Raw genomic sequence first — 288,358 nt, 5'->3', positions numbered from 1 at the left:
AAACACATACTTTTAAGCCCCAGCCTCACCTGTCCCGCCCTTCCATGAATTCATCTATCTCAATCCCACTACAGTGCTCTTTCCTTCAGAACTCACGGCACCCCTCATCTGAACTCTTTATTTTGCAAGCATGTTTATACTTTCTTGATTAAGCCCTTCAACTGCTACTTCACAAGTATCTGTATCTTTTCTTCTTACCTAGAAGATAATCTTCCTGAGCGCAGGAACCACATTTGTTTCTGTATTTACCCATCAACCAGGATCGTGCTGTGCACAGGATGCAAATGTAAGAAATATCTGCACAATGAATAGACCCTGGATGCTTTAATAAAAGGAAGGTTGTAATGGAAGACAAACGTTTCTTGGCATGAGGCCCTTGAATACCCTGCAAATCTTGCTGTATAGTGAGCTTCCATATACCAACAAGAAAAGTGGGCCAGGCAAAGGCATGAAGATTCTTTGGTCCTAACTTGTGTTTAAGAATTAGATGAAGAGGGAGGAGAAAGACTTGTCATTCAGTTTATTGAAATTAGAAGAATATGCCTAATTTGCTGATCTAGAAAGTTCTATCCAGGTCTTACATTCTAAGTGCTACAATCCATGCTGACAGTTGGAATTTGGAACACAGATTTACAGCGTTCTTCCACGTGTTTCCCTGGAATCACACTGCAAATCTAGCAATTAACTTCACCCTTCAGTCCCTTCCTTGACGAACTTCTGCCTTATTCCTGAGAAAATATGGGAGGATATGATCTCATCTATGGGTTTTTGGTTTGTTTGTTTGCTTTATGTCAAGACTGAAGGTCCAAATGCAAATTTATTCCCAGAAATTAATTTGGAACTCCGAATGTTATTCCCTTATTAACAATATAATACATGAAAAGTAGAGCCTAAAACACAATTAGTTCTATGGTTGAGATACAAAATAGGTAAAATAAATTTCACAAGTCGGACTGAGGACATATCTACTGACTTTTCAGTTTTATATACAGAAATTTGCATATAAAGTTCTAGAATACTGAATTACAGATAAACACTTGGAACAAAATCAGTTCATTAGGGACTGTTTCGGCTACATTTTATCTAGCACACTCAGTGTCTTGAACTTATTCAATTTTCTAAATTGAAAATGGTATACATCAGAGTATATCTACAGTCTTTCCTTGGCTGTTCCCATAAGGAGGGACAGAGCTGAGCACCTAATCAATTTTCATTTCTTTGCAAAATCTGCTTATTTCCTTAGGAAGAAATCAACAACCAGATGGCACTTAATACATGTTACTGCTCAGGACAAACTTCACTTCTATATGTGAAAATTTTAAACCTTAAAGTGCCCCCTATAATTTAAGCTTTAGTTATTTATATTCATTTTGAATTCAAGCAAAACTCTCTCACTTAGTTCAGTTCTATTTAAACTAAATTATTTCAACTGAGAAAAAAATAACAGCATTTTTAATAGTTTAATATCTTGCTCTTACCTAGAATTGTAGCTTATCTAAAAGAAAAAAAAAGGCTGGTATATATCTTACATACCTCTCTATATAAAAGTACAAAAAAGAAACATTTTATTTTAATTCAACAAACTACTATGCGTCAGTTATATGTAGGAACATGTACCACTCTAAAGGCAATCAGTTGAGTTTGAAATAAACCTTCCCTGCTCTCAGTTAACTTTCATCACTTGCTAGGGTATCTCTGATGTCTTTATCCACATTACTCAGATGGAATCTTAGCAAAACTTGGACTCAACTCTTTAGTGCAAAATTTCTAAGAAGCATTATAGTAGCGGCATGGCATAGAAAAAAAGAGCTCAGTGTTTGGAGTGAGACAGCTCTGGATTTGAACGCTGGCTCTGCCTCCTAGTAGCTGTGTGATTTGAAGCAAGTTAATTAACCTCTCTAAGCCACAATGTCTTCATCTGTAAAATAATGCCTACATCAGGGACCCACGTTCAGCCAGCTCACAGAGGTACTGCCACACTGGTTAATAAAGAGTTGAAGCACCTCCACACATTGATAAATAGTTGCTGCCTCAATCGCACCAATTCCCACATCCCACTCTACTCCAGGACGCTCTGGACCTCCCCAAATTTAGGAACCAAAGGGTCAATACCTCGCCAGGCAGGGAGGCTTCTGGGATTCTACTCTACTCCCAGGGCTATCATTCTGATTGGTCAGTGCCCTTGTTCTGTTAAACATAAAATAATAAACTTAAAACGTCTCACACAGATATTCTTAGGATTTAGTGAGATAGCATTTAGCCTAGCATTTAGCAGGAATGTGTGTTCTATATTGTAAACTGTCCTCTCTATGTTCAATCTCACAGGGCTGAATGTGTCTGCTGTGGCTTATCAAGAAAATCTCTCGCTTCAGAAGATCATAGAAGATTCTACCCCCAGATTATTTCCTCCTTTCTTTGATGGCTGGCAATTCTGACGACATGTCTTTAGTATAAACGTATTTAGCAATCTTAAAATGCAGGGAAAATGAAAGATTTCTAAACTACATCAAAATGAGTTAGCAGACTGATTTTGAATTACAAAATGACTTGATTTTTTACTTTCATACCAATTCATTAAATTAATGAAAGTCGGTACGTTGTTTCTATGTTTTGTATAGTTTGTTTGACATTGTATAATCATAAACGCACACAAAATTAAGGAGAGAAAAAAGGTCTGTGATTTCATTTAACTATGTAGTATGAATCCGAATTGTAATTTGTTTCAGGCAAAGAATGATTCAATTCTCAAAAGAAATCGGACAATACATTTCTTTTCTCCAACTTTATGATTAAAGAAAATGGCTAATTCAGAAAAACCAAAATCCAAGAACCATATAAATCTTTGACTTTGAAAGACCAAGAGTGTAAGAAAGTAAATAGATGCATTGCAAAGAGGTTTGTTTCTTTCCCTGATTTGCTGCTCATCCCTTTTAGTGGGGAACGATAATATGAGTATACATCCCTATGTATTTCTACCCAAAGCTGAGCTGCATGGATCTGAAGCATTTCTGCTCCCCTCTATTCCTGTTGGCCGGCTATGGCATAATTAGCGTAGGATACTAGGGCAGAGAGCGGGTAGCTCGCCAATCAGATTTAGTATTGAAACAGTGGGTGTTGCCACTTATAGCCATTTCTGACAGTACTGTTAGGAATTAAATCATGGCATTAGCTGAGCACTATTTGGCTGTGGAAACCTAGTAGGTCATCAGTTTATGCCGCCCTCTCCAGACAAGTGGCAGGTGGAGTCATGCTAGTCCCTGCTAATGCCACGAGCTGGAGGCTGTGGCCGGTAGATGAGAGTTTACAGGGTTTTGTTTTTTTTTTTAATTCATCAGGCCATATGCTGCCAGGCTCTCATGCAAATAGACAAAATTACAAATAATAAAAAAGAACCAACTGTTTTAGTGGTTGGCTGTTTTGTGTCACCATTGCTATCGATGTGAGGCTGGTTAATGAAAGAGGAGTCTTGGACTCCCAGTGACATCAACCTAAAGGGACGGATACTTCAAAATCCAAGCTTCATTCAAACCAGGTTAAACCTCTGCCCTAGGGTGACTCAGCGCCAGTGTCTGTCTGGCTGAAAGCGGGGGAGCCTGGCCTTCCAGCTGGCCTAGAGATTGGGCAAGCTTCTCTAATGCTCCCTGCATCTGAGGCCCATTGTCCACTGATGTGAGAACAGAGAAAAGGTTAAGTTTCATTTAGGTTGGGTTAAGTTGGGGCTCATGGGTTTATCAGATTCAGGCACACTCAGAATAAGCAGCTTCAGAAAGAAAGAGATTAGTCAAGGTAATTTTCTGTTTTAAAATTACAAGAAAAGTAGCGTTTGTAGGCTATATGGAAATCCCTAACTTTTTAATATCAAAGACTGCAATAAAAATCTCTCCAAGAAGATCTTAAACTCTTCCTCTGAAATACTTGCATCTAAAATTAAAATGTTGCTAAACTTCTGTATAATTTCTGCTATTTCTATATTCATAATTATTACCAAGTTTCCAGTCTGTACAAATGGAGAATTTCACACCCTGGAGAGCATTCACACATTTATTTCCCATTTTAAGGCAGTAAACTCCTAACTAAAAAGTGAAGTAGACTGACTCTGAATTCATATCTCTAAGTATATATTTTAAATGATTCCATTTTAGAAATGTTGTGCTTAACGTTCATTTTCGCCTCTATCGGGTCACTTTGAAGCCATAATTTGCACCTTCTTAAAGACTATTCAAAACCAGTTGTACTCAGTTAATATGCAATGTGTTGCAGTTCAGGAATTGTCAAAATAAAAGTATCGTGGGAATATATACACATGCATGTGTGATACTGAAAGAAGTTTATTATGAGAGCCTCTTGCTCAACTCTTGCTACACAGCAAGGATATTCTGAAGAGTGTTTTGCCCACTGGGGCCAAGGCACAACAAATGTCTTGCAGGAAAGCAAAGGCGAATAATTTTCTTTCCTGTTTTCCTTATCATGTTACCATAACCTGTGTTCCTCAGCGTGTCACTGGGTTTACTTTTACCTCCTGGATAATTTGTAATCTAAAGTATTCTTATGAAACACACATGAGCTTAATTTTACTGTCAGGAATAGTTCCTAGATCCATGGGCAGGGGCAAGGGAATCATAATAGAAGGTTTGTCTCCAACAAACTGTCATTAATACACTCTACCAAAATGTGACAGCTTTTCAATGAAGAAAAATTGTTAGTTTATAGATAAAAGTAACATCGTTAAAAAAAACTATTCCATATTGTCTATAAACAATAAGGACAATGAAAGATAATGCCTCCTTTAACTGTTCAAAAGAGAATCATTACAGAGTCCTATAACAGGGAGTAACAGACACTACCGTCACTGATATTCACAATCCTGCGTTACAAATCAACTTGAATTCTTTTTTTCTAATTTGAAAGGGTTTACTTCATGGGGAGTCAAGGTCCAAGGTGTAATATCTTACAAAGAAAGGTTTACCTTTCCAATGAATTTAAAGCTGAGAAAATAGCTCCCCGATTGACCTTAACTTGAACGTATGTTGAAGCAAAGAGTAATTCAGCCAGTTCATAAGGGATAAATGACAAGATTTTCAAACATTTTCATGTTAAGGGAAACTACATAAGTGAGGAAGAACTGGTAATGTTCTAATAACTTGGTAGGAAATTTCAAGATGTATTACTTTTCACAGTGAATTCTGAAATTTACAATTCACATTTAATGGTGATAAAAATTCTTCTCTCACATGGAAATGCATGCCCCTCATGGACAAATTTATTTTGCAAAGTAAAATAATTGCAAAAATGTACCTAGAGTTACTATACACTCAAGTATGACAACTAATCATAAATTTTAGGAACAAAGTGGCTAATCAAATTGAGTTTTAAAAAACCAAGCACATAAACAGCTTACTGATGAAAATCCCACTCTTGATTAGCGAAAGTAATAAGGCCATAAATAAATAAAATACAGATGGTTCTCATGTATAGAAAGCAAAACATTTAACCATATCCTCTAGTGATTCTTTACATAAATAGCAGATTCAACCACAACTTTATCCCACTGAACTCCGAGTGAAATTATTTTAAAGAATAAGGAGGCTGCACTCTGGAAACAGCTGAATTCATGAACTCATTTATTCATCCATTCAACAAGTATTTTTGCCAGGCACTCACTTTTCTAGGCACTGGGTATCTATCTGTGATCAAGATAATCTCTAACCTCATGGAGAGGCAAATCCTAAACAAGAAAGTAAACAAATAAACAAGATAAATAGAGACTGTGGTAAGAGCTACAAAGAAAATGAACAGGTAATATAATCAAGAAAAACTGAGAAGAGCTGCTTCAAATAGCTGAAGACAATTCTCTTCCTGGTGTGAAAAGTATAATATCATTTACTTATGTCATACTCAAAGACACACAAATCAAAGAGTCAAATCTTTGCGGAGCTAAAAAGGGCCTTAGAGATCATTCAACATTATTCCCTCATTTTATACAATAAAACTAAAGTTCAGGTGGGTTAAGTGGCTTACTCAATGTCCTATAGCTTTAGCTGAACAATTAGCTTTCACTGTTAAAGAGTGAAGGGAAAAGCCCTGTTGGTATTTATTTATTTACTAATTATTCTATGTTGGTGAGACGTACATCTAAATGGCATCACTAAATCTGGTTATCAATCTAGTTACAATGGGAAGAAACTATATAAATAATGATCTTCATCTAATTAGATTGTTTTATAACTGTTATGCAGTACACAGACCTGAATATTTGATATCAAGTTTTCACTTTTATTCCTTCATAACAATTTTTCTTTCCAGAATGATCTAAGGAGGCTGTATTCCTTGGATACTAGATACATAGGCAGATGCATAGAAAACAATAGCAACAAAACGCTTTCCCAAACTTTGTAAGAAAGAGCATCACAATATTAAAAATCTATGAGTAGCAGATCTTAAATCTTATTTAATAATAATAGTAGTAGTAGTAGTAATAATAGAGGGATAATGCCATCAAACACCAATAAAGCATTTTATCATTAGTTCCATAATCTAATTTGACCCTCAAACAAAAGAGAATGTCATAAGTTGAATGGATATTATTATAATTCTTCTAGAGGTGATAAAGTGAGATTCAGAGAGGATAAATGACTTGCCCAAGGTCAAATAGCCAGCAAGTATCAAAAAGAACTGAAACCTAAGCTTCTCGACCCAAGCTTTGTGCACTTGCACTAGAATACCTATCCCCTCACAAACATGCATTACAAAATCATTGGGTACTTAACACAATGCTAAGATCCAAGGCAGAAAAAAAGACATGGTCTTTGCCATTCAGCAGCTCACAGTGTAAATGTACACACACACACACACACACACACACTGAAATGGATCAACTTGCTTGAAGAATGAAAGAAGCAATGGCCCTCAGCAGCCAGTGACTCACTCACAAATATTTTTTTTCCTATAAAATGTCCCATTAGTACATTCTCAGGCGTGAAGGTATTAATAGTTCCCAAGCTAGCTATCTGCTAGCTTTTCTTCTTGCTTTCAAAGGGCCATATGAAAGAATATACCCAAGAAGCACATGTGAGCAATTATAACAGACTAATTTGCTTCCATCATTAACCTAAATGCAGTATATTTAAACTATAATGGACAAACAGAGGCAGCATGAGCTAGAGAAGCGCCCCAGGCATCAAAATGTTTTCATTAACCAGGAAATTTGTCCCACCAGGCTAAAGAAATCCACTATAGAAAGATCGATTATTCCATCATCTTGTGGCCAATATGGCTATTATGCGAGTCCAGCTCAGTACAACATCTCTAACTGCAAGATGAACTAGCCGTTGGGATTGCCAATTGCTCGCTCAGAGACTTGCATGTAAAGCTCTAAAATGGCCCATTACATTAGGTGGTTCGGAGGCATTTCACGATCCTGACTTCTAGAACAAGCATAGATAATTAATAAGGCTGACAGAGCCCATTATTTTTACACTCAAGTGCATCACATTAAATTAACAGACAGAGGCCACATGATGTGTGACATTTTTTCCACTGATAATCATGTATGTGGTACGACTTGCGCTACCACATTTTTCTCTTTCATGGGCTGAACTCCAATAGCCGGTCACCATGCAGCAATTCTGTCAGCACCCAGTTTTCTTTTTTGTTTTGTTTTGATTTTTCTTAACTGGGAAAGTTATTTTGAGTCATTCTCACTGGTGGGACTCTGACGTAGTGGGAAAAAATTTGAGATAAAATAAAATATTAGCATGAAGAGAGACAAAATATAAAACTAACACTGGGCCAAATGATGCCCAATATAGATGGGAAAAAAATATGGCCTTACTGTGTCTGTTAGGAAATAATTTTTGACTATACCCTCATATTTTCAGAAATGGTATTTGCTGATCCTACTGAATTTTCTCATAAAATGCGGCTATCCTTTGAGGAACTGAAGAAAATATTCTCACCCGCTCTGTACTTTCCAATGATATAATGTGATACTTTATAGATTCTAATTCTCATACATAAAAAAATCAAACTGAGAATTTCTATTTTCAGTAATGATGGAAATAGCGCACTTGTATATATAATGTGGCTCTCATTACAGAAATAAATATTGAAAATGATTGCTAAAATCAAGTAATTCATAAGCATTAAATCTGACTGCAGAACAGTGAAACTATTTGGGACAAACACACTGAAACACAGATATTCAAAAGTTTGCTTCCATCACAGTCTCTTTGAAAGGAACTGTAAAGCTTTACTGCTGCCATGTGGAACTAAAGCGAGAATGTAATACAAATGTGTAAAAGTGTTCTTATTTCATAGTTACATGGTCTTTCTTTTTTCCCTTTATTCTTTCCTTCCTTTCATCCATTCTTCCATCTTTCTTTTGACCTAAGGTAGTTTACTAGAAATTGACCACCTGACTCATTTATAACATATAGCTCCAGACGACTTTCATAAGTAAAATATCAAATCTACCCTTAAATGCTGAAGATTTGCCACCAGCAAAATATTCATCTGTGTGTACATAACTCATCTTTGTAATGCAACGTCTTCACCCATGAAACGAAAGTTATGAGAAGTATTATCCTTGAAACACTCTACATTTACAAATGCTCAGTACACCTACTATTTCATTTGATGAGGGGATATTTCTGTGGCTCTGTAGAAAAGGTTCATCCCAAAACAGGTTTGTCTAAATTATTTTAAAAAAATTATCACTTTGAAAATATCATTTCAAATGATTAGATCAATTAATCTCAGTCTGCAACAAAAATTTCACCAATGGACCCCATCTCCAGCTAGAAAACTCTTCTTCCATACCCCTGCATCATCACTCTCACAGCTCCAGCTTCCCATACTTACTGATAAAGAAAAAAAATCCTGGACTTATCCAACAAGTTGTCTTGAGACACTCTCTGCAGAGAAAAGAATAACTTCTAACAATTGTGCTGATACATTGGAAACATCAGCCTTGAAAATGTTCACATGGTGTTCTCTGAGCTTTGTAAGGTAAACTTTGTCCGGGACACTGCTCTGGGCTGTGTGTCTCACTGATTAAGTCTGTCAGTTACTGGAAAGCTGCAGGCTTCTCCCTGTCAGCTCAGGTTTATGTGCAGATAAGTCATGTGTGTAAAGCACACTGGATGCCACACTAACAGATGCCCATAAAACATGAGATATGGATGTTGGTTTTTTTTTGGTTATTTTTTAATCTTTCTTTTGGATGGATGTCATTTTTAAAGCCTCTCAGAAATGAAGTCATTTGCAGAAGCAGTCTTAAGGGCCTAATAAGCCAATGTAAATTTTTTACGATTGTCACAGGATTAATTGGGTTACACAGAATTGCCCCCACTCCAAATGCTTTCAAACTTGAGAATGGAAGCATCCCTGCGTAGAGGATGGACCTCACAAGAGGACAGAAACCACTTGACAGAGTGTGATTCAAAAAGATGCACTTGAGAAGGTCACCAGTCCCTCAATAATATCCTCATTGACTTTTGCCACAATGGTATCTTTCTTTCTTTGTGTGTTCGAGACTGCAACAGTTGAGCGGAGGGAAACAGAAAGCATGATTAAGGCACCACAGATAAAATTCATTTTCTCACAATCTTGGTAGGACCTCGCTTGATTATAAAGACACAACTCTATGTAGATAAAGATGTAAAGAGGCTTTTTCTCCGAAATAACTTTCTCCTTTAATTCTGAAGCAAGATTACTGATCCAGTTTACCGGATAACTCCTTTTTTCCCATATCTAAGGTCTAATAGATTATAGGCGTTTTAGAAAAATTGGTGTATATAAGATGCTATAGCTTGATTTACATCTATTATTGACTTTCACTACAATTTTAGGATTCAAAAAATATCAGCCCTAAAAATTAATTTAAAAATCACCTTTGAGGGCTTCCCTGGTGGCACAGTGGTTGAGAGTCCGCCTGCCGATGCAGGGGACACGGGTTCGTGCCCTGGTCCAGGAAGATCCCACATGCCACGGAGCGGCTGGGCCCGTGAGCCATGGCCGCTGAGCCTGCGCGTCCGGAGCCTGCGCTCCGCAAGGGGAGAGGCCACAACAGTGAGAGGCCCGTGTACCGCAAAAAAAAAAAAAAAAAAAAATCACCTTTGAAAACATTAATTGTTGCCTCGACATGCTCTGGATAAGCCCCACCCCCAGGCACTGCATTACCACTGGCAACGTCTCCCTACTTCTAGAGTCTAGAATCTAAATCGTTCTGCCTCCTCTGAGCCTTGACTCTCATATTATCATACTTTATCAATCACTACTCCTCCCTGTGAGTCATTAACCAATTACTGGATCATTTCCCATCATTTCTTAAAGTATTATTTCCAACTAGCTTCCAAAACTTTACATCTTGAGTCATGTTTTAGATTTATAGCTAATCCTCTCTGCTGTAGACTGAATGTGATCCCCACCCTACCCCCACAAAACTTCATATGCTGAAACCTAATCACCGACGTGACGATATTAGAACGTGGGGCCTTTGGGAGGTGATTAGGTCATAGGAGCAGACCTAATCATGTATGGGATTAGTGCCCTTATCAAAAAGACCCCAAAGAGTCCCATTGTCCCTTCTGCTATGTGAAGGCACAGTCTATGAACCAGGAAGCAGGCCCACAATAGACACCAAATCGGACGGGCACCTTGATCTGGGACTTCTCAGTCTTCAGAACTGTGTGAAAGAAATTTCTGTTGTTGGTAAGCCACCTAGTCCATGCTATTCTGTTACAGCAGCCCAAACCGATCAAGAAAGCACTATAACCTGCCTAAATGTGTCTTCCTTCCTCTTTTAATAAAACTTGGTGACTTCTACTTTTTTCAGCTTCTCTATAAAGCATTCCATAGTCTTTCTGGCTTTTCAAACTTCAAGTCACTTGGGCATCTTGTTAAAAATGCAGATTCTGACTCAATAGTTCTGGATGGAGAGATTATGCATTTCTAACAAGCTCCTAGGTGATGCTGCTGCTGCCAGCCCTCAGGTACACTTTAAGTAACAAGGTTCTAGCTGACAGCTGTATCTACTTCCTCTAAATTCATATAGGGCAGGGCAGGCACCATGCATGATTTATTCATCTTTATATCTCCAGTGAATCACAGAGTACTTGGCACAACATTCAATAAATATTCGTTGAGTAAATGACTGACTGAATGAATATATTCAATGTAACATACATTCAGTGTAACATTCAGTCTGGCGATTAGAAATTCTGCTTAAAATAGAGTATTTTTTACGTACTTTTTCTGACTGAAATTTAGTTTTGTGCGGGTATCATATTGTAGTCCTTTGCACCTTTAAAGAGCTATATATGCCCTTTGGGTCCAAAGAAAATAGATACTCAATATAAACATTGATTAAGCTGTCAATTGCTAAAAGGATTGATTGAATAAATAACTGTCAAAGGCCAACAATCTGCACATGAGCTACCTAGAGTGCAAGGGTCATTTGCCAAGCTGACCACACTAATAAATGGAAAGCTTCATGTTCATCAAAAGGCTGAGTCAGGGGGCAGAAATGTTAAAATGAGCAACCAGTCAAAAAAGGTCCTTTGTAGACACAGACACACTCTAATGAGAAAAGTGCTTCAGTTAGTTAAAATGCCAAGCCAGTGGTTGATATGCTTGGGAATAAAACCAAGCATTATTACTCGGGTAGGCAGATGGTGCTCTTTTTTTTTTTCTTAATTCAAAGCTTCACTTTTGTAAATAACAATGGAGATTGAACAAGTGGCACATACCAAGCTTTGCAGGCTGTGTTAAGGGTGTTCAGCAATGAATTTCCTCAACAATTTCTGCCTTTGGAGTATTTAAATGTACACTGACCTGCAGTATGATTTATTCAGTATTTCCCGTCTGTGTGTTATCTTCTCAATCTGGACGTAGCTGCCCAGGAGTAGGGACCTTATCTGTGCATATGGGGGGCACACAGTAATACTTGTTGAATAAATAAAATATTTAGACGAACTTGGATAGCACACAATTCTGGTTCCAGATATGGATCTGGTATTAAGCAGAGAAGAATAAGAAAGGTTCAGGAAGTGGAATTTGAGGCATGTAACTTGAGTTGATTCCCAGACTGGAGAGAGACTTCACGTACATTGGATATGAATTTCTTTTTCTTTTTCTCAGTTATATCCCCAGAAGATGAACTAGCTCAGAATTCTGCCAGTGACTAGTTCTTTAAAAATATCATGTCATGTAAATAGATGAAAACTGCAGTGCCCTGAAACTTTCAGAACCACTTCACCATAGTCACACTGACTATGCCATGAGATTACAAATAAACAGGTAAAAATAATTTATCAGTAGGAGCAATGTGCTGTTATCTTCTCATTATATTTGTATAATATATGTATTTGTATAATAATATGTATATGTATGGCTCAGATTACTATATGGTTCAAAATATAATGCTTAGAACTCATGTTTTGATCTATTAACTACCTATTCTGTAATTACTTAGACAATTATGCTTTGATTCTGCTTAAAAAGCATTCTGCAAAAACATAGGGGCTTCTCATACATATAGGATTTAAAATAGAATGGAAATAGCAATCTGTAACTTAAAATTATACATAACGTTTAGCATCATTTAAAATTAGAGCACCAGAAGAAGCAGATTTCCATGGCATTTTCATTATGCAGAGAGGTAAACAACAAATAAGTCATACATGAATATGAAATTAACAGCACGATAATTGCCTTATTCCTAGAGTGTGTATGATATTAAATCCTCAAATAAACACTTACTTAACCTCATTCTCACATACGGCTATTGCTTTTATCAAAAGCAGCATACCTGGAACACTCAAACTAAGACAGCTTCCGCAAGTCCACAGAAATCACTGCCGCCCCCCGGAAATTTCATAGCGGTTTCTTTGCAAGCTCTAGTATTGGAGGGATATTAGAGAATCCATGGAAGCGAGAGGAAATGTAAAAGTCAGTAAAAAATGCATTTAACATATTATTATTTTGCATGCGACATCATACTTCACTCCTCTGCTAGTTCTTTAAAAAGCCTCATCCGGGTCATCAGCCCAGCCATTGCAGGGAAGTACTACCACCCCACTGAGACCAAGTCCAAGCTCTCCCTCTCTTGCACAGACCCCTGCTGACTTGTTTTACAACATTTATGCAGGAAACTGTTAAACCTTATATCTGCTGAATTTTTCCTTCTCTGCAGAAATTCTTTTTTTGTATTTTTCTTTTGACTCTTAATAGCAGCTGAAGTCTATCTTGTGCTCTGGGCCCAGCTTTGCCCTAAGTTTAACCCAAAGTAATGGTTTCTCCATCTTACTCAGAGCCTGAAACTTACTCATTTATAAAGAGGCTTCTGACACTACTGGAGTTTTCCAGTAAGCAAGGGTTAAAGGGTCAGTAATAATGTTACCTCTATGCTTCGAGTATGAAACTGTTAATGTTCAAAGTTGTTTGATGTAACCTGATAAAAACATCTAATCATTTTCCACAAGGCACTCAAATGTAAGGTTCGGAAGGGATGTATAGCCCATGTACTATGACACTATCTTTCCTAGCAAGAAATACCAACCACTTCATTGGAAACCAAAGACTGAAAAATAAAATGAAAGGAAAAACATGAGACAATTATGAGATCCAAAGAAAAGAAAATCCTGTTATCCCGAATAAGCATGTTTAAAAATTATTAAGTTCTATTGTTCTAGTGATGAAATTAGTATGTCTTTGTTGATCTAAACTTAAATTTGACACAATGGGTAAATTTAAGCCCGAGGCTTTTATGCCATTATCAGAGCCTCTGTCAGTGAGTGCTTTAACCTAATTATATTTGATGCAGCAAATCAACAAAACCACTGCTGGTTATGACCTCTGCCAAGAGCACTAGCGAGCTAGACAAATGGAGCTTAAGATGCTATTAGTTGTTCTGTTGCAAAGTTCCAGATACGAGCCGACAGGAGGCTGTTGCTCGACTGGGGCATGCATCCACCAGATGGCATTCTGCACTGGCTTGTGGCAAAGCTCACAGGGATACTGGCACATTTTCTCTGTCAAAATGAAGGTTTTCCAATTACAAGGAGATAATGCGAGGAGATGCAAACTTAATCTCTTGAACAAAAGGTTGCAAGCTGTGTAATAGCCATTTCAGGGGAGTGATTTCACTATTGTTCAATTGATTTAAACACAGCAGATCACAAAATAGGCCATCTTTCCTAATAAAACCAAGGAATCGGCTGCAGTTGATTTTATTTCCTGGAACAATGTTGTAATGGTTTCATCATCTGAGCGAGGCTACTTTTGAATTAATGCTCTACCACTGAATTGAACCCTGCAATTATTTTTGTTTTTCCCTAATGTGTGGACAGGTACAAAGAAGCCATTTTTCCTTTTCGTGAGACACAAAATGCCTTAAATGAAGGCTTCGGGTGTGATGTTATAACAGACCCCTGTTGTATACCAGACCACAGAATTTCATTAGGAAGACTAGACATGTTAAATGGTAGGAAGGCACCATTATCATCAAAACCTGTGAGACACTTTAGCAAAAATGTTTCTTCATTTTCTAACCCAGTGAGCACTGGCAAAAATTGTATGTAGAACTATCAATAGCTATGGAAATAAGGTGACATGCCTCAACACTTGTCCAAAAATAACTGACCCATCAAAGCAAGTCAGCAGGTACTTTGTTGTAAGGTTACTTCTCAGGAAGGGGTGAATTTGCCACTTGACATGAACACGCTGTGACAAAACAGGAGAGTCATTGTATATCCACTTCTGCAAATCCAACGGGGATGAGAGCTTGTGTGTGCGTCTTCCAGCAGAATGTTTCACAGGATAACCATACCGAATACTTTATACAGAATTTCAGCTATCCTTCAATATTTATGCTGGATTCGTTCGTGTGTGTGTGTGTGTGTGTGTGTGTGTGTGTGTGTGTGTGTGTGTGTGTGTGTGTGTGTGTGATCCCAAAAATTTTAAGCACAGATTCAGGATATTAAAAAGGACAGGGTAGACTTCCAAACATTAATTAACCAAACACATACACAAAGTACTTTCACATCAAATTCCAAAATCATTTAAAACACCTGTTTTACTCATTTAGCTGAAGATCAATGTTGCAAGGTTGTATAAAACACCGAATTGCAGTCAATAGGGTAAAACCACAGTAAGCAGATGCCTTTTTTCGTTTCCATAGGAAGGAGCTGGGAAGTGTCGTGTTTTTTTTAACTGAAAATTCAGTCAGCTAAATAAAGCACGATTATAAAGTCTTAGTCTCCACCGTAACATTGTAAGATCTGTAAATCAGTCAGAAATAAATGCAAGTACTTCAAATCAGAAAACTTAGATTCCTACTGAACAGCTAAAATTTTCAAGCCATGAGCATTTTTAAAAAGTCTCAACATCAACATAAAGTGGTCTATAACAGCTGTTGTAAAGCTCGACATCAATTTTATGTTGGCTCAACTGCTAAACAGCGATCACAACGACATCCCTTAGGAGGCATTTAAGGGCCCAAGTGGATAGCAATTTAAAAACTGAGCAGGAAAAAAAAACAAAAAAAAACAACAGCAGGAAATCAAAACTAATTCTTAGTCTGTTTACGAAAATACTTCTCCCTATGTTCTTGTACCACCACCTAGTGGTTACGTAGCTCTCAATCTGCCCATTAATATAAACCAAAAAGAAGCTGTTGTGATCTTAACAAATGGAGAGGAGAAGAAAGGAAGGAGACAGGAGGAGGGAGGAAAAAAGGAAGGAAAACAGGAGGAAAAGAAAAACAGAAAAGAGAATATAAAAAGAAAAAAGGAAAGAGGAGAAGAGGGTAAAACCAAGCAAAAGCAAGTACACACACCATTTCCAGGTCTTAAGATCTAATTCCTCATAAAAGCTATAGAACGTTACCAATTGAAATTAAAATATTTAAAACCATTTTGTTTTGTTCATTTATCAAGTACATGAGAATTCTGTAGTTGAGATGACAACAGCCTGTTTAAAAAAAAAATGATTGGTGAATTTCTAGAGATTTATCCTACACTACAGAACCTACGGATATATTCCCCTGTGTTTCTGAAGTGCTATAAGTACAAAATTACACAGGTATTTGTAAACCTCACTGTTGATCAGTTTACGTAAATTATGGCACATCCATAAAGTAAAGCATGAAATAGAGCTTTATGTTGCTGTGGAACAATCTCTAAGATATTTGGTTAAGTTGGGGAAAGCAAGATGTAGAACAATGTGTTTTACAAACTACCACTCGTACGAAAATATGTTTTCTTTTATATGTATACAGTCTCTCTGGAAGAGTAGACGAGAAGCTGGAAAAATGACATTCACAGAGGGGCCCGGGTGAGTTGGAAGCCAAGGTGGGATGGACACTGTTGTTTTGTAGTTATTGCCTATTTAAAACCAAATACATTTTAAACCTAAGGAATAGTACATGATTAAAAGAAACTAAGTATTAATGTGGCTTTTTTAAAATCAATGAAACCACCTCTGAAACTTTCTGTTTGAAGAAAAATTTGTCACATTGAATGTGAATATAAATTTAATCTAAATTTAGTGTAACTGTGACAAAACTGAAGTTTCCATTTTTCTCTATAAAAAGAAATACAGTGGTCCAAAGGAGAGAAATTATTTGTAAAAGGCATAAAATTAAAGTAATGAAATACTAAAACCATTTTATGCTCACAGTTTGACACTCTCTAGAGACCTGGGTTGGGGAATATTCTTTCCAAAGAGTTAGGATGTTTTGGGCCCTCTACTCTGGGCTGAACTGCTTGGACAGTGAGAAAAGGACGTTGGAAGCAGCAGGAGTTGCTCACCAGATATCTAAAAGTAGAAAAGTCAAGAACTATTAGGAGTAAAAAGAAGTAGGGAAGGTATATATAGTCTTTAGTAGAGAAGGAATGGGATCTGGACCATTTGGACTCAAATCAACCTTGACAAAGAACTGTGCTTTTAGACCTTAGCCGTTGTCTTCCAAATGCGGCCACACCCACAGGCACAGAAAAGAGGTTGATAAAACTGGCAGAAGAACAAGGTCTATTACAAATTTTTGTGTTAAAATGTTCATTTGTTAAATACAAACATTTAACATATGCCATTGTTTCTGTAACCCTGATTTAGTAGTGCTTTATTTAGTATTATTCTAGGGGCCTCACAAAATGAAAATATCTGACAAACCCTAGAGAAGACCCTGAGTCCTCAGGAAAGCTAGAAGATAGGTTTAGAAAGGAAAAAGAAAACTCAACAGGTTTTGGATCATGAGACCTGGGGAAACTGGGACTGGAGAGGGCTGTAAGAGCGCTAAAGGAATAAGGCCGGCGTGGGTGAGGCACAGACAAGGCAGCGCTTCTACCTTCTACCTAAGAAAACCACCCTAACAAAAAAGAAATGCATTGGAATCTTTGACTTTTGTTTCATGACCTGATAAAAACATTCTACCCTTGATACACCTCTTTTCTTTTTTGTTGATATTCATATTATTCACTATATTTTAAAGGTCAATATAAGCTATGCCACTGAGATGGTTAATTGTATGTGTCAACTTGACCAGGCCATGGGGTGCCCAGATATTTGGTTCAACATTATTCTGGGTGTGTCTGGGAGGGTGTTTCTGGATGAGATGAACCTTTGAATCTGTCGACTTGAGACAGGCTGGGACCTGGGACCCTTTGCTGCAGGGCTGCAGTGCTGCACCTGGACACACCTCTCCTCCAGCAACAAAATACAAAGAAACGATAAGGGACTAAAAATAACTGTAGGCATGTGCAGTTGGGGCAAATTCTGGACAACAGGTACAAAAAGACCAAAAAACCCAACTGCCACTTCTGAAGAGCTGGGAGCAAAAGCAGGTGTTGGGAGAAAAGCAGGGTACTGCACATGCCTCCCGCATAAAATACCACCAAAGGGGTGGGAGAAACACCTAAGCCTCCCCTCCGGCCCAACTCCTGGACACACCCCTACCCTCACCCTTGGGGAGCAAGCAAGGGAAACTGTTACTTGTTTTCACTCCCCCCTGCTGCAGCAGGGGCCCCAATAAAACCTTGCCTGAATTCCCTGTCTGGCCTCATCAATTTCTATTGATTAAGGAAGGCCAAGAACCCTGGTCAGTATCAGACTGAGTAGAAGATTGCCCTCTCCAATGTCAGTGATGCTTATCCAATCATTTAAAGGTCTAATAGAATAAAAGTCTGAATAAGAAAGAATTCTCTCTCGCTGACTGTCTTCAGCTGGGATATCAGTCTTCTCTTGCCTTCTGGCTCGAACTCAGACTAGAAGTTACACCCTCAGCTTTTCTGGTTCTCAGACCTTCAGATCAGACTGGAATTTCACCTGGCTCTGGGCTTCTCAGTCTCTGTAGTCACGTGAGCTAATTCCTTATAACAAAGAAATACCTACCTACAAACATATATACATACATACATACACACATATGCCCTATTAATTCTCTTTCTAAGCAATCAGAACCCTAATAGGTGCTTAGCACCCTGACTTACAGGTGCTAAGTTCTGTAAAAAGTTCTTAAATAAGTAAACATGTAAAATACTTAGTCTTTAAACTACGAATAGATCATTGTTGGGAACTTGGTGTGAAATCAATACTACTACATCCTGTTGAGGGTAAAAATATTCCTTAATTAACATATTATGTGACCCTAACATTAGACATATTAAAATATATTGTTTAATATTTTAGAATATTCAATAATCGGAATAATAGGTTCTCTTTGGGCAAAGGTATGGGGAAGAAGATATGTCCAAGAAGGAAAGCAGCAAAGAGATACTCCCATGACGAGGCTGGTCCAACCTCATAGCTTTTGTATAAAATTAGATCAGTGCTCACTAGCAGAAGCACTGACCCTTGAAAACAATATAACAAATTTATTTCTGCATTAAATTTATATCATTCCTTCTTATTGCAAAGTAATATTCCATCATATGCATATATCACAGCTTGTTTAAGTGTTCACTTGTTTCAGGACATCTAGGTTGCTTCTAATTTGGGGCTATTACCAATAAAGGTACTATGATTATCTTTGTATAGGTTTTTATAATTCTTTATTTCTCTGAGATAATGTCTAGGAGTTCAATTACTGGGTCATATAGAAGTTGCATGTTTAGTTTTCTTTTTTTTTTTTAAACAAAATACCAAACTGCTTTCCAGAGTGGTTGTACCATTTTACATTCTCACCAGCAAAGTATGAATAATTCAGTTCCTCTGAATCCTTGCCATCATTTGATATTATTACTGATTTTATTTTAGCTATTCTATTAGGCGTGTAGTGATATCTGCATTGTGGTCTTAATTTGCATTTCCCAAATAGCTAGACTGTTGAATATCTTTTCACGTGCTTATTTGCCATCACTATATCCTCTTCAGTGAAATGCTTCTTCACATCTTATGTCTATTTATATATTGGATTTTTAAAAATGTTTTCAAAGTTTTTTACATATTCTATGTATCAGTCCTTTGTCAGATATGTTTGCAAAAACTTGCTCCCAGCTTTTTTCTCTGTTGCTTTTTTTATTCTCTTAACAGGGTCTTTCCTAGAGCTAAAGTTTTATTTTTGAATTTTGATAAACTCTGTCTTTAGGGATTGTGATTTTGCTGTTGAGTTTAAGAACACTTTGCCTAGCCCTAGACCCTGAAGATTTTCTCATGTTTTTTTCCGAAAAGTTTTAGTGCTTTATGGTTTAATTTAAGTCCATGTGTTCAAGTAATTTTTGTATAAGGTGTATAAAGTGTTTTGCATAAAAACTTAATCCAAAGTTCATTTTCTTTTTTTTCTTTTTTCCCCATTGATGTTCAATTCTCCAGAACCATGTTTTTTAACATTATCTTTCCTCCATTAAATCGCTTTTGCACCTCTGTCCACAATTAGTCGGCATATTTATGTGAATCTATTTCTAGGTTCTCTATCCCTCTGCCACTACCAGTCTTGATTGCTGTGGCTATTAAATAAGTCTTGAAATTAGGTAATTCCTCTCACCTAGTTTTTTTTTCAAAATGGTTTTAGCTACTTTAGTTCTTTTGCTTCCCATATATGTTTTAGAATAATCTTTTCTATATCTACAAATAATCTTGCTGGTATTTTGACAGGAATTGAGTAAAATATGTATAACAATTTGAAGAGAATGGTCCTTTACTACTATGTTGAATTTGTCAATCCATTAACATTGTATGCCTCTACATTTATATAGATGTTTGATTTCTTTCATCAGTGTTGTATAGATTTCAGCAACAAGTCCTGCACATGATATGTTAGATTTACATCTAAGTGTCTCTCTTCTTTTGAATGATTTTAAATGGTATTTTATTTTAAATTTCAGTGCTCATTGTTAGTGTACAGAAATGCTATTAATTTTATCTTATATCTTATGTTTATCTTATATGTTTATCTTATATCTTTTGACCTTATGTTTATCTTATATCTTTTGACCTTACTGAACTCACTTATTAGTTCTAGAGGTTTTTTGTAGATTCCTTGGGATTTTCTACAAAAACAGCCATGTCATCTGCAAATATGTACTGTTTCATTACTTCTTTTCTAATCTGTATTACTTTTATTTCCTTTTCTTGACTTAATGCATGAGCTAGAACTTCCAGCATTATGTTGAATAAGGGAGGTGGGTGTGAATATCCTTGTTTTTTTCTGTCTTAGAGGGAAAGCATTCAATCTTTCACCATTAAGTATAATATTAAGTATAGTCATTTTATAGATTATCCTTATCAAGCCAAGGAAGTTCCCCCTCTATTTCTATTTTTCTGAGAGTTTTTATCATGACTGTTTACTAAATTTTGACCAGTGTTTTTTCTGTATCAATTGATATGATCATGTGACTTTTTTCTTCTTTTGTCTATCAATACAGTGGACTACATGGATTAATTTTTAGATGTTGAAACAGCCTTGTATACCTAGAATGAAACCCACTTGGTAATGATGAATTCCTTTTAGATATTGATGAATTCATGGACCACTGATTGAAAATTAAGTGTATCTAATTGTCATTTGGACACCTGAACTCCCACCCCCACCCTGTATGACCTTCCACCACTCTCATGTAATAGGTACTTCCAGGACAACAGACAGCTAAAGAAAGGGTGAGGCATCTATGGAAAAAGGGGGTATTAAAAGAAAGCCTGAATGCCAACAGTAATATTCCAGTCTCCCCACCTCCCAAACCAGACCATGCTCCAGTCCACACGCAGATTCCAGTCCACATGCAGGCAAACAAGATATACTCCCAGGCTGAAAACTGGAAGATTCCTTTCATTACTAAACTAAACCAAAGAGGAAAATCCTACCTAAACCACCATTTATGTGTTTTTACCATGGAAAATCCTTTTTATCCTATAGTGAAACCCACACACTCAGCGAACACAGCCATGCACACAGAACTTCCAATCAGCTTTTTAGTGACTGACTCTTAAATATAAACAATCAAGAATCACCTGGCATTTAAGGAAATCTGCTGATGTGAAAGAGAGCAACCAAATGAAATAAGCGGAAAAATAAAAATTTGGAAGAATCAAGAACAATGCAGTAAGCTGAAGAAAAGTTAAAAGAGAGACAGGAGATATTGCATTCATGAAGAAAGAGAGCAGGAGACCAGAAAAAGGAATATTCAGAGAACAAGAACGAGCTCTTAAAAACCAAAAACATAATAGAATAAAGATTCAAAAACAGGTTGGAAGGTAATGTTGAGGATAGAGCTTAGAAAATTAAACAAAACAAAATCAGAGAAAATATGAAAGCAGGAGAGGAAAAATAAGAAAATAATAGAATCAGATGAGGAATTCTAATATCCATTAATAAGAGTTCCAGAAAACTATTTCAGAGAAAATAAACAGGGAAGATATTATTAAATAATAACTAGTCTGTGATTAGGACTGGAATAGAAGACAGAAGTTTCAAAGTGCTGACTTTGAGGAAAACATTTAAACTGATACGTTAGCTATGTGTGAAACTATATTAAGACAAGTTTTAGAGATGTAGTAGTATGGAAATGAGTTAACCATAAGAACATAGAAAACTAAGTAAACAAAATAAAATTAGGCAATGAGGGGGGACAGTAAGTTGTATAAGAAAGGAAATTTAATTATAAAATAATATATTGCTTTGCTGTGGAAGATATTTATGCTATCATAATAATGCAACACTAAACATATATTTAACACAAATGTGATATGGTTTGGGGGGAATGGAATGAGGGAAATTGGGAGAAAGTATGGGAGGGGGTAGTGTAAAACTCCATCTTCCATGGTAGAGCGTTGTATCAATAGATAATGTCTCAAATTTGAAAGCCAAGACTGTATAAATGTGTTTTTGGAAACAGAGCTGTATAAATGTGTATAAACTCTCTGTTTTTGGAAACAGAGAGTTTAAAACCAGAAGAAAAAAAAAGTTACAAGAGTTAAAATTGAAAGCCTGCGGGAAATGGGAATCAGAAGTTGGGGAGGGATGGAAGAGACGCCTGGGAATCTCCTCATAAGCTTTGTACTATTGTTTTACTTTAACTATAGGTATATTTTATTTTGATTAAAAATGAATTTGAAAATACAGTTGACCCTTGAACAACACAGGTTGGAACTGCTTGGGTCCACTTATATGCCGATTTTTTTCAAAAAATGCTCCAATACCTCATGATTCATTGTTGGTTGAATCCATGAATGCGGAACCATGGATATGGAGGGCTAACTACTGGACTTGAGCATCTGTGGATTTTGGTATCCATGACAGTCTTGGAACCAATCCCTCAGGGATACCAAGGGACGACTGTATACGTAACAGTGATCACAATGCACTCTGAAAAAAATTTAAGCAATATAGAGTGGTCCGACCAAAAAAGTAAATTTCTCCCCCTTTCCCACTGCCCAAGGTGATGTATCCTCTCTAGTTGTAAAGTGTGTATACTTCAGGGCATTTTTTTCTGCACATGCAAATGTGCACCTAGGTAAAAGAAATGGCTTGGGGGTAAGTAGTTTTTATGCTTAATTTTCTGTCAACTTGGTTAGGTCATGGTACCCAGATATTTGGTTAAACAGTATTATAGATGTTTCAGTGGAGACATTTTTTCGATGGGATTAATATTAAATCATTAGACTTTGAGTTAAGCAGATAATGCTCCATAAGGTGGGTGGGCCACATCTAATCAGTTGAAGACATTAAGAGAAAACAGACTGAAAGCCCCAAGGGAAGAAGAAATTTTGCCTCTGAGCCCATCTTTGAACACAAATTGCAATTCTTTCCAGGGTATCCAGCCTGCCAGCCTACTTTGCAAATTTTGCCTTTGCTTCCATAGTCATTTGGACCTGTTCCTTAAAATAAGTCTCTCGTTTGATCCATCTTTCTAATTGTGTGTGTATGCACACGTCCTATTGGTTCTGTTTCTCTGGAGAACCTGACTAGTATAGGAGTGTTTTTAACGATATATTGAGAATAGACTTGAAAGCTGAGAGGAATGAGCCTGAACTAAGTAATACAGGATATGAGCCAAAGAAATCCTCAGACAGAAAACAGAAAAGCAGAGATAAACTGATTAGGTGTTTTGTGTGATTGCAGTACCGAGAAATGCAGAAAGAGGATCGTTAATATGAAGCACATTTGTAATTTTGATAGTAATTTAAGAGATGACATGCTGGTGGTTATGTTCACATTAATACAGCTGCAATTCTTCTTTCAGTCAAGACAAAAACGGAAGAAAACTTTGGAAGAGAAGCTGAAATAGTAGAAAGTAGTAAGGAGTCAAACTAACTTACTCCCAAATCCCAAGACAGAGCTGGTTTCAAATCCTATTCTGTCTTGAATTTTCTGTATTGTCTTGGACAGGTTATTTCATTTCTCAAATATTGTGCTCCCACACGTATAAAAATGGGCATAATTATACTTCTCTCACAAAGTTATGGAGATAATTAAATAGGAGAAGGTATGTGAATGTAAAACCCACATTATGTTGGGCAAGACGTCATTAACGAGTAATGAATATTAGTTGCTTCCAGGGAGCATTGTAAAGCACACCAGGTCTGAAGTGACTTCTCCTGGCAGGAGGAGTTTTATACCTCTCTCATCACCACAGGGGAGAGAGGGGAGAAAAGCAGGGAGGGGAGGAGAGGGGAGGTGAGAGGGAGGATCCTGATCACCAGGAAATAAACCAGCTGCCATTTACAAAGCGAATGTAGGTGGAGTGTCCAAGTTAGTGAGACAGAGAGTTTGAGCTATAGGGGCAAGCTAAGAGGACCTGGAGAGAATCCTTTTTGTTCTAGTCCTTGTTCGTCATTGTACGTTCAGTGAAGTTAATTTTTTCTTAGGACTTTCACAGCTGGCACCAGAATTTCTCTTAGGGAAGGAACTGCCTTTGTTCAGGAAGATGTCATGTTTGTGTGCTCTTTCTTTCCCCCTTAGTGCAGAGTATCGTGGAAAGCAAGATGTCAGAGGACCGGGAAGCCGCTCAGCATGGGATGAAGAAAGGGAGTTCTCATTTGTCTTTTCCCCTGTAAATAAAAGGAGCAAAGATGGGTAAAGGTCAGAGAGAAGAAGGGAGGAGAGCCAGCAAGATGGAAAGAAACTGGGAAGAGGTGAGAGGAATCAATGAAACCTTCCGTGGTAGAGGGGCCGAGGAAGGACTATCTGATGTGACTGGGCTTTTTAAGGTATTTGCTTTGCAGTGATGCAAATCTGTATCTCCACTGTCTCCCCATTGGACTTTTGTGTGAGGTGATTGCTAAGAGGGGCTTTCATCTGTATGTTGGTACTTTTGCTCTCAGGAGCATATATTTTGAAGACCCCAGGGCAGAGATTTTGCATGTGCCCCATCATCCTCAAGGAAACTGTTTTCAGTGAATTCACTTTTTCAACCTTATTTTTCACTCCTTTTCAAAGCAAGTATTCTCCTACACCTATTTCTCAGTAAACCATCTACCAAACGTACTTTTTTCATTATCATCAGAGGTATTTCCACACTCTTCTGCCACCTTCTGCTCCCTATTTAATTCCTATCAAAGTTCAGCCCAATAGCCCTTCTTCCAGGAAGTCTTCCTGATTAGTCCATCCCAGATTCAGTCTCCTCTCCACCACTGCCCCCAACATTAATGGCCCCCAACATTAGGATATATGTATGTGTCATTAATTTGATGATTAATCCCTATCTTTTCATATTTATATATCTTAGTCTCTAGACCAGTTCAGGGAAGGGGCCAGTAAACTCAGTAAAAGTAACCAGGAACATGAGAGTGTGTCATTGTTTAATGTTGTAGAGACAGATGACAAGGAAGTTGTCTGAGTCTCTCAAAGTTTCAGCTCTATGTTTTAAACAGAATCATTCATGATAACAAAATCTGGTTAATTATCATTTCTTTGAGATTTTATACTAACTCTGTGTCACAATGCTTTGGCTGAAACTCCCAAATTAATCTTCATCATCATCACAAGCTACAAAACATGTCATTTGGGGAGGGTAGGACACGGGCTCCAGCAGTGAGCAGAACGGATCTAGTGTGCTTATTTATCAAATGCTTGTCGAGGTACCTCTCAAAAAGCCCCTCCCTTTTAGCCCTAAATGTAGTTTTCTGGGCACAACATATTTTTTGGCTGAGGGTCTTCAATCAATACCTCTCACACTTAACAACACGGACGCGTGCATTCATCAAATTACTTGATCGATCGCTCTATCAATATAAAAATAATGGCATTTTGGAGCCAAAAAGCTGTGCACAGAAACACTCTGCTTTTTCTTGGTCACTTTTGGTTTCATATGATACTGTTAAAAAAAAATCAGTGATGATGATATGCTGTGCTCCCTATGGGACACAGTTTTGCTTCCAGTTTCACTGAGCATTGTTTTGGGGTACCCCTGCACAGCAGTTTACTAGTGCGTTACTTCGGAGAAAAATATTCTTGGCCAACTCCCACAAAAATTGCAGACAACTACAGAAATTCAAAAAGGACGCCATGAAAATCAAACACTAGTGTTTTGTAGCATGTGAAATACCTCTCTTAACAAAGCACATATACTTTTAACCAGCAAGAGGAGAGGCAACTTTTTAGAAAGCCATTGCTATCATCTGTGTATCTTGACTGCAGCAATATCACAGGTAAGTAAAAATGACTTCCTTTGTGCTCTTATGAAACCGAGCAGGACCCTGTGGGGCTCCTAGGCATGGAAGCCTTTCAAACATTTGGTAATCAGGGAAGGGAGAGGATGCAGAGACAAGGGAGAAGCAGTCAAGAAACAATTGTGCAGCCTTGGGGGAGGGTCCTGGTTCTGCCTCGAGGGATACACATAACAATCTTCTACAGAACTAAACCCCCCAACAAATGGAAGATGTTAGCATTCTTCATTCCAGAGAAGATCACAGTTTGATAACATCCAGAAGCTCATCAGGAGACCACCTGAGATCAGATTAAAGGACTGCAGGCTCTGCACACACCTTGATCCTTATTGACAACCCCGCCCTTGAACCAAGGCTGTAAAACTCCTCACCAAATCCTCCTGGGTTGGGACACACAGCTTTTCAGGGCACAAGCCTGCTGTGTACCCCTATGCCTGGCAAACCAATAAGCAATTCTTTTCTACTTCACCCAAAACTCTGTCTCTCACAGATGTAGAGAACAAACATATGGACACCAAGGGGGAAAAGCGGTGGCGGGTGGTGGTGGTGGTGTGATGAACTGGGAGATTGGGATTGACATATATACACTAATATGTAATATGTATAAAATAGATAACTAATAAGAACCTGCTGTATAAAATAATTAAATTAAAAAAAAAACCCAAATCTGTCTGATATTCGATTCAGCACTGGTACACAGAGGCTGAGTTTTCAGCATCACTTATAGAAGGCAAAGGACCAATAGACGGTTGTAGAAAAAACATTTCTAAGGATTCTGTTCTTGCCTGTTCCCCTGGGAGGAATCCCTCTGCCGTCACCAACACAATTGTAACAGTGGCCTGTCTACACACATCTTGACCAGCTGTTTCAAACAGCATACGTGAAAATCATATGGGACGTTTATTAAAATGCAGATTCTTGGATCACTCTGCAATAATTTCTGTGAATACATCTGGAGTGGGGCCCAAGCACTTGTATATTAGCTTCAGCCCAAACACAGAGCTGTGGAACCACACTTTAAGAAACACTGCTTTGGATCTTGGACAACATGGGGCCTATGTTCTCAATAGTGAGAAACAGAAATAATGTTGATGGGTCTCCCGCCAATATTGCTCAGGACCTGAGCCAATCTGGGCTCCGAGGTCGTGAATCGTGTCTGCAACAGCATGCTGCACTAGGGAAGGATGGGCTCTAATTGTGAAGATTTCCAGTAAGGGAGGTTCGCTATAACAAGGTCATAGAACTGGCAGTCGATTTGGTACAGAACGTTTGATGCTCAGTGTCAAGGCTCCCGTGCAAACTTGTAATTATCAAAACAGCAAAACACTTCAGTGCTGCACTTTTGGTGGTTCAACTGTGTGGATAACTTTCTCTTTAATTAAATAAATAGCATTTGATGTAAATTGAGAAAGTCTGACTGGGCAGGTCGTTGCCGACATTCAGTCCTCACAATAATGATTAATTTGGGGAGCATTTCAATACATAGGATCATCTTTAGAATTGGGGCACAGTGCTAGCAGCGTAAGAAGCATCCTAAGATAGTGTGCCTTATGGTCTATTCTCCTTGGTGTAACGAAAGGTCATTGGCTTTGTAGTTGCAGGGTCCTGAGTTTGAATCTTGGTTCTGTCACTTTAGCTTTGCAACCTTGGGCAAGTACTTATGTCTCAATAAAATCTCCTATATTGAGGTTTTTTAAAAAGGAATCAAAGAAATCCCATATGGAGATGACAAGGCATAGCTGTAGTGAGTTCTCACCCTCTCTTACTCTTACTCTCTTCTTTAGTAATACATTTCCTTTCCTGACTGACTGCATGACTATGTAGCAAGTCATCCAAACTAGAAGGTTCAGGGTCATTTTAGAACATTCACCCACTTCTTCCAGTTTTTTTAGCCAATTAGTCAGCAAGTTGATCAACTCTGCCCCTAGAAACCTCACCCACACCATCCGCTCCATCAGGCCTTTATACTCGACGCCTCCTTCATCTAGATTGTTCTTCCCCTTCTATTCCTCTATAGGAGAGAGGGTGATGTCTCTTGCTTTTAGAATGTCACAAAGCCTTTGATCATTCAGTGCTGCACAGGCTTCCTGCGGGTGACAAGGCAGCTGGATGCCACACAGTGCTGTCAAAACCACAACACTGCACACCTGCATTGCGCCCTATGGCTCAGCTCCTTCTTCAGCTGGACCCAGGCTCTAGGAGTTAGAGTGACCTTCTAACACAAGCTCTAGCTGGAGTCCTGAAGATGGATACTATCCTTAAAGCATATAGTCCATACCTATCCCTGCCCTCTCTCGAGGCTCCTAAGGCCAGTGCAAAACAATGCCCACTGCCAGCTTACCCCCGGGGCTTACCCCTGAGGAAAGGGAATCACCCATTTCACAGGTATCTGAGGTCAGATAAAGTGAAGGCACTGTAAAATAAGTGATTCTCAGAAATCGATATATCTGTGATAAATGATGGGCCTAGATATTAAAGAGTACAATTATACAAAATAGAAAGTGATGACTGAAAGGAAAAAGAACTTCATTGCCTTATTCTTGTTGCTGCCAATTCCTAGAGCCAAGTTCTAAAGGTCTGAATGCCAATTATTTAGAGCACAATTATATACCTGGTGGTGGCACACTGAGAACTGGCAGGAAAAGAAAAGCAGCAGGCACGGACCCCAGGGACTGGTCCATTGTACCTAGTCAGGAAATCTGTCCTCAACTGGGTTAAACACATTTAGGACCTGACAATGGTTAAGAGATGTATTCAGACATTTGCCAAACACAAGACAGCCTCATGAAGTTACTACAAGAAAGTGTTCTGGGATTTGGGTGGAGGCGTGGATCCTTTTGCAACATCATGACAAGGAAGACTTCCACAACACAAGTTGCCTACGGATTTATCGTTCCATCTTCTTTAAGTTCATCTATGGTCAGAAATGCTGACGCTAAGTAAAGAAATAAGCTCCCTATGAGAGGCTGGAGTAGGTGCAGTTAATCATGCAATTAGAGCTAGAAAAAGAACTAGTCAGATTGTCTAGGAAATAGGGTTCCTTTTCTGAAAATAAAGGTTATGAGGAGCTGTTTGCTATTGTACATTCGAAAAACACAGTAACTGACACTGATGGAGCACCTAACTGTGCCAGGCTCGTGTAGAGTTACACTACACTCCTGATGAAACCAAGCGGGACCCTGTGGGATTCCTGGGCATGAAAGCCTTTTTGTACCCTGTTCCTTGTTTGTAGGGAACAGACTCTAGCCTTCATGACCTTCCCTGAGTCCCAAAGGGCAGATTCAAACAGTTGCTGATCAGGGAAGGGAGGGGATGCAGAGACAAGGGAGGGGCAGTCAAGAAACAGTAGTGCAGCCTTGGGGCAGGGTCCTGGTTCCACCTCAAGGGAGACACATAACAATATCTTTGAGCTCTTTACGATCCCGAAACCCCCAACAAATGGAGTTAGCATTCTTCATTCCAGAGAAGACCACCTGAGGCCAGATTAAAGAAACCAGAGAAGCTCATCGAGAGATTGCCTGAGACCAGATGAAAGGAGTGCAGGCCCTGCACATACCCTAATCCTATCAGCAACCCCACCATTGAACCATTGCTATAAAACTCCTTACCAAATTCCCCTGGGTTGGGACACACAGTTTTCAAGGGAAGGAGCTCGCTGTGTCCCCCTTTGCCTGGCAAAGCAATAAAGCGATTCTTTTCTACTTCACCGAAAAATCTGTCTCTGAGATTCGATTCGGCACTGGTGCACAGAGGCTGAGTTTTCAGCAGCACTGACAACCTGTATCTCATTATAGCAACCCTAAAAAATACATACTATTGTGATGTACATCTTACAGATGAAAAATTTAAACCACAGAGAGGTTAAGTAATTTACCCAAGGTTAAACAGCTAACATGGGGTAAAGAGACCATGTGGTTAACTGCCACACTATATGCACCATCTTACTGTGTGATACTGACAAATTTAACTAATCAAATTTTGTCTGCTTCTCATAAACTGGAAAAACAAACCCTTGTTAAAAGCTTTAAGGTAATGATCAAATCATACTTCCTCTCTACTGAGCATAAAACTGTAACTGAGTAGGACACTATGGGGCCTTCCAGGAACAGACCTCTCCCCAATATCCTCTGCTTTAGCTTCTCTCTGAAGTACCTAGATAATAGTATCTGATACACATTTCCTGAGTTGTTTTACAGATGCTAAAACCCACACCATGTAGCACTCCAGACTACTGGAGCCTAAGGATTGATAATGTTAATCCGTTACCTCACTATCAACTGATCAGAGAATTGCCCAGAAGCTGATCACGAACCCTGGGATGTCCCTCTGTCACCCTGTCTTTAAAAATGCTTTGCTGAAACCCTTCAGGGAGTTCAGGGGTTTTGAGCACTAGCTGTCCTGGACTCCTTGCTTGGCGCCCTGCAGTAAATGCTACACTTTGCTTCACCACAACCCGGTTTCAGTATATTGGTTTTACTGCACGCAGGCGAGTGGACCAAAGTTTGGTTCCGTAACAAAACTAAAGATTTAATTAATCCAGATAACAAGATTATACTGTAAAAACATATACCATAAGAATAGAGGAAAGGGAGGTACTATCTTGATGAAAACCAGGGTGGGGAAAAGCCAAAGTTTTCCTATTAAAAACAGAAATTGAAATGGTACAGATGGCCCAAGGTTTTTTTATTTTAAACTCATAAAACTTGTAAAACGTTTTATATCTACAACCCCCTCCCCCAAGTAGCAATAATGCTAAACGTAGAAATAAACTTGATGCAAAACATTTGTTTCTGTATATTTCCTTCATGTCACATTTTAAGATAGGAATGTACATTTTCCTAGTCAAAATCCCCCTTGCCCTCTCTCACAGGAAATTGTGCCAGGGAGTGGGAGAAGTGCTTGGCGGGGCAAAGAGGATCTGGAACATAGGTAGGTAGGACCCAGCCTGGTTGATGAGCACACATCTCCCTGCCAGAGCTAGGAGAGAATGCTCAGGCTGGGTTGGGTTGAGAATGTAAGAGACAACTCAAAACAATTTCAGAAGCATTAGAAAGAGTGTGCCTGGCTAGCTAACTCCTTTGATGATGGGCTCCAGTGGAGGGGTTGTGGGCAGGGGGTGGGATAGTGGTTCACCTTTACCAGGAGAAGGAACACAATGGAAGCTTCAAGTCCCTAACACAGTAGTAGAAAACTAACCTCTCAACTATGAAAAATCTTTCGTAGCAGATAACTGCTAATCAAAAGTAGTTTGAGCTGCTACCACTATGCTGGGCCCGGGGCTTGCAATGAAGCGTAAGGCATGGTCCTTGTGCACGTGCGCTCAGAAGTCCAGGTGAGGACGATGTATAGTCAAATAGACACACAAAGAAAATACCTTAGTTACAGACTAAAGTGATTTCTGCTAAGAAAAAAGCCTGCTTATGGAGAGCATATAACAAAGGAAAGTGGCCTGTGTTGGTGGGATATTGAAGTTTTCCCATTTGAAAATCTTTTATAGTGATAGAACAGTTGGTAATGTAACTGAACTACTAACACTGAAAGCTACCTAAGAAATCCATCCATTATAGTAGATGACATAGAGGTTTCTGTAAATATGAAAGGAAAAGAAATGAGCTCTTGATAGATTTATTGAGATTAGCACTGCTAAGTAGACCAGACTCTAACAAGCAACATTTGACAAATCTTATTCTTGCCGTTTCATTGAGTCCATGTTCTCATGTTGTTATGAAACCAAAGTTTCTTAGCTGTTTCCAATTGTAATAGCCAGCTGTGGCATGGGGTACTTTATTATTTATCAGTTCTCACAAATCTCCAACGAGGTAAGCTAATGTTCTTAAATGCATGCCCGCTGAGAGAAATTTTACAAATCACAACACTCTATAGCTCACAGAGAGCTGCATATTAATAAAAGTAAAACTGATTTAAAAATGAAAGAAAACTCTATATTTAATGTATTTTAAAAATATATTTTAAAATAATATTTAGCATAGTTAATCTTTGAGACAAATTTTGATAACCCTTAATTATTAAATACTGCTATATGAAGGTCGAGGAACTGTAACCATATTTTCTCATAATAAAGATAACACTCAAAGATACCGAAGAAAGGAACTGATTAAAATGGAAAGGGAACTGCTAGTTGCAAACAATAATCTGTTCTGTATTTTAAGCTGTTTCAGTAATAGTTAAGACTGAAATTTCTTTCAAGTTAACTTAAAATACTTTTGTACTTAGCCCCATCTTTATCTTTCAGCTTAACCAGAATATAATAAGCATCATTCTAAGGAGACAAGAACGTGAAGAAATTTTTTCCAGTACTCTGCGGATGTTTTTTCATTTTCAATGTGTTGAATTCTTAAATTCCAAAAACAAAAAACAAACCAAGAAAAACCCCTAAGAATTTCCAAGTTCTTAAAATATTTCTATTTTTTTAAGAGATTTTGCCAGGAAATGTCTGCCATATTTAAAACAGTATCAGGGCTTCCCTGGTGACGCAGTGGTTAAGAGTCCGCCTGACGATGCAGGGGACGTGGGTTCGTGCTCCGGTCCGAGAAGATCCCACATGCCGTGGAGCGTCTGGTCCCGTGAGCCATGGCCGCTGAGCCTGCGCGTCCGGAGCCTGTGCTCCGCAACGGGAGAGGCCACAACGGTGAGAGGCCCGCGTACCGCAAAACAAACAAACAAAAAAAACAGTATCATTTCTAACTCCTGCTGTGCATCCATAAGCAGGTTGTGGGTTTCAACCAATTCAACCCACCAAGGCCAGGAAACTGATCAAAATGACTTTGAAGTCCCATGCCTACTGAATTTTATTCTTTATCCTCCTGATATATTAGTATGCAAGACATAATACAAAATCTTGATCCACCTGCGTGTGACTAAGTTTGCAAAGACAAGAAACACATCACGAGAGCCTGAATGGGAGAGCTCCTAGATGATACGTTTTGGCAAATATGAGGATGCTGGGCTCACCTTTGCAGCACGTCAGGAAGCGCCCACGACTTAGAACTTCGGCATATGTTGGGGTATCGGGTGCTCTGCCAGGGTTGCAGACGCGGCTCGGAGATGTGCTGTCGAAAGCACTGCTACTCAGCCCCAGGCATCAGCAACTGGAAAGGCAAACTCGCGGCCCTCACCAACTGAATCAGACTCTCTGACGAAGGGCCCAGGACTTTGCTTTAACAAGCCCTCCAGGTGATTCTCAGTCTCACAGAAGAGCAGTAACAAGAACTTCTGGGCCCCTGCGTGCTGGGTGTAGGACTTGCTAGAGACAATAGGTGAAGGAGATGAAGCTCCTCCACACGAGCAGCAGGGGCCTCACTTAGGAGCTTGCAATGCAGACTCTCCTGCCCACAACTCCAATCAGAGCCTGCATTTTAGTTAATTGATTTCCTCTGTGCGCCCGGAGGGTACTCCCTTGGGCAATCAGCCCCTGCCCCCTTCTGCCTGTCTTCTCAAGTAGTAGCTAGAATGCTCTAGGCTTCTTTTCCCTCTTTCCCTTATCAAAATCCCCATTTACCCAACAATTTGCTTCAGCCAGGTGTCAGGGGTGAGAAGTGATTTTTCTGAGCTAATGAGCTTTAGTGTAGAGTTCCTGATAAAACTAATAAAACTCAATGTGTTACTGATTCCTGTAATGTTAGCGTTAAAAAGTTAAGATTTCTGGAGATGCCTATATTTTAAGCCCAAGAATGAATCTAATGGTGGGATTCTAAGCACAGTGAGAAACTGGTAGAGAAAATAAAGGTTCTGTGGGAGCTGGAGTATTTGATATGCTACAAATCAGGCATGAGGGAGGCTGAGCTGGTCCTGGTCTTCCCCCTGGATTCCTTACCTTCCTATTTAACAGGAACTGATTGAACAAAGAATTCACCTCCAAATGGGAGCCTATCAACTCCATTCAGCTATCCCCTAGGTTTGTTACAACTACTGAATCACTCTAGCCAACTGTGAGTCCAGTATTCAAGGCGTTTTAGCGGCTCCAGGAGCCCAGGAATTAACTCAAACTGAGGGCACACCTGGGGTGGGAGTGACTTTGAAGGCCCCATCGGCACCAGTACTTTGCAGCACCTTGTAAAGTCCTGGAACCGCACACTCTTGCGTTCTCCACCCACCCACCCCAGCGCCAAATCTGGAAATCTGTGATCACAGGATGGGATGGTGGCAGGGAAACATGGGTTTAAAAAAGTTTTCTAGGCAATTCCGATACACATGCCTGACTTCTCCAACGGATAATCACTGATCAGTTGTTTAAGTTTTATTATTGCCCATGAAGCTTTTATACACAATTCAAGGGTGGCTACACTGTTATTACTGAAATGAGACATATCATAAAAGTACAAGTTTTCTTTCACATATGTGAAATGTTATTTTATACCTCAATTTGATCCATGCATGGTTTGAGAAATACAAGTTCTCAACCAAAACATAGGTCCAAGCATGCAAAATCAACAGCTATTCTAATTTTTAATTTTGAAAATCTCTTGAACTTTACTGGCGACTCTTTTAACCCTGCACCGTTTCAAAGGAAAACACAAATTGAAGACAGCTACATTTATTAAACATTTCTTCATCAGTATGAACATCGACAATGCACTGAACATTGCCAGCAAACAGCCTGCTGGGATTGGGGCAATCATTTATTTTAGCTCAAAATTCCCAGTAGGGTTTGAAAGTATGTACTTCTGCCAGTTTAACCTTGGTTTCTGTGAGTAAACTAGAACAACTGAAGTAAGTAAACCAAACCAAAGCTTTTGAATTTCAGTTGTTTACAAGGTACCTCATTGACAGGAAACAAGCCTTTCTGAAGTGGAGATTGTGGCAAATTTTTACAAGACAATAAAAACCATTTTCCCCTTTATATTATAAAAACAATGTTACCACATAGAGAGGGGAAGATTAAATTCACCCAGAATCTCATCACCCTAATGTGTCATCTTTTAATCTCTATCCACAAACATGATTTCTACATAGTTGTAACTTGTGTATTTACACAATTTTGATAAAATCACTATTTAAATTCTCATATACAGGACTGTATGTATACTCCTCTTTAAGAAAATTATACAGTGTAAAACCTACAAAATGCAATATGTCCATCAATCCCAAAATACCCAAGAGCTTCAACCTTCCAGACCAAACTACAACTGCATTTCTTTCCTTCTGCACTGGAGCATATGAACTATGACAAGGCTAACATTGGTCTGAGTTCACCATCTGTAAAATAGCATAGGTAAAACACTGCTACAAATTTTTAAAGTTATCTACATCGTTTAGCACATTTTCTTTGTGCAATCTTTATAAAACCTTAAAATTACATCTTAATTATCTCCATACTAATTGAATCAATCATCTTCAATCATTCTTAATTATCATTCCACTTTTCTTGACCTTGTTTTTTAGGCAAAGTGGTTAATACACATGAGAAATAAAGGGCATCTGCACCCAAGTACACTTTCCATGCCAAAGGAGCAAGCAGCACTATTTAGGTAGAGTAGGTTCTGTGATGGCAGAAATACCAGCCTGGGTTTAGCAGATGTCGTCTGTGTGATCTTGAGCCAATCATTTTGTCCCCTTGCACTTCAGGTACTTTACTGTAAAATGTAAAATGAATACTTGCATTCTATCTCTTTGGGGATATCATTGCAAAAACTAGAATATAAGTAAAGCATTTTAAAATCCTCAGATGAAAGGTACAACATGTTTTAAAGATTTCATTTTTATTAGGATTGATTGACAAATATAACTTATTATTAACCTGTATACTAAAAGTTCTCTGTATCATTCTGGTTAAAAAGTAGCAGATGAGTTCCCATTTTCAATGTTTCAAGAACAGGTCTGGAGAGCGCGCTGAACTGGTTTCATTTGGTGACACACTGACATCTAGTGGAGATCTACGGTGTGCTATGGAATACCATACACCCCACAATAACTCCACAGTTCTGGTGGGGGCAAAGAGAAGCAAAAGCACCTTTTGGTCTTTATGCGAAGCATCAAGAAAATATACAAATGAATTAAAAAACAAAGGTACACTTCCTGTATATTTACGTTTTCCCGTGTTCAATTAAAAATACCGGCCAATTCTCAAGACATTTAATCAGAAGTTGTGGGATGATGTGCGGTGGGTAGCAACAAGCTCCTCAGCACTGTAACTTTGGGAGATGCCAGAAAACCTCCCTCTGATTCAGAGTTTAAAGGAACAACGTAACTATGTGCTCAGCTGCTCTGCTTTTCCTACAACCATGGCGAGCAAAGCTGGAGGGGGGGGGCGATGGGGGAGAAGACAAGGCAGGGGAAGGGAGGGAAGGGAAGGAGAATGTGTGGGAAATAAGTTTTCTAAGTTTTTCATTACATCCCGTGAGTTAAATTTTGTACCTCTTTGTGGCTAGAATTTTATTAAATCCAGAGGGAGAGTTTCTTTAAGCAAATATATGTGTAACCTTTCTGGCATATCACGAAACATTTATCTAAACCTGCTCCCGTAGTACACTGCATTTACTCTGGAATAAAAATATAAAATAAAATGTTTCTACGATTACACTTAGCTTTCACAAACGTCTAGCACCATCGTTAAAGTGTGGCTCTGTGTTTCCTCTTCATCCCTTCCAAAGACTACGAGAAGCATAGCTGAGTGGCCTTGGGAGGAAGTAAATCTGACACTCATATTTTTAACACGTGACTATTTAAATTAAGATAAACAAATATTCACTGGAAGATTGTCACAGTCACATCAGATCTGCTTCAGTACCGATTTAATTTAAATTCTGCCTCCCCACTTCCCCACCCCCTTTAGTGAAAGTGGGCAGGTCTGAGTGCAGCTGGTCTACTGGATCCACACCTGCCTGCTTCCTTGTTTTCTACCGAGCTTCAACCACTGGATGAGGCTTCTTGACACCACTGTTTAATGGCTTCGTTATTCCAGTGAACAGGAAAGTTTGAAGAGGATGAATTCTGGAAGCTGGAATAAAGAATTTGTTTTATACTGCTGTGTGCTTTTAGCCTCTGGTTCTGGCAGACCCTTCCACCACACCTCTTCTGGAGGAAAAAAAAAAAGAAAAAGAAAGAAGAAAAAAAAGAAAGAAAGTGAAAACATCTTACTGTTGGTCTGGAGGAAACATGGGATTAAAAGAAACCTCAAGGATTAGGAAAGTGTGATTTTTCTCTAGAGAAGAACGTGCATGAGTTTGTTCCCACCACACCCAGAATGAGTCTAAATTCTTTAATTCCTTCAGTCTTTCATTTTTGTCTGGGAATCAGAAGAATCATCTAGAAATGATTAGACCAGACCAGCTCTCAAGTGTAAAATCTAGAAGAATCTTACAGCATCTACATTGCTTAATTATAATCAAACACTCTGAAATAGATATGTATCCATTATTGGTCTGTTAAATTTAAAAAAACGAAATATACTCACTTATGTCCTTCTTGGCAATTAAGAGTAAACTCCAATCTTCAGAGCCCAGAGACAAAAACAAACAAACAAAAAACAACAAAAAAAGATGCGACACAACCTATTAGCACAAGCAAAAACAATGTTCTAACAGTGAAGCTTCATGCTGTACTCAAAAATATAATTATCCATACAATTTGCAATTGTATTGTTTTACTGCTTAAAAAAAGTCTCTCCAGACACTTTACACTGCTCAGTGTTTTACTACTAAACAAAATTCTCCCATCATTTTCCCAACATTTCTGCAGTGTTCTTCATTGTTTTTTGTTCAGTTATATAATTGAGGAAAGTCAGGCCCAAGAGAAGTTAAAAAAAAAAAATCCACTGACAGAATAAGACAGTACATAAGAAATTTGAAAGCTTAGTTACTCTACCACAGGCTGGTGTTTAATTAAACTATTTTGACCCTAGAGTTCAGAATCTGAAGACCCAGGAGTTAGAATTGAAATAACTACTATTGCAGTGTTTTACTCATGAAGTAACTATTGTGGATACATCAATGACCTTTAATTACTCTAAGCGCTAATACAACTAAAATTTAAAACTTGTGATCTCTCTATTCATTTCTTTCAAGACAAAGTGTCAAAATATGTCAGGTGGCAACTCTTGGTAATTAGTTTTCATATATGTGTAATAAATACTTTATTTGAAGGTAACGTTTTATTTTGGAAATGATGATTTTAAAGATTCCTGGGCAGGACCCGGACTTAAGAGCTAAGGTTACTATCCCTACTGTGTTAAATAAGCAGATTGCAGTGATTTTCAGAGAAGCCGTGAGTCCTTTGGGTGTAAATGTGTCCTCCTAAGTCACTCTTCTAGTTCCGTTGTCCCAGGTATGCCACTACACAGTAGACAGGAACTGAGTCTTCCAGACATGTTCCAGACAAGTTGTAGATGCTAAAGAAGCGGTGACTCTGAAGTTCAGTCTTTGGGTGTGTTATATGAAATGAATCTAGAGAAGTGGCCAGAGTACCTGTGCACAATATATCACTGTCAGAAAAAGAATTTACAGTAACATTATAGAATCAATAGTAATACAGAATGCCCCAGTCTTTGTGATCTTGGCTTCTCTGGAAATGTAGAGAAAATAGAAACAGGTCTGACTTACAGAATCCGAGGAAACTTTTTATTGATCTCTTTGTCCTTCCAGAATTAGGAGAGCAGGCAATACAGTATCTTTAACCCCAGCTCAAAGGAGTAAACCTTTTCCCAAAGCTTAAATGGGATGGACGTTTTCTCCACATCACAGTGCCCTGTCCTAAATCAACCATCAACATCCTCCGTCAACAAACAGAACCCACAACCAAGTGCAGAAGGACGGCGCTTTTGCTGTTTCTCTTCAGATGTCCCCACTGGAGTGTTCTCATGTTGTGGGCTTTTGGCATCCTAACACCCAGTCTTCCCCTAATGATAACCACAGAATTACATAAATCCTACTTTGAAAATACACGGAGAGAAAATACATTTCCAGCAAATCACTAGGAAAGCTCTAACAAGCTGCAAATAAGGAAGAATACAAAACGATTTCTAATTTAAGTAACAAAATACAGGGCTTTAGAGATGCTATTTATTGCAATCTTCCAGCCAGGCCTTAAATAAGGAAATGGTTGTCTTAGCAAGGTGCCTGAGGAGAGGTATTAACCAGGGGAATCAAATGAAACTGAGGAGAGACAATCAACGTGAGACCTAAAAACCTCTGCTCCTTTAGGCTCACTTCAACAACATTTGCAAACCCTCCCCCCCTTTGATGTCAACTCTCGTTAGCCTAACAGTTAACTTTAAACCTGGAAAGTTTTGTGCCCATGTTTAAATATGGCCGAATACTCGTTAATCTTTCTAGAAACATATCACTATCATGAAAATAAAAACAAGTGGTACCATACGCCAAACTGATACACAGTGCTCACCCACTGATTATGTACTTGCCTACACTTGGAATGTCATTTTATGAAGGCGCTTACGTATAGTTAGTAAGTAAGCTAAAACACTTCCAAATATTCAAATCCAGCAAAAAAAAAAAAAAAAAAAAAAAAGCACAAAGTTGCCCACTCATCACTGAATTATTCTGGATTGAACAGAAGGCTAAATTTCAGCACTGCCAAATGCTATTAGGCACAGAAGCAATGCACCATCTGTCTTGAAGTAACAAGTATATCAATTCAGATATAAAATACTGGTGTGCCAAGCAAAGTATCTTAAGCAATCTATTTTCTGATGCTTGAAACTTAACACAGCCAGCAACAAGGTTATATGCATCAATACTTGAACCGCTAGTAGTAAAGGAAATTATAAAAGTGTCAGAACATCAAAGCGTTGTAGTCAGTCCTATGAGCAGGAAGGCCTTGAAGAAGAGTCAGAAGATTAAGGAAGTTTTCTCAATGAGTCACTATTGCTATTTCTCTGAGAAAATATTTTTAAGTGATAGATAGAACGGCTGCCATTGGCCAGAATGACTCTGGTATTTTACTGAAAACCAGTGCATCTGAACCTACTACTGAAATAGATGCTGCTTCATCATATGGGGGCGTACTGATGTCATGACAGAAAGCTGGGCTTCTAAGGAGTTTGGACTGGACTCTGAAAACAGTGGGCAGCCACTGAAGTCTGTGAGCGAGGAGTGTGCTTACTCTGGGAAGATTAATGTGACCTCAGCATGAAGAAAAGATTGGAGTCCTTTGTATAGACAAGAGGGTGACTTAAAAGACTCCTGCAGATAAGGGCCTGAATTAGACCTAGGACTGAAAAATCTGAGAACAGAATCCAAACATGCTATCCTTCAGAAATAAGGTGAAAAGCCAGCAACTATTAGCCTGTATATGCGTGAGAGACAGTCTAAAGAATATTATGATGATTAATTTAGGTTAAGAAAGAAGAGTCATACCCTATTTAAGTTCAGATAATTAGTTGGGTATAAATGCAATAATCACACAGCAAAAGTACTGTTCAGCAAGACTCAATCAGGAAAAAAGCTGACTAAGTATTTCTTAATTCCTGACTCTCTAGGCAAAATTAAGTGGTTGAGCCAACTGTGATGTTTCGGGTCTGTCACTGACCAGGTTTTCACAGAAAATAAGCTAAGAAGTGCCCCATTTCTTACGTATGAACCTTGGAAGCAGGAAGTCAGGACAGGAGCAGGGAAAGAGAAACACAATAGAAGGTATGAGTCCTGGTCCTTAGCTCACTGCCCCATGGGTTCTCTGGAAATGAAACTTGCCCTTCAAATTCCCTACTTCCTGAGTAAGATAAAGGGACAGAAGGCCTGGAACTGGAAGTGTCTTCCCATGGAACCAGGGGTAGAAGTCAGGGTAATAGGAGTTGGCATCTCTGCATCCTTCTCTCACTACTACGTTACAAAGTAGACCTGGGGTAAACACTGCTCTATTTTCTAGAATCATCTGAATGGGCAAGAAAGGATTTTTGATAAGCCATTTTCCTGAGAGCTCTCTGTGCTTACCTAGGCCATCTCTTTTCCTGACTAGACTTTGATGAGCTCTTTGGGAAATGTAAGTTTCTCCCACTTGCAGCATGTAAAGCAGCATTAGTTATAAATACTTAAATCTGTTGATTTAAAAATTTAAATCTAGTTAAGTTTGGTGTCAAGGTAGATTCCTCAATGACAAGGAAAATCACTTCAAGGAAAGAAAATATTAAGGTACTCAAGATTCAAGTCAGCTAATATTTGCTAACCATACTTGATGAAGAACAGTCATTCCAGACACTAGGGGAATTTTAATTACTTGTTCATGACTAACATGTAACTATAAAATCAAAGGCCCATCTAGCTAAACAATTCACTTAACCATTCATTTATTCTCTCGACAATAAATGACCACTCTCCTGGGCACAGAGGAGTCACACAGACACATGAGGTCTGGTCCCCCCATCCTCCCTTTCGGCCAATAACCACTTCCTACTTCGTGGAGGAGTAGAAGCCACAAGAAAGCTTCCCACTACCACATCTACCCTCCAGCCTGGACCTATCCCCTTGCCCGCTGCTTGTTCTATTAACTAGGGATGGGATGAGATGTTGCATTCCCAGAAAAGGACAATCACTTCACTTGTGTGCTACATCCCATCTTCTCCTGCCTAACTAGTAGAGCTCAAGTTTCGTGAAGGTCAGTACTGCTTTAAGTGGGGATACTGTGCTTCCCAAGAGCTCCTAGTCTATTCAGGAAGAGAAAGAAATGTCCAAGGGAAGTGCAGGGAGTTTTGGAAACACCCCCAGTAAAGCACAAATGATCTTCTCGAGGACATTGCTTCTCTGCCCTACTCATCCGTTTCTCCCTCTCTGTTTATCTTTCCCATCAACATACGGTATAATTCTCCCCCATCTTAAAAAAAGAAAACTACTCTCTATTGCAAAACTGTCAGAAGTCTACAGTTTCTATTACCTTTGGCACCTACTCCAACAGAGCTTTTGATCTCGCCACTCCAACAAAACGATGCTTGCCATCAGTCAGTTGCTAAATAAAATGGCCATTCCGGTCCACATCTGCACCTTACGTGGCTCATCAGTCGCATCTGAAGCTGTAGATCATTCCCACCTCCGTGAAACTTTTCACCTCCTTTTCAGGTCCCCACGCTCTCCAAGGCTTCTCCTTTTTACTTCCTGATTGCTCCTTCCTGGGTTCCTTTGCTGATTCCTCGTGTCTGTCCTCAGCTTCTTAATGTTGGAGTGCCCAGACTTCTTTCTTCTCTAGCAGCACTCATTTCCTTGATGATCTCATCCAGTCCCACAGCTGTAAATATCACCTACCCACTCATGAATCCCAAATGTTGTGCCTGGCCCAGAACTCACTCCTGAATTCCAGGTCCGGATGTCCACTGCTCTGACGCCTCCATCTGGATGCTTAACAGGCACTTCCAACTTAACCTGTCAAAAGCGAGGCTCTTCATCTGTCTCCAGTCCTGCCGAACGCCACCACCCCCCACCCGCCGCCCCCAGGTTCCTCACCTTAATTAACTACAACTCCAGGCTTCTAGTTTGCTCAGGCGCCAAACTTTGACTCCTTTTTACACCACATAGTTAGATCTATGAGCAAATCTTATTGGCTACCTTGAACCAGAATCTGATCGTTTCTTACCATCTACACTAATGCCATCCAGGTTGGAGTCATCAGTATCTCTAGCCTGGCTCCCTCTCCCCTCCCCCCCAGTCTTTTTCCTAATGGTAATCAGAAATTCTCAAACAGGTCATAAACCTATCATTCTTTGGCTAAAAAACCCTCCGGTGGCTTCCATCTTACTTAGAGTACTACCCAAACTCCTCACAAGGCACTCCACACACTACGCGGCCCTACGTGACCTGTTCAGCTGTCATCTTCTTGACTTTGCCTCTTGCTGTTCTAGTTGCTGCTTTCTCTGCCCCACCTTCTCCGGGCCCTTGCTGGTTTCGGCAAACACTGAGCATGCCCCTGCCCCAGGTCTTTTCATTTGCTATTTCCTTTGCCTGCAATTCTCTTATCCCTCACCATCTTCAGCTCTTGACTCATCTTTTTGGTGAGGTCTTCTCTGATTACCCTTTCACAACTGCACTGCAACCTCCCCCTTCTCCCTCTCAGCACACTCCCTATTTCTCTTCCCCGTTTTGTTTCTGACATAGCACTTACCGTCATACATATACACTTTTCCCCCCTTTTTAAACTTTGTCTGTCGCCTTGAACTGGAAAGTAAACGCCCTAAGGATAGGGATTTTTGTGTGGTTTGTTCACTGCTAATCCTAAGTATCTAAACCAATGTTAGTGAAATGAATTGGATCCCTGATTTCTAGGGGCTCGTGATCAAGGGAGGTGACAATACAAATAAAATGTGTCATTAAAAAAATTACAAGGGGTAAGACAGGAATAAAGACACAGACCTACTGGAGAACGGACTTGAGGATATGGGGAGGGGGAAGGGTGAGCTGTGACAGGGCGAGAGAGAGTCATGGACATATACACACTACCAAACGTAAGGTAGATAGCTAGTGGGAAGCAGCCGCATGGAACAGGGATATGGGCTGGGTGCTTTGTGACTGCCTGGAGGGGTGGGATAGGGAGGGTGGGATAGGGAGGGTGGGAGGGAGGGAGACGCAAGAGGGAAGAGATATGGGAACATATGTATAACTGATTCACTTTGTTATAAAGCAGAAACTAACACACCCTTGTAAAGCAATTATACCCCAATAAAGATGTTAAAAAAAATTACAGAAGAAAAAACTGTCCCACATGAATACTTAAAATGACCTTTACTATTTGGGAATTGTGTGGCCAGGGAAAGAGTTCAGCAGAGGGCTAATGTGCTCCTAAAAAACGATAAAGGAATCAGGCAAGGGGTGCCAGCAATATCCCTGCAATACAGCTTTACTCCCTCACCTTGTGTTTCTTATAATTACTCTTCTTCATCACTAGGGAGATGAAGGAATGACATGCTCATATAAAGACTTGTCATAAAGCACTCCGGTCTCAGTCCTAGAGAATCTTTAACGTTCCTTACACACTTGCCCCGGAGTATCAGGACCTCTCTTGGTGACCAACAACGCTCAGTAACCTGCTCTCCATGGGTTTATCTCTCTCCCCTCTCAGTGTGAGATGGGCCTGGAGCAGCAAGCAGCCAACATACCTGAATTTGCTTAGCCAACTTACAAAATACTCATGTTACAATGAGAAGGCGGAATTACACTTCTGGAATTAGGGAGCTTCTACCCTGTCACCTTTCAATTACACCTATTGGCTCAGGAATAACGGGGCAATAAAGAAAAAAAGTGACCTGTTTGGTTCTTTGTCCTATTCTATCTCCCTTTCTCACAGAAGATAGAAGTGGGAAAGAAAAACCAAATGAAGAGATTTGGATAATATTTCAATGACTAACTTTCAACACTCCAGGACTGCCCCCCCCCTTTGTACTACTATACAGTACAGTATACTTGTTCCTCTTCCCTAAAATATTTCTCTTAAAAGAAATTTTTTCAAAAGCTACCACTTTTCATTTTTCCTATCAGATACCCCTAAAAGAATACTGTAAGCAGACACATATATTCCATTGTCTTCTTCCTTTTTACCAGTAAAAAGGAATAGGAGAAATATATCAATTAAGACAGTAATGATAATGGGAAATGATGTACATTTTGTAGGACAGAAAGCATTTTGGTATATTTAAGGACTTTTAAAATTACAAGATTCATTCTCCATTTAAAACAAGTAGGCATTAAGTAGGTTATGAAAATAACCCATTGCTACTTCTCACATTTCAAGTTTACAGGAATATCACCTACCAAGTATAAAGCACTGAATCAGTATGATGGGGGATTAAAGAAGACATGACTTATATGCTTTACATGGTCCCTGGATAACCTTATGGAGAAGATTACACCCATGATATAATATTCATTCTTTCAGCAAACGTATATCATGTTATATACTGGGCTAAGATACAGAGACAAGGACTATAGATATTATCCTCCAAAAGCTCACTATCCAGAAGTATGCATAAAGTGTTAAACTGAATATAATAAAGTATCAAAATGCATGCTAGAGATATTGGATATTCAGAGTAGTTTGAAAGACAATAATTATTTTCAAAGCATCAAATAGTATTAAGAATGTTTAACATCATATAGATTAGATAAAACTTACCTAATTATTATACTAATATTTTCATAGCTAAATCAGCAGGGACATCTGTTTGATTTCTCATTCAGTAGAAAATGGATACACATTAGCAAAGATGTGTTCTCCTCTGCTAACAAGAGGGAAAAATCTATTTGGACAGGAAAAAAACTATTTAAGAATGTATTCATCTCTGCATGCATCACAGTGCCTGAAATGACCTTCAATTAGCAAACTCTTAAAATTTGTAGAATAAACTCACCATGGAGGTCAGTTAAGGTGGTATATAGTATAACCACCCTCCCCCCCCCCACCCCTTCCATCCAAAAGAAAAAAGGAAAGAAAAAAGAATTCTTGCCCAGAAGGGCACCTGGCTTGTTTGATCACACTTGGAAATATGTACATGCTTGAATTGCTTCTATTATTTCCGATGTTTGTACAGATGGTGTCTCAAGAGAAACAGAGAGACTGACAGACTGAAGGTACATGATAGTAAAATGGAAAGGTTTCATTAAAAGAGCTGGACTTGAGATAAACTTTAGGAATTGGAAGATTTTGGGGAAAAACTGCTTTTAATGTTCTATGTTAAAAAGACCTGCATAATTGGCTTTAGCCTCACTGGATTTCAGCAAGGTAACCTACAGATACAAAAGATTTAAAGTCAATTTATAGTTCTCTAAATGCACTCATTGGTAATATCTAGGTTGATTCTGTCTGACAAGGTTTTAACACCACTTATCCACACCAGTCCTAGAAATTCAATTCATAACCACTTTGAAAGGACTATCATTCCACTGTGTAGAAACATCCCATTACGCACTGGAGCAGTTCACTTAAATCACTGAAGAACTTTACCAAAAAAAAGGTTAACAAACTAGTTACAAATAATTGTTATTTCAAATAATGCCTATCTACTAAAATGTAATTATGAATTATTTTTTATTATTTCGGTATTACTCGAAAAAACTTATTAATTGAAACATGAAACAAGGGATTTATTTACATATTCTATTCATCTAATGTAAGAAACACTAACTGAAATATAAGTGGATAATTATTGTAGAATCATTAGCTCAACCCCTTCAAATCATTTGCAATGGTTTTATGAAAATTATTAATGCTTCAAATCATGCCATGATTCTGTCCAAAGACCACAGTATGTCAGCTGAAGACGTGCAAATGTACTGCATTAACATGACTAGGACACAGGTTACTATGTGATGCCACAGGACTGAAACTGACTTGAGTTTTACAATGCAGTCATTCTTGTATTGCTGTAAGAACACACATGGGCAAGTAGAGGACTGACTCCAAGTACACAGCACCTCCACGTCCTTATTAGAAAGACTTAACATACACACGGGCCAAATCAAACCTACGAATTTTATCCCTGTGACACGTTAGGATATCCTAGTTTAGGAAAGAAAAAAAAAAGGCAATGTCTAGATAACTAATGTATCTTATTTTGAAAAAGGTCATCATTAAATGATTGATAAATTTATCAATATATATCTTCTGATGTGGTCATGTGATGCACGGTTAAATAAATTTAAAATAACATCGTTTATCTCATTTTCCAAATTAAAAAAGGGAAGCCAGTGATATTAAAAGTATTATGATCAATGTCTGAGACAGAATATAAATAAACATACCTCGTATTCATTGGAATCAATTAGTAAAGGCTTATTTTGTAAGGTTCCATTTGAGACTAAAATAAAAGATTAAAATAAGGATTGACTAAAATGCAAAATTGTACTTTATCTTATAGATTACCTTTCAGAAGGTTTCTAATTTATGTATACCCGCTTTTACATATAAACATATATATATTAAATACTAACCGTAATGCTATAAACAAAAACTCTTAGCCTAGTGGTAAAGAATGGGGGCTGTACTTCCGCATCATACTGGTTGTGTAATCTGCATCCAGCTCTTTAACCTGTCCGTGAATCAGTTCTATTCTGTCAACTGAGGATCATCAGAGTGTCTCTCTCCTGAAGCTTTCTGAGGGATATTAAACAAGATGAGGCACCTCAGTAACTAAGTGGGGCCTGGCATGCAGTGGTTTGTGCACTGCATGGCCCCTCTGAGGGCACACGATCATAATTAGAACACTCCAGGCTCAACAGGGTACATGGTGCTATGGCCATTCTTGAGTACTTACAACATTACATTTGGACTTGTAAAATTTGCTCTTAATGAATAAGAAAAGGTCTAGGTTTTAAAATATCACAATTTACATCTAGAACAAAGTTCCATGGGGAAAAAAAAACCTATTTGTAGTACACATGGATGGACATCTACGTAACCGGGAAGTGGATCAAAAAGAGAAAAGATTTTTTAAAATTCAGAATTTTAAAAGAACCTAATAGTAGGAACCGAAATGATGACTTATTACTCAGTCCATTTGAAACTGTGGCCTGATCCCGGCAAGAGAAAGTGGAACAAGCATAACGAATTTTGTAAGATTTAGGATGACTGAGTTTGAGGACTAAGGACTAGTAGAGAACAGGGAAATAATGAAATTAACTTCTTTGAGTTTTACATAAGAGATGAAAGTGTCTTATTTAAGGCCACAAAGGTAGTTTGTGGAAGAGCCACAAATATTTTTATGTCACCAGTTCTCTCCACTCTGTCCCAGGTGAGTATGGGACACAGCCTACAAGTAAACAGTTTGGTGGTAGTAATTAGGCTGATAGCACGTGAAGGAAGTCAAAGGATAGCATCTCCAAATATCCTGATATTCAGTATGATGAATGCTTTTCTAGGACTAAGAGAGAAGTTTATTAACCTAGGATGCAGAATGTACAATATTGGAAGTGGATAAAAACTACTTTCTACAGCTCATCTACATAGAAATCCTTATAGCTTACATAAAAGATGCCCATTCTCATCACATTAACTTGAACTCAAAATAGTAAAGGCTCAGAGGTTTTCATAAGCCTAAGCCTGTTTGGTGTACCTCTGTAACGTGGAGAGATTCTTTTTGGGTTTTTTTTTTGGCGGGGGGGCGGAGAGGCGGGTGTGCGTTAAGTGAAAGACAGATATAGAAGTGTTTATTTTTACCCTGATTTAAGACTTCTACTAACAAATACTCAAGTAGGAATCCATTATTCTTTGTGAGGGTATATACAACTAGAAATGTTTTACTTTATTATCCTGGAGCAATGTATTTTTATGCTAATAATTCCAGCCTATAAATTTTAGGGTGGTATTTTATTTCCATATTTAGGACTGGAGAAGACATTTGCCCATATTCCACAACCTTGGTTACATGACCAGAGAATTACCTCAATAACTATCCCAGTCATAAAAAAACCATTTATACTCTGTTGACCAATCTGAATATTGAAAAATAAACTCCTATAAGAAATCTAATATTTAATAATTATAACTAGAAAGAACGAATTCATATATCCTATTAAACCCTTAAAATTCCCTATTCTTTCAACTGAGAAATAATGCCACAACTGCACAGTAATCCAGAGTTCTAGTCTACCTTCAGGGCAGACAAGGGTTTCTATGTTCATCTCTGTCTCTGCCTATATCTGTTGGACAAGTGCATAATAAGAATGGTAATGCACACCAAAAACACCATGAAAATTCAAGAACAGGATTAGAAGTCAAAAATGCATGAAAGACACAGAAGGGCTACCAGATTAAAGTTATTTGACAATGCTGCCCAATGGTGGACAGAAGTCATCATTCTGGAAACAAAATCTTGTAAGCCAGGATTTCATGTTATTTTTGGCTCAAATATCATATTATCAAAGTAGAGCTTTATGTTTTTTTGAGACCAATGGTTAAAAAACGCAGTTTTGTATATTTAAACTCATGTATTCTCTCATTAGGACTTAAAGGAAAAAAACTCTACACATTTATACGATTTCAAATGTTTTCAATTTAATAAATGATTTATTTATACTAGTCCTCTGTAGTTAATCTTCATATTCACATTTTTATCTCATCAACAATCATCTCAGACACACCTTCTAACAAGACTGACTTAAAATATTACGACAGGAAACTATGCCTTCAGGAGCATGTTTATTGTGTTTGAGATGATACATCAGGTGCTCTCTGAGCTACAAAGGGTAAAAGGAAATCCTCTCGATACAAACTGACAAAGGTAAAAGGTAAAACATTTTTCACAACAGCATGAACCACATACTCAGAGATAGATCTGGGTTTAATACAAATGACGTAATTCCTAGTCATCTACGGCTACTATTATAACTTCATACAGATAATGAATTAGGCTAAAATGCACTATAATATTTGGTAGACTTCAGGACCAGTATCCTTAGTACATCACAAAATACACTTTGATATCCCAAAGAAGCAAGACTTGCAAGTAGGCGTTTTAAACGTAACTAATCTACAGCTACAAAGTTCTACTCTTGATAGCATTTACCTTTTTGGGGAGTCTCCCAGTCTCCAAAGGATAAAAGCAGAGAGTAGAATCAGTATAACATATACACAGAAGTCCGTATTGTAAAGGCTATAAAGATTTGCAGCACAGTGAGAAGATGCCTTCTGCTCCTTCACACTGCATACAAATTATGTGAATTATGTTGCATATCGCTTGGTCCACTGTCTGGCTATCCTGTCATGTTCTGCTCTGTTGGTCAAATACTGAGTGGCTATGCTTCCAACCAGAGGATCCGCTGGAAAAGTGGAAAGAACATTAAAAGATATTATATGGTGTCTTAAAGGTTCAGTTCTAATAGTCTACTGAACTGAAATGCTGATATTTCAGCAGCAACTTGATATATAATGGCTAATTTCTCAGAAGAAAAATGTTTAAAGTAACATAATCATCTTTATATTTTAATATTAAATTAGAAAAGCCTCTTTAAAAAATAAATGTTGAGTTAATAAATCTGATTTTTAAAAATGTGTATGCCTTTAATATACAAAAACTATTTTTCACTCAGCATTTTATTGAACAATAAAAGTGTGCTAGATGATTGTATTTGTTTTTCTACGGATATTTAAAAATTAATTTTTCCAAACTCAGATTCAGAATGAAATATTTCCTTCATTCTGTACAATAACACGACTTAAATCATTACCCTTACCTCCATTTGAAAGCTTACTTGCCATTTTGCTTTAAATAGTACTGAGTGAGAAATTGAATCTGAGATGTAAATTTTATTTTGAATTTATTTTTCAAAAAAGGTGTACTATGTACTATGTACAACATTTGAAGTACACCAAACAACAGCCAGTAAAACGTAAAGCTTTCTTCCCTCCTGACTCCAACTACTCAGAAGTTTCTCTTCCTGGCAAATAATTTATACCTGTTCACAGCATTTCTACCCAGAGACATTATACACATTTATAAGCATTTAGAATATTGTTACGCATGTGTGTTTTTTTTTCAGTGCCTTGCTTTTTTACTTAATATATCTTAGAGAGTTTTCTCTATCCATTCACATAGAGCTACCTCGTTAAGCTACATCCTCTATTAATGGATATGTAGGTTATTTACAATCTTTTGCTTTAATAAAAGATGCCACAATGAATATCCTTCTATATATCATTCTATCTATCTATCTACCTATCTACCTACCTATCTATCAATCTGTATTTTGGGTATATGTATAACTGCTAGGCCTAATATAACAGTAATAACCTTTGGTGATTGATTAAATATTTAGGAAAAATAAGCCAACTTCTTTAAAAAAATGACCACTTAGTAAGAGAGCATATGTGAAATCCCAGGTCTAAACATTATTTTTAAGTCAGCTACCCACATTAAAGATCATGTGTGGCTGTTAGGCATTTCTTACAGATTATGCACTAATGACTTTACCTCTGAGTTCTTATAATCATAATCTAGTCTAACTCTCTCATCGGCTGTCATTTTAATATCGACTATTACCACATTTAATACAACCAACCATAATCCGAAAAGGAAGGGAGAACAAGAAGCCCTTCATTACTGAGAGGCTGCGTTAAAGCACATGGCAGCATGGAGGAGCAAGAGAAGGTGGCAGTGGTGTAAGAAACATTACTTTACTCGCGTCAAAAGTGGTTTGTACAACTCCATTAATTTAGAAAACAGAGAGTCACCAATGACAGGCAGAAAATAATTATAGGGTAGTATGCCATTAACAAATTAAAGGAAGTTATTGTGAAACTTCTGGTCTATTCTAATTGAAATGGCATTGATAATTTCCTCAAAAAGTGTTTTATGCTGATCTTTCTACCAACAGCATTTACTTCTCAAATTCACTTCAAACTGAAAAAAAATGCAGTTTTTGTAGCCTCACTGTATGTGTTAATAAAAATCTGCTTACCAGGGTTGCAGTCTGTCAAAAGAGAACAAATTGACAGCAAAACCTTTGAAATAGTCAAAGCAGGACTCCAGTTGTCTTTAAGGATGTCCAGGCAGATGACTCCCTGACTATTGATGTTGCAGTGATAGATTCTGGTGCGGAAAGTAACCTAAGGGCAGTGACATTAAAGACAGAAAGAAAATAAAAAGCTTTATTACCAACTAAAACTCTCACTAGCAAAAATGAAGTGGAACATATCACAGATCATAGCAAACAGCATATAATTTCATCGAAGAGCTAACAAACACTAGGTTTAAGTAATAGCAAAATTAAATGGTTTTATTTAATTCAGTTCAAAGAAATTGTTTTTACCCAGTATAGCTGGAACTATATTGCTTTTAAACCAAATGAGTCGCTGAATTGTTTAAACAAATGAAACGGTAATTCTATGAATGTATGTGTGGGCATGCACTCATACACCACTATTTAAAGACAGGAAGTGAGGGAGAACAGAAACGTTTTGGTGCCAAAGGTAAGAGAAACTAGTGAAGAATTTTTTTAAACATAAAACTAAAGTTACGTTAGTTTCTTAGTAGAAAAAGGTCACCAACTTAGCTAATCTCTTGCCATGTGTCAGAAAATACTGGAGAAGGTTGGTGAAATCACCAGCCTTTCTATTTCTCAGACTTTCATTTCCACAAATGGCTCACTGTCTTGTTAGACTGAGACAGTAAAATGAAACAAGTAAGGTCTTAAGCTACTGAATAAAGGAAACTATTATATCCTTGAGATATGTGAAAAAAGAGAATAAACCATAGAAACAAACACCAGTTTCAAACAAACACAAACACAAATTGGGTGGTTAATTCTTAATTTGGAGTTGCAAAGAAAAAAGACAGTTCCTGATCCCTTGGAACTAGCAATGTACTGTGACCTCCCAAGTGGAGTCTGGGAAGAAAATGTTTAAAGCACTCAAAAGTGTATTTCTGATAAGGACGCATAATTAAAAACAAGAAAGAAACCACTGGTGTAGTGGGGAAGGAGGAGAAAGAGACCACAGTAGTACTCATTTTATCCACACTTTTGCTTTCCATGGTTTCAGTTTTGGACCCCTGAGGTCAACTGGGGTCCAAAAATATTAAATGGAAAATTCCAGAAATAAACAATTCATAAGTTTAAAATTTTGTGCTATTTTGAGTAGCATGATGAAATCTTGCACTGTCCTGATCTACCCTGCCTGGGTGTCCAGCATAATCCTGCCCAGTCAGTCTACTAAGTAGCATCTTGGCTATCAGTTCAACTGCTGCAGTATCGCAGGGCTTGTGTTCAAGTCACCCTACTTTATTTGATAATGGCCCCAAAGCTCAAGAGTAGTGATGCTGGCAACTGAGATCTGCCAAAGAGAAGCTCTAAAATTCTTGCTTTAAGTGAAAAGGTGAAAGTTTTTGACTTAATAAGGGAAGGAAAAAAAATTCTACACTGAGGTTGCTAAGATCTATGGTAAGAATGAGTCTTCTATCCATGAAATTGTAAAAGGATAAAAACACTTGTGCTAGTTTTGCTGTTGTACCTCAAGCTGAAAACGCTACAGGCATAAGTGCTTAGTTACGATGAAGAGGCATTAAGTTTGTACAAGATATTTTGAGACAGAGAGAGACCACAATCACATAACTTTTATTACAGTATATTGTTATAACCGCTCTAACTTTATTATTAGTTATTGTTAATTTCTTACTGTGCCTAATTTATAAATTAAACTTTATCATAGGCATTTATGCATCGGAAAAATAGCATCATATAGGGTTCAGTACTATCTGTGGTTTCAAGAATCCACTGAGGGTCCTGGAACATACCTCCTGAGGATAAGGAGGGACTACTGTATATAACTCTAGAACTGTTCTAACACAGTACATACTAGTTACACAGAGCTCTTAAAGTGTGGTTATAAGAATTAAGATGGGCTAAAAGTGTAAAATACATACCAGATTTCAAAGACAATATCAAACAGAATGTAAAATATGGCGTTAATGATGCTTCTATTGATTACATGTTGAAACGACGATATTTTTGGATACACTGGATTAAGTAAAATATTATTAAAATTAATTTCACTGTTTCTATAAAAAATTACACATGTAGCTTGCATTATATTTCTATTAGGCAGCCCTGCTCCAGAATATGGGAATAACGTATGTTCATATCATTGACAGCTGACTACTCAATAGATACGCATGGCTTACAAACACAATTAATACTCTGATTCCTTTCAGCTTCTAACAATCAATGAACAGAAGAGAATTAAATTTCTATTATTCTTCAAGAAGTTCAACACCTTATCTGAACTTCAAAAATAAGCAGAACTGTAGAGAAATAATTATACCTAAACCAAGATAACAGCAGAAGTCTTATTTCTTTTTCACTTGTCCAACTATAGATCTGAAGAATGCTTCATAATACTGCATAAGATATCTTAGGGAAGAGGAAGGAATCAACATTAAAGGGTTAGAAAATAAAAATATTGAGACTTTAGCAAAAAAATTAACATGCTAAATTAATAGCCATATTAACCAAAATAATTATGACAAATCATATACAGAAGTATGCTAGTCAATCTCTATTTTCCATTAAAAGATTCTAAGAAAAATGTCTCTTCCTTTAACAAAGTTTCCCTCATGTATAAAAATTTCATAAAAACTAAAATCTTGCAAACTTTTTTCTAATTTTGCTACCACGTTAAAACCAATTTCCAATATGAAAAATGATGGAAGTAGAAATAAGCCTCACTATAAATACAGTCATGTGCTATTTTGCTAAGGTTTTGTTTGCTGTAATACAGAAAACTTAAGCACTGAAGGCAAACTGAATAGTTAATGATATATTGGCTTTTAACATGTGTCATTTTGAATGTGAATACAATCTGCAGTATTGTTAACATGAGGGTTTTGTCCCTTTCTTTGATTGATCTAGCAAGAGATACTCGACATACCCGAGAACATTAAATAAGACAATCATTTAAAGATCTTAGGTTCTGATGGGACCACAAAGTAAAGCACTCAAAAACTGACAGCTGTAGTTGAGAGCCAATACCTCTAGGTGATAGGGAAACTTGGTATCTGCAATTTGAGGTAAATACCACTAGGTGGAACTGTTGTTACCTCGTTAGATAAGGGATAACTGATCTGCCTTCTTTAAAAAAAAAAAATCCTTTATTTTTACACACACACACATAACAACACACGTGCACGTGAGGCAGGCATTAAATCGCTACATATATTTTAAATAGTGAAGGGAACATAAGGAACTAGGTTGACAGTTAAGGGCTTGATAACACTTCTCCCTGACATGTCAGAAGTCTTTCTAACTACAGCATAATTATGCTCAGGCTTAATACTGATGGTAAAAACTGCTGGCTTGACTATTTTATTGGGAGAAGTCAGAGGTGGAAGCTAATCAAATAACTGTTATGTTTAAGACTTGAAAAATAACTGCCAGTGATCACAAGACACAACTCAACCCTTCTCGCTGTTATCCACCTAATTCACAGAGACAACAGGAGGCCTACGTCACCCAGCCGCCCTCACTCCCATTAATGCATCATACTTACAGAGGGCACAAAATAAGTCTATTAAATAGTACTAGTTCTCTCTTCTTTGCTATAGGTTTCTAGTCTTTGCTCATCTATAAAGATAGGGTATTTAACACAAGATTCAAGTTACTTAACTCTTCTTTCTGGAAGCTGTCAGACAAATTTACTTTTTATCCCAACAGGTTTCTTATGCAAGGTTCATAAGATACTTTTTCTCATATCATAAATCTAAAATTTATGTGCTTACTGATGGGCAAAGTGGCATACTTTTATTTACAATTAACAAACTCTCTGCTGATTACAAAGTTATTTGTAAAAGACACAAATCAATTACTTCTAGTTTTAAAATCCTTGGTTACATGAGAGTTTCTGTATAATCCATGAAAAACAAATAAAAATAACTACATCCATCCCCTAGAATAAACTGACTGTGGAAAAGGATAAGTATTAAAGAATGCAATTCTAGGTTCTTACCTTTGGTGGCTTAAATGGATAATCAGATGAAAATGTGATATCCAGAAAAAACACACCACCTTCATATACAGAACCTGGTGGACCAAGTATAGTCGATCTCCATTCATAAATGTTATCTCCTTTAGGCCCAGCACTATTTAAAAGAAATTAAAAATCAATGTGTATATCTGTGATCAATGAACTTAACATCTTAAACCAATTAAGTATCAAAGGTAAATTAGCAACCTAGAACAATAAGAGATAAGTATAAAAGAAATAAGTCTCAACCAACTTGTGCATGCATGTGTGTATAAACATATTTGGAAATATTTCTAACTTACAGAAAAATCACAAAAACAAAGAACACCTGTATAACTTTATCCAGAATCTCATTTTGCTCATTTGCTTTATCAACTCCCTCTCTCTCCCTCTGCATCTCCTCCTCCTAAAAAAAAAAACCACACACACATACACAACACACACACACTAAGTGCTTTTTTTCTGAACCATTTGAGAGTAAGTTGAATGTATCATGGCCCTTTCCCCATAAATATTTCAGTGTGCATTTTCTAATACAACTGCAATATAGCTACAATTTCAGTAAAAGTAAAATCTATACAATACCTACACTCTGCAAAATAATGTTGTCAACTGAACCAATTACGCCTTAGAAAAGAATCTTAATTTTCCTCCAGATACAAGATCCCAGTCTTGGGATCAACCATCTATATATCCTGTGCCTTTAGTCTCCTTTAATATAGAGCCTTTTAGCCTTCCTTTGCCTTCTATAATATTAATATTTTTGAAGAACACAGTTTTTCTTTTAATAGAATGCTCATCATTTGGAACTCGTCTGATGTTTCCTTGTGATTAGATGCAGGTATTTCAGTCCTGGCTAGAAGAGAATGTAAGTGATGCCGTGTTCTCCTCAGGGTGTCACATCCAGAGGCACACTGGTGATGTTAATTTTCACTATCCAGATCAAGTGCTGTCCAATTTTCCTACTGCAACCAATAAGCAACCTTTGCAAATACCCACACTCTTCATCAGAATTTCTCCCCTAGATTTAACATCGACTTGTGATTCTTGGCTAAACTACACCTTACTATGATAGTGATAAAATCATAATTTTCCAACGTCAGCATTTCCTCCACATTTACCAGCTGGCCCCTGAGCCCTCTCTTCTCCTGATTCTATGAATATGTATGTGTATTATTGGTGAGGTCTCATGGATTCCTATCTTTTTTCCTAATGATTTAGAATTCTTACTGAATTTAATTATTTTGACACTCAAATCACCCCAGATTTGGCCACTGGGAACACCTTCAAAATGACCCTGTATCCTTGTGATAGGCCACCATCATTTTTTTGAACACTTCCTTACTTTCTGGCCTAACGATATGTTCCAGGCTCCCATCCTTGGAATCTGCCATTTCTTCAAGGAGTCCTGGTTCCTTTTAGTGGGAATGTTGTTCAAGGTCTGTCTGAGTGCTTGGTGCTACTAAACCCCAAGTACATTACATTGTGTTCAACACCATCATTTCATTTATAAACTACAATGAGAGATAATTCAAATAAAGTCTAAACTCACAGTTATTTGTTAGGAAGACACATCCAATACCCCTTAAACCCTTTTCAAATTTACCTTACAGACTTCCATTTTTCTCTAACCTTTACACTATAGACTAACTTGACTTTCTGCACTGTTATGTATAAAGCTTTTCTTCTTTTAAAATGACCATCAGTTTATAAATGATCTGCATGTTTGATTTAAAATAAGTGCAAACCAGCACTGATAAAGCAACCACACTAACTACAATAGGACATTCAGGTATACATTAAATGATTTAACTATAGCTTATTAATTCTGTAAAACATACACTGCAGACTGTAAACATCAAGTAGGCGATGCTATCAATAATCACTCTGACAACAGTTCATACAGAAAGGGTGGAGAAAACTTGACGATATAATCAAAATGTTTACAGGATGTTTCAAAAACCTGTTTTTAAGGCAGATATATATGAACTATAAAATCTTACTTTTATGGCCTATTTAGGGAAAATACACTTTTGAAAAATACTATTTTCTAAGTTTTAAGTATACACAGCAACTGGAACTAATTACAGTAATGGCTCATTGTTCTGTCATCATCTGAGAATCAGGTATATTCCTCAAGGGAATTTTCACTGTAACTAAAAGCATACAAAATGAAGTATGAATTTTGTTCAAAAAAAGAAGTTTAAACTGATTCAATGGCATTTCCTTTTCTAAGTTAATTTTTCCCTTGATGACTCAACGTAATCGTTATAAAACTAAATTATAGTATGAGACTTTTATAGTACAGCTGCTATACTAAAATGTTTTAAACTACACGTCACACACTGATGATAATAAAGATGATGACGATGGTAACAGCAGCAGCTAAGGTTTACTCCATAATAAGCCAAGCATTTGTCAAAGCACCACAGTGTATATCTCATTTAATTCTCCTTACAAATCTATGGAGTAGGTACTATTATTACATTCCTATTTTTAGATGAGGAAACTAAAGTTGAGAGTTAAATAACTTTCTGTATGTCCCACAGCTACAAAATACTCAGAGAATTTGGACAAAGTCTGAATAAATCTCTATTGACTTCAATAGTTTTGCTATATTTGTATTTCCTCTTATAATTTCAGTGCTACTATGTGTAATTTAATCTCCAGTCAAGTTTTGCAAACACTTACTTGGGTAGGAACCCAAGGAGAGCAATTCTCCAAAGAAACCAAATTTCCTCGGTGATATTCTTTGGTTCTTGGCAGAAGAACTATGTTATGCTTCAGATGGCTGGGGATTACTATATTTTAATGAATCACGGAATTTCAGCATGAAAAGGATCTGGTTGAAGCCAAACCCCTCCTTTTACACTTGAAGAAACCAATTCACAGAAAGTAAGCGATCCATTTTAACTCTGCTCTGCCAGTTGGTAGAAGAGCTGGAATTCCCACACCAAGTTCTTGGTTCTTAAATTTGCTGTCTTCTCAGTTATGCTATTCTGCTACAAGACACTAAGGATATGGTTATTGCAGCAGGATACGAAATGTGACTTTCCCTACTGTTTTGGAGTAGACCTAGTAGGGTTGCAGCTTCTGGCTGTGTTCTAAGGAACCCAGCCTAAGGTGAGTTAGGGCTAAAAATCCAGCTCTTGCTGGCTGCCTTGTCTGGAATAAGAGCCCCCATTTTCCTTCTCACAAATCAAGATGGGGGCTGGGGGCAGTAAGGAGGGGGTGTGTGGGTGTGCTGGAGGCACGACTGACTCCACCCTAATTCAAACGTAACATTTTATAGGCTAGTAATTGACCTGCCACTGAGGCTTCACAGCTGAGTAGAAAATGGGTGCTAAATGCTGACAATCTCAAGATAGGTGCTAGCCACACCTTTTCACTAGTTCTCAATCTTCTCTCTTTTTCTTTTCCAAAAGGACAACACTCCAGCAATTCTACACTCCATCCTGGATCATCTATTTTTCCCTCTCTGGTGAATCATGCCCACAAGAATGCTACAAGCGCCACTTCCCCAATCTTTATTTAAAAACTAACCACGATTCCTTTACCCCTTCCAGCTCTCATTTCAATTACCTCTAACAGGCTCTTAACTCCCGCCGCCACTCCACTGAAACAGCTCTCATCCAAGGTCACCAGTGACCTCATCACTAGACTCGACGCTCATTTCTCAATCTTCATCTTATTTGACTGGCCCAGCAACATTTGACACAGTTGGTCACTTCTTCCTCCTTGATACACTTTCTCTGCTTTGTTGCTAGAATAACATACTTACTGGTTTTCCTCCTAACTTTCTTGGCTTCTCCTTCTCAATCACTATTGCCGTTCCTTATCTCCCTAACCTCTAAATATTGCCAATCCTCCAGAGCTCAGTCCTCAAACCTCTTCTCCTTTCTAACTACATCTACTCTTTCGTTGATCTCCTGCAGTTTTACGGCTTCCAATAGCATCAGTAAGCTCTGAACCTACAAACCTGTATCTCTAGCCTACATTTCTATACTAAATTCCAGAGCTATACATCTAAATGCCTACTAAACACTCTTTATTTTGAAATCTAATATTTTGTATCCAGTAATTTTGAAAAGTTTAACATGCCCCAAACTGAATCCCAGATATTACAATTCCTCTTACAAGCTTCCCTAATTCAGCTAATGGCAACTCTTTATTATTTTAGTTCCTCCGGGCAAACACCTAGACCTCACCCTTGACAACACTCTTTCTATCCCACCTCCTGTAAATTCCACTGGTTTTATCTTCAAAACATACCTCAAATTCTACTACTTCTCCCTACTCCTACCACCTCAACCATAATTGAAAACACCAGCATTCTCTGTCTGGTTAATTACAACAGCCTCCTTGCTTCCACTTGAGACCCTAAGCCCCACCACAGTATTCTATTCTCAATGACAACCAGGCAGAGCGATAAGTAAATCAGATCACGGGACTCTGGTCAAAACCCTCCAACGGCTTACCTCCTTATTCTGTGTTAAAGTCAAAGTCTTCTGACCTATAAGGCCCATCACCACCACCATCCTTCTTATCTGCTCCTCCTTTCCTCGCTCAACTGGCTACAGCAACCTGTTTCTCCAACTAAAATGTACATTTCCACCTCAGGGTCTCCGCACCAGTGTCTCTGCCTGGAATGCTCTTCCTCAAGATACCCACATGGTTTGCGCCACCACCTTCTACAGGTCTTTCTTGGCTCAAAAGCCACTTTCTCAGTGAGGCCTTTCTTGGCCACTCTGTCTAAAATGTCACAGTCTCCACACATTTCACCCGCCTTTCTATTTTTTCTCCATAGCATCTATCACTCTCTAACATATATTTTATCTATTTATCTTGCTTATTACTGTCCGTCTCCCACTAGAAATGGAAGCTCCATGAGGCTGCAAGTTGTGGACCAGGCTCTTCAACTTACGGTGAAATGGGCTTTTTATGCCCTGAAAATCAGACGTATTTTAATAAGTCAAAGTGACTAAAGAGTTGTGGGATCTGCCCAAGGGGAGAGGAAAGAGAGATCTCATGGAGCAGTGGGCCCCAACCTTTTTGGCACCAGGGACCGTTTGCGTGGAAGACGATTTTTCCAAGGACCAGGGGTAGGGGGGATGGTTTCAGGATGATTCAAGCACATTACATTTATTGTGCACTTTACGTCTACTATTATTACATTAGTTCCACCTCAGTTCATCAGGCATTAGATCCCGGGGGTTGGGGACCCCTGTCATAGAGCATGTTTAATGGCAGAGGAAAGGGGGAAGCAGAAAGGGAACTTTTCCTTAAATGGGTATCCCCTGCTTTTAAAAAATTCCCTTTATGCTCTTTGCTCTTACGAAAGACTTACATTAGTACCTGTTTTCACCAACCAAAAGAGATCCAAAGAAGATTTTCGCTTTTACAAAAACAGGTGAAAAGCAAAAACAGCGTTCAGTCTGTTCTGCAGTGAACATTTTAGAGACAGGGAGAGCGGCACCACCAAGCTCCTTCCCCTGGAACTACACTCAGCATCTCAGCATCAAGCCTCCATAGCTTTGAACTGTGTCTGTAAGCATCTGTGCTTTATCTCGATTTATTTTGTGCAGCCATTAGCAAGATGTGTCCTAAGGTAACTGCTTCTTCCTTTACATCATTTAGGCTTACAAAAGGTTTTATAGGGACACTCTACTTTCAGATAGTGGGGTAAACATGTACTAATTTCATAAGAAAGGGTTCATTTACTTAGTAATTTACTTCACTGATACAGCAGAAGTAACATTCATTCCAGTTCTGAGTCAAATTAGAAAAAAGCAGAGACAAAGTTAACAGGGACTTTGTTTACTGCAACCTCAATATTTTGCTAATGCCAAATAGAAAGATCAATTGTTAAATTTCAGAATTGAGGACATAAATTTTTGTTTAAATACCACTAAGAAAAAGAGTAGTATTTTATTTTACTGTTTTTCCCCTGCAAACATTACTTTCCTCCCTTTAAATACCATGTTTCCCATAAGCTATTATATCTTCTGCACAAAACAAACAAAAGTAAAAGGCAGGCAGAAAGTTTAGATAGAGTGACAAACTTGCACCTGGGAATTTTCTGTTACTAGCTGCTCTTATTGTTAATGAGTAACAATATTTTAAACATTAGCAGCAAGAGGACTGATCTTAGCAAAATCCATTTTCTCATCACTTGAATATTCGTTCAGCAATTACTGTTACTGCAAGGGTCATAAACACTAGCCTTTTACAGCACTGGAGTGATTCCCCACAAGAACTCTCAAATGCTTATTTAATTTAATAACAGATTCCCTTTTACAAATATCCTTTTCTTAACACAATGCTTTTTTATACAATTTTTAAATCTTATACTAAGCCAAATGCAAAGATTTACACTAAAATCTGTATGGTTTTTATCCCTATGGCGATCTTAAGAAGAGCTGAATTAAATTCAAGGAGAAAAGAATATAACAGATGTCTGACTTAAGACGGACATAACTATGAAAAGTGGTGTACTGGTGAGTGTTCCGTCCTAAACCATTAAATTGTTAAAATAAATATACCCGTGTCTGTAGTGTGCATTTAAAAAAAAAGTACTAATACAAAGTTCTTATTTAAGCGTGGGTTTAATTTTACAGCTACAGAAATGAAAGAGCTTGAACTAAGATGCCATATTGGTATAACTTCAACAGACCTTATCCACCATGACTAAATTTTAAAATACTATATATTAGTATAGAATCTGTTAAAATACAAATAAAATCAAAGAAGAACTAAATAAATGGAGAATACTGTATGTTCATGGGTAAGAAAACTCAATACTGTCAAGATGTCAGTTCTTCCCATCTACAGATTCAATGCAAACGCATCAAAATCCCAGCCAATTATTTTGTGGATATCAACAAACTGATTAGAAAGTTTATATGGAGAGAAAAAGATCCAGAATAGCCAACTCAATATTGAAGGAGAACAAAGTCAGAGGACTGCCAGTATCCAACTTCAAGACTTACTATACAGCAACAGTAATCAAGACAGTGTGGTACTGGCAAAAGAATAGACGAATAGATCAATGGGACAAAACAGAGAGGCCAGAAATAGACCCACATAAATAAAGTCAAGTGATCTTTGACAAAGGAGCAAAGGCAATACAATGGAGCAAAGACAGTCTTTTCAAAAAATGGTGCTACAACAACTGGACACCCATATGTTAAAAAAATGAAATTTAGACACAGACTTTACACCCTTCACGAACATAAACTGAAGCTGGATCACAGGCCTAATATAAAATGTAAAACTACAAAACTCCTAGAAGATAATATAGGAGAAAACTTAGTTGCCCTTGGGTATGGTGACGTCTTTCAGATACAGTACCAAAGACACAATACAGAAAAGAAATAATCGATAAGCTGGACTTCACTAAAACTAAAATATTCTGCTCTGCAAAAGACAACGTCAACAGAATGAGAAGACAAGTCACAGACTAGGAGAAAATATCTGCAAACAACACATCTGATTAGGACTGTTATCCAAGATACACAAAGAACCCTTAGAACGCAAAGAAAAAATGAATGACCTAATTAAAAAATGGACAAAAGACATGAACAAAGATACTGCACCAAAGAAGATACACAGATGGCAAAAGAACATATTAATAGATGTCCAACATCACATTTTGGTGCGGACTGAGTGTTTGTGAGTTGTCTCCCATCCACCCCCAAAGTTCATGTTGAAATTCCAACGTCCGACGTGGTGGTATGTGTGTGTGGGGGGGGCGGTGGCTATGCGAGGGAATTAGGTCCTGAGAATGCAGCCCCCAGGAACGGCGTTAGTGAGTGCCCTTATAAAAGAGACCCCCAGAGTTCCCTTGCTCCTCCTGCTATGGAAGGACACAGTGAGAAGACAGCCATCCACGAGCCATGAAGCAGATCCTCATCAGGCACCAAATCTGGAACTTCCCAGCTTCCAGAACTGTGAGAAATACATTTCTGTTGTTTACCAGTCACTCAGTCCATAGTATTCTTGTGACTGCAGTCCAAAGGGACTAAAACATCATTAGGGAACTCCAAATTAAAACAGCAAGATGTCACTACACACCTATATGAATGGCCAAAATCCAAAACACTGACAACACCAAATACTGGTGAGAATGTGGAGCGACAAAACTCTCATTCATTGTTGGTGGGAATGCAAAATGGCAGAGCTGCTCTGGAAGATAGTTTGACGGCTTCTTACAAAACTAAACATACTCCTACCATACAATCCAGCAACTGTGCACCTAGGTACTTAATGAATTGAAAACTTATGTCTATACAAAAACCTACTCACAAATGCTTATAGTAGCTTTATACATAATGGTCCAAACTTTGAAGCAAACAAGATCTCCTTCAGTAAGCGAATGGATAAAATGGTACATTCAGATGGTGGAACATTATTCAGCCCTCCAAATAAATAAGCTACCAAGGCATTAAAAGACATGGAGGAAACGTAAATGCATATTACTAGAAGCCAATCTGAATCATACATACTGTATGATTCCAACTATATGACATTCTTGGAAGTCAAAACTACAGAGATTGTAGAAAGATGAATGGTGGCTAGGGTTTAATGGGGAGGATGGGATGAACAGGCAGAACATACAGGATCTCTAGGACAGTGTAACTATTCTGTATGATACTACCATGGTGGATACATGTCATTATACATTCATCCAAACCCACAGGACGTAGAATACCAAGAGTGAACCCTAATGTAAACTAAAGACACTGAGTGATAACAGCGTGTCAAATGCAGGTTCATCAATGGTAGCAGATGTACTGGTGTGGTGTGAGATGTTGGTAGAGAGGAGGCTGTGCATGTGGGATAGCAGGTACATGGGTACTCTGTACTTTCTGCTCAATTTTGCTGTGAAGCTAAAACTGCTCTAAAATTAACGTTTATTAATTTAAAAAAATACAAATGAAGTTTAGAACAAGTAAATGTTTCCATATTAAAGCAAAAAGTACTGTTTCTTTAAGTGCTGGTTTATAGAAAGAGTTTGAAACACAATAATGTGTTTTTAAATGAGGTAATTTGGAACTCCGGATCACATTTTAACCACAGTAATATAAATGGTGGTTTCAATGCTGGCTCACAAGTCAATTTAAACCATTTCCCCCATAACTTTAAGTGAGGTACCATGTATGTGAAGATCCAGACTTTTCTTTTACTAATGGAGACATCAGGAGTACCTATCCTCCCCTCCAAATCGCTAATGCAGACACCCACCACCCTTTCTCCTCCTAGTGCCTTCTACTGTCTCTTGGCTGAAGCCTATAGAGTCCTACCTTCCCTGTGACACAGGAAGGTGGAGTGGGGGGAGAAGGTATGTGTGAACTAGACTAAACCACCTTTGTACTGGGAAAATGTGTCCCAACAAGAACAGCAGCTGCAGCAACAGCAGCAACCATGTGCACTGACTGAGCATTTGTATGTTGCCAGGAGTCACTACATTAAATGCTGTATATCTCATTTAATCCTCACAGTAATACTATGAGATAGATACTGTAACTATCCCAGCTTCCCAGATGAGAAAACCAAGGCTCACAGCAGTTAAATAGCTTCCCCTAAATTCTCATGGCTAATAGGTAGGCAGACACAGTCAGCCTATCTAGAGAGAATACAATCTTAACCATATCTTTATTCTTTCTTTCCAAACTTCAATTGTTTTATAAGTGAACAGGTCTATTCCTGACTGCTTTGGGAAAAGTTTTATTTCTCTAGGTTGAAAGTAATTAGGAGATCACCATTTATTAGGGAAATATAAGACAATGGGAGAGGGGAAATGGCTTAGGAAACAATACAGGCAAATAATTCCACTAACTACAAAATAGACCTAGAAATCTGCTAGCAGTTCACAATTATCTTCCCATTCCCCGCCCTCAGAGTGACCTCTTTCTGGTACACTTAAGGCCTTAGGAAGTCTGTGGTACATGTTGCTTATTAAGCCATACTGTGCCTTGTTGAGCATATGGATTCACTTTGAACCTGAAATATGTATTTGAGCCTTTGCAAAATTTTGCATACTTTCCACAAGACGAGTCAATGGAGAAAACAGAAACAAATTCACTCATTTATTCATTAAAGATATGAGTGTCTACTATTTTGTGCTGAGCACCTGTGCAGGAAACTAAAGATATAAAGGCCACTGCCTTCAGGGAGCTTACTGCCTACCTGGGTAGACAGTGATTAGTCAAATGCTAGCACACACACAAATGCAGCAGAAAATGTGCTACAGAGGAGAGGTATACGTACTTTGCTGAGTGACAGGAAGATGTGACCTAGTCAGGAAGTTCAGGGAGGATTCACAGAGTTCACCAATGTTTGAGATGATATTTGAAACTCTAAGTGGGAGTTAACTAGGAGAAGGTAAAAGGGAAGAGCTGGGGAAGACTGAACAGCATATGAAAATGCCCTGAGGCAGTAAGGAGCAAGGTGAATGGCAGCGCCTGGAAGCTAAGTCTAGTGTGGTAGAGACTCAAAGAGAACTGGGGGGTGGGGTGCGGTAAGAGATGAACTGAAGATGGAATTAGTAACAAATATCCGTGCAGGACCCTGTTAGGCTATATTAAATAAACATCTTGTCTTTATCCTAAAAGCAACAGGGAGACATCAAAATATCTTAAGCAGGGAAGGGGGTCACACTAATATTTACATTTTGAAAACATTCCTTATATTGCTGTGTGGAAAATGGTCTGGAAGAGGACCAGAGAGGCTATGTCAGTGGACTACTGTGATAATTCAGGTAAAGATTATGGCAGACTGGACTAAGGTAATATCAGAGATAAAGGGAAGAGGATGGATTTGAGAGGGATTTAGGAAGTAAAAAATCAACGAAACTTACGTTTTTGGAATATGGGAGGTGAGGGAGAAGGAAATATCAAGAATAGTTCATAGTTTTCCAGACTGTACAACTGAGATGGATACAGATACCTTTTACTAAGATACAGACAATGAAAAGGGAGCTGGTTTTGGACACACTAGGATTAAGCTGCCTTTGAGATACACAAGAAATAAATATGTCAATGACGTGTGTGTGTGGTGGGGGAGGTGGGCTGTAAATATAAATTTGGGAGATCTTGGTACACAGGTGGTAACTAAAGTCCTGCAGATGGGATGAGCCAGACTGTGGAAAGAATACAGAGTGAGATGAGGAGATGACACCTGGGATGAGAGAACCACACGTAAGTCATGATAATATATGGCAGACCTGTGACAGGTGTGTAATAGAGGGACAAAAAAAAATAAATGGGAGCAAAGCAGAGGAGAGATTAATTACATGAAGAGATATGGGGGAAAGCTGGGTTTGAAAAGGATGTTATAGACTAAGGAAGACTTCATCTGGTAAGGACATGGGGATCATACCAGTTCACTGTGAGGAAAATAAAAAAGTAATTTGGAAAGATCTCTAAGACATATGTTAAATGGGGTTGGTGGGGGAACAAAAAAGAAGAAACAGAAAGAAAAAGGAAGGTACAGAACAGTGGATATGAAAAGCTATCTGCATGTGTATGCTGGCAATATAAACAGACTCTTTCTGGAAAGATACACAAGAAAATGGTAATAGTGGTTTCCTCTAAGAATAGTTCTCTACAGTAGAAAGAAAACCTACTTTTCACTGTATACTCTCTTCTATTCTATTCTGAATTGTTCACTATGTATAAAAAAAAGTATTTTTTTTACTTGTTTCTTAATTTAAAAAGTAAGGGGGGGTGGGAAAAAAACAACAGAAAACCCAGTGAGTAAAGCAGTAAGGCCACAGGAGAAAATCTAAACCATAAAGGTTTTTAAATAGGCAGAGTGAATTTGTATGATATGCTATGTTATCCTCAATGCTAGCACTCTGGCACTAGAGATTTCCTAATTCTGGAATAACAAAGATTTAATAACAGCTTTTAGATATCTTAGGTAGCACCCTTTCCCCCATTCTTTGCACATTATAAAGTCTAGCGCTCATCCAAAATTTAAGCCATTTTGCCAATGCATTGTAAATCTGTCTCACAAGTCAACCATATTTGACAGGATCATGTCATTTTAATTTACCACCTTCTACTTTAAGACAGAGTATGACTGGGTAAAATACAACTAACAAGCTGATAAATGTACCAAGCTCTAGTCTAGTTTATCATGAAGCTTAAACTAAGCACAAACTCTAGAAGTACCTGTTGTTTTTTTTAGTTTTTCTATATGTTTTGTTTTGAAGTTTGATTTGAGAGCCAAGTATGAATTGTGTTGTGTGCCGCATCTTTGTTCAAAACTTAATAATCCACACTGAATCCCTGACCCGCAAAAACCTTTCAAAATTAAATAAATCTATTTCCTGTTTATGTTCTGTTTTATGGAAGATCTTTTTCCTTAGCAGATAATGTAATTATAAAGTTTTATAATATAGATAGTACATATAGATATAAAACTGTAAGTGACATACTCCCAAAAGTCAGGGCTAATGATTCATTTTTGTAACATTTACTGAGTAACCACTATATGCTGGGCACTGTTAGGTACTGAAAATAGTGATGAACAGAATAGACATGACCTCTGCCCTCACAGAGATTATACAAATACTAAACAAACACCACAAAATTATTAACATGAAATAATACTGGATAAATGCAAAGTTACTTACATAAGCGGAACATCTCCCCAAAAGGGTATAGGAAAAAGAGTACTTAACAAACTGATCCTTTGTTTTTTTTGTCCTAACACATCTAAGGAGTGGGTTATACTCCTGTCAGTTGACACTGGTTCACTCCAGTAATAGGGGGAGAGGGAGGGAAGGAACAGTGTGGAGAAAAACTCCCAGGTGATTTTAATAAGCAACCCTCTTAAGAACTACTAAGTTGCCGCAACTAAAGATCCCGTATGCCGCAACTAAGACCCGGCACAGTCAAATAAATAAATATTAAAAAAAAAAAGATAACTACTAAGTTCACTGATGGTATTACTACAGCTGAAACCAGGGGTTGCAACTCTGGCTTCCAAGTGGAATCACCCACGGAGCTCTAAAAATTACTGATTCCTAGGCTGTAGCCCTGAGAGATTCTGATTTTATCAGTGTGGGAGTGTGCTGTGTGATCTGAGCTTAGAGAGATTTAAAAACTCATCAGGTGATATAAAGTGCAGCCAAGATTCAAAACAACTTGGGGGAGTAGGAGATCTGACATGCAGAAGAATGGGAAATGACAGAATAGAAACACAAGAAAATATTCTAATTCTCAGATATGACATAATTATCTAGGCTGTGTAACTGTTACTCTTATTGTACAGACAGATGTTAACAGGCTACGATAACTTCTTGCCAAAATTCATTATCATCTTTGGATTATAGTGAATTTATGAAGGTAATGCTACTCTGGTTGGGCTCAGCCAGGGGGATGCCAGCCTCCCTGGACAACTTCCCTATCACCACCTCAAAAAGCTACAATGATAAGTAGCAGAATACAACAACTTGAAAAAAAAAAATTTGTCAAATGAGAAAATGTCTCAAAAATATTCTTACTCATATAAGGCACAAATAATTTTGCCTATACATTTGTCTCTAAAAAGTAAAATGTTTTATGATAGTTTAAGATCCTTGCTCTTGCTGTTCTCTGCTTTCTTGCCTTTTCCCTCCCTCTCTGATTATAAACAGAAGCAGACTTAAAATCATAAATACCGAGTAGAGCAATTAGAGATGGGCAAAATACTATTTAAAATAGTATATTTTGCATTTAACATGTATCATTAAGTCTAGAACATTAATCAGTAACATCACTAGATATTATTATGACCACCGTGCTATAAAATACTTTTAAAACAGACCTGAACAGTTTCAGACCTGCAACTACCATTTGAGGTCTTTAGTAATACCATCTAAAAGAATATAAAACAGCAATAAGGTTCACTAAGAAGATCAAAAATATATTAATCTATGTGACATAAAACAGTTCTATTGGCATAACACTGGAATATTGAAACCAGGTTAGAAATGTGAAATTAGAAAAGCAGTTGCTGCACTGTAAGCTAAAATACTCCTTAGGGTAAGACCTTACAGAAAACACAACCTCCTACTGATGTTAACCCTGCCTTCTCTATCACCTTGAAAGATCCTTTTTTCCCCCACTTCCATCTCTTACTATCTGGGTTTGCCCTAAAGTTCATCAGTCTTTAACTACCCTACTTTTTGTTATATATACCACAGATATCATTACACACACTATATATATTTATTGCTTAGAGATAACTTATTTCACATGAACTACATATAGATGGTTTCTAAATCTTTAATTGTAGTATGCATATTTTGCATTTATCACTCTGCTTCTTCAAGCACTACTTATTGAATGTTATACTTATCTGTCCAACTGTCACCTCAAACTCAACAAGGTCAAAATAATCTTCAAAATAAAACCTGGCCCTTCTAAAGACCAAAATTATAGTACTTGATAGCAGAAGTGTGGGAGGAAGAGTCATGCTCACACATTACTGATGGGAGGAGAGAGGAGTATAACTTTTTAAAGGTTAGCTACATGTCTCAAGAGCCATTTGATCAAGTAATCCCACTTCCAAGAAGCTGTCCTAAGAGAATAAACAGAGATGTGGATAAAGATTTTTGTACAAGGAGGTTCAAAGTAAATTAACAATGAGACTCAAATGTCCAACAAAATGGTAATAGTTAAATAACGTGGTTTTCAATGAACTAGAATGTAGTCACTAAAAATCAAGATTCTGAAGATTTACTGACACTGGAAAATGCTGATACCAGATTAATGTGCAAAAAGGTCACAACACTGTATTAGTAGTAATCAAAGTGTAAAAAATATGTATATATATCATACTTTAAAGAGGATAGATGGAAACATTAACAGTGGTTATGTCTATACTGAAATCATAGTTGATTTTTATTATGTATATTTTTTGCTTTTGATTCCTATCAAATATTCTATAATAATTATACTTTTATAATCAGAAAATAAATGTTATTAAAAAAATAGCACTTTCACTTATTGTTCAAGTTATACAGACTTGAGTTTTAAGCTTCCTTCTTCTCCCGGCCCCATATCCAATCATTCAACAAGCCCTTTTAAGCAATCGTTCTTATGACACAAGAATGGAAGTAGCAAACTAACTGTATTGGGAAGGCTTAGAAATCCTCTGGAATCCTTGGAAAAATTCCTCATGTTTTTGATCATGCCATTTCTCCCACCTCCATGATCATCCTTGTCTCTTTCAATATACTTTATTGGAATTAATTAATAAATAGAAAGCCCTCCCTAATACTAAAGTGACTTCTCCCTCCTTCTGAACTAATTTAATACACACTGCTGTTTGGTTTTTTAGTTAGGTTACACAGATGGAGGGGCAACCAGAAGAAGAGCACAGCAGCTTGAGGTCAAGGCAGAAAACATGAAACATGTAAACAACCCCTGAAGGCACCGAATAGTAACATGTTACACAATAACAGCCTTGAGTTAACAGGACAAAACTGAGTGATGCTCAGTACATATTCTGTTTCCCAAGACAAGTCAAACATTAATTTTCAAACATCTGGAAAACTTAAAATGTTCTTGAAAACTGATGTGTTAGACCAAAGATACATGACAACTAAATGCAATGTGGTATCCTGGAATGGATCCTGGAACCAAAAAGAGAATATTAGTGAAAAAAACAATAAAATCTGAATAAAGCCTGCAGTTCAGTTAGTAGTAATTTACCAGTATTAATTTCTTAGTTTTGACAGATATTAACAAAAGGTTTCACAAATATTTTCTCATTTCCAATTGCTTTCTATTGCCTAAGGCATAGGCACCATTACAGTACTAAGTCAATAGTGCTAAGGTCTGCCCAGATGAGAGAGGAAGTCTTCTGCTTCACACTCCAATGCTCTTCTAGACTACGTTGCCTCGTGTCCAAGTCTTGGTTGTCATTCAATCCACCGAGTGAAAGCACCAGCCATGGAATGAATATAGTTCTATTTGACAAAACCTTATCACAATTTGCAGTATTAAGAATCCTTTTGTTTCACGGCACTCACAGAAAACCCTGACATCCATTTTAGCCATTAGTACATAAAATATATTTCATACTAAGCTTGCATTACTGTTCAGTGCCCCTGTGAGGAGAGGTAAAGGGCTTTGTCTCAAGTGCTATTAAACACTCTAAAATCTGCTTTAAAAAGGAAAAAAAAAATGTCAGTGAATCTTTGAAGCACTACTCTTCACTGTACTTCTTTAGAGAAAAGGAAATGTGCTGAAGCATCAGAGGAAACACTAAGAGGCTACTCGTGAAAATTCAAGTCTCCCGTTCTTCCAAGGTAAAGACTATTTCATTTACTGCACAGTCCAACTCTTTTGATCAACCTAACAATACGATAGTAAGGAGAATACTTTTATAAAAATCCCAGAAACTGTTTTGTTAAATGACATTTAAACTATGATTACTTTGAATATTATAGTTGCTGAAAAGTGATTTCCTTTGTCATCAGGCTAAACAGTTTTTCCAGTATTTTAACTTATGATACACCTGAAAGCTCTAGTGATTACTCACCCTCATCCTTTATATTATACTTTACACTAAATAGAGATTACAATTTCTTCTAACCTTAGAAGTTTAGATGTTATAGCATTTTTATATGTCCCAAAGCAGCTAGTATAATGCTTTCCACATAACATTTAATAAAATGCTTGTTGAGTAAATGTCAAGCATGATAAAAGGCATAATGGCACAAGATTGATTCTTTATAAAAATATTTTTTGTCCTATCCACCAATTTTTTATTTTATGTACATCAGAAATCAGGCACTGTAGACCGTGGTATGGATAAAAAAGATAAATAAAATGCCACATAACTAAATTTACAGAATGGTTGCAACACAGTGTAGCATGTGCAGAACTACAGACAGTTCAATGTCCCATGGAAGGATGAAGGAGGATGTATGAACTCTGCTTAACTGTGTAGAACAGAAGGCTCTATGCATGCCTGAATATAAGGCAATCCACCATTTTCCCAGTACAAAGAGAAAAAAAAGTTTTTTCCCTCCAATCTAATTACATCAATTTTTAGGAATCTCAAGCAAACAGTCAGCCATTTAAAATATTCACTAGTTTTGAGATATTTAAAATCACCCAATAAAATAAGAAATTAACTTGCAAATAATGCTTTTCTCTACTCATGTTTCATTAAAATTTTATTCAGCTCCTTGACATCAGTGTCCTCACCATCACCAGAATCCTTTTCTAGAGTACACGATCCTTCACTCCTAAGTTATCGAAATACAGCATTTTTTGATTCTACAATTGACACCATTATCACAAATTTTATGGTGGCCAAAAGTACGACTCGTACAATCTTTAAATGTTTTTTCGTTCAACCTAAAAGCATATTCATTATAAACTCAATGGGACCACTTATTATATTCCTTTTTACATGTTTTAATCAGCTTTGTTGAGTTATAATTTATAATAAAATTCACCATTTTGAAGCGGACAACTGGTTAAGTTGCAACAAGTATATATAGTTCTGTAACATCACCACAATCATCATACAGAACATTTCCACTACCCCAAGAGTTTCCTCATGTCCCTTGCAGTTAATCTCCTCTCCCCACCCCTATCCCCTAAGAACTACTGATCTGCTTTCTGCCATCACAGTTTTTCCTCTTCTAGAATGTCATATCAGTAGAGTAAGCAGAGTAAGCATATAGAGTAAGCAGAACTTTGAGACTGGGTTCATTCATTTAGCCTAATCCCTTTAGACTCATTCATGTGATGGCATGTATCAGTAGTTCATTCTACTACACAGATATGTCACAATTTTTATTCACTCATCCAGTCTGTAGACATTGGATTATTTTCAGCTTTTGGCTATTAGGACTACAACTGCTGTAAATATTCAAAGTACATCTCTGTAAAAACATGTTTTCATTTCCCTTAAGTAAATGCCTGTAAGTGGTATTGGCGGGTGTATTCGTTTCCTAGAGCTGCCATAACAAAGAATCACAAACTGAGTGGCTTAAACAACAGAAATTTATTCTCTTCCAGTTCTGGAGGCTAGAAGTATGAAATCAAGGTATTGGTAGGGCCATGCTCTCTTGAAGCTTCTAGGAAAGAACCTGCTCCATGTCTTTTTCTTAGTTGATGTTAGTGCCTGTAATCCTCAGCAGTCCATCTCTCCCCTCTGTATCCTCCTTGTCTCTCTCCTCTTCTTGGGAGAACACAGGTCATACTGGATTAAGAAATCCCTACTCAAGTAAGACCTTATATTAAGCTACAATGACTCTATTTCTAAATGAGGTCACATTCTGAGGTACTGAGGGTTAGGACTTAAACATACCTTTGGCGGGGGGGGGGGGGGGCGCGGGCACAATTGAAACTGAACAATGAGTCATACGGTAAGTGTACGTTTATAACAACAAATTGCCAAACTATTAGTCAAAGTGGATACACCATTTTGCCTTTTCAACCGCAAATGTATGACAGCTCCAACCACTCCACATCCTCCCCAACACTTAGTATGATTTTTTTTTTAATTTTAACCATTCTAGTCTGTGTGTAGTTGTACCTCACTGTGATTTTAAATACATTTCCTTCATGACTAATAATGTTACGCATCACTGGAATTTATACAGTTTTGTAGGTGGCATGTACATTCAATCTTTTGCCCATTCTGAACTGGTTTGTTTTTCTTATACTTAAGATATAAGAGTTCTTTATAGGTTCTGGATACAAGTCTTTTATCAGACACAGGTTTTGCAAATACTTTCTCCCTGTTTGTGGTTTGACTTTTCATTTTCTCGATAGTTTTCTATTTTGATGAAGTCCAATTTACCCGTTTTTGTTTTTTTTTTTTTTTTTTTTTTTGGGATACGCGGGCCTCTCACTGCTGTGGCCCCTCCCGTTGCGGAGCACAGGCTCCAGACGCGCAGGCTCAGCGGCCGTGGCTCACGGGCCCAGCCGCTCCGCGGCATGTGGGATCTTCCCGGACCGGGGCACGAACCTGCGTCCCCTGCATCGGCAGGCGGACTCTCAACCACTGCGCCACCAGGGAAGCCCCCGGTTTTTGTTCTTTTATTTCATGCTGTTTGAGGCCTAAGAAATCTTTGCTTAATCCAAGGTCATAAAAACTGTCTCATATGTTATGTTCTTGACGTTTTATTACATTAGCCTCTACATTAAGACATGACCCATTTTGAGTTAATTTTTATACATGACGCAAGGCAAAGGTCAAGGCTCACTGTTTTGCACGTGGATATGCAGTTATTCTAGCACCATCTGTTGAAATCCTTTCCCTAATGAATTGCCTTGGCACATCTGTCAAAAATCAACTGACCATTTTTGTGTTGATCTATTTTGGGGCTCTCAAGTCTGTTCCACTGATCTATATGTCTATCCTTATGCCAATACCACACTATCTTGATTACTATAGCTTTATACAGTATGTCTTGGAATCAAGTAGTCCGAGTCCTCCAACTTTGTTCTTCATTTCCAAAAATTATAATGTCCAAGGTGGTACCAGTTGTATCCAGCCAGTACTTCCATCCTGTTCATTTCAATCAAAAATTTGGTATTTCAATGATACTACTCAAGAAAATGAGGATTATGTCTCTGCTGTTTAAAAAATGTACTGTATTGATATTACCTACCACACTGGAGACTTAAATATATAGATAAGTATAAATACGTACTTCGAGTGTGTGTTATGTGGATATATATACACACTTACTTAAGTATGTGTGTATATACTTACTTTAATATATACCTCTAGAGTTCAATATCACATAAAATAAATCTTGAATCCAAAGACAGCTGACTACTGAAGGATTAAAAAAATTCGTTATAAGCATATATTGCCCATTATGTGACCCTCCTCTTGTCCCCATACTGCCATTGCCAAGAACCCTGGGAACATATAAAGTAAAACTTGTATTAACAATAATAATTATTTTAAAGTGAACTCATACTCTTTAGGAACATATTTAAAAATCAATAGAATGATGAAAATTCTTGCGCATAAAAAAAAGAAAAATTACTAGTTATAAGGACCAGTTGTTCTTACAACTAGTAATTGTGGCGGCAAAAAGAATACCCCAGGAAAAGGAATATTTTATGAGTGTGTGTATAACAAATACAAATATTCTTATAAGGATATTTTATATATATCATTATATATCCATCCTTATATACCTTATATATCTATGTCCGTCTATCTCCATATATATACTTTCATATATATCTTTGCATCATACAAATCATCAAACAGCAGGTACCTTAGAAATTTTTCACTTGGAGTATTAAATTTTCATTGCTGAAAATGGTTTTGTCCCTTAAAGAGGATGCACACAAATACTGCAACAAAATAGTTCTTTTGCTATATATACACAAAAATTAAAGGTTATGAATACTAAGCCAGAATTTTGTCATTTACCTACAAAAAATTTATTTACCTGGAATTATATAAAATACTAGTATCTTACCTTACCCCTTTCTCTACCTTTCATAAATTACAAGTCTCAAACCAATTCCTCCCTGAAGATATTATTATATATCCTTTAACTTTAGAAAAATTTCCATGACAATGATAAAGTTGTGTTTTCTATTACTAAAACCATTTCACCTGTCCTTCATATTTTGTCCTCCTCAGTACCTGCTTTGAAACTTCAATATAAATAGAAATGAAATACAATTCAAAAACATACTAAAATTTGAGTAGGGCATAAACTAATATTACATCATGCTAGCTCCAAGAAATTTCAGATAGTGTTAGATAATCCTAAAATTACAAGAAACATTTGCCCATAAATTTCAGTGATTCTGAATCATAGTTGGGAATAAGGAAGCACACTTGAAAATTATATTTTTTCAATCTCATTTCCTTTGCATGTCCAAATTATGGTGATACACTTAAAATTTTCTCTTTTACATTCAGAGACTGTCAATTTTTCTTATTCAGAAAAAAAAAAGAAATACCTGGTAAAAAGATTGAGAGAGTTAACTATAAAGAAATGCACACAAATGAGAAAGTTCTAAGATGCAAAGAACATACGCAAAAACAGTGAATGAGTCACTGTAATATTTTTTGAAACTTCATTATCCTATCCATACTATCTATGTTACAGAGGTTCCCTTTGATAGGGGTTATTTGAATAAGTTAGTTAAATGATTTTTCTGTAGTCTATATATATGAAAGAATAATATACATTTTTATCAGTAGAAGCTGACTCTACAGAGAAATAAATGTCACCAATTAAAAATTAATGTTGAATATGTTATTTCATACAATTACTACCAGATGAATAAGTAGGGCTGTGTTCTATTTTTCCTTCCCTTTGAAATAATGAGGTTCACTTTAGCTTTCATAAGATATTACTTCAATATGAAAGTTCAGAGATGTCTCCCAAGGAAAACTGAACACAGAATCTGCTTAAAGTAGCCCTAGAAGATTCTGCTTCTTCAGAGAAGAAAAACCTCAGAAGAGTGATTATCAGTAGGTTTTGGTTTCCAGGTTTTGCTATTGGAGTCCTTCCCTGATGTAGGTTTCCCATTGCAGAAAATAACTCTTGGATGATAAACACAGGTTACATGGAATTTCCAAAGTGGCATTTGTGAGCCTGGCAAACTCTGAGTTAGACAGAAACAATGGCATTTAAAAAATTGTTAGTCTGGAACCATTTCAAATCAGGAAAGGAGCTAATTGGAGTTAAAATGTTCCAAAGTCTTTGTGTTACTTGAGAGGCTGTTAAGATATTAACTTAGAACTTCTTTAAGTACTTAGGACTTCTTTAAGTAGGCATGGTAAAATTTCAAGGGAACGGTAAGAAAACAAAAAGTGTGTATCTTCTAAAAATAAAGAGGAAAAAAAATGAAAAAAATAAAAAGAAACTAATAAACATGTAAAAAACCTACAATAAATTTAAAAAGGGAGAAAGAAGAAGTGCAAGAAGGTAATAGTGAGACAGGGACAGGAAAAGACAGAAAAATAGGAAGTACTAAGTAGATAGTAGAAACAAGCCCCAGTCCAATAAATATAAATGGATCACTTTTCAAAGATTGTCAAAGTGAATTCTCTCTGTCCCACACACACATACACACAAAGAGTAATAAGGTATTTTTAAAAGACAAAACCCAAAAGCTATAAAGATAAATGTTTCAGGGAATTCCCTGGCTGTCCAGAGGTTGGTACTCGGTGCTTTCACTGCCATGGCCTGGGTTCAATCCCTGGTTGGGGAACTAAGATCCGCAAGCCAAAAAAAAAAAAAAGATAAACATTTCAATTTACTGAGGCATATGATTTCAAACTTGCTTTAGCTAATAAAACAGCCTCAAGATACACTGCTATGGGAGAGATTAAACAAATGCACACATTTTCATGCTTGTTTTTGATAAGTAGGAAAAAAAAAGAAGATATAAAATATCTGAACACACAATTACTGAGCTTTATATAATGGAGACAAACAGAACCCTAAACGTAACAATCAGAGAAGACACATTTTTTGAAACATACTGAAAATACTTACAAAACCTAACAATGTATTAGGCCCAAAAGCATATCTGAACAAATTTTTAGAAGCACAGTATCAGAGGAACCACAAAAACAGTACTTAGAGGTAAATTTACAGTTCACAGGCTTACATTACAGAAGAAAAGTTGATGATTAGTGAGCTAAATACTCAAACTAAAAAAAACTACAAAGAGAACAACAGAATAAGCTACAATAAATAAGAAAGGATTACAAAGTTAAAAGTATAAATTAGTGAAATAGAATACAAACACAAAATAGAGAATCAACAAAGATTAAAAGTTTTTTATTTATTTTGGCCAAGACTAATGAAATATACAAACCTGTGACAAGACTGACTGAAAAAAGGCACAAACAACAGACAAGAAAAAAATCTTAGACAAATGGTCCTACTCCTAGAAAAATATTAATATAACTTACCAAGAGAAACAGACTATGAGAATACTGCTATAATCAATTAAGAAGTGGACTAGTAGATAATCTCTACCTTTTCTTTATGCCAAGCCACTCCAAATATAAAATTACCAGGTCCAAATATTGTTTTACAGAAGAGTTCTATTAAATTTTAAGTAGATTTTAAGTAGAAGATCATTCCAATCTTAAAACTCTTTGAAGAACCAAAAAATTTCTTCTGAGACCAATATAACCTTGATATTAAAAACAGGCTAATAAAGCAGAATTTTTAAAAAAGAGTTAAAAGCTAATCACACTAACGAACATAGACAGAAAACTTTTAATAATAAACCACATCCAAAAGTGTTTATATTAAAAAGGATGATACATCATGACCAAATTGGGAATGCAAAGTTAGTTTGACATTAGAAAAATTATACAAATGCAATTTCTCATATTAATAGACTAGAGAAAAAAACACTATTTCTTTCAATAGCAGATAAGCATTTGATGAAAATTTTAATACCCAATGAAGAGTTTCCATAAGAACAACACAAACAACAAAAATACCGTCTTAGAAAAATAGAAAAAAGGACTTCATTAACTGATAAATAGTAATCTTTCAAACATACACATCAAACATCACTTTTAAAGACAAAAATTTGTACCACTCTGTTTAAAATCTCAAGACAGGAAACCCACTTATGACCTAGTGGATATTACAGTAAGATAAAGAACTAAATGGAAAAGGGATTACAAAGGAAGAAAGAAAACTGTCATTTGGAGATAATAAAATTGTCTACATAGAAAGCACAAAAAATGTTTAAGTAAATTATTAGATTTGATAAAAGTGTTGAGGCAAGGTTGCTAAATACAAGGACAGAAAAAAAAGTCAACCTAATTTATAAATAGAAGAACAGGAACAAACTGAAATTTTTAGATGATGTAATTTACAATACATATCATCAAAATTCTGAATACTTAGGAAAAAATCTAGTAAAAGATGTACAATACTTACATAGAACAAGTTATAAAACATAACTGTAATCAAAGAAGTCCTAAATTAATGCAGTAATGTATATATTCATGGACAAAGAGATTCAACATTTTTAAGAATTTCACTTCTCTAATTTGATAAACAAGTTCAATAAAATTCCAATCAAGACCACAAAAAGAATTTTTCAAGAATTTGATAAGCTGATTCTCAAATTATATGGATCAGTCAAGCAGCTCCTGATGAAGGAGGCATGGATTCTTGCCCTAACAGATATCAAGACCCAATAGAATTTTAGTAATTAAAACAGTACCATGTAGTATCTGTGAAGAGATAGAAAATCTGATCAATAAAACAGAAGAGCCCAGCATGGAACCATGCACAGAATCATGAAATGACAGAAATGGTACTTTAGTCAACAGAGAGACTATTTAATAAATCATACTAGAACAGTTATCCATACGGGGAAAAATGCAACTGGACCATGAACTTACACTATCCAAAGAACCAATTCCAAATAGATTTAAAATAAATATGAAGGACAAGACTTTAAAAATAAAATATTGATAGTATCTTCAAGACCTTAGAGCAGGTGAAGAGTTCTTAACCATGACCTAAAAAAGTTCTAACCATGTAAGAGAATGACACACATGGACTAGGGAAAAAAAATCAAGAAGTCTGCAGAGTGTCAGTATTGATAAGCATATATAGCAAAGAGAATTACTGCACTCTGCTGATGAGACTATATAATGGTGCATGACCAATTTAGTGTTATCTTGCACGGATGAACACGCACATACCCTGTGACCCTAATTCCACTCCTAGATATACACGTAAAGAATTTACTCACATATACCAGAACACATGTTAAATAATCATCACATTAAATGTGTTCATGACAAAATAAACATTGAACACTTGATATTCCCTACTATAGAATATATCAAGGTATTTTCACATAATGAAATATTTAGTATGCAACAGTGAAATTTAATGAACTACAGCTACATGCCATGGCTCAAATAAATCTTGAAACACAATTTAAGAGAAAAAGGAGTTTCACTTCCCAAAGATGGCAACACTTAAGACCTGTACCTAAGAGAAAGGCCCCCAAAATATCAGCTCTGAAAGGCAATGGGACATATGTCCTTGAGACCCACAAGGCTATAATGAAATGAAAAACAGGTCTTAAAGGGCACAAAGAGACTCACCAAGGCTATCCCACAGAGCCCAGCACAGAGCAGCTGACTGAAATACCCTATCTTTGCATAAAAGAGGTCATCTGCTTATCTTGAAAGCTTCTACCTGAGGGCAGGCCTCTAATTTAATACACATCTAGGGGCCTACAGAAATTCTCCCCAAAGAACAGGAAGCCAACGGGTATCATCTTCACTCTCTCCTACTTGACTCCAGGTTGTTGGTATCTCCAATCTCCAAGGAACTTGTGCAGAAGTCTGGCGCCGCCCTCATACCCTGGATCTGATGGCCGGCAGGGCTTGTGATCAACAGATGGTAGCAAACAAACAATTCTTAATTGGCTATCACCCCAGGGCTCAGGGCAGAGAAAGCACACAGAAACACTCATCTCCCAGTCCTCCCCAGAAAGAGGTATATCTGAATACTTTAAAAGATACTACCTGAGAATTTAGCTTCCAATTTGCCTGAATCTAGGTGCTGATTAAGAGCCTTCCCCTTGGGACACTGACACACCCTGAATTACTGGGAGCAACTAAGAACAAAGTAGGCTGGCTTGTACTATTTCAAGGTTTCAAAGACAACTAAGAGCTAGGGCAAAGTTAAACAATAAAGTTCATCTACTACACTAGGGCACTACTCCTTTAAGAGATGGCTGAATTATGCATAGAAACCAACAGAGTCAAGGAAAATGAAGAATCAGAGGAATATATTCCAAACAAAAGAATAAGATAAAATGTCAGAAAAAGACCTTAATGAAACAGAGATAAGTCATTTACCTGATAAAGAGTTCAAAATAGCTGGCATAAAGATTCTCACTAAAAAAAAAAAAAAAAAAAAAAAGATTCTCACTGAGGTCAGAACAATGTATAAAGTGAGAATTTCAACACAGATAGAAAATATTAGAAAATATCGTGCAGAAATCACAGAGCTGAAGAATACAACAACTGAACTGAAAAATAGAATAGAGGGGTTTCAACAACAGACTAAATGAGGAAGAAAAAAGGATGAGTAAACTCAAACAGAAGGCAGTGAAACTTGGGACTTCCCTGGCGGTGCCGTGGTTAAGGCTCTGCATTCCCAATGCAGGGGGCGCAGGTTTGATCCCTGGTCACGGAACTAAGATCCCGCATGCTGCACAGCATGGCCACAAAAAAAAAAAAAAAAAAAAGGGGGGGGGGGAAAGGCAGCAAAACTCATCCAATCAGAGCAGCAAAAAGAATGTAAAAGAGTGAGGATAGCATAAGGGACTTATGGAAGATGGTCAAGAGGACCAATATTAGCATCACAGGGCTCCTAGAAGGAGAAGTGAGAATCAACTGGACAAAAATTTAAAAATATACAGAAATCTGTTTCATTTCTATACACTAATAATGAACTATCAGCAGGAGAAAATTTTTAAAAATTCAATTTAAAATTGCATCAAAAAGAATAAAATACCTAGAAACAAGATAGAAAACCCATATATAAAGCCACGCACATATGGTCACCTTATCTTTGATAAAGGAGGCAAGAATATACAATGGAGAAAAGACAGCCTCTTCAATAAGTGGTGCTGGGAAAACTGGACAGCTACATGTAAAAGAATGAAATTAGAACACAAAAATAAACTCAAAATGGACTAAAGACCTAAATGTAAGGCCAGACACTATAAAACTCTTAGAGAAAAACATAGGCAGAACACTCTATGATATAAATCACAGCAAGATCCTTTTTGACCCGCCTCCTAGAGAAATGGAAGTAAAAACAAAAATAAACAAACGGGACCTAATGAAACTTTAAAGCTTTTGCACAGCAAAGAAAACCATAAACAAGACGAAAAGACAACCCTCAGAATGGGAGAAAAGATTTGCAAACGAAGCAACTGACAAAGGATTAATCTCCAAACATACAAGCAACTCATGCAGCTCAACACCAGAAAAACAAACAACCCAATCCAAAAATGGGCAGAAGACCTAAATAGACATTTCTCCAAAGAAGATATACAGATTGTCAACAAACACATGAAAAGATGCTCAACATCACTAATCATTAGAGAAATGCAAATCAAAACCACAATGAGATATCACACCACACAAGTCAGAATGGCCATTATCAAAAAATCTGCAAACAATAAATGCTAGAGAGGGTGTGGAGAAAAGAGAACCCTCTTGCACTGTTGGTGAGAGAACAGTATGGAGGTTCCTTAAAAATCTAAAAATAGAACCACTATATGACCCAGCAATACTACTACTGGGCGTGTAACTTGAGAAAACCATAATTCAAAAAGAGTCACGTTACCACAATGTTTATTGCAGCACTACTTACAACAGCCAGGACATGGAAGCAACCTAAGTGTCCATTGACAGATGAATGGATAAAAAAGATGTGACACAAAAAAAAAAAAAAAAAAAAAAAAAAAAGATGTGACACATATATACATGGAATATTACTCAGCCATAAAAAGAAATGAAATTGAGTTATTTGTAGTGAGGCGGATGGACCTAGAGTCTGTCATACAGAGTGAAGTAAGTCAGAAAGAGAAAAACAAATACCATATGCTAACACATATATATGGAATCTAAAAAAAAAACAAAGAGGTTCTGAAGAACCTAGGGGGCAGGACAGGAATGAAGACACAGACGTAGAGAATGGACTTGAGGACATGGGAAGGGGGAAGGTTAAGCTGGGACAAAGTGAGAGTGGCATGGACATATATACACTACCAAATGTAAAATAGATAGCTAGTGGGAAGCAGCTGCACAGCACAGGGAGACCAGCTCAGTGCTTTGTGACCACCTAGAGGGGTGGGATAGGGAGGGTGGGAGGGAGACGCAAGAGGAAGGGAATATGGCGATATATGTATACATATAGCTGATTCACTCTGTTATACAGCAGCAACTAACATACCATTGTAAAGCAATTATACTCCAATAAAGGTGTTAAAAAAATAAAAATAATTTATTAAAAAAAAGAATAAAATACCTAGGAATAAATTTAACTAAGGAGGTGAAAGCCCTGTACAATGACACTGATGAAACCAACTGAAGAAACAAATAAATAGAAAGGTATTCTGTGCTCATGGATTGGAAAATTTAATATTATTTAAAAGTCCATACTGTAAAAAAGCAATCTAAAGATTCCACGAAATCCCTTTCAAAATGCCAGTGACATTTTTTCACAGAAATAGAACAATCCTAAAATTTGTATGTAACCAAAAAAGACCCTGAATAGCCAAAACACTCTTGAGAAAGAAGAAGAAAGCTGGAGACATGACACTTCCTGATTTCAAACTTTATTACTAAACTATAGTCATCAAACCAGTACAGTACTGGCATAAAAACAGACATACAAAATAAATGGAACAGAATAGGGAGCCAGAAATAAACCTATACATATACGGTCAATTAATATGCAACACGGGAGCCATGGGGAAAGGACAGTCTCTACAAAATGGTGATGGGAAAACTGGCAGTCACACGCAAAAGAATCAAATTGGACCACTATCTTACACCAAATACAAAACTCAACTCAAAATGGATTAAAGACTTAAACATAAGACCTCAAACCATAAAAAGCCTAGAAGAAAACACAGGCAGTAAGCGGCCTGACATGGATCACCAAAAGCAAAAATAAACATGTGGACCTACATCAAAAGTAAAAGTAAACAAGTGGGACGACATTAAATTGAAAAGCAGTTCTGCACAGCAAAAGAAACCATCAACAAAATGAAAAGGCAGGAACTTCCCTGGTGGCGGCAGTGGTTGGGAGTCCGCCTGCCAATGCAGGGGACACGGTCAAGCCCTGGTCTGGGAAGATCCCACGTGCCGCGGAGCAGCTAGGCCTGTGCACCACAACTGCTGGGCCTGCGTTCTGGAGCCTGCGGGCTGTGACTACTGCTGAGACCCACGCGCCTGGAGCCTGTACTCCACAACAAAGACAAGCCAGCACAATGAGCTAGAGAAAGCCCGCGGGAGGCAACAAAAAAACCCAACATAGCCAAAAATAAATAAATTAATTTTTTAAAAAAAGGCAACCTACAGAATGGGAGAAAATATTTGCATATCATATATCTGACAAGAGGTTAATATCCAAAATATATTTTAAAACAAATACGACTCAATAGCAACAAAACAAAACAAAAACGAAAGCAAACAAAACAAAACAAAACGTAACAAAACAAAAAAAAAATACCAGAATCTGACTTTAAAATGGGCAGAGGATCTAAATAAACATCTTTCCAGAGAAGACATACATGGCCAATAGGGTACACAAAAAGGTGCTCCACATCACCAATCATCAGAGAAATGCAATTCAAAACCACAATGAGCTATTACCTCTTACCTGTTAGAATGGCTACTGTCAAAAAGACAAGAGATAACAATTGTTGGCACGGATGTGAAGAAAAGGGAAGACCTGACACCACTGATGGCAAAGTAAATTGGTGCAGCCACTATGGAAAACAGTATGGAAGTTCCTCAAAAATTTAAAAATAGAACTACCATATGATCCAGCATTTCTACTTTTGGGTACATATCTGAAGGAAGTGAAAACACCAACTCAAAAAGATATATGCACCCACACGTTCACTGCAGCATTGTTTACAAGAGCCAAGATATGCAAGCAGCCTAAATGTCCACTGATGGATAAATGCATTAAAAAAAACATGGCGTATATATAATGGAATATTACTCAGCCACAAAAAAGAATGAAATCTTGTCATCTGTGACTACATGGAGGGAACTTGAAAGTATTAAGCTAAGTGAAATCAGTGAGACAGAAAGACACATACCATATGATCTCACTTACCGGTGGAATTTTTAAAAAAATGATACGGAGACCAGATGGCTGTTGCTGGAGGCAGAGGGATGGAGAGCAGGCTAAATGGGTGAAGGTGGTTAACAGGCTCAAACGTTCAGTTATAAAATAAGCAAGTCCTGGGGATGTAATGTACAGCCTGTTGACTATAGAGAATAATACTGTGTTTTCTATTTCAAAGTTGCTGAGACAGTAAATCTTAAAAGTTCTCATCAGAAGAAAAAACATTTTAAGTATGTGTGGTTACAGATGTTAACTAGACTTACTGTAGTGGTCATTTCCCAATAAATACATAAATCGAATCACTGTTATACACCTAAAACTAATATAATGTTAAACCTCAATTATACCTCATTAAAATTTTTTTTCAGTTTTAACAAAAGAGAAAAAGAAGATTGTAGGAGTCTAATTACATTATGATACCAAGTATATAGTGCTCAAAAATAAGCAAAAGATACACTGTTTAGGAATATACAGAGAACCTATATTTTTAAAGTAGTAAGGGAATAATTTTTAAAATCTCATCTGGGTGAGGGGAAACAGAGGAGTGGATATGGATGGACAATATAGGTTCAATGATGTATTCTAGTCCCTTAGGTAGGTGAGAGGTCATCAGTGTTTATTTTATTACTATGCTTTATAGCATGTTACATCTATTTTTTTCTATGCATTATGTAGTGCACAGATAATAATAGTATACTTACAAACAAAATAATAGAGTATAACTTTTCTGCAGAATCAAATGACTAGGAAAGTAGTTACAGCAATGTTAAGAGTGCGAGATAGCAAACAAAACCTAGCTGAACTACATTCAGCTTCAATACTTTATTTAAAAAGTGACACTAGGAGAGAATTTGGGCTTTTCTATCATTCTAAAAGCCTTTAAAAGACACAATATGCTACAATTCTCTTGCATCTCATAATTATATAACACTTTCCCCCCAGACCTTCAAATAATTTTAAAAAAACCCAAAATGTCTAGCCTCCATAATGCTCCAATGACAAAACTTTTAAGAAGTCTACCCATAAATGAATTGTTTAAGTTAAATCTCAGAATTAAATGGCTTTACACCTAGGAATTCCTGCTAAGATTTTTTCATTTAATGGGTCAAATAGTTCTACTTTCAAATTTATTGAGTATTTTAAATCATGGTTAACCACGCCTATCATTTCAAACAAGAGGTTTGGCTGGCCATGATGCAGTTACTAACTTCTTGGCCAGAAAAGCAAAAAGCAGGATACTGTTACTATAAAACTTGCCTACACTTTTTGTTACAGTCCATCTTATATTCTAAGATTTAATTTGTACACGCATGCACATACATATACATACACGTATATTTGTTATAAATTTGAAATTAACATGAGTTATAAAATATATGACCTTTAATTTTAAAAGTTGCAGGTAACATTTTAAAGGAGTACAGATTACCTAATAAATTTTGAATAAAGTTTCACTAAACATGCTGATAACATTCATAAATGTAGTTTAAATTAGGAAAGAATAGATAAAATTAAGTTTGGATATGCTGCACAATGCTGGTTCACAAATCTTTTTACTAACAAATAATTAGCTTCATAGAGAGATATTTCTGACTGATTAGATAAATCCAAATCAAAACATCTAAAATACAATTCCCTAGGTAACTGGTTATCAGTTTTATGTTTCCAATAACCACAGAAATTATACAAAATGTCACATGGTCAACAGACTCAAACTGGACATGAATTTCAATCAATATCAAATAAATACAAGATTACTGACAATTTATGTATAACGGATCCAATACTGGCATTGCCACAGATTTAATTTAACATAACCATATTGACTGACACAACAGAAGTATAGGCAGCCCAGTCAAGGAAATGTAATCTACTTGAAGTGATGGTCGAACAAATCTCATACCCCAAATTAAAATTAATGGCATTGCTGCAACTTGAAGAACACTAATTTATCCTGCTTAATTCCTTTGAAACGCAGCTTTCCCCCCATCTCTTTCTCTTTTTCTCAGCCTCTGGAGGGCATTTTTCCAGGATTATCAAAAAATGGTTTAAAGATCTAATAACTCCCTAACAGAAAATATACCCACAAAGAGAGGCCTCTTTCTTACCTGCAGACAAACAAGACATAGAAGGCACGAGAAATAAAAATTCTCTATGAGCCCACAGGTGTCTTTTCAGGGAATTTAACTGAGGGAGTTACCTAGGTTTATTCAATGTCTTCTTAAATTAAAAAAATCAGATTACAAGAAAATGCCAAAACAATCTATAGCATATGTAAGCTATTGATACATTTACCTGTTTTTCTGTTTCTATGAAAACGTCTAAAGTATTAGGCTCAAATCATTACTTTCAAAATTTATGACTAAATCTCCCAAAGGATTTGAGTTTGCTGTTTCAGTTTTTTCTGCTGTTTTAATTCAAACTATTTATTCATTATCCCAACACACTTGATCCTAGAGCAAAAGTCTCTTCAGTTCTATCATCACTTTATTAACTACTCTGTTGACCCTCTAAATGAAGTAAAATTGCTTCCTGGTATTATTCAAATGTTAACATTATTGAACATTAAAAATAATTTTTATACATTTTAGATAAAATGTGACTACAAGTTTACTGCACAACTTTCCTTAAGTCCATTTCCTGCTCTCTTGAAAATTGTTTTCATATAAAGTTTAATTATCTTAGAGAGTTTTAAAAATAAAAAAGGACTGTACACTTACGTTAGAATTATTCTTATAGAAGACAAAATGTGAACTTAACACTTTTTCTTTTTTTTTCTCTTTTATTAAGTCTTTACCGCTAACATATGTAGATGTAGATGTGACTCTGGAAGATCATTAATAGCCGATAATATGATCCAAATCCAGAATTAATTTAATGACCCAGTATTTCTATCATTTCTGAGACAAGTTCAATAACACAGCCACTTAAAACCAAAAAAAAAGTGACAAGTGGTATTTAACAACTATGATTAAAGGTACCTCTTAGATAACTGTTCTAAAAGAATATCTTTAAATGCATATATTATAGCAGTTATACCTGTTTTCACAATAAATACTGAAGGAAACTACTGAAGTTATCTTGGCCAACAATGCTATTCACATTTTAACATTAACTACCAGGAAAAAATAGGTAACATCCTCAGTGACAAAAATCAACACAATGACCCTGTGCAAATTATATTTATTTGTAAATAAAATACTAATAAAAATGAAAACATTTTCAAAAAGTAAACTTACTTCACTATCTTATATGCTATTAAGAGCAGGGTTTCTGATTTATGTAGGAGAGTGTTTAGGCTAGTGAATACATTTAGTAATTCAAGCATATTGAGCAAAGTGGTCTGATCTCTGGACAAATGCGTAGACCCACGCTAAATCCGAAACTGTACCTCAAATCAGTGCTGACCCTAAAAATTACTTGATATTATGAACAATGTTTTACAATTGGCTGTACTGTCAATGGAATCATGAGAATTATTTTGCTATTTTTCTACTTTTATTAGTGGAGCTGATATGAAACAGTATGATAACACACATCAGAAAGACCTACTTTAGAAGCTACTCCATCTGAATTACTACAATTTAAGCAAATTACTCCAAGTAAAAAACAAAAGACACCTTTATTTAATTTCTATTAAAGACTTTGGGGGAAAGACATATTTGTTTCTTAAAGTGTACAGCTTTGTTTATGAAACTGTGACATAAAATTACCTTTATAGAAATAAATTTCTCAGTGACAGATGCCAGGTGGTGGGCACACAAGTAGTCACTAAAATTTTTAGCTTTGAGTAATAGAGGAGACCCTTCCTCCCCCAAAATACATCAGAAATATATCTACATGTAGAACAGCTCCTACAGAACACCTACTGAAGGCTGGCAGAAGACCTCCAACCTCCCAAAAGGCAAGAAACTCTCCATGTACCTGGGTAGGCCAAAAGAAGAAAAGAAAAAACAGAGACAAAAGAATAGGGACGGGACCTGCACCAGTGGGAGGGAGCTGTGCAGGAGGAAAGGTTTCCACACACTAGAAGCCCCTTTGTGGGGCGGAGACTGTGGGTGGCAGAGGGGGGGAAGCTTCGGAGCCACCGAGGAGAGCGCAGCAACAGGGGTGCGGAGGGCAAAGCAGAGAGATTCCCGCACAGAGGATCGGTGCTGACCAGCACTCAGCAGCCTGAGAGGCTTGTCTGCTCACCCGCCAGGGCAGGTGGGGGCTGAGAGCTGAGGCTCGGGCTTCAGAGGTCAGATCCCAGGGAGAGGACCAGGGTTGGCTGCAGGAACACAGCCTGAAGGGGGCTAGTGTGCCACAGCTAGTCGGGAAGGAGTCTGGGAAAAACTCTAGAACTGCCTAAGAGGCAAGAGACCATCGTTTGGGGTGCGCAAGGAGAGGGGATTCAGAGCACCGCCTAAATGAGCTCCAGACAAGGGCGTGAGCCGCGGCTATAAGCTAGGACACCAGAGATGGGCATGAAATGCTAAGGCTGCTGCTGCAGCCACCAAAAAGCCTGTGTACAAGCACAGGTCACTATCCACACCTCCCCTCCCGGAAGCCTGTGCAGCCCGCCACTGCCAGCATCCCGTGACCCAGGGACAACTTCCCTGGGAGAATACACAGTGCGCCTCAGGCTGTTGCAACTTCACTCTGGCCTCTGCCTCTGCAGGCTCACCCCACATTCCATACCCTGCCCAAGTGAGCCAGAGCCCCCTAATGAGCTGCTGCTTTAACCCTGTCCTGTCTGGGCAAAGAACAGAAGCCCTCAGGCAACCTACATGCAGACGTGGGGCCAAATCCAAAGCTGAATCCCAGGAGCTGTGCAAACAAAGAGAAAGGGAAATTTCTCCCAGCAGTTTCAGGAGCAGCAGATTAAATCTCCACAATCAACTTCATGTATCCTGCATTTGTGGAATACCTGAATAGACAAAGAATCATCCCAAAATTGAGGCAGTGGACTTTGGGAGCAACTGTAGACTTGGGGTTTGCTTTCTACATCTAATTTGTTTCTGGTTTTATGTTTATCTTAGTTTAGTATTTAGAGTTTATTATCAATGGTAGATGTGTTTACTGATTTGATTGCTCTCTTCCTTTTTTTTAATATATAGATACATATTTTTTCCTTTTTCTCTTTCTGTGAGTGTGTATGTGTATGCTTCTTTGTGTGATATTGTCTGTATAGCTTTACTTTTACTATTTATCTTAGGGTTCTGTCTGTCTGTTTTATTGTTTTTTCTTTTTTTTTTAGTATAGTCTTTAGCCCTTGTTATCATTGGTGGATTTGTTTTTTGGTTTGGTTGCTCTGTTCTTTCTCCTTTCTAATTTTTTACCTCTTAATAATTATTTTTTATTTTAATAACTTTATTTTATTTTACCCCTCCCTCCCTCCCTTCCTTTTTTCTACCTTTTCCCCTGAGCTGTGTGGCTGAAAGGCTCTTGGTGCTCCGGCTGGGTGTCAAGCCTGTGCCTCTGAGGTGGGAGACCCGAGTTTAGGACACTGGTCCACCAGAGACCTCCCGGCTCCATGAAATATCAAACGGCAAAAGCTCTCCCAAAGATCTCCATCTCAACACTAAGACCCAGCTCCACTCAACGACCAGCAAGCCACAGTGCTGTACACTCTATGCCAAACAACTAGCAAGACAGGAACATAACCCAACCCATTAGCAGACAGGCTGCCTAAAATCATAATAAGGTCACAGACACCCCAAAAAAACCCCACCAGACAGACAAGATCCAGCCTCATCCACCAGAAAACAGGCACTAGACTCCTCCACCAGGAAGTCTACACAATCCACTGAACCAACTTTACTCACTGGGGGCAGACACCAAATACAACAGGAACTACGAACCTGCAGCCTGCAAAAAGGAGACCCCAAACACAGTAAGTTAAGAAAAATGAGAAGGCAGACAAACACACAGCACATGAAGGAGCAAGGTAAAAACCCACCAGACCAAACAAATGAGGAAACAGGCAGTCTACCTGAAAAAGAATTCAGAGTAATGACCGTAAAGATGATCCAAACTCTTGGAAACAGAATGGAGAAAATATAAGAATTGTTTCACAAGGACCTAGAAGAACTAAAGAGCAAACAAACAATGATGAACAACACAATAAATGAAATTAAAAATTCTCTAGAAGGAATCAATAGCAGATTAACTGAGACAAAAGAAAGGGTAAGTGACCTGGAAGATAAAATAGTGGAAATAACTACCACAGAGCAGAATAAAGAAAAAAGAATGAAAAGAATTGAGGAGAGTCTTAGAGACCTCTGGGACAACAGTAAACGCACCAACATTCGAAATAAAGGGGTCGCAGAACAAGAAGAGAAAAAGAAAGGGACTGAGAAAATTATAGTTGAAAATATCCCTAATATGGAAAAGGAAATAGTTAATCAAGTCCAGGAAGTACAGAGAGTCCCATACAGGATAAATCCAAGGAGAAACACACCAAGACACATATTAATCAAACTATCAAAAATTAAATACAAAGAAAAAATATTAAAAGCAGCAAGGGAAGAGCAATAAATAACATACAAGGAAATCCCCATAAGGTTAAAAGCTGATCTTTCAGCAGAAACTCTGCAAGCCAGAAAGGAGTGGCAGGACATATTTAAAGTGATGAAAGGGAAAAACCTGCAACCAAGATTACTCCACCCAGCAAGGATCTCATTCAGATTTGATGGAGAAATCAAAAGCTTTACAGACAAGCAAAAGCTAAGAGAATTCAGCACCACCAAACCAGCTTTACAACAAATGCTAAAGGAACTTCTCTAGGCAGGAAACACAACAGAAGGAAAAGACCTATAATAACAAACCCAAAACAATTAAGAAAATGGTAATAGGAACATACATATCGATAATTACCTTAATAGTAAGTGGATAAATGCTGCCACCAAAAGACAGAGACTGGCTAATAGATATTAAAAACAAAACCCATATATATGCTGTCTACTAGAGACCCACTTCAGATCTAGGGACACATACAGACTGAAAGTGAGGGGATGGAAAAAGATATTCCATGCAAATGGAAATCAAAAGAAAGCTGGAGTAGCAATTCTCATATCAGAACAAACAGACTTTAAAATAAAGACTATTACAAGAGACAAAGAAGGACACTACATAATGATCAAGGGATCAATCCAAGAAGAAGATATAACAATTGTAAATATTTATGCTCCCAACATAGGAGCATCTCAATACATGAGGCAAATGCTAACAGCCATAAAAGGGGAAATCAACAGTAACACATTCATAGTAGGGGACTTTAACACCCCACTTTCACCAATGGACAGATCATCCAAAAGGAAATACATAAGGAAACACAAGCTTTAAACGATACATTAAACAAGATGGACTTAACGGATATTTATAGGACATTCCATCCACAAACAACAGAATACACTTTCTTCTCAAGTGCTCATGGAACATTCTCCAGGATAGATCATATCTCGGGTCACAAACCAAGCCTTGGTAAATTTAAGAAAATTGAAATCGTTATCAAGTATCTTTTCCGACCACAACGCTATGAGACTAGATACAAATGACAGGAAAGGATGTGTAAATAATACAAACACATAGAGGCTAAACAATACACTACTTAATAACCAAGAGATCACTAAAGAAATCAAACAGGAAATCAGAAAATACCTAGAAACAAATGACAATGAAAAGACGATGACCCAAAACCTATGGGATGCAGCAAAAGCAGCAGTTCTAAGAGGGAACTTTATAGCCATACAATCCTACCTCAAGAAACAAGAAACATCTCAAACAAACAACCTAACCTTATACTTAAAGCAATTAGAGAAAGTAGAACAAAAAACCCCCTAAGTTAGCAGAAGGCAAGAAATCATAAAGATCAGAGCAGAAATAAATGAAATAGAAACAAAGAAAACAATAGCAAACATCAATAAAACTAAAAGCTGGTTCTTTGAGAAAATAAACAAAATTGATAAACCATTAGCCAGACTCATCAAGAAAAAAGGGGAGAAGACTCAAATCAATAGAATTAGAAATAAAAAAGAAGTAACAACTGACACTGCAAACATACAAAGCATCTTAAGAGACTACTACAAGCAACTATATGCCTTAAAATGGACAACCTGGAAGACATGGACAAATTCTTAGAAAAGCACAACCTTCTGAGACTGAACCAGGAAGAAATAGAAAATATAAACAGCCAATCACAAGCACTGAAATTGAGACTGTGATTAAAAATCTCCCAACAAACAAAAGCCCAGGACCAGATGGCTTCACAGGTGAATTCTATCAAACATTTAGAGAAGGGGTAACACCTATCCTTCTCAAACTCTTCCAAATTAAAGCAGAGGGAGGAACACTCCCAAACTCATGCTGGAGGCCACCATCACCCTGATACCAAAACCAGACAACAATGTCACAAAGAAAGAAAACTACAGGCCAATATCGCTGATGAACATAGATGTAAACATCCTCAACAAAGTACTAGCAAACAGAATCTAACAGCACATTAAAAGGATCATACACCATGATCAAGTGGGGTTTATCCAAGGAATGCAAGAATTCTTCAATATACGCAAATCAATCAATGTGATACACCATATTAGCAAATTGAAGGAGAAAAACCATATGATTCCAATAGATGCAGAAAAAGCTTTTGACAAAATTCAGCACCCATTTATGATAAAAACCCTCCAGAAAGTAGGCATAGAAGGAACTTACCTGAACATAATAAAGGCCATATATGACAAACCCACAGCCAACATCATTCTCAATGGTGAAAAACTGAAACCATTTATTTCCACTAAGATCAGGAACAAGACAAGGTTGCCCACTGTCACCACTATTATTCAACATAGTTTTGGAAGTTTTAGCCACAGCAATCAGAGAATAAAAAGAAATAAAAGGAATCCAAACTCGAAAAGAAGTAAAGCTGTCACTGTTTGCAGATGACATGATACTATACATTGAGAATCCTAAAGACGCTACCAGAAAACTACTTGAGCTAATCAATGAATTTGGTAAAGTAGCAGCATACAAAATTAATGCACAGAAATCTCTTGCATTCCTATACATTAATAATGAAAAATCTGAAAGTGAAATTAAGAAAACACTCCCATTTACCACTGCAACAAAAAGAATAAAATACCTAGGAATAAACCTAACTAAGGAGACAAAAGATCTGTATGCAGAAAACTATAAGACGCTGATGAAAGAAATTAAAGATGACACAAACAGATGGAGAGATATACCATGTTCTTGGATAGGACAAATCTACATTGTGAAAATGACTCTACTACCCAAAGCAATCTACAGATTCAATGCAATCCCTATCAAACTATCAATGGCATTTTTCACAGAACTAGAACAAAAAATTTCACGATTAGTATAGAGACACAACAGACCCTGAATAGCCAAAGCAGTCTTGAGGGAAAAAAATGGGGCTGGAGGAATCAGACTCCCTGACTTCAGACTATACTACAGAGCTACAGTAATCAATACAGTATGGTACTGGCACAAAAACAGAAATATAGATCAATGGAACACGGTAGAAAGCCCAGAGAAAACCCACTCACATATGGTCACCTTATTTTTGATAAAGGAGGCAAGAATATACAATGGAGAAAAGACAGCCTCTTCAATAAGTGGTGCTGGGAAAACTGGACAGCTACATGTAAAAGAATGAAATTAGAACACTTCCTAACACCACACACAAAAACTAACTCAAAATGGACTAAAGATCTAAATGTAAGGCCAGACACTATAAAACTCTTAGAGAAAAACACAGGCAGAACACTCCATGACATAAATCACAGCAAGATCCTTTCTGACACACCTCCTAGAGAAATGGAAATAAAAACAAAAATAAACAAATGGGACCTAATGAAACTTAAAAGCTTTTGCACAGCAAAGGAAACCATAAACAAGATGAAAAGACAACCCTCAGAATGGAAGAAAATATTTGCAAACGAAGCAATGGACAAGGGATTAATCTCCAAAATATACAAGCAGCTCATGCAGCTCAGTATCAAAAAAACAAACAACCCAATCCAAAAATGGGCAGAAGACCTAAACAGACATTTCTCCAAAGAAGATATACAGATGGCCAACAAACACATGAAAGGATGCTCAACATCACTAATCATTAGAGAAATGCAAATCAAAACTACAATGAGGTATCACCTCACACCTGTCAGAATGGCCATCATCAAAAAATCTACAAACAATAAATGCTGGAGAAGCTGTGGTGAAAAAGGAACCCTGTTGCACTGTTGGTGGGAATGTCAATTGATACAGCCACTATGGAGAACAGTATGGAGGTTCCTTAAAAAACTAAAAATAGAACTACCATATGACCCAGCAATCCCACCACTGGGTATATACCCTGAGAAAACCATAATTCAGAAAGAGTCATCTACCACAATGTTCACTGCAGCTCTATTTAAAACAGCTAGAACGTGGAAGCAACCTAAGTGTCCATCGACAGGTGAATGGATAAAGATGTGGTACATATATACAATGGAATATTAGCCATAAGAAGAAACGAAATTGAGTTATTTGTAGTGAGGTGGATGGACCTAGAGTCTGTCATAGAGAGTGAAGTTAGTCAGAAAGAGAAAAACAAATACTGTATGCTAACACATATATATGGAATCTAAAAACACACACAAAAAGGTTCTGAAAAACCTAGGGGCAGGACAGGAATAAAGATGCAGATGTAGAGAATGGACTTGAGGACACGGGGCAGGGGAAGGGTAAACTGGGAGGAAGTGAGAGAGTGGCATGGACATATATATACTACCAAATGTAAAATGGATAGCCAGTAGGAAGCAGCCACATATTCAGGGAGATCAGCTCGATGCTTTGTGACCACCTAGAGGGGTGGGATAGGACGGGTGGGAGGGAGACCCAAGAAGAAGGGGATATGGGGATATATGTATACATATAGCTGATTCACTTTGTTTTAAAGCAGAAACTAACACAGCATTGTAAAGCAATTATACTCCAATAAAGATGTTTAAAAAAATTTTTTTTAGCTTTGCTGCATGTTTAAACATTTTCATTAACAAAATGTTGAGAAAAAAATTGGAAAAAACACTGACTCATATCTACACAGCAGCACATCACAATTACATCTTTACTATATTTTATATACAAGGATATTGTGTGCATAAATGTGTGTGCATATATATAGGTATAATGTGAAGTTTGAAAATAAATTGAGGAAAAGTATTAAAGTATAATTTATAGTTCCACAATTCTATTTTATTGGAGCTTTACCTAATCTTGTTATTGCTTGTTCATTTCATGATGACTGAAACTCAGTTCTCCAAATACTTCATTAAATGTTCCCTCCTTTTTGAAAACTTTTCTGGATTATTTTTCATGCAGTCATTCATGCTCAATGACTGCAAAATGGTAGGATAGTAGGATGGAGTCTCACTTTTCCCTGATCAAGTCTTAACATAATCCATAATGCACTTTTAAGAGTCAATCTTATATACACTGTCAACCATTTTCTAAGAAAAAGTCAGTCAAAAGACTATTCTTGGGGGAAGAAAGATGAAGATATTAATAAATATTAAAAAAAATAATCCTTTGGTGACTCACTGCTCAAGTCCCCATATCAACTTTTGGCTCATAATGGAGGACTGAACGTACATGCTTCTCTCTTCCCCTTCCTGACTTCTTACAACGATAGTAAAAGGGTGGGGAGTGACTAATTACATCGATGATAAACAGGAATGCTGGGAGACGTTACAAACATGAAAACTATAAAGCACGGGGTTTTCAATTGCTCTATCACTCATGACAGTAAGGGGCAGGGAAGAATAAAATGGGTCTGCTTAAACAAAGGATGGTAACAATAGTAATAATGATGACAGTTAACATTTTCTGAGCAGTAAGTTAAGTGGTGGGCACTATTTTATGTATGTTATATGTATTAGTTAATTTAATTCTCTCACCAAAATCATGATTGTATTATTATTTTCCTCATTGTAAAAAAGAAACTGAGGCACAAAAAACTTAACAGAACTAAAGTCACACATCTAGTAATTGATCTTACCAAGATAGACAAGAGTCCATACTCAACCCCTTTGCTATACTGGATGCCCCTGATTTACACCCAGAATTACCCAGAGGTTGTCAGAGTGCAGTTGCTTAGCTACTGCTGAGTCAGGTAGTATAAGGGATGCCGCACATTGGCCACACTGGCCAAAGTCCTCTGTCATCTTTCTGACGCCACACAGCATTTCGTGATTCCTTGAATAGCAGATTTCTTATCATCAAATGAAAGGGCAAGGTATTACATTATATTTACTTATTTGTTACAAATATCATGGATAATGGAGATTTTTGTGGTTATATTGTTTGATAAATCTAAAGATAGAGTTTATTTACTGTAAACATAAATTTAAGAAATTAAGATGAAAAGTCTCTGAATCCAACTTTAGCAATTTAATAACAACCCAACTCATTCTTTCACTGTTCAGTAGGCAGTTGATCCTCATTTATTCATGGATTTTATATTTGAATTCACCTACTCCTCAAAATACATTTATAAACCCCAAATCAATACTAGCAGTGCTTCTGCAGTCATACGAGGCATGTGTACAGTGGCAAAAATTTTTAGTTTCAGCTAAGGTAGAACAAGACAAAACTTGCTTCAGGACTTCCCTGGTGGCACAGTGGTTAAGAATCCGCCATGCCCATGCAAACCCTAGTCCAGGAAGATCCGACGCGCTGCGGAGCAACTAAGCTTGTGCGCCACAACTACTGAAGCCCGCAGGCCTAGAGCCCGCGCTCTGCAACAAGAGAAGCCACCACAAAGAGAAACATGCGCACCGTGACAAACAGTAGCCCCCGCTCGCCTCAACTAGAGAAAGTCCGTGCGCAGCAACGAAGACCCAACACAGCCGTAAATAAATAAATAAATAAAAACTCTGCCTTCTTGTTTCAGCTCTCATACTGTAAACAAGTCCTCTTTTCGTGGTCTATTTAGTACCACGTTTTTCCCATTTTTTGTGCTTTTTGTGGGTGACTTGCTGTTTGGAATGGCCCCTGAAGCACAGTGCTGAAGTGCTGTCTAGTGTCTGTCCCAAAATGCAAGAAGGCTCTGATGTGCCCTAAGAAAACATATGTGTTACATAAGCTCTCTCCAGTCCTGAGTTATAGTGCTGTTGGCCACCGGTTCAATGTTAATAAATTAACAGTATATATTAGATAAGGTATCTTTAAACAAAAACATAAAGTTATGCCTTCATCTGTTGACGAAAAGGTAACCAGAGGCTCGCAGGCAACTAATCCTGTATTTCCTTTAGACACAATGGTCCAATATTCACTAATTCAGTCTTTGTGGCAACACTAAAGAACATAACCACTGCAAATAGTGAGAACTGACTGAATTTTTTTCCTACCACCTGATAAGTCTTCTTGAAATGGATCGAGCTAGCAAAATTAATCTTATTTTCAAGACAATCTTAATGAAAAGGTTAAATTTCATAACCATCAGATAACTATTAAATATTCATTTAAAAAGTACTCCATAATTCCTAGATTTATAGTATATTTACCATAACAAACATTAATCAGAGGATATCACACATTCCCACTTAAGTTCTAATATTATTAAGACATCTTACTGTGTTTTACAACTGTACATGTTTTACAGTTTCCAAAATGATACACACATTATTTTATTTTTACAGAAGTTGTGAGTGAGACAGGGCAGCTTTTTCCCTTAACAAAACAACTGATCAAAAGAGAAAAACTAGTGGTTTCATTTATAAGGAAGACCTAGGTCATGGATTCTCAGGACCGTTACTCTGAACCTGCAGGTATACTTAGAAATCATTTAAGTTAAAAAAACAAAATCCAAAAACATTTTCCAACCTACATATGATCCTTGAAAAAGATGAAGTACAAACTAACAGAAACAGAGAGTCTACAAGAATATTAAGAAATCCATCGCTTCAAAACACTCCTAAATTTAAAACAAAACAAACAAAAAACCACTAATAAATTACTTTACTTGGTTCCATGACCACAGCTGTTAATGGATATAGCACATCTAAAAAGAAAAACTGTTAACTAGGGGGTGGTAGGGGTTTGCAATTATGTGAATAATTAATTTTTAAAACCTGAATAAGGACAGAAAAATGTAATTTAAATGAATACATAATTTCAAGAGGGAGAACAATACTCCACTGGGATTAATATTTTGTTTGCCAGTAAATACCACAATCTCAACTAATCTCATGTTTTTTAATTCCAACTATATTATTATATATGCAAGTCCACAGAGTGGTATATTGCTGTAGCAATGATCTACTCCATTATTTTTGCACCTGTTAAACCATCTTTCCTGAAATTACTGCTTTTTATGCACAGTAGTCTATAAAATTATTGACAAAGTATACAATAACCCTTTTATTAGTTTCAAATGCTTATACATTAAAATACTGAGACATTTCCAAATAAAACATTATGAAACAGGAAGGATAAAATTCCCCCTTTCTTTTCCATCTTTTATCAATCTCTGAATCTAAAAATTTAATTAGAATTGTAATCTACCCAGTCAGCTACAACCACATCATTGGATTTTATACTCACATCAAGGAGTTCCTGGGTATGTTAAGGTGAATTTAAAGTTTTCTACTTCCTATGACTACCTAATATTTTTTTCTTGTGCATTACATATGTAACCTACTTCTAACTGTTCACCTTCTTTCTCTTAGCATTATATGAAAACTGGTTTCAACATTTCTCTGAATCTACTGTAAGGCTTTTATTTGATCTTAGATAACAGAAACAAACAGAATTCAGTAACGTTTGCTCAGCAGATGGAAAGGTGGTAGTGGCAGTGTTGAAAGATTTATGAAATAAGGAGTAAGAGGACAATAATCTGGTTTTAGTACATGAGGACTTACGATCATAATCTTATCAACAATTAAGGGTTGAACTGTGTTTCCCCCCAACCCCTGGCAAAAGATATGTTGAAGTCCTAACCTACAGTACTTCAAAATGTGACCATATTTAGAAACAGAGTCATTGCAGAAGTAATTAGTTAAGGTGAAGTCATATTGGAGAAAGGTGGACCCTTAATCCAAATGGCTTCTATCATTTTAAGAAAAGAGATACAGAAACACTCAAGGAGAAGCTGGCCATGTGATAGTGGAAGCAGAAACTGGAATGATGCATCTACAAAGCCAACGAATGCCAAGGACTGCCTGAAAACACTAGAGACTAGATGAAACAAGGAAAGAGTCTCTCCTACAGGTTTCAGAGGGGACCATGGTCCTGCCTACATCTTGTTTTCAAGAATTTCTAGTCTCTACAACTGTTAGATAATAAATTTGTGTTTAAAGCCACCACAGTTTGTGGTACTTTGTTACAGCAGCCCAAAGAAACTAATATATCAACCTTTTGAAAAAAACTACCAGTAAATAGACTTAAAAAAAAAAGTCACTGTACATTGTGCCCTCCAATGAAAATAAATGTTGATATAATTACAAATGAAGCCCCCCACTCCTGAAAGTTCTGTAGTTACTATTATTCCTTCAAAATGTGAAATGAAAATAAAATCCATGTTGTGCTTTCCAAAGTAACAAACTGAAACAAGAAGCTAAAAAGGCCACTGTGGGACTTCCCTCGTGGTACAGTAGATAAGAATCTGCCTGCCAATGCAGGAGACATGGGTTCAATCCCTGGTCTGGAAAGATCCCACATGCTGCGGAGCAACTAAGCCCATGTGCCACAACTACTGAAGCCCGAGTGCCTAGAGCTCGTGCTCTGCAACAAGAGAGGCCACCAAAATGAGAAGCCCACACACCTCAACGAAAAGCAGCCCCCGCTCGCCACAACTAGAGAAAGCCTGCATGCAGCAACGAAGACCCAACACAGCCAAAATTAAATAAAATTAAACCTTTAAAAAAATAAAAAACAAAATATAAAAAACAAAATAAAATGCACGGTGCATTTTGAAAGTTTGAAAGTATATATATAATGTAGGGAGGAAAAAGAGATTAATGAAAACTTAATATGTTTCTGAGTGACATTTATGGGCAGCAAATTTTGAGCACTATCTGAACATGCTCCAATGATTTAATGTCTGTCAACTAAGAATTTCACGAACCCACATTCTCATAAATTTTAGAGCTGGAAAGAAACTTCAGAGTTTTAGTATTTTCAACTTCCTCATTTTACAATGAAAAATCTGAGTCCTGAGAACGTAGATCTCTCCTGCTCTTAGCCCAGATAATCAATTATCAGGAAAATGATTCTCCCCTACACAAAAAGCATGAGCTTTTCTAGATCCTCCAGATACTGGGGAAAAAAAAATTATATATGTCATACTACTACCCTACGTCCATTTATTGATATTACTATTGTATCAAATCAAAGATGAAGAATCCTAGCAGAAGGGAAAACCAGAATGAAAAAGCCCTAACTCCTGCAATTAAAATCATTTCCTTCTTCAAGCTCTTCAGAACCTGCTTATTAAAAGGTCTAATAAAAGAACAAACATAAGAAATTGAAACAAAATACAGAGCTGTCAGCAAGTAAGAAGGACACACAGTTTTTAACTACCTACACTCCCCTGGGTCCTCCGGCACAAAAGCTAATAATGAATAGATCATCTACACTGAAATATGTATATGTGTATATAGGTATACACACATGCACACACACACACACCACCCCAATAGATATATAGTACAAAAACTGTGTCTTCCTATAGGTCAAACATATATATGTATACGTAAAAATATTAACCACATGTGTAAACATGGGTGCTTGTGTGTTTATGTATGCATGTACATTACCAGTATATAGTCCTCCAAGAGGGACAGAATCTTTAAATATAAACACTGTTCTTTAGGTTTTACTGGCATAAAGTACTACTGTAATATAACCTTTTTTATTAGTTATTTAAGAATATTCATTTTAGAAGAGATAGTCAACCAAGTACCAAAAGCAAAGCAAATTAAAGTCCAACAGGCATGAATGAAACCAAAGCAAAGCCACTTTGGCAGTCTCATTATAAACAAAATTAACTAGGGTGATCTTTGAGGTAGAAAGAGAAAACAGAAAGTAAAGATACTGTTGAAAGGAAATGGAGAAAAAAAGTAAACCAAGCTCGCAAGCTGGAAGATGATGACTGACAACACGAGGGATGGGATTTCTGTAACCAAGAAAATCTGCCGTCAGTAGGACTCAGTCCCTCAGGTCAATAGCTCTCTTTAGAAAGGCAGCCTAAATCCCCTATTCTCTGGCTATCAAAGCCCTCTTTTTAGTTGGGAGTTGAAAGATAAGGCAGGCTGAAGGAGCATTCTGGATCTAAGTATTATTTAAACAAGAGATTTTTTTAAAACCTTTTATTTACCACTTTTCAAATAAGCAACATATGAAAGGAGTACTTCTACACAAATTAGATCAGGGAAGAACCCAGAACTATGACAGATTAATCAAATTTAGAATCAGTCACATTTATCAAAATGGTAGTATACATACAAACTATCTCCCCTTGGAGAAAACTGCCCAAGCTGCAGAATTTATGGTCTTGTCTTAGAAGAAAAACTGTTGTCTTAGTACAAGAGAGACTCATACTTGGTCCCCAACCCTATGCCCCCAACTCATCCTCCAGGGTCCCAACCTCAGATGTACCCAACTCTAAACTTTCATTTCTGAGCTCGCCTCACTGGCCCTGCCCTTGTCCTAGTGGCCCCTCTTAGGCCTCAGACTTTACCTGCACACTTTTGTAATCTCTGGAGAGTCCTGGCCACTGTCCTGCTTTAATCTGGGCTCCCAGTCCTATGCTTCGTCCAGATTTCCCAAACCCTTTGGCCCTCCTTCAGGCTTTACACTCTTTTTCCCTGTCCCATCCTCAGCTCCAGGCTTTCCTATAATCCAGGTTCCATCTCTGGTCCAATTCTGTCCTCTACCCTTGAGCTCTCTTTTAAATCAGACCCAGGTGCTGCTTACCCTCTCCCCTCATCTTCTTGTTAACTAGGGTGATACAGTCCTCAGATGGGATCCAAACTGCTAGTCCCAAACACACCTATTCTCTGAACTGTTCTGGCATTTCCAGGCCTCTAACACAAAGAAATTTCTTTCTCTCTGGGTCCCTGATTCTTCCAACCTTTTATAAATCTCTCTAAATTATTAAATAAACATTTCAAGTGTCAAGCCCTTTCCATTTAAAAAAGAAAACAATTTTTAAAAAATCTCTTTACTTCATTTTCCTCTGCAGCTACTGGCCTCAGTCCCCCTCCTCTCCTCCTTAACCACACTTCTTAAAAGAGTTGACTCATCAGGCAACTCCATTCCTCCCTTCCCAGTCACTTTTCACACCACTCCAATTTGTCTTCACTTCCACTCGTCTACAAAAACAATTTTGTTAACGTCACCTCCAAGAGGCCAAATCCACAAAATATTATTAAACCTTCAACTTACTTGACTTTTATGCACTCTTGAAATACTATCTTCCTTAGGTTCCCTTGACATACTTATATTCTTCTTGTTTTCTTCCTACCTCTCAGGCCAGTCCTTTTCAGTCCTATGTGCTAATGTAGTCTCCTCTAATCAATCATTTAAAGATGACATTCCTCAGAACCTTCCCCCCCTTTTAATCTTCTCAGTTTACATTCACCTAAGTGAACCTACCCATACCAATTGCAATCTATATACCTAAAATTCTCAAATAATTATTTCCAGCCCAGACTGCTTCTCTGAACTAGACTAGCAGCATTCCATTCCCATTGAATGTCCCTCATATAACTCAAACTCAGTATGTTCAGAAATAAACTTAGAATATTCCCAACTCAGCCCACCATAGCCACTGAAAACAAAAACCATTGAAAACAAAAACAAAATCTTCCCCACTTTGGTCTTTATACAAAATTTCCCATCCCAGGATATGACACCACATCCACTTGACTGCTTACGTCTGGAAGATGGGAGTCTTCTCTAACATCCCATCTTCTTTACCATCCACATCTTTTCAATCACTAGATTCTGTCCATCCTTCTGGCCTATCTCTTACATGTATCCTCTTCTTTCCACTCCCACCACCACCACCACCATCATCTCTCTCCTGGACTACGGGAAGTTCACTGATCTCTCAGCATCCTCTCTTCCTCTCCCTTCTGCAACAGACTGTATTTTCCAAAAATGACCACATCAATTCTGTGGTCCAAATGCTTTTTCCAGAACCTTGCCATTCCCCATTAAGAGGTATGGTTTCTTCCTCTTTTCTTGAATTTGGGTGGGATTTTGAGACCACCTTGATGAGCAGAATGCAGAAGTAATGCTGTATGACTTCCAAGACTAGGTCAGAAAAGGCAATGTAGCTTCTATCTAGTTCTCTCTCTCTCCCTGTCTTTCTCTCTCTGAGAATGCTTGCCCTTGAAACTCAGCCATTATGTTTTAAGGAAACCCAGGCCACATGGAGAAGCCACACTCCAACACCCTCCGCCCATCGCTTACTCTGCAGGCAGTTAGCTGCTACGTTATACGGAAATTTAAGCAGCCTATGGAGAGGCCTATGTGGTGAAGAACTAAGGCCTCCTGCCAACAGCTATATGAGTGAGCCATCTTGAAAATGGATCCTCCAATCTAATCAAGCCTGCAGATAACTTCAGCCTGCTGATACCCTGACTGCAACTTCATGGAAGATCTTTAACCAGAATCACTCAGCTAATCCTCTCCAAATTCCTGACTCACAGAAAGTATAATAATGTTTGCTATTTTAACCACTGAGTTGTGGGGTAATTTATTAAGCAGCAATAGATAGCTAACAAAACCCCTATGGCATCTATCATAACAGTTAGTATTTTTCCTTTGTTGCACTTAATATATTTGCAATTAAAAAAATTAATATATATGTCTTCCTGACTAAAAAAGGAAGAAGCATATGGACAAAGGCTGACTTGTTCACTATTATATTCTCAACACCAAGTAATGTCTGATACATAGTAGGGACGCCAGAAACATTCAATGTGAGAAATGTCAATGTTTACCAATATCTCTAAATTCATGACTACAAATGTGTTATTAGATAATAATAAAACTTTAAAGTATGACATCATCAAATGGCTTAACACCTTAATTCAAAACATAGATGTTCATTACATATATATGTATATAAAATGACAGATATAGGGGTATGTATGTGTGTTCAACAAATTGTTAGCGTTCATGGAATATACTGCATTTTTTTACTAATCAGATCTTCCAAACTGGCTTCAGGCATAACAAAGAGAGTACTTCGTTGTTAAATGTTAAACCTCTGTACGCTTACCTGACGATGTGCAGTTGTGTAGATAAACGACTTAAAATCAGTTACACACACATAAACATGAATCCATGAGAGTGCACGCACTTGTGCGTGTGTATGTATACAGACACACACACCTCCCCCCACCCCAACCATGTTTGTTTGTTTTTAAAAAGCTAGTAAAGTACCTAATTATACAGCAAACTACCTAGGAAATAATGTTAATCATCAGAGAACACTGATTCAAATGATAACTATAACTGACAAACATCTTGGCTCTCTATCAACTCAATAAGACAAAATAAAATATTTGCCTGGCATGTTTGAAAATTCCTAGCATACCCTATATATGTAATAGATTTGTTAAAAACCAATCTAACTGGTGTTGTTAATCTAATAAGGATTGCCACACAACAAAGGAATACACATACTATTAAAAATTATCATTCTTGGCAAGGGACAAAACAAATCTGTAGCTAGTGACCAATCACACTGCTTTCTCTCAAAAGAAGACAATAATTAATTTTCCCCCTCCCACCTAATAACTGAGTCCGCTACCTCACAGTGGAACAAAACAGATCTGCCCTTACACATAAAATGAAAGTCTAATTCTGAAAACACTAAAGTGACAGGAAAACATGATGTATTCTATGGAGTCCACTTTGCCTAATAAGCCTCACTCAGGGAATTTAAGAACAAATAAATACAAACCATTGTTCATAATGTGCAATTAAATAATTGGAAAAAATGTTACAGTCAATCTTTACCATTTGTTCTTCCTAAAAGCAGCTAAAAGGAAGATACACGGCTCATTCGCTTCAAAAGCTAAAATAAAACAATAAATAATGTTATGATCCAATTTTTATAACACTACTTGCCAAAGGATCTCAGTGATTAAACTGTTACAGATCACACAAAGCTGGCATTAAGATGAAGAATGGAAGAACATTACCTGGCAACTAATATAATTAGAAATGATGATTCTATATCATGGTTCCTTTGCAGCTACTGGGTTATCTTTCTAAAAGAAAATTTTGCTTGAGGAGCACTAGAAAGAACAATGGACTGGAGCCTGGCGATCTGGACTTCTGTTCTGGCTCTGATCAAAAATGAGTCAATACCTCATGGCCAAGTCACCAAATCACTCTTTGATTTTACTAACAACATTAGGGGCTAACAGTAAGTAAGTCCACAAAGGCCCTGTGTTTTATGATGTGCAGTTGAAGTAATAAGTCTTCAGTAGTAAGTCTTAACACAGGGCACTCACTAATAAAGAAATCAGTAGGTTCATTTTTGCAGAGGCACCCAAGGCACACATAAAAGTCTGAGACAGATTTGAATACTGCCAATAAGCACATCCATGTAAGAGTAAAATGCAAAAATAAGAGAATATAACAAAAACTACAAGCAGGAGGTACATGTTCTTCTATAACATCGTACTTCTTTTTATCAGAAAGAGTTTCTTTTCCCCTAAACAGGTTTTAAGAGTCACAGGCTGTTTCAGCTGTTCTTAACTCCCACTAGAAAACACTATTTATCCAAACGGAGAAAAAGGAAAAGTATAACATGATATTGAGAAAAATTCTACTAGCTACTGTTTTCCTTTTATATCTAACTGTGAAAATCAAGTTCACATGTAACTTCTGAATCCATTCTTGGGAACCACGAAACAATTATCAAAATCTAACTAAACACCAATCCTAACAGAATTTTTACACCATAGTGAGGAAAATTTTCAATCTGACAGGAATAGTAAAAACCTGCATAGTTCCTGCACATGATCTCCCTTTTAGTAGTAATAGCAGGAACCTACTATAACTGAGGAGCACACAAAAAGATTTAGGGCAGGCAGGCACACCTGGAAATACATGAACATTCCTTTGAATTCTTCTACAACCAATAATATCAACCACTACTCTTATTTTAAAAAGAAATCAGCTAAAAGCAACCACCTCAAAAACTAACCCTTCAATGTTATAAAGGATAGGACAAACAAGAAACAGTACAATAACATGTTAGTAACCAGCTCTAAGACACCGGAAATTGACCCTACTACTGATTTCTTTGAAAATAAGAACTACATAGGACTTCCCTGGTGGCGTAGTGGTTAAGAATCTGCCTGCCAATGCAGGGGACACGGGTTCGATCCCTGGTCCGGGAAGATCCCACATGCCGTGGAGCAACTAAGCCCGTGCACCACAACTACTGAGCCTGTGCTCTAGAGCCCGCAAGCCACAACTACTGAGCCCACATGCCACAACTACTGAAGCCCGCACACCTAGAGCCTGAGCTCTGCAACAAGAGAAGCCACCGCAATGAGAAGCCTGCACACCACAATGAAGAGTAGCCCCCTGCTCACCACAACTAGAGAAAGCCCACACGCAGCAACGAAGACCCAATGCAGCCAAAACTAAATAAACAAATTTATTTAAAAAAAGGAAAGAAGAACTACATAGAGAAACACAATAATACAAAAGAATACAGTCTACCACAAATATATATCCTCTAATTGTTGTACCAGTACCATACCAGAAGTAATACTTCGGTAGACTTTCATCTTACTCTGTTTCTGGTAAAACATTACCATGATCCAGAAAGGGTAAAAAAATGCATGTAACTAGAATCCCATTACAACCACATATCTGGCTAGATTAGGACAGAACAGAAATAGTATTTACGATATCAAAATACAAATACATTAAGAGGACAATTGATGAAGAATAAAAAATGTATTAAAGAAACTGGAAAAGTTAGTTTATTAAAAAATCATAAATTGTAATTTTATGATAAAAAAGCATTTATAAAGTAGCTAAGTGCCAATGTCCTTATTAATACCACCCTGCAAATCTAGATATCAACATATCCTTAAAACAGTGTTTCTTACATTTCCTAAATAAATGAGGGCTAGCACATACTTTAGAGTACAAGAATCCAAAGACATGTTCACAATCAACACTTCAGTAGAACAGAAATACTGAAAGGAAGAAATTTACATTTGTTCATGACTTCAGGCAGGTGTATATACTACAACAGACTAAAGCCATATGGTAACTTAATAACTCATAGTATCTCTGAAGATAAATGGTAGAAAAGATAATTTATTTTTTAGTCACTTATTTTGTAATGTGCCCAATCTGTCAACATTAAAAATAGCACATGCCTAGGAAAAATAACACATTAGCATTAATTACTGAGGAAAATCAGGATTAGATAGGACATTCTTTCAAAAGGAGCAGGCAGGTGACAAAATGTCAAGAGTTGGCTAAAAGGGAATTCCCTGGTGGTCCAGTGCTTAGGACTCTGTGCTTTCATTGTTGATGGTGCGGGTTCAATCCCTGGTCGGGAAACTAAGATCCCACAAGGCACTTGGAAGCCGCGTGGTGCGGCAAAAAAAAAAAAAAAAAAAAAAAAAGAGTTGGCTAAAAGAAGTAACTACTTCCTTCACCTTATACAAACAGTATAAAATACGCTGTTTTAGAACAACTGTCTTTAGCACTGCCATAGTATTTTTAGCATTGCCATAGCATTTAATGCATCAAGACCCGGTGTTATTCTATTCAACTAATTTTATATTTCCATTGGAAAATGAAACAAATTATAGCCTGGTCTGATGAGGAACAAGTATTGTTAGACTGAATGACTCTGTCAAACTATATGGTCATAATGTATCAAATTATTATTTCGAATTTAGCTTTCAAGAGATTAATCTATCACCTCTCAGTAACTGTTTAATGTTTGCTTGTAAGAAGCTGACCTGCCTTAGCCATGCCCAGTGCTCTTGATCTGTTTTAAGTATGCCCTTTTTCCAACCCAAAGCCACTGAGGATTTCCCTTCCCACTCCACTATCCTCAGCACATGAGCCAGGCCCAAGCTATCGCTCAGCTAGAACCCAGAGCTGACCCCAGCACTCCCCTTAATGGCTTAGAACCGGGATACTTTTCCTTATACAATCAGGGCTGCAGTATACATCCCTGGACCTCAACTGGAACTAAGAACACATTTTCCACCAGTACTCAGCTTGTAGGCATACAAACAAAATGTCTATGGCCACTTTAACAACAACTTAACAAGATCAGTGCAGTACAGAAGTTAAGAGCATGAACTCTGGAGCCAGTATGCCTGAGTTCAAATCTTGGTTCCACCTTTTACGAACTGTGTGATCCTAGGCAATTATTTTCTGTCTCTGTGCCTCAGTTTTCTCTTCTTAAGTGAGAATAACATCCATAAAGCTGCTGTGAGACTTGGAATAATGCCCGGAAATAGTGATTGTTCAAGAAATATCAGAATTATTTACTTGCAAAGCATTCAGCCAAGTCTCATGTAGAAAAACAAAACCCTCATACAAAATAACTGCCTGACTGGTACAGCAATCATATTTGTCTATACTGTAGAGACTCATGGTGTCACAACTGGTGATTTTATCATTAAGGCCAAAGCTTAAATGATTAGATCTTGACACCTGTCAAGCCCTACTTTAAAAAGCCAGGCTATAGACTATTCAAAATACTATATTTGTTTGGTTTTATTTTCAGTGTATGCTTGGGGAACAAACGCAAATTGACCTGTCTATTCCTGAAGAAGCTTGGATAAAGATTTAAGACTCCATTCACTATGGCAGCCACTAGCCACATATGGTTATTAAAATTTAAAATAAGTAAAATTAGGGAGGGACAAATTGGGAATCTGGATTTAACAGATACACACTACCTTATATAAAAAAAGATAAACAAGGCCCTACTGTATAGCACAGGGAACTATATTCAATATCTTGTAATAACCTATAATGGAAAAGAATCTGAAAAAAATGGGTATAATAACTGAATCACTTTGCTGTACACCTGAAACATTGTAAATCAACTATACTTCAATAAAAAATAAGATTAAATTACAAATTCAGTTCCTCATTTGCACCTTTTAAGTGCTCAGTTCCCACATGTGGCAGATCAAACATTATAACCACTGCAGAAAGTTCTTTGGACAAGGCTGTTATAATCGGAGCCCTGCAGCAGCACCACTGCCGAAAAGGCCTCCACGCACTGTCTTGCCTCCCAGGGAGTGGTGACACGAAGAGCATATCGAGGCACTGCCCCTCCAGAGGAGGTAAAGCTGGAGACCAGAGCTGACCCAAGGGAAGGTCCAGTGGACTAATTAATTCCAGCTCCAATTTTCATCTCCTCATTAGAGAACAATGTTCTAGAGCTATTTACCCAACTATTTCCAAGCATAAAGGAAAAAGAGAGATGATCAATTTTTACTGTTTTACTTAGTACACAGTTTTACTTCACAGTTCTACTTCCTCTCCTTTCCCCCAGTTCAGTCTATTCTAAAATAAAAGTACTAATGAGGTTTGTTTACCAATGAAGAGTAACAGCTGGGATTGACTAAGTAGCTGTGTGGGAAACAAGCTGGTCATGTTTCTCCCCATGCTATCCTGTCAAGATGAGGAAAAAAGACAAATTGAAACAAGCTAGCTGATTCAATTTGACACAAGAACTCTGAAAACTGGAAGCATCCGGTCTTTTCTGTTTCCCATCTTATTCAAAGGTGTGGTAGGCAAATTATAATTCCACAGTTCTGAAATCACCACAAACTGCTAGAAAAGACAGAACTATAAACCCTCTTGCCAAATCTGGGTCAAAGGAGTTGTAACAACTTTAAAGGACTGGGCGATGAAAGAGATCTGAGACTACCTGCCTCAAAATATATCCTGTTCAGAGATGTCTCAAGCTAAATTAGTTCATTGTTTCCTAACATTTCCAATGCAGTATCCTGCACAGCTTTTCAAGTAATTTTATTCTGCAATTTTGAAAATGTTGAAGTACTTTTAGTAGTATCTTACCTCAAACATTACTCTTTCAAAAATCAGTCTTCTCTGAAGTATTAGAGGGTCTCCAAAAGGTTTCCAACTAATATTTATTATTGGCAAAACACAACTGCTTTGAGGTTGGGTTGCCTTATGATGAAAAGACCCAGAGAGCATTGCCAAATATAGCAAATAAAAATATAGGGTGGTCTCTCAGAATTATTTTTCACAACTGCGTATGAATCTACAATTATCTCAAAATAAGAAGTTTATTTGAAGAAAACCCAGGACACCCAGTTAAAACTGAATTTCATATGAACAAGAAATATTGTATAAGCATATCCCATGTGTATTTGGGACATACTTATACTAACAAGTTATTTGCTGTGTAACTGAAATTCAGATTTAATTAGGTGTTCTGTATTTTATCCCGCCACCCTAGACTCAAAAGGATTAAAGGCAAAGAGTGGAAGTCGACAAAATCGGAAATCACCATCAATATAGAGAGTAAATATAGACAATGGGTGGAGAGGTGTGTCTTTAAAACATGCAAAGACATGCCTGAGAGCAAACCCTAAGGCTCTGAATCTAATGCCAGTGCAAGAGAATCCTGTCGGAAGAGGTTTTTTCCTACATTAGTTGTTCTCAATTCTAGATCCCACTCAATTTTAACCTGTTGACACAAATCCCAAATAGTGCCACAGACTTGTGCCTCTCTACCCCATCCAGTTCTGGCTTGCTCTGAGTCAGGGACTCTAGAAATGCCTCTGATTCTGTTCCTACAGAAGGGCTAGGCTTGGAACCTCTTCCTTCCAACTACAGCAGCCCATCCACTGGTGTTTAGATGAGTAGCTCCTGGTCTAGTTGTAACTATACATACATGCCAAAACCTTGGCTACAGGGTCTTCTAAAAAACTGCCAGATGCAGTTCAAGACATCTGGCTGAGGTTTAACGAAGAAATAAACTTGTTTTGGTAAAGTCATTTAAAAAATAACCCAACCCGGGCTTCCCTGGTGGCGCAGTGGTTGAGAGTCCGCCTGCCGATGCAGGGGACACGGGTTCGTGCCTCGGTCCGGGAAGATCCCACATGCTGCGGAGCGGCTGGGCCCGTGAGCCATGGCCGCTGAGCCTGCGCGTCCGGAGCCTGTGCTCCGCAACGGGAGAGGCCACAACAGTGAGAGGCCCGCGTACCGCAAAAAAACAAGTACTCTAAAGTACCAAGCAGGTAATGTAAATTACTTAAATAAGCCAGCACGCTTGAAAGAGTGAGGACTATGGTGAAATAAAGAATACCTGCCACCCCAAAAGAAATGCACATTGGATTTGCTACTCTGCCCCACTCACCTGACTTGCCACTTCACAGTTGCAGCCCTTCTCATAACCTATACGCCTACCCCAATATCAGGGATAGGCATGAACCATAAGTGCCTAACATTTCACCCTTACTCCACTCATCCCATTGTGATTGATTCAATGATGAACCCAATTAGAGTTATGGAGATGCAACTGGACTTCTGACAGAAATACTGGGGCCAGTAATCTCACACTATTTCATACTGCATGTGAACCTAAAGGATGTAACTGGGAGGTACTAGCAGTTATTCTATAACCACAATGACAAAGCCTGTACAATATTGGAGTCAACTAAAAGGAAACAGACCTGGCAGATGGAGAGGTAAGTCAAGACACTGAGGACATGCCTAAGGCCAACTCTACCCTGAATTTTCCAGTTACGTGAGACAACTTATTCAGTTGTGCCATTATTCAGTTAATGCCAACAAATTAATGCTTTTCTCAAACCAGTTTGGTTTGAATTTTCTACTACTGCAACCAAGTGACTCTTGATACAAGCATTCAAAATCAGTTTTTTAAAACACTTCACACAAACGCACAATGCTACGTTTCGCTCACAGGCTGCCGGTACGCAAGTATATGCAAATATAAACTCTTGGGTTTTATTTAAATTTTTTTCAAAATATTTTCTTTGTAAGATATAGTATACCTTAAGATTTAATATACCAGTACTAGCCTTCAAAACCACATCTGGCAAAAGGCCAAGAAGCAACAGCAGCCTTGATCATCACTACATAATATATATTACTTTCTTACAAGTATAGTAGACTATAATGCCTAGGTCTCTTTAAAAAGAAACAAGCCCTAAGCATGTGCACACAACACAAGCATAAACTGACAAGTATTCACGGAGTACTGTGCTAAAATGATTATGATCATCTCTTCACGGCCACCCCACATACACATTCTCACACACACAAATACACACAGCCGTGCACTAAGGCACGTGCCCACACACACACACACACACACACTCACACCTGATGCCGTCAGAATATCTAAGGCATTGTGATGAACAGCATGGCTTTTGGGATCAGACTTGAGCTTGAAGCTTGCTTCCACAATTAATTAGCATGTTTCTAGACTAGTTACATAATCTCTCAAAGATTTATTTACTCTTCTCACTTTTAAAAAGATGATTATAATATCTCCCTGAGAGAACTGAGAAAAAAGATAAATACATGTACATTACCTAGCAAAGTACCTAACACAGTCAATAAGTAATAGCTATTGCATCAAATGGGCATGCATACCTGCAATTAAGTGACACCTGTCATAATTCAACACATAAGAAAAAATGGTATAAAAATATAAAAGATTAGAAGCCTTGGAAAACATAGTCTGGTTCTACCGTGTACTATAAGCAAATTTTGTTTCATGAAGTTTTTAATATTCAAATTAAGTGTTCAAAAACAGCAAAATGACTATGGCATTAGGGTAGTAAATAAAAATCACAATCCAGAAAAACAGAGAACTATCTATCTTATTTAAAGTTTACATCAAATAAGGTCCAACTGTAATTAGATTAAGTCAACTTTACATCTTGAGATAATATTATCCCTCCAGGAATTAAGTTCTTAGAAAATAAGACACAAATAATTTGAATTAAGGTAGTACTTCTAAAAATTCCCAGAGTGAGAACACCATATTTGCTCATTAGAGACTGTCTAAAACATGAGTGCTAATGGCAAGATTATCCGTAACAAGGTAAAAGAGTTACAAATACATAAGCTTACATTTGCTTAAAGGTGTTAATATAAAAAATTAAACTCACAACAAATGACATTTCAGCTTAGAAAACCAATAATAGTACATTTAAGTCCAATGTAACCTCCTTACTAAATAAACTCCTCCATCTAGGAATCCTAATTAAGCCAAATATACTTCCTGTCACAAAAGTGATGTTCAAGACATACTCTCCATTCACAAAAAGGAAAGATTCTTTCTCAAGTAAAAAGGATGCACATACTACCCTAAGGCAGCAATAATGAAGAATCATGGGCAGAGAAATATATTTCAAAACAGAATCCCTTGGAAAACAGCTTGCATTTCTACACTGGGTGCTGAGCTTTCTTTCAGACCTTTCACATCTAATTACCTCCAGCCATGAAGGGTTATTAATCTTACTTTTACAAACTGGGGTGTGCCCCAGTTCTTAAAATCTATGCACAATAAAAAGTGGTAAGAGGGAGTAAAAGACAAGTTAACCCATGACAGACAGAAAGACACGGCAAACATTCCAAATCCATGCTGTCCAATACAGTAGCCACTAGCTACCTATGGCTATTAAGCACTTACAAAGTGGCTAGTCTGAAATGAAATACGTTGTAAGCGTAAAATACAGACCAAATTTCAAAGATTCTGTATATATTGTTTACATGTCGAAATAATAATTTTGGATATCTGCATTAATAAAAACTTTAAAATTAATTTCACTTTTTTTATATTTTTAATGTTACTAGAAAACTGAAAATTACGTATGTGACTTGCATTATATTTTTATTGGACAGCACTGTTCTAAGTCATAGCGTCTAAATCTATTAGTTTAGAGGACTTTCTTCATTTGTAATCATTCCTAAGTTTGTCTTTAACAACAAAAAAGAGATAAGCATCTGTCAATTTACACAATCTACATTTCCTGTCCCACTTCCGCACTTTTCATACAACCTCTTAGGACATGTTAACACCAGTGAACACTACAAATACAGAATAAATGTAATATATAATATAGATTATATACTTGAATATTATGCTGTTACTAATGTACTAGTGCTTTTGTCATGCAGCCAACAACTGATACACATTTTCATCAAAACAGAAATCCATTAAAACAAATCCATTTCAAGAGGTGATTAGTAGGCCAATCATAAAGTCAACCTAATTCCCAGAATTTTATTTGCCAGCTAGGCGTGGAAGGCCACATGTAGTTCCTACTAATGACAACTGGGCTTCTGTGATAATGTAATTAATGCCTGTTGCTTGTGATACTCAAGTCCTTGAATCCCCAATGTGCAACAGCTAGAAAAGTACAACTTCCTTGTAAACTTCCATTATTAAAACACAAAGACATATATAAACGTCACCTTTTTTAGTCACCAAGTATTTAAAAGTGAGAATAGCACTGTCTTATAAGAGGTTTAAAAAGGTAAAATTATAACATTTCCTCATTCTTATTTGAAAATAATATATTAATTGATTTGAACAATGAACTGCATCCAGATCCATTTCCCCCTAGGAGCATCCAGTGTCAATTAGTTACCTAAGTCTCTAACCACTACAACTCACTTTACAGGCTCATCTGTTACACCTTTAAATCCCAACTCCTCTTTTCAATCCTCTGCAGAGATTTCCTACTGCCCTTCCATGTCAGGATCCTTATCTTCAATTTTGAGTTTCACTAGGCTAATCTCTATTTTTTCTCTACTTTTCCGCCTATTCCTTCCATTGTGCTTGAACAAACCTACTGGTCTGGTGCTCCATTAACCCACCCCTTCTCCAAATCTTCTCTTTTGTTATATTTCCACTTCTTGTTCCCCCACACATTCTTAAGGGGGAAAGTCAAGGCAAAACATAATTTTATTTTTCTTTTCACCAGATATTTAAGAAGCTCTTTTAATTCTACTTTCAACATGCAAGCTCTCAACTTTCTAAAGGGTATAAAGTTATTTCTCTCCCAAGTATCTTTCCTGAATAAGTGACAAATTTTAATTTGTTTCTTCATACTAATTTACAGTAAATGTAATAATCCATTTATAAAACTAGAGCTTGGAAGGAAATTTGTGGTCCCCAAGCCTCCTGAAATGTTACACGTAAGTATCTGACATTTTACAGTATATTTAAGATTTTCATCCATATGGAGATTATATTGTAAAAGTTGTGATTAACAATTTTTATTTATTTATTTTTAATTAATTAATTTATTTATTTTTGGCTGTATTGGGTCTTTGTTGCTACGCACGGGCTTTCTCTAGTTGCGGTGAGCGGGAGCTACTCTTCCTTGTGGTGCACGGGCTTCTCATTGTGATGGCTTCTCTTGTTGCGGAGCACGGGCTCTAGGCGCGCAGGCTTCAGCAGTTGCAGCATGCAGGCTCAGCAGTTGTAGCACGTGGGCTCTAGAGCACAGGCTCAGTAGTTGTGGTGCACGGGCTTAGTTGCTCTGCGGCATGTGGGATCTTCCCGGACCAGGGCTCGAACCCATGTCCCCTGCACTGGCAGGTGGATTCTTAACCTCTGCGCCACCAGGGAAGGCCGATTAACAATTTTTAAAATCACTATTCATTTACCTCAACTTGATTTAATAAGTACTCTTAATTCCATGTTTTGGAAAGTTACTTTAACAGATTTTTTTAAGGTGTTTGTTTAATATACTCTCTGTCAATCTGATCCTGTATTCAACAAAACTTAAAAAAATACATATGTATCTTCCACGTGCTAGAAACTGGGCTAAATGCTGATAATGAAAAATGCAAAAGATGGCTGCTGAACACAAAAATTTAACTCTTACCAGAGAAATAAATCAATTACCATGCTGTATAATATTTTCTTATTCTGTCCCACTCATCACTGCTATTTGTGGATTAGAATTATTTTCTTGTACAATTATCGGTTCTAACACATTTTTTCAAAATGTTCTTCCATAAACATGCCTGTTTATTTTTCCATATAACTGCTATTTACCATTACATGTAACATATACAAGGTATGTAATATCTAACTCACTAAAAAAAACAGATGAAATAGGATTATTATCCGCATTTCTGAGAGAAGAGTTAAATAACTTGCTCAAAAGCTCACAGTTAATTTGTTGGAGCTGGGACTTGAACCTGTATTTGTCTAACTCCAGAGCCCTTTATCTGGGTCAGCTGGACTTCCTGGATGTACAAAAGGACAGTTTTTGCTCGTCTGTTTGTTTTGCAGGTGGGGCGGGGCGGTGGGGGGTGGGGGAATCTTGTCTCTGCTTTCCCTAGTTGGGAATTTTACAGTCACAGTTATTACCTAACTATAATGGTGGCACCTTTGGTTTCCCCCCCACCCCTAAATTTAAAAGAACTGTTCGCAAGTATTTTCAACAAATAGAATATTGGCTTTTTGTTAAAGAGAAGCATATTTTATTATTTTAAGGAAAAATTCTCTTCTACTTCACTGTTTAAGACTTGAGAGTCAGTTAAAATACACCAAATGGTGCTCAACATCAGGAGCGTTTAGGAAAATGCAAATCCAAACCACAATGAGATGCCACTTCACACCCACCAGAATGGCTATAATGAACAAACAAACAAATAAACAACAGAAAATAAGTATGGCAAGCACGTGGAGAAATTCAAACCCTCATACATTATTGGTGAGACAGTAAAGTAGCACAGACTTTGTGAAAAACAGTTTGGCAAGTATATGACCACGATTCCACTCCTAGGAATGTACCCCAAAGAACTCAAAACAGGTATTCAAACAAATGCCTGTACACACAAGTTCACAGCAGCACTATTCACAACAGCCCAAAGGTGGAAACAATCAAAATGTCCATAACTTATGAGTGGATAAAATGTACCAAATGCTTTTATTTCATATTGTGTTTCTTTTTTAAAAAAAAAATTGAAGTACAGTTGATATACAATATTATATAAATTACAGGTGTACAATATAGTGACTGGCAATTTTTAAAGGTTATACTCCATGTATAGTTATTATAAAATATTGGCTATATTCCCTGTGTTGCACAATATATCCTTGTAGTTTATTTTATACATAATAGTTTGTACCTCTTAATCCCTCACCCCTATGCTGCCCCTCCCCCCAATAACCACTAATTTGTTCTCTGTATCTGTAAGTCTGTTTCTTTTCTTTTTTTTAGTTATATCATATTATGTATTTCTTGAAACGCTCAATAACTTTTCTTCTTTAGCCTACTGTTGTGATATATCAGAGGACTGGGAACTGCCATTCTTCAGTCTTGCAACAAACTCCCTTTGTTTGAAGAGTATTCTATTTTTACAATTTTTTTTTTTAAAGAAGATGTTGGGGGTAGGAGTTTATTAATTAATTTATTTTTGCTGTGTTGGGTCTTCGTTTCTGTGCGAGGGCTATCTCTAGTTTTGGCAAGCGGGGGCCACTCTTCATCGCAGTGCATGGGCCTCTCACTGTCGCGGCCTCTCTTGTTGCGGAGCACAGGCTCCAGACGTGCAGGCTCAGTAGTTGTGGCTCACGGGCCCAGTTGCTCCGCAGCATGTGGGATCCTCCCAGGCCAGGGCTCGAACCCGTGTCCCCTGCATTGGCAGGCAGATTCTCAACCACTGCGCCACCAGGGAAGCCCCTGTTTTTACAATTTTAATGCTCTTTGTTCATCAATGAAATTAGACCATTGTCATTTTGGCAGTACTAGTATCATGCTTGGGGACTTAGGTCATATTTGCCTCAAAACATGTTTAAGGTAGTTTGTCATCTTTTCCTATGGTCTAGAATAAAAGATAACATGGGAAAGAGCTACCACTTGGAAGTTTAAAACATCTTAATTGTAAACCTATAGAGAAAAGTATTTAATAAAAGTATTAAGCATAAATTTTTAAAAGTTATTTTACAAATGATCTAATCCACGTTTTCAAATGAATCATCCTGTCGATTATCGTTAAGAGACTGCTGCTGAAGTTTGTTTGTTTTAAATTTTCTTTTTTTTAAAAATAAAAACATCTAGTAAGATTTAGGGATGTCTCTGGTGCTTTTAGCTAATGCCATCTTCCTCCAAAGTTGCACCTTATTAAGTTCTGATTTACTTTTATTTTCAGCTGTTCGCACTAAAATTTCATGCCCTCATTAAGTCATTAGCTACACACACATACATATACATATACACATGGCGCTAATGTTTCTCACACTCCTCCCACTTTTACCAATCTTTTGCATTATGACACAGGCAATCAAAGTATAGAGAGTGCTTACGTTAAGAAACAGCTAGCCATTAAAAACCAAGTAAGAAACACAACCTTAACTGTTCTCTAGCTTCACAGAGAATAAATGGTATTTCATTATCTCCCCTGTCCCTTCCCAACTCTCCTCATCCCAACAATGACCCTAAACCTCAGAGCACTATTTCTCAAAAAACTGATTACAGTGTAGCTAGTACGTGAATCCTAAGACATGCTTCTCAAAATGCACATTCTCAGGCCACCCTTGGACTATGAAATTAGAATCTCTGCTTTGGACAATGCTTGATTACAAGAATGTTTTGCTTCACCAAGCCTAACCAGAACACTGCCCACATATAGCATTAGGGTAAGGTAACCCTACAACTTATCATACTAACTGGGATATTTCTGAAAGTGAAAGGAAATGCTATTAACAATTACACCAAGACAAAAGATATAAACCAGGATGTATGGTCAAAGTAGGGTTCCTGTGGTATGCCGCACCTTTGAGAATTTGGCTAGTTTCAGAACTACTTTCAACTTAGGAGTTCATTAACATTATCCTAAAATGTAGTGCAAGAGTATTATACTAAGAGGTGAAAATATAAAGAAACATAATATCCACACCCAGTTCTGGTGCCCAGTTCAGTTAGAAAGAAAGGGCATGTGACAAGAGGCGATAAGTAGCAGAGAATAAATATGTAAGTCTCTCAAAAGAGAGATATGCAGGAAAGGCTTCACAAGATGTAGGATTTGAAATGGGCCTTAAAGGAGCACTACTGTTTGGTGGATGAAAGCCATTCTATGCAGTGAGAGAAGGTAAACAGAGATGCAGAACCTAGAAACCCATGTTATGCCCAGGGGGTGGGAAACAGACCACTTTTGCCACAGCATAGCTTTTATACATAACAGAAATTAAAAATAAAGATAAGTTAAGAACCAAATGCAGAACATTTTGACGGACACCCACTAAAATTCCTGAGGGAATTCCATAATCAAAAAGCAGCTGTGACACAATGTGGCATGAGTGCCCAGGGGAAATGAGAAGGGATAAAAGATACAAGAGTGAAAAAAAAGAAAAATACCCCACATAAGAGGAAGTACTAAATACTTAAAGAAGAGTAATTAGCAGAAAGAAGAGACATTTCAGGCTCATCAAAAAGAAGTTGAAAGTAAAAACATGTAAGAAGGCAGGCAGTTAAAACAAAAAAGAAATTAAAAATAAGTCATATGAAGAAAACACTGACAGCTAGATTACCAAATAGCTTTTTCAAATAAAACAGAAGAGGAAAAGCCAGATTACAAAAAGATGAAAGAAATACAAGACAGAAAAGTGGAGATGTGGCTACATATATGGCTCAGTAAACTAAAAGATAAATGGGCAGCCAGATAGTGGATAAGAAGAGAAAAGATAACAATTAAATGGGCTTAAAAAAAAACCAAAACTCTCAGAAACAGGATAAGGTTAATAATTGGAAAGAGATTGGAGATAAATGAAAAGGAAAGGTTCAGTTTCAGGCAATGGGCTAGCAGAAAAATCCTGTTAAGAGCAAAGATTTTCCTGTAAATAAAATCAAATTCACTCACAATAAAAAGATCAAAGGAATATACAAAGATACATATTTGCCAGAGAGTGTGTATATGTACACGTTAAGGTCATACAAAAAGCTTAAATTTAATGAAAGATTTCAGAGTTTGGGGGAGGTGTAAAGAAAGTAAAATGCTAGAGGAAGAAAATACCTATTTTTTGCCTAGAAGACAATTTCATATGCAGTAAAATCATACACACTTGGTCATGATAGATTTTACATAAGAAGTCTATTACAAATTATACATTACTTAAAGCAATGCTATACAAAAATATTTTTATTACAGCATTATGATTTGCTATCATTATAATGTGGAATCTAGACCAGTAATTTGCAACTGGAAATGATAACCCTTCTTCCCCCCTAGACATTTGGAAATGGGAGGAGGAGTTGGTTTCTGGTGGCCACAATACTGGGAGAGGCCCTTCTAGCACTATGTCAGCGAAGTCCAAGGATGCTCAGTGTCTTCTAAGGCAAAGCACAACCCAGTCCAAAATGCCAAAGTGGACACCAATAAGAAACACTGTAAACAGACAAAGAAGGTCGCTTTTCTTGTGCATTCTTCTTGTATATTTAGATAAAAATGAACAACAAAGTTCATTTTTAAATTTAATTCTTGTGATAATTTGATTCTGATAAAGGTCTTTGCATTCCACCTTAATCAATTTTAATTCAGAACTTAAGAACAGACATAGAGTTCTAATAAAGGAATTTTGGTTATTCTAATGCTAAGACATTGATTATCCCTTGACAAATGAAGACGTGGCCAGGAAAATATGTTATGTTTAAAGCAATAGTTTCAGTTAAGTATTCAGTTTTAAAAATAACACCCAGGGCATTGGTTAAGTTGAATAACATGCATTTGCATTTTTTTTTACCACCAAATATGTCCATGCAACTTTTACACATCCAGAGTTTCCTAAGGCAAAGCAATTTAAGTTGAAGTTTATTTAAAATTAAGAAGGTCTGTAAGGACTACAGCAGCAATATACTGAAGTACTGCAATGGAATGAAACACAACAAATACAAGTTTACAATAAGTCTGAAAAGGATAATAGGAAACCAACTCATTATTCTGAAAAGGAAGAAAAAAATAAATCTGATAAACAAGGGGAAGAATTAACCACTTATTCTGCCTTCACTACGTAACTCACCGGATTGGTAACCAAATGGAAGATGTGGGTAAATTTCTCTTAAGAGATGTATTCCAATGGCTACCAGCATCACAAAAAGACAATCAGATCTTAAGTGTTTCCTGATAGAAAAGCTCACTACAACCTATAAAGCAGTTTTGTCAAAAGAAAAAAAGGAGGGGGGCTATCAATCCTGAATATGAACAAGCCTCTTGACCTAACTCCCAAATTTACAGGAAACACTGAACACAAAGAAAGATATTATACTATGACTAAGAATGCAATAAGCAAATACAGACTTAGAAACTCAGCCCTATTTCATTAAATAAATTGCAAAAATGAAAAAGAGAAAGACAAAAACAAAAAAAGAGAGAACTTATAGACTGGAAGATACATAAAAAACATCGATCAATCACAGTGTCTCTACTTTATTTGGATACTGATTCAAATTAGTTGCGAAGAAGGAAGGCAGACATCCCTGAGACATGTGTAAATTTGAACAATGACTGATTCAAGAATTTTGATATTTTTAGATGTGTTAATGACATTGTGGTTAAATTAAAAGAAATCCTTACCTTTTGAAAATGCACACTGAAATAGCTGTTTTTTTAAAAATGCAGATGAAATGATGTCTGAGATTTGCTTCAATGTAATATGGGAGGGTGAAACGGTTTGGTGTTATAAATGAAACAAAATTGGTCAAATGTTGGTAACTATTGAAACTGGGTGAAGGCTACAAGGGTATTTATCACACTAGTCTGTTTACTTCTGTATATGTTTCAAGTTCTCCATAATAAGTTAATTTTAAAAAATTAAGAAACCTCAGCAGGAGGGAAAAGCAATCATTTGCAACATGTTTATTTTCGGGCTTATAAAAGAACAAAATGAATACTTGGCATAGTCCTCTAATGGATATGGGGATATTAAGCATCTGGGAGGATATAACAGAAATGTCTTTAAAAATTTTAAACAGACACTGATGTAAATAAAATAAAGAAAATCTAAAGGTGCACTAGTTAAAACCATCACTGAATTCCACATGGGTCACAAGCATTTAAGTTTGTGTTTAAACCCTTCAAATGCCAGATTTCCCCTCTTTGTGATAGCAGGTAAATTTACTACAAGTATTTACAAATCCAACAAATATTACCAATACCCTTAGAAACAAGTGTGAAACAAAACTAAAACCATAAAGCCAAGGCTTTATGATGCCCTCTACATTTTGTTGTTGCTACTGTTTAAATTGAGAAGACTACAGAAAGCAGTAGGAAGCCATAAAAAATGTGCAGCCACAATCTTCTGAGATTGATTCTCTTGGGGACCCTAAATAAATGGATTCTTGACTTACTAAAATTTAATGTAAAAAAATGATCCATTTGTAAAGGACCTATAAGATGGTAAATGGCAAAACAAACTACAAATAACCACCCTCAGAAAGGGAACGAATGGTGTTTATAAAAAGCGAGTCCCATGGATATAAAGGCAGAATCATCATGATGATTTATAAGTAAAGGAAAATAAAATAAAAAGGTAACAAAATTCATGTTTCCCTAGGCCTTTCACTCAGACCAAAACATGTGGAGCTATACTCCCAAAAGCAATTTCAGACTAGAGATGTCTTTATTTTTCCCCAGACAAGCTAGAAGTTAAACAGAATGACAAAGTATATTTACTCTGGGACAGTGAAGCGGCAAAGAAACTTCAGAATGGCAAAACTGGTCCAAATCCCTCCAAAACAGACAGACTAAACCTTGGACAATGAATGAACAAGGCAATATTGCAACTCCTTTCAAAGTTTTATCTGTTGCAAATAACCATAAAATTAAAACAATTATTATTTACAACAAGGACCAAACAGGAGGCTGGGATTTTAAAAATTTAATAACTCTAGAAATTTGACCCTCCTGCTATTACTTAAGGTTAATCACATCTTACTGACCATCACATCAAAAACAGGTGCTAAAAGGAGCTTACACTATTTCCTTTTATACCCTTATAAAACTGATGAAATGTCAACAGAAAGAAAAACCTGAAAGCTTTAAATTTTAATTTTAATACAGCATTTAGACAAGATGCAAGATACAGATTTGATTCATAAAATTCATTTAGTTTTATCAATCTAAAATGAACTATATCAACCTAGAAGGTCACACTGAAAACATTAGGTTTGTTTTGCTAAATGGAACAGTTCCTCTTCCAGAGAGACTCCTAGGAAAAAAGCTAATCTCCATACTATTATCTGGAAATATTTTTGTATAAATTCACAAGTTTAGGAAAAATAGTGTTTAAATAAACAATGAAACGATATAAAACAAGATAAAATTAAGAGGGATCTAATATAAAGCCAAATTTCTATAAAAAGTCAGATCTAGTACCAGTATTAAAAAATAACAAGTGCACATGTTGCTGAGAAATCAGCATTAAAATACTCCTAAAATCCTATGTGATTAGGACTTTTCTCCATAAAGCTAGAAATTCTTATCCATAGATTTTTTTTCCAACTTCAAAGCAATTCATAAACATAGACCGCTTCACAATACCCCAGACAAAAAAGTAGAGGCAGATTTAAAGTCTCATTGCTTTGCCCAAAGAAAACCCTTACACAAGGAACTACAAGCCAGAGAACAAAGATTTGCCTTTTCCATTACGATCGTATTCAATCCCTGACCTTCTTCCTTACAAGGCAAGAGAATAACCAAGAAAGCTGGCAACTTGGGGAATGCTCCTTGAAAAGAAAATGCTTCTGAATGATTTAAAAAAAGAAGAAAAAAAAAAACTCAAGGTGAGCCTAGCACCCTCAAGCCAAAGAAGGCAACTCTTCTTTCTCCAACTCACCATCTGGACCTCACTTGCCAGGTTCTAAAACCATACAGTATTTTGGATCCTTCAAGAGACTATAAGCAAACAAATGGGATGTACTTATACTAAACATGCACCTACAAACCCTTAAACAACTCTGAATGCTTTTACCCAATTTCTCAAGCAGCAGTATACAAAAGCAAAAGTGCTTACCTTCACGTAAAAAGTAAGCCTAAAGGGCTTCCCTGGTGGCGCAGTGGTTAAGAATCTGCCTGCCAATGCAGGGGACACGGGTTCAAGCCCTGGTCCGGGAAGATCCCACATGCTGCGGATCCCACATCCCACTTGTTGCGGAGCAACTAAACCCATGCGCCAGAACTATAGAGCCCCGCGCTCTAGAGCCCATGAGCCACAACTACTGAGCCCATGTGCTGCATCTACTGAAGCCTGCACACCCGTGTTCTGCAACAAGAGAAGCCGCCGCAATGAGAAGCCCGTGCACCACAACGAAGAGCAGCCCCTGCTCCCCTCAACTGCGAGTAGCAATGAAGACCCAACACAGCCAAAAATAATAAATAAATAAATGTATTTAAAAAAAAAAAGTAAGCCTAAATTTTTGCCCTGGAGCTGTTATGTATATGCACTACATGTGTGACAACTCTCAGATTAGCTTTTGAAATCTTAACAAGAATGACACTTCAAAGGATTGTTTTGGGAATTAAATAAAATAGCATATTAATAGGCACTATACTATGGAATCCAGTAGTGTCAGGCTGGGTGCTCACTTATTCATGAAGTATATATCCTTTGTATATAAGGAGAGAAATCGATTTCTCACTGAATATCCATATGCTCCCTGACATTTTCCAGCCACCTTGCAGTTGGTCGAGGCCATGTGATTAATTCATGCCTTACTTCCAGACCAAAGCACTTAACAGTTAGCCAGCACATGACCCTCTAGCTATCTTGCCTGGACACATGTTCCAAATGGCAGGGCTACAAGATGTAAGCTGCACAGATCTGAGCCAACACGTGGAAGAGCTAACCAGGAGAGTCCCTGGACCCGAAGAGGACTTCATATAAGTGAGACAAACGTTTATATGTTCATGTTATAATCTTTCTAGGTTTGTTTGTTAACGCAACACAGCTTAGCAAAATTCAGCGTCTCCTTTTACAGCCTAACTGCACTCAAATGCTAGACAAAATGCATACATAAAAATGGCAAGTCCTGAGCTTAGGTATTAAAGGATATCTTCCTTTCTGTGTAATTTTGTATATCCAGAATGAACAGAATGGTTAAAAGAGAATTCTGATAGCAAAGTAGAAAAGTAATCCAATGTACACAGAATAACTTAAAAAGAAACTGATACTTATAGTTTCACCTTAAGGAGAAAAAATTCTAAAATCAAGAGTCTAAACTTTTTTCTAGTTAAGCACACAAGTTATACAAAAAAAACAAAAAGCAACAGTACAAAAATAACAACTGAGAAACTAAAAACAGCTATCAGGAAACAGGTAAAAGAAAGAAAAGCTGAACAAGACTTTAAACGCCCTTTCACCATGAGTAAAATAGCTGAAGTCACTTGTGATTGTAACAGAAGTATTATAGAGCCACAATTGCTTACCCGCAATTCTGGAATATCCCCAAAGCTCTAAAAATCAAAGATTAAAAAAAAGTAAGTTTGGAGAAAAATAATTTGGCAGCAACACCAAACATGAACTAACCAAAAACTATCTGTAGTGTCTATTTATCCCCTTAATATGAACATTCATACAATCTGACTGTAGAAATATGAATGTTTGATTATGGAGTGCTTCTCCAGATCCCACTGGCGGTGTTACATAAAACACAACAAATGTATCACATTCCCTTTCTACAATCTTAAAATTTCCAAATTCTCAAACATTACTGGCCTCAAGAGTTTGAAATAAAGGACTGTGGACTTGTAACAATAATAGAAGTAAATAATCTCTGTATTGTCTTAATGATCAAAATCAAAATCAAATGAAGAGCATGGCTTTCTAACCTGTTTGTAGTTCAATCAACGTACTGAATCCAATTGAATTTTGATGACTTTCCAATGGTATTTCTACTTGACGATACTTCAATATTCCCAGTAGCACACAGATACAACCAGCCTAAAGCTAAATCATGAGAGGGTATAATTAACTAGAAGGAGACTAGTTAATTAAAAATACTGCTGTAAGCATTTCTGGCCTCAATAGACCATAATTTAGCAGGTACTCAAGGTAGCCATTCCTGTAGGTTCACATAAAAAAAACAGACATGTATCAGATAACATAAGATAAACTACAGCACAAGAGTAGTGGGAGATGGGGACACCAACTCTGAGGAAGGTACAGGAGAATGTATTCAGTAGGCATCACTAGTAAGATAGGAAAACAGTAAAAAAAAAAAAAAAAAAAAACTATGTAAAAATTAAAGAGGCAAGGCACTGGAATAAACATCTACAGCAGGATTTCTCAACCTCAGCACTACTGACATTTTATAGCCCAGATAAATCTTTGTTGGAGGGAGCTGACCTAGGCATTACAAGGTATTTAGCAGCATCCCTAACCTCTACTCGCTAAATTATCAGTAGCAGCCCCTCTTCCCCCAGTTGTGAAAAGTCTCTAGGCATTGCCAATTGCCCCCTAGGCCAGGGTGGGGTGAGGGAATAAGAAGGCAAAAACTGCCCCCAGTTGAGAACTGAGGCAAGAGAAATATTAAAAGTTTAAAGATGTTTATTCTTCTAGATTCTAAAATGCCAAATATACTTCCTGTTAAAAGCAGTATGGGAAGGGAAAAAAACCATTTTCTATTTCTCTAGATCTACAGTGGTTTTATTCTGTTTTTAATCTTAATTTTGTAGGAAAGACCAGAATGGCAGATCAAGTTCTCTGTTATCAATCGGAGCGCCCGGCACTCTAAGGAACAATGACTTGTTGACTTTCTTATAACTAAACATATCCATCTGCTGTTACAGCAACTTATTCAAGGAGAGAAGAATAAGGTACCAGTTGGTTATGTATAGAAAGGAACAAAACAATTTGAGTCTTGCATGCAGCAGCAAAGTAACCATGCAACTTTTTAAATGCACAGTTTTCACACACTTTCTAATTACATTATCTGCACTGAAATTAACAGATCCCTAATAAAAATGTGACCTTTAGATGGGGAAGAATATTATTTTCAATCACATCATTCTTTTGGAAAAAATTTTTAGTCACAACAGATCTGAGTCCTTCTGCTACACTGGCATATATGAGGGAAATAATTAGCTTTACTGTGAATCAATTTCCTTTTACAATAAAAATGGTAACAAAATACCTCTGAATAATCATATTAAAAATTACAATTATGAAAAAGTAAAGAATATATGGGATATATAATAGATTTTCTCCAATCCAAACTCATTGTTTTGCCTGGAATTTCTATTCCTGTCCATCTGACAGACTTCAACTTATTTATTAACTTAATAAATCTTCACATGAAAAGCACTGTGTGAAGACAGAAAAATGTTCAAGACAATCCTTTCAAAGGACTACTAACTCTTGCAGAAGGTAGACAAACAAGTAAATAATTATAGTATATAGTATTAACATACCGGATTCATGTATTGATATTACAGCTGTGCTGAACCAACTATTAGTTTATTGAAAAATAAAACATTTAAAATTATCAGGAATGTCCAAGTACCAAGAAAAATCCTCATGATTTTTGAGGTCTATGCTGATGTCAAAATGTAATTAATTAATAATAAAATAAGAACTACCCTTGGTAGATGACCACAGTAGAGTGAGATGGAAAACACCTTCAGTCAGAGTAGTTCTATACTTATCTGTTTCACAAATTGAGCGTCCAACTGAGATTTAATTTTTATAAAAAGGCAATTGCAGGATTTTTTTTCAACAGTTGAAAACAAAAGGACTAGATGATTAATGGCACAATTTTGTTTTATAAAATAGGGTACCTTCACATAGCACACACTGGCTAATATAAACTGGCTAATATTGTTGGCTAATAACAATCAAATGTATAAGTAAAAAAAAAAAAAAGCAATCTATCCATATGTGTGGGAGGGTTTAAAACCAAGTATTGTATAAGCAACCAACAAAGCTATGTAGATATCACATTATTTTGATCATGACCTGCCTTCATACACCAATTAGAGAAAGCTTCCAAAATCTCTCCCTAGATCAGAGAGAAGGAAAGAATGCTATGTTTAGGTAACGAGTAAACTGTATCAATTCAGAATCTAACTTTTACAAAAACATTGATATAATCTCATTCTCAATACAGTAAAACTACAAATTCCTACAATGGAACATTTAAAAGGGAAAACATACCTATCACCATTATTTTAAAATTTTTTATTATAATTTATTGGACAGTCAGAGCATTCTCTACTGAATTAAGTATCATCAACCTTATGCATATTCCTTTAAAGAGGATATACTATTTGTTCAGCTTTACCCAATATTCTTAGGTTTATTTTCTTTTTTACTCAAGTTCCAAGGAACTGCTTTTACTAACATCAAAAAAAACAGCTGCCTGACATAGTCTCAATAAATAGGTGCGGAGCTGATTAAGATGAAATTATTCCTACAGTCGGATGCTGATGCACTGGAGAAAACGCCAGCAAGAGTGAAGGCATACTGCTATAAACTAGCTCTTTAACCATGCTACGGCCGTTTTATTGACCAAGTTTACATTGTTAAAAAAATTTTAAACATATTAATTCATCTAATCCTCACAACAAACTTACAAAGAAGGATATCATTTTAATCTTCATTATACAGATAAGAGACTGAAAGACAGAAATATTCCATACCTTATCTAAGTTAACATAGCTATTAAGTGCCAGAGCAGGGATCTGAACCCAGACAGTCCAGTCCAGTGAAGTTCTATCTTCCCTAGAAATGGTGCAAAGTGGTGGTAATCCTCAAAGGGAGATGGAGCTCATCCAGTTAGACAATTAGGCTTACAAATAAATCAGGGCTTGCCAACTTCTGGTTTAGAACTTAACTGCTTCTCTTAATTTTTTTTTTTAGAAAGAAGGAAATGAGCAAAACTTGCAAGCATTAGTACCTACTTTCAGGTTTCGCATATTAATACTATAACTTGATACCGTCACACCTCCCTCCCAATAAGGTCTTTCCCACACTCAAAAACTATTTACAAATGTCCCTGAATACCTACTTTAACACAGATTCAATCTGAACATATTAAAGAATATTTTTGGAGAGTATTTTTCTACTTTCTCAGATACAGAAAGAATTAGAGGCTAAGTTCAAAATCCAGCACCTTTCTAAACTTCCGCCACCTGTCAAGTCCTGAGAGGACAAGGACACTCTTTGGATGGAACATAAATGTCTTAATAGCACATACAATTTCCCTTCATTCTCACTGGTGTATCAGCTGTTTATACTCTAATCTGGAATACAGTAAAGAGTATGAATTGAAGGCACTAAATGTCATATCCCTATGTTTAGAATGCTTTGGCCTAAAGCACTCCAATACCTAAAAATTGAAATGCCATCAAATCATTGGAAATAACATTTTATCAAACTTTTACACTATTGGGAGAAGAAATATCAATACTATCAAAATGTATTCAAACATGCTTAAAGCCACACACTTAATTCAGTAATTAAGTCTATCCTATGATCACCCTGGGTGTATACATATTTGACACAGCTATATAATAACTAAAGAATATTTTATTAATTAAACATAGGAAGGAATTTAAGAAAAATCTTAATCAAGTCTGAGTAAGTTTGCTTTTGTTGAGTTTTCTTGTATTCCATTCTACTTTTTCCTGAATGTACACAGACATACTTTACATTTCTTCCCTGAGGAAGAATTAAATGTGTCACGTACTTTGATAAGCTTATAAAAATCATATTCAAAACCATAATGGAATTCTGATTAACTACACATTAAAGTCAAAAGAATTAGGTTTCATAGATTTCAGGCAATATTAATTCACATACTCTACAATTTATTAATATAGAGTCCCATTTTTAATTAAGACAAAAATTAACAAATTTAAACTGTACGATCATCATAAAGCTAAAATTCTCACCAATGCACCTGTGAATTACAAGAACACGACAAGTATGACACAAGGTAAAAATACAATACAAATTTTAAATTAGCTGTCAAATTCCTAAAATGCCTCCACTAAACACTCACTATTCCAAATTCCTGCTCAAGAACAAGGACTAGATGTTCTTCCACCCAAAAGAATCTGAAGACTTATAGAAAAACACACGAAACTATGTGGGTATTTTACTTGTCCAGCATATGAAGGAAGGCTGTCCCCAAACTAATAAAAAAAACTTCTCCAGTCTCCTACTAAGACTCATATTTTCTGTTTTTTTTCTTTAATCACTCACACAGTCTCAAAGAAACTCATACATAACAAGAAGCAGAGAACTGAAAGATGTCATTTGCAATAGTTGACAGTGATCACAAGTTGTGACAAGGGAAAGCACAGATGCTGTTTCCAAGTTACTGCACATGGGCAAGCCCAAAGGTTCACTATTTCACTAGCCTAATCACTAAATGTAAAGCATTATTTCATGGACTGAAAGGAAATCTGGTAGATAAAGAGAAAAATAATAACAAGTTAAACTTTCTATCTCCAAGAAAGACTCTACTTCCTCTAAAATAATCGTCAGTGACCTTGTGGAAACATTCCTGGGCTAAACATGTAGAGCACATTTCTTCAGCAACCGCAACACTAAGCTACTCCTCTGAGGGCATCTCACACATCTCTACTGGGTTCGCTAGATTTACACAAGAACACTAGTTTGTGCCATTTGCAGAAAATCAACAAAAACCTTTAAAGAATGTTTGACCTTACATGCAATTTTAAAACATTTAAGACCTTTGAACTGATAGATCTTTACGTCTTTTACAATGAGAAATACCAGAATACACTCTGCCAAGTTAAGTGATTCTTCCAGAGAGCAAATTTAACTTGACCTCCCTAAATGGCTACAGATTTGACACACCATTTAGAAGCCTGAAAGGAAATACTTTGATTTATTTATTCTCTAAAGCAGTGCTGTTCAACAAATATAATGCGAGCCACAAATGTAATTTTAAATTGTCTAACTGTATTAAAATGGCAAATAAATTAATTTTAAAACATTTTATGTAACCCAACATATCAAAAATATTAATATTTCAACATGCAATAAATATTTTTCAGAAAATCAGTAAGATATTTTACAAAAGTTCTTTTCTTCATACTAAGTTTTCAAAATCTGATGTGTATTCTACACTTACAGAACATCTCATTTTTGGACTACAACTGAAATGGTCAATAACCACAAGTGGTTAGTGGCTACATTACTGGACAGTGCAGCTCGTAAGCGCTACTTTGAGATCTGACATACCACTATGTTTAAAATTAGTCTACATTCATGTTTCCTTTTTGAACTGAAATGTCTGATTACAAGTATGAGCAAATAAGGATCAGATCACCTTATTGGAGGACCCACTTAACACACATGATAAGAAGCAGTTGGATTATATCCTATTATATCTCAAGTAGACTTCAGAAATAGGTCTGATCATCACAAGTGAACACAACTTGTAGCAAAAATATAGGTAAAACAAGAAAACATTTTCATATCAAACCACAACACTTCCTTATTTCTAGCAGCCACTCTTGTTCTTGAGTAGGTATCTCCATGCACATCATCTAAAGACTGGTTTTCTAAGTTTGATGAATTTTGGAAGCCATAAAGTCACTGTTGAAAAACTGAGCACTAAGTAAGAGGAATTTTTAAAAAATTTTCAGGAAAAAAATTACCAACCAGTTACTATTAATACACCTATACCAACCAACAATCTTAAATTATTCTACATGAGTTTCACTGAAATGACTTCTTCCCACAAATTCCAACTCATTCACTGCTTTTTATACACGAATTTCAAGTACTAAAATTACTAAGAATTTTCCCAAGTAATTAGGCCATTTAATTAAAATGTAAATAATTCCAGCAATGCATTCTCTAGAAAACAGCAACTAAAACCATTAGCTTAGCACGTAAAAAATTTGTCCTTAAGGCAAATTACTGAATAAATCAAACAGAAACAACTATACTCTTGTTTACTGCATTTACATTTTGTAACACCACATTCAGCAATTTCTAAATTTGGAAGGTCAGTTCAGATTGCACACAGGCAGTAACTTTAAAGCTTAGCAAAATTTTAGAAGTTTCTGCAATATACTTCTGAATAAACACAGTATAGAACTATTACAGCAGAACAAAAATCAGCACTATTCATACTAATCCCAGCAAGAAGCACAAAATCATATTCTTAAGTCCAAATTGTATGATACACGCTAAAAAGGTTTTTTTCCACCTAAATTTAATTCACCCAAGACAATTTTTGTTTAATCCACTTGCAAAGCTGAAAAGAAACAAATGTAGCCTCTTCTGCAGCACACATATTCAAGGACAATACATGAATCTCTTGATATTTTTCCACAATTTGAAATTAAAACAAAATTTGTTTCTTACCTGCAGTTAGGAGGAGGATCAAGGGTTATTTCAGCTAGCTCCTTCTGAATTCTGTTAGTGAAATGAGAACAGACAAAAAGGATTTGAGAGAGTCTACAGAATAACCGGGGAATTACACTGCCCTCTACCACCATGCAGTTAAATGCAAGGCTGGCTTCGCCTTCAGTAATGCTAACATGGCTGCTTCCTCTTTGTTCTCAGAGGCATAACCCAAATCCCTTAACAGAAACTTTGCAGCTTTTTTTCTCACTTGCTACTATAAATAAGTAAGACATTTACACCTGATTTGAGAACTAGCCCTCCACTAGTACTCAGTAAAGGATATAAAATGTATTTTAAAACACTTTTTACCAAAGAAATTCTCTTTTCAAGCTTATATGCAAATGAGACAAGAAGGGAGGAGGGAAAGCACTAGAATATTTGACAATGACTTCAAGTCACTTTTACCAAGGTAAGAGTTAACAAGCTACTGCAAGTGCACATTAATAATTCTGACAATATTTTATCTGTAAAAAAAAAAAAAAAAACTTTGAAATTTACAAATATTTTTACCAGTGAAAAACTTCCAAAGGATTCTGGCCATCTTATTTAACTGAATCTGTTTTCCCTGACCTTAAGTACAGCACTTAAATTAAATAAATTTGGGAGAAGAGATAATGACATCCCTGAGGTAAGAGGAAAAAACGCAGTCCTTATTTTATTCAAATTTAAAATGCTTTCAAAACTTAAGATGTGTCTAATATGTTCATCAACAAGATTACAACAAATTGAGAATTTTAAATTATCTCAAAGACTGCTGTTATTTCATAAATATTCTCGCTATTAATACTTTGATGTAATAGAGGCGAAAATCCACAGAATATCACTACAGAATGCCAACATTTTATCAGCTTTTATATTATTTTTCTTTTGGCTGTGATCAACAAAAATCAATAAAATGTCGATATTGGTTAATGCTATAGAAGCATTTGATGTATAATTACTAGAAATCATGGGTATTCCACTACTACTACCACTGATGGAGTCCCATTGACAGTCTTTTTTTCACCATTACAGATAACATAAATCAACAAGAAACAAATGATCTTTCACTTATATCCAACAAAATATGTTTCTCCTGCTGTTGAGTATTAACGTGACAAGCATATCCACAAGTTTTAGAGTGAAGAGGAAAAATGACAAAGTTGTCACTCACCAAGTGCCACCTAAAACGTAAATGGCTACTTTTCAGTTTTATTTGCCCTCACAAGGACACAGAGCTATATAACCACAGCTTAATTACAAAAAGTAATACCTGGGATGCATGACTTAAAGTAATGTTTGTAAAACTGAAAGGAGATTTGGAGCACAATTTTAAAATCTGCTTTCAAATATAGCCAAGGCCTTGAATTTACAAATTTTCTAGCAAACATGACCATTTCTGATCATTAAGTTTCATGAAGAGACACTGCTGATCTAAGTGTCAATTTCAAGGAAGCCGAATATGACTCATAAAAAGGAAACATCCTCAATGTACCAGCTAATTTGGGTTCACCAAATTTTCCTTGCCAACTCCTTAAACAATCTGTCAGATGTTAGTCCAATCTCTGCTCAAGGACACTCTCACTGAAGTCACCAAAGTACAGAACGAGTTTGCTTAAAAGTCTAATTCTAGGGAGGTGGATTATATGCCACCTAAAGAATGACAACTCATTCAAGTCCAAATAAAACTGAGCGCAAAGGAAATGTTTTCGAACTATTGCTGATATAAAACCAACAAAAGCGTCCGGCCATTTGGAAGACAACCTGACAACGTGCTTAATCCTTTTTTTACACATTACCTTTTAGCACTAGTGGATAACTTAGCAGTGGTTTTGCTAGAGAGTTTGGTGTTTTTCTTCTGCTGGGTGGCAGAAGGTTTTCTTTCTTCTTGTTCTTCAGGCTCTGGAGCGGCTGGGTCTCGCTGGTCCGCATCTGAACTACCACTGCTGGTGCTGGGGCTCTCATCATCGGACCTTTGCCGATCACTGGACATCTTGGTGAAGTTATTTCTTGGAAAACTTTTAAAGAGAAAAGGGGGAAAGAAAGGAAATGTAAGTCTAAGAAATAAGCCAACAGCATTTTCTTCTCTTAATCTTCACCTAAAATCATATTTCAATGAAAACGCTTCAAAAGTGTTCACACATCTCATCGTACAGGAAGGTTACAGGGGAGGTGATGTGTCTCACAACGGCAGCGTTCAGGGCTTTACCGATCTCAAGTTAGAAAACCCACTCACATTTTTTTCCATCCCTTGGACAATCTATCAATTGTCTACTTTCTCAGAAGGCAAGAAACAGATTTGCCAGGGAACTTAGGCAACGAGCATTAATAACATATGACACACTGTAAATAACAGATCTCGCTGAAAAATGTTAAAAAGTCACTAATAACGTCTAAATATTTACACACTGACATTGGTCAAAGCTACCAAATTCCCTTTCCGAGAGGAAAACATACCCTATTAATAGCCCATATGCTTATTTAAGGTGGCGATTCCTCCTCTGAGCCCGTAAGCCTTTAAATACAACACTTAACGAATTTTAAAAAATCAACTAACAAGCTGCTCTGGCCGTTTTCACGGCCAGCAGAGAAGATTCATCCGGCCAAGACCGAGCTGCCACCCTGGGAAAAGCAGAATTCAAACTGCACCTTCTGCAAAGCTCCCCATGCCATCAAGGTTCCTCGCTCAATTTTTACATCACGGACCGACATTTTGTCCAAAATAACGAAAAAAAAAATTTCAGAAGGAAAACAAACAAACAAACAAAGCCCCAAGAAGTGCAACAAATTTCCGCGCCCGCCGAGGCGAGCCGCGGCCGGCGACGGCGGCCACGCAGCTCCGCGGCCCTTTGTGGGGAGGGCCGCGCGGGGGCCGCGGGCAGCGCTCACCGCGCCGGGCGCCAAGTGATGCGAGCAGCCCGGCCGGCCCCGCCGCGGCTCGCGGACACCGGCGGCGCGGGCTCCCGGCGCGAACAAAGCTGCCCGCCCCCGCCCCCTCCCCCACCGCCGCCGCCGCCCCGGCCGCCCCCCACGCGGCCCCCCGGCCCCGCCGCCTTACCTCGGCCGCCCGCCCGGCCCGCTCGCGCGCCGCTACGATGTGGGGGAGGGAGAGAGAAAAAAACCCTTCCTTAAGGAAATGGAGGCAGCTGGGGGGGGGAAAGGGGGGGGAGGGAAAAAAAGAAGCCGAGGAGGCTCTGGCCGGGGAGTGTGGAACATTGAAAGTCGGAGGGGGTTGTGCAGTGCCGGGCTCCGGCCGGAGGGTGGCGCCGCCCAGCGCCTTCGGAAAAAAGGGGGGGGTGGGAGCTCGGCTGGGCGAGGGCGCGAGCTCCCGGCGAGGCGTAGGGGACGCGGGAGACCCCCGCGCACTGTGGCCTCCCGCTGCCGCCGCCCGGCTCGGCTCCTCCCGGCCGCGCAGTCAGCAAGTTCCGAGGCGAGCGCGGGGGGAGGGGAGGGCGCGGCGGCGGCGCGCGTGCTCGCTCGCTGCTTGCCTGGCGGAGGGGCGCGCGCCGCCGGCGCCCGGCGGGCGCGAGCTGTTCCCGCGCGCTCCCGCGCGCTCTCTCCGCGCCTCCCTTCACCCGGGGGGCGCACGCGTCCGCCCGCGCGCGGCCAGGACAAAGAGCGCGGCGGGGACCCGGCGGGCTGGCCCCTGACGCCCTTGGCCGCGGAGCCGCTACCGGAGAAGGCAGGGGCACGGGCGCCGTCTCGCGGGGCCGCTGTGCCGCGGGGTGGCTTCCGGCCTGAGCCCGCCTCCGGAGCGAGGCTGCCCATTGGACTACCCGCCCCCGCAGGCTGGGGCCAGGGTCATCCCCGGGGCTGGCCGCATCTCCTCTCCCTACACACGGGCCAGCGTGGTCCACGGGGCCCCCACGCCTGGGCAAGGGCCCGGGTCGCGTGGACGGGAGTCCCCCGCTGCCCTGGAAGACTGGAGACTAACGGGTGTCGTTGACGAAGCCAGGCACGCAGGCGGAGGAAAGCTGCTTCTTGCCCCCCGTGTGAGCTAAAGGGGCAAGATGGGGTCTTGGGCATTGAAGGAGGAAAAAAGGATTTCGAGACTAGGTGACTAGCCTCTGCTTCTCCTTGGCCCTCAGCCTTCCAAAGAGGAAGGTCCTTCGGATGCTTTGAAAACTTAAAAATTCAGAACAATTATTGAGATGTCCCACTCAAGATTTTTTTAAGTGAAGAGGGACCTTGTAAGGAGGGTTCATACCTGATGCTTTGCTGGATGCCCTTCTGATGTGCCTGCTAGACGCCAGTTCTGGAAAGAGAAGCCCTAAGTGATACTGGGTCGGAATGTCTACACAGAAAAGCTTCAGATGGGGTTAAGGGAAGGTTAGTTTTGTTCTGTCATTCTCTCTTGCAATCTCCAGGTGGACTCTGCAGTTTTTGCCCCAGGCACAAAGTGGCCAGAAGTACAAAAACTTCCTGTTTGCAGCCCAGACCTTCTTCTGCTACTGAGAACTTGCTCCAGTGATGGAGCCCCTAAGGAATTTGGGGATTCCTCTCCCACAAGTGTCAGGGGCAGGGGTGCTGGGAGAATGTGGAGTTCACAGAGGGAGTGACAATAGCAGAGTCATAACATCTGAACTAGAATGAAAGAAAAAAGGAGAAAAAAAGGCTGAGTGAGCCAATATATTTACTTATTTTTCCTCCAAATAGAAAAGTTTTGGTAAATTGTTGCTTACAGTTCTGACGAGTAAGTTACATTTCTGTGATTTTCCAAAGACAACAGTCATTCAGCGAACCTTTCAGAGGGCTATGCCCTAGGTGCTGGACACACAAAATTCACTCATTCAATTACTGTGTGACTCAAGCCAGGTCTCTACTCTGTGCTAGAAGCAACCAGTCCAGAAGGGGAACAGGTCATTAAAGTGTACCAGGTCGATTAGGAGGAAGGACACTCTAGTCAGAAGGAATAGGAAGTCTCAGACAGAGCATGGTGTGTGTGTTGACAAGAAGTTTCACTGGGCTGGATCAAAGTGTACCTGTGGAAAGAGCTTGTTAGTGAAAATACAGGCAGAAGTTTCCCCCAACTTTTACACTGTGCTGCTACAGCAAAAGCCAACCAATTTGGAGTTTGGATTTTGCTCTATTTGGAATGGGAAGTTGTGAAAGGAAAGCTATGTATAAAAAAGTGGGATATTTTAGGAAATTTAATATTACATAAGTAGACTGAAGGCCCAATGGCAATTTGCTGATAGGATTAGGGTGGGGCTAGGAGATTGGTAGATAAAGATAATTCAGTTGTGTTTGGTAGCATTTTCCATGAAAAAAGAAACAACAGTGGACTGAAAAGCAAGGGAACTGGATTCTAATCTTATTCTATCAAATTCATGTGACCTCAGGCAAGTTACTTTTTTTAAAAAAAATAAATTATATTAAAAAAATAAAAATAAATTGTATTTATTTGTGTACATATGTATGTATTGGCTGCTTCGGGTCTTCCTTGCTGCGCGCTGGCTTTCTCTAGTTGCAGCGAGCAGGGGCTACTGGGGCTACTCTTCGTTGTGGTGCGCAGGCTTCTCATTGCAGTGGCTTCTTTTGTTGTGGAGCACGCGCTCTAGGCGCGCAGGCTTCAGTAGTTGTGGCGTGTGGGCTCAGTAGTTGTGGCTCATGGGCTCTAAAGCACAGGCTCAGTAGTTGTGGCACACGGGCTTCGTTGCTCCGCGGCATGTGGGATCTTCCCAGACCAGGGCTCAAACCCGTGTCTCCCGCATTGGCAGGCGGATTCTTAACCACTGCGCCATCAGGGAAGCCCAGGCAAGTTACTCTTTCCAGTTAAATCTTTCTCGTATGTAGCAGAAGTGTAAATCCTTGCTCAAAAATTTCATGATTCTTCAATGAGTTTGAAGTCATGGAGTTCCACTCAATATTCATGCAACAGATTACTTAGGAACTACCAAATGCTAAGAAATTGGAGTGAAATATGGGTGCTGCTCTTATTGAGCTCAGTGTGTAGTGGAACAACCAGAAATGTAGACTACACGATGAGAAGTGCTGCATTCAAGGAGTGGACAGAATGAGTGGAGTGTTATTAATTATGAATTAAAAATTAGCAGTGGAATTATTAATTCAGCTTGGGGTTATGCACCATGGGGTGTGGGTCAAAAGAAGTTGCAATGAACTGGGCCTGGAGGGATCAATAAGTGATAATATAGATAATGCTCTGGGCAAAGTACCTGGGACATAATAGGTGTTCAATAAATAGTACTTACCAAATTGTTAAAGTCACCATAAAAAAATGAATGGCTCCATAAGGTGAGGGACATTAGTGGCCTGCCCTCACAGTATTAGGTACTCAGCTACCATTATTCACTTGACTAAAGGGGTTTGTTCAAGAAATTCTTTCCAGCTCACAGCTCTCCTCCAAGGTCATCTGACATCACTATCCTGACCAGAAGCAACTTGTAAGTTATGAATTGTTATCTAACTTGAAGTTCTTCTTCACAGGACACCTGTTTTGTAATTGTTTTATCTTTCTCTTTTTTTTTTTTTTTGCCGTGTCTACCCTTGGAAACAGGGATCATGTCTTATAGGCATTCCTGAGCACATACATATTTCATCTAGTGCAAATTATTCTATAAAGTATGTAATAAAAATTTTTTCCCATATGACCCCTCAAAATAGTACCACAAAGTAGACATCAGCTATCACAAGAAGATTGTTCCCTCTTGGTTTCCTCTTTTTCTCTTCTTGGTATGGGATCCTTCCAGCTTCTCACTCACAACTCTGAAAAAGGCAGAAGTAAGAGGAAAGATGAAAAATTCAATTGCAGCAGATATTGCCACAAAGACCTCTTCTCTCTTTCCCCCCCCACCAAATGCTGTGACCAAAAGGAACTGGTCATTACAAGGGCAGACAAGGCAGGACCCAGAATCCTTTAGACTTACCTGGTTTGGGAGTTGCTTTCTCCCATGCCTTTCAATGGGTCTCAATGTTATATAGGTACATGAGTTTGTGTGTGTGTAACCAAGAATTCTACAGGAATATACGTCTGATTTGCTTAATAAGTTTCTGAATTGAGTGATTATATAAGCTACAGTAGGGCCACAAATCTTTTAAAATCACCCACCATGGCCAACAACATACCTTACACATAATGGATATAGAATACTTATTAATTTGTTTTGTTGATTTCAGAGTGCTTTTGTTTGTTTCCTTCCACACAATAACCTTTCTCAACATCCCTTCCTTTTACCCTTCTTTTTTTCAGGCTGTTTCAGATGCTATCCAGTTACTTGTATCCTTTTGTCATCTGGCTATAAAACTCTCTTTCTATCCATTCAAAAAAAAAAAAGAGTTTGGTTTATTAGGAAGTCATTTCCTGGCCCAGGCTTAGTTTAAGAAGTCATGATTGCCATTGTTAGTCTCAGTGTCTCTGGACCTCCAGAGTCCAATGTACTGATTGACATCTAGTGTTCCTCCATTGTGTCATGTGTACAAAACCTTCTGTGTGCCAGACCCTGGGCTGGGGCGTGGAAATGGAAAGGTGCATTAAGCCTCTGTTTGACTTCAGGGACTTCAAGGCACAAAACTCAGTGATCATTTCCCGCTTTTCTCCTTTGAGATAACTCTGAGGGAGAGTATATACCAAAAAGGGCTTATGTCTTTATTCCATAAAGAGCTTGTACACATGAAATGAAAACATAAGCACCTTAATAAGACGAAAGTCATGAACAGATACATTTTTTTTTGGCCACACCGTGCAGCTTTCAGAATCCTAGTTCCCTGACCAGGGATGGAACCTGGGCCCCCTGCAGTGTAAGTGAAGAGTCCTAACCACTGGACTGCCAAGGAATTCCCTGAATAGATACATTTTAAAAGAAATACATTTATTTAAACTTATTTTAACAAAACAAAACAAAACCCTCAACCTTGCTAGGTATCAAAAAAAGGAAAATTAAAATGAGATACATATCAAAATAACAAAAACAATTTTTAGTGATTATAATCATTGCTGGCAAATTAGTAAAAAAATTTCCCTTTGTCCATTTCCAGTGGCAATGAAAGCTGGTACTAGCTGTTTGAAAAGCAGTTTGTAAGTCTGTGTCAGGAATCTTAAATGTGTTCATAGCCTTTAACCAAATTTCTCCATTTCAAGAAATGTATCTTAAGAAAGTATTCTAAATGTGGAAAAAATAGCATTGAAAAATTGGAAGTGTCCAACTATAGGAAAATGATTACACAAACTGATTCACCCACACAATAAAATTTGCAGTTATTAAAGTAATACATATGAGGAATATGCAAAAATACAAAATTGGATTATGATAAAATGTTAATGAGGGCAGGATTTGTCCATTTTGTGAAACCAGAGCTTGACTCAATGCCTAGGAAGGTATCTGGCACAAAGTAAGTGCTCAATAAATATCTGTCAAATGAATATGCACTATATCTGTACAGCTAGCAAGACAAAAATATCTGAAAGGAATATACTCTAAAAGGTTAACTAGGGACTTCCCTGGCGGTCCAGTGGTTGGGACTTCACCTTCCAATGCAGGGGCTGCAGGTTAGATCCCTGGTCAGGGAGCTAGGATCCCACATGCCTCAAGGCTAAGAAACCAAAAACGTAAAACAGAAGCAATTATGTAACAAATTCAATAAAGACTGTAAAAATGGTCCACATCAAAAAAAACTTTAAAGAAAAATAATAAAATAAAATAAAAGGTTAACTATGCTTATACTTTAGAGCAACTATGAATAACCTTTTTAATTCTTTCTATATTCAGCATTTTTTTTTAATGAGCTGGCTACTACTATTATAATGAGGAAAAAATGGTGTGAATAAATACAGAGGTGTACATTTGGTGAAAATAAATACTGTTTTAACTTTTTTAAATTATTATTTTTATAAATTAAAAGAAATGTAAATACAAGTAGACTTTCAGAATTTGTCAAAGTTTTAAGGTTGATATAAGAAAAAATAAAGACCATTTTTAAAATCCATAAAAAGCTGTGTGAAGGGGCTCTTCATTAAATAAAACAGTAAGCTCTGGCTCAAGGACAGATAGATCACTGAAACAGAAGAAGTAAATAAGAATTAGGTGATTTAATATATAACAAATGAGACTTCATCTAAAACATAGAAAAATGAAGGCTTATTCAATTAATGATATTGAGGTAACTAGTTCCCAATATGGAAAACATAACTTAGAACCATACCTTATACATCAACATAAATTACAGATGAATTCAAGAGTTAAGTTTTTTAAAAATCGCTCCTTGGGAAAGTTAGAATAATTTGATTACTTATTATAGATAGAGATGAGTTATGATAAGCTATGCTAAAAACCAACAGAAAAAGAAAAATCACAGAAGAAAATATGTATTTGACCAGGTACAAAAATTGAATCCTCAGTATGCTTCCTGAGGCACATACACGTGCAGTCACCAAGCTGAAACATCAAAATAGAGCAGTTTGTACTACGAAAAAAGATTAATATACATCACATATAATTCTAAATAGACTTATAAAAATATCAAATCATCATAGACAGTTAAAGGACAGATTAGAAATTGGAGGTTATTGAACTACATGTTGTCTTAAAAATCTAAGATAGATATATATATATATATTCCACAAAATTTACAAATCTAAAAGCTGTATGATGCCAAATACTTGTGAGAATATTATGAGAAGGGCACTTTCCTGTATTGCTGGTGGCATTGTAAATTGATATAACCTTTTTTTGGAAAGCAATTTGGCAATGTGTTTCGGGAGTCATAAAAATGTTCATACCCTTTAACCTAGTAATTCTACTTCTGGGAATCTATCCTAAGGAAATAATCCAAAATATTAAAAAATGCCATATGCTTGACAATGTTTACCCCAGTGTAATTTATACTATATAAAAATGGAAACCACTCAAACTGTCCCACATAAAGGCTATGCTTTAGTAAATCATGGTCCACTCACTCAATGGACTGTACGTGAATATAAAATAGTGAGTATTATAACTATCATTTGTACTTCTCATGGTAAATCCTTTTCTGTGAGATCAGCTCATGTCCTACTTACTTAATAAAACTAACAAAGATGTCATGCATCATCTTTTTAACTGTTGTTTTTACTTAACGTTATGTCACTTAAATTTTTCCAAGATGCTTTACAGTATGTCATGTGTAAAATCAGGTTAAGTGTATACTTTCTGCTTCAGAAAACAAACTTGTATGCACAATATGATTGCCTGGAAAATGTATACAAGAGATTTTGAAGAAATATGCAAACAATCATTTTGGGTTAAGGGCCAGTTTATTTGTGATTCTGGCCATCTTTTCCATATTGCACAAGTGGTTATCTAATTGGAAGAGATTCAATAAGAAACAATATGTTTTAATTTGGGGCTGCAAAGAAAGTAGTTTAATTTGCAATGATAAACAAGTTTCCATTTTACTTGAATGTCTTTATATCAAAGAAGTAAAACAATATATTTTTAAATGGGGATATTAATTAAATATGTTGAGTTATATTTTAGTTTTATTCAGGTCTAGATTCTACAGGCTTGTCATTTATAAAAGATCTCAAAGATGTGCCTAGTAAAATGTCAGAATGCATATGATTTTAACTTCTCTGAATTATAACATCCCAAAATAGCTCAGATAAAGTAAATATCACAGAGTGATGTGAGTGGGTTAAAAAAAAGTGATAGTTTTCAGTAAGACTATATACTCAGTGTGTGGTAAGGGTAAGGAGAAACTTGGACTCATATTAAGGAATGACTGCTTAGTAGCAGTACTTATAATCCAAGAAGAGGATATTGAAGTGCTAGACTTTTAACCAAGGAAACAGTCTCAGAGATACCAAATCACTTTCCTCAAGTCTGCATTCGGCCCCCATTTCACTATGCTGTCATATCCACCAGGGCATATAGACCACTTTTCCAAGTCACTAGCTCCTGTAGAAATGTCAAAAGGATATCATCAGAAAGTTCTTAAAAGTGTAACAGTCTTTTCTCACCCATGTTCATAAGCATGAGAAAGAGCTCCGATACGCTGTTATAAATTTGGTAATCTGGTAATAATCACTCATAATATCCTATATATATTGTATAATACTTATCATGGTTTGTAAACAAATATTTTGTGTTTATTTCTTTGATATTTTTATCCCCCTCCTAGAATGAGGGCAGGGACCATATCAGTGTTTTGTGCCTAATACAGTGCCTGGCATATAATATTTAGTAAATAATACCTGAATGAATGAGTGGATGGCCAAATTACCTTCACACTCAAAGTCAGTTGAAGGGACTGTTATAGAATAACAGCAACAACAAGAAGAAAGATCTTTTCCCACTGTCTGACATATTTATGGACATGAAAAGTAGCACAGGCTAAGCACATGGGAGTCCAAAATTATTTAGAGAAATTAAAGGCCAATAGGTTCATACATTCAAATAAATTAAGGGTGTTTGGTATGTGACCCTAAGCTCTGAAATACGTGTCAGGAGAACAATGACCAAACTTCTTATAGAACCATAGTCAGAAAATGAATATTGGCTTATGTTCTTTTCTAAAAATACAGTAGGGCAGCAAAACCTTTTCTAATCTGCTTTATACAGTGTCTATATAGACGAGGTGGAGTTACGTGTTCTATAAAGCTAAATGCTGGCGACTAAGATTAAAATTAATCAACCTCAATCAATCTCAGACTCATTGGCAGAGGCATTTAAAAGGACCAATGGAAAAATAAAACTGTTATATATTTGGTCCAACTTTCTCTAGCTCTTAATCAGAACATCATGGTCACTGACCCAGAAACCTGGCATCTTGGGTTCTAGTTCCCATTACATTGTTCATCCTTCTAGATGCCAGGTTCCTCATCAGCAAAATAAGTCTGGAGGTTGTTTCTGATTCTGGAATCTATGATTTATGCTATTGTATAAGTAAGTGCTGTTGAGCAAACTGAATTAACTAGTATGGCTGGTAATGCTTTTTTAAATTCTAGCATTGCTTAATGGCAAGATAATGCCAGCAATGATTTTTTTTAACATCTTTATTGGAGTATAATTGCTTTGCAATGGTGTGTTAGTTTCTGCTTTATAACAAAGTGAATCAGTTATACATATACATATATCCCCATATCCACTCCTTCTTGCATCTCCCTCCCTCCCACCCTCCCTACCCCACTCCTCTAGGTGGTCACAGAGCACTGAGCTGATCTCCCTGTGCTATGAGGCTGCTTCCCACTAGCAATCGGGTTTACATTTGGTAGTGTATATATGTCCATGCCACTCTCTCACTTTGTCCCAGCTTACCCTTCCTCCTCCCCGTGTCCTCAAGTCCATTCTCTAGTAGGTCTGCGTCTTTATTCCTGTCCTGCCCCTAGGTTCTTCAAGACCATTTTTTTTTTTTTGGATTCCATATATATATGTTAGCATACGGTATTTGTTTTTCTCTTTCTGACTTACTTCACTCTGTATGGCAGACTCTAGGTCCATCCACCTCACTACAAATAAGTCAGTTTCGTTTCTTTTTTATGGCTGAGTAATATTCCATTGCATATATGTGCCACATCTTCTTTATCCATTCATCTGTCGATGGACACTTAGGTTGCTTCCACGTCCTGGCTATTGTAAATAGAGCTGCAATGAACATTGTGGTACATGACTCTTTTTGAATTATGGTTTTCTCAGGGTATATGCCCAGTAGTGGGATTGCTGGGTTGTACTGGGCAACAATGATTTAAGGCCATATGTAACCACACAAGTTGATTATCCATTAAAATTCAGTTTGGCTTGAAAAAATTTGAATGTGCTTCTTACATAAAGGCTACCATAACCAGCTATCCCTCCCCACCCCACCCTCAGTTATTTTGGCTATATGAATATACCAAACCAGTTGTCAATTTAAGTGGAAAATATATATACCAGTAATTCTAGTTGTTTGAAATTTTCCAAAGAAAATAATGTCATTTCTAATAAGGTTGTTTACATCAGGTGAAATTTCCACTTCTTGGTTAGATTAATTCTAAATTTAAGTTTTTTCCTTGTCCCTGGAGAAATTTCTTAGGAAAAAAAAAGTCCATAACTTACCTATGGCCATTTTTGCCACCCACACAAAAACCCCCACTTGAACTTAGGAAATATAATTATTTGCATATCTGAGCCTTTATTTCCTCGTTTAACAAACATAACAAATGCCTTTTCAAGGACAAAGCACAGCGCTAGAAGATGTGTGTCAAACAAGACGTGATACTGTCTCTTCTCTAAAGGGTTTATAATCTAGCAGGATGGTTTAAGAGGGAGGACTTCAAAATCCAAGAACAGGAGTTTCCTGCCTAAAAAACAATAGCAGAATTTCACTCACCTCCTCTTCTTATAATAAGCAGCCCCTTAGAATTGTGCTTTTACTACCTTCAAATACATTAGAGGAGAAGCCAGAGGATGTAAAAGAGGGATTTTATATGCTTATTCAACAAACAAACATGGAGTACCTACTGAACAACTGGGAAAACTATAGTTTTGAATGTAGATGACGTCTTTCAAAACACACACATACACACACACACACACACACACACACACACACACACACAGCAGGCTCTGAAGAAGTAAGCACTGGTTGAGTAGATGGAAAACAAGTTCTATCTTAGGATAATTATATGGTTAAAAAAGCAGCAGTTGAATTATTTTTGCATCGTAGCAAGTTATCCAGTTTTTTCTTTTCTTTTCTTTTCTTTTTAAGGAGAACAGAGTTCAGAGTTCAACCTTCCAGCTAGGATACTTCAGATACTGGTCTCTTTCACTCACTCCCTGCCATCACAACTGTATCCCCTGTGCCTAGCATGTTGTTGGAGCTCAAGAAATATTTGTTGGATAATAGCAAACACTTCTGTAACACTTAATTGTCTTTTATGCTGTATTTTATATGCACTGGCTCATTTAATTCTCTCAATAGCCCCCATAAGGCAGGTACTGTTATATATTAATGTTACAGATGAGAAAACCAAGGCACAGAGAGATAAAGCAACTTGCCCAAGGTCACGTGACAAGTGAATGGTGGACTCTGGCTGGGAAGCCTACGCTCTTGACTGCTATGCTATGCCACTTCTAGAAAGTAAGTGGCATTCCGAGTGAGGGGATGGGAGGGAAGAGAAGGAACTAGCATCACTGGCCCCATAGCCAGAAGGGAAATAATTGGGACCCTTGGGACAGGCTGGAGATGTTGACAGCCAGCGAAGAATGAGGCAGTTTTAGGCATCCCATCAGGGTTACTTTTGGACTGTCTTTGGTTGCTGGGGTTGACAGAGAGACTGTTCAATGAGAAAGAGACATGTAAGGAAGCTCTTATAAAAATCAGAAATGATCTGTGGTCCGTTTGGGCAATTTTTCTTCTGCTAATCTCTCTCTAGTTCATTCTTTTTTTAATGCCATTCTCTTCCTTTGTCCCTTTCCTTTACTATCCCTTTTAGCCTGTTATAATCTTGACCTAAATTTTAAATTATTGTATTTATTAAATCAAATGTATATATCATCCCACTTTTCTCTGCACTTCCATTAAAAAAAACAACAAAAGTTATTTCGAAATTGTTCCTTATTAATGCTGTACATGCAGGTCAGTGATTCTTAATAGAAAAAAAAGTCTCCCAAAGTGGACTAACCCTTAAAAAGTGAGAGATTATGAAACTAAATCTTGGTACTCTATCACTTCAATATTAGTAGAAGAGATGGCCAATCTTAAATACAAAGCAGTTCATGCTGAAATTTAACATTTTCTTTCAAATTTTAAAAATATCTCCAAGTTTAGACTAAAGAACATTTTAACATTGATTAGCCTCTTCACTTTATGATAGGATCAAGAGTTCATTTGTGCCTAATGTCAGCTAAGGGATAGTTTATAGAATGCTGAAATTTCTGGGTTTCTGAAAAGAACACTAAAAGATTAAGAAATTATATTTGTTCATTTAACTATGTGAGAATATAAAAATAATAGTCATTTACAGGAGTTGTCTAGAGAAAATCCTCAGGATAACTAGGCAATTTGTGCCTAGCCTGGTACAGTATACAGATTAATGACTTAATCTGAGTAAATTTAGTCTAATTAGTAAAAAAGTGCAAATGTTTATACATATATGAGCGTATGTGTGTGTGTGCACAGATAGTCAATTTGCTACAAGAACAAGCACTTGTTTGTTAAAGACTGAAAATAAGGATCAACATTGCAGCATTCACAACCACATAACTGGATAAACCACATGACGTAGGTGCTGCAAATAAGGAATAAGTAAAAACTAGTATCGGGCTGACATCAGGAGCATAGGCATAGGCTCTAAATTGCAGAAGCTAAGTAGCTACAACGTGGTTTATTGTGGGATGTGGAATGTAAAATCCTAACAAAAGGGATCCCATTTTAAAGAGATTGATTTGGGACGAGTGAAGGTGATATGATATTTATCTCTGTATAGCTTTTTAAAACTGATTTAGTACGGTGGCTTATGGAAGTTAACAGATGTTAATTTGAATGAATATTCATTCGCTGATATCAAGTCCCAGTAGATGACACTTTCCTCTTAAGAGGTCATATTTTCCTCTTACGGAGTGTTTGCTGTTGCGGTTGCCAGTTGTCTATTTAGAAGACATAACACTAAGGAGCTATGTAAAGTGCAGTATTCATGTATAATGATGTAGAGTCTGAACCAGAGGTAAATATGCTAATTAGAAACAGCAATAATGCCAGATATAAACATCATAGTGACTTACCTTATCTTTGTTGACAGCATCATGATAGCTTCTCATCAACCAGTCACGAATTTTCTTTTAAATTACCTTATTAGTATACCACTTGAGCTGAAAAAAAAAAATTTATTTAAGAAAGAACATTACCGAGAAGTGAGGTGACTTTAAATCACCATAGGAACCAAATAAAGAACTTTATTGTGAAAAAGCTAAAAAAATTATAAAATTCTATGTGAATAGAAATTATTATTATTGGGGGCCTAGCTGTATCTCTACCATTTGCTATACAAAATCTTGCTTTCTTCTACGTGTGTTTTTAGAGAAAACAGCAACATCAAAAGTACGGATAGACTTACAATTGTTTTGTTTCATAGATTCATGCATTGGGCCCAGTTTATCGTACCTAAAGTTACTTTGGCTCTGCAAATGATTATTTTTGGCAGAAGTTGTATTAGTGTGTCAAATTGTCTTTTAAGAAACTTGGCCAGGATTACTGCTCAAGATGGTAAGTTATAAATTTTAAACCTTATTACTACACACTCCCACTCCCTTCCCCCAAGACAGTAGTACTATCGGATTTTCTGGTGCTATGATCCAAACACAAATTTGTTACAGAATTCCAGAAACGAATAAGATAATTTTAGGAGCAGAGTTAACAAATGAGATAATGATCTGGTTATATTTCTTCATCCATGAAATACCTAGAGTATTTAGCAACACAACTATGTCTTCATTTGCTGTGGTGTTAGGAACAGATATGACATATACATGGAAATCTGTAGCTAATTCAAAAGTATCACTGTTAAGCCATTAGAATCGGCGTTCTTTCTCAAACTCACAGATGTGTTTTCTATTATCTAACCCTTTGTATTCATGGTTCGCAACTTGGGCTCCATATTAGAATCACCTGGTGACGACTGGGGCGTGGTTAAAACTCCTGGTGCATGGGCTACACTGCCAAGTAATTAAATCATAAACTCTGGGGGTGAGACCCAGACATTAGTACTTTTCTAACCCCACCCCCACCCCGGCCCGAGTGATTCCAATGTACGGTCAAGGTGGAGAACTACTTAGTAGTAGAGATGCTGAGAATCAGCGAGGTGGAGAAATAATAAGAAAAGAACGTCTATTTGCTAAGTTAAAAAGTAAACGTCAGTGATTGTTCAAACTGTAGACCAATGATAATGTAGAAAGAGATTATTAGGCTATCTTTTTTTCTGATTTCTTTGAAAATCATAACTTCAGTTCCACCTATTATATGAGAGGGTAAATTTCCAGATTATACAAGTGTTTATACCTTTTTTATTTTTAAAATTTATTTATTTGATTTATTTTTATTTTTGGCTGCGTTGGGTCTTCGTTGCTGTGCGTGGGCTTTCTCTAGTTGCGGCGAGCGGGGGCTGCTCTTTGTTGCGGTGCGCTGGCTCCTCATTGCGGTGGCTTCTCTTGTTGTGGATCATGGACTCTAGGCACGCGGGCTTCAATAGATGTGGCACGCAGGCTCAGTAGTTGTGGCACACAAGCTTAGTTGCTCCGTGGCATGTGAGATCTTCCTGGACCAGGGCTCGAACCCATGTCCCTTGCATTGGCAGACGGATTCTTAACCACTGCACCACCAGGGAAGCTCTATACCTATTTATTAAGATTGAAATACGCCAGTGATATAAGTTGCCCCTCATTTCAATATATAATAATTTTTAATTTGTGGAGTTCTTTTTCAGAGAAGTAAACTTGAATACTTAGCAAAAATATATTATTAATTAAAAAACTATGCAGAATAAATAATTTTCAAATGGTAGTTGGAGGTAGCAGAGATGTCCTTGGGAGGGAAGTAGATTTTAGCCAGTCTCAATTTAGGGAAAAAATGCTAAATCTATATTTTGTGCTGTTACTCCTTGAAATTTATTCATTTTCATAAAGTATGCTTTCCTGAGGTATCTTATTAGCATCATCCAGTAAGAAAGATGAATTACAGTAGAGGCAGAAAAATTCCCCCTAACTTTAATGTAAGTTGAAAGCAGTGATTTATTTGCTTAGATATAATTAATATAGAAGGTAGTATGTACTGTGATTAGACTCAAAAAAACCATGGTTCAAAACCTAGCTCTGCCCCTCCTAGCCAGGTTTCCTGGAACATATTATTTACCTAGTCCAGGACGTGCTTTTTTCATCTACAAAAGGGGCATATTTATGTCTTCTGTGCAAGGTTGTTAGTTATGGGAGATTAAGTGAGGAAATATTGACACAGCCCTTAGTATAATGGCTGACACACAGTAAGCTCTAAATAAATGACAGTTATTTTTTAATTATTCAAGCACATTGTTTGAAACTCTTCTTCCCCCAGGGTAATATGTGCTGTTTTTTATAACTGTCCACCATAGACTCGGCATTCATGAGAGTTACAGGAAATTTTTGCATATTCTTAAATTTAGGCATGGAGTGGCAAGCCGTGTGTGAGTTGCTGCACAGGTGTATTCAAGGCCATGTGAGGCAAGTGCATAACCCACCACGTTCATTCACCAAGTGAGGTACCCTGTTCTGTGACCAGACGGGAAACAAGCAATATGTGTCACAGCGAAGTTGAAATCACCCCCCGTCACGGACCGTCTCAGGTACTAGTGAAGAGTGGGAATCAAGAACGTTAAATCATCATATTCTAAGGGTCTCTATATATCACATTTCATTGATTCTAATGTGCACATTTTAACATCTCCAAAATCAAAATGTACCATCTAATCGATGAGGTCTTAAATCACTCTCCGCCAGGCAGCACTTCTGATGTAGCTGGCACTGCCTGTGAATGCACGAACATGGCCATAGTTCTTCATATTGTTGTGATGCAAGATAAAAACCTAAGGCCAAGTAAGTTTAAGAAAATTCTTTAAATAACTATAAAATAAAAAGTCTAAGTGATAAAAAAGTGTCCTAGTTTAATTGGAAGTCATTTTTCTTCCTTAATGGCACATGAAATGACAATGCATCTTAGAATCTAATCTTTAATTTGATGTAATAGTTTGCAATGGTTTTTGCAAAGCAATTTGACAATATGATTGAAAAACCTTTACAATACATATATCCACCAATTTCAATGCTCATAACTCATCCTGAGGAAATAACCAAAATTAAACCACGTTAATGCTTCTGTCTCAGTTGCTGTTTAGGCTAAATTTGTTAATGTGGTAGACAGAATAATTCGCCCTCCCCCCCAAAAAAGAGATGTCCATATCTTTATCCCTGGAACCTGTGCATATGTAAGGTTACGGGGCTGGGGGGTGGGGGGCAAAGGGAAATTAAGGCTGCAGATGAAGTAAAGCAGCTAATCAGCTGCTCTTAAAAGAGGGACATTAGCCTGGATTATCCAGGTGGGGCCAATGTAATCACAAGGATGATTAAAAGTGATAGAGGGAGGCAGAAGGAAGAGGAGATGTAATGAGGCAAGAGGTTGGAGTAATATGATGCAGTGTGAGATGGAGTCATTCTCCTGTTGGTGACTTTGAAGATGGAGGGAAGAGCTACAAACCAAGGTGTGCTGGAGGCTTCTAGGAGCAAAGCCAAGAAAAAGGCAAGGAGATGCTTTCTCCCCTAGAGCCTCCAGAGGAAAATGTGGCCCTCCCACCACCTTGATGATAGCCCAGTGAGGCCGGGGTCAGATTTCTAACCTACACAACAGGAGCAGTATAATAAATTCTTGTTGTTGAAGACACTGTTTGTAGTAATTTGTTACATCAGCAATAAGTAACTAGTCCAGTTTTCAGACAAAAGAATTTTTATGATTGATTGCTTGCATTAGGTAAATAGTTACTAGACTGGTGACTTTAATAGACCAGTAGAAGTTCCAAAACATGTTAGGGCCAACTGACAGCTTTTAATTTTGCTGCCTTATTCTAAACTTCTTAAAATTATAACATAACACCAGCATATTATAACATGGTCTTACAAAGGAATAATAATGTAAATATAACATATAAGAGCAAATATTTAAATAAATTTAATTGGGAAAAAAACTCATTACATTGTCATTATTTTCCTCACTTCATCCAAAAACCAGTAAAAATATCCCATACGAGTACTATTCTATGATCAAGCATTTGGGTATTACTGTGTGAGATGCATTTTGTTTTTTATTGTTGTTGTTGTTGTTTTAAATTTTTTTTAATTTAATTTTTTTAACATCTTCATTGGAGTATAATTGCTTTACAATGGTGTGTTAGTTTCTGCTGTGTAACAAAGTGAATCAGTTATACATATACATATATCCCCATATTTCCTCCCTCTTGTTTCTCCATCCCACCCCTCTAGGTGGTCACAAAGCACCGAGCTGATCTCCCTGTACTATGTGGCTGCTTCCCACTAGCTATCTATTTTGGTAGTATATATAAGTCCAGGCCACTCTCTAAGTTTGTCCCAGCTTAACCTTCCCCCTCCCCAAGTCCTCAAGCCCATTCTCTACATCTGTGTCTTTATTCCTCTCATGCCCCTGGGTTCTTCAAGACCATTTTTTTTTTTTTTTGGATTCCATATATATATGTTAGCATACGGTATTTGTTTTTCTCTTTCTGACTTGCTTCACTCTGTATGACAGACTCTAGGTCCATCCACCTCACTAGAAATAACTCAACTTCATTTCTTTTTATGGCTGAGTAATATTCCATTGTATATATGTACCACATCTCCTTTATCCATTTATCTGTCGATGGACACTTAGGTTGCTTCCATGTCCTGGCTATTGTAAACAGAGCTGCAACGAACATTGTGGTACATTGACTCTTTTTGAATTATGGTTTTCTCAGGGTATATGCCCAGTAGTGGGATTGCTGGGTCGTATGGTAGTTCTACTTTTAGTTTTTTAAGGAACCTCCATACTGTTCTCCATAGTGGCTGTATCAATTGACATTCCCACCAACAGTGCAACAGGGTTCCCTTTTCTCCACACTTTCTCCAGCATTTATTGCTTGTAGATTTTTTGATGATGGCCATTCTGACGGGTGTGGTGATAACCTCGTTGTATTTTGATTTGCATTTCTCTAATGATTAGTGATGTTGAGCATCCTTTCATGAGTTTGTTGGCAATCTGTATATCTTTTTTGAAGATATGTCTATTTAGGTCTTCTGCCCATTTTTGGATTGGGTTGTTTGTTTTTTTGATACTGAGCTGCATGAGCTGCTTGTAAATTTTGGAGATTAGTCCTTTGTCAGTTGCTTCATTTGCAAATATTTTCTCCCATTCTGAGGGCTGTCTTTTCATCTTGTTCATGGATTCCTTTGCTGTGCAAAAGCTTTTAAGTTTCATTAGGTCCCACTTGTTTATTTTTGTTTTTATTTCCATTTCTCTAGGAGGTGGGTCAAAAAGGATCTTGCAGTGATTTATGTCATGGAGTGTTCCGACTATGTTTTCCTCTAAGAGTTTTATACTGTCTGGCCTTACATTTAGGTCTTTAATCCACTTTGAGTTTATTTTTGTGTGGTGTTAAGGAGTGTTCTAATTTCATTCTTTTACATGTAGCTGTCCAGTTTTCCCAGCACCACATATTGAAGAGGCTGTCTTTTCTCCATTGTATATTCTTGCCTCCTTTATCAAAAATAAGGTGACCATATGTGAGTGGGTTTATCAATGAGCTTTCTATCCTGTTCCATTGATCTATATTTCTGTTTTTGCACCAGTACCACTGTCTTGATTACTGTAGCTTTGTAGTATAGTCTGAAGTCTGGGAGCCTGATTCCTCCAGCTCCATTTTTCTTTCTCAAGATTGTTTTGGCTATTCGGGGTCTTCTGTGTTTCCATACAAATCGTGACATTTTTGCTCTAGTTCTGTGAAAAATGCCAGTGGTAGTTTAATAGCGATTGCATTGAACCTGTAGATTGCTTTGGGTAGTATAATCATTTTCACAGTGTATATTCTTCTAATCCAAGAACATGGTATATCTCTCCATCTGTTTGTATCACCTTTAATTTCTTTCATCAATGTCTTATAGTTTTCTGCATACAGGTCTTTTGTCTCCTTAGGTAGGTTTACTCCTAGGTATTTTATTCTTTTTGTTGCAATGGTAAATGGGAGTGTTTCCTTAATTTCTCTTTCACATTTTTCATCATCAGTATATAAGATTGCAAGAGATTTCTGTGCATTAATATTGTATGCTCCTACTTTACCAAATTCATTGATTAGGTCTAGTAGTTTTCTGGTAGACTCTTTAGGATTCTCTATGTATAGTGTCATAGAGTGCAAACAATGACTGTTTTATTACTTCTCTTTTCTGATTTGGATTCCTTTTATTTATTTTTCTTCTCTGATTGCTGTGGCTAAAACTTCCAAAACTATGTTGAAGAATAGTGGTGAGAGTGGGCAACCTTGTCTTGTTCCTGATCTTAGAGAAAATGGTTTCAGTTGTTCACTATTGAGAACGATGTTGGCTGTGGGTTTGTTATATATGGCCTTTATTATGTTGAAGTAAGTTCCCTCTGTGCCTACTTTCTGGAGGGTTTTTATCATAAATGGATGTTGAATTTTGTCAAAAGCTTTTTCTGCATCTATTGAGATGATCATATGGTTGTTTTCCTTCAATTTGTTAATATGTTGTATCACATTGATTGATTTGCATATACTGAAGAATGCTTGCATTCCTGGGATAAACCCACTTGATCACAGTGTATGATCCTTTTAATGTGCTGTTGGATTCTGTCTGCCTGTAGTTTGTTGAGGATTTTTGCATATATGTTCATCAGTGATACTGGCTGGTAGTTTTCTTTCTTTGTGGCGTCTTTGTCTGGTTTTGGTATCAGGGTGATGGTGGCCTCGTAGAATGAGTTTGGGGGTGTTCCTCCTTCTGCTATATTTTGGAAGAGTTTGAGAAGGATAGGTGTTAGCTCTTCTCTAAATGTTTGCTAGAATTCGCCTGTGAAGCCATCTGGTCCTGGGCTTTTGTTTGTTGGAAGATTTTTAATGACAGTTTCAATTTCAGTGCTTGTGATTGGTCTGTTCATATTTTCTACTTCTTCCTGGTTCAGTCTCAGAACGTTGTGCATTTCTAAGAATTTGTCCATTTCTTCCAGGTTGTCCATTTTATTGGCATATAGTTGCTTGTAATAATCTCTCATGATCCTTTGTATTTCTGCAGTGTCTGTTGTTACTTCTCCTTTTTCATTTCTATTTCTATTGATTTGAGTCTTCTCCCCTTTTCTCTTGATTAGTCTGGCTAATGGTTTATCAATTTTGTTTATCTTTTCAAAGAACCAGCTTTTAGTTTTATTGAACTTTGCTATTGTTTCCTTCATTTCTTTTTGATTTATTTCTGATCTGATCTTTATGATTTCTTTCCTTCTGCTAACTTTGGAGTTTTTTGTTCTTCTTTCTCTAATTGCTTTAGGTGTAAGGTTAGGTTGTTTATTTGAGATGTTTCTTGTTTCTTGAGGTAGGCTAGTATTGCTATAAACTTCCCTCTTAGAACTGCTTTTGCTGTATCCCATAGGTTTTGCGTCATCGTGTTTTCATTGTCATTTGTTTCTACGTATTTGTTGATTTTCTCTTTGATTTCTTCAGTGATCTCTTGGTTGTTAAGTAGTGTATTGTTTAGCCTCCATATATTTTATTTTTTACATATTTTTCCTGTAATTGACATCTAGTCTCATAGCATTGTGGTTGGAAAAGATACTTGATACGATTTCAATTTTCTTAAATTTACCAAGGCTTGATTTGTGACCCAAGATATGATCTATCCTGGAGAATGTTCCATGAGCATTTGAGAAGAAAGTGTATTCTGTTGTTTTTGGATGGAATGTCCTATAAATATCAATTAAATTCATCTTCTTTAATGTATCATTTAAAGCTTGTGTTTCCTTATTTATTTTCATTTTGGATGATCTGTGCATTGGTGAAAGTGGGCTGTTAAAGTCCCCTGCTATGATTGTGTTACCGTCAATTTCCCCTCTTATGGCTGTTAGCATTTGCCTCATGTATTGAGGTGCTCCTATGTTGGTTGCATAAATATTTACAATTGTTATACCTTCTTCTTGGATTGATTCCCTTGATCATTATGTAGTGTCCTTCTTTGTCTTTTATAATAGACTTTATTTTAAACTCTATTTTGTCTGATATGAGAACTGCTACTCCAGCTTTCTTTTGATTTCCATTTGCATGGAATATCTTTTTCCATCCCTTCACTTTCAGTCTGTATGTGTCCCTAGGTCTGAAGTGGGTCTCTTGTAGACAGCATATATATGGGTCTTGTTTTTGTATCCATTCAGCCAGTCTATGTCTCTTGTTGGGAGCATTTAATCTATTTACATTTAAGGTAATTATCGATATGTATGTTCCTATTACCATTTTCTTAATTGTTTTGGGTTTCATATTGTAGGTCTTTTCCTTCTGTTGTGTTTCCTGCCTAGAGAAGTTCCTTTAGCATTTGTTGTAAAGCTGGTTTGGTGGTGCTGAATTCTCTTAGCTTTTGCTTGTCTGTAAAGGTTTTAATTTCTCCATCGAATCTGAATGAGATCCTTGCTGGGTAGAGTAATCTTGGTTGTAGGTTTTTCCCTTTCATCACTTTAAATATGTCCTTCCACTTCCTTCTGGCTTGCAGAGTTTCTACTGAAAGAACAGCTGTTAACCTTATGGGGACTCCCTTGTATGTTATTTCTTGTTTTTCCCTTGCTGCTTTTAATATTTTTTCTTTGTATTTAATTTTTGATAGTTTGATTAATATGTGTCTTGGTGTGTTTCTCCTTGGATTTATCCTGTGTGGACTCTCTGCTTTCTGGACTTGATTAACTATTTCCTTTCCCATATTAGGGAAGTTTTCAACTATAATCTCTTCACTATTTTCTCGTCCCTTTCTTTTTCTCTTCTTCTTCTGGGACCCCTATAATTCGAATGTTGGTGCATTTAATGTTGTCCCAGAAGTCTCTGAGACTGTCCTCAATTCTTTTCATTCTTTTTTCTTTATTCTGCTTTGCAGTAGTTATTTCCACCATTTGTTTCTTCCAGGTCACTTATCCGTTCTTCTGCCTCAGTTATTCTGCTATTGATTCCTTCTAGAGAATTTTTAATTTCATTTATTGTGTTGTTTATCATTGTTTATTTTCTCTTTAGTTCTTCTAGGTCCTTGTTAAATGTTTCTTGTATTTTCTCCATTCTGTTTCCAAGATTTTGGATAATCTTTACTACCATTACTCTGAGTTCTTTTTCAAGTAGACTGAGTATTTCCTCCTCATTTGTTTGGTCTGGTAGGTGTTTACCTTGCTCCTTCATCTGCTGCGTATTTCTCTGTCTTCTCATTTTGCTTGACTTACTGTGTTTGGGGTCTCCTTTTTTCAGGCTGCAGGTTCGTAGTTCCTGTTGTTTTTGCTGTCTGCCCCCAGTGGCTGAGGTTGGTTCAGTGGGTTGTGTAGGCTTCCTGGTGGAGGGGACTGGGGACTGTGTTCTGGTGAATGAGGCTGGATCTTGTCTTTCTGCTGGGCAGGACCACATCCAGTGGTGTGTTTTGGGTTGTCTGTGACCTTATTATGATTTTAGGCAGCCTCTCTGCTAATGGGTGGCGATGTGCTCCTGTCTTGCTAGTTGTTTGGCATAGGGTGTCCAGCACTGTAGCTTGCTGGTCATTGAGTGGAGCTGGGTCTTGGCATTGAGATGGAGATCTGTGGGAGAGCTTTCGCCATTTGATATCACATGGAGCTGGGAGGTCTCTGGTGGCCCAAGGTCCTGAACTCGGCTCTCCCACCTCAGAGGCACAGGCCTGACACCCGGCCAGAGTACCAAGACACTGTCAGCCACACGGCTCTCTCTGGGCTTCTATTTTGACAGCAACAATGTACTCTGGACGGTGTGGGCCACTTTTTTGGCCAATTGGCCGAGGAGAAGTGTGAGGGCACCCAGTGTCTCTTGAAAATGCAAAACCAGTCGAGCTGCATTTTGTTGATTTTAGTTTGTGGATTTTAGAGTCCGTTAAAAAGAAAGATTGGCATAACAACAACAAAAATCCTTAGATTATAAATTCTTAGTTCAGATTCTCAGAGTTTGGAGTTAGGACATCTTGATTACTTTTACTGTGATTTTTCTTTTTTTTTTTTTTCCAATTCCCTTCCCATATATCCAGAACATGTTATGTTAGTTTCCTATGGCTGCTATAATTACCACAAACTTGGTTCTTACAACAATAAACATTTATTCTCTTACAGTTTTGGAGGTCAGAAGTCTGAAGTCAGTTTCACTGAGCTGAATTCAAGGTGTTGGCTGGGCTATGCTCCCTCCTGAGGCTCCAGGGCAGGGGAAAACCTGTTTTTTTGCCTTCTCCAGCTTCTAGAGCTGCACTCCTCATCTCATAGCCCCTTCTTGCTTCATCAGAGCCAGCAGCAGTGCATCTCCAAATCTCTCTGCGGAGGTCACATGGCTTTCTCTCTTCTATGTCAAGTCTCCCCGTGCCTCCCCCTTCTAAGGATATTTGTGATGACATTTAGACCCACCCAGATACCCAGAATGATCCTCCATTCTCAAGATCCTTAATCACATCTTCAAAGTCTCTTTTGACATATAGTAACATTCACAGGTTCTAGGGATTAAAATTTGGATATATTTGGGGCCATTATTCAGCCTGCCACATATGCTTAGTTTATACACGTACCGCATAGCTGTTATATTTTTTAAATTTAAATAGGAAAATTTTCTTTGTAAGAATCTATTAAATTATCCGTTAAAGTTGTGACATATTCTAAGATGTCTAGGTCTTAGAAAGCCATGTATATGACTACCAAAGAAAAGGGTCATAACACAATTAAGCAGTTTTGATTAATATTATAACTTATTTCTTATTACAATGTCTTCTACAGAAAGTCCTCTCCGTGGTAGAAAAGTATAAACTGAATATTCCACATTAATTTTGGAACATCCTCTGAAACTCCTGGTGCACAAACAACACTCAGACTGCTGGTGCAGACAGCCCACTGAGCACCTCTCAACAGACGCTCAGGCACCCGCCTTTTTAGCAGCACATTCCTGAGATCAGCTGGTGCTAAGGCATATAAAAATGTAATTTAAGAGAGCTCTGACCACCTCTTCTCTCCTTCTATTGAATGCTATCAGACAACTGGAGGATCAGTTGTACTGTCAGAAAAAATAACAGGACAAGCTGGCAAACCCAATCCTGGACTTGACAACAGCTGTCCTGTTCTGGCTGTTGCTGCTGAGGTTCAGTAAACAGTATCTGAGTAACTCCCACCCACGCAATGGCCAGCTAACCACCAAGGTACTTGAGTACAGGGAGGATTTGTCTCTGTGTCACTTCATAATAAATAAAACAAATATCTTCTTGTATGCCTGGAAAAGGAGAGACACTCTATATCAGTGGTCAGATTCAGTTCCAGGTATTATAGGATTTCACAGGTATCTTGAATAGGACTGTGAGGGTAGATGGAGCAGACGGAACAGATTCAGCTCTGGGTTATCTACCCTAGGTTTATCACTTTTATCTGTTTTACTTATTGGGATTCTATGTAGGTTTTTCTGTTGAAAAATAATTCAGCTACTTTTTAAAAAGTAAAAAGCAATTCTAAAGAAACACTGTCTTAGTCTGTTCTGGCTGCTATAATAAAAATAACAAAAATCTATTGCTTACTGTTCTGCGGGTTGGGAAATCCAAGGTCAAGGAGCCAGCAGATTTAGTGTCTGGTGAGAGCCAGCCTTCTGGTTCTTAGATGGCTGTCTTCTTGCTGTGTCCTCACATGGGGAAGAACAAGGGAGCTCTCTTGGAGTCTCTTTTGTAAAAGCACTAATCCCATTCACGAGGGCTCTACCCTCATGACCTAATTACCTCCCAAAGGCCCTGCCTCCTAATACCATTACATTAGGAGGCAGTATGTCAACATATGAATTGTAAAATATATATGAAAATAATGGGCAAGGATCTGAATAGACATGTCTTAAAAGAAGACATTCAAATGGCCAACAGGTACATGAAAAGGTGCTCAAAATCATTAATCATCAGGGAAATGCAAATCAAAACCACAATGAGATATCACCTCATACCTGTTAGGATGGCTATTATCGAAAAGACAAAAGCGTTGGTGAGACTGTAGACAAAAGAAAACTCTTGTACGCTGTTGGTAGGAATATAAATTGGTAGAGCCATTATGGAAAACAGTATGGAGATTCCTAAAAAAATTAAAAATAGAACCACCATACGATCCAGCAATCCCACTTCTGGGTATATAGCCAAAGAAAATGAAGTCTGGATCTTGAAGAGATGTGCACTCCCATGTTCATTGCAGGATTATTCACAATAGCCAAGATATGGAAACAAGCTAAATGTCCATTGATGGATGAATGAATAAAGAGAATGTGAAAAAAAATCACTCACCCACATGCACAAATACACTGGAATATTATCCAACCTTAAAAAGAAGGAAATCCTGCCATTTGTGACAACATGGATGAATTTGGGGGACATCACACTAAGTGAAATAAGCCAGACACAGAAAGACAAATACTGAATTATATCAGCTACATGTGAAGTCTAAAATAGTCAGACTCATAGAAGGAGAGAGTAGAATGGTGGTTACCAGGGCCTGGAAGTAGGGTGATATGAGGAGATCTTGCTTAAAGGATATAAAGTATCAGTTATGCAAGACAAATAAGTTCTGAAGATCTAATGTACAGCATGGTGACTATGTTAACAATACTGTATTGTATACTTGATATTTGCTAAAAGGGTAGATCTTAAAGCATCCCCACCACAAGAGAAAGAAAAAGAAAGAAAGAAGTAACTATATGAGGTTATGGATATGTTAGTTAGCTTGATCATGGTGATTATTGAATAATGTATGAATATATCAAAATATCAAGTTGTACACTTTAAATATACACAATTTCTACCTGTCAATTATACCTTAATAAAGCTGAAAAAATATGTATGAAAAAGCAAAGGCCTGGAAATAGCCAAGACAATTTTGAAGATGAACCTATTGAAAAGATGTGCTCTACCAAATATAGAGACAAAGTTACATTAGGACAATGTGCTGTCAGCATTGGGATAGTCAAATAGGCCATAGAGGACATAAATAGAGGAAAGTGTGAAAAAGCCAACAGTTCACATCAGTGGGAAGAAGACAAACTTCAATAAATAGATCCAAATCCCATTCAGTACATAGGCCTAGGTCTTAAGGACAACAGCCAAACAGACTCCTGTATTGCATAGTTGCAGTTCCCAACTTTGGTATTTCATATGGGAAAAACTGGATTCCCCCTCATCTTATGCACAAAATCAAGCTGGTAGAGGGATGGAAATTAAAGACCTGAGTACGAAAAGCAAAACTTTAAAACTATTTGAAGAAACTCAGAGTTGAAATGAAAAAAATTTTAAATCAAAAGACAGCATAAAAATTGAACAGGTAACCCACCATCATTTAGAAGATACTTGTAACACCTCTAATTAAAAAATGATTAATATCTATACTATCTAGAACTCTCTACAATCGACAAGAAAATGACTCAATAGAAAAAAATGGACAAAAGTGATGAGCAGGCAATTCACAAAGGATGAAACACAACTAAATAATAATTGAAACATCTGCCATCTCTCTAATAATTATGCCCAATGTTACGCAGCTGGAAAATGGAACTATGAACTCTGAAGCTTATGCTTGTTTACATGACAAAATATCTTGTATAAGAAGACATTTAACACACCATTAGAAAGTGGTCTGATAGATACAGTCTTCCTATTTTGCCTGTTTCACAGGGTGATTCAGAAGAGAGAATGAGATAACAGATGTGAAAACATTGAAAAGACTTGAAAGTGCTATACAAATCACTTATTACAACCTACATCACAGCAGAACTGAAATTCCTGCTTGGCTCCAGTCTTAAAGGAGCATATCTAGCAGTAAATTCAGAAGTTCCTGGACTCATGGCTGGAAGTTCCAAAGAAAGACACTCTTTTTTTTTTTTTTTTTTTTTTTTTTTGCGGTACGCGGGCCTCCCACTGCTGTGGCCTCTCCCGCTGTGGAGCACAGGCTCCGGACGCACAGGCTCAGCGGCCATGGCCCACGGGCCCAGCCGCTCCGCGGCATGTGGGATCCTCCAGGACCGGGGCTCGAACCCGTGTCCCCTGCATCGGCAGGCAGACTCTCAACCACTGCGCCACCAGGTAAGCCCAAGAAAGACACTCTTAAAGGAAGACACTGAAACTCTGTTCTGGTCAGGCTTCTTGCCTTGACTGCTGTTCCTGGGAATAACCTATTTCAAAGTGAAATAGTTTACAAAGAGCTAGGTAAGTCTAACACCTAGAAATAATATTAGCATTAGACTAGACTTAAAAACACTTTACTCCAATAAAAAAAAGTATGGGGAGGGGAGGATACTACCTATATTTCTAATCAGATAATATTTCTAGAATTTTACAAGAGTCATGTGTTGTCATAGTATAATCTAAATTATTTTGTTTGTTTCATAGCTTTATTGTGTAGCTTAAATTTTTCAAAATAACTATTTTATTATTTTTTAAATTTTATTTTATTTATTTTTTTATATAGCAGGTTCTTATTAGTTATCTATTTTATACATATTAGTGTACATATGTCAATCCCAATCTCCCAATTCATCCCACTACCACCAACCCCCCTGCCACTTTCCACCCTTGGTGTCCATACATTTGTTCTCTACATCTGTGTGTCTATTTCTGCCCAGCAAACCAGTTCATCTGTAACATTCTTCTAGGTTCCACACATATGCGTTAATATACGATATTTGTTTCTCTCTTTCTGACTTACTTCACTCTGTATGACAGTCTCTAGATCCATCCACGTCCCTACAAATGACCCAATTTCATTCCTTTTTATGACTGAGTAATATTTCATTGTATATATGTACCACATCTTCTTTACCCATTCGTCTGTCAATGGGCATTTAGGTTGCTTCCATGACCTGGCTATTGTAAATAGTGCTGCAATGAACATTGGGGTGCATGTGTCTTTTTGAATTATGGTTTTCTCTGGGTATATGCCCAGTAGTGGGATTCCTGGGTTGTATGGTAATTCTATTTTCAGTTTTTTAAGGAACCTCCATACTGTTCTCCACAGTGGCTGTATCAATTTCCATTGCCACCAACAGTGCAAGAAGGTTCCCTTTTCGGCACACCCTCTCCAGCATTTGTTGTTTGTAGATTTTCTGATGATGCCCATTCTAACTGGTGTGAAATGACACCTCATTGTAGTTTTGATTTGCATCTCTCTAATAATTAGTGATGTTGAGCAGCTTTGCATGTGCTTCTTGGACATCTGTATGTCTTTTTTTTTTTTTTTTTTGCAGTACGCAGGCCTCTCATTGCTGTGGCCTTTCCCATTGTGGAGCACAGGCTCCAGACGCGCAGGCTCAGCGACCATGGCTCACGGGCCCAGCCGCTCCCCGGCATGTGGGATCCTCCCGGACTGGGGCACGAACCTGCGTCTCCTGCATCGGCAGGCAGACTCCCAACCACTGCACCACCAGGGAAGCCCATCTGTATGTCTTCTTTGCAGAAATGTCTATTTAGGTCTTCTGCCCATTTTTGGATTGGGTTGTTTGTTTCTTTGATATTGAGCTGCATGAGCTGCTTGTAAATTTTGGAGATTAATCCTTTGTCAGTTGCTTCATTTGCAAATATTTTCTCCATTCTGAGGGTTGGCTTTTGGTCTTGTTTATGGTTTCCTTTGCTGTGCAAAAGCTTTCAAGTTTCATTAGGTCCCATTTGTTTTTGTTTTTATTTCCATTTCTCTAGGAGGTGGGTCAAAAAGGATCTTGCTGTGATTTATGTCATAGAGTGTTCTGCCTATGTTTTCCTCTAAGAGCTTTATACTCTCTGGCCTTACATTTAGGTCTTTAATCCATTTTGAGTTTATTTTTGTGTATGGTGTCAGGGAGTGTTCTAATGTCATACTTTTACATGTAGCTGTATTGTTTTCCCAGCACCATTTATTGAAGAGACTGTCTTTTCTCCACTGTATATTCTTGACTCCTTTATCAAAGATAAGGTGACCATATGTGTGTGGGATTATCTCTGGGCTTTCTATCCTGTTCCATTGATCTATCTTCCTGTTTTTGTGCCAGTACCGTACTGTTTTGATTACTGTAGCTTTGTAGTATAGTCTGAAGTCAGGGAGCCCGATTCCTGCAGCTCCGTTTTTCTTTCTCAAGATTGCTTTGGCTATTTGAGGTCTTCTGCATTTCCATACAAATTGTGAAATTTTTTGTTCTAGTTCTGTGAAATATGCCAGAGGTAGTGTGATAGGGATTGCATTGAATCTGTAGATTGTTTTGGGTAGTACAGTCATTTTCACAATGTAGATTCTTCCAATCCAAGAACATGGTATATCTCTCCATCTATTTGTATCATCTTTAATTTCTTTCATCAGTATCTTATAATTTTCTGCATACAGGTCGTTTGTCTCCCTAGGTAGGTTTATTCCTAGGTATTTTATTCTTTTTGTTGCAATGGTAAGTGGGAGTGTTTTCTTAATTTCACTTTCAGATTATACGTCATTAGTGTATAGGAATACTAGAGATTTCTGTGCATTAATTTTGTATCCTGCTATTTTACCTAATTCATTGATTACCTCTAGTAGTTTTCTGGTAGCATCTTTAGGATTTTCTATGTATAGTATCATGTCATCTGCAAACAGTGACAGCTTTACTTCTTCTTTTCTGATTTGGATTTCTTTCATTTCTTTTTCTTCTCTGACTGCTGTGGCTAAAACTTCCAAAACTATGCTGAATAATAGTGGTGAGAGTGGGCAACCTTGTCTTGTTCCTGATCTTAGTGGAAATGATTTCAGTTTTTCACCATTAAGGACGATATTGGCTGTGGGTTTGTCATATATGGTCTTTATTATGTTGAGGAAAGTTCCCTCTATGCCTACTGTCTGCAGGGTTTTTTTCATAAATGGGTGTTGAATTTTGTTGAAAGCTTTCTCTGCATCTATTGAGATGATCATATGGTGTTTCTCCTTCAGTTTTTTAATATGGTTAAAAAATTGATTGATTGATTTGTGTATATTGAAGAATCCTTGCATTCCTGGAATAAACCCCACTTGATCATGGTGTATGATCCTTCTAATGTGCTGTTGGATTCTGTTTGCTAGTAGTTTGTTGCGGATTTTTGCATCTATGTTCATCAGTGATATTGGCCGGTAGTTTTCTTTCTTTGTGACATCTTTGTCTGGTTTTGGTATCAGGGTGATGGTGGCCTGAGTTTGGGAGTGTTCCTCCCTCTGATATATTTTGGAAGAGTTTGAGAAGGACAGGTGTTGGCTCTTCTCTAAATGTTTGCTAGAATTCGCCTGTGAAGCCATCTGGTCCTGGGTTTTTGTTTGTTGGAAGATTTTTAATGACATTTTCAATTTCAGTGCTTGTGATTGGTCTGTTCATATTTTCTATTTCTTCCTGGTTCAGTCTCAGAAGGTTGTGCATTTCTAAGAATTTGTCCATTTCTTCCAGGTTGTCCATTTTATTGGCATATAGTTGCCTGTAATAATCTGTCATGTTCCTTTGTATTTCTGCAGTGTCAGTTGTTACTTCTCCTTTTTCATTTCTAATTCTATTGATTTGAATCTTCTCCCTTTTTTTCTTGATGAGTTTGGGTAATGGTTTATGAGTTTTGTTTATCTTCTCAAAGAATCAGCTTTTAGTTTTATTGATCTTTGCTATCATTTCCTTCATTTCTTTTTGATTTATTTCTGATCTGATCTTTATCATTTCTTTCCTTCTACTAACTTTGGGCTTATTTTGTTCTTCTTTCTCTAATTGCTTTAGGTGTAAGTATAGATTGTTTATTTGAGATGTTTCTTGTTTCTTGAGGTAGGCTAGTATTGCTATAAACTTCCCTCTTAGAACTGTTTTTGCTGCATCCCATATATATTGGATCGCTGTGTTTTCATTGTCATTTGTCTCTAGGTATTATTTGATTTCCTCTTTGATTTCTTCAGTGATTTCTTAGTTATTTAGTAACATATTGTTTAGCCTCAATATGTTTGTGTTTTTTTACTTTTTTTCCCTTGTAATTGATTTCTAATCTCATAGCGTTGTGGTCAGAAAAGATGCTTGATATGCTTTCAATTTTCTTAAATTTACCAAGGCTTAATTTGTGACCCAAGATGTGATCTATCCTGGAGAATGTTCTGTGTGCACTTGAGAATAAAGTATAATCTGCTCTTTTTGGATGGAATGTCCTATAAATATCAATTAAATCTATCTGGTCTATTGTCATTTAAAGCTTGTGTTTCCTTATTAATTTTCTGTCTGCTTGATCGGTCCATTGGTGTAAGTGAGGTGTTAAAGTCCCCCACTATTATTGAGTTATTGTCAATTTCCTCTTTTATAGTTGTTAGCAGTTGCCTTATGTATTGAGGTGCTCCTATGGTGGGTGCATATATATTTATAACTGTAATATCTTCTTCTTGGATTGATCCTTTGATCATTATGTAGTGTCCTTCCTTGTCTCTTGTAACATTCTTTATTTTAAAGTGCACTTTATCTGATATGAGGATTGCTACTCCAGCTTTTGATTTCCATTTGCATGGAATATCTTTTTCCATTCCCTCCCTTTCAGTCTGTATGTGTCCCGAGGTTTGAAGTGGGTCTCTTGTAGACAGCATACATATGGGTCTTGTTTCTGTATATATTCAGCGAGCCTGTGTCTTTTGGTTGGAGCATTTAATCCATTCACGTTCAAGGTAATTATCAATATGTATGTTCCTATTACCATTTTCTTAATTGTTATGGGTTTTTTTTTGTAGTTCCTTTACTTCTCTTGTGCTTCTCACTTAGAGAAGTTCCTTTAGTATTTGTTGTAGAGCTGGTTTGGTGGTGCTGAATTCTCTTAGCTTTTGCTTGTCTGTAAAGGTTTTAATTTCTCCATCGAATCTGAATGAGATCCTTGCTGGGTAGAATTATCTTGGTTGTAGGTTCTTCCCTTTCATTAATTTAAATATATCATGCCACTCCTTTCTGGCTTGTAGAGTTTCTGCTGAGAAATCAGCTGTTAACTTTTTGGGAGTTCCCTTGTGTGTTATTTGTTGTTTTTTCCCTTGCGGCTTTCAATATTTTTTCTTTGTCTTTAAATTTTGCCAATTTGGTTACTATGTGTCTCGGCATGTTTCTCCTTGCATTTATCCTGCCTGGGACTCTCTGCACTTCCTGGACTTGGGTGGCTATTTCCTTTCCCATGTTAGGGAAGTTTTCTACTATAATCTCTTCAAATATTTTCTCGGGTCCTTTCTCTCTCTCTTCTCCTTCTGGGGCCCCTATAAATGCGAATGTTGTTGCTTTTAATGTTGTCCCAGAGGTCTCTTAGGCTGTCTTCATTCCCTTTCATTCTTTTTTTCTTTATTCTGTTCAATGGCAGTGAATTCCACCATTCTGTATTCCACGTGACTTATCCGTTCTTCTGCCTCAGTTATTCTGCTGTTGATTCCTTCTAGTGTATTTTTCATTTCAGTTATTGTATTGTTCATCTCTCTTTTTTTGTTCTTTAATTCTTCTAGGTGTTTGTTCTTTAATTCTTCTAGGTCTTCGTTAATCATTTCTTGCATCTTCTCAATCTTTGCCTCCATTCTTTTTCCAAGGTCCTGGATCATCTTCACTATCATTATTCTGAAATGTTTTTCTGGAAGTTTTCCTATCTCCACTTCGTTTAGTTGTTTTTCTGGGGTTTTATTTTGTCCCTTCATCTGGTACAAAGTCCTCTGCCTTTTCATTTTGTCTATCTTTCTGTGAATGTGGTTTTCCTTCCACAGGCTGCAGGATTGTAGTTCTTCTTACTTCTGCTGTCTGCCCTCTGGTGGATAAGGCTATCTAAGAGGCTTGTGCAAGCTTCCGGATGGGAAGGACTGGTGGTGGGTAGAGCTGGGTGTTGCTCTGGTGGGCAAAGCTCAGTAAAACTTTAATCCGCTTGTCTGCTGATGGGTGGGGCTGGGTTCCCTCCCTGTTGGTTGTTTGGCTTGAGGCAACCCAACATTGGAGCCTACCTGGCTCTTTGGTGGGGCTATTGGTGGACTCTGGGAGAACTCACACCAAGGAATACTTCCCAGAACTTCTGCTGCCAGTGTCCTTGACCCCATGGTGAGCCACAGCCACCCCCCCCCCACCTCTGCAGGAGAACCTCCAACACTAGCAGGTAGGTCTGGTTCAGTATCCTATGGGGTCACTGCTCCTACTCCCGCGCTCTGATGCGCACACTACTTTGTGTGTGCCCTCCAAGAGTTCAGTCTCTGTTTTCCCCAGTCTTGTTGAAGTCCTGCAATGAAATCCTGTTAGCCTTCAAAGTCTGATTCTCTAGGAATTCCTCTTCCTGTTGCCGGACCCCGGGTTGGGAAACCTGACATTAGGCTCAGAACCTTCACTCTAGTGGGTGGACTTCTGTGGTGTAAGTGTTCTCCAGTTTGTGAGTCACCCACCCAGCCATTATGGGATTTGATTTTACTGTGATTGCGCCCCTCCTACTGTCTCATTGCGGCTTCTCTTTTGTCTTTGGATGTGGGATATCTTTTTTGTGAGTTCCAGTGTCTTCCTGTCAATGATTGTTCAGCAGTTAGTTGTGATTCCAGTGCTCTTGCAAGACGGAATGAGCACACTTCCTTCTACTCCGCCATCTTGAACCAATGTCAACTATATTTTAAATTATAAAACTGCTACATGTTCAGGGCAGAAAATGTCTAAATAGAATAAAGGGCTAAAGGTAAATAGAAAATTGTCTGCCACATCTTCAGCTCCCTCACAATCAGTCCCAATAATCAAGAAAATTTAATAACATTTTCATATTTAAAATAATGTAATAGTACAGTAAAGAAATAATCTCCACATTTATTTGAAATCATCATATTTCTTAGCAATACTAAGTATCTGAGGTCCCAGGAGCAAATGGGGATCTTGAAAAACCTTAGATTTTGATTTCCTGTGGCAGAAGGCATGTCTTTGGTTGCCTGACCTTATTTTGTAGTGTTTCCATAATTCTCTTCCTTTTCCCCACATTCTTTCTTCAAACACGGAAAAGAAGCACATCTCTCTTTTATGGTCATATGAGAAAAGGCAATGTTAACCAGAAAATATCAAAATATTGACAATTCTATAGCCCAAGATATCCCATAGATTTTCAGAAAGTTCTCACAGAACAAGTACTTACTAGTACTGTTACTACTACTACTGATGCTATGAGTATTAAGAATAATACTTGGAGTTGCTACCATATTTTAGTTGAGCACAGTGTGCCATAGACTGCTGGCATTTTTCTCATTTTTTTTTTCACACTCTACATGTATAAGGCTTATTACCATTCCAAGAGAAGCAAACTGAGATGAAAGATTTTAAGTAACTAACCTCTGGTCATACAGTAAGGGTCAAAGCCTACATTTGAAACCAGAAGCTCTCAGAACATTCTGTGCTTTTTAAGCATTAAGCTTAACGGCCTCTCAATCTTACAAACTTACCAAATGGAAATTCTGAAAGCACATTGCACCCTATTAGTAACAATTTTTATGGTTGTCAACATTATAATTTAATGAAAATTATTAGAAATTATTTTTATACCCTATACTGATATAGAAAAGTAATATTCTCAGAATACAATCAATCAGTGCAGATGCTTTAAAAAAATCTACCTCTTCTTTCAATAATTGATGATTTTAAGACCCTGCACATTTTCTCTTGGGGTCATAATTGAGATCCATGGTTTTAACTAATGCCAATACACTGATGAACCCCAAATCTTTAATCCTAAGTCCAGCTTTTCCTCCCAGTTCCACTGTGTATTCAGTGCATTGGGACTTTTCCAAGAGGATACCCCACAATCATCTAAAAAATAAATATCTAAAGTAAAAAGCATTTCCCCCAACAACACTATTATATATAAATCCCCTCACTGTCTCTTAGCACTCTGGTTTCCCCTTTATTCTTTTTACCACGATTGTAATTCGGTATTTATTTGCTCATGCATTTTTCTCCATCACTAAAGTGGTAGCTCCATGAGGGCAGGGAGAAAGTTTATTTTGTTCACACAATATTCTCAGTGGGTAGAACAGTATGTGATTTATAGCTGAAACCTAAAAAAAAAAAAAAAAAGCGTTTGGTAAATGAATGAGTGAAAGAGTAAATGACACCTGTATCTCCTCCCGGATTTACTGACTTGATAAATAGCAAGACCATCCACATTCACATGGTCCAAGCCAGAAAATGTCAAGTCAGCACAGACTTGCTCTTCTTCATTTCCACTCCAGTGACAGCCCAGGTCCTTTATTTTCTCTTTGTATCAATATAGCTGCAATAGCCTCTTTACTGGGCTCCTTACTGCTGGTTTCATCTTCAAATGATTTTTTACACTCCTGCCAGCGTGGTCTTTCTAAAGCAGTATTTGTCACACTTTGTAACTTTCAAAAATGTTTTTTTCTTTACCTTCTATATAGTTCCATGAAGATCTTATCAAACTTTACTTTCTGCTGTGTATATCACAAAAACAAGAGGTATCGTGATATGCTTTGAAAAAGCGAATCCCCCAAGATCTGGGCATGGCTCTCCATAGGCCCTCCCGCTTCAAGAACTAATACTGTTGCTAGCATAAGTTTGCTTAAAATTCCTCAATGGTTCTACATTACCTATCATTGATGTTCAAATCTGTGATTTTCATAACGGTGGTGGTTTTGCTCAAGCTGGGGTCCCATTCTCTCACAGATCCCATGACTAAATAAAAATATATTTTACATTTGTATTTTCACTTTCATGATGGTCTAAGATGATCTAAACAAGTGTATTCTGGAAGATCTCAATGACTACCTTATTTAGTGTCCTTGTCTACTTTTATGTTTATGAGAGCATGCCCAAAAAATAGTATAACTTTTTGTGTTGTGGGTGAATTATAAAAGAAAATAATGAAATGTGGCAGAGATTACAAGTTGTCTACCAATAATCTGTCACAGTCTGTTGTTCCCTTTTCCTCAGTAATAGAAACACTGCCTTTAATTAAGGCTCTTAGTTCCCAGCATCCCTTGCAGCTAGGTGTGGCCATGGGATATAATTAAACTTGGAACATGCAACCTGTGGGGAGTGCCCTTAAACAAAGAAATCATGACCTTTTCCTTCCCTTTTCTCTGTTCTGTTGTGTGGAATGTAGTCCCATGACTGGAGTTGGAGTACCCCTCTTAGATGATGAGATACTTAGTGTTCATTTAGGGCCATTTAGGGCAGAGCAACAGGATAGTGTAAAAGAAGCCTGAGTTTCTGACACTGTGGAGACTATACCAAGGCTGTATCACCTTCCCAGACTTATATAAGAGAGTAATAAATATCTATGCAGTTTAATTATTTGGGTTACTGCCACTTGTAAACGAACTTAATCCTAATAAGTACATGGAATCAATATCCAAAAAATTTTTAAGTGGAGGTCAGACGACATCCAAGTGGGCTGTATAAATTAGCATTCACAGTAGTTCAAATAGGAAAAAATGCTGGATGAACTGAGTCATCACATGATATACAATCTTATCCATATGCTAAACCCTGAAGATCTAGCACTACAGCAGCAGGAAGAATCATAGTCACTAAGAAAGCAACAATTTATCTCAACAAACAACATCATCGCACAATTGAAATTGATGTTACTAGATTTAAATTTCATTGTTTTCACAATTTTTTGTTTGTATTTTATTTAGAAATAATTGTGGTCAATTAAAATTTATTTTTCCAACAAAAATGGTCCATATGTTCATTAATTTTAGAAACACTGACTAGGAGAGCTTACTATGATGTCTAATTCTCAGTCCACAGAATCTGATTAAATGGGTCTCTGGTGGGACATAAGAATCTATAATTTTACTAAGTGTTCTAGGTGATTCTAATGTAGCTAGTGTCTGGAAACAAATTGGTATATCTGAATTCTTAAATTGGTTCACAAATTCTTTTAAGATCTGACCCTGCCAATCCCTCTAGCTTCTTTTTGGTCTCACTGTCACCACACACCCTTTTCCTTACAACCATAATAAACAACTTGATGCCTCTGAAGTTGTAAACTCTGTTTCTGCCTTGTGCTTTGACATACATCTATCTAAGATTTCCTCAAGCTTCCCTTTAGTTGACAAAATCCTATTTATCCTTCAAAATCAGTCATGACTTCCTAAAAGAAGCTTCCTCTCATCCTCCTACTACCCCTCCTCTGTGCTAACAGCACCCAGAACCAACTGTTATTTCTGTTCATTTATCACCCTCTATTATCATGATTGGTTTGTCTATCCTATTAGACCTTACATTTCTGGAGCACAGAATTAGCAATATTACTCTTGCTATCCCCATTGCCTAGTGTAATGCTTGATCATAATAGGGGCTCAATAGATGCTTTCTAACTGAATTAATGGGAAAGTGAATGAATGAAGTAGTGAACAAAACATATAATACATTCCAAACATATAGAAGTTCTTAACATTTTAAGATAGATGCATCTAAGCATAGTGGTAAGGGTACTATAAATACTAAAGTACTGGAGTTTTGTTTGTTTATTTATTTTTTTGCATTATCAGGAGTTTCATCAAGAGCTTTGAAATAAATTTACCCACATCACACAGAACACAACAGGGCATTGTAATCTACTAAGATTGATTATAAAAATTTCCACCGAAAATCAGACTATAATGATGTGTTTCTCCACAGAAGACTGAATTTTATATAGTGAGCAGCCCCATTCCAAATACCCAAAATATGACTGGACAAATTTCAGGACAGAATGAAAACAGATGTACTATATAGCACACAATGTTATGTTGTATTAGTTATTTATTGCCATGTAACAAAAACCCCCAAAACTCAGTGTGTGGAAACAACAAATATTTATTACCTCACGCAGATTCTGTGGCTTAGGAATCTGGGAGTGGCTTATCTGGATGGTTTTGGCTCAAGGTTACTCCTGAGATTACAGTCCAGCTGTGAGCCAGAGCAGTAATCTCAGCTATAGGAGTATCCACTTCAGAGCTTACTCATGTGGCTCTTGGCCGGCCTCAGAAGATTCACTTCCAAGATTACACATATGCATCCTTTCACAGGACTGCCTCACTTATGGCAGTTGGCTTCCCCAAGGTGAGTCAAGAGAGAGCAAGATTCAAAATAGAACAAGAGAGTGAGCAAGAGTACCCAAGACAGAAGCCACAGTCTTTTTATAACCTCATATCAAAAGGGGTAAAACATTACTTCTGCCACATTGTATTTTTTAGAAATGAGTCACTAAGTCCAGCCCACACTCAAGGGGAGATAATACACAGTATGAATACTAGGAGGTGGGGAGCATTGGGGGCCATCTCACAGGCTGCCAACCAAAAACATACTCTCTGTATTTCAGATATATTTTAAACAGAACAAAATAGCAGCATGTTACAGGTTAATTACATAGGAATTTAGTTGATGGAAACAAATAATAAAGAAGAAAGGCCTAGGGAGTTCCCTGGTGGTCCAGTTGGTAAGACTCCGCTTTCCCAATGCAGTGGGACCCAGTTCGATCCCTGGTCGGGGAACTAGATCCCTCATGCATGCCACAACTAAGAGTCTGCATGCCGCAACTAAAGATCCTGCATGCCGCAACAAAGATCCCATATGCTGCAACTAAGACCCGGTGCATCCAAAATAAATATATAAATAAATATTTTTTTAAAAAAGAAGAAAGCCCTTAAAATAATGTTTAAACTCAATTTTCCCAGTTTTATTGAGATATAATTGACTTAGAATATTAAATTAGTTTCAGGTGTACGACATAATTATTTGATATATGTCTACACTGCAAAATGATTACCACAATAAGGTTAGTTAACAACCGTCACCTCACATAGTTACATCTTTCCCCCTTATGATGAGAACTTCTAAGATCTACTCTCTTAGCAACTTTCAAATATACAATATCTATTAACTACAGTCATCATATTGTGCATTACATCCCCAAAACTTATTTGTCTTATAACTGGAAGTTTATATTTTTTGATTATCTTCACCTAATTCCCCCACCCCCACCTCTGGCAACCATCAGTCTCATCTCTGTTTCTCTGAGTTTGTTTTTTTTTAGATTCCATATAGGATCTTGTCTTTCTAAACTCAGGGTTTAAAATGAATTCATGTTATGTAGAGGTGGCTTCTGTGATAATATATTGTGGGCACAATCCATCTAACAGTCATTAAAGCAGTTATGGTTTATGCCTATTTTGGAATTAGAGTCAGGTTAAGGCATTAGTTCTAAATACAAGTCAGGTTCCTTACCATCAAAATATAGCAACTGAAAACAATCATTTGCTATAGATATTGTATACTCTATTTAACTATTACCATTAGCATCATTTGACTTTTCCTCTTAACTGAAGGGGAAATAATATTCTTTTAATTACTAGGTTAACCATATTCTACCTACACCCTAACATATGTCTCCAGGTGGTTCAGTATGATTCCTTAAAATAAACTAGCAGTAAAGTAACCATGAAGTATTAACTGTCTTCTGTTTCTGATGTGCTCAAAGAAATAAATATTAGTTTAGTTAGGAACAGAAGATTTTGAATTTCATATTGTTAAAAAACAGCAAAAAACAAACAAACAACAAAAAACCCCTTAATATCCATGTCTGAATCATAGCAGAAATTTCCAATCCTGTTTAAAAGCAATTTTATGTTATTAGCTTCATTTTCTTCATTCATATTTAATAGTAGAACTAGACCTACAATAGGAAAAACACATATCCATTATTTGTTGTATCCTTTCTTAAATGAGTTTCTAAATTGAACACACTTTAATATATGTGAGTCTCAGTCCTAAATTTTCTAATCCTTTTTGATGAGGTCTATTTTGGGTTCTCCAAAGCCCTGAGACCCTTGGGAAAGGGAGGCTGTGATGGTCAGAGAGGAGAGGAATGCTGAAGGTGGATACTGAGAGTGAGAATTTGAGCACCTAACCCAGAAGCAAGTTAGCATCATGGCAGCTACTAGAAATCAACGAGATCAGGTTTTATAGGGGGTCAATCAGGGACTCCTATTTCAGGCAATCAAATAGGATTTGGTGAACTCCTTTGGGGGGATTCAAATAAGTAGAGAAAGTACACAGTCTAGTTGGAGAGAGATGACAAATCCATAACAAGATGGCAATACAAGGTAACATATAATAGACAATGAATAGTATTGCAATTGGGCAACCCGCTATCTTTTTATCCATTTATTTTACTCCACCATGTTCCCCAAATTATTTAAGGTAGCTTACAAAAATTTCATGAATATGACATTAAAAAATACTCATATAAGGCTTCAAAAGAGAAGGGGCTTCCCATGGGTGGGTTTTAAAAGGAAGAACTGATGTAGATAAGCAGAGAGCAGTGGAAAGCACTGTAGTCAGGAAACAGGAAAACAAGAAAGGTGATAGTCCTCTTGTGTGTCTGGGGACAACAGTTTATCTCAAATGAGAAAATTAAAGTTAATAGCTTCTATGAGTTTGCTAGGACTGCCATAACAGAGTATCACAAGCTGAGTGCCTTAAACAACAGAAATGCCTCACATGGAGTCCAGAAGTCTGAGACCAAGTTGTTGGCATAGTCATGCTCCCTCTGAAGGTACAAGCAAAGCATCTGTTCTAGGGTTGTCTTCTAGCTTCTGGTATTTCCTTGGCTTGTGGCAGCATTAACTCCAATCTATACATGGCGCTCTCCCTCTGTGCATATGTCTGTGTCCAAATTTCCCCTTTTGATAAGGATACTAGTTATATGGATTAGCAATCCACCATACCCCAGAATGACCTTTTGTTCACTATTACATCTATTTCCAAATAAGGTCACTATTTTCCCTGTTTCCAAATAAGGTCATATTTTGAGATCCTAGGGGTAGAGACTTCAACATACAAATTTGGGGGGGACACAATTCAACCCAAATCAAAGTCCAAGGAGTCTACTGAGTCTGTAGGCAGTGGTGAGCTTCTAAGTGATAATTTTTTTTCTGTTCTTTTTGTATCAGGAAACTGATGTGTTCCGACAGATCTTTTAGAAAGATGTATCTGGTTGTAGTGGGCAATAGTAGTTCTATAACCTGGAGGCAGAGGCTAACTTTAGGCTGTTCAAGGGCTACAATCTAGTACATAGCCTACAAGGGGCAGCATGATCTGGCCACCCTACCTTGCCAGCCTCAGGGTAGACCTCCTCTCTTTGTCCTCCATCCAAATGGCTTTGCCCCAGTATTCTGAATGCCCCAGGTCCTTTTCTCCTCAGTTTCTTTGAACATACTGTTCTTTATGCCTAGATTGCTTCTCCCTGCTTCCTGCAGTTAATGCCACCACTTCAGAGCTCAAGGCAAATGGCACCTTCTCAAGAAATCTTCACTTGAGCCCTCCAGACTAGATCTGCCTCTCTAGTTACTTTCTGTTAACAATTCTTAGTTCTTCCAGACTAGGTGTTCCATAAATATTTGTTGCATAAAAGAGGTAATAAAAACCTGTCATAGGGTGGGCGCTATGGGAATGGAAAAGAAAGGACTGTAAACAGGTTCAGGAGAGTTTATGATTTGGTAACTGGATGTGGTAGGTAAAGAAGGAGAAAGTCAAAGCTAGCTCAAAGGTTTCAAGTGTGAGAGAAGGATGGTACCACTGGTAGAAATGAAGCTAATGGAAGCTAGGTTTGGAGTCCCATTTTTAATGTAAGAAGGATGATGATACACTTAAGTAGAAACATGTACCAATCAAAGAAAGGAAGGTAAACAGATATTTGAGGTTGACATATGGGTCTCATGCTGGTTCCAAGAAACTCTAATAATCACTGTTGAGGGATGAGAGGTTATATCTCATTTGATCTGCATTTCTAATACTGTATCTTCACAGCCATTTTTCTAACATATGTATTTTTTATTATTAAAATATTTTTGTTTGATTCAGATAATTTGGACAATAAAGAAAAATATAAAGAAGATCTGGTAAGCTAGGTAAACATGTAGAAACTGGCTTGCTTACAATAAAAATATGTAAGTTGGTATAATACCTCTGGATGGTCATTTGAAAATGTGACATAAAACACTTAAAAATAGCAATCTTAAAAAAAAAAAAATAGCAATCTTCCTCACATCATTTCTATGTTTAGGAATTTACTCAAAATAATTAATCAAATATTATTTGTAATATTAATTATTAAATATTTATAATATTTGTATAGAAGGATGCAATCTCTTTACCTAGATATGACTGCTATATGGTTGAATTTCCTTTCAGTAATTTAAAAATACTGAGTCGTCTTATATAAATAATTTTAAAACTTCAGATCATATATACATGTAATGCATTAAACTCTACCTTTTTGCACCCTATCTTTGATTATAACTATGTATTAGGTTATGTCCTAACAATTTAATAATTAGGCTATTCCCATTTTTTTCTTTTATAAATATGCTATTACAAACATCACTTTATATAAATCTACTTTATCCAAAGGAGGTGATCAGATGTGAGCACAAAGTAGAATTGCTGTGCCTTTAAAAACTCTTGATACATTATCAAATGATCATCCAAATGGTTGAACCAACTTACATTCTCACTACCAGGATATGACATTTTATAGTGACACCAAATTCTGGCCAAATTTAAAGCTACCTCTGATTAGATCTAGGTGGCTCACTGGGTCCATTCAATGTCAAACAGCCATTTTTCTGGGCTTCAAGAAAGGAGGGAAGGAAAGGAGGTCACCACTACACATCGGTCATTAGTGCCATAAATTTTAGGATAAATGGACTTAAACCAATGTAATAAGTGTTTCAGTCTATTTACATTGAGTTAATTTGAATTGCATATAAATTGCATATATAATTGCATATATAAACATAGAACTAACATCTATCTTGGAAATGTCTTATTACCCTCCACTTTTATATTTTAGAGAATCATTAGTTTTTGATTGAGGCATTATAGCACTATATGTGCAATAGGTGAATATCAGCATTTTTTAAAAATAGATCTTTATTGGAGTATAATTGCTTCACAATACTGTGTTAGTTTCTGTGTGCGCCAAAGTGAATCAGCCATATGCATACATATGTCCCCTTATCCCCTCCCTCTTGAGCCTCCTTCCCACCCTCCCTATCCCACCCCTCTAGGTGTTCACAAAGCACCGAGCTGATCTCCCTGTGCTATGCAGCTGCCTCCCACTAGCTAACTATTTTTACATTCGGAAGTGTATATATGTTGATGCTACAACCACTATGGAAAACAGTATGGAGGTTCCTTTAGAAACTAAAAATAGAACTACCATATGACCCAGCAATCCCACTACTGGGCATATACCCTGAGAAAACCATAATTCGAAAAGAGACATGTACCACAATGTTCATTGCAGCACTATTTACAATAGCCAGGTCATGGAACCAACCTAAATGTCCACTGACAGATGAATATCAGCATCTTAACTGCACAGTAGCCCCTGAGTATCTGTGGGGGATTGGTTCCAGGACTCCCTCACCCCCAAGGATACCAAAATCCGAGGATGCTCAAGTCCCTTTTATAAAATGGTGTAGTATTTGCATATAACCCACACACATCCTCCTGTATACTTTTTAAATTAATTAATTAATTGGCTGTGTTGGGTCTTTGTTGCTGCACGTGGGCTTTCTCTAGTTGTGGCGAGTGGGGGCTACTCTTCGTGTGGTAAGTGGGCTTCTCATTGTGGTGGCTTCTCTTGTTTCAGAGCACAGGCTGTAGGTGCGTGGGCTCAGTAATTGTGGTGTACGGGCTCAGTTGCTCCGGCATGTGGGATGTTCCCGGACCAGGGCTCGAACCCATGTCCCCTGCATTGGCAGGTGGATTCTTAACCACTGTGTCACCAGGGAAGTCCCCTCCTGTATGCTTTAAATAATCTCTAAGTTACTTATAATAGCTAATACAATGTAAATGCTATGTAAATAGTTGTAAATACAATGTAAATGCTATGTAAATAGTTGCCGGCATAGGGCAAATTTAAGTTTTGCTGTTTTGAATTGTTTGAATTTTTTTTTCTGAATATTTTTAATCCATGGTTGGTTGAATCCTCAGATGTGAAACCCAGGCAAAGAGCTAGCTGTATATGTTGGTCTTTCGCTGATTGCCCTCTGCTCTCTGGTGTATTTAGAGGTGGAGTCACCAGTATTAACAGTTACCAAAAGGAAACTATTCCGAGGACATTTTTCTTCCCAAATTGGGAGTCAGACTAAATAAGCCATGCTCAAACGTATTATGCAAGGGTTATTCTCCAATGAACTCTTACATATTACATCATGGGTGTTTTTAAACTGGGAGCATAACTTATTACATTGCATTTGCTGCACTAGAAACTATGAAAAGCCTCTTTGCAGAGACAGATGAGAATCCCATTTTCTAGAGAAGAGATAAGTAATGTTGGGCAATTTGGAGAAAAGCTCTCTACTGCTCTTTGTTCTGAAATAGAGAAAAAAATTAAAAGGCAAACAAAAATAGACAAAGACAGAATGGAAACTGAACATCACTCTAGAAAAGCAGCACAACCAGGAAGAGCAAAATGTAATTACCTCAAAATGGCAGGTAACTCTGAAATTAATTTTTTTTTTTTTTTTGTGGTACGCGGGCCTCTCACTGCTGTGGCCTCTCCCGTTGCGGAGCACAGGCTCCGGATGCGCAGGCTCGGTGGCCATGGCTCACGGGCCCAGCCGCTCCGCGGCATGTGGGATCTTCCCGGACCGGGGCACGAACCTGCGTCCCCTGCATCGGCAGGCGGACTCTCAACCACTGCGCCACCAGGGAAGCCCCCCATTTTTTTTAAGTTGAAAATTCCTTTATATTTGATTGCCTCAACTAAGAGAGTTTTACAGTTTTTAATTATGCCCTTTCTCTCTCCACAAACACAACAAAAATTAATTTTACATTCACAAAAAGCTTTTATGTGAACATCAATGAGGAGCATTTTTTTCTGCATGGATGAAGAAATTTGGCTTAGAAATTTGATTAGTTATACATGTTTGGAAACAGCTTATACATAATACAATGGCTTCCACTTAAACATGAGGTTGTGATTATATACATCTTTGCAGATGTGAAATTTAAATATAACATTTACTAAGTGACACAATACATTTATTTAAAAACTCATAGCACAGTGCCTGTACTTTTGCTATTTTAAGACTTTTTGGTAAATGTTAAGAATTCATCAGTAGAGCCAATTCTATCCAATTTTTGATAGAGCTTTTAGATGAGTCTGGTAAGTGCTACCCAACCAATATTTATTTTCCCCCTCCACCCTTACTAACAAATTCTCACTTTGCTCAAGGCAACAAAGTGCATCACTAAAAATACTGACCTCCTGATGCTGCCTGTCATCCAGGCAGGTAACATGACACACTCTGGCCAAAGGTAAGTAGAAGTCTGCTGTGTATGTGCTCTCCTAAAACAGATAACTACTCCTTCACTCTTCCATCATATTCTTTTCTGAAACTTAGATGTGAAATGGAGGGGTATAAGAACCATCTTGCCATCACGAGGCAACAAGCGTGATGAGGATGGCTAGGATGGTGGAAGACAAAGATGTAAGGAGCCTGGGTCCCTGATGATGTCACTGTGTATCCCTATGTCCACACCCTAGACTTCTCCTAGCTAGTCTGTTTTATCATGACACGAAAAAACTCTTCTGTTTAAGCCACTGTGGTAGCGTTGTCTATTATTTGCAGCCATGCACATTCCAAACCTCATACAGTGACCAATAATTTTACAAACTCTTTTCACTTTCTACTTAGAAAAGGAGGGGGTGGGGAGAGAAACATTTTATTTAGAATAGTGAAATACTTCCATACAGTTTGTAGATAGCTACTGCCCCAAGGCTTCCAACTGCCAGACCCTTGCCCCAATGGTCTTGATTATTCCTCTGAGACCTGCTGAACTTCCCAAGATCCAGCATGAACCCCAGGTCAATGTCAGGCACAGCAAAGGGCCTCCAGAACGCTGCACCCTAGAGGCCCTGCATCCTTCCAGATAGGTCTTTCTCATGCCTTAAGGTTGTTAAATATTATGAATGTCATCTCAGATGAATGCCCCTTTCTTTCAGTTCTAACTAGATATCCATGAACTTATTTTCTTTATGGCAGATAATACGGATAATAAGAGTCTTTTGTTCAGTTTTGGATCTATCAATTTTCTATCTAATTTTCTGTATCCAAGGTTATTCAATCTTATGCTCCAGGGACCTGTACCTTGGTCAGGCCTCATGTCTCCTGTCTTACCTCCTTGCTGCTTTAACTAAGGGATGGAAAAGAACTTGGATTGAACTGGAAAAAACCATGAGTCATCTGTGTTTAATACACTCACCATCATAAAGCAGGTATTTCTTACTCTCCCCAAATACTCAGTTTTATAAAGTCTCAGTTCTTTCTATGATCACTTTAAGCCAAAGAACATGTATTTGGCTTCCTTCCTTTCTCCTTACGGATGTCACAAGAAGGCATTCTTGAAGCCTACATTTACTTTTCCCCCTCTTATTCTTTTTAAATTTTACATCTCTTTGTAGGGGGAAAAAAAGAACCCTATTTTTACTTCTCCACCTCTATTTCATTTCTACTCTCTATTTTCCTCTCCCAAATTTTTTCCTAATTAGATGCAATGAGAGGGGATCACCATTGTCTTACATTAGAGCTGAAATTCTCACAGTCATTGAAAATATATACAGAAGGGAATTTCGTAGTTGGACAGGGTAAGGAAGAGATTACTGAATTCAGTGAGCTGCTCTGTTAGGTAACAATTTTTAAAGTGATTTCAAATTATACTATAATATATATGGGTTAAAGGATAGATTTTTTTAAAGGGTGAAATCATAACTCTCATACAAATATAAAATGAAGATATGTCAAAGATTTTATTTAACTCACTAATTAATGAGGGAACAAGCAGATGCTATAAGCAGTTCAAATGACAACTTACAGTCAGATGAGGAATGCTGAAATGAATATATAAATGGATAAAACTGGCCAAAAGAAGCCACTGTCCACAGGGCAATAATCAAGCATTCCACCAGACATAGTTTGCATTTCTATGGACAGGAATTACTTGCATTACTATCCATTTTCTACAAGTTAATTTCTATATCTACAAAGTTGTAAAATAGCTCAAAGACAAGCAAAGGTGGTCACTAGCTGTATAAACTAGCAAGGACATCCCATAATTTCCAAGTCTTTCACAGTTTTTCCTTATACATGGAACCTGGTGCAGTATAACCAAAAGGTGGTGCTCTTTCCTGACTCCCATCCTGGAAACTGGCTTATTAGTCTTTCCTAGGAGATAAAAATGGGGGTGAGGGATAGTGGGGAGAGAAGACAGTTTCAAAGGTCAAAACTTGGAAACTGAGTAAGAGTGAGGCAAACTGTCCTTTCTCACTTGACTTGCGGTGGTGTTAAGAGCTTGGGCCCTAGAACCACAGCATATAGTTCAAATCCCATTTTTATCACTTTGTACACAGAGTTGCCTATTAGGCAATTCACTTAATCCTTTGAAGCCCCAGTTTCTTTATCTAGATAATGGCATTATTAGTAGTACCTAAGTTTGTTGATGGGGATCAAGTGAGATGACCTAAGTAACAGGCTTAACATAACTGGCATGGCAAAGTGCCCAATAAATATTAGCTGTCATCGTTAATAGTTTTTTCAACATTATACTTTTAAGTGAAACTAATATGTCCAAGCTAAACAAGCTCAGATATATAATAACATCAAATTAATTTTTTAAACAGCTTTGTTTAGATATAATTGGTATATAATAAAGTGGATATACTTGAAGTATACAATTGAAGAAGTATACAATTGAAGTTTGGCATCTGTGTACAGTAGTAGTCCCTTATCTGTGGGAGGATATGTTCCAAGACCCCTAGTGGATGCCTGAAACCTTAGATAGTACCGAACCCTATTTATACTATGGTATTTCCTATACATATATACCTATGAAAAAGTTTAATTTATAAATTAGGCACAGTAAGAGATTAACAATAACTACTACTACTAATAAAATAGAACAATTATAACAATATACTGTAATAAAAGTTATGTGAATGTGGTCTCTTTCTCAAAATATCTTATTGTACAAATTTAATGCCTTTTTCATCTTAACTTAGCACTTATCACACACCTTTGCAGTTTGAAGTGCAACAGTAAAGCTAGCGTGAATTTCTTTTTCCTTTTGCACTATTTTACGGATAGAAGATTGGTAGATCTTTGGCAACCTCAGATATGACTTTTTCTGTTCCTTATTAAGTCAAGCACTATCACCTTTTTACTTAAAGAAAGCACTATGGCTGGCTTCTCTCTGGCATACTGGAATTGCCAGCATCATTACTCTTGGTACTGGGGCCATTTTTAAGTAAAGTGAGGGTTATTTGAATGCAATCACTGAGATAGGCAACAGTCGATCAGGTAACTGAGATGCCTACTAAGTGACTAACAGGTAGGATATGGAGGACAAAGGGATGATTCACCTTCTAGGCAGGATGGAGTGGGACAGCATGAGATTTCATCATGCTACTCAGAACAGCACGCAATTTCAAATTTATGAATTGCTGATTTCTAGAATTTTCTATTTAATACTTTCAGACCCCAGTGACCTCAGGTAACTGAAACTACAAAAAGCAAAACTGCAGATAAGAAGGAACTACTGTATTGTCAAACCATCACCGTAATGAACAGAGCCATCACCTCCAGCAGCCCCCGAACTCTATAATTTCTCCCTCCCACCCTCCCCTATTTCCCATCCTCATTCCCAGACAACTACTGATCTACTTTTTGACACTATAGATTAGTTTACATTTTCTAGAATGTTTATAATAAAATGTAGTATGCTTTTTTGTCTGGCTTCTTTTACTCAGCTTAATTATTTTGAGATTTAGTCATGCTGATATTTGTATTAATAGCCCGGTCTATTTAATTCCCAAGTAGCATTGCCTTGTATATATATACCACAGTTTATTTACCCATCCAGCTGTTGATGGAATTTGGATGGTTTCTCATTTTTGGCTGTTACAAATAAAGCTGTCATAAACATTCATGTCCCAGTATTTATATGGAGGAATGCATTAATTGGATAAATACCAAAGAGTGGACTGGCTAAATCATACATGTAGGTATATGTTTAACTTTTTAAAAAACTGCCAAGCTATTTTCCAAATTGGTTGTATAATTTTTCATTCTCACCAGCAATGTATGAACACTCCTGTTGTTCTATATCACTGTTAACACTTGGTATGATCAGTCTTTAATTTTAGCTATTCTAATAATTGTGGGCTAGCATCTCATTGTGGTTTGAATTTATATTTTCCTAATGACTAACGATATTGAGCATCTTTTCATGTGCTTACTGTCATGTACTTTTGAACAAATATAAGGTGCTTTGCTAAAACTATTGTGGGCTTTGGTTAGTGGGGTAGTAGATTCATGTGTACTATATTTCACCTAGATGAAACGCATAACAGTTAAAATGGAAAAGCCATAGACAGAGTCCAAAACATGTAAACATCTTCAAGGCTCATAACAGACAGAAATGTGAACGAGTAAGTGAGACTGAAGCTGAAGGCCTGCCAGATGGTGGGCCTGGAAATAGAAGTGGGGAATGGATGGCTCCTGCTGGTAATGAACTTTTTAACTTCTCCCCAGGAGATGGGGGATCTTGCCTGTTTCATAGTTTGAAGCCAGTGGGCGGAGTGAGGCCTCCCTGGCTCACCTTTTTGAAAGGAAGCTGAAAAAGAAAAGCTCTATTTTCCTGCTTTTCTCCTTGTTGCTGACCTGCTGTCTGAGGCCTACAGGAAGCTATAGGCTAAGGAAGCAAGAGGACTTGTGACTAGGAACTGAGTCAAGCTGCTTCCGGTGCCTAAATTCATTATAAACCCATAGGTCATAATAGTGTAGGAATCCCAAAACACATTATAAGACTCAACCCTGGACCTGAGGTCTGAAGGAGTGGGAGAGAAGGTAAAAGTAACATGGGTACAGGAGAGAGACTGAGAACAAACCAAAACAACAAATCAAAACAAAATCTACCCCTCAAAATAAATCTCATGAAAAAAGTAATGATAAAACAGATAACAAAATCAAGAATCAGAAAATAAATCCACCCCGTATGAAATCAACTGCATGGCGCAATATGACAAAGACCTTAAAATAAGTTTGTTCTGGGCTTCCCTGGTGGCGCAGTGGTTGAGAGTCTGCCTGCCGATGCAGGGGACACGGGTTCGTGCCCCAGTCCGGGAAGATCCCACATGCCGCGGAGCGGCTGGGCCCGTGAGCCATGGCCACTGAGCCTGCGTGTCTGGAGCCTGTGCTCCGCAACGGGAGAGGCCACAACAGTGAGAGGCCCACGTACTGCAAAAAAAAAGTTTGTTCTTTCAAGGAAAGAAAGGAATTCATTACAAGGAACAAGATTTCATGAAATAAAATAGGCGTAGAAATGAATATGTGGATATGAAAAAGAATTAGTTAGAAACACTGGAAAAGAAAAACTATATTTGCAATACAAAATATAGAAGATGGATAAACTCTAGCCAGGTATGGTAAACTGCAAAGATTGGCCAAATGTGCTTTGTAGCTCCTACTATCAAAAGGTGGAGTCCAATTCTCCACCCCTTGAATCTGGGCTAGGCAACATGACTTGTTTTAGCCAATGGATCACTAGCAAAAGTGACTCAAGTATAGAGGTTTGAAAAAGTACTTGAGTATGGGGGTCTTTCATACCCTTGCTTCTGGGAACACTAAAGCCACCATGAAAGAAGCCTGTGTTGCTACCTCCTGGGTAGTGAGAGAGCGTGTGGAGCAAGGGGTTCAGCCATCTCAGCTGTCCGACAGCCCTGTGAAGTCCAGACCCTAGCTGACCTGCCAGATGAATGGAGTTAACATGAAGGAGTCCAAGCAAGAAAACACCTAGCCAACCTACAAAATCATGAAAAATAAGAGATTGCCCTTATTTCAAACCACTAGTTTTGATGTGAATTTCGGAATGAGAAGATAGTCTGAGAAATTCACCTAAAACACAGCATAGGGAGACAAAAGAGGTTAAAATATGAAAAGCCAATTAAGAGATATAGAGGATAGACATGAAAATTCTAATGTCCTTCTAACAAGAGTTCTCACGGAAGAGAATGGAGGGACTGGTAGAGAGGTAACACTTGAAGCAATGATTCCTTGAAACTTTCCAGAACTGATCCAAGTCATGAGTCTCTAGCTCCAAAACTATTAAGGTATATTTTATGGGTTTAATAATATAATTCACATACCAATTAAACTTTACCACTCTTAGAAGATGTTTGCATATTGACTTGAAGAAAATGTGAATTCTGCTGAAGTTAAACCGAAAAGCGTTAGTTTCTCATTTTGAAATCCAAGTTTCTTAAAGTTTGACAGGTGGCCAGGATGGCGGTGGGGAAGGGCTCCTTGTAGCAAGTGTCAGCATATTGAACATGCTTTGTTTTTGTTGGTCAAGGCCCCCTTTCTTTTAGGAATTAACCCTCCCACAATCCACATGGCTTTGATTGTCTCTACATCATGAATCCTCAACCCCAGCTCCGGTACTGCAGGGAACAATATATTCCAAAGAGTGTGTTCTCTCCTAGGAATTTTCCACTTCAGATAAATTCATTATAAACATGCCATATATTCTCGCACACATACAGCATATTATTTCTTCCATTTCTAAGGATTTGGGGAAAGAAAGACGAGGCATACACATGTGCTCAGTCTACCGTTTTGATCTAATCTTTCGTATGGATTCTTTTTCTGCTTAAATTATCCAGTTTTCAAAACAGCGGCAGATAAAAAGCAGCAAATTTAACGTCAGGAAAAAGTCTGCTAGAGATAGACTTATTAACAGGATTGAAGACTGACAGACTAGATTCTGATAGTAAGGAAGAAAACCAAAAAACTTTAAAAAGGAGACACTACTAGTCAAAACACACATCACTGGGATGCTAATGTAGGGATACATACACACACACACACACACACACACACGTGCTTCAGCAGACTCCAAGGGCATCAGTGTAAGTTGAGTATAGAGTGATAATTGTGTGGGTCAGAAAGGCACTTTAAAATACGTTTTTGTAGTCTCTGTTTAACAAGGCAGGAAAGTAGCAAATGTGCCTATACGTTTGTAAAAAGATTTCTATCAAAACAAAACTTTTATTGTTTAAAGGAATAAACACTCGTGTAAAATTTATTCTATAAGGACTTGAGATTTTATTCCATTAGCTAAACTCTGATGGTTCATAAATGTACCAACATTTTTTTTTTTTCACTTTGTCATGCTTGTTTTCTTAGAAAACGCTCTATAGTCCCATGCTGATAAAAATATAACATTTTCTTTCTTGGATATGGTATGTAATGTTTTAAATTTTATCCAAGGGAAATTTCTCTTCTTTGTGTAATTCAGAGTAGTTCTATTTTTCAAAAGGGAACTCTGTGTCCTCTAAGGTTGTTTGTATTTAATGTATTGACTACTGGTTGTTCTGAGTCACAGAAAGATCAGGACCTAATTATTTTTGCCACTAGAAGATTGTGAATACAGCTTTTCCCAGATATTCTCTTTCAGATGTGTTTTCAGTTATGTTTAAAAGTGTGGTGTGTATGGACTGATTTATCATATTAGGAAATAAAAAGATGAAATGAAAGCCCAGGCTTCCCAAGTTAGTTACCTACCCAGATTAACTAATTTAGTTGTCATTTGGTACTACCCTTCTTTTAAAATAGGAATGAATCTTCTGTACAAAACTCTGACAGCTGTCATCCAGTCTCTGCTTGAATGCTTGTGGCTACAAGGGTTCATAACTTTACAAGGCATCCCATTTACCTTTAGACAGTTCACACTGTTAAAACACTATGTTGCTTATCCTGAAGAAAATATGGCTCCCTGTACCTTATACCACTGAATTCAAAATGAGTTTTTTTTGTATTTCTATACATGGGTCCTTAAACTATCTGAAGACAATGATCATAGTTCCCTTTCTATTTCCCTTTGTCTAAAATGAATTTCCCTAATTTCTTATATAGCCCTCTTTCAGAAAAAAATAAATGAAAACAAAGCTTTCTTCTTTACTCCCTCTCTGTTCATCCCTCCTTCCCTTCCATCCTTTCTTCCTGATTCAGTCGAAAAGCCATGAAATGGAGCAAAGCAAAGCAGGGGTATATGTGGTGGGGAGAGGAGTGATGTCACAGTACAGGGTATTGGAGCCTGACTGAGGTGAGGACAGTAGGCTTAACTGGAGATGCAAGGTCAAATGATCATCAGGTGTCCCCCTCCATCTCTTGGCTTCCAGCCAGTGGCAACATGGCCATCTTAGCTCCAGACTTACTCAAACAAAAGTCTGGGGCTTGACGCTCTCAATCTCATCCCTGAATCAGTATCTGTGACTGTCTGGGAATACAATGATTGGCTGAGGTTAGGTCACATGCCTACCCCTTTGTTGAGCTTGAGTTCGAGTTAATTTTACCCAGTCATTGGGCAGAAGATAAGAAAGGGATAATTGGAAAGTCTGTGTCTTGTTGTTAGGAGGAGAAATGGGTCCTGGATGAGCCAAAACAAGCAATGTCCATGCTAGCATAGCTGTTCATATTTTGAGTAATGATATCTACATTTTAAAAATAAACATATTTTCTACAGTGGGATCATTATATGGAAACTATTTTGTGACTTGTTTTCATTTAATTTAAAACCAATAATAAAAATCTTTCCCCATGTCAATGAATATTCTTTAGAAAATCATTTTGACGGCTACAAAATACAAATTTTATTTAACAGTTCCTTACTCCTGAACAAGTTAAGTTCTTTGCATGTTTTTCTTTGCTGAACAACACTGTGAAGACTCTTTGCACAGAATTCTTTGTGCACGTATCCAGGTATTTTCTCAGGATAAATCTATAAAGGTAGGATCATCAAATCAAAGAATATGCTGATTTTAAGATTTTCAACCATCTGTAAGTACCATTCTTCATTTGGCATTTGAGAAACACTCAACAATGTTTGTTGACTATCATCTTGCCTACCTACTCCAGTTTGTCAATGCCTTTCTATATCAGTGCCAGAAAGGAACATAAAACCCCCAGTGTGTGTGCAGATATTATTGGGACAAATACTTCATTTAAAAAAGTATATATTTTCCACTACTTATGATTCTATTAATTTGTGCATTTAGCAATACTGGTATTCACACCAATAGAATCAATAGACTACAACAGAAATTATGGCATGTTACTTCTGGGATTTGGTTATAAAAAACATCATGGGATATTCTCTCTCTCTCTCCACACACTCACACACACACATACACACATTACTGTATCACTTACTCTGGAGTAAGTCAGCTGCCATGTTGTGAGGACAGTAAGGTAGCCTATGAAGAAGCCCACAAGGGGAGGAACTGGGGTTTCCAGCCAATGACCAGCAAGGTACTGAGGCTGCCAAAAACCACATGCGTGGTTTGAGGTGGACTCTCCTCCAGTTGAATCTTCAGATGATGGCAGCTTAGGCTGATAGTTTGACCGAAATCTCATGAGAGATTCTGAGCCAGAAGCACCCAGTTAAGCTGCTCCCTGATTTCTGACCCACAGAAACTATGAGATAATAAATGTTTGTTCTTTTAACTGCTAAGTTTTAGGGATAATTTGTTACACAGCAATAAAAGTCAATACAACTAATACTTTAAAGAGATTGAAATTTTAATAAAAGCCTTTCCACAAAGAAAATTCCTGGCCCAGATGGCTTCAGTGGTGAGTTCTATCAAACATTTAATTAAGAAATAATATCAAACTTACACAAAGTCTTTCAGAAAACAGAGAAGAAAAAGACAATTCTCACTTTGTAAGGCCAGCATTATGCTCTTACCAAAACCAGATAAAAATACTGCAAGAAAAAAATTATGAACTAGTATTTCTCATAACCATAGTTGTAGGAAATCTTAATAAAATCTTAGCACATCAAATTAAGTAATATATTTTAAAACCAAAACACATCATGACCACATAGTGTTGACATAAATGCAAGATTCTTTTAACTTTCAGAAATCAATGTAATTCAGATTACATTGCAATAGTTTATTAAAGTAGGAAAACCCTCATAATCATTGCAAGAAATGCAGAAATAGTATTTGGCAAAATTTACCACCTATTCATGATAAAAATTCTCACCAAACTAGAGATGGATGGAAACATCACCCATCTGATAGAATGCCCTTTATGAAAAGCCTACCGCTCAGTGTTGAAATTTTAAGTTTCGCCTACTTCTGTATAACATTGTACTAGATAGACATTCTAGCCAATGCATTAAGAAAACAAGAGACAAGATTTTAAGGGAAACACAAAACTATTTTCAGATAATATGGTTGTGTACAGAAAATTCTAAAAAAATATCCAAACATAAAATACTTAGAAATAAATTTAACAAAATATATAGAACCTCTACTCTGAAAACTACAAAATATTGCTGAGAGCAACTAAATTAAACTTAAATAAATAAAAAGATATACCATGTTCTTGGATGGGCAGACTCAATGTCTTTAAGATATAAATTCTTCCCAAATTGATCTGCATATTCAATGAAATCTTAAAAACAACCGCAAGATTTTTGAGAAATTGACAAGCTGATTCTAAAACATATGGAAGATTTGGGCAAATCTCTAAAATGGCTAAAATAATCTTAAAAGTTGAAGGGCTGGGGCTTCCCTGGTGGCGCAGTGGTTGAAGGTCCGCCTGCCAATGCAGGGGACATGGGTTCGTGCCCTGGTCCGGGAAGATCCCACATGCCGCGGAGCGGCTGGGCCCGTGGGCCATGGCCGCTGGGCCTGCGCGTCCGGAGCCTGTGCTCTGCAACGGGAGAGGCCACAGCGGTGAGAGCCCCGCGTACCGCAAAAAAAAAAAAAAAAAAAAAAAAAAAGTTGAAGGGCTTACATTACTTAATTTCAAAACCTGTATAAAGGTTTAGTAATCAAAACAGTGTGGTATTGGTCAAATATAGACAAATAGATCAATGGCATAGAATAAAGAGCCCCAAATAGACCTATGTACATATGGTCAAATGCTTTAATACAAAATTACTAAAGTAGTTTTATGGAGAAGGAAGGTTTTTCAACAAATGGTGTAGGAACATTTGGATATCCACAAGGGAAAAAAATGAACATACCACCCTACTTATTCCATACTACACGTCAAAATTAATTCAAGAGGGCTTATAGACTTAAAGGCTAATTTATAAAGCTTCTAGACAAATTCATTGTAAAATAGCTTTACAACCTTGAGCAAAATGAAAATTTCTTAGCAATGAAACAGAAAGCACTAATCATAAAAGAAAAAATGTTGTTGATTGAAGTTCATCAAAATCAAAACTTGTTTTTCCAAAGACACCACCAAGAAATGAATAGTCAATTCATGAATTGGGAGAAAATATTCACGACATATATCTGACAAAGAACTTATTGCTCAGCATCATGAAGTACAGGAAAGCAAATTAAAACCACGAGATACCTCTTATTAGGAGGGTTAAAATTTAAAACAAAAACAAAAGCAAAAAAACAACTTGCAACACCAAATACTGTCAAGGATATGGAGCTTTCAAAATTCTCATAATGCTAGTGGAAATAAATATGGTAAACCACTTTGGGAAATAGTGTGGCAGTTTCTTACAGAGTTAAAGTTTAAAATCATATATTTACTTAGCGTTGTACTTCCTAATGTTTATCCAAGAGAAATGAAAATATGTATCAACAGAAAGCCTAGTAGAAGAATGTTTATAGCAGCTCTATTCATAATAGTAAAAACTGGAAACCACCCAGCTGTTTGTCCATCAACTGGAGAACAGATAAACAAACTAGCATATTCATACAATGGAATATTATTCAGAAAATAAAGGATCAAATTAGTGGCATACTCTGCAGTATGGATGTATCTCAAAAAATATTATGCTAAGTGAAAGAGGCCGGAGTCCAAAAAGTACATATTGCATGATTTCACTTATATGAAGTTCTCAACCATGCAAAATTAATTTTTTTGTGATAGGAATCAGAACAGAGTTATCTTCTAGGTGGGAGAGAATGACTGCAGAAAGGGGCACAGGGAACTTCCTGAAGAGAGAAATACCCTATGCCTTGAGAGATGGGTGGGTTACTTCGGTGCCTGCATTTGTTAAAAGTGAAAGATACCTTAAAATCTGTGCATTTCTATGTGCCTTAATCATATATCAATAACTTTTAAAACAGCATCTAACATTTTAATTGTTGTTCTCCGTTAGAGCCTCCCCTTCCTCAATCCATTAATTAGCACACGTTGGGCAGGGCAATTCAGCTGCCATTGAATCACTCTATCTGAATCTTATGCAGTCAGTGTTTGTCCATTGTCTCCAAGGATATCATGAGTTACTTGATCATGTTAAATAAAGTTATGTTATATTTGTGATACTCCTTAATACATAAAAAGGTCCAGTAATTCTAACCACTGATGAGATTAGACACAGAAGTCAGTTTTAAGTTTCATAATTAACTATTCATTTCTTGACCTTATTTTCTCTTTGCTTCTTATATCTTGTTCTATATTTACATAACTTATTGTGATGTTTAACTCCTTTAATACATCATAGAGTCTATTTCCTAGCAACTTGGATTCTGTCCCCAAATATGAAATACACAGAACATTAAAAAGGAAGAATAACAGAATAGTAGTAACAAAATCCTTCTAAACTTAAAGGTGGTGGTGGGGTGGCTGGGAGGAGAAATATTGGAGCTGGGCATTGAACAAGAGGGAGAACGAGAGGAGTAAGGGAGTCACAGAATGAGAAATTTAGGGGTTGTGCAAGGAGCTGTCCAAGGTGTAAATCAAACAGATGTCAGGCAGCCACCTTTTTCAGAATGGTCCAAAAAATGGTAGAAGACACCGTGAGAAAGAAGTCTTACTTTATTAACAGTAAGTCCATTACAAGCTTCTTCAGTGAGAGAGGCAATTATAGTAGAATATTATTATCCAAAAATGAAAAATGTATTTTGTAGAGGCCCAGACTTAACTAAACTATATTATTAGAAGTATTCCAGTCTGCAATGCTGTACAGATTTCTTTGTTTTAATAGTTCATGAGTTAATGAGAAGCTTTTGGTCCCATCAATATCTGTCAATATTCAGTATACGGGCATTTGTGTACTATATTATATAATACTATTAAGGATTAAATATATCATGTTATTTTAGAATCTAATTATTTTAGATAGTTATTACTGCAATGTATAAGGATTATTTATAACAGTGATGAAGACGATGACAACAGCTAATACTCCTTGAGTCCTTAATATATACCAAGTAGTAGTCAAATATTTTCCATGAATTTATCTAAATAATTCTTCACAACAACACTAGGACACAGTACTGTTATTATTTCTATTTTACAGATAAGGCAAGTGAAATTACAAGTGCATATAACACACATTCAATGTTACTTAGCTAGCAATGACTAAGTCCAAAGCTTTCCTCTTAACCAAAGTGGATGCAAAGATGCCGATTTGCATGTAACTGAATGTTTATATAGATGCTCTTTTCTTTTTAAAGTATTCTACTCATAACATGTTGCTAGTTTTAAAGTCCTTTTTTCTTCGGGTTGTTTACTGTTTATTTGTGACAGCATCTTCAAAGAACAGGGAGAAATCTTATTTCTGTGTTCTTCCACGTAAAAATGGAGCTTTTACCCAGCATGAAAGTATTAATACAATCTTTTCCCAGAGAGATGGATTATCAGTGAAAGTAAACAACAACATTCTCTGGCAATAAAAATAACGAGACAGACAGGACAAAAGTAATGACATCCTCTAGCATAATCTTGGCAGAAAATATCTAAATCACCTTGAAGGAGATAAATTGTTACAAAACACCATCCTTGTTTAATGCGGATTGACAGGGAATGACAGGATCCTTCAAGAGGATGGCAGCCCATAGGCCCACGTGCTTCCAAGGGATCAAAGGGACCGATACCGCCCGCCAGCCCCATCTAAGCAGAAAACAACTAGATTCTCTCTAGGCGGATATTTACTCTAAGATATTATTTCTGGGAAAAGATAGCTTATTTGGGAAGGATGACAGCATCTTTCCTACACATCCTGTCATCTGTTAGAGTAGGACTGGGGTGGGGGGAGAATCTACCAAACCTGTCCTTGGGATCCAAATTAGTCATAAATCTTTAGCAAGCTAGGGAAATTGAATTGTGACACGCTGTTTTAAAGATAGAACATGCGGAGCATTTAGTTTACAGATTGTTATTGATTTCCCTTCTATCGATAGAAAACTTTTAAAAAAGTTTTACATAGATGCAGTTTATCATCCTCCAAAGTGGATTTTAATTATGATCTGGAAAGCAAACTAGCGATAATAAAACAATAAAAGTTCCAGAAAAAGAAGCCATGGAAGAATGTTTTTATATTCTTGGGAATAGAGAAGATTTTTCTAAACATGATATGAAATCCTGAATCCCTATGAAAAAGACTGATTTGATTATACAAAATTACAAAACACTATTAAAAAGTTTATCTTTAATAAACTTTAATAAAAGTTTATTAAAGATAAACTAGTGAAATTAACATTTGCAATCAATATTACATTGGTTATTGTTCTGAACATAATAATTATTATAAATGATTAAGAAAAAAATGACATCTGAAATGGCAAAGTGTATGAACAGGCACTTTAAAGAGAATGAAATTCAAATGGTTATTGAATATATGAAAAGATGTTCACCCTCTCTACCAGTCAAAGGAATGAAAATCCCAACAGCAAGGAGATCTCATTTCTTACTTATCAGACTCCATTCAAAAGTAGGACAGTGTTCACTGATGTTGAGGTGTCAGAAAATGTGCTATCTTCTGTGTCATCTGTGGACTGTCAAATTGTACACAGGAGAAAAATGGAATTTTGTTATTTTCTCTGAAAATCTAAGATGTGTGTATTCTTTGATTTAACAATTCCACTTGGAATTTATCCCACAATAACACCTTTAGAATAACACAAATATTTATATGTATTGATGTTCACTAGAGTGCTGTTTATAAAATTTACTGTTCCTACATTCTGAGCTTTATAGAAAAATTCCAAGAATAACCAAAGAATACAACTTTTACCCGGAATTCTCAAATATTAACATTTTATCATATTTCTTCTTCTTTTCCTCTCACGCTCTCTCCACACACACTCACACACAACTTCTTTTTTTCTGCACTGGGAGTAAATTGCAGACAAAGCACTCCTTTACCCCTCAGTGCTCCATAGTGTATTTTCTAATAATCCAGAATATTTTCATACAATCTCAGTACATTTATCCAAGTTAAGAAATTAATATTGATACAATACTATAATCTTATCTAGAGAACTGAATAAGTTCTCTAGATAAGATTCAGATTTCTTCAATTGTCCCAGTAATGCTCTTTATAGCAAGAAAATCCATGAGTTGTATTCATTGGCTTATCTCTTTAGTGTCATTTAATCTGGAACAGTTACTGTGTCTTTCTTCATATGTCATGACTTTGACATTTCTGAAAGAGTACAGGCCAGGTAGTTTGTAGAATTTTTCTCATTTTGGGTTAATCTGATGTTTTCTCGTGATTAGGTTCATGTCCTGCACTTTTGGCAAGAACACCACAGAAGTGTTGCTGTGTTTTCCTTAGTGAAGCACACTGAGAGGCACATGCTACAGTTTTGTCTACTTACTGGTATTAACTTTGATCACTTGGCTAAGGTGTTTGCTAGGTTATTTTAGTGTAAAGATACTACATTTCTCTTTGTAATTAATAAGTATCTTGTGGGTATACTTTGAGACCAAAAGAAAAAAAATTGGTTATTCCTCAAACTTTCACCCACTAATTTAGTGTCAAATGTTGATTCGTATGAATTATTCGTATGAATAATTCGTATGAATTATTATTAACATGATGGTTGCCAAATGGTGATTTTCTAATTCTATCATTTCTTCTATATTTTTTGCTTTGTACTCTAAGGAAGAGCTTACTCTTTTTATCTATGTATTTAGTTTTTCTTTATATCCATGTGGACTGATAGATTCTAATTTTAGATAATAAAATAATCTTTATTAACATGTAATACTAACAATATTATATTAATTATTAAGATATAAACTTTATTATTTTGGTGCTCAAATTGGACCAGATTGGCAAATAGGACCACTTCAAGCAAGCTTCTGTGTTCTTCTGATATATCCCGATCATTTTTAGAACACTTTCCTACTTTCTGGCACAACATGATAGTCTAGACTCACTGTTTTTGTGCAAGCCCTGGAATCAGCCATTTTCCCAAGGATCCCTGGTTCCATTTAGTGGAGAAAGGTATTTTGAAACCAGGATCTGGGCAGTAGGTGTGTAGAGCACTGTCCTTTCTTTCTTTGTTTTTATTGTTTTTTTTTTTTTGAGCACCATTTTAAATAGTAAACAAATGAGAAACAAATTAACATTTATCAGAAGAATGAGTTAAAGTATATCCATGGAATGGAATATTATACAGCTATTAAAAATCATTAAGACTCTTTATTGAACTGATATGGAAGAGGGTCTAATATATATTACGTTTGGGAAAAGCAAGTTAGTGAACAGTAAGTATAGTTTATTTTAAATATACATAAGTAGTGTGCATTCAAATAGAATATTTTAAAAATCTGGAAGATTATATACCAAACCACAGCATTTAAAAAAAACTTCTGGCAGTGGGATATGAAAGGTAAAACTTTCATTTATTCATAGGCTCCTATAACTTTTTTTTTTGCATGAAGCATTTATGAATTTTTATTTAGACGTATAAATCTGAAACGAATACAAAATAAAACAACAAAAGAACTGAGTATTAATGGCTTGCAAGAGAATAAAAGTAATCTATGAGAAGTTTAGGGAAACTTGACCTCATTGTGCATTAGTATTGAATAAAAGTGCTAGGATTACTACTGACTAGTCAATTTGTTTGTAATAATTGCCTAAATCAGTGAGTCAACTTTCTCCAAGTGTCATTCAGTATCGTCATTAGTTAAGTGTTTTATTTGTAAATACAATTTCATTTCCCAGGGCACAAACTTGCTAACATATCCCCAAATCAAGACTAGTAGATGCCTCTGAGGCACGCTTTACACCCTCTCAGCCCACTCTGCATTTCAGCTGAAGCTACAAGGGCGGTTCTGTGCCCGTTCAGACTCACCTTGCACGGACACTGACCGGTCCCTAGAGCACATGCAGCATAACTCCCCATTTAGCCAGGGGCTTCTCAACTCTGTAAGAAATTACTTGCCCTTCTTACAAGCAAGACCAGGAAGTGAGGAAGATGTAAAACTCCTCCTGGAAATCCTTCAACAGTTGTGGATAGGAACTTGAGGATAAATGCTCTTAAATAGGGGTAGACAAATATGTTCTGAAGAGGGCCAGATGGTAATTATTTCAGGTTTTGTAGGCTGTATGGTCTCTGTGGCAACTACTCAACTCTGTCCTTATTGCCCCAACACAGCCACAAGCAATAAGTAAACAAATCAGCGTGGCTATGTTCCAACAAAACTTTATTTACAAGTCACTGTCCAGATTTGGCCCATGGGCCACAGTTGGTCTACCCCTGCTCTCACTGTCTGCCTTCAGGTGGACAGTCCTGGGAGGCCCCTTATACAGGCTTCTGAGGAAGTCCCAGTGACATTGGGACTGTTGCCCACAGCAGTGACGTGGATAATATCCCTTTACATTGGCCTTTTCCTCCTTTTCTCTTCACTCTACCTGCTTCCTCCCTCCTGCTTCCTATGGTAGCTTCTAAAATCAACCACATACACCCAAGTCAGAATCTCACATCCTAAAGGAAGACACAGAGTTCCCACATTACATTGTTTTGCGAATGAACTGAGAATAAAGTGGAGAAGACAGCATCTGCCTGATGACTATGGAGTCATAAAAAGACTGAAATAAATTTGGAGATTATGCTACAGACAATAACTCACACTCCAAAGAGGACACAGCTAAAGTGTAAAATGAGTAGGAAGGGAGGTAGCATCATGCTCTATTTTTTATTGTCAAAATTACTTAAATGATCTCCCATGCATAGTGTAGAACTTGGAGGCTCTCTGACATTTCACACTGAAAAATAAATTATACAGAGCTAACTTTAGGGAAAATGCACACTAGACAAAATTTATCTTTAGTACCTGTATATTCCCAATTAGGTCCTACTTCTTTCCTCTCTCATACACCTTTCCAGCATCTCTCATGCTGCTTTCTCATCACCCGAACTCCTCCCTGGCATCAGAAATTCATTCATTCAGAAAATAGTTGCTATACACCAGGCACTGTACCTTGCACTGGAGGCACAAGAGTGAACAAAACAGACAAAGGCCCTGCCCTCTAGGAACTAGTGTTTAAGTAGCAGGAGAATGACGCAAATAAATATGCAATTAGTCAGGGGGTGGTCAGGGCTACGAGGTAGAAATAAAGGTGGGAAAGTGGGATGGAGGGTTAGATGCTATTTTGTTTAGTATGCGCAGGGAAGCCTTTTTGATAAGGTGTTATTTGAGCAGACAGTTGAATTAAAGTGTAAAGTTCACTGGGGGATGACCTTTTTGAAGCAGAGAAGCAGATGCAAGTGTCCTGAGGTGGCAGCAGGTAGGAGGCCAGTGTGGATGTAGTGACTGAGGGCCAGAGGGTGAGAGATGAGACCTGAGAAGAAGGGAGAAAATGTGTGTGAGGGGGCAACCGGGAGTGGGGGAGGAGGGGGAGATAATAAACATTAATTTTCCTTCGAGAAAGCTGATGAGTTGAGACATTTTATTTTTAAATGATCCCATCAGCTCCTGTATGTGGAGAATATACTGGCAAGAGGCCAGTTGGAGGGGATTTCAATAGAAGCCCACTGCCACAATCAGATAAGAGAGGTGATGGTTTAGGATATAGGATAAAAGTGGAGGTAAAGTAGTTAGATTCTGGGTATAATCTGAAGGCAGAGTTGACAAGATTTGCCAACTGAATATAGCTCATGAGAAAAAACTGAGGAGACATGGACAATCTTGAGGTCTTCGCCTGAACAGTGAGAAGGCAATTATCATTTACTGACATAGAAAAGGCAGTAGAGGTCTTGGGGAAAATTCAAATGGTGTGTTTTGTCATATTAGATGTGATATCCCTATTCAGTATCAAAGAGGAGATGTAGAATAGATGAGCCTGGAGTTCACAGGAGAGATTGGGACTGGAGATAAAAATATAGTTGTTCCTTTGTAGATTGTTTTTAAAGTCACGGGACTGGATGTGACCACCTAGAGTGTGCCTGTAGTTGGAGTGATGAAGAGAAGTGTCTCAGGATCGACCCTAGGCGCTCTAATGCTGGGTTGGGGAGAAGATGCAGTAATGTGCATTGACATTAGGTTTTACGTGTGTGTGTGTGTGTGTGTGTGTGTGTGTGTGAGAGAGAGAGAGAGAGAGAGAGAGAGAGAGAGAGAGAGATAAGCTAGCAGTTGGGTATGTTCATACTTTGGGCTCTTTCCCTTTTTTCTTCCTGTATCAAAACATACCCACACCTTGTTGATGTGGTAAATGAAATCATCCTAGTATTGATAGTATCAACTCTCGACTAAACTTAGTATTTTAACTGGAACCTTAAGTGCCTAGGATGAAAAAGGTTAGGATTATAGGATGCGCTCTGAAAGGCCAGTGGAAAGAAATATTTTGAGGCATTGCTGATATGGGGATTCAGTGTATAACATATAGGTAAAGCAATTTCCCAACACGTCAGCTTGAAGTTAACTCTAAAAGAAATATACCTGGAGTAAAATAATCTCATCATCTTAAGTAAAGAAATTAAAGTTTTAAATTTAGTAATGAGATAAAAAATACCAGAAATTATTCTTTATTTTTATTTTTATTTTTTTTACGGTACGCGGGCCCCTCACTACTGTGGCCTCTCCCATTGCGGAGCACAGGCTCCGCACGCGCAGGCCCAGCGGCCACGGCTCACGGGCCCAGCCGCTCCGTGGCACACGGGATCCTCCTGGACCGGGGCACGAACCCGTGTCCCCCGCATCGGCAGGCGGACTCTCAACCACTGCGCCACCAGGGAAGCCCCAGAAATTATTCTTTAAATAGAGAATGCACAGATGAAAATGCAGGTTATGACCACTGGCAAAGCTATTAGTTTAGACATAAAATACAAATATTTCTTTTCTTGTAAAATAAACAAAACAAAACAGCTAAAGATTAAAATTAGAAGTAACTAACTCCCCGTGACTTTCAATTTTGAAGTAGCAAATTTAAGTGGAATAGGCTCTTTTGATTTTCAAAATTCTTTTGGAATTACTGGGGAACTCTTAAATGTGACAGGAATAATTGGAAAGATTCTTAGAACTAGGGGAATTTCTGGGAAAAATTTTAGTTTTACTTAAAAAAAAGGTATGTATTTTTTGCTTTCCTCAATGGGACACTTTGCTTATGAAGAACTTTGTCACTGCTGCATCTGTAACCATTAAGCACCAACTATGTGTAAAATTTCATGACTTTTCATATATATCTATAGATATTTCTCAAGCATTTGACTGTGTATCATTTCAATTCCCCAGTTTCTATTTTACTGGTATCATATTCTTTAGAAATATTTAAATCCCATGTCATTTTAATCTGTTATTTAAAACGATAATAAATGAATAGGACAATCATTATTAAGAGGCTGAATGAGTGTACATTTCACTATTTATCCAGTTCTTTTAGGATAAACACATAGAAGGAGGAATATATCTGTCAGCAGAGTATAGGTTATACTGCAGTAACAAACAACTCCAGCATTTTTAGTGGTCATAACCACAAAAGTTTCTCACTCATGGTATATGTTCATTGCAAGCAGGCTGTGGCTCTCCTTCATATTTCCATATCTCTAGGAACCAGGCTGAAGGAGCTACCTTTATATTGCAGTTCTTGAGGCAGAGAAAAGTGACACAGCAAAGCATAAGCTGGCTCTTAATAGCTTCCACACTAAAGCCACACATTCACTTCTACGTTTCATGAACAATTTCTAAGTGGAACAGGAAAGGAATGTGTAATCCTCCCACAGGGAGGACCCTGAAATGAGGAAAGAGACTAGATGATTAAATAAATGGAAAGAAAGAATCTTCTAACCTACAGGTCTGCCATCACTGTACTATGTGCACAAAAGACTGATTATAACAAAATGAATTTCTACTTGTCAAGGTTCCAATTCCTTTTTGTCTACCACTTGTCAAGTTTCCCGAGTGACTTTGGTGGAAGCAGCCTTTATGTTAGGAAACTTGTCTCTGGTTAGCATCGCTGTAACTGATTAGCTCCTGAGGTAGCTAATCCACAATGATACGGCTTATTTCTACATGTCAGGATTTCTGATAAGACTAATCTGCTATGCCTTAATACATATAAAATACCAAGTCCTAAAGATTTCAAGTCTGAATACATTGGGAATTTAATAATTTTCATGTACCTCTTCAAATTTTCCACCATATGGAATAATAATCCTAAGGTAAAGGCATGCTAGCAATAATAGTAATAAAACTTCACTGAATAACAGCTTACATTTACAAAGACCTTTCTCATCCCATTTGGTGCTGCCAACGCTTTATCCATAAGCAATCTGTATGAATTGGGAAAAATATTTCTCCAGATTTTTCTGCTTAAACCGAAGAGGAAAACATCCGGTCAATCTCATTTATCACACCTGTTTGTCTATAGTATGAAGGTTTCCTTGGCCGTATTCTTGGCTAATTTGTACTTGCCAGTAACTCAAAGATCATAAAAAGATATTAAAGTAGGAAAACATTTCAAATTTCTCAGTGAAAAGACAGATACATTTCTAAATTAGGGACTCTAAAATGATTTACGACATACAATGGGTAAGAGATTTCTGTTTTTTTTTTTCTTTTTTAAAAACATCGTTGAGGGTTGGAGATTTGTAAAAATGGCACTGAAAATGAAATTCCTCAAAGAAAGAGAATACAAGGTAGCATTAGTAAAAAATCAGTATGACTGTATAAGGAGCTTTCTGATTAACATCTTTTGTTTAAAAAGACGTGCAGGGCTTCCCTGGTGGCGCAGTGGTTGGGAGTCCACCTGCCGATGCAGGGGACGCGGGTTCGTGCCCCGGTCCGGGAAGATCCCATATGCCGCGGAGCGGCTGGGCCCGTGAGCCATGGCCGCTGAGCCTGCGCGTCCGGAGCCTGTGCTCCGCAACGGGAGAGGCCACACAGTGAGAGGCCCGCGTACCACAAAAAAAAAAAAAAAAAAGACGTGCAAAAAGATGAAGAAGACACTCAAAAATAAGGGTTAATTCAAAAGGGCATCACAAATATCTAGAAATAATATTAGAAAGATTAAGATCTGGAATAAAGTGAAGGTTTGAAAAAAGTTACTGGAAACAACCCACACCGTGTTTAGAGCAGGCAGAAGAATAAGAAAGGGTTAGACTCAATGTTAGAGGAAAATGATTTCAGGTTTATAGAGGTCACAAACAATATCCAAAACCTGTTTTGCTTCCACGTTTGCTACCAGATGGCAAGCTTTCCAAATAAAAATGGAAAATCAACAAATTATAGAAGGAATCAAAGACCAAGATATGTGAGGTTATATGAAACTTCTGATAACTTCAAATGAGTTTTAATCTCCAGAAGCAAATAAAGTGTCATTTCTGGATGGCAAAGAAATTTCCATCAGTTACCTAAGATTTTCTATTAGCAAAATACCAAAAAAATCATAGAGTCCTGCAAAGGTTTCTGGAAACTTGAAAGATAATAACATCCCCATTTCAGAGAGTAAAAACCTATTCATTGTGAGATAGTAGAACAAATTATTAAATAAATGATTAATATTTAGAAAAGAGCATAAGATTTTACATGGATTCTTTAGGATAAAACATTCCAAAATATTTTATTATATTTTGTCAGAGTTACTAGACTGGTAAGGATGGAATGTTAGGGCTGGTATACAATAATTTTAGAAAAAAGAATTACGTCTCATGACATCCTTATGGATAAGCTGGTTATATAGGTGAATAATAGTCCAGATATATTCACAGCTTATCTAACATCTGTAGCTAAAACACTGATGGCTGTATTACTTTAAATATTGGCTCTCTTTGTTTATCATGAATAGAGTGCATATGAGTTTAGGGGATACTGAAGGTGTTCCTTTCTTCCTGTTACAGCCTGGATCTCAATGGCAGCCATGTTGGTAGTGATGGAGCCTGTTTCCCTCCTCAGAGTGAGCATGAATCCCACTGAAAGCTACAATAGGACATAAGGGGAGAAATTAGGCTGTGTTCTAGTCCTAACCGTGACTTTTGGTAGCTGTGTGGCCTTGCAAGTATACTTATCTCTAAAATAAAGATACAACAGTTGCTATAAGTAAATCTTTCAGGTGGTTGTGAGGTTTAAAAGGCTTTACGAAGTATACCTACGCATCAAAATACAAGACAAGGGTATCATCACTATCTCTGTTTCAATCTGGAATGAGGGCAAATATGGAAGACCAGAGGGTTCCCTTCCTAAAGCGATCCTGACCAATACTCTCATCAATGGAAATGGAAGACATTAGAAGTAAAAAGCTTGGCAAAGGTAGCCTCAAGTTTCAAAACTTTACTCCCCAACTCTGCCAAATTATATTTCCAGGCAAAAAATATCAGACCAAAACAAGATGAAATTTAGCGGAAATAAAGGGCTGCTGCTTAGATTGGAAATGCTAATATACAAGCACAAAACAGTAGGAAAAAGCAGTCAGGTAGCAGTTTATGTGAAACAATCTGCAATGTTTGGTTGACTACGTGGTTCATAAGAATGTTATGAAAAGCTTACTTCTCTTCAGTCTCAGACAGACCACATTGGTTGAATGCCTGGAATGTAAGAGATACATGAAAAAGTTACTTTGCTCAGTTCAGCACCACTTTCCCCTTAATTCAAGGCAGGCATCTATGGTCTGTTACGTGACCAGTAGATTTGGCAGTGTCAGGAAACTATGATCTACAGGAAGAGTGGAAGGAACTAAGACAGGTTAACCTTAGGAATCAGACTAGTGAAAAACCTTAATAGCTATCTTCAAATATCTAAAGGTCTGTCAAGTGTTGTTACAGGCTTTATTTTCACTCTGTGTCATTCCAGAGAGCAGAGCAGGAATCAGGGGATGAAAGCAAAAAGGAGGCAGCTGGTTGGCTCACAGAAACAACTTTGTAATAACACGTCTATCTGTACAACAATAAGAAGGGCTGCTTGGTGAAAAAATAAGATCTCTATTGTTGAAGGTTTCAGCCAAGGCTGGCTGCAATCTATTCAGGAATCTATACAGCACGTTTCTGCTTTGGGCTGGTCCCTAAGGTCCTTACCAACTCTCAGGTTCTATGATTTTATTAGAAATTTTTCTTTATTTCCAAGGCTACTATATGTCCAAATGTTTATTTTTACTTCTCTTATTACATAGATATCAATAGACAGTTTGCAGTAGAAGGTATATTGTTTTTCTGCCCACAGGACATCTTGCAGAAGCTAGTCAGCCCTTAAAAACTGCTGATTTACCATCTTAGAGGTTTCTTTACTCCACAGAAATAATTTATTGTGCACAATTATGATATATAATATCTCCAGCTTATTAAGCATGAAAAAGCCATATTTCTGTAGTATTATGGTTGAGTTTTCTACCTTAGAAATCCTTAATGTTCATAGTTAAGGTTACTATGGTAACCATAACTCAGTTCTTTGTGACTATAAATTACTTTTTATTCCTATACATTAACTTTGATTCTTTATGTCCATGTGATACCTAGCTATTCCAAGTGACAAACTATAGTCTCTCCATAAAGATAAGTTAAATGGGTTAAAGATCTTTCCCCCTAATGATTATAAAAGGAACTGTTTGAAGTAGATAAGCTATTATGAGCAAGAATAGAAAAATTAGTATGTTGTGTGATAAGGGAGGGAAAGCAGAGGGTCATGGTAGATTACAGCATGGGTTGTAGTGAAGAATAAAGTGACCATAAATCAGTAAAATTGTATTGTAGGTAAAATGTATAAACTGTGCAGCTCTACAGATGATTGGGGACGAAAAATACTTTAGCTGTATACAACTACTTCCCCTTTCTACATGGTAACATCAATGCCCATGGTAACATCAATGATTAATTATGGCACTTTTTAAAATTAATCTCAAACAAGGCTTCAGATCCTTTACAGCACAATATTGTAAGAAGTGACTATTAATTGACCTCAGTTCTTCTCATTTCTGAATACAGAAAGAGAAGGCAATCCTCTCCATAAATTTTGCATAGATCAGATTCTACTCTTCCTGGGGATAGATCTAGGCAGTTGGTTGGGGGATCTACTAAAGGAACAATGATTCTGACATTAGTGGTTCCATAGTGACCATGTTTTATTGACAAGATTGGGACTTAGACTCAAAAGGAATCCTAGATGTGGCACTTGGGCAAAGAACCTAACTTCTCTGAGTCCTAATTTCTTGGTATGTAAAATGTACATAATAATATCTATCAGTGTTGTTCAGAGGAAAGCACTTTGGACATTTTATGACGGGTGCTCTATGCTGGGCTAAGAGGTGAAGGGAAACATACATTTGTCAAGTCAGATCAACTAAATCAATACTGGTGATTAATGAGGTCTGGACTGTTGCAGCCACATTATCTTCATATTCAAGTGAATATGAAGTTTACACGTCACAGTTTACACTGACAACCCAAAAGAACTTGGATTAAATTTAACTAGTAACCAAGTTTGGGTTATTATACTTTGTTTTATTTCCATAGCTAGACTGAAATTTCCCTGAGGTCAGAGATAATATTTAGTTTGACTTCATGTCTGCAAAAGAGCCTTGTATTTATAAGATTTGAAAAATTTTTGTTAAGATAAATTAAAAAGTTAGTGGTAAGACACAGGAAGGATAATTTCAACCTAATATACCTTAAACTATAGATAAAAATAGAGATTAATGCTACTGGTTAGAGAATATCATGACACAGGCTTAAACGACAGGATGATGAATGTAGCTTAGGTGCAAAATAAAACACCACTATAGAAGACTACAGGAAGCTGAAAGAAGAGTGGTTAAAATCCAGTTCCACGAGTTAACAATGTCATTTCTATTATATTATCCTGAATTTTCCAAAATTACTGAGTATCAGATTAGGCTGCCTACAGAAATGATACACTCTCACCCAGATTATTGAAAATGCAAACGTTTTTTGGTATTATTACCTAGGCCATCCTCAATATCACATTTAATATGTATTCCTTTGAGCTGTTATTAGTATATTGTTTGTACATATGTTTGCTTTTAAATGTTAGTAATAGATTACTGATAACTATATCAATAATAATAAACAATAATAATAAAAAGAATAATAATGAAAATATCTAGGAAGCTATGTATTATCAGATTGGGAAAAATAATTGTAATAGCACAATAACAATAATTTCTAAAATGCAATCAGGTGAAATTCATGTGGAATGTAGGCATATGTATGATTTAGAAGAAGATACTCATGAAAACTTAGAAAGGAAAGAAAAGGTGCAAAAATGTAATGAGAAGGAAAGCCATACCTGGCTGAAAAGCTTAACTATTGCAAATGTTAGAAAGAATTTCTCATTTCTCCAAAATAGGTCCTTTGTCAAGGAGAACTATAGGACAACAAAAGTGAGTCATACAAGACTAAACAGATATCAATAAATTATGAGTCGAAAAAAAATGGATCAAGAAGAGGCAAGGAATTTGACAGTATTACAGACCTCAACAGAGAGCCTACTTTAGTTCAGGATCAAATCTATCTTTACGGGTAGCACTGTAAATTTTTACTATGGGGCATATGACTACTGAGTTTTGTCCATAATGGTTTTACTTAAAAATAAAGTTTCTTCTGGGTATTTTATGACCAGAGTGCTTACAAGAATCCTCTAGGTTTCGAGATAGGATCTAGAATTGTAAGCAGTCTAATGCTTCTAACCTGGATCCTCTCGTCACCTGGCCACAAGGGTCTGATATAATAATGTCAGCAATAAAATTTATAAAACCCATCACTTGTGAGAATAGATTTAATCGAGTGCCTTGCTTTTGCTAAAAATTGTGGCATCCTTCAAGTTCTGAATATTCTTTTGTACATCACAGTATAGATATAGTAGGATTATGTGATTCTTGAAAACAGTGGAAATTTTTTAGTAACTTTCTCTTATTACACAAGCATTACATGTAGCAACTTCAGAAATGAGATTAAAAAAAAGAAAAAGAAAGAAAAATCACACTGCAATTCTGCCTCCCTGAGATAGAGTCACTGGTTCACATGCTTCATGAGGGCCAGGCCCAGGCCCTTCTTGTTCACCACTGTACCTATGGTGAAGACCCCAGTGTCTGGCACGTGGCAGTGATAATAAATATCTGCTAAATAAAATAAATGTTGGCATTTGGGTGTATGCCCTCCTAGAATTCATTTATATGTAAATATTCTTTGAAAAATGAGGTCATAGTGTGCACATTTTGAATCCTGGAACATAACTGAACTTTGAACACTAATCTTGGATTGAGAATATGTTCTCTTATTATGATAAGATTTTGCAGATTCATAAAGTATGAGAATTAGAAGGGAACTCAAGATATTTAGTCCAAACCTTTCATATTAGATAGAAGGGAAAACTTACTCTTAGAGTGTGAGACAAAATGGGTGTTGTAAAGTCCAGGTCTTTGAACTTCAGACAGACTTTTTTCTGCCATATAATATGACTCCTATACAGTATCTTAATACAAGCTTTTTGAGATTGAAATTGAAAATTCATGCTTCTTCATGAATTTTGGTCACTTATTTTTCGGTATTCCTTTGAATACTTCTCACTCTAATATAAATTTTAAAATGTTTGGCTAAAGACTCCGTGAAGATATTTGGTGCTAATTACCAAGTCTAGGTAATTTCTAATATTTACTTTATCTCTTCTGTTATTCAGTAAGTTATATTTATTTTAGTATTTAAAATTTAATTTTTTGTTCCACTTCAGGATACATACATATTTATTATTATAACTTGATACATGTTTTGAAAACTCCATGGCTTTTCCATTACCAAAAAAGCATGCAATTTCCATACTTAAAGTAAGTTACTATCCTTGAGAGCAAGCGCCTGCTTTCTGCTAAACACCAGTCGGTAATTAGATTTATTTTCCTACCAAATATTTTCATTCTTCATGTACACTGTTTCTTATACTATTCATCTTATTTGACAAAACATTTCCATTAGGTTGTTAACGGTCAAGATTCATGTTTCAGGATTTTGAAGGTGAGTAGTTTACAAGTATGCCCAGCATTTTCTGTCAAAATACTAATGCCTCAGGCTATTTACGTGGTAGCCTCAAAAAAGAAAACATGAAATTAAGATCACTAGCATGGTATATTTTGCATGTCATTGTGCAATATTTTTAAATATAACCAGAACAAACCAGGTAGTAATAATGCAACAGTGCTGCACTTATCCCAACTTGCCCCTCTCATCCCCGTTAAAGGTGATTTCCCAAGCCGGAAATTTACGACTAGTTTTTGAAAGTGAACCTGGTAAATCTCTAAGCCATATTAGCCCCTTCCCTCTCCTGCTTTATTCAGATTTGCTAGATTTACTGAACATGAAAAAAATAAATGTTAGTAGCCAATCCCTTTCCACCTCATCCTCCCATCCTTTCACGCATAGGTTCTTTTCCTCTCTCCTTTACAATATTAACCCAAGACTGCAGTTGGGAGGATGTCTGTGCCCTTTTCTGACAAAATGAAGGAAATGACAAAGCTGCAAAACAAATCCTGACTTTTTGTGAGAAGTAAACAGAAGGTAGAAGAGAAGGAGAGGGATGGGGTGGGAAGCAGGAGAGAAAGAATGCACTATATACTATGACTTAAAGTGGACTTTCATCTTCTAGCACCGCTTAAGATATTTTTCAACCTTAAAATTATTATTTTATTTTTAACTGACAAGTTAAGATGAAACTGGAGCTGGAGTAAGCAATTTCTGCTCGTCCTCTCTCGGTCCTCGCATTCTCGGGTTCCCATCATCCGCTCTTCTCCAGTCGGGAACTGTTTGCAGTGGTGCTTCTAGCTTAGCGTTCCCTCTAATTGCTATCCATCTGTTTCCATTAAGCGTCTAAGCCATTTGTCTCATTTAAATATCTCGTTCCTCTTTCTAAACACTTCAAACCAAATTCCGACCTCAAATATTTACATAGCATTTCCCTGGATTTCTGCACCTGAGGACAGTGTGATTTGCTATTTTTAAAAGACTGTTAATTCAGCACCTTTCACACTGTGAGTGCTAAATGTGCAATGATTATTACTTTGATAGTATGATAGTAAAAAAAAGTTGAATGGAGCACTAAGTTCCTCCTTTCATAAGAGATTCTGTAATTTAATTTAATGACAATAGTATCTTCTCTGATTCAACTTCAAGATAATTATTTTGACAAATTCTTTTGAGATTTTTAGATCATAGAAATATGATTAAATAAAACCAGTTGGCAGTTGGAGTTATTACAATAGCTCCAGAGTGTTCCTCCAGCGATCTAAAACAATGTTTTAACAACATTCCTTGTCTCCAAATTCTGTCTTGTTACATATGAAATAAAAGTCTCAATAAGTCTTTCCTCTAGTTAACTTTAAAATTGTCTGTGGCTTAAGGTGGAGTCACTTTACCAGTACTTGGCTATGGTTTAAGTTCATATTTCTTGCCCGTTAGGGAACTGGGTCCCTGTTCTGCATGATTTTGGCTCCTGTCAAATTAACTTTCCTAAACTTTTATGCTATAGCATCAGCCAGCTTAGAGAGTTGTTATAAGAAAAGGCCTGTGACACTTATCACTAGTGTAGAGGTGGTGTTGATGATGCCATTTACTGTATCAAAGAGGGTCTACTTTATGACGACGCACGGGAGAGAGGCCTCACATACGTCAGCACGGGAAATAACCACACCACCTGAGCATGTAGACCTGATGGATCATTAACCCATCATATGTCCCCCTTAAAGCAAAATTTGTAGCCCTTCTCTGGCAAGGACTCTGAGCCACGTGCATTCTAAACTACTTAGAGCTTCAACTTATTTTTCAAACACTCATTGTTCTAGTTATCTCAGTTTTCTTGGCTAATTATTGTATGTTATGATGTAGCCAGTTATAATAGGACATTGTAATTCTGTCTGGGAGAAAGAGAGGTATAAACAAAACAGACGAGCCAATAAAATCACATTGCCTGTTGCTTGCATATGCAAGGACAACCGTATAGGTGTACTTTGAAGTAGACATCTCAACTTGGGGGAGAAGAAAAAGCTGTAGTACGGAAAATGATGGATATTGAGGAATCATCAAGTTTACATTCATACTTTAAATCTTAACATTTAACAGTAATTTTCTTAAAGATGTGGAATTAGTATGTTTGAAATAGAAACAAGAAATTAGTTATATATCTAAATAGATAAAAGAAGGCAAGTCCCCATACTTGTATAATAAAAATATTTTTGTTGGGGCTTCCCTGGTGGCGCAGTGGTAGAAAGTCCGCCTGCCGATGCAGGGGACACGGGTTCGTGTCCCGGTCCGGGAGGATCCCACATGCCGTGCAGCGGCTGGGCCCGTGAGCCATGGCCGCTGAGCCTGCGCGTCCAGAGCCTGTGCTCCGCAATCGGAGAGGCCACAGCAGTCAGAGGCCCGCGTATCGCAAAAAAAAAAAAAAAAAAAAAAAAAAAAATATATATATATATATATATATATTGTTGTTGTTGTTGTTGTTAATTACAAAGTCATAATTTATGGGTAATACTAAAATTGTCCCAATTAAAATATTATTTGTGATTTTCAGTATTCAAGTCATAGCTAGTTCTTAAATTATTATTATTCAATTGTTCTGATAAATCATCCACTGAGGCTTATTTATCATTTATTATTTAGGATTGCTGTATAATTTGATATTTGTGAAGTTTAAAAAATTTACATGTCATTCATTCTCACACGATTCAATATCATGTTCATACTTTCCAATTAGTATTGAATGCTACAGACATTTTGAAATTCTTCCAGATATCTTGCAGCCCTCCACATTGCTTCAGGGTGTGCGATACTGACAGCTCTATGTACACTATTAGAAATCTTTTGCTACTAAATCTAAAGCTCAAAAATTTAGTGCCAGCTCAGCTGAAGCGCCCTTGAATGGAAAGGCTAGATATAGAAATAAAATGTAACTTTTAGATTTTTAAAAGGAAAGCTGTAAATGGCATCCAATATTTGCGTGCCACGTGGCTCTGTGTGCCAAGGGAGCTGGCTATTTCCATGAGTTATAATTAATAGGATTCATCAGTGTCAGTAAATATGCCCAAGTCATTTTCAATTTGGAAACCATCACCCTTCAATTAACTGATTCTCCATACAGTAGTTTTGATCATGGGAAACTTGTTCTAGATATATAAACTATGAGTGTTTTTTAAAAAGTTAGTTTCATAGACCTGTAAGTAGGCAGTTAAAAATTTAAGAATTGAATTTTTAAAATGGTAATAATTATGATGATGACAAAATGTTTGGTACTTTGTAGCATACAGTGCTTTCTCATATTAGTATTTTTTTTGTTCCTCAGAATATTATTATCTTAAATTTACACATGAGGAAACTGATAAAGAACTCATCCAGGGTCAAATAACCAGTAAGTAGAATAGCAGAGACATGAACAGAAGTCCTCTACTTCTGCTCTCATATTGTTTCCAGAATTTTTCCCTATATCACAGTTGGATATTAACTGTAATATCCAGCTTTGCTCAGGAACGTCATTAACTGTTGTTAAATACAGTTTAATTGAAACTATAAATATTAATGTGGAATTTTGAGAACGTTTCATAATTATAGTAATTAATATAAAGCGTAATGATTTTTAATTTTTTAATTTGTGTCAAGTCCTCTTAAAGAACACATCTGTCATATCCACTATCCTTTCTAATACGAAAGGGTCTCTGCTGCTCTTTTCCTTGGTTTACACCATATAGAATTCCTCCTTCTAGAAGCATTTCAACACAGATTAATGCCTGAAATTTAGAGCCTTTTTTCTTGCATCTTATTAATAGCCACGAAAAAGTAAAAGGATCATTTGAGAGAATCAGTGATATTTAAAAGATAAAATATTGATTTCTTTTTTAACACAGCAGATTGAGAACCACCTATGGTATTTTTAAACTGCCTGGGTTCTGAATATTGCTCAATTAATTGAGATATAGGAGGTTCTGAGGGCTCAGAAACTGGCTTTAAAATAACCTCACCATTAGAATAACATAAATCTTTGGGTTTACTTTGCCTTTATGGGGCTCAAAAGAGTGTCACATTTCAGACACTGAACTGCTGTTACATTCCTTAGTGTAATATGGTGTTCCTCATTGCATACTGCACTCTAGAACCTTCCAGGATAATTATGATCATCCTAACTCAAAAAAGTCAGAATCACTGCAGGTAGGGCTGGACACTGAACATTTTAAAAACTCCTCATTTAGTTCTAATCTGCAATCAGGGGTTAAAAACCATAAACCTACTTGGAACTCATATGGGAAAGGAATGATTGTTTTCTTGGCCACAGAAGTCTCTATGTAAGGCGTTTCCCTGCAGTTGGTAGCCAGTCTTCCTTTGCATTGCATTTTGCTTTCAACTGCCCTTGACAGAGCATGGTTCTTCTGACTGTCACTTAAGTCATTTAAGCCTCAGTTTTTTCCTAGGAACACCCCTCAAATGAAATGAAAACAAAACAAACTTTTCAGTTTGAAATAATTATTGATTCACAGGGAGTTGTAAAGGTAGTATGTGGAAGACCCATGTATCCTTCATTCAGTTTCTCCCAATGGTCCATCTTACATAATTTAATATCAAAGACAGGAATTTTAGACATTGACATGATGTGTGTGCAGAATTCTATGTTATTTTATCTCATGTGTAGACTCATGTAATCATCAGTGTAATTAAAATACAGAACTATTCCACCACCACAAAGATCTCCCTCGTGCTACCCTTTTATTGCCACACCCAATTCCCTCCCCCCACCACCACTGCTAACCCCTAGCAACTATTAATCTGTTTCCCGTCTCTAAACTTTTATCATTTCAAGAATGTTACAGAAGTGGACTCATAGTGTATGTGTCCTTTTGAGATTTTTTTTTTCCCTTAGCATAATGTCCTTGAGATCCAAGTTGTTGTGTGTTATCAATAGTTCATTTCTTTTTACTGCTCAGCAGTATTACATTTTGGTTGTTTCTAGTTTTTGGCTCTTACAATGAAGCTACGACAATGTTTCATTTCTCCCAGATAAATGCCCAGGAGCACAATTGCTGGGTTGTTCGGCAAGCGTATGTTTAATTAAGAAACGGTCAAAGTGTTTTCCAGAGTTGCTGTGCCATTTTATACTCCTACCAGCAATGTATAGGATATCAAGTATCTGCATTCTGGCGAGTATTTGGTGTTGTCACTATATATTTTTTATTTTACCACACTGAGACATATATAATATCTCATTGTGGCTTTAATTTGCATTTCTCTAATAGCTAGTGATGCTGAACATCTTTTCACATGCATACTTGCCATTTGTATATCCTCTTCAGTGAAATGTCTCTTCATGTTTTTTGCCCATTTTCTAATTGGATTATTTGTTTTTACTGTTCAGTTTTAAGAGTTCTAGATGAGAGCTTCCCTGGTGGCGCAGTGGTTAAGAATCCACCTGCCAATGCAGGGGACACGGGTTCGAGCCCTGGTTGGGGAAGAGCCCACATGCGGCAGAGCAACTAAGCACGTGCACCACAACTACTGAGCCTGTGCTCTAAAGTCCGCGAGCCACAACTACTGAGCCCATGCGTCACAACTACTGCTGAAGTCTGCGTGGCTAGAGCCCATGCTCCACGACAAGAGAAGGCACCGCAATGAGAAGCCTGCACACCACAACGAAGAGTAGCCCCCGGTCACCACAACTAGAGAAAGCCCACGCGCCACAACTAGAGAAAGCCCGCGCGCAGCAACGAAGACCCAACGCAGCCAAAATAATAAATAAATTTAAAAAAGAGTTCTAGATGAGTGCTTTGTCAGATACGTTTGCAAATATTTTTTTTCTTCTACTCTGTAGCTTGTCTTTTCATCCTCTTAACAAGCTCTTTCACAGAGCAAAAGTTTTCATTTTGATGAGGTAGAATTTATTGAGTTTTCACTTTTATGGATTGTGTTTTTGGTGTCACGTCTGCGAACTCTTCACCAAGTCTAGGTCCCCCCCAGCTTTCTCCTATGTTATTTTCTAAAAGTCTTACAGTTCTACATTTTATTTTTAAATCTATGATTTATTTTGAGTTTTTTTGGTAAGTTGTTTGAGGCTTGGGTCGAGGTTTCTATTTTTTTTTTGCTTACATATGTCCAGTTGCTCCAGTGCTATTTGTTAAAAAGCCTATGCTCCTCCACTGAATTGCTTCTGCACTTGGGTCAAAAATCCCCTCCCCTCTTGGCCTCTGTGGATATCACCCTGGCTGGGAGGAGGAGGGACATCTCCTTACTGCTTCCCACAAGGCCTCCACCAGTACTGCTGGGGTGGCCATGTTGCCACTGCACCGCGGTGAAAGTCCTGACTCCACTACAGGCCTCCTCTGACACCACGGACGTGAGGATGGGGCTGGGGCACCTCCTGACGGCCTGCATGGGGGAAGTCTAGACTCTCCAGTGGGCCTTTGTTGGTGGGGGCAGGGCTGACACATTCCTGGGATTATTGTCTAAATGTTGGCTGTCTTGCTAAGCTGCCCCTTTGCTGGGCCACTGGAAAGGACAGGCTTTTCTTGGAGGTTTTTTTGTCTCTGTCATTAGCATTTTAAGGGTACTGGCTTCTTCAGTACCCAGCCTGGGATGTATGAGGTAAGAAGACAACGCAGGGAATTCACCATGGTGTAGATCCTGGGAGTCTAATTCCCTAGATGGCCTGCCTTCTTTCCACCTTTGAAAAGCTTCTTATGTTGGTTTTACATATAATGTGTAGGATTTTTAGTTGTACCCAGTGGGACGAAGAGGGAAAAGTATTTCTACCCTCTCCTTTCAGAGACTGAAGTCAGCATGACTTTTGAATATGACACCTGGCTTATCATTTACACGAGCTTAGTCTCCAAATTTGATACGAATCTAGCAGCAGTTTTTGAAGGCTATGATAATACACAGAAAATAAATTTTACTTACATATATAATAACAAATTGTTTTTTGGCACTTAACCATGTTCTATAAAACTCCCAACAATACTATGTCGTAAAGAATGGTGTTATTCTTTTTTTTTTTTTTTTTTTTTGTGGTACACGGGCCTCTCCCTGTTATGGCCTCTCCTGTTGCAGAGCACAGGCTCCGGACGCTCAGGCTCAGCGGCCATGGCTCACGGGCCCAGCTGCTCCGTGGCATGTGGGATCTTCCCGGACCGGGGCACGAACCCGTGTTCCCTGCATCGGCAGGCGAACTCTCAACCACTGCGCCACCAGGGAAGCCCAGGCGCTGTATTTTCATACACATTTACACAAAATTTATTCTCTGAATCTGGGCAAGTACTTTCAACTTTCTGGCTCTCAGTTTTCTCAACTTTAAAGTGAAGGGTTAATCTTGATTTCTAAAATCTTTTCTTGAGTAATAATTTTATGACTATCTAAAAATACAGAGAGAAATATAATTTGGAATTTCCAGACTGGAGGGGATTTCTGAATAGTCCTTGGAGCTCAATCTGTAATAGTGTAGCTAGTGGTGGCAATGCCAAGTGAGAATGAATTAAGTAGGCTGTTTGCGAAGTCTCTTCTTCTATCTTTAATATTTATCACCAGATGTAGAGTTCCAAACACCTGTTTCTGAATGCACAGGTTATGTGAGTCATGGCGTAGATCCAGTGAGCCTTTGGAGAGCGTCAAGGGTGAAATGACAAGATGTGAAAACCATTGTCATTGTGTTTTAATGGGGGAGGTACATGTGGATATATGTGCTGGAAATCTGCTGCTCCAAGTATATAGCAGGATTATTATATCTTTAGATGCTTCGTTAAATGGTGAACATCAACGGTTAATGCCCCAATTAATGCTCACCTATGTGACATCGCTTATGATTGTTTCATTATTTTGTGCCAATCACTTTCATTTTCTCTGCTTTGCATTTTAGCCTATTTGTATTATTTTATGTTCCAAACTTGCTCAAATTTTCTGAAAGGAGGAACATATTGCCATGAGAAAAGATAATGGATCTGTACATCTGCTGAGTGTTCTTGTTCTCACAGAACAACTTCATATGTACAAGAAAAATAATTCAACATAAGTTCTGTGATTTTTTTTCTGCAGCTCCCCTCAGCTGTTATCTTGCTTTAAAACTATATTATATAAATGTCTAGCAATGAACAAAGCAATTTTTAACAGATGTTTAGTGAGATTTCATAAACCTTTGTAGAACATCTAAAATTTGCCTGAATCGGTGGTAGGTTCTGGAGGGGATAATAATGTAATGCATAATGGGCTTTTCTAGAAAGATATGTACATGTTAAAGAGTAAGTGTGCATATATTTTTTTCTAAAAGTTTTTTAATGATACCATGTATTCCACGGTTTCACAAACTATTTTCCTTATAATATTAATTTTCCTGGATAGGTGGATTAAATAAATTTAATGTTTCGCTGTGAGAATTCTGCTTTTAACATAACCCTCTACATTATTAATCTTTAAGAAGATTATTTAATATGCAGCATTTGAAAAATTGTTTACCCGTTGAACTTTTTTTCCTTCATAGTAAACATCAGTCATCTAACATTCTATGAGCTGGATTTTGGATAATGGTGCTATAAACAAATATAATTCAATATCCATATTCAAAGTCCAAATTACTGTAAAGTAGGGTTATTCAAGATGATTCATAGGGAAATGAAGTTAGCCAGGACTTGGAATTTAGGTTGTTCCAGATTTATATTCACTCCAGTTATATACGTCTTTTATATATGAGAAAGGAAAAGGTGGTAGTTATGTGAATCCTTTTCCCTTTTATTCTTTCTTTCTCCTCTGCTAACTGGTCCCAGTGCTGATATTCACAGGACTCTGATCCAACTCTAGGAAAGCAACTGTCAAAGGAATTAATCAAAAAAGCAAGAAAGCAATTTGTACAAAGATATTTATAACAGCACTATCTTAAGCAGTGAAAAAATAGAAAAAATTTAAGGCCATAAATTTGGAGACAGTTAAGAAATCCACTATGGAATACCACAAGGGCATTACAAAAGACAACGTGTGGACAAATTTGCTACAAGGTATTGCGTGTTAAAAAATGTCAGTCAAAAAAATCTGAATCCAATATCATATGTACATGCCAATTACAGCCATGTATAATTCAGGTCGAAATTGACAGAGCTCAAAGAGTTAGGTTGCAAATAGTTTTTTCCATTAGTTTTTTGTTGTTGTTGTCGTTCAGAATAATAATTGTAAAAAGAAAAAAAATGTCATCTAGTTTACCTCTCTGTCTCAGGTTGGGTTTTTGGGAAGGAAATGTGGAGATGGGCTTTGGAGTGAGAGATGTGAAAGGAAGAGGGAGGAAGCAGGGCTGGGCGCCAGGAGAAATTGAACCGATGCAGGCCAGCAAATCTTAGACTGATCCAGCAGGAGTTATACAGGAATCCTGCCCTTCAGAGTTGTTTGACTTAGATCAAGATGCCGAGGGCCCTTCAACTCCTGCTCTGCTCATCCAGGGGAGGTGGTTCTTTACAGCTGAGGTGAACCCTGAAGGAGCTGACAGCTGTCAGCGTGCTGACTGGATTCCCCAGAGCCGGGCAGCAAGTACTTTCATTGAAAGGGTTCTGGCAGTGCATCTCTGAGTCTACCAAACATCCCTGTCGCCAAATTATGTTGAACTGCACTCAAATAACCTGAGAGGGAGGCCGTTTCCAAAAGATTATTTTTCCTATTTTTTGGAGACTTTCCTTAGTGGCAACTAGATAATGATTCCCTTTGCAGTAGTTTTGGTTCAAACTGTCAAGTTGTTCTGTAGTGTTCCAAACTGGAGTTACTCCAGACTACAGCAAGCTTCAAACCCCAGGCAGAGATGAAGATGAAACTGGTATTTAACCTTAATGGTCAGGAAATGTTTGGCTCTGTTTAGATGATAACATTCACAGTCACATTTCTCGCACTTTGCAGAGGAATAACTATGATTAGTTTGGATGGGGCAGAGATGATCCCCACTCATTTTTTGTATCATTTCTCTCTCAGTTGTTCCCTGGGCAACTACCTCCTTCACAGAACCCAGAGAATTTCCTGGGTTTAGAATTTTCCATTCTAATTCTTGTTTACTAAATTAATGCAAAAATCCATGATCAGAAAAATACTGACATTTTAAATAAGGACAGGATGAGTAACAGGCCCATGCTGAGGCATATTAGAACCAGAGGTAAGAGAGAAAAATCTAGAACACTGGCCCCATTTTTATTTAAAATTTTGATACTATCTTCACCATGGAGTTTTTGCACGAATTTTTATTTTTAATTATTTTTAATAAATTTATTTATTTATTTTTAGCTGCATTGGGTCTTCGTTTCTGTGCGCGGTCTTCCTCTAGTGGCAGCGAGTGGAGGCTACTCTGTTGCGGTGCGCGGGCTTCTCACTGTGGTGGCTTCTCTTGTTGCGGAGGGCGGGCTTCAGTAGTTGTTGCGTGCAGGCTCAGTAGTTGTGGCTCGTGGGCTCTAGAGTGCAGGCTCAGTAGTTGTAGCACAGGGGCTTAGCTGCTCCACGGCATGTGGGATCTTCCCAGACCAGAGATCAAACCCGTGTCCCCTGCATTGGCAGGTGGATTCTTAACCTCTGCACCACTAGGGAAGCCCGAATTTTGATTTTAAAAATATTGCATTAGAATGTGATTTCTCTAAATTACTGAGCTCTGGCACCCCTTAAATTTTGCACCTTGAGGTGAATACCTTACTCACCTCACCCTAGTCCCAGTCCTGGTAATTAAAAAATCCTCTTCGTACAAAGTTTCTTATTGTTACCTGTGGGAACACTGGTTTGATAAGATTGAATTCTGTTACTTGAAGTGAAACCCACAATACTTAGAGGCAGTAGTTTTGTATAATAAAAAGTGAAGGCTTTTGAGTAGCCTGTACAGTTTCTTTTACATACCAAATAGAAAGACCTCAGTTTCTAGAATATCAGACATTCTTTTTGTAATTAAGAGGGCTCATCAATTGTGCCCTGCCACATTTAAATCATTCTCACCCATTAGCCTGATGGTGGCGCTGTGTGCTATTCATCTTGGCCTCCCCACAATTTTCTAGTCCCCCAACTCCCAAGCAGATATTAAATGTTTATTCCAGATATTTAAAAATATATAAGTGGTACTCTGAAGTAAGAAATATATTAACCAATGAGTATTGGTATATCTCCTTTTAATTTTAGCATTTGTTGTTATGTGAAGAGTATAATCTTGACCATATAAACTATGTCACCGAACACTATAAATTTTATAACAGAATTATACTTAATAGTATATTCAATAAGCTAAACAGTATCTAAAAAGGGCCAGCTATTATGTTCAGTACTGATGGACATCTTTAACTGGATAGTAGGGATATATTTGAATTATATTATGAAATCTGGGGTAGGAAGAAGGGAACACATATAATACAAAGAGCTGTAAGTATTTACTACTTTTTCAAGTTGCATTTTTTTAAATGGAAAACTGATATATAATGAAAGCATGTAATAGAAAGGTGCACCATTCTGGGAAGTCTGGGAAGGCTTCTCCTTTTCATCTGGGTCCTGAATATAGCTGGACCATCTTGAGGCTTGCCTCTTTTACCCTGTCGCATCCAAAAGAAACAAATATGCCACACCAAATAAAACAGAAGAAGTCTTGAAAAGCAATGGAAAACCTTATTACATTTTATCAAGGGTACTATGGGGAGTATTAAACAAACATCACACAGGAAAACATATTAAAATTTTCTGCCCAAGTTCCTGCCTTTATTGTAATCACACATTTTGTTTCCCCAGCTCACAACTAGAACTGTCTACTTCTGAGTCAGTTTCTCCTTGGCTCTTCTATGTCATTCCCCAATTCTCTGCTCCCCTACTTTTTTTGTTCCCTCTGTTAATACTTAAGGAGCCTTTAATCTGCTCCTTCTTTGCTCCCTACACTTCATTTTGTTGCACAGCAAAACCACCCTCTTTATCTGGCTTTTTTCATTCTCCACCCATACCTATAACCTCCAGCACCAACACGATCTAAATCAGCATAACAAAGAAGTGTAGTTGAGCAACTAAAAGTCTCTCTTTCATAAGCAGAAGAAGAGGGAAGGTGGGGAAAGTGTGACTTTTAATGTTCGACCTCTTCACATCATTTGTTTTTGGTGATTATTATCTTGTTGCATATAATTTGGGTTGGGGCAAGTACCTAGAGACTACTGAGATCTTAGAGGTGATTGAACATCTATAGTTTATATACATTTATACTCAAACATGAATATACAATGTTTTCATGCCAAATTCATAGTGTATTATTTGATATGTAGACTTAAAGTAGATCCTGAGTTTTTAGCATCCTTTTCATAATCACTGGATGTGGTTAAATCTGACACCAAGGAAGCTAATGTGACATGTGTTAATTTCTTTTTTTATCATGAGGTTTTGCATGACTGATTATCATGTCAAGCTTCTGCCTTCCACAAATAAGGGCTTCAAGTATGTCTAAGCAGTCTTTGGGGGCTATGGTCAGGCAAGCCGTAGGAAGGCTACGAATATATAAGATACTCATCAAACTCTTGTGTCAGAATGGGACACGTGTCCAGTGAAATGTGTTTAAAACCATTTCTACTCAACCCACTACTCCAGAAGTCATCACAAAATCAGGGGAAAGAGAATAACATTCTTACTTGTTGTATGACAGTTTTAGGAGAAACCAATAGTGAGAGACTTTGAATTGGTTTTTATTTTTGTTGCCAAGTCTTGTATTATTCACGGTACAATTAGGGGATGGGAACCACAACAGTAATTTGAACAGGAAAACGTAAATGATTATCAACTAGATATAGGATGGTTAACTACTAAAAAACATAAAAGAGAACTCGAAGGTATTCTGAGGTAGCAACTGTAGAAAGAAGGACCCTTGGGACTTAGCAAAATGCAAGGAAGAAGGGACTTCTGGAAGAAAGGATCTCTTACCACGCTGAGATTCAGATCTCTGATGAGAGGCTGTGTCTCTGGCACAAACGTGCTACCTGATGCCGGGCTGATGGAGAAGTAGATGGAGGTTGTCTGCTGCTATAGAACTATGAGAGCTGCCACTACTGGGGAAGACTTCCAGGACCCCCAAGCCCCACCCACCCCGGCCAATTTTCTCACCACAGCATGAAAAACAGAGCCCTGGAAGAGGAAAATCTCCTTCCTTCTTCCAGCCTTGCAGGCTCTCCCAGCTCCCTCTGTTGGCAGAACCTAACACTAAGCCAGCTGGCAAAGGAGAAATGTGGTCTGCAGAGCCCAGTTCTGGTATCACAAGGCAGGGCCAAAAGAATGTGTGGAGATAAAAGGTAACAACTTAGGAACTAGAAGGACCCAATTCATCATTGCCACTAAAGAAAGTTAACTCACTAGGCAGTATTACCTCACTTATAGCACTTTTAATTTGGTGCTTGATAGCTTGGATAATAATCATGGTATCAACAAACATATAAATCAAGTTTCCCAAATTTATCCTAACTTTTATGCGACACATATGATTCAGAAGAGAAGGCGTTTTAGATTAGCCGTTGCTCATTTATAAACATCATAAAAGCAAGGAATGCGAATATGGGAAAACTTTTTCAGAGATCAAGCCTAGACAGTAGGATTCCATTATGTATGGGAATTTTGACTACAGGTCACCATCTAAAAATTCTTTTTGAATACTTCCAATTACTAGGGTTTAGCTCCTGAGCTGATAAACCACTTTTTTAAATCTAGAAAGTTCTAATTTTCACAAAGTTTCTCCTTAGGCTGTGCCAAAATCTGCTTCTTCTTAACTGCCCGCCACTGGGCCTCATTCTGTCATCTGGAATGTACTAACCACTCTGTGATAACCATTATGACAGCCCTCCAAATACTTGAAGGTTCTGTCTTATCTTGTCTCTAACCGTGGTCATTAACCATTCCTCATATGGCAGTCTCTGTAACCCCACATCACTGAGGTCATTATCTTGTAACAATCTCTTCTCAAAATTTATTTTAAAATGTGATGTTCAGAAATGAACTTTATTAGTTAGACATGATAGGTTTGATGCAAAATATACTAGATATATTACTTTTAAGATCTGGATACTATATTTCCATGAATGCTGCCTTAAGATTTGACTGGCTCTTTCAAATAATTACATCACATTTTTGTTTTAGTTAGTACCTCTCTCCCCCCACCCCATCATTAAAAAAACCTAGTAATCTCTTTTTTCAGGCATCAAGGAATCACTGAATTGTTTTTATATTAAAAATATATATATAACACATGAAAACATGCCCAACATCACTAATTATTAGAGAAGTGCAAATCAAAACTATAGTGAGGTATCACCTCACATTGGTCAGAATGGCCATCATCAAAAAGTCTACAAATAATAAATGCTAGAAAGGGCGTGGAGAAAAGGGAACCCTCCTACACTGTTGGTGGGAATGTAAATTGGCGCAGCCACTATGGAAAACAGTATGAACATTCCTTAAAAAACTAAAAATAGAGTTGCCATGTGATCCACAATCCCACTCCTGGGCATATATCCAGAAAAGATAAAAACTCTAATTCGAAAAGATACGTGCACCCCAACGTTCATAGCAGCACTATTGACGATAGCCAAGACATGGAAATAACCTAAATGTCCATTAACAGATGAATGGATAAAGGAGATGTGGTACATATATACAATGGAATATTACTCAGCCATAAAAAAGAATGAAATAATGCTATTTGCAGCAACATGGATGGTCCTAGAGATTATCATACTAAGTAAGTCAGACACAGAGAGACAAATATCATATGATATCACTTATATGTAGAATCTAAAAAAATGATGCAGGTAAACTTGTTTATAGAACAGAAACAGACTCACAGACTTAGAGGGTGGGATTGTGGTTGCCAAGCAGGAAAGGTGGGGGGGGGAGGGATGAATTGGGAGGTTGGGATTGGCATATATACACTACTGTATGTAAAACAGATAATCAACAAAGGCCTACTGTATAACACAGGGAACTATACTCAGTGCTCTATAATAACCTATATGGGAAAAGAATCTGAAAAAGAATAGATATATGAATATGTATAACTAAATCACTTTGCTGTATACCTGAAACTAACACAACATTGTGAATCAACTATACTCCAAAATAAAATAAAAAATATATATATAACATACCTTGTTCTAAGAACAATATCATTTTAAGTACTAAATCATTTTTCACTTCTCCTAAGACAACCCTCCCAACTGGGATGGTAGGGAGAGTCGGGATGGTAGCTTTCCTTGACTCTTCCAAGCCTCCGCATAAGCTTTTTTTTTTTTTAATTTATTTATTTATGTATTTATTTTTGGCTGCATTGGGTCTTCGCTGCTGCGCATGGGCTTTCTCTAGTTGCGGCGAGCGGGGACGACTCTTCATTGCGGTGCACGGGCTTCTCACTGTGGTGGCTTCTCTTGCTGCGGAGCACAGGCTCTAGGCACGTGGGCTTCAGTAGTTGTGGCACCCGGTCTCAGTAGTTGTGGCATGTGGGCTCTAGAGCACAGGCTCAGTAGTTGTGGCGCACGGCCTTAGCTGCTCCGATGCATGTGGGATTTTCCCAGACCAGGACTCGAACCCATGTCCCCTGCATTGGCAGGCAGATTCTCAACCACGGCGCCACCAGGGAAGTCCCCTCATAAGCTTTTAACATTTGCCTTAGAACCGGGGAAAGCAGAATTTACCTGGGACTACAAAGTCAAAAGTGAGAGTTGGATATTAAGCTAAATTATTTTTTAATTACTACTCAGGGAGGGTTCATGACCTATTTACTTCCTCTACATTACCTAATATACTGTGAAACATGCTGGGACAGAAATGATCCCTCGCAAAGCAGCATTCTGTAATGGGTGCTGCTCCTTTGAAGCTGATCCTATATTCTGGGATCCAGAATCTTGATTGTGGTTGTTAGTTAAGGTCCAAGAAGCCATGGAATCTATTTCTAGTGACACCTGTAAGAGTTATTTTATTTAGTCGGAGGCAGGAAAAGGATTTGCCTGAATGATAATTCAGGCTTAAAATATATTTTAATATATTTATAATGATCATGTAAATGAATAAAATACTCATTTTACTACAAGGAAACCTAAGTGTAAGTACCGACAACAATGCCTGAGCTGGATACTGTTAACATACTATCCTCTTCCTTCAGATAGCTGTTGAGGAATTCCTTCATCTCCTTCAAGTCTGCTCAAATGTCCGCTTATCAATGACGCTGGCTTGAACAACTCTTTAACATTGTGAATCACCCCTTCTCCCTTCTCCATCTTCCCTTTCCTACTGGACTTTTTCTTTTCCCACAGCACTTAGCATTTGCTAACATACTATATCATTTACATGCTCCTTGTGTTTAATGCTTGATGTCAGTCATTTCGCCCGTCCCCCTCCTAGCCCCTGTGGTGTAAGTACCCTGAGAGCAGGTATCTTTGTCTCCTTGTTTTCTTTGCACCCTGATGTAACACAATAAATATTTGTTGAATTAACAACATTACCTTTCAGTCTCTTCTCACAAGCTGGTGATAATTATTGCAGATAACAGTATATTCTTTGTCCTGAATTTTCTTTTTCTCTATTGTCCAAATTTTGTAGCTTCTTTTGTGTGTACTCCACACTATTTTACTCTTTCAGACTGCCCTGATTGATACTTTTGTTGTTTTAGCCTATTCTCAAGCTCTGTAAAATGAAAGAAAGTACATCTTTTAACTAATTGAACCTGAGGCTTTGCTTGCCTTTGAAATGCTCTGGAAAATGCAGGCAGCTGGCTCTGTTTGCCCTGTAGCTCCTTCTAACCGAATCAGCTCCATCCTCAGCCTTCTTTACTGGTCTCTGAGGAAGGAGACACTCTATAATTGTCCTCTTTGGTAAGAAAAGTCACTTTCTGATTGGAAGCTGCAATGACACTCATGTCTTAGGATGCGATACTGTGATACTTCCTATGGAACACCGTTAGACATCCTCTTTGTGCAAGCAGTAACATTGGACCATTACTGCTTAACCATTTCCTCTCTGGCTTCTGACAAATATCCCTAACCACTTTGCAAAAAACCTCCTGTATTAGTCAATTTGGGCTGCTATAACAAAATATAGACTTGGTGGCTTACAAACAACAGGAATTTATTTCTCATGGTTCTGGAGACTTGGAGGTCCAAGATCAGGGTGAGAACCCTCTTCAAGGCTGCAGAGTGCCTACTTCTCACTGCATCCTGTTATGGCACAGAGCAGAGAGAGGGAGAAAGCTCTCTCTCACTCATATAAGGGCACCAATCATATTCATGAGGGCTCCACCCTCATGACCTCATCTAATCCTAATTACCTTCCAAAGGTCCCACCTCATAAGGCCATCACACTGAGGGGTATGGTTTCAACATGAATTTGGGGGGGACACAAACATTCAGTCCATAACACCCTCTTCCCCATTAGTCACATTACTGACCCCTCTATCCTTCAGATCTCAACTTAAATGTTAATTCCCCAGAGAACATTTCTTGGGCCATTTACGGTGGATAATTACCCTTTATACAAATAGACTGTGTTCTGGTTATTTCTTCACAATACATATTACAATTCATAATATATACTGTTCACTTTCTGTCTCTCCCATTGGACACTGAACTGTAGCCTCCAATATGTCTGTTTCATGTGCCCAGTCCGAGGATAGTACTAGAGCAGTCATCCAATATATAAATAGATCTGAGGGAATACCAGTGTGTTGTCAATGTATAATACCTACTGAGTTGGCCTAAATTGGGGCTTATTTAGGTGTGGGCCTGTATCTACTAAAGACTGGTGCCAAATACTCCAATCACTCTTATATTTAGTAACTTATTAATGGATACTTTCTTGATTAGAAGCCCAGGACAAACCTGGGAACATTTAGTTGTCTCATTCATAACTCTTCTTGTTTATTATCGAATTTATTGTCTTTATTAAAATGTGGCCACAGATGTTTGATGAGGGGGCACCATCATATGTCTATGGGACATCTGGTTTAAGTAATTTGCCATATATATAGAAAATAGATTCAACAGTTTACATAGATAAGTAATTAAATGTGAACACATTCAATGCAAAAACCGCCTAGCATGTATAAATATTGGAAGTATACACAGGTTCAATAAAATCTTTAAAAAATTGAATAGTGCATTGTACAACCTATACTAGAAGGTATACATATTATAATTCATTTTGTACAAGACAATAATAAGTCTCCATATGCCTTATCTTATTTAACCTTAATTCTATGAATTCAGTATTATCTTTTTTTCATTTTTGTTTTCTTTTCATGAATGAAAGTGTTAATTAGTGGTTAAAAATAGCTTACCCAAGGTCTTACAACTAGAAAGCAGCAGACTTGTGAGAGAACCATTAATCTTAACCATTTTGCCCTACTCTTCTAGAAGATTATTCAAATGATCACTTCCTGGTACCATGAAATTTATGGTTTATGAAAGTAAGAAATTTTAGTAGATGGAATACAAAAACAGCATTCAATGAATTTGTTTTACTTTTCTGCAGATTGTCTAAAAATGAAGGTTATGGGTCTTCAGATGAAGAAGGCAATAAATAGGTTTTTCGCATAATTTGAGAACAGTATCAATGTTTCCCTCTAGACACTTGAGTCAGGGTCGGGATGGGTGGAACAACGTAGAACCATCTTTGTTTGTTTGTATTCATTGCCTTCTTCAATATTGTGCACCTACCACCTTGCACTCTTGTCAAGTCAAAGTTATAGAATGTCTATTCTGTAGTCCAAATACCATGCAGAAAATACCCGTAAGTAGTTTGTTTTCATGGGACTAATTCATTTTTATAGCTGCTCCCCTGAGGCCCTAAAGAGAGAACCAACACTGAAGATGGGATTTCCAAGGTAATTATATCTGACAGACAGCCAAAAATGTGAGACAGACATTAAAAAATTATAATAACTTGAAATCCAGAGCTAATACTCCATCACTTCCTACTGTGATTAGTTTAGTTTGACACGTTTCAAAGTATAAATATAAGCTATTGAAGTGATATGTGTTTCATTCCAGTTTGCAGATGCTTATGTTTCCTTAGAAAGTTTCTAAGCTTTGACTTGACTGACAGCCAGTTGAGTCTTATATAAGAGAGAAGAGGAGACAATGGGACAAATTACAGTTCTGTGCCTTTCTGCTTTAAGGAACAAATACTAGTAACCGAACTAGGTTCTGATCTACCTAATTTTTTATCAGATGGTCAAATTTTGGTCAAATGGATTCTTTTTTTTTTTTCGATATGCGGGCCTCTCACGGTTGCGGCCTCTCCCGTTGCGGAGCACAGGCTCCGGACGCGCAGGCTCAGCGGCCATGGTTCACGGGCCCAGCCGCTCCGCGGCATGTGGGATCCTCCCGGACCAGGGCACGAAGCCGTGTCTCCTGCATCGGCAGGCGGACTCTCAACCACTGCACCACCAGGGAAGCCCCCAAATGGATTCTTTATGTGTGGCAGTTAGCATGACTGCAATATCTATGAGTTCTTAAAGGACCAAAGAAAATGAATTGCTTTGACTGACATGGTCTAAATAATTTTGAAAGTGTTCTGCTTCTGTAGAGGCAGCCTTTGGGGAAGTGATCACCAAATGGTTAAATAGGAAGGCCCCAGGCACCTGAGCTGGGATGGCAGTGGGGAGGGGAATGTGTAAGTCTAACAGAAGGATCCCAAAGGAAGATTTTTAAATGTTAAATCAAGCCTGGAGGCTGTTCTGTTCTCCTCTTGCCGAAAGCTAGAGTGAGATATAAAACTCCTCCAGCTGCTACATTAAACCTTAGAAAAAAACTGTACAAAACTGTAAACAGAGAGGGGTCATCCCCAGGAAGTTGGCAACTGCAGTAGCCATTTTACTCAGTTTCCACACATGTATATCAAGGCTTAAAATGAAATAAATGAGGAGAGTGTTTTTTTTTTTTTTTTTTTTTTTTTTTTTTTTTTTTTGCAGAAGGGCAGAGCTTTGCTTATGTCAACAACTCGAGACAAATTACCACAGTTCTGGTCTTCTTAGAACATTCATAAAGAATCGGTGCTGAAAGAGTAGATTTGGAGCAGATGTAGACAGAGTTAGATAATTTCTTCATTTAATATCAGAAGCTCTGACGATAGAGTTGCTCTTATTAAAGTAGACAGGAATGGGATTCAGTAAGGATGCTCAGCAGGTGATGAAAAAAGATGTCCATGTGGCCTGTCATAGACCTAGGTGTTTTCCAAGTGGCCGAGGGTTTCACTACATCCTGATGAGGAGGGGCTGATAATCAATCAATCACTCAATACCAGAACAATACTGTTTAGTTTTTGAAGCTTACTGTGTTACAGTTGCCTCTCAAGTAAACAGTATACAGTTCTTACTACATACTGTGTTCTTTGTTCAATCTCAGTGAATATTTTGAGTGTCTTTGAGTTCCAAGTTAGAGAATTCCAAGTTATCTGTAACAATACCTAAAAAAGTTAGAATATTCTGGCATTAACAATACTTAGAAAAGTTAAAGGATTGTTAACAATCCTAGGTGTTGGTAAAGATAAATCCTTGCATTGGACAGACCTCTAAATAGTATTCGATGTGAGCAAACTAGATAACCTTCTCAAATATTGCATAGCGCGGGAATAAGGTCAGTTCCCGTCAGTGTTACAAGTTACACAAGTGACTATTGTGTTTTGTGATGCAATGTCAGTTAAAATCGGAGGAGGCAGCTGCCTGCAGAATGTAAACTACGCTGCCAGTTGTTCAAGGGGGTTGCTAGACCACCTGCCTCTTTCTACGTGACAAAAACATAAGCCTCCTCTTAATATACAGAGTACAGCATGCCTTTGGTGCCAAGATGGGTATGCATTTTCCTACTTGACTTGAATATGATTTTATAAGTGATTGCACACAATTACACATGTATTTTTTCAGCATTTTTTAGAGGAAGACGTGTTTTGGAGCATGGTATTTGCACAAGCCTTTGAATAGTACACGATCAGATACATACATACAAACAATTGTGTACTATGTGTTTACATGCTGAAATAGCAAAGACCTGTAACTTGTCTTCATGGGAAGAGCAGTTTCTTATAATCTGAGCTTGTGTGAAGGCATTGCTGACTACATTTGGACAATTAGGTCAAAAGAGAATTCTTCCAAACAGCACTCAGCAGTTCCTCTATTGCAGATAGTGTTTTATTTACTAGAGCTGTCAGAATTCAAAAGCTGAACTTCAGTAACAGTTGATGTGGCACTTTATAAATAGCATAAATCAATTGAAAAATGAATTACTCATGGTTTGTGACCAAAATAAAATAACAATGATAAACCCATCACACAACGGTCTAGAAATGGGAGAAAATGTGACAAGGGCAAAATATTGGTAAGAGATTATGCAAAAAGACAAAACTATGACTTTGGAAGCAGGAAACTCGACTTTTACATGAAATATTGGTTTACTCTAGAGCTGCTCTGAAGTACGGCATGTTGAATATTTTGGACCTTTCAACATAAAATACATGTTAAGTATGTTTACCTTTACTATCTAATTGGTTGAAAGACGTACTCAGGAAAAAGTGATATAGTTTATTGGATAAATATTTTCAAATGCCCTTTGATTCTAAGTTGGTTCAAAAGCATGCTTTACTTTTTATTTAAACCATGTTGTAAAGAGCATTTTGCTAAAAATTGAATCCCCCATGAAATCATAATGCTTGAAGGAATTCTAAAGGTTATAGAATGAGTTTTCTAGTTAAATATTCATGACAAGTCCTTGCTCTTTTTGAATGATAGTATGCATATATATTTTTCTTATTCAGTTATGCCTATACATATATAGTGTTGGGAGCAAAAAAAAATAAAGAAATTTGGACCCAAAGGGGACATGCCAATTCATAAATTCAGAATTAGTAGATTTTATGGTTGAGCAAAGCAAATATCCCGAATGCATGTAGGTAGCCATCAAGTGGCCTTTCAGCTCTATTTATAGAATTAAAACTACAGTTGTATGCCTCCCTGGTGGCGCAGTGGTTGAGAATCTGCCTGCCAATACAGGGGACACGGGTTCGAGCCCTGGTCTGGGAAGATCCCACATGCCGCAGAGCACCTAGGCCCATGAGCCACAACTACTGAGCCTGCGCGTCTGGAGCTTGTGCTCCACAACAAGAGAGGCCGCGATAGTGAGAGGCCCGCGCACCGCGATGAAGAGTAGCCCCTGCTCGCTGCACCTAGAGAAAGCCCACGCACAGAAACGAAGACCCAACAGCCAAAAAAAAAAACCTACAGTTGTTATATATCATCCTACTTCTAGTAAATGGTCAGCAGATATTCAATTTGCATCAGTAGTTGCATTGAGCTTACTCTGAGGTTTTGTTCTTCATAATTATTAGTACTTCCTAAGGTTGCCCCTGACAGTGTATCTAATATATCTGATTAGTCAAATCCTTCAACATTCCTCAGTGAGGTTAGATTAAGTTCAGTTTTCTCACAACAGGCGATCCCCAATATTTCAATTGCTTGCTCAGGTATCTGGATCTTATACATTTAGCCTTGCATCCTTCCTGGTGTCCCACACAATACCAGGCACATATGAGGCACTCAGTAAGTCCATGCTAAAACGAAACAAGAGTCTTTCACAAACAGCAGCTGCACTGGCTAGAATTCCCTCTTTCTGCTGACTGTTGAGCTTCTCCTTTTTCATTCTCTTCTATTTCAGTGTTATTAAGTCAAGAACTTTTACCTTTTCACTTAAAGGAAGTACTTCATGGCTTCTATTCGGAAGATCTGGATTGCCAGCATCACTGCTCTGGCACTTTGGGGTCATGATTAAGTAAAATAAGGGTTACTTGAACACAAGCACTGTGATACATGATAGTCAATCTGCTAATGGACACGGCTACTGAATGACTAATGGATGGAACACGCTGGACAAAGGGTTGAGTCACATCTGGGCAGGATGGAGTGGGACGGCGTGAGATTTCATTTCACTACTTGCAACGGAGGACAATTTAAAACTTATGGATTGTTTATTTTTGTAATTTTCCATCTAATATTTTTGGAGCTTGGTTGACCACAAGTAACTGAAACCATGGAAAACAAATCATGGATAAGAGGAACTACTGTAAATAAAAACAAAATCTTAACTTTCACTAACATTTAAGTCCATTTCTTAAGGTTTAAAATATGACCTGGATAAGCTGTTTGGTTTATATTATAGATCTAGATCTGTAAGGAATTTCCTCACTATACATAATTAAAATGATTATTAAATAGCTTTATTTTGAAAACTTATTTTGTAAGTTAACCTCACCTTAATAATTCTTTTGTGCAGATTCAGTTACATTTTTTTCTCTTTGTTACTTTGAAACATTAATTTGTTCTATTGCTGGACTTTGAATAAATTCTATTTATTCTTAAGAGGCACTTCAAATGGTAATATTTTTGTTTGTTTTTAGTTATTTTGACTCATAAAAACCTTCTAAGTTTTGAACATTGGTATAGAGCCTAGTGCAAATGATCATATTTTACAGGTTGAAAATCAAATATGTTGCTGCACAAAATTAATTTCGTTATGTTCATGATTACTTACAATTAATGTATATTCATTTGGTTCAATAATGACATTTTCCCAACTAAAATTCTTTTCATGTGATTTTTTTCCTAAGAAATGGTATGAAAGATGGCCAAGGTGGTACACTTGGAAGACCCTGAGTTCACCTCCTCCCATGGCACACCAAAATTACAACTATTTACAGAGCAACTATTGATGAGAAAGACTGGAAGACTCACGAAAAAGATCTTCTACAACTAAAGATATAAAGAAGGAATAACAACGAGACAGGTAGGAGGATGGAGATGTGGTATAGTCAAGACCTATACCCCCAGGCTAAGAGAATGGGAGAATAATTACAATTGCAGAGGTTCTCCTCAATGAGCAAGTCATCTGACTCCCACATTGGGCTCCCCAGCCGGGGGTCCTGCACTGGGAAGACAAGCCCCAAGAACATCTGGCTTTGAAGGCCGACAGGGCTTATTTTCAGGAGAGCCAGAGAGCTGTGGGAAAGAGACTCAACTCTTAAAAGGCACACACAAAATCTCATATGCTCTGGGACCCAGGGCAGGAGCAGTAATTTGAAAGGAACCTGGATCAGATCCACTTGCTGTCTTGGAGAACCTCCTGGAGAGGCAGCAGGCAACCTGAGCTCACCCCGGGGACAGCTCCTCACGTTTTGGGGAGCTCGTTCTACCATGTGGACACTGGTGCTGGCAAGCACCATTTCAGATCCTCTCTTGAGTTTATTTGCGCTGGGACCTGACCCCACCCAGTAGCTTTTGGCACCAGTACTGGGATGCCTCAGGCCAAGCAACTAGCCAGGCAAGGACATAACCCCACCCAGCACCAGCAGGCCTGCTGCCTTAAGACCCCTGAGCTCACAGCTGCCCCAGGACCTGGCCCTGTTCACCAGAGGGCTCAGGACACCGACCCACACAACGGTGCCCTGGCACTAGCCCTGGGAGCCCCCAAACCCAGGCACCTACAGCCAGAGACCCTGGGATTCAGCTATGCCCATCAATGAGCTGGCACTAGTTCTGGGAATCCCTGGGCCCCAGTCCCACCAACCAGCAGGCTGATACCAGCTCTGACACACTTTGGACCCCTCAGCCTGCTAGCCCGGGGTCCAGCCCTACTCACCAGTGGGCCAACACCAGCTTTGGAACACACACCACAGCCAGCCATGTCAGGAACTGGCACCACCTACAAGCAGGCTGACACTAGATTCTGGTTCTACAACCACTCACTCAAGAACCCTGCTTTGCCCAGCAGTGGGCCAGCACTAGCTCAGGGACCCCCTGGGGCACTGCAGCCAGCAGCCCCATAACCTGACCCCACCAACCAGTGGCCAGCAGCCTCTGCACAAGACAAGGCCTGGCAATCAACTGAACTGGGGGCCAGCCATGCCTACCAGACCACCCAAAGTAGTCAGTCAGTCTGCCACAAGAGAAGCACCCACACAGCCCACATAGGGGGAACCACTAGAACATATAGCTCTGGTGACTAGAGTGGAAAGCACTGCTGGGATGCATAGGATGTCTCCTACAAAAGGTCACTTTGTCTAAGGTTGGTAAATGTAGCCAACCTATCAGATATGTAGAAATAAAAATAGCAAATTAGGCAAAATGAGGCAACAGAGGAATAGCTTCCAAACAAAAGGATAAGATAAAACCCCAGAAGAAGAACTAAGTGAGGTGCAGATAGTCAATCTACCTGGTAAAGAGTTCAAGGTAATGATCATAAAGATGTTCAAAGAACTTCGGAGAAGAATGGAAGAACAGAGTGAGAAGTTTTTAATAAAGAGTTAGAAAATATAAAGAACAACCAAACAGAGATGAAGAATCCAATAACTGAAATGAAAAATACACTAGAAGGAATCAATAGTAGGTTAGATGATACAGCGGAACAGATCAGTGAGCTAGAAGACAGAGTAATGGAAACCACTGAAGCAGAACAGAAAACCGAATAAAAAGAAATGAAGACAGTTTAAGAGACCTCTGGGACAAAATCAAGCATACTAATGTTCACATTATAGGAGTCTCAGAAGGAGAAGAGAGACAGAAAGGGGCAGAGAACATTTCTGAAGACATAATAGCTGAAAATTTCCCTAACCTGGGAAAGGAAACAGACATCCAGGTCTAGGAAGCACAGAGAGTCTCAGCATCAACCCAAAGAGGACCAGGTCAAGACACACTGTAATTAAAATGACAAAAATTAAAGAGAAAGAGAGAATATTAAAAGCAGCAAGGGAAAAGCAACAAGCTAGGTACAAGGAAACTCCCATAAGGCTATGAGCTGACTTTTCAGCGGAAACTCTCAAGGCCAGAAGGGAGAGTGGCAGGATATATTTACAGTGATAAAAGGGAAAAACCTACAACCAAGAATATTCTACCTGGCAAGGCTTTCATTCAGATTGGATGTAGAGATCCAAAGCTTTAGAGACAAGCAAAAGCTAAAAGAGTTCAGCACCACCAAACCAGTGTTACAAGAAATGTTAGAGGGGACTTCTCTAACCATAAAATAAAAGGCCACAACTGGAAACATGAAAATGACAAATGGAAGAATCTCATTGGTAAAGGCAAATATACAGTAAAGGTAGTTAATCTGCTATGTATAAAGCTAGTAGGATGGTTAGGAGACAAAAGTAATAAAATCATCTATATCTACAATAAGTAGATAAGGGACACACAAAACAAAAACTGTAATATAAGATGTCAAAACAGTAAATGTCTGGCGGGGGGGGGGCAGTAAAACTGCAGGGTTATCAAAATGCTTTTGAACTTAAGAGATCAGCAACTTAAAATAATTATATTTATATATATACATACATTGCCATGTACAGTGTGGAATATAGTCAATAATTGTGTAATATCTTTGTATGGTGACATATTGTAACTAGACTTACTGCAGTGATCATTCTGAAATGTACAGAAATTCCAAATCACTATGCTGAGTAACAGGAACTAACATAGTGTTGTAGGTCAGTTATACTTAAAAAACAAACAAACTCACATAAAAAGAGATCAGATTTGTTTACCAGACGGCTGGAAGTTGTGGGAGTGGGAATTGGATGAAGGTGGTCAAAGGGTACAGACTTCCAGTAATAAGGTAAATAAGTACTAGGAATATAATAGTTAAGACTGGTGTATGTTATATATGAAAGTGTTAAGAGAGTAACTCCTAAAAGTTCTTATCACAAGAAAAGGTTTTTTTTCTATTTCTTTAATTTTGTATCTGTATGAGATGATGGATGTTCACTAAACTTATTGTGATAATCATTTCATGATGTATGTAAGTCAAATCATTGTGCTGTACACTTTAAACTTATACAGTGTTATATGTCAATTATATCTCAATAAAACTGGAAAGAAAAAAAGAGAAATGTTATGAGAACCAGGTGTTGTAGAAAATTTATGTAGAAAAAGTTTCCAAGATACTACTGATAATGCAGGAAGAGCTCCATCATTAGAACCTAACGGGCAACACTGCCCTGAATCTTATAAAGAGAATGGAATACAATCAAAAACCTTGGCCTTGAATATCAATGACTTCCTCCGAAGATGAAGAGTTGGTACCTTCTTTGGCAAGTGGCCCAGGGTCATCTCATCATTGTACAGGCTACTTTACTCTGCACTGTCTCTAAATACCTTCTGTTTAACTCTTTCCACTGTACCTAATTTTTTTTTTTTTTTTTTTTTTTTTTTTTGCGGTACACGGGCCTCTCACTGTTGTGGCCTCTCCTGTTGCAGAGCACAGGCTCCGGACGCGCAGGCTCAGCGGCCATGGCTCACGGGCCCAGCCGCTCCGCGGCATGTGGGATCTTCCCGGACCGGGGCACGAACCCGTGTCCCCTGCATCGGCAGGCGGACTCTCAACCACTGCGCCACCAGGGAAGCCCTGTACCAAATTTTTAAATTAGCTATGTCTGTTAAAAGAGATTTCCACATACTGTGCCTCCGAAGGTTTGTTTAGCCAACAAATATTTGTCATACACTGTGTATTTAATATTCTTTTAGGTACTAGAAATATAGCAACAGACAAAAAAACATGCCCTTATATTTACATTACATTCTAGTTTACATACTAGTGGGGAAATAATATATTAAACAGGATAAATGGGGGGAGATAAATTGGGAGATTGGGATTGACGTATACACACTACTATATGTAAAAGTGATAACTAATAAGGACATACTGTATAGCACAGAGAACTCTACTCAATACTCTGTAGTGACCTATGTGGGAAAAGAATGTATAAAAGAGTGGATATATGTATATGTATAACTGATTCACTTTGCTGTACACCTGAAACTAATACAACACTGTAAATCAACTATACGCTAATAAAAATTTTTTAAGAAAGGTGAGAAAAAATCACCTATACTCATGAGAATGAACTTTCAACATAACAATATTTGTAGTTTTTTCTCTAAAAAATAAAGTTTTTCCATAACAGAAGTATTAATATTGTTTTAGAAAAAAATGTAAATGCAGAAACGTAGAGAAAAACATCACCTAAATTCATAAGACAACTGATTCTTCCATTGTAAAAATTACTTTGTATTGTTTGATTCCTGATTGGAATATACATGCAGAAAATACTGAAAAGTATATAATATGAAGAATAAAATCACTGATATTCTCATAAAAAAACAGGATAAATAAGAAACATATATAGTATATTAACCCAAAGTAAATATTAAAGAGGGGAAAAGTAAGGAAGGAAGATAGATGGTTCCATGGTGGGAGTAGCTATTGAATTTTAGATGGGGTGACCAGGAAGGGAATAGCTATAGCCTGGAGCTGTGTGGCTATTTAGAGAAAGAGCACTTCAGATAGGGGTCAGGAAGCAAAAAAAAGTCCCAAGGCAGGACAGCTCTGGGCTGTCTATAGGAGGAGTCCAGTGTGGTGGAAGCAGACTGGACATGCTGGGCAGTAATCAGAAATGAAGTCCAAGAGATATAGAATGTGTATGTGGGGAGCAGATCACGTAGGTTTAAATACAAGGAAGTCTTGTGCTGTGGATGAAATGAGAAGCCACTTCAAGGTTTTCAACAGGAGGGATGTATTCTGGTAGGTCTGAACAGAACTGCATTGGCTGCTAGATCAACGGTAGTATTAAAAGGAGCAAGAACAGAAGCAGAGACTAGACAGCAGGCGAATGAAATAATCCAGAGGGAAACCAGTGACGTGAACGTGGTGGTATCAGTAGAGATTGCGAGCAGAGGTGAGATTTTGAAGGCAGAGCCTACTGTGCTGATAAACGAGGTGTTGAGCATGACAGAAATGGAGCAGTGAAGACTGATTCCTCGTCTTGGCTTGAGCAACTGGAAGCATTGTAGAGTTTTGGTTAACACAGACGGAAAGACCCCTGGTGGAGTGGGCTTAGTGGGGATATAAGGGAGACTGATATCAAGAGTTTAGTGTTGTTCATTTTAGGTTTGGAGATGCCCAGTAAACATTCAAATGAAAAGGCTGAGTCGGCAGTTGGATATATAAGTTTGGAATTCAGAAGAAAGACATGAACATGTAATTTGGGAGTCAACAGCATGTAGATGGTATTTAAAGCCATGAGACTGATGATCTATTTCATACAAAAAAATGACAGACTTCTGCCATTACTAGGGAAGTTTATCATATTACGTTTCAAGAGTAAAGCTATTTTAAAGGTAATGCTATTTTAGGGTAATGCTAAATCTCTGTGCTTTCTAGAACTCAGTAAATTTCTGCAGGCTTAGAAGAGCTGCAGGTCCTGGTGTTTTTACACAAAACATAGAATAATGCTTATGTTATAATCATAATGAAAAAGGAGTATGCAAAATTATATGCATTATATAATCAGAAGAATGTAAAATATGCTTAGACAAAGATGTGAAGGAAATAGGTAATTTTTGATTTTGGTTATCTTGGGTATTAGGAGAATGGATAAAATTTTCCAACTTTTCCAACTTTTATTCATTCTCCAAATTTTCCATAAAGTATGAGCTATTTTAATTTTTTTTAACTTTTTATTTTATATTGGAGTACAGCCGATTAACAATGTTGTGATAGTTTCAGGTGCACAGCAAAGGGACTCAGCCATACATATGCATGTGTCCATTCTCCCCCAAACTCCCCTCCCATCCAGGCTGCACATAACATTGAGCAGAGTTCCCTGTGCTATACAGTAGGCCCTTGTTGGTTATCCATTTTAAATATAGCAGTGTATACATGTTGATCCCAAACTCCCTGACTATCCCTTCCCCCAGTAACCATAAGTTCATTCTCTAAGTCTGTGAGTCTGTTTCTGTTTTGTAAATAGGTTCACTTGTATCATTTCTTTTTAGATTCTGCATACAAATATGTGGAAATATCATATGATATTTCTCTTTCTCTGACTTACTTCACTCAGTAGGACAATCTCTAGGTCCATCCATGTTGCTGCAAATGGCATTATTTCATTCTTTTTAATGGCTAATATTCCATTGTATATAGATATATATATACCACATCTTCTTTATCCATTCCTCTGTTGATGGACATTTAGGTTGCTTCCATGTCTTGGCTATTGTAAACAGTGCTGCAGTGAACATTGGGGTGCATGTATCCTTTTGGGCCATGTTTTTCTCCAGATATATGTCCAGGAGTGGGATTGCAGGGTCATATGGTAGCTCTATTTGTAGTTTTTTAAGGAAATTCCTTACTGTTCTCCATAGTGGCTGAACCAATTTACATTCCCACAAACAGTGTAGGAGGGTTCCCTTCTCTCCACACCTTCTCTGGCATTTATTGTTTGTGGATTTCTTGATGATGGCCATTTTGACTGGTGTGAGGTGATACCTCATTGTAGTTTTGATTTGCATTTCTCTAAATAATTTGTGATGTTGGACATCTTTTCGTGTGCCTCTTGGCCATCTGTATGTCGTCTTTGGAGAAATGTCTATTCAGGTCTTCTGCCCATTTTTTGATTGGGTTGTTTGTTTTGATGGTATTAAGCCTCATGAGCTGTTTGTAAACTTTGGAGACTAATCCCTTGTTGGTCACATTATCTGCAAATATTTTCTCCCAATCTGTGGGTTGTCTTTTGTCTTGTTTATGGTTTCCTTTACTGTGTAAAAGCTTTTGAGTTTAATTTGGTCCCATTTGTTTATTTTTGCTTTTATTTCCATTATTCTGGGAGACAGATCGAAAAAGACATTGCTGAGATTTATGTCAGAGAGTGAGCTATTTTTAAAATGGACAAAAAAGATAAAGTTCATCTTCCAAGATTATGCAAATAAAAATTTCTTTCTATAAGCCAGTTAGTTAATACTTGGTTGTGTAACAGAACCCAGTGACTAACTGCACTGCACTTCATCACTTATATGTTATATGATATAAAAACATAAAAATGAAGCTGAAGGGTATTCACCAATCTTATCTGGATATCATATAAAAATATATGGTTTATTGACAACTTATCAATACCCAAGACCAACTGTTCTAGAGAAACAAGAAGAAAATGGGTCCCATAACCAGTCCATCGATCTCACTATATTCAGGCTGCCCATTATTTCCAAATCAGATTGATACAATTTCCAGCTCCTGTTTTGATCTCTGATCTCCTTCTTCAGCACACAGGCTCCCTTAGGGATTTCTTTTTTAACACAAACTTTCACCATGGGGTTTTTCCACCTTGTTTTTCCAGACACACTGAAGCATTTTGATTCTTCAAGGTTTATTTCAAAGTACTTCAAAGAGGGACCTCCTGACGTGAAGTAAAATAGATTTAACAATACCAACCTACCTCATAAGGCTGCTGTGAGGAATAATAATATAAAGGACTACAAAGCACTTTGTAAATATAAAGTTCTATACAAGTGCTTAACAATAATTACTGGGTACAGCACAATGCGGTCTTTTGTGCATTTACAGAAGTGCCAATGAGTAGGATAGCTTTCCTTCCTCCAGCCATTTTTCAATTTTTATAATAAATGTTTTATTTAAAATCATGTACAGAACATACTTGCTTTACAGGTCTTGTATGTGTTCCCAAGTAAGAACTGAAACAATGTCAGACTGTGGGAAAAGAAGCGGGGTGTCTTGGGCGCAGCTCTTTTCGTGTTTGAAGATGCTTTGGCACAGTAGGGAAACCAGAGATGTAGAATCTCGTGCTATTTTTTTTCTCTGAATGGGCAGATATATATATCTGTCCATTGACAGGGCAGTGCTTTCTGCATTCAGATCAATGTGAAGATTTGCTTAAGTTACGCAATCATACCTCTGTTTCTGACGATACAAGGAAATCAACCTTTCTCTTTAAATTTCCATCCATTGGCACCGACATTAAACAGCTTCAAGTTTCTCGTGTTCTTACAAGTTTCTTTTAACAAGCCCTTTAATTCACTAGACATTTACAGCTTTGGTCTACTGGTCTGTTTTCTCATTAATAACTAAAGCTTCCAAGAATAGCATTCTTTCAGTGTCCAAAGAGCACCCACGTTAGAGACCATCTACTTTTGGCTATTAGCGTTCTCGTGAAAAAAAAATTCTGATCAAAATAGTTTTATTTAGAAATATTCTGATAATTCTTTTCTAAGATGAAATTTGATTTAAATTATCTCCATAGTAGTCCCCCATTGCAGTATCTATAAGGATAAACTTGATTGTTTTCCAAAGCACAAGACTATATCCTTGTCACATCAAGAAGCCTAGAAACTGACAGGGGATAGGGATCTGATTGAAGGGAAACTCTGTCCACTCTCTGGTACACAAATAGGGAAATCTCTGGTGTAAGAGAGGGCTTAATTTAGTTTGGGGATTCCATATTCTTCCTATTCCCATGGGAAGAGATTTGTATCTGATCAGATTTTCATTCTTCAGCAAACATTTACTGAGTTGCTACTGAGTTTCATGTACTGTACATAGTGCTGGGGAAAAGTTTATCATAAATTATCCACAGTACCAGGCCTTAAGCCAATCAAAATCTGATAGTTGAGTTAGACATATTTACATGCAATTGGAAAAAGATGACATATATATTATAATGAGGGTACTGCACAAAGTGAGGTAGTTCCTGAGAGGAAGGAAGTGCTCCTCTTGGGGGAATACGAATATTTTCACAAAGGAGGTAACATTTAACATAGGTCTGGATGGATGAGCAAGAATTTTCCAAGCATTTGAGGAGTTTTGGGAGTAATAAGTGATTTATGAGTGAACATGGCATAATTGGCAAATGGTGAGGAATTCAGAATGGATAGAGAATTGATTGTGGAAAGGGTATAGTGGGAGAGGAAACTGGAAAGACTGGCTGGGACTATGGTGTGAGGAGCCAGGCATCTCCTGCCAAAGAATTTGGGACTCCTCTGTGTGCAGTGGGAGAGTTAGCTAAAATTAGCAAGATCACATTTATATCTTAGAGAGACAACTCTGACATTGTATGGAAAACAGTGTAATTTAGGAAGCGACTGAAATGGTTCATTTAGAGATGATCAGGAGCTGAACAAGCACAGTGTTTAAAATGAACCTGCAAATCCTTCTGGGTAAACACCCTAGACACTCACATTTGGGTGTAGAAGTTGCTTCCAGCTCAACCTCTCAGCAATGTCCTTAAGAGAGCCTACTAAAATCTAAGAGGTGTATAGGTTCTTCTTGACTAAGAAATCTTTAGCTTTGGTAAGACACAATACCCCTGGGTGAGTAGTAGATGAAACCTCTAGTAACTTTAGTACCTTGGTGAAAATCAGAAATCTTCAGGATAGAAAGGATTTTTTTTGTTGTTTTAGTTTAATGTTGCTAATATCTTTCTTCTGCTTGGAGAGCAATCCTTAATAAAGTTTACACAACTGAGTTTTTTACACTTTTCAATTAGTCTAATCATACCACAATTTTCACTTGACTACAAATATAGCAACAACAATTATACTTTATGCTTAATTCCTAATTGCCTATAAACTAATATGACTTACTTTTGTAAACTGCTAACTCAGGTTGACAAAGCATCATGTGTTCAATTTAAAACAGCACCCACCAGCAACATGAATTCTCAACCTGTTCGCTTAATATATTAGATGAATTGACTGCATCCATCAGGCAATCCCTTTCCCTCTTATATTGCTGCCCTTGAGATATGTATATATGCATTTTCACGAATCATTTTTTCATTCAAAAATTTTATTTTTATATCAACTTTATTGCAAAATACTTTATATAAAGTAAAATGTGCACATTTTAAGTGTATGGTTCAGGGAGTTTTGCAAAGCATATGTACTTTCCAGTGGGTACCACCAACCTATTCAAGACACAGAATGTTTTCAGCATCCCAGAAAGTTCTTTTGTGCTGTCAAACTCCTGTTCTCCCTCCCCAGACAACCACTGATCTGATTTCTCCCTTTGTAGTTTAGCTTTACCTATTTTAAGACTTTGCATGAATGAACTCCTACAGCATGTACATTTTTGTGTTATGCTCCTTGTTGAGATTCACGCATGTTGTTGTATGTACCGGTAATCTGAGCCTTTTCATTGGTGAGTACTATTCTATTGTATGATTATGCCACAATTTGTTTATCCATTCACCTGTTGACAGATATCTGAATTGCTTCCACCTTTTCCTATTATGAATGAAATTGCTGTAAATATCAGTATATAAGTATTTTTTGAGGACACATTTCTTTTTCTCTTAGAAAAATATGTAGGAGAGAAATTGATGGTTTTATGGTAAGTGTATGTTTGACTTTGTGTGAAACTGACAAACTGTTTTCCAAAGTGGTTAAACCACTTTACACTCTCATCAGTCACATGTGAGTTTCAGTTGCTTCACATCCTGTGTCAGTTTTAACATTTTGATTGTTTCAGGGGATGTGCAGTGGAATCTCATTGTGGCATCCTTGATGGCTGATGTTGAACATCTTTTCAAGTGCTTAGTGCCCAATCATGTCTGTTCAAGCTTTTGTCCTATTTTATAATTGAATTTTCTTTTTATTATTTAGTTTGAGTACTTTATGTATCTTGGATACCAATCTTTCCTCAAATATACATATTGTGAATATTTTAAGACTTAAAGGTAAGTCTTTACCTTGCTTTCTCATTTTCTTAATGGTGTATTTCAAGGAGAAGATTTACATTTCAACAAAGTCTAATTTATTAATTTTTCTTTCGTGATTTGTGTCTTTTGTGTCCTGCTTAAGAAATAATCACCGATCCAGGTTTGCAAAAATTTTCAATGTTTTGTTCTAGAAGTTTTATACATTCATTTATACATTTAGGTTTACAACCCATTTAAAATTATTTTTTGTGTATGATGTGAGGTTAATGTTTTTATTCAAAACTCCAATTATTTCAGCATCATTTGTGGAAAGATTTTTCCTTCCGTTGTTGAATTAACTTGGCATTCTGCTGAAAATCAACCTGCACTATAAAAATAATTTTATTTCTAATCCTTTATTCTCTTCCTTTTATCTATATTTCCATCTTTTTACCAATATCACACTGACTCGATTCTGAAACTTTATGCTGTCTTGAAGTTGAGGTAGTGTAAGCTCTCTAACTTAGCTCTTTTTCAAAATTTTGATAATTCTATGTCCTTAACATTTTCATATAAATTTTAGAACAGACTGTCAGTTTTTGCAAAATTCTTTTGGGATTTTTATTGGGATTGCATTGAATCTATAGATTAATTTTGGGAGAATATACGTTTTAAGACTATTTGCTCCATAAACATGGTATAACTCTCCATTTATATAGATTTTCTTTAATATCTCTCAGCAATATTTATAATTTTCAGTGTAGAGGTCTTGTATATTTTTCATTAAATTTCTACCTATGCATTTTATGTTTCTGGATAATATTGAAAATTACATTTTAAAAGTCTAATTTATGATTATTTTTTGAATTTTATTTTATTATTTTTTTATACAGCAGGTTCCTATTAGTTATCCACTTTATACATATTAGTGTATATATGTCAATCCCAACCTCCCAATTCATCCCACCACCCCACACACCCCCGCAGCACTATTCTTTTGTTATCAGTCTGAGAATAGTTTTTCAAATCTATATTTGGATTTTTTCAAATTTGAAAAAAAATGAAAGCAGTGACCCACTTATAATCATTATATCAACTATTAAGTTCTAATTAATACTTACTTATAAATAAGGCTCTCCTATTTTTAAAAAACTTTGTGTAAGATTGTTTTTATTTCTTCTTTAAATGTTTGATAAATCTTAACAGTTAAGCCATCTGGGCCTGGTATTTTCTTTTTGGGAAGTTTTTTGATTACAGATTCAATTTCTTTAATAAATTTAGACTATTCAGATATTCCACTTACTCTTGTGTCAATTCTGGTATGTCCCTTTGTCAAGAAAGTTTAAAATTGCATCTAAATTTTCAAATTTATTGGCATAAAACTGTTTTTAATCTTCATTAGTATCTTTTTAATATATACGTGATCTGCAGTGATATCCTTTATATCATTCTTGATGTTGTTAATTTGTCCTTTTTTCCCCTCTTTTTATTCTTGATTAGTTTTATGCAGGGTATATCAATCTTATTAACCTTTTCAAAGAAACAACATTTGGTTTGATTAGTTTTCTCTTTTGTTTTAGGTATTCTATTTTTATTAACATATGCTCTTATATGTATTATTTCTTTCTGACTTTGCATTACATTTCCTCTTTGTTTTATAGCTTCTTAAATAGAAACTTATTGATTTAAAAACTTTCTTCTCTTCTAATACAGGCATTTAAAGCTATACATTTCTTCCAAGCACTTTTTCAGCTAAATCCTAAAAAATTTTTGTATTGTACTTTATTAATATTTAGTCAGAAAAGTTTAAAATTTCCCTTGTGATTTCTTCTTTGACCTCCATGTTATTTAGATGTCATTCAATTTACAGATATTTGGGGGATTTCTAGATTTCTTATTATTGATTTCTAAGTTGATTTTGTTGTGGTCACAGAACATACTCCAAGATTTCAGTCTTTTGAAATTCATTGAGACATATCTTATGGCCTTGCACGTGGTCTATCATGGCTAATGTTCTATGTGTACTCTTTTTATCATACTTTTCAGAAAGTGTATTCTGCAGTTTTGGCGTGTGGAATTCTTTAGATGTCCAATCAAGTTGGTGGATAGTGTTTTTCAAACTCTTATATCTTTATTGATTTTTCTGTATTTTTTTTTCTTTCAGTTACTGAAAGAGGGCTGTTAAAATCTCCATATTTATTTTTATTGGTTGCTCTAAAGTTAGTAACATTCACCCTTGGCTCATCTAAGTTTTTTCATACTCAAAATGGTACCATATTCCATCTCACAACTGTCATTTCACACTTTCTGCTTATGACATCACAAGGGTAATAATCTTACAACAATATAATTCCATTTACCTTTCACAGTATTCATGCTGTTATATTCATGCTGTTATAACTATTTTATAAAAAATAGTTTCCATTTCTCTGCGTAGGTTATCTCTATTCATTCATTAAAATCATATCTTCTTTTAGTTTTGAACACATTTTCCCTTAATTCCTTGAGCATATTTATAGCTGTTAGCTAAATCTAACATCCGGGCTATCTCAGGTTCCATTTCTATTGACTACTTTTTAAACTTTTTGACTATGGGCTACATTTTCACTTTTCTTTGCACACTTCATAATTTTTAATGGTATACTGGACATCATCAATGGTATTTTTTAGAGATTCTGAATTCTATTATCTTACTTTGAGGAGTGTTGATTTTTGCTTCCATAGTTGGTTCAATTACTGGTTGGTCAATTTGAACTTAGGTAGGCTTGTTTTTACTATGTTAGGACAAATCCATAAAAATCCCAAGTGGTTCTCAAGCTCTTTAGATTGGTAAGACTCAAACGTTTTTAAACAGTTTCTCCTGGTTTTTTTTTTTTTTTTTTCACGGCATAGTTTTAGGCTTTGCTAATGCAGGTCTAAAGCAAGCCTTATTCTAAGGCATGTTTCTTACTTCTAAGGCTTGTTATTCCTGTTGTCTCAGCTGGGTATTCTGGGTGTTCCCAAGGTGTTAATGAAATTTCTCCACTCTGGCTAGGCTAGATCTCCAACATCTCCCATCTCTGTTTGATCTCTGGTATATCTGTTCTGTTCTAAATTCCAGACCAGGTACTCTGTTGTAAGCCCCAGGTAGTCTTGCACTGTCAATATTCAAACCAGTCACCAGCAAAGACTCATAGGGGACTCCTGTATGACTTCAGCCCTTCTCCATACATCACCTCCTCCTCTTCAGTAACTTGCTGCACAGATGCCAGTTGTTTTAGCTATCCTGTACTCTAATCTCTTCCATTTTAGCCCAGTAGGAATTCCATGCTCTTTCTGGACTCTAGCTTTCTCTGCCAGGTCAGGAAATGGTCCTCAGGCAGAGTCAGTGCAATTATGAGCCTTACGTTATGAGTTTCTCTTTTCTCAGGGATCATAGAAATCAGAACACCCATTAGAGCAGATTGTATCAAGTGAGTTCATATTTGGGCTCCTGATCTTGGAGAGACGATTCAAAATCAGTCCCAGGACAGTCCAACCAAAAATATTTCCAACTAGTGATCATTAACATAAATATTCTCTTCTTTCTGATCCTATAACTGTACATAATTTTTCATGTTTAAAATCCAAATCATCTTTCTTTTCAAATGCCTCTGTACTCTGTTTTCATTGTAAGCATGGTTTATCCCCACGTATCAAGACATAGATATTGCTTCTGTGGATTGGAATATTATTTGAAGCTCAATGAGAAAAATGACTGAGAGAAATATAATATTATTATCATTAATAACTATCATTTTAATTGGTTTTATTAATCAGCAGTTTTACTTTTTCACAATAATTTCCAAAATATTGGCATCACATAACTACTATACATATTTAATTATTAAAGGATGTAGTTTTTTTTTGTTTTTTTTTTACCAACCAATGCTGAGTTTTGATTTGTGACATTTTATCAAAGCCACTTCTCATCACTCAATTGGGACTCTCATTATTCACTATCACATAAACATCGATCCTGATAAATAGAGCTAGGAATTGAATTGCAATGACTGAAAACTGTACACTTAGATGCAGCTCATCTATTAAGCTAATATGAGAGATCTATCATTTTATAATTGTGATCATGAAAAACTGAAGGCAATTTTATGTAAAGAGATGGAAACTTTACCTTCAGTGTGACTTAAATAGCTTGTGATATTCTACTACTTGTGAGAAGACAAATGATGCTACCAGAGTATATTTTTGGAATGTCTTTAAACATGAGAAAATAACTTTGGATTTTTAAAAATTGACTGCCTACTAAAGAAAAATTATCTCCACCAAACAACTACCAACAGACACTCAGCTAAATTTTCCTGCCAGCACCATGACTGATACCCTTACCTAAAAGTCCTATGAGACCACCCAAAATAGAAACTTTATCTTGTTCTAGAAAACAGAGCTTACCCTAAGCAGCATATTTGAGTTTTGTTCATTTTTAGTACCTCTTAATGGTACCAAGAGAATCCACTTTGGATTTTTAAAAATTGACTGCCTACTAAAGAAAAATTATCTCCACCAAACAACCACCAACAGAATCCAGTTATATAAAAATAAGGTGTAAGTTTTACATATCTTTAAATTGAATCCTTTTTCAATCTTTTAATATTATGAAAATAATGAATATGAAGTTTGTTCCTCATATATTATAGATAATGGATTTTCAACAGTTACTCGTGGAATGCTGTTGTTAGACAATGCATGTCTTAATTTATTTTCAAAGGCAAAAATCCTTTCAATTTCCTATTAGAACATGTTTAATACTATTGTTGCATTCACTTTTATAATTCTCAAATTTTTGTTAAAAACTGATATCTAATGACTGTAACATATCTGACTCCATTTTTAGGCAAAGTAAATGGTCACCTCTAGGGAATGATTTTGAAGCAGTGCAAAGCCTGCTCATCCCAAAATATTTTCTCCAGAAATCTACTACAATTCTTTGAATTAAGACATTGCTTCGAGAAAAGATCCATCAACCTGAAAATATGCTAACCAACCAATTATCATGTCATCACAGTTCGGTAGCTTTTACCTGTAAGCAGGTACTTAAGGAAATGGAACTAAGATAGGTAAATGTAGATGCTGTGGAAACAGAAGACGAGCTCTAGATGTGAAGCACTACTGGATGGCTGATTCAGTAAAGGGTGTAGGGCAATAGAGGGGCCCAGCATTGAATACCTTGGGACAACTAAGGGAAAGAAATGTGGCAACATGAACCATTAAGAGGCACTAAAAATGACCAAAACTCAAATATGCTGCTTAGGGTAAGCTCTGTTTTCTAGAACAAAATAAAGCTTCTATTTTGGGTGGTCTCACAGGACTTTTAGGTAAGGGTATTAGTCATGATGCTGGCAGGAAAATTTAGCTGAGTGTCTTGAGTGTGATGATGGCATATTCATATTATAATTTGACAACAGTTTAATAAAGGGAGTGTTTACTGTGGGCAGAGTGCAGGAAAACTACAAGGGATGCTGTAGGAATCAGGGCTAGTAACAGCTGTTACCACCCCAGGCAAGAAGGGACAAAGGGAGGGGACAGCATGGGGAGCCCAGATTATCACCCAGGCAAGAAGAGACATGGGGAAGAGAACAGTACTTGAAAACCAGAGACACAGGGGCTAGTGGTGAGGTCTGCCTGACAGCAGCTGTGGCTTTTGGTTGAGGGATCAGTCAGCCTGTGGCATAAATACCATGACTTCACTCTCTTTTTTCCTTTTGATCTCATGCCAGTGCTCTTCATTAACTAAACTCAACAGGAAGCCAGCGGGCAAGAGAGCCATTATAGTCCACAAATGTTCTCCCAGAGCAGAGAGCAGGGTGGAGAAGAGTGGAAAGGGTATTTACAGGGACAAATGAAAGATATCCTGCATGAAGAAAGGGGGAAATAAACTTTTCTAAATATATAGGAAGAATATTTCCTTCAGAGTTTGGATTGTGTAAAAATATTTTCATATGTATAAAAATTTTCAATGATATAAATTCCAGAGAATCTATTTTGAGGATTTATGCAGAAGTATAAATTGAATCTACCTATCTGCTCTATGTAATATATATACTTGATCAGAAGTAACAAAGCTTAAATGGGTTAAGAATATATTCTGAATATATTTTATTTCTATAACTGTCTATCTTGAGTTAGAAAACTATTTTTATGCTGTCTTGGAAAATGGTAGAAATGAAGTATTCAGCATATTTTATGTTGGATAAATTTTATTGAAGTATAGTTGATTTACATATTATATTAGTTTCAGGTGTACAGCATAGTAACTCAGTATTTTTATGGATTATATTCCATTTAAAGTTATTACAAAATAATGGCTCTATTTTCCCTGTGCTATACAATGTATCTTTGTGGTTTATCTATTCTATACATAGTATTTTGTATCTCTTAATCTCCTACCCTTATCTAACCTCTCCTCCCTACCCTATCCCCACTGGTAACCACTAGTTTGTTCCCTATATCTGTAAATTTGTTTACTTTTTGTTATATTCATCTGTTTGTTCAGTTTTTAGATTCCACATATTAGTGGTAACATACAGTATTTGTCTTTATCTGTCTAACTTATTTCACTAAGCATAATACCCTCCAGGTCCATCCATGTGGTTGCAAAATTTCATTCTTTTCTATGGCTGAGTAATATTCCGTGTGTGTGTGTGTGTGTGTGTGTGTGTGTGTGTGTGTGTGTGTGTGTGTGTGTATTTATTTATTTATTTATTTATTTATCACTTCTTCTTTATCCATTCATCTGTTGATGGGCACTTAGGTTGTTTCCATATCTTGGCTACTGTAAATAATGCTGCTATGAACATTGGGGTACATGTACCTTTCTGAATTAGTGTTTTCATTTTCTTTGGATATAGACCCAGGGGTGGAATTCCCAGATCATACAGTTGTTCTATTTTTAGTTTTTTGATGAAACTCCATACTGCTTTCCATAGTGGCTGCATCAGTTTACATTCTCACCAACAGTGTACTAGGCTTGCCTGTTCTCCACATCCTTGCCATATGTTGGAGAATTTTTAACCTGTTTACACTACTTGGTACCCAAGACTGATGTATTTAAATTTATGGGCATTAAACTAAGTCATTTCATTACTATCTAAAGTATTTTTTATTCATGTTATAAAAATGAACAAATTATAGGTATCATGAATTTTACACTAATAAAGAAGTCTTGACTTCTCAAATGTTGCTAGCATTTAATGTTATTAACTCCACCTACTAGCAATCATACCATTTCCAGTTTTTAGAAATGTAGACGCCATACTGTGTATTTGGAGGGAAAAGAAAGAGAAGTTGATAATGAGGCTTTGAAAATGAATAGGAACTCTTTCTGTTCAAGATCTATTATTTTTTTCCTATTTAGTCAAGACATTTTTTGGTTTATCTTTCTGGGAGAAGGAGTGGTTGGAGGATAACTGGAATATGTGAATTCTGGATAGTTCTGTTAATCTGCTGCCTACCACCTCAAAAATAAGATGTACTCAAATTGGTAACCACTATAAGGTTGGATTATTGATACTCTAATCTAGAAAGCACAATATTAGACAAGCCTGTGTCCAATCTGGTCTTTTATCAGATTAATACAACTTAAATCTAAAGATGTCTCTTCCTAAGGAACTGTAAATAAAGATAAAATAAATGTGATCTCTTGACGATGTTTATGTATGTATGTAGCACTGTTGTGGGAAACATAAGTTTTTATGACAATAATTTGTGGATAAGAGAAAAAGAGCAAGTGAGCTCACAGTTATAATGTACTTGTATATGCCAAGCCCTGTTTTAAGCATTTTATATGTAACTATAATTACTTCACCCTATAACAACCTTATACCACTATAATCAAGAAGAAATTTTTTACAGATGAAGTAACTCTCTCAAGGTCACACAGCTAGTAAGTGGACTGAACCTAGAGAGCCTGGCTTTGGAGTTTGAGCTTTGAACTAGTACTTGATCCTACTTCTTACTAAACTTGAGCAGAGAATGCCCAAATGCATTCTTTTTGCTCTGAATTACTGTTATACATTAAGAGTAATGATTAGTCCATCAAATCATGATTTCACTTTTGAAGCTAAGAGAATACTCTAACGTGTCTTCCGTACAAATTGTAAAGAATAATGTAGACCATCTTTAGATCTGTATTAAACTGAGCCAATTAAGCAGTTCTTTTGCCTGTACCAAATGACAAAGATAATTTCAACTGGTTATTTATTTATTTATTTATTTTGCGGTACGCGGACCTCTCACTGTTGTGGCCTCTCCCGTTGCGGAGCACAGGCTCCGGATGCACAGGCTCAGCGGCCATGGCTCACGGGCCCAGCCGCTCCGCAGCATGTGGGATCTTCCCGGACTGGGGCACGAACCCGTGTCCCCCTGCATTGGCAGGCGGACTCTCAACCACTGCGCCACCAGGGAAGCCCCTCAACTGGTTTTTTAATTAACATGAATCAGTTTTAGGGAAGAACATGTTTAACTTATTACTTATGTTATATTATAATATAATATAACATAATATTATATATTATAATATGTTATATTACTTATGTCTACTTATGTAGACATAAGCCATGTGAGTGATTGTTAAGTCTAAACATGTTAGTTTTAGCATTGTGTTCAAAGTAATTAGTGTGCTATTTGGAAAAAAATGCCTGGACATTTTCCCTCATAATTATTATTCTTGGTATAAGGCCATTAAAAAAAATCTGCTGAAACTAAAAAAAAATAAAAGACAAAGAAGAAGAAGAAAAAACTTTGGGAGAGCATTCCCTTTCAAGGAAAGATGGTTAAATTAATCTAATAAATGTTGAATACATTCAGCCAACTGTTTAATGAAATGGGGAGATGTAGGCTCTTTGGGATAGGATTTCTTACAGTGGCAGTACAGAATTGGCCTGGCAGAGACAGGGAGACAAATTTTATTCAAATTTTATTCAAATAAAATTTTATTCAAATTTTATTGTTTTGTAAAAGAAAATCACTCAATTATAAATACATTCTTTCTCTGATCTGGGGCTGTCCTGTGCATTTTAACCTTCTCTGAGTATTTTTAGCTTTGCTCATATTAAAAGATTCTATACTAAGGTATCTTTGGTGAGACCTTTTTTGATCATATTTTGCTGGCACCTTGAGATGCAGGAAGATAAGTCAGGCCTAAGACTCCAGTGTGATGCACTGAATATGACATAGGACCTTTGGAATAATAATTTATACTCATAGGGCTATGAAATACCAACCATTCAAAGAAACAGTCACGGAATAGTTATGGAAGATTTAGAATGGGGCATTTAAAAGCATATTTTTAAGGACAATGAGGTGAAAAATCAATATAGAAAGAACTAGGATTTTCATTTTTCACCAGAGTACTAAGGGCACATTGCCACAAAAATGAATGTACACATTTACTCACTACTCGTAATATCCAGAGTTGTAAACACAGTTTCTCAGACATTTAAGAAAATTTCAGTTCCCATAACAAAATTTTAGCCAATGCAAAAGGCTGTGTCTCTTGTCACCAATACATGGACATGCTGGTTAAAAGCTAACAAATGTTTTGAATAAAGAGCCTATCACGAACAGAAATCCCCATGTGCGAAAAATAAAGAACCTCAAGTGAGAGCGAGCAGGAACTGAAGTGAAATGTTAGGCGATATAAAAACAAAACAAAGCATAGGCTGAGGTGGAAGGACGGGGCGAGAGGGGAGGATGAGGAAGAATTACTGGTCTTGTGGCTGAGTGGAAAAGGAGTCCTGTTTGAAGTCTCCTTGGAATCAGAGAGCTAGAGTTGAAATCCTAGGAGAAAGCCAGGGTTAGGAAATGACTGCCTTGCCTGAAAGTGATACTCAGAAACACTGTGTGCCTTGACATGGGCAAGTGACTGAGTGGCTGGCCTTCTCTTGGTGAGAGTGGACAAGTCACTCTCAGAAACCAGAACGCTGGGCATGGACACTCCAATGTCTGGCACAAGACTAGGCACACTGTAAGGGAGCAATTATGTACTGGATGAATGAATGAACACTATTACTTCATGCAGGTACCACAGGCAGGTACCCCACGCAACACTACCTCCAACTTTCTTGAGCAGCATGGTCCAGATGTGTTCACTGATGGGGATACAAACAATGAAAAACAAAATAAATACAGTCCTTGCTCTCATGAAACTCATATTTTAGTTGTCTGAAAACCAACCACAAATACATGCATGACGATAAATACAAAACATGTCATGTAATGACAAATGCTATGAAGAAAAATTAAGTTGAGTAGGATAGGAATAGAGAAGGGGTGTCATTTTATGTAGCTTCATTAGGGACGGCTTCACTTAAGAGGTGACATTTGAGCAGCCCTAAAAAAATTAGAGAGTGGCCATGCAGACATTTAAGGGAAAGCACTCCAGGCAGAGAGAATAGTGAGGACAAATGCTCTGAGGCAAGGGTATATGTGGTTGGTTCAAGAAGCAGCAAGCACAGGGGTGAGCAACGGTAATGGGACAGGAGATGCAGTCTGGGAGGTTGCGGGAGTGGCTTACATAGTGTGTTGTGAGCTCTGTTAAGGACTTTGGTTTTTAGTTTTAGTAACATGGTCTGATTTAGAAGGATCAATAGCAGGTGTGGGGCAAATATGCTCTAAGGAAGACACAGAAGGGTAGGAAGACTAAAAAGAAAGGCTATGCAATATGGACATTGATGTAAAAATCCTAAATAAATCATTACCATATCAAATCCACCAGTATTAAAGAATAAGGCATGATGACCAAGGGGGTTTATATTAGAAGTATAAAGACAGATTAGCATCAGAAAAAACATTAGAGCAATATACCATATTAGCAGACTAAAGGGTTAAAGAGAACATCTCAATAGTTTCCAAAGAAGAAATTGATAAAATTTATTACATATAAACTCTTTGCAAGCTAGGGATAGAAGAGAACTATCTTAACTTGATAAAGGACAACTACCAACATCCCCTACAAACGTTTAGTGGCAAACATTTAGAAACATTTTGATTGAAGTTAGGACAAGAATGTATGCTATCAGCCTGTTTTTCACTATTTTACTGAAGAATCTGGCTGATGCATTAAAACTAGAAAAATGTTAAAAAGTAGAATAATGAGAGGGAAGAAGGAGGCAAAGTGATTTTCATTTGTAGGTGACAGAATATACATCAAGTCCAAGAAAATATGCAGACAAATGTTGGAACTAAAAAGAGAGTCTAAAATGATTCCCATTTACAAAAAAAATCAGCACACAAAAATAAATCTGTGTATCAGCAAAAACCAAAAATGAAATCTTATAGGAAACGGATACTACTCAGAAAATACAAATATGCAGAAATAAACTTCACAAAAGATGTGTAATAACTATATGAAAGAAACATAAAATGTTATTGAAAAATATAATAATGTGAAAATTTGCCATGGTTATGGATGAAAAGTTTCAAAACTAGAAATATGTCAAATTTCTGCTTTATTAGTCCATAATTGTAGTGCAATTAAAATAAAATTCTTAATAGCATTTTACATAACCAAACAAACTGAATCTGAAATCTATATGAGGGGTTCATGGTCCAATACAATTCTGAAAAAGTAGAACAAAGAGGGGAATCTTGTCCTGGCATATCTTATGACAATTCTAATAATTGAAACAAAATAGTAAAGACCTAATGCCAAGCATCTATGGGAACTTAGGACATAATAGAAGAATCATTAGAATTCAGTTGGAAAAAGAACGTATTAGTAAATAAATGATAGTAAGAAAATTGGTCTTTTATACAGAAAAATATTGACTTTTATATTAATTCATTTATGAGTTTTCATTTATAGATAGCTTCTAAAGAATTTTTCTTTTTTCCCCAAAGCATTGTTTCTTCTAAAGCAGAAATTTACCTAAACTCAAATCTTCTCATCTTGTTTAAGCCAAGTGCCTTTTGTCAGAATTGAGTAAGAGCAAAATAGTCCTGTGGTAACTGTCAGACTTAATGAAGGGAGTAACTGAAGTTCTGGCAACATCAGACTAAACAAACCATATTCAAATTTTCTATATCATTTTATTACAAGATTCCAATTTCAATATTGACCTTTCCTTTAATGTTTTATATATTTTCCTCAGGACATAAGATATTTTACTAGTTGAAAACAGAAGGGAAATATTTAAAAACAACACGGTTTTTATTTCAAAAGCCAATTCATAAGCTGATCCATTTCGGGTAGGAGCTGGAAAAATGCAAAGAGTAATTTTCTGGAATTCATAATGACTTAAACACAGACCCACTCATTAAGGCTTTATAAACAAATTATGTGATATTGAAAATACTGTTAATCAAACAGCTTTAACACTAGGACTTTAAACTAATATGTAAGGCACTTCTTGCAGGGAGTAGGCAGTGGTCCTTACACACATTAGTGTGCAGACTGAGCACTTCAGGCCATTAAAAATGAAGATCCCCATAGGTCACCTGAGGGATCCCAGCCATAGGTTCTGGAGGTGAGTCTGGGGCTCTTTGTTGGTAACAAGGCCCCATGTGACTCTTACGCAAGGGCCCTTTTATCCCATTTGGGGATAAAAGGTGGGGAAGGAGGGTCAGGGGGATCTCCTTTCTGGTTCCTCTTTTGGCAAGTAGCGTTGCCGTCTTCCTCTTTCTCTTTTCTGCTCCCAAAATACAAAGATGTAGGTAGCTGAAATGGACACTGGGTGGGCAAGGAGAGAAACATCAACTCCCTTTATACTTTTGATCCTACGGTCCTTTAAGGTGTACTTGGCTATTTATTTGAGGTTCTCTGCTATTGTATGCACTGTCATTTGGTCCAAAAGACCTGGGTGCTTGGTCTAACTTTTCAAACATTACCTGTCCTCTGAGTGGTGAATAACAAAACTGTAGTTTGGCTTAAATCACAGTGGTGCAGTGAAGCTGAAATGAAAAAGCATATGTAAAGTGGTATGCGATGCAAATGTGAAATCATATCTTCATTACTAGATTTTGTTTATTAAAGATAGCTAAAATATTCTAAAGGTAAATGTCGATACTTTTTTGAATATGTGTAGTTTTTAAAATTTTTATTTAAAAAGGGAACCATATCACTATAAGCTCTAAATCTGAATTTGAATTTGAATTCTCTACCTGAAAAATGTACTCATCAATCTTTGATTTCTTAATAAACCAGATGCAACCAGAAAGACCCACTTCTCCAGCCAGGACTACAAATATGATACCTTTTCTATTTCTTTAGTTAATTACTTGATCCCTACTCTATCTTCACTAGCCATAGAAGGCAGAAGACCAGAATCTCCCTTTTAGGACATCACTGGGCCAGTTGTCCAAGATTCCTGGGGCTTACTTACTAAGGTCCACAGCTGTTGGAGTTGATTTCAAGCATGAGGTGGTGAGCAGTGGGACATTCTAATCAGTTACTTGTAGATCCGATTCAGGGATGCCCTTGCCTCTGTTTTCACCACCCCGTGCTGCTATTTTAATTTGTTCCTTTACATCAAGCAAGGATTACCCTTTTTCATTCAGTCATGATATCTGATTTGGCACCCAGGATGTAGCGTTGTCAGTCACATTCATGTGCAGAACACTTATTTTGTACCTAAATGATGAGGCAAAAAGGCTTGAAGGGGCTTCTAGTCTCAGCCATACATTCATGAACTTTGTGGTCCTGGTCTTAAGATTCTCCTTATAGCATGGCAAGATCCTCTTTGCAGTCATTGGTGTTGTTTTCTACCAATGACCCCCAGTCAGACCATCTCAAGTCCTGAGCACAGAGAATAAGTTATGTCGAAATCCTTTTCTTTCTGGTAGCCTTCTCTGTCGCTAGGAAATTTTCTCCCTTCTCCCTGTGATGTCCTGCATTTCAAGAGGTTATTAGAAGCAGCAGCCTTCGTCAAATCAAAAAATAATTGTTTTATACTCTTCCCCAGGAGTAACAAGTGTAAAACTGGCGTTTGTGAAATAGGAGGTGCTGGTCCAGTGACTCTGAAAACAAAGAACTAAATGCTCCAAGGTGACCTGTGTTTTCTAAATCTCAGCTAAACAAGGGTTAATGACTACCACAGGATTTTGAAATTCTTGTGCTTGAATGCTTTTAAGTGGGCTATGCATTAATTTTTCCTTATATGTTCCAGTTACCTTACATTCAACAAGCCCATTCGCATATGCATACCCACTTAGCCTCTGCAAACATTTTCCTTCACGTGTCTCCTCAAAATTGACTCAAACTTGCCTTTTTCCCCCTTTTTTGCTTAAAAAGGAAAAGTTTAGCTTACCAGGCACCCTCCTACCCAAACATTACCTTTCCTAATTGATTCATATACCAAGAGATGTTTACATTGTTACACATTAGGTAGGGTTCAGTTCTATACTTGAAGCTTTATTATTAAAAATAATCTAGAGATAGAGAAAAAACTTTGAGTAAAACATATAATATCTTCTTTATAGGTTTAACATATTTTTCTTTCAACAAAAATATTTGCCAGCTTGTAAACTACACATATGTCCCGATGATATGCATTTAATGATGGTGATCATCGGAAGTATAATACCAATATTAAAGGTCATTTTCATTTTAACTTAAAACTTTCTCCTAGGTAATGATTATTTCAGGTATAAAACTGTGAATATGAGTTTCTTTGAAGTGAAAATATCAATAAACTGGGAAACATGGACAATGAAGATGTTTTGTATCCAAATGATGAGGCAGAGACATGACCTCATTGAATTTCCATATTCTCTTAGGCAGAGAGGGAATATAATGGCTCATAATCATTTTGTGAGAGAGATATGAGAAAAATACATATTTATTATACATCATTGAATAGCTGAACTTATAAAAAATTGTGTGCAAATTGATTTTTTTCAGGTTGAATTAGAAATGCCATAGGAAAAATGTTTTTAGGAAATTTATAGTGCCTTCTTTTATGGATGGTGTTGTTACTTCTTAACGCCTCATGTCTTCAGGTTAAAGTTTAATCCATTGTTTTTCTCATTGAAAAATATATTTGACCATATAACAATCCCCTGAAAATATTTTGAAAGAAAGCTACAATAATTTTGGGCATAATCTTTTTAATTATAGGAAGGCCAACATTCTAATTAAATTCTTATAAATAATATTTTTAAATTGTGTAAAAAATCTGGTTAATTGGCCAACACAATAATGGCCTTTTTTTCTTATTTTTTGTCAAGTACTTTGGTAAACAAATTTCAGGTTTTTAAAAGACTAAGTTCGGAAGTTTTTGAGGATTTGGATTACTGATAAAGAGGTAGAAGAAGTAATACGGGACAATTTAAAATAAATTGTATTATATAGATTAGAATTCTAACTTGAAGGCAATGATAAAACGTTCTTAGCAAGAAATTTGGTAAAATATTAATAAACACTAAAAAATAACAGCACTTTACTATTTGTAGCTTGTTTAACAAATACAATACTATCAAATTTTGTGTTTAATGGAAGGTCAGTTGAAGCAAAATGGAACACATTCTCATCAGTGCTCTGTAGTCATTTATTGCCATTTCACTGTAATATACTTGTTGATTTAGGTCATTCTCAGTAATATTCTTTTCATAATCACTAAATTTACCTACAAACCCTGAGGAAGAAAAAGAAAGAAAGAACATATGTACAACACTAGGTATATATTTATACTTAAATTATACTTAACTTATCCTTAGTTTCTAATTTTTTTTCCATATGATGTTTATATAGTTCACACTTGGTTCACTCAAGTTATATGACTCTGAAGTTTTATCTATAGCTGGATAAATACACCATTTGGCTCCTTAGAATTATGAATCGAATATAAAGAACAATGGTGATCTATTATTACAGCTAAGAGAAAAAGTTACTTAGTAACAAATGCATAATCTATCTGTTCCAGTATTCACTAGTCATGTGAGGCACATTTTGTTCCCAAGGTCTCTTCTCAAAAAGGAAAGAGATAAGAAAAATACATTGAAAAAATTTTTATATCTGTAGTCTTTTAAAAAAATTTCATTATTTTTTTTGCTAGTCTGAAAAAACTCTTTCCTATTTTTTAAATCCTTTTCAAAAATTTCAATACACCACTGTTTTAACTGTATCCTTAAATATTCTACATGTCTCTATTTTTAATGACTTGTGGTATATTCCCAGTGATGAAGATACCATTAGTTCAATTGCTTTTTTCCTCTCCTTGGTTTAGAGTAGAAGGACATTTTCTCCTTCACAAACATACAAAATGACATTGTTTAGCTTTCTAGGTCTCTTAAGTGGTAATTTGGGGGAGAAAACAGTTCTCCTACTATAGCTGTTGTACAAAATGACAAAGGTAGAAACAACTGCTTCTGTCCCAAAGGCACAACTGTCCACACTCAAAGTGAATGTCATTCCAAGAATCAATTATGTGTTGAGAAAGAAACCACTCAAGGCACCAGACTGTATTTTCAAAAAGTAAAACAAAGGCATCTCTAGTTTATAGGTTTTTTTCATTGGAGGAGAAAATCTTAGACATTCTTTTCTCACTTTTTTAGGTGGCTTAAATCTCACAAATATATTGGCACATTGCTTTACATTTACCTTCCAATTTTTTTCTAGTGGAAAACTGTTTCAACTTATACAAGGCAGCAGTCTTCATCGGACCAAAATAATATTTACCCCCAAATGTTAACATTCTAACTCAAGTGTCCAAAGTGGAAACAGCTAAGAATTTTATCGGCCATAACAAACAATATAAATTGAAAAAAAAGATTTTTAACCACCCATCAAAATAAACATTTTAACCTGTTTATTTGGTGATATTATATACCATAATAACCAGACAGCAACATTTTAATTTCCCCTTTTTGTTTAATTCAGGCAATGTTTTTTATTTCCTCCTAATATACTGATGGGGAGTTGTTCACATTTGTGAAGCATATTCCTTTTCAAAGAGTTGGACTATCATTCTAGGTCTCATTAACCATGGGAGCTCAGCAAACATGGAAACATGTGGGGACCAGCAGGCTGTTGGTTCATGTTAAAGTCAATCCAACTGCTGCCTGTGAGTCCAGATGTAGAACTAAGCCTCCTAAGAGGCTGGGAAGAGCCACGTACTTATCAGGCTTAGGCCAGATGGGTAGTGCCATTTTTACTGAATGCAAGCAAACAAAAATTGAGGCAGACATCAAGTCACATAAATTGGGCATATGGGGAGAGATTACTAGGCGAGGTTTCATATTTTAGTTGGCATGCTGGGGGCCAGGACCTTACTCTTGGTGTCCCAAATCCTATAATTTGAATGGCCATATTCATTGCAAAGCTCACCAGTGTTCTTAAAACACTGCAGGACTTTGAAAGGACCTAATGGATTGAAGGACTTCGGGATGTGGTAGTGTTAACCTAGTAGATTGACACAGAGTAGGGATTGACACTACTTAAAATAATATAGGGGACTTCTCTGGTGGCACAGTGGTTAAGAATCCGCCTGCCAGTGCAGGGGACATGGGTTCGAACCCTGGTCCGGGAAGATCCAACATGCCGTGGAGCAACTAAGCCCATGCGCCACAACTGAGCCTGTGCTCTACAGCCCATGAGCCACAACTACTGAGCCCGTGAGCCACAACTACTGAAGCCGTGCGCCTAGAGCCTGTGCTCCACAACAAGAGAAGCCACTGCAATGAGAAGCCCGCGTACCGCAATGAAGAGTAGCCCCCGCTCGCCACAACTAGAGAAAGCCCGCACACAGCAACAAAGACCCAGTGCAGTCAAAAATAAGTTTGTAAAAAAAGGTAAAAAAATAATATAAATACGTCAGAATTATTCCTATCAATAGAAAAAAAGAAAAAAACCACACTGAAGAAATCCTCCTATCATCTGCTAACATGAATAATAGGATCTTATCTTCTTTTAAGTAGATTCTGTCCTTTTCAAATCAGCAAACACTCTGAAGATCCCAAATTTCTCTCAGGGAACCCTTTTGATAAGCTTTCTACTGCCTCTACTTAGTGGTCCAGAAACTTCCCAAGACACAAGATCACTACACCTAGTATCAAGAACACAAGTTTAAAAAAAAAAAAAAAAGAACACAAGTTTAAGGAGATTAGTGACAACTGACATGACGTCACAAGAGGTAGTCCCCGGTCACATTTTCAGCTGGCCACCACTACTCTTAACTAACAAACAGTATCAGTGCTGTCAGCACACCAGCCACCTCGTTAAAACCTTGGAAGTAGACTAAAATGATTTTTCTCACAGCTGAATCTGGCTCTAATGTGCTGTTATTTAGCACTTGGTAACATTTTACAGATTCATGCCTTGGAAGTCTAACTGGCCCAGGCTCTCTGTGTTTTACTAAATCATTTCAACAGCCTCTCAGTAAGTCCTCTGCTTCCTTCTTATCCTTTGTTTCCTCCATACAATACACTAAATAGCTGTTAACTTTGAGTGCATTTTAATTGATTATTTCTATCTTAATCTACCAATCCTAACTGATTCACTATTTTTGCAGGCTATTCAACACTCATGCAATTTCCTGTATAATTCCTTATGTTTTCATATTAACAGGGAGTCAAGGTGGTGCTGAAAGCATTGGGTTAGAATTCCACTCCAGCCAACTGCTTGACATGTGATTAAAGGCAAGTTACTTCTTCAGCAACATGATGATAGTAATACATCCTTTTAAGTTTGATGAGGATTCCCTGAGATTAAATGAGATAGTCTGTCAAGACCCCAGCATGGAGTCAATTACTGAGTAGGCCTTGAACAATTGGGAGTTCCTTAATTTCCTGAGTTTTCAGCCATTTCTTCTGAAGATTCTAAATTTCTTAATGGTAAAGATTAATAATATTTTTAGGAATACTATTTTTTTCGTGCATACGTTTTAAACATTAATGTCAAATCTATCAATAGTTTCTTTTATGGCATATATACTTTGTATCTTACAAACTTCTCCAAGATTACACATATATTTTTTGAATGCTCTTATAGTTTTATTTTAGACATTTATATATTTAATCTACCTCGAATATATGTTGTTTTTGTCTTGGCACCAAGTTAGGAATCTAATAGGTTTTTTTCACCTCCATTTGTTCAGTCCTATTCTCAATAGTTTGGCATGCCCCACACCATGGATTCTGTTCTCCTCCATTTCCATATGTATATGAATGTATCAGTGTCATACAATTCTAATTGTTATATTTTTAAAGCATACTCTGATATCTGATAGCATAAATTCTCCATCTTTTTCCTTCTTTCATTAAATTTATTTGGCTACTTCTGCATCTTTTCTGAGAATTGGAATGTCAAGTTTCATTTAAAAGTCGTGTTAGTTTTTTTGATATTGAGCTGCATGAGCTGCTTGCATATTTTGGAGATTAATCCTTTGTCAGTTGCTTCATTTGCAAATACTTTCTCCCATTCTGAGGGTTGTCTTTTCATCTTGTTTATGATTTCCTTTGCAGTGCAAAAGCTTTTAAGCTTCATTAGGTCCCATTTGTTTATTTTTGCTTTTATTTCCATTTCTCAAAAATGGGCAGAAGAACCAAATAGACATTGCTCCAAAGTAGATATACAGATTGCCAACAAACACATGAAAGAATGCTCAACATCATAAATCATTAGAGAAATGCAAATCAAAACTACAATGAGATATCATCTCACACCGGTCAGAATGGCCATCATCAAAAAATCTACAAACGATAAATGTTGGAGAGGGTGTGGAGAAATGGGAACCCTCTTGCACTGTTGGTGGGAATGTAAATTGATACAGCCACTATGGAGAACAGTATGGAGGTTCCTTAAAAAACTAAAAATAGAACTACCATACAACCCAGCTATCCCACTACCGGGGATATACCCTGAAAAAACCGTAATTCAAAAAGAGTCATGTACCACAATGTTCATTGCAGCTCTATTTACAATAGCCAGGACATGGATGCAACCTAAGTGTCCATCGACAGATGGATGGATAAAGAAGATGTGGCACATATATACAATGGAATATTACTCAGCCATAAAAGGAAATGAAATTGAGTTATTTGCAGTGAGGTGGATGGACAGAGTCTGTCATACAGAGTGAAGTAAGTCAAAAAGAGAAAAACAAACACCGTATGCTAACATATATATATGGAATCTAAAAAAAAAAAAAAAATAGTGGTCATGAAGAACCGAGGGGCAAGACAGGAATAAAGACACAGACCTACTAGAGAATGGACTTGAGGATATGGGGAGGGGGAAGGGTAAGCTGGGACAAAGTGAGAGAGTGGCATGGGCATATATACACTACCAAAGGTAAAATAGATAGCTAGCGGGAAGCAGCCGCATAGCACAGGGAGATCAGCTCCCTGCTTTGTGACCACCTAGAGGGGTGGGATAGGGAGGGCAGGAGGGAGGGAGACACAAGAGGGAAGAGATATGGGGACATATGTATATGTATAACTGATTCACTTTGTTATAAAGCAGAAACTCACACACCATTGTAAAGCAATTATATTCCAATAAAGATGTTAAAAAAAAATCTTGTAAGGCTTTGAATTGGGATTGCATTTATTCTGTAACTTATTTAGTGGAGAATGTCTATCTTTACTATATTTTATTTCTGTTTGGAATTAATTATTTGATTAATTAATCTATTTAATTATATTTTCTTTTATGACCTATGGTAATGATTTTATTATAGATATTGCACATTTGCAATAGCTTTATTCCTAGATACTTTCTTTAATTTTCTGTCATTTTCATTTATGAGTAGGGCGTTTTAAAATTTACATTTTCTAATTTTCCATTGCTGATATTTTGATAGATATGCCACATCAAGTGAGGAAAATTTCTTCTTGTACTACATACCTGCCAAATAAAAAGTATCATAAATACGAGAGGAACCAAGATGGCAGAGTAGAAGGACATGCTCTCACTCCCTCTTGCAAGAACACCAGAATCACAACTAGCTGCTGGAAATCATCAACAGGAAGACACTGGAACTCACCCAAAAAGATACCCCACATCCAAAGACAAAGGAGAAGCCACAATGACATGGTAGGAGGGGCACAATCACAGTAAAATCAAATCCCATAACTGCTGGGTGGGTGACTCACAGACTGGAGAACACTTATACCACAGAAGTCCACCCAGTGGAGTGAAGGTTCTGAGCCCCACGTCGGGCTTCCCAACCTGGGGGTCCAGCAATGGGAGGAGGAATTCCTAGAGAATCAGACTTTGTAGCCTAGTGAGATTTGATTGCCGGACTTTGACAGGACTAGGGGAAACAGAGACTCCACTCTTGGAGGGCACACACAAAGTAGTGTGCGCATCGGGACTCAGGGGAAGGAGCAGTGACCCCAGGGGAGACTGAAACACACCCACCTGCTAGTGTTGGAGGGTCTCCTGCAGAGGCAGGGTGGGGGGGGCTGTGGCTCACCGTGGGGACAAGGACACTGACAGCAGAAGTTCTGGGAAGTACTGTTTGGCATGAGCCCTCCCAGAGTGCACCATTAGCCCCACCAAAGAGCCCATAAATAGGAGGCTCCAGTGTTGGGTCGCCTCAGGCCAAACAACCAACAGAGAGGGAACCCAGCCCCACCCATCAACAGTCAAGTGGAATAAAGTTTTACTGAGCTCTGCCCACCAGAGCAACAGTCAACTGTACCCACCACTAGTCCCTCCCATCAAGCCTCTTAGATAGCCTCATCCACCAGAGGGCAGAGAGCAGAAGCAAGAAGAACTCTAATCCTGCAGCCTGTGGAACAAAAACCACATTCACAGAAAGATAGACAAGATGAAAAGGCAGAGGGCTATGTACCAGATGAAGGAAAAAGATAAAACACCAGAAAAACAACTAAATGAAGTGGAGATATGCAACATTCCAGAAAAAGAATTCAGAATAATGATAGTGAAGATGATCCAGGACCTAGGAAAAAGAATGGAGGCAAAGACTGAGAAGATGCAAGAAATGTTTAACAAAGACCTAGAAGAATTAAAGATCAAACAAACAGAGATGAACAATACAAAACTGAAATGAAAAATACACTAGAAGGAATCAGTAGCAGAATAAGTGAGGCAGAAGAACGGATAAGTGACCTGGAAGACAGAATGGTGGAATTCACTGCTGTGGAACAGAATAAAGAAAAAAGAATGAAAAGAAATGAAGACAGCCTAAGAGACCTCTGGGACAACAACATTTGTATTATAGGGCTCCCAGAAGGAGAAGAGAGAGAGAAAGGAACAGAGAAAATATTTGAAGAGATTATAGTCGAAAACTTCCCTAACATGGGAAAGGAAAGAGCCACCCAAGTCCAGGAAGCGCAGCAAGTCCCATACAGGATAAATCCAAGGAGAAATATGCCGAGACACACAGTAATCAAATTGGCAAAAGTTAAAGACAAAGAAAAATTATTGAAAGCAGCAAGGGAAAAACGACATATAATATACAAGGGAACTCCCATAAGGCTAACAGCTGATTTCTCAGCAGAAACTCTACAAGCCAGAAGGGAGTGGCATGATATACGTAAAGTGATGAAAGGGAAGAACCTACAACCAAGATTACTCTACCGGGCAAGGATCTCATTCAGATTTGATGGAGAAATCAAAAGCTTTACAGACAAGCAAAAGCTAAGAGAATTCAGCACCACCAAACCAGCTCTACAACAAATGCTAAAGGAACTTCTGTAAGTGAGAAACACAAGAGAAGAAAAGAATCTACAAAAACAAACGCAAAACAATTAAGAAAATGGTCATAGGAACATACGTATCGATAATTACCTTAAATGTGAATGGATTAAATGCTCCAACCAAAAGACACAGGCTTGCTGAATGGATACAAAAACAAGACCCATCTATATGCTGTCTACAAGAGACCCACTTCAGACCTAGGAACACATACAGACTGAAAGTGAGGGGATGGAAAAAGATATTCCATGCAAATGGAAATCAAAAGAAAGCTGGAGTAGCAATCCTCATATCAGATAAAATAGACTTTAAAATAAAGAATGTTACAAGAGACAAGGAAGGACACTGCATAATGATCAAGGGATCAGTCCAAGAAGAATATATAACAATTATAAATATACATGCACCCAACATAGGAGTACCTCAATACATAAGGCAACTGCTAACAGCTATAGAAGAGGAAATCGACAGTAACACAATAATAGTGGGGGACTTTAACAACTCACTTACACCAATGAACAGATCATCCAAAATAAAAATAAATAAGGAAACAAAAGCTTTAAATGACACAATAGACCAGATAAATTTAATTGATATTTATAGGACATCCATCCAAAAACAGCAGATTACACTTTCTTCTCAAGTGCGCATGGAACTTTCTCCAGGATAGATTACATCTTGGGTCACAAATCAAGCCTCAGTAAATTTAAGAAAACTGAAATCATATCAAGCATCTTTTCTGACCACAATGCTATGAGATTAGAAATCAATTACAGGGAAAAAAAACGTAAAAAACACAAACACATGGGGCTAACCAATACGTTACTAAATAACCAAGAGATCACTGAAGAAATCAAAGAGGAAATCAAAAAATATCTAGAGACAAATGACAATGAAAACACAACAATCCAAAACCTATGGGATGCAGTGAAAGCAGTTCTAAGACGGAAGTTTACAGCTATACAAGCCTACCTCAAGAAACAAGAAAAATCTCATGTAAACAATCTAACCTTACACCTAAAAGAACTAGAGAAAGAAGAACAAACAGAACCCAAAGTTGGCAGAAGGAAACAAATCATGAAGATCAGAGCAGAAATAAATGAAATAGAAACAAAGAAAACAATAGCAAAGATCAATAAAACTAAAAGCTGGTTCTTTGAGAAGATAAACAAAATTGATAAACCATTAGCCAGACTCATCAAGAAAAAGAGGCAGAGGACTCAAATCAATAAAATTAGAAATGAAAAAGGAGAAGTTACAACAGACACCGCAGAAATACAAAGCATCCTAAGAGACTACTACAAGCAACTCTATGCCAATAAAATGGACAACCTGGAAGAAATGGACAAATTCTTAGAAAGGTACAACCTTCCAAGACTGAACCAGGAAGAAACAAAATATATGAACAGACCAATCACAAGTAATGAAATTGAAACTGTGATTAAAAATCTTCCAGCAAACAAAAGCCCAGGACCAGATGGCTTCACAGGTGAATTCTATCAAACATTTAGAGAAGAGCTAACACCCATTCTTCTCAAACCCTTCCAAAAATTTGCAGAGGAAGGAACACTCCCAAACTCATTCTAGGAGGCCACCATCACCCTGATACCAGGACAAGACAAAGACACCACAAAAAAAGAAAATTACAGACCAATATCACTGATGAATACAGGTGCAAAAATCCTCAACAAGATACTAGCAAACACAATCCAACAACACATTAAAAGGATCATACACCATAATCAAGTGGGATTTACCCAGGGATGCAAGCATTCTTCAATATACACAAATCAAGCAATGTGATACACCATACTAACAAACTGAAGAATAAAAACCATATGATAATCTCAATAGATGCAGAAAAAGCTTTTGACAAAATTCAACACCCATTTATGAAAACTCTCCAGAAAGTGGGCATAGAGGGAACCTACCTCAACATAATAAAGGACATATATGACAAACACACAGCAAACATCATTCTCAATGGTGAAAAACTGAAAACATTTCCTCTAAGATCAGGAATGAGACAAGGATGTCCACTCTCACCACTGTTATTCAACATAGTTTTGGAAGTCCTAGCCATGGCAATCAGAGAAGAAAAAGAAATAAAAGGAATACAAATTGGAAAAGAAGAAGTAAAACTGTCACTCTTTGCAGATGCCAAGATACTATACATAGAGAATCCTAAAAATGCCACCAGAAAACTACTAGAGCTAATCAATGAATTTGGTAAAGTTGCAGGATACAAAATTAATGCACAGAAATCTCTTGCATTCCTATACACTAATGATGAAAAATCTGAAAGAGAAATTATGGAAACACTCCCATTTACCATTGCAACAAAAAGAATAAAATAACTAGGAATAAACCTACCTAGGGAGACAAAAGACCTGTATGCAGAAAACTATAAGACACTGATGAAAGAAATTAAAGATGATACCAACAGATGGAGAGATATACCATGTTCTTGGTTTGGAAGAATCAACATTGTGAAAATGACTCTACTACCCAAAGCAATATACAGATTCAATGCAATCCCTATCACACTACCACTGGCATTTTTTACAGAACTAGGACAAATCATCTTAAATTTTGTATCAATACACAAAAGACCCCAAATAGCCAAAGCAGTCTTGAGGGAAAAAAATGCAGCTGGAGGAATCAGATTCCCTGACTTCGGACTATACTACAAAGCTACAGTAATCAAGACAATTACTGGCACAAAAACAGAAACATAGATCAATGGAACAAGATAGAAAGCCCAGGGGTAAACCCACGCACCTATGGTCAACTAATCTATGACAAAAGAGGCAAAGATATACAATGGAGAAAAGACAGTCTCTTCAATAAATGGTGCCAGGAAAACTGTACAGCTACACGTAAAAGAATGAAATTAGAACACTCTCTAACACCATACACAAAAATAAACTCAAAATGGATTAAAGACCTAAATGTAAGACTGGACACTATAAAACTCTTAGAGGAAAACATAGGAAGAACACTCTTTGACATAAATCACAGCAAGATCTTTTTTGATCTACCTCCTAGAGTAAATGAAATAAAAACAAAAATAAACAAATGGGACCTAATGAAACTTGAAAGCTTTTGCACAGCAAAGGGAACCATAAACAAGACAAAAAGACAACCCTCAGAATGGGAGAAAATATTTGCAAATGAATCAGTGGACAAAGGATTAATCTCCAAAATATATAAACAGCTTATGCAGCTCAATAGTAAAGAAACAAACAAACCAATCCAAAAATGGGCAGAAGACCTAAATAGACATTTCTCCAAAGAAGACATACAGATGGCCAAGAAGCACGTGAAAAACTGCTCAACATCACTAATTATTAGGGAAATACAAATCAAAACTACAATGAGGTATCACCTCACACCAGTTAGAATGGGCATCATCAGAAAATCTACAAACAGCAAATTCTGGAGAGGATGTGGAGAAAAGGGAACCCTCTTGCACTGTTGGTGGGAATGTCAATTGATACAGCCACTATGGAGAACAGTATGGAGGTTCCGTAAAAAACTAAAAATCGAATTACCATATGATCCAGCAATCCCACTACTGGGCATATACCCAGAAAAAACCATAATTCAAAAAGACACATGCACCCCAATGTTCATTGAAGCACTATTTACAATAGCCAAGTCATGGAAGCAACCTAAATGCCCATCGACAGATGAATGGATAAAGAAGATGTGGTACATATATGGAATGGAATATTACTCGGCCATAAAAAAGAATGAAATTGAGTCATTTGTTGAGATGTGGTTGGATCTAGAGACTGTCATACAGAGTGAAGTAAGTCAGAAAAAGAAAAACTAAGATCGTATATTAACGCATGTATGTGGAACCTAGAAAAATGGTACAGATTACCCGGTTTGCAGGGCAGAAGTTGAGACACAGATGTAGAGAACAAACGTATGGACACTGAGGAGGGAAAACCGCGGTGGGGTGGGGATGGTGGTGTGCTGAATTGGGCAATTGGGACTGACATGTATACACTGATGTGTATAAAATTGATGACTAATAAGAACCTGCAGTTCTTAAAAAAACAAAAACAAACAAACAAACAAAAACAACTAATACTAAACTTTCTTTGCGTTACTTGTATGGAAATACGTTAATATAAATGTTTCAGACATTACATGAAATTTCGAAAAATCTTATATGTTCTGGTATAACGTTATGTCATAATTCTAGTTATTACTTTAAAATGTACATCTCAGAAATAAAAAAATGCAATAAAATAAAATTATTATAGAATTTACCCATAAAAAAACCAAAAAAAATCATAAATAGGTGTCACTTTTAATAAATGAGTTTTTTGCATTTATTAAAATGATTTTGTTTTTTCTCTTTAATCGTTTAAAAAATAAATTCCATTAAAACATTATAGTGTTGAATCTTCCTTGCATTACGATTATCAAGGAACTCTTTTTTTTAACATCTTTATTGTCGTATAATTGCTTTACAATGGTGTGTTAGTTTCTGCTTTATAACAAAGTGAATCAGCTATACATTATCAAGTAACTTTTTATACACTGCTGTATTTAACCTATTCAATTTTTATAGAAGTTTTGCACCTATACTTAAATGTAAACTTGGCCTATGGTTTTACTTTTCAGAATTGTTCCATTGTCTTTTAATATCCATTTTTACCAAAGAGAAATCTTTTATATTAATCTCATTCCCTTGTAATTAAATTTTTTACTTCTGTCTCTTTAAGTTTCAAGGATTTTCAAATTATCTTTTCTCTTTTGCAGTTTTCCAAGTGTTTCCAGGTGGTTGTCCTTTTTATTTATCCTGCTTAGCACTGGATGGTCTGTTCTAAACAGAAAAACACCTATATTTCTTCAGCTTTGAGAATCCCCTACTCCATTTTATTTTTTGACGATTTCCTTCTGTCAGTCCTTTCAAAAACTCTCATTGGTTGAATGTTGGACCTTCTGGGTCTCTCTTCCATGTTTCTCTCCCCGCCACCTGCCCAAGTCTGTTTGTCTCTTCGTGCTGTGTTGCAGGCGAAGCGACTGCTGTAACAGACTAGCGCTCTAATTTACTTTTCAGGTGTAATCATTCTACTATTCAGCCCATCAATCCTTGTTTTTAGTACTCATGACCACATCATTTTTATCTTCAGAATTTAAAATTCAGCCTGTTTTTTTTTCATGGATGAGATAGCCCCCTGAAAATATTTTTGTTCCTTTAAACTATTTGTGGCTTCCTTTTATAATGATTTTCCTTCAAATGTTTTGTGATTTTTTTATAGTATTCACATCTGTGTATTCGGGAAGACCTGTTTGTGAAATTAATATTGATTACCACTGCCTGCATTTAGAAGTAGAGGGGTGTGTGTGTGTGTGTGTGTGTGTGTGTGCGCGCGCGCACACACGCGCACGTCCAGATTTATTGCTTTAGCTGTGGATAAATACTTTTTCTCTTATGGCCTAGCACAAGAGGGGTAGGTGGAAGGCATCACCCTGACAGGCATCTTTACATCTTCGTAATGGCCTTGCCTTCCTCTCTTGGGCTGGCTATTGATGCTTCTATGGTTGTAGCAAGCACGCTTCTCTGGTTTGATTTTTCCTGCCATCACTGGCTTAATGTAGCCTAACCTTGATTCATCTTCTGGGGCTTGGATATTTTACCACAGAAGAAAATCAGGGATTTTTAACAAAAAGGAACCAGGAGAATGCTGGCTAAATAACCTACAAGGTGTCCCATATAAAGCTAGTTTTATCTGAAACTTTCCCTAATGTTTGATATTTATTTTATTTTCCTAAATGCATAAAATGATTTTTTTAAACTGATAAAATGCACATGATTTAAAATTCAAGAGTTGCAAAAGTATGTGCAGTGAAAAGTGTGTCCCTCCTAACCTATTTCCTAACCACCTGGCCACCTAGTTCTCCTCCCCAGATCAACCTCCTTACCAGTCTTTCAACTCCTTGTTTTTTGATCAGGCTAGATAACAAAAGTATTACTATATTCATCATTCAATTACACAACAACAACTTTTCAACTCACTACATATGCAGGGTTTTATGTCCTGTTTTAGGCATTTGAATTCCTAAATCACATGAGATATTTAGTATTTGTTGAGCAATACCCATGGACCCTTGAATACTGATTCCACAACTATAATAGTTAATAAGGTACACTTTTCTTGTGGATTATAAAACCAGCCATGTATTCCCTTGCTATCGTTTCCTTACATACTCCAAAGAAATGGGATGAATGTTTCATAGTGTAGTGCAGAAGTACCCCTCTTTCTCCAAAGCCCAGTCTGGGCTCCCCCAGTTGTAAGGGAAGGAGTAGGGTAATTGTTGCAATCCCCACCCAACTCCCTGTCACCTTCCCTAGAATCCTTCCTGGCTGATGTGGCCTCTCTGTACTTCTGGCCCTCAGAGGAGTCTGTAATACCCAAGACTTTATCTGGCCCAGGATCTTCTCTGATTCAGATCTGCTCTTAAGACCAAAGTGTTAACTAGGTCAGCCTCCAAAGAGGTTCCATGGAGGTGTTCCTTTTGCAGTGGGTTTCAAGTCTTTTTTTAAGACTGTGATCTACAATAAGAAGTACATTTCCTATCTTTCTCACACATACACATTTGAAACAAAATTTTAACAATTCTTACCCTAACTCTGTGATGCAATGTCCTATTTTCCATTATTTTTCATTTAAAAAATGTTACGATCCATGCAAATGGATTTCACAGTCCACTAATGTAAGGCTTCCTGAAATTTGAAAACTATTGTATAATGACAATCAGCACATTGTCAAAGATGTTCCTTCTGTAGCCATAAAAGAGAAATGTCTACCATTTCATGTAATCTACTGCAAAATAGGTTTTTTATAAAGTGAAACTTGTTTTCAATTATTTAATTCATACCTATACTTTTCTGGAATAATATTACTCCAGTTGACAATCTGGTCACTGCTGGTGTACCAGTAGTTCCAGTATTTACTAATCCTAAACCAGGTCCAATCTTTACCTGTGCTGGTGAGAGCAGAAGTCTCCACCGAATCACTCCCTGCCCTCACCCCTGCTTTTCTTTTCTTTTTTTTTCCAGTCCAGTGATACTTTCTCATCATTTTCTTTACACTTGGATTTTGGTTTTTTTTACTCACATTCATGTTCTCTCAAGACTACATAGCTTTTGCTTTTGCCCAAAACTGGAATCTCTTTTACATATTTGTAGATAGTTCCCTCAGTTCTCTCCCTCAGCCCTCACCATCTATGCTTAATAGAGCTTTGTCGCAATATTATATTTTGCCAGTAGGTGTATTTAACACGTGATGAAACCATTCAGAAAGTTCCTTAAGTTTTAGACTTCAGTTTACCCTGTAAAATATTTTCTTTATAATTTCTGTGATTAAAAAACCTTTTTTAAAGTTCACTTTGAGAATTTCAGCATGTACCTGTTTAAAAAATATTTAATTTTCAAGTTCAAACTTAAAATCAGGGCTTTCCAAAGTTATTAGCACTAGTAGTATATCCCTGTCCAGTGGAACAGATGTTGCCTGTATCTACAAATATTTCAAAAACAGATGAGGGCATGCAATATGCAATTCCTTTTGGCACGATTCATGGACATTTTGCCAGAAAATGTTTGAACAGATTTTAAATCTTTCGCCTCATTATCTTTGAAAAATATACAAACTCACACATTTTTGCAAGGTGTCTGTTATGAGTTACATGCTGTGAAGAGTACCTCTTAACGAATATGCCTCTCAACATCAAAAAATTTGACTGTATAAAAATTGGAAAGATGAGGAAAAGGTCATGTGTACCATAATTATTAATAGCAGCATCACACAAGTGTATCTTAACCAAAAATATTTAGCCTGGTAGGTGCATAAAATTAAACTCCTTGAGAAAAATTAAAAGCACCTATATTCTAATACATTTCAAAGAGGCAGTACTTTTTTCAAGAATCATAGCTGTGAGCAATCCTTATTTTTCATGTCTTATCATGTATTTCTGCTTTGGAGTCCAGTTCAATTGTATCTCTTGACTTTTCCCCATGCCTTCATCTCTACATCTCTCTTCAGACTGTTTATTCCACCTGGAATTTTTTTTTTTTCTCACATCTCCATTTAGCACGTGCGGCATTTGGGGAAGTTTCATGTGGTTCATTGAAACCGAGCAACAGGGTCCATTTGAGGGCCTCTGAGGAGATAAAGCCAGGAAGGAGGACTGGAGCCAGACAGCTATAGAGATTTGTATACAAACTCCTAACTTTAGGAGTTTGCAATTAGCACTGGAGATTGGAGGATTTTAATCAGGGAGATGAATGACAGGATTGGAACTGCATTTTATATAATCTAATCCAGATGCATCCAAAAAATAAAAAATAAATTTAAAAGAGCAAAGCTGGAAGCAGAGTGGCCAGGCAGGAGTTTATTACAATAGTTTAGGCATGAAATGTTTAAAATTAGAGTCGGTGAATCCCACCATGCCTCAGGTCGGTGTCATTTATGGTCACTGCCCCTAATGTAAAGCCTTCCACTGTGTGTTGTTTTCCGTATTCTCACCCTCATGTTGAAGGGGCTTCTCTGCCCCACCATTCCCCTCCCCCACTTCCCAGACTTTCGCACACCACCCTCTGCGATGCCTAGCTTATGTAAGCTACCTCTCCCACATCTTTACCATCTACATAGACAGCTGACCCTACTCCCTGACCTTCACTGAAAAGTGGCTTCTCCAGCATCTGTCTCAAATGGATGCCACCTATCTTCCCGTGTCAAGCTGGGGAGGTGGGTGTAGACTCAGAATTCTCATGCCTCCATACCACATCCAGACTTTTTATGGTTCTTCATCTCTCTCCTCCTTGGAGGTTCATGACACTTTTACAGTATATATTATGCTCTCATAAACTTTCCAGTCACTACCTTTCATTCATTATGTATGTTGGCACCCGATGCATCGTTCTTTCTAATCCCATTCCTGTCGTTACCTGGGGTAACTGCAGTGATCACTGGGTCTTTCAGAGAACACCCTCACTTCTTGGTAGATAGTTTTTTTCTATGCCAATGATCTTCACATATATTCCATGCCCCCGACTCAGACCATGCTTCATCAGACAGTGCTCCATTTCTGAAACATTCACAACTTGCTCTCATATCACGAACTCTTACCCCTCTGGTTCTTCTCACCACTTTTTCACAACCTCGTCAGCATCTACAATTTCTTGCTCCCTTTATTTTTATCCAGGGTTCCCTCCTTTCCTCACTTTCTTCTCTGTCCATGCGCCAACATTTGAACCCTTTTGGTAACCAGATAGGGTAAGGGGTCTCCAGATACAGAGAACAGGCATGGCTTTCTTGATACAAGAGAAGCCATTTTTTGGCCTAAGTCATTTTGTGATCTAAGCCTGGCCACAATACTTGCCCGTGAACAGGTCTCAGTAATTAACAATCTTAAGGGAACAAAAGACTGCAGAAACAGATGACTGTTGTCAGGCAAGAGAAGTAACAATAGCAAAGATATTATGTTGGTGGTAAAGACTCCCAGTTCTGTTTCAGTGGTAAAGATTAGCCTGAAGTGCTCAACCACCAGATCAACTGGAACCTAAGGGATGATGTTGACCTTTTCTGACCCTCGTGATGTCAATCAACTAAAGCTTGGACTCTGTTGTCTGCCCAAGCCCCTGCATGAATATGCATGCACGCTTAGCTTAAAACTTCCCCAATTTTGCTGTTCTGAGAGGCACTGCTTACTTGCTGCAGATAATAAATCCTTTCTTCTCCCATGCTTTGGCTTGGTTGTGTCTTTTGGCTTGACACCCACCAAGAGTCAAATCCAGTTTTTAGCAACACTTTCTTGCCATTTCTCTCAACTCTTGCCACTTTCCTTTCCCCTGTATCCACAGGCAAAACCAAAGTTTCAGCCTATTTAATTGCCCACTTTCTCCATTCTCCTTCCTGGGCTACTAAGTACTGCTGGAGCAAATTAGCACAAACAATAGATTGATGATCTGACAAATTAACAGTTTCAAGAAGAACTGGGTCCTGAAATCTACCTAGATCATTTTCTGAGTTCCTCTAGTTGGTTCCCTCTTTTAATTTCCATAGTACTTTTTTTAACTTTTCCTTCTCAAAGCTCTGATGTCTCTGTCTCACTCTTCACTCAAAGCGGACACTTTACAGAGAAACTAGACAATATCAGAGGGAACTTTCCTCCAATTCCTCCCACTGAATTTGCAAACCTCCCAGCTCCTGCCACTTTCTCTTGCCTTCCTTCCCTCCAGTCACTGTGGAGTAGATGCGCCTCCTTCGGATCCAGGACCTTCCTGCTTCTGTACTGGATCCACCTTCTCCCACTTCGTCTTTAACTCTTTACTATCAGCTATCTTTTCTCTTTAATAGCTACAACCGCCATCACACACAAGGTTTCTTCCCACCAGCATTTACACGGGCAAGTCTCTATTATTTTATTTATAGCCAGCCATCCTTCTTCCTCCATCTTTCTTTCTCTATCATCTTTCTCTTTTTACACTCAGTGACTTCATTTTTCTCAACTTCTATTCATTCCTCAGCCTAATGTAATCTGGCTTTTGTTTCTAGAACACCAATGAATCTGTGCTTATTAAGATAGTTTGATGCTAAATAAGTCGCTATTTACTTGCCTCTATCACTGCATTTTAGACTGTTGTCTACTTTTTCTTCTTGAAATGCTCTTTCCTTCCCTCCCCATCCCTCCCTTAGCCTAGGTGACATTACATTTTCCTTGATCTTCTTCCTAACCTTATTTTCATCCTTGACTCCCCTCAATCCTTACCTCTTATATCTAGTTAATTACCAAGTCTCCTTACTTTTACTTGTTTGACTTCCGGAATCTAATTACTTCCCTTCATTTCCACTGTCCAGATTATAAAACAAGTTGGGGTTCTCTGCTTCCAGTGCCTCTGCCATTCTAATCTGCTCTTCATACTGTACCTTAACTGCATTTTCTAAATGCAAGTTTGATCATATCAATCCCTGTCTTTAATACCTTTTGTGGCTTGTCACAGACCTCCAAACTCCTTATGATGCCATGAAAGGCCTTATGACCTGCCTTCTGCTTACTGTTTGATTCTAACTTTCTACAATTACCTCCCCCAAACTCTGTAATCCAGTCATATTGAATTACTAGCATTTCCTTAAATTTCCTGAAATATGCTGTTCTTTCTCTTGATCCTGATCTTCTGCAGATTATGAAATAATCTAACCTATGTCTAAAATGTTCATCATTCTCGTCTTTACTTCATAAGTTAGTATTCAGCTTATACAACATCTGATACAATGAGTGGTTTCTAATAACTCAAAACCTGGGTAGGGGCCTTTGAAGTTTGTCCCCAGAATCTTGTGTTTATCTCTACTTCAGCACATACCACATTCTGTTGTTCAGTACCCAACTACTGTTTGCTCCTTTGAGGTATAAGCAATTTGAGGGTAGGGCTTGTATTTACTCTGAACCTAGAGTGTACAGCACTATGTCCTGCATACATCAAGTGATCAACAAGTATTTACTGAATTAAGGAATTAATAACTGTCTAAAAGTATCATGCTAAAAAATGGAAGCCATCTGTTGTACTTCGCAACTGGTAATCTCTGCCAGGACAGCTTCATTAGGGTTGAGCAGGTAAGAAAGGAAGGGAAACAAGGAAACGGAAGTTAGACTTCCCTTTTGAGAAACTTAGTTATTAAGCAATTTAATTCATAAGAGCAATGATAAATAAATATCACAGAGGAATAACCTCTCAAGATTCATGCAGGGCATACAGGAAGAAAGTGAAGAATCTTGACTGGAGGGTATAAACTAAGAGATGAACACATAGTGAGATGTACCATATTTCTGGCTAGGAAAACAATATTATTAGATAGAATTATTTTTCTAAATTAATTTATAGTTTCAGTGCAATGTAGTGCAGATATTTCATTGAATTTTTTATTAATAATTTTTTATTATAAAAATAGTTCATGTTTGTGGGGAAAAATCAAGTCTCTCATTCTCTTACTTTCTCTTGTGTGTGTGTAGGTATTCACACATGAATATATGTTTATACACACATACATATACATAATAGTCTTTTTTTAACACATATGGACTCTTTCTTTATGTACACTCCAGCAACTATTTTATTTAACTTAGCAGCATAACTTGGATATCTTTCTACATCAATACATATGGATCTACCTTATACATTTTTAAACTTCTAAAATGGAAAGTTATCACCCATACAAAAGATTGCAGAAATCATTCCTCCCTCATGTCCCTTTCCAATCATAATTCCCCAAAGGTAAATACTATTGTGATTTTTTTTCAGAATTGGTTAATATTACTCAGTTTTGAACTTTATACAAATGGAATCAAGCAGTGTGTTATTATTGTGTCTGGCTTCTTATACTCAACATTACATGTGAGTCATTCTGTAATTTGGCTTTTCATTGCTGTATTACATTACACGAATATGATACAATTTGTGCATTCCTCTTTTAGTGGACATTTGGGTTGTTCTGAGACAGAGAATATTATGAATAGGGGCTGTGGGAACATTCTTGTGCACGTCTGTTTGTGAACATATGTACATATTTCTGTTGGGTATACACCTAGAATTGGAACAGCTGGGTGATAGGGTATTCATATATTTAGTTTTAGCAGATACTGCCAAAGAGTTTTCAAAATAATTATAGCAATTTATACTCCTATAGCAGTGTGTGTAACATATTCTTTTTAAAGCCCTAGAGTATCGCATTGTATAAATATATTGTAAATTTGGTTACTTTCAGTGTTTTTATTTTTAGTAGTACAGCAGTCCTTCAATAAACATTTCATAGGTATTTTTGTTTACTCATGTGAGTGTATTGTTAAGCATGTCAATGAGATAAAATGAAAAAAAAGTTGACAAAATAATTTTAAAGTTCACTTGGAAAAATTAGTGTTTTCAATACAAAATTAGGCAATGACATTTTTAAACAGACAATCATTAAAATTGTAGCCCTAGTACACATACATCAATGAACAGGAAAGATAGCTACATCAGTTAGGTTCCAAACAGGAACCAAACTGAGTATTTAAAGCAGAGGGAACTTAATGCATATAATGGGTTACATAGATGAGAGAAAAGACTGAGAAGCCACCCAAAGATTAATACTACAGCTGCAGCTGCTGTACACCTAGGCTGGAGGAACAAAGGTAGGGAGTGAAGTTCCCAGAGCTCAGGCGCGGGGTCAACTAGGGAACTAGGTAGAATCATGAGGTGCCTGTCCAAGCAGGGACAAAGTGCCAGAGAAGTGCAACCTCTGCCCAAGACACCACCTGAAGCAGAAAGAGGGATGAAATACTTTAGCTCCTCACTTCCTCCCATCAGTGCGTCTTACCTGTTAATAAGGGAGTGCGGAAAAAAGCTATGAAGGTCGGCCTGCTCAGGATACACAGAGCAGAGCAGCAGCAGGACAAGAAAGGGCTAACAGAACGGCAAATAGAATATATGATGAAAATGACATCACAAACCAGAGGGGACAGCAATGATGATTTAGTAAGTGCTACTGGCATCATTGTTACCTATATTATGAAAAATATCAAGCTAAATTGGGTTTTCATCTCCTACTGTAGCTCCAAATAAATTACAGGGATGTGAAAGAGTTAAATGTAAACAATTGAAGCTCTATAAGAAAGAAAGATTTTTAGAAGGGGGGATGATTTATTGTGCACAAAAGCAACGGAAAGAATCTGAAAAAACCTTTGATAATTTAAATGTAAAATAACACCATACAAAATTAAGACACATAACAAAGTGAGAAAAATATTAGTAAACATATGAAAAAGGGTTAATACTATAAAAGTAAAAAAAAAAAGTTTCATAAATAAATAGAAAAGTGAGCAAAAACAACAACAGATATTTCATAAAAAAAGATAAAACAGCCACAGATAATACCCAAATTTCCAGTTATCAAATTAATACACATTTAAATAAATATACATTTGCCAATTAAACTGACAAATATTATAAAATATTTGTTAATGCCACAGTATGGGGAAAAATGCATGCTACAGTAATAAATGGACTAATATGCTGCCATTAAAATTATTTTTCAAGAAATATTTGGTGACAAATATTCTTGATATAATACGGTGAAAACATTAGGATTTAAGCTACATTAAAATTAAGTTAAAATTGTGTTAAAAAATAAAACAACCCAGACATACAAATGCACAGAATAAAATACTCAAAGGAATATACCAATACATTAAACAGTTAACTAAAATGATGATTTCTGGACAAATTTTATTTCATTATACATTTCTGAAACTTTCAAATATTCTGTAGAGAACCTGAAAAAAGGACTGACGTGAAGTCAAAAGATCTAGAGGCACACAGCGTTGTGGAAGGTTGTTTGCAAAGAGGGAGAGATTTACACGGGTTTGCAGGCTGAAAGGAAAGAGGCAGCGGAGAAGAACCAATTGAAGATGAAAAGGGCTAAAAATTGCTGAGGAAAGGTCTTGGAGGAGACTGGTTGAGCTCTAGAGCACTGATGGGGAAATTAGGTCTGAATAGGAAAGTATGAGGAATAAATAAAAAGCCTTAGGAAGCAAGGATGAGAGCCAGAACCTGAGGGAATTTGTACTCTATGACCTTGATTTTCTTTCTGTGTTTTCAGGCAACGCTTGCTGAGGGTGAGGAGTTGAATAGTAGATTTACAGAGACTACTACTTTGCTGAAGAAAATAAGAGGGGAGAAGTTGCTGAGGAAAATCAAAGAATTAACAAGTTGTCTTGAAGGCTTCTTTGAGGTCAGATATCTTAACTTTGTAATGGTGGCATCATTCTCTGCAATTATGTGCATTTCTCCATCAAGAGTGCCTATTTTTATACAACAAACACATGAATATAACATAAAAGAAGCAGACTCACAGATAAAGAGAACAAACTAGCGGTTACCAGTGGGGAGAGGGAAGGGGGGAGGGGCAAGAAAGGGGTAGCTTATTTTATACATAATAGTTAGTACCTATTGAGGGCATTAAGAGGTATAAACTATTATGCATAGTTTATTATGCATAGTAAGTTTAACTTATTATGCAAAGTAAGTTATGGGGATATATTGTACAACACGGGGAATATAGCCAATACTTTATAATAACTATACGTGGAGTATTACTTTTAAAAATTATGAATCACTATATTGTATACCTGTAACTTATAATGTTGTACATCAACTATACTTCAATCAACAAAAAAAGATTACCTATTTTTAATAATAGAGGCACTGGAAGTTTAGAATGTTCTCTAGTTGAGAATTTGCAGACTGGACATAATAATGAGATTAAAAGGTTAAAAAATTGATGGTACAGAGACACTGGAGTCTGTGCTGGGATCGATGCTGGGCAGGAAAGGAATGAGTCCTGGACTGGGGGGTGGTGGGGGACAGAGCAGGTCACTGGATGCAGACTATTACTGCACTGGGTGAAAGAGAAGTAAAAATATGTTCTCTGCCTTTACTGAACACCCATAGCCTCTGAATCGAACTTTGGCATTCACTACAATCTGTGTCGTGTTTTAGTTGATAGTATTTTTTTTAACATCTTCATTGGAGTGTAATCGCTTACGTTTTCTTTTTAACCACACCCAGCTCTTGCCTGCATCTGTGTACTCCTGAGGTACCCACCCGAGCGCTCTGCATTTGGCAGTTGTCCAAGTACTTTCGCTGGAAGAGTGAAGGCAACCAAACATGTTAATTTTTGGCATCATGGAAAGTGCTTTGGTTAAACTGAGAACTACTCTTTTGGAGATCGTGTAGTCAAAAGTATTAATTAAATTGACAACAGTGCCTGCCAGTGACATCAATATGGTGCTTCTTGGGGAGAAGCCAGTTGAAGGTGTTACTGGGACTAGAGTGAGCTCAGGGCATCAAATTTAACTGCACTTAAGGAAGTACCATATTTTAAAGCTGCAAACTAATGGTGAAAAGACCTGATTCATAAGCAGGCGCAGTTTGCTCTGTGATCTGGGACTGACTGTCTTGTGCCTGAAGGAATAACAACTTTGGATATCGCTCAATTAGTACCTACTCAAGAAGGTGGCAGGAACCTCCTGCTTCTCCCTAAAAGCTTGGTTTCAGAAAGTGAATTTGTCTGATACTGTACCACCAGGGCATACTCTTCTTAAATTATACACTCCAAAACTTCTCCTGTCAATTTTTCATTATTTAAGTAGAAACTCACAAGAATTCAAGGCTTTATTTTATAGGAGGAGTAAAGATAGAGAATATATTACTCTCTGATAGTGGTGAGGCTTGGGGGTTGGGAGGAAGAAGAATTACAGTTTTTCCTTTTGGTAACTTTAACTGTGGTTCTGTACGTGTGCATACACACACACACACACACACACACACACACACACACACACACCCCAAAACACACTCACACGTACTCATCACTCACTCGGTAACTTGGTCACTCACTCAGGCAAACCTTCTTTCCAATCTTATTCTTTACAGTTGGTTATTAAAATCCCAACTCTGGTATTTTAGTGTTTTCAAGGCTCTTTCTTAGATATTCATGAATCTAGTAGACCTCATCCCAGTGAACAGTCTTAATTATAGTCAGTTGCCCCAAATTGGCTTTCTTGAATTTAAATGCATTTGCCATTTCATTTTTCAAGATGAATTTGATTGAATGTCTTGTAGTGATTGATGCAAGCTCATTCAGAATATATGAATAATAAATTTATTGCTCTCTAGAAATAAGTCATAGATCAAAAAATCTCTTTGGCTTAATATTTTACTGTTAAAGATTAAACAGTTCTTCTAAATAACTTAGCAACCCTTTCAAACTCAAACTGTTTAGCGCTATGTTTAAGGAAACTATTGAAATTGTTCAGTTCCCTTGGGTACAGTTGTGCAATTTGGATTTAGCTGGTCTGCAGATTGTACTCATCTATGTTAATGTCTCTGTAATGAGAATGATCCAACTGTGTCATAACCTTTTGGGTCTTAACCTCCTTCATTTACATAAACTTCTACTTCTCCTTTACACTAGCCTTGCCATTTTAGGATGAATGCATCAGTCTTCTTCCTCTTTCTCCTACGACCTGATTTTTGTTGCTAAAAAAATCAATTGGCTTTTCTTACATTTGAAAAAAAACATGTTCACAGTAGATTTCTAAACATTTGAAAGATGCTCGGTGTTATAACAAAGGGAAGCAAGTTAGAAGGACTTTAGCAATATTACCATGATTTTAAGAGAAAAACTCAGTAACTTACTTACTCTTAAAAATGTGTTAAATTTGAACATATTAAAAATATAAATAGACTGTTAAATAAGTGACTTTAATGTATATTCAGTCTCTTGCTTCAAATGGAACATGTTATTATTTAGAATAGTGCTACCACCTAATATTCTAAAAATATATGTGTTAAAAGCATATATGCAGGGCTTCCCTGGATGTTTAAAACAAATCATTCCATATGTATCATATTTTCTATTTAAACAAATTCTGTTATTAATTTTTTAAGACATAATCACCTCTTAATTATATTTTTAGGTGAGCAAGTCCAACTTTTATAATATTTTATTTTATTAAAAATCAATACTTGTGAATATATGTATATATATAATAATTTAGATAAATGGGTATAATTTTAAATATAAGAGACCATAATGCATATATGCTTTTTTTTTTGCGGTACGCAGGCCTCTCACTGTTGTGGCCTCTCCCGCTGTGGAGCACAGGCTCCGGACGCGCAGGCTCAGCGGCCATGGCTCACGGGCCTAGTCGCTCCATGGCATGTGGGATCTTCCCGGACCGGGGCACGAACCCGTGTCCCCTGCATCAGCAGGCGGACTCTCAACCACTGCGCCACCAGGGAAGCCCGGAAACACTACTTTTTGATGGCAGTCTTGATGTATTTCACCCCCAATTTTAATACTTTTGTTTAAATTTTCTTTAAAATTTAATTGTTTATATATTAAGTTTATTCTCATTTTAAAGCATTCAATTCAACAGCACTGTCAGAATGTACTATATATAAATGAGCAAAACAGTGATATGACATACATGGTTTTACCCACCTATGGTTATGAGTGAGGTTACAATTTGAGTTGGGGAGAAACTTAGTGAAAAGCATATATGTTATAGTAGGTAGCCACTAAGTCCTAAGGGTCATAGAGTTATGCATAGTTAACATATTTAAAAAGTGCCTAATATGACCTACATGATGTTCTAGGCACTAGGCATAGAGTAGTGAATAAAATAAACAGGGTCCTTGGTCTCATGAAAAATATACTCTAGAGGTGAGACATTAAATTTGATTGGGGATGCCTAATAAGGCAGAGCTTACTGGAGAGAGTGATATTTTAACTGAGTCTCAAAAGATGAGTAAATAGTGTCATGCACTGATAAGGAGTGTATTAGCATGGGGAGTATATTAGTGTATTAGGATTAGATTCATCTCTGAGTACTAAAAAACCCCAAATAACATTGGTCCAACAAGCTAGGAAATTGTCTCCCCCTCCCATGAAAGTAATCCGGATATAATTAGCCTAGTGCTAGTATAGTGCTCGGGGATAGGAATCCAGGGTGCTCCCTCACTGTCGTTTTTCTGCCTATCTCCTGCACGTAGCTTCCAGTTCAGGCTCTAAGATGGCTGCTTGATTTCCAGCCATCTTATCTGCATTCCAGCCCGAACTAAGTAAGGGAGGAGGTAGTAGAGAAGAAGAGCATGCCCCCTTTATTTCTGGACATTTACCAAAAGTTGGATACACTGATTTTGCTTATTTTCATAATCAACCACAGAGAGGTGGAAAGGGGGAAAAATGATGTGTCTTGCTGAAAACTAAAGATTTTATTACTGAAGAAGATGTGGAAAATGAGTATTGGAGATATATGCCACAAGAAAAAAGGCAAGGAGGTATCACAGCAAAGATTCAGAAAAATAACTTGGAAAATTTTGTTGCGTGATTTGGCCGGAACTTTACGTGTATGGAATATAGAAGGGAATACGACTATAAAGCAAGGTTAATAAAAACATTTAGGGCTTCCCTGGTGGCGCAGTGGTTAAGAATCTGCCTGCCAATACAGGGGACACAGGTTTGATCCTGGCCCAGGAAGACGCCACGTGTCACGGAGCAACTAAGCCCGTGCACCACAACTACTGAGCCTGTGCTCTAGAGTCCGCGAACCACAACTACTGAGCTCATGTGCCACAACTACTGAAGCCCATGTGCCTGGAGCCTGTGCTCTGCAGCAAGAGAAGCCACGACAATGAGAAGCCCGCACACTGCAACGAAGGGTAGCCCCCGCTGGCCACAACTAGAAAAAGTCTGCGCACAGCAACGAAGACCCAACACAGCCAAAAATAAAAACAAATAAATAAATAAATAAATTTAAAAAAATAATAAAAAGAAATAAATATGAACATTTATTTGCCATGCTCTGAAATATTATTATGTAGGAGTATATAATTACAGATCTTTTTTCTATATTATACTTATATATTTTATAATTTACAAGTCATTTTTCATATAGTTTCTCAATGCTTAACAATAATCCCACAGAATAGTTATTATTATCCTTGTTTAGCTAGTTAAATAACTAAGGTCCACATGTGTTTTCTATTCTATCTAAAGTACCTAATATATTCAGAGAGATTCAAAAAGATATTACATTCTTAATCCAAGAACAGAAAAGCAATGCAAAGGAATTACAAGTGGATTAAAAAAAAAAAAAAAAACTTCCAGAAATGTGACCAAAGTTAGAAAGTAATGTAAATGTTAGTGAAAAGATGAGGCAGGCAGGGGATTCAAATATGGAATGTTTAAATTTTGATTAATTAGAGTTTTAGAAAGACAGGACAAAAAATTGTGTGTGTGTGCGCGCGTGTTTGTTGGTGGTAGTGTTAGAGGGAGAATTATCAAACAAAAAAGAAGGAAATTATCCCAAACTGAAAAAGACATGAGCCTTTATATTAAGACTCACCAACTGTCCAGAACTCCATAAAAGACCCCCACAAAGATATATTGTAATGAAATTTTATAGAGCACCAAGGATAAAAGGTACTAAAAACTTATATAAAGAAGTTCTTCAAAGTTCTGAGGGGAAAAAAAACATCTTATGTTCAACAAAAATCAGGGGTGTTTGAAGACATATATAGACATGCAAAGATTCAAAAGACTCATTCTTCATCAAACCTTTCTCTAAGTGACTACAGGATATACTCCAGCAATACAGGAATGTACACAAAGAAAGGAGATAGGGGATCCAGGAAACAGTCAATCTAACTTGGTAAAAAAGTCAGTGAAATCTCAGAACTACATCTTTGCACAATTCTGGATTCGCACTGAAAAGAAAGGACTCTAGGAAGTAGATTTCTGGGAAGGGGAAAAGGAACTTTGTGGACAATATGATCGAGGAGGTAGAAGAATGGGAGTATGGTAAAGTCACAAATTCAAGGAACAAAGAAATGCAATGAGAAATTTCAGGATAAAATATGAAGCAAGCTAAGGTGTGATACAATTTTAAGCAATTGTAGAATGTTTTAAAAAAAGAAAATTCCTTTGAAATGAATGTTGGAAACAATATTTATATCAGTCATATACACGCAGTTGTAGAAGCTGTTTACACAAGGCAACTGGCATCTGATGTCTGAGGCATTAAGAAGTCTGCAGGACATTCAATGGAGAAGGAAAGATAAATAAAATAGTGAGGAGTAAGCATATCAGAACCAATGAACACTAGCTGAGATCTACAAGAGCAGACTGAAATCTATGCCAATTTCTCACCACCTCCAACTTGGATGATGTGTGTGTTCTGCAGGATAAGCTGGCTCCTTTTGTCATGGAACTAAACATCCACCTGGCCCAGAAGTCAAAGAAACTGAAAAATCTAGGGAGAGACGCAGCCACTGCAGGCCTGAGCTTTGCTGCTTGCCAACAAGATGAACCAGTAAATAAGCAAAAATGTGCGAGAGTTTGACACCTCCTGTTGCCCCTGCCTCAAACTGCTGGGCTTAAAAACAACATGACTACTTCTTCACTTTGGCCTTCAAAATCTCACACAAAATTTCCGGGCCCACTCTAACTTGAATCATGTGGGGAAGGCAATCCTGGGAAATGTAGTTCAGCCTAGCTGATCACATTACATATTGACATTACAAAGCCACCACAATCTCCTTTGAGTGTCCCTGGAGGTTGTAACTTTAGAACTACAGAAAAAAGTAATACAATTTTAGTATAGAACTTGGTCCAACTGTGAACAACATTTATATAATAATGATAATGTAAATGCTGTTTCTGGGTCACTACATTTAGAGCTAATCTGTGGAAAAGAATAGAAAGTTGGGCTGTGGTTGCACGAAAGAAGGTGAATGCTAACAGCCTTGAAAACACAAAAATAAGAGGTAAGTGGTAGAAGGTGGGATGTGGAAGGGATATGGAGATGGAAGAAAAGTGGAAGGAAGGGTATGAAGCCAAATATCTTAATTTTTTAAGTGGAGAGTTAAGGGATCCTGCCTAAAATGAATAGAACAAGAGAGAAGTTTAAGGATATTTTACTTAATACGATAAATGTAAGCAATAGGA

General features: G+C 37.3%; 2 protein-coding genes and 1 long non-coding RNA gene across 12 annotated transcripts in view; all 3 read right to left on the bottom strand.

The window, feature by feature from the left end:
• Nucleotides 1-39,532, bottom strand: part of ITGA4 (integrin subunit alpha 4) — a 463,364-nt gene extending 423,832 nt beyond the window's left edge. For 2 of the 5 annotated variants that reach the window (XM_079924117.1, XM_079924118.1), the window contains exon 1: nt 33,070-39,532. The gene's annotated coding sequence lies outside the window, so the exon portion shown is untranslated. The remainder of the gene's footprint in view (nt 1-33,069) is intronic. The other 3 variants (XM_079924112.1, XM_079924113.1, XM_079924114.1) reach the window with 3 other exon arrangements.
• Nucleotides 39,533-48,784: 9,252 nt separating this feature from the next.
• UBE2E3 (ubiquitin conjugating enzyme E2 E3) lies at nt 48,785-138,003 on the bottom strand. Of its 6 annotated transcripts, none has more exons than XM_079925269.1 (6): nt 137,983-138,003; nt 135,575-135,793; nt 133,755-133,805; nt 55,477-55,609; nt 51,438-51,585; nt 48,785-49,799 (listed from the first exon to the last, which is right to left on the bottom strand). In XM_079925269.1, the coding sequence occupies exons 2-6, from the start codon at nt 135,766-135,768 to the stop codon at nt 49,702-49,704; spliced, it is 624 nt and encodes a 207-aa protein (XP_079781395.1). In that variant the 5' UTR covers nt 135,769-135,793; nt 137,983-138,003; the 3' UTR covers nt 48,785-49,701. The 6 variants fall into 6 exon arrangements, with proteins under 6 accessions (XP_079781395.1, XP_079781397.1, XP_079781396.1 ...); XM_079925271.1 differs by lacking the exon at nt 137,983-138,003 and adding an exon at nt 137,264-137,500; XM_079925270.1 differs by lacking the exon at nt 137,983-138,003 and adding an exon at nt 136,333-136,736.
• An 11,219-nt stretch (nt 138,004-149,222) lies between these two features.
• Nucleotides 149,223-222,712, bottom strand: LOC307188295. The gene is made up of 2 exons (XR_013828885.1): nt 222,578-222,712; nt 149,223-149,557 (listed from the first exon to the last, which is right to left on the bottom strand). It is a non-coding gene; the product is annotated as an uncharacterized lncRNA (long non-coding RNA).
• Between the last annotated feature and the right edge of the window lie 65,646 nt (nt 222,713-288,358).

This window comes from Stenella coeruleoalba (assembly GCF_951394435.1).
Source record: "Stenella coeruleoalba genome assembly, chromosome: 6".
Taxonomy (NCBI): domain Eukaryota; kingdom Metazoa; phylum Chordata; class Mammalia; order Artiodactyla; family Delphinidae; genus Stenella; species Stenella coeruleoalba.
This window is presented reverse-complemented; position numbering and strand designations above follow the sequence as displayed.

Bases quoted from the DNA above. Each gene is read 5' to 3' on its own strand.
- UBE2E3 (XM_079925269.1), bottom strand. From the start codon at position 135,768: ATGTCCAGTGATCGGCAAAGGTCCGATGATGAGAGCCCCAGCACCAGC. The intron at 133,806-135,574 runs GTAATGTGTAAA...TTTCACTAACAG, and splicing joins TTATCCACTAGTGCTAAAAG to AATTCAGAAGGAGCTAGCTG. The intron at 51,586-55,476 runs GTAAGAACCTAG...CACTGCCCTTAG, and splicing joins ATCCATTTAAGCCACCAAAG to GTTACTTTCCGCACCAGAAT.